This window comes from Falco peregrinus, chromosome 7 (assembly GCF_023634155.1).
Source record: "Falco peregrinus isolate bFalPer1 chromosome 7, bFalPer1.pri, whole genome shotgun sequence".
Classification (NCBI taxonomy): domain Eukaryota; kingdom Metazoa; phylum Chordata; class Aves; order Falconiformes; family Falconidae; genus Falco; species Falco peregrinus.
In genome coordinates, this window is record NC_073727.1 from 24271537 (window position 1) to 24512098 (window position 240562).

Consider the following 240562-nt stretch of genomic DNA (forward strand, 5'->3'; position numbering starts at 1 on the left):
TCTTTGCACCAAATTCTCAACCATTTTGTCTTCACAGACTGAAAAAGAAAAACATCCAAAGCAGTCCCATGTGCACCCATTACCATCACCAGAAACGAGAATATTTTTTGTCGTTATATACTTCAGTGCATACTAAGTTGGAAAATCTCTGATCTAAATGTTTTTTCCCTTCTTTTCACATCTGACTTTAGCTATCCACCAATGGCTTAGTGTTGGTACAGAGGCAGCATTATTGCACATATAGTCTCTTCAAAAAGATGTGACTATGTGTTTGAAGTCAGCCAGACTGGCCTTGTTCCTGATCACACCTACTTCTTACTGTGCCAAACTCTTGATTCAGATTCCCCTTCCAATAGGGAAATCTCCTTTAACATGTTCAAGATTTCTGTAGATCTGAAGTAATTTGGACCACAGGTGTGCAGCAGTGTAATTTTTAAACATTTGATTGGAAGATTCTCCCAAAGCTCAGCTATGCGAAATGCTCAATATAGCATTCCAGTTGTCTTGCACCTTCATGAATTTCTTGCCCTTAAAACAGTATATATATATATATATGATTATTCAATGTCTTCATAATTATTCTTATTAGGTACAAATAACAGGGATGAAAGCTATATTTTCAGTCACGAGGCACATTTGTTTATGTAAAATTATACACACAATTATTCATGTATCCTCAAATTTTAAAATGCCAAAGCTATGTGTACATCTGAAAAACAATTTAAACTAGTCCCAAGAGCATTAAAAAGTGCATCTGGATTATGTGGATTTTTATGGTTACAAATTCTTTCATTCAAAAAGTCTAAAAATGTCTATATACAAATTTGTATATGGAAAGAAGATTAACTGGCAATGTACAGACTACAGCTGATATGCCTAAAAGTTTTTTTAAGATACCATAAAGGTTATTTTTATATTGTATGTACTCACTTTTATTTGGTTTACAGCATATTGTGAGCTTAAAAATGAAATATTTATGTAGGGTTTTTTCCCCTTTATACAGTAGAAGGTCAAATATTCTGGTCTGTTAGGAAAGTCCTCTCCTGATTGTCCCTGCTGGAAATGAATGAAGCCTCAGCTTTAACAGAAACTAGAAAAGCCAAACACATAATGTTGGGTGAATCTCTGTAACAGCAATGTGCTCCTTCAAAGCTCTGCCTACCCTTTATTTGCCAAACAAAGGCCATTCTTTGCACCTTAAGCCAGGGTGGAGTAATTAGGGGGAGGGAATGGCAATTATGGTCTAAGAGGATGGGGAAAATACAGAGGACAAGCAAGGTGCACCTTGTAATGATGATTGTTTATAGTCTGAAGCAGGACATGAAATGAGGAATGCCGAGGCACTTTTCTGTGATTTGAGTATTAGGGCTGAGAGGTATTTTTCTTCCTTTTTAAAGTTCAGAGTGCTGGGAAGAACAAAACGGGTAAAAAGCTTCTTTAGCAGCCCTCAGCACCAGTGCTATCAGGGAAACTGAGAGACTATGGATCAAACAAAGCCTGCCTTCCCCAACCTTGCTGAGTTGTGACTGCAAAAGAAGAAATCAAACCTGTTCCCTCTACCCACTAAGTCCTGCCCTGTTTCTGAGGTTGCAAGGGTCCGTTGGCACGATGCAGCCTGCCCCGTGCCCACCAGCGCCTGTGCCAAGGAACAGCAGGTGTGGTGTCCATGTTGCTACAGCAGCTGCCAGCGGTGCGACTCTGACACCTGGCTTTCTGAAACTGGCCGGGAAACTCATCTGAGGTCTCGCAGTGAAGCTAAAGGGAGTCGCACTGGGATGAAAGCATAGGGGGAATCCCAGCTTGCTTCTGATTCCCACCACCCGGTGATTCGCAGTGCAGTGTCCATGAGGTATCATCACCTGAACGGGTGGCGAGCTCCTGGCCTGAAGGAGAGCCCTCACCCGTGAGGGCAGGGTGCAGCGCAGGAGCCAGCCCGGCATGGCAGCCCAGGCCCAACCACCTGCCCTCCTGGCAGGGTGCTCTCTTCAGAGGCTGGAAGGGACAAAACAACAACAAAACTACTTTCATAAAGGTGCCGGTGACTCAGGCTGCGGTGAGCATCTGGGGCTGTTGATGAGCGGGTGCGGGCACTCCTAATGACACCCCGCTCCCGCAGGGGGTGGAGCTGCCCTTGCTGGGGCCTTGCAGATCTCCCTCCAAGGCTACAGTGTCTGTCATGAGGGTCTCGGCCACAAGGCAGGGTGGTGGGGAGGGCAGCAGGGCCAGGGCAGAGGGCTCCCTCTCCCCGCCCCAACAAACCACCTCCTTGACACAGGAGGCACCATGACGCCCTCGGCTGTGAGCGCAGAGCTGGGGAGGAAAGTTCAGGGCAGAGCTCAGGAAGAGGCAGATCAGGTGTCATCCAACAGCACTCACTCTTTCACTGGGTTGTGTAATGCAGTCTTTTAATCACCAGAGAGAATCTGGATGCAAATGTGCCCCTTATGCAATGGGGTGAGTAAGATTCTGTGCTGCCTGCAGCCTCTTTTCCAGGCAGTGCGGTTGCCTTCTCTGCATGATGAACTTGAATGTCAAATATCAATAACAAAACAAAGTATCTCCACCCTATCATCAAGGTGTGTCGTGGCTGATTCCTGTTTAACGTCAAGGTTTCTACTGCTCAGGAATTCTTCCTGCAATCCTGGACTCCGGCCGTATCAGTTCTGTGAGTGATTAAGGAATGACAAAAATCCTGAAGAACTTCCTGGCATCTGAGCTCATCTTGATCCTCTTCCATGGTTTGCTGGGATGGGAGGAAAAAAACGGGAGCTCCAAAGATAGAATGGCTGGAGTAATTCTTGCAAAACCAGCATAACCCAACCGTCAAAGCACTTCCTTTAAGTAAAAATTCACACCCACCAAGCTTACAGTACATAAATAAAACTGTTTCTCAAAACAAAAACAGTGTCTCATACAATAGGATTTGTATAGATCATAAATGACACTCCCATTGTCCTAGCCACAAGCTCTTTTGTGCATTCAAGTATTTAGTCTGATGAAAGAGCATCAGAAACGCTTTTTAGAATGTAGATCAATTGAAGAATCATGAAGCAGCTGAAAAACCATTCATTAATAATAGTTCATTTTACTAGGGACTTTTTACTCTGTTGAAGTTACAACCAGTATATGGTTAATTTTTTGATTCCTTCATTTCTTGATAGTTCAGTAGTATCAGAGCACTATTCCTATTTTTAAATGACTCTCCTTAGCAGAGCCTGAACAGTGCTAACTGGTGGGTATGCTGTCTTGCTTACAATAAGTGCCATATCTAGCTCCAGATCCCTGTAGTGATCTAAGTCAGGGATCCTCAAACTACGGCCCGCGGGCCAGATATGGCCCCCCAGGGTCCTCAATCTGGTCCCCAGTATTTACAGACACCACCCTGTCCCTCGCCCCCGCCAGGGGTTGGGGGGGGAACCAAGCAGCCGCAGATGACTGCCTGCCACTGCATCCGCGCGCCGGCCCCCTGGTTAAAAAGTTTGAGAACCCCTGAACTAAGTAGTCATAGGCCTGATGTACAATGAAAGACCAAGGGGTGTTTGTCACATTTCAGAAGAGAAAGCAGAGGTGAGGTCTTAGAGCTGTGTTCAACTACCTTACAGAAACATAGAGGGGAGGCCACATTTCTTTCTGGAGGTGCACAGGAAAAGGACAAGAGGTGACAGACACAAACCCAATGAGGAAAATTTGATTAGATATCTGATTAGGTGTGAGGAAAAAAAATTCACAATGCAGAAGCTAGAGACTGGGACAGGTTGCCCAGAGAGGTTTTTTCTCCTTCAACATACTCAGCAGGACATGACCCTCAACAACCAGACCTAACTTCAGAGTTGGCCCTGCCCTGAATGGGGGCTGGAGCAGATCAGATGCCCTCTAGAGATGACTTCCATCTTGCATTATTCAGTAAATCTATGATACTATGGGAAGGGGTGGTAGCTGTGAATGGCAACGATCTGTTACCTTATCATTATATATTCAAATACTAAATAAAAAGGAGAAAGATAATGACAGTGAAAAGATGGGATTTTATAAGAGATAGAGTAATGTGTGAAAGAGAAGGGAGAAGGAGAGGAAATAAACTAAATGAGGGGGGAAAGTCCACATGAAGGGGCACAGAAGTAAATAAAATAAATAGGAGCAGATTCTCATTCATATGAGAACAACTTCAAAGCATGATGGCCATACAAAGAAGAGGCAGATGATAGGTACATCCACTTCAAAGCACATTACTGCATATTACTCTGAAAAGAGGGAAAATATGTCTTAATTGAAATGTGAATTCAGTCTACTGTTTCTAAAGGACTGGTGGCTCAAGGATGAAGGTCCCTCTCAAAAATGTATCCTCACTTTCATTTGACGAATAGATTTACATGTAAAAAGTAGCCTTTTAATAAGATTCCACTAATGGAAATACTAATTAGTGCACCAGTAATAATAAATCCTGAACACTTCAGAAGTTTAATCATAGGTTGTATAGTGGTTTATCTTACCACCAGTTCAAAATTCAGCCTCGAGAGATAATTAAAAAAATACAGTAAGTGGTCTCTTTTTCTCTTTCTGCAAATTATCCACATACAGATCATATTCTCATTCCAACATCTGAGGGTTGCTGAGCTCCTTCTGAACAGCCTACAGGCAAGCGTTTCTCTAAGCAATCAGACTCAAGGACTTTCATGTCAGATTTCTGTGCTTGGTTACCTGGCCATTGTCAACTTTCCTTCCTGATGGTGAGGTGAACAACTTAACTGCAGGAAGTTTCACACAGAAATGCCATAAACCAAAAGAAAAACAACCATTTGTAAAGGTACACCAATGACTGAATGAAATGGGAAGCCACTAATCATTTTCCCTCCCTTCTCCTATCCTTAATGGTAATTATGAGTAGAAGCTGCATCATCTGATGCTTGCACGATGCCCTGTTTGACTTGGGTTAGACTGTATCCGTATTACAAAAAATGCCACAAAAAATGCCACAGAACTGGAAATAATTGGAATAAACCTCTTATAATATATGCAGATCCTGCATGGAACACAATGTCTCAGAGCAAGGTCTTTGATTTTTCTCAGTTATATAACCCCCAGGGAAGGAGGATGTTATTATTTGCAGAGCACATTCTCCCTACTTTCTGTAATGAAAAAAAAAAAAAAAAGAAAAAAACCCAACGCTCAAGAACTTCACTAAGAGAGCACCTAGGAAGCAAACAGTTCTTTGATGGCTCCTTTTGTGTTATCTCGTTCACTTCCCAGATCAGAAAAGAGAGCTGAGTAAATCTGAATCCAGCTGTTGCATTGTTCCTAGAAGATTAATCAGTTACAGTCACACAAGTCAAAGAAAACTCATGCCTGATGGAGAGGTGGGGGGTTCTTGCTATTTCACATGCAGAAAGATTAGAGACACCACAAAGTGAAATGGAAAGTCATGGTGGTGGACAAAAGATTTTTTCTTGGAAAAATTCAGATGCTTTTCATTATGAAATACTTTACCTCTAGACCACAGTTCAATGGCCAGGAGAGAAATGGTGCTAATTACTGAAAGAGAGAAAAGTGCAGAGGGTTTTGGATGCATTCACAGTTCATCAGACAGGGCCTGAAATGGAAGTGACTGTTTTGTAATTCTTTGCTCTCTCATAAGGAGGGAGGACATTAATACCTTGTGACTCTGGTTAACCAGCATAAAAGTACTACAGTAGATTAAATGTATTTGCAAAAGTGAAACCAGCAGCTAATCATCTTGTTCATACACGTTGATTTTTCCCCCTGACTAATTTCTCTTGTAGTGGGAGTAATTAACTTTATTAGTAACACTGACTACTCTGGTACCTTCGGGCAAGCACTGGTGGAGCTGCTTATTAGCAATCACATAGTTTCACTTACACTGTTATCCTGAGCATTTCCTACAGGGTGAAGTGCCTGTTGAATGTAAAGGGGTAAGATTAACTTCCTACTTAAAAATAAATGATGATATGTAATGTTGGAAACAGGGGAAGGGAAGAGGCAGAAATTCTAAATTTTTTGCTTGCTCAAATTTATTATCACTTTCAATACACATTTTTCCTTTGTAAGGGGAGGACGACCAGAGCTGGGGTCCACATCCCCCAGTTGCGTCGCCTCAGGTGGGCTCTCCATGACATGTGTGCTCAGCCCAGCCTCTACCCAGGAGATTACCCATGTGAACGGGAAATCTCCCACATGGCTTTGCCAACAGACCTCAGTCAAGGTTTCCATCCAGAAGTGCAGAGGTGTAGCATGTTACTCAAGCAGCAGGCAGACCTGTAACACTTCCAGCACGGACGAACTGGCACTTTGCTGGAGAATAGGAGCCCGCCTGCTGCAGTTTTCCAGAAACACCTTTGCAGGTGCCAGCTTTCCTGCTTGGAAGAGACCACACAGTGAGGTGAGGAACACTGTACCTGTTCTGCCTTGCTGTTCCCAGGAATAGTTTCTCCAAAAATGACAGGCAACCTGGCAGGAAGCTTCAATGCTTGGAGGTTGTGAAACAGCTCTAGACCTGAAAAGAAGGTCACGTACCCACTCATTATCTGGGCATTGCAGTGTGGAGCGTGCAAAGAGGCACTGGCAGCCAGTTTGAGGGTTGTTTTCAGAGGTGGGGCAACTGGTAGCACACTGTACTCAAATGAATCTGAATGGTCAGAAGGCAAGGTCACAGGAAGAAAAACATCCAAAGAGAGGGAGAAGAAAGGCTCCTCCTGCTCTGTCACATCATTCATTGTTGCTTTTTCTACTATGACCTCAACTGTCCATCCCCGTAATGCATATTTTACACTTACAATGACTTACTGGGGTTAGGACATAGTGCTTTTTCCCCATACCAGACCTAGTCCCTTAAGGTTCCCCTTGTGTCTGAGAAGAAATTCAACAAAACACTTCTGTTTAACCTGTTTGAATCTATTTTATCCATTCTGTCCCCAGTACACAGATATTTCAGGAGACATTGCTTAGAACAGTTTCACTCTCAGACTTGTATCAGTGCTAGAAATCACAAATGGCAATTTACTAAATAGAGTGATGCACTACTGAAATTGGAAACTACTGAAGTCTGTATTATCTAGGCCAGGTGTGTTGGGAGAAGGGAGATAATATTTTTATTATTGTTATTTATTTAAGGAAAGGGAAGAAATGCTGGGGAAGGCAAGTTGCTGCACTTGCTGGCCCAGCTCCTGGTCCCTGCTGTGCTTGAATTTTGCAGCACACATCTGCTCCCAGACCCTGGTACAGCAGCAGAGGGGAGGCATGTGGACTGAGCATGGCTGAACTGTTGCAGCAGCGCCAGGCTGGCAGATTGACCTGGACATTTTGAACAGTTGGCAACAGCTGAAGCAGAGCTGGGATGTTGTTCCTGGGCTCTGGCTGGCCCCAGGGCCACAGCAGTTCCATAGAATGCATCCTTGCAGTGTGCTCTTTGCCAAGCACGAGTGAAACAAACCTAACACCATTATGCAGGTCAAGAAAAGGAGAAAGGAAGAGGTGGAATTGTTGTGTGGGTGGAGTTTATATCACATAAATAATTGGGAAATTATGGATTTACATTACTGAATTATTTTTCTCACTGACCTGTTCTTTTAAAGGAGAGACTCATATAGATGCAGTCAAACAACACCACTTATCAGATAAAAATCATTTGCATGCTGAACAACTGGCTCTGGCTCTTTCTGTAGCATATTTCACTCACTGACACACTGAATGCCCAAGACACTTAAAAAAATATCCCTGGCTCCATCAAGTTAAGAAAACAGGACTGCATTTTTAAAACTTTTTATTGAAGTTTCCTAAGCAGATCCCATTCTAATCTGTTCTTCTGTGCCATGTCCATAGAACTCAGCATACACAGAGAAAGATATTAAACAGCTACTTGTACTAATCATTGTCAAGTGTATCCAGACAGATTCTACTGCCTTTGCATGTAAGAGACGATACAGAGAAACCAAAGAACAGAGCCATGTCACTGGAGCCACCTGGGTCCCGTGTACAGTACCCCACTGCCATCAAAAAACAATATAATATCTGTGAGGGTATTATGGTCTTTTTTAAATTGAGGTGCAGTTTTGCACCTACACCTCCAGTTGAAAACTTGTTTCAACACCTCACTCCCCTCATGGACTTCATCTAGAATCTATCTGTTCTGAGTTTGTATCCAATTGTTTGAGATTTTCCTCTGCATTTTAATCTTAAAAGCTCCTCCTCCCCTGTATTTGCTGCCAGCTATAACAACGGAGAGCAATCACATCCTCTATCAGTCTTCAGTCCAAAGGAGCTAAGGTCTGGCTCAGATACAGGTGTGAATGCAACCCATCATTCAGTGGTTAATAAAGATCCTGTCCACCTACATTCACTTACTGCATTCAGAGTAGATAGGGTGAATAGATATTTTCACCCTATAAAATTTTAATTATGAAACTAAAAGTACAAGTTATATAATCAGCTTTCAACATCATCTGGCATTCCAGTTCTGCTTATATTAATGTTCAGCTTCCAGTCATTAAAGGACAGATTTGCTCTTTAGTAAACAGAGCAAACAGCTTTGCAAATTAAAATGATACCTGACCTGCCCTCGAGTATCTTTAAAGTGGGCCAGATGTAATGGAATGTTCTCACCACTGCCTCACTAAAACACGTTTGGTCTTAGCATTTAGGACTAACCTTTCTTGCAGTGATTAAATACATACTCCAGTCAGAGAAAGAACATTTATTTGGGATGTGGAAACTAATCTCAGGCCCAACCAAAGTTTATAGTGTAGCCATTCCACTCAGGAGACAGTTGTGGGTAGCTACGTCTCACTCCAATCAGGGAGGAAATCCCACTGGCATTAGCAGTAACATTTCAATACAGAGAACAAACATAAAAGCCGCTCTGGCAGGTGTTGCTCCTTGACTCTGGCAGTTGCCCCTTCTGTCATGCAATAGAGATCTGGCAAGAAGACTCCATAGTTTGGAACCACCAGCCAATGCAGCTGTCAAGCCAGGCTTTGCTATTTGTGCTGCTGATAGCTCCTTTCCCTCCACCCTGCACCCTGCAAAGCCTTCCCAGACCGTGCTCTTCTGGGATTTGTCTTCCTGTGAGGGTGGCAGTTGTCAGTTCAAGCCAAAAATCCCTTTTTATCATGTGTTCAGATACCAAAACACTGAAGGGCAAGTGTTTTACTCCCAGAAATGAGGGAAATAAACAGCTTCAGAGCTTATCGTCATTTTCCTAAAATAGTTGTAAGTTAAGCCAACAGGTTTAAGTAACAAAAATTTTAGGAATGGGCAACTTTCAACTTTTGACCTAAGACATTATGCCAACTTATTGCCTCTCATCCTGCCCTAGTTGACAGAAGGGCAGGATGAAAGTGTCTTGCCATAATGCAGCATTCAGTTGACTTCCCTGGCCCCACCCAGTGATGTTTTCCAGTTTCAGTCTGTAAGTCTCCCTGATTTCCTGGAGAAGATGCATAAAACATTCTCTCCCTCCCTCTTGCTGGGTATACACACACAAATTTTTAGTGTAAGTGGAAGGGAATTGGGAAAAGAATCAGGAACTTGTTGCATGTGATGTTGCAGACATGACCCCTTGGTATTTGGTAGTCTGCTCTAAAGCTAACAAAAAAACGAATTTTTGAAAGTATTTCAAAAATATGTTGCAGCTTTTAGTTGCCTAGCTCTCACAAATCCTACTATTTCTTTTTTAAACTGTTGACAAAACCAGGATTTGCATAAATCCTCCCTTAAATAAAGATTTCTGCTTTCCTATGAGGCTGGTTAGGATATGTGACATTTAAATGGCAGCATTTCTACATTTTGTGGACAAAAAACCCAAAAACTTAATTTCAACCAAAGCAGTATCAAGTTACTCTCATAAAGCATACCTTCCACTTCAGATAAGACACTTATATCATCAGATAATTACTAAATCAAGGTACATCAGGATCATTTCTTTGACATATATTACCAAAAATAAATATTCAGTCATTAATATCAAAGAACTCCCTCAGTGCACTGTATATCCTAATGCCTCTGGTATGTGAGCCTCAGACTTACCCCTCCTTAATTTAAACACTTCGTGGAAGTACCCAGTAGCCAAAGGGCTCTGCTTAAGTCTTGCCCAACTTTACACCTCCCCTGTATACTCCCTCTAGCAACTGTGAGTTGCCTCAATGGATAGGTGATGCCAGAGGGTCATTCAGCTCACCTGAGATCAGATATCCAAGAGTGTTCCCTTGCTATATTAACTACAGAGCAGGTTTTAAATCTTTTCCAGGCCTCCTCATGATCCCCAAAACATGATACACACTGTATTCATGCAGCACCTCTTAGGAGCTCTCCTCATGTCTCAGAGAGCAGGACTTTGTTGCATGTTATTAAACCATTGTAAAATTTCCCAGACAAGCTTAGAAAAAATATATTGAGTAGTCCTGCCATAGAGAGACCTAGATTGCATGCCCTCCGCTCTAGTACTTCAGGTCAGAGTCTAAACTTAGGGTTGGAAGTAAGTAGTTCTGGTGCATGTACGTGAAACAAATGCATTTCCATTAATGTGGAGCTCCTGCTCCACTTTCTTCTGACATGGCAGTAGTGGTAAATATTTGCAAGCACTAACTTCTCAGGAGAGCTTTACTCTATACAGGTAAATCTGAAAACTCCTTAGACATCAAGTAAAAAAGATCAGCTTAGGGGCACCTTCTTGTCAAAATGTAGTAGTAAGGCTTGTCTGCACAGAAAAAAACAGCCTGAAATAGTTATTCTGCAATAACTATTCCACACACAGCATTCCACCATTGCTATTTTATAATAGTACCCCTAGGGACACATGGCTGAGTTAAACCACAAAAAGGCACTCTTCAGGCAGAGTAAAACTGTCCCCCCCACAGCGAGTGTGGACTTGCTAACTCTGGCGAGCTCTTGGTTCACTCCCTAGTACACTTCCCATTTGCATGCACAGCTGACTGAGCTTTTATTGTCTTCTGAATTTTTAGTCTGAAAATTTGATATCTAACAGAACCCTAGAAATTAGAATAAGACTTTCAGTAACTGGCCATTTCAGTCATGTTCCTGCCAATTATTTGCTGCCATGCAGGAACTTAAATGTTTTGTCCAGTTGAATTTTCATGCTTGCAAAACAGGAAGTTCTGATCCTGCCCTTTGGAGTCTAATCTACAGCACAATAGAAATCATTATTAAGAAAGATGCCTGATAATCATCCATAATTCACCTCTGCTTGGTCCTGTCCTACTCCTTGCACTCCGTTTCCCTTAGGGAAAGGCCCCTTTGCTGTCTTTGCAGAATGCAGTTGACAATAAGGGCTTTGTGGCTACACCTTGGAAAAAAACCCAAACAAATGGTCATAGTGGTGCCAAGGAGTTCTATTGCCAACAAAAGCACATGAAGGATGGTCTGGATGTCTGAAAGAAGGACCACTGGAACGACCTGGAGAATGACAAACACTTACAACCCCTCAACTGGAGCCCTATATCAGATGTGTTCATTATTCTAAGACAAGTGAAGCCAGGTTACCCAAACTGCTCTGTAGCTAAATATATGACACATAAATAGCCTGTTGTTTTCTTGCCAGTACAATATACTACCTCCTCCCCCACCTTTCCTTACGTAACCTTGTTAAATAAAGACTGAAGAACCCTGAACAGCACAAGTAAAAACAGGCCATGGATTTAAAAAAGGGGTGTGTGAATTGCTTCTGACAAACAGGTCTTCCTTTGCTGGAAGGGGACTCAGGGATTTTCATTAAGGAAAAAACCACAGCACTTTTTGTCCTGATTGTTTCAGAACAACATTGCTGTAACAAGCACTTTCACCTGTAAGTGGAAAAATCCCAATATATAGAATAAATCTAAAAAGCTAGTAACAATAAAACAATATCTCCTGCAGTTTTTTTTCAATACAAGATTTATTCTATTTGGTTCTGAGAACATTGCATAACCCTTGTAATATTATAGCTTATTGCATTGCCTCATCATACTGCGTGAACTTGTGCTGTGACACGTCCACATTCAGATCTATCAGACACGCTGGCAACACCTATGACACAATAAACCTGAACTATGTTAATTCAAGCTTGATGGGACATGTGGCATTCCCATGTACTGGACTAGAACCCTTCTGCTGTACTCTTCCGCCAGGCAGTCTCAGACCACCCTGTGTTATACACTGTGGACCTAGGTACCAGTAGAAGGGATTAATCACATTGAGATAAGGCAAGGGCAAGTGGGCACTGGGCAGTGGTACCTATTCAGCCCACCCTTTTGGGAGCAGGTCATGGGAAGATGAAGTCAGGAAGGAGTCTCTATTGTTTGATATTCCAGTTGAAGGAAAAGTGAAAGGTCCAGGTTCCAGTTCCAAAATTATATTATTTTTAACTTTTGTAATTGCGCAGTGGAACCCAAACTACACAAAACACCAACTGTGTCCTCAAAAGCTCATTCATTTTCCCACTGCTATTAGTTGCCTGTTTCTAAAGGAGGCTTTTACATCTGCAGGACATTAGAATATCCTGCAGCATTTGTGAGCAACGCAATGAAGTGAAGAAAAGCTGAGAACAGTTACCTTGGGACTGAGAAATGATTTCATAGTCATAATCAGCTCTAAAGTGCCAGTCTGAATGAAGCTGCAAAATGCCCAGAAAGAGAGCCAAAAGAGGTCTGTATGCCTTTTCAGTCATCCTGGGTCTCCTGTTCTCACCAGCTCTGCCACTTTCTCAGCAACAACCCTTCTTGTTTTGCCATTTTTTTCTGCCCTTCACTCCAACTACAGTTGATAGGGTCTAATACATTTTAATAGGGTTCAAAGCACAGCCACATTAATTCCCTAATAGCTTTCAAATGTTTCTATCAATGCTTTTACGTCTTTAGTAATAAGAATGTGGAAGTATTTGTAGTCTGTAAAATAAAAGGGAAAATTGGCTTCAGACATAAGTTTTACTGCCAATAAAACTGTATATAACCATTTGCCTATTTTTTAACAAAGATGAATTAGTAGTAGAAACTCTAAAAATAGTCTGGAAAAAAAGCTTAGTTTTGTCCTCTTGCCACCTTTGTCTCCTGTTGCAGTAAGGTGAGGCTGAGAAACGTGAGATCTTATAGTCTTCCAAATCTCACTTTCCTGCTGTGCCTCCCTGACTGGGAAGAATCACATTCTTCCATTCTTTTCACCACTGCTTCTCAGCAAATCAGTTCCAAACCATCTAACACAATTAGAAGAGCAGGAGGGCAATGGCTTTGAATTTACTTTTCTTTCTAATTTTAGGAGGTAATAAGGTTATTTAGTACACAGATTCAGATTATTCATCATGACACTGCAACCTGATGAATTTTGTTTCTCTTCTGCTTTCAGAATATCTAAAACCAAACACTGATGGAAATGATTCAGAAGTGCTCATTCAATAGCTCTCTCATTGCACATGTTTTAAAATTGAGGATGAAAAAAAGCCTAGCCTGAATACTTCATAAGTATGAGTCAGGGTTGGTGTTACTGTGAATGGTCAAATAAATCATCTTTTGGGAATTGTTTCTGTTGTCTGATAGGACAAATAGTTCCAGCATGATCTTTGTTGTGTACAATTGTACAAATGTAGCAATCTGATTTTAAGATTATCCTCACAGGTAACTTTTGACAGACAGTCCCTGCAGTCAATTATCTCACTGTAGGTATCAGACTGACTAAAAAAAATCTTTTAGATACTGATACGTTTCTCTACAAAACTTACATGGGCATTTTTACTGGAGATTAAAAGGTTGTCTCAACTGAGAATAAGTTAGTAGAAACAAAAATACAAACCCCCACCTCTACAAATGAAGCGGGTTCTTGCACTGATTTAATATATCCTCATAAATGGGTGCTCTACATGCTTGTGTAAATCCCAACCCCAGAATGTAAGTGCTTCCCACTGATTCAATACAATAGAAGCTCAGTATTGATGAACTGAATCCAAACATTCACATAAATATATAGGAAATTATTTCATGATTCTTTTCATTGAGCTCTAATTTAGAAAAGTGGAGATTTCATGCTTCTTTTTAAAAATAAGATAGAAGTAGGGACAGGCCCAAATGCCTACTTTTGAATCTCAATCCAAATCTTATTTTTCCCAAGGTTGAAGTTTACTTTGGCTCCAATACATTGATTAAGATTCTTCAAGATGAGGGAAAAAAATTTTTTTCACAATGCACCAACTGAAACAGGAATGCAAAGCACTCTTTCCTCATTTGTCCAGTCATGGAAAATGTTAGCACTGGTCCTGATTACCTCTAGCCAAGAAACATGCAAGGATTTCAGCCTTTAGAAAAGCTCACGTGACTAGTGCCACTCTCTTTAGAGAAGTGGAGATCTCCTGGTTGCAGAAGAGGAGTACAAGGCTCCTCCAATAACAGGACATATCCACTAACTTGATCCTAATGAAATCTCATCAGCATGTGAGTTTCCTCATATGTTTGTCTCATTTGCCAGAACAGGAAATCCACAGAAATTACTTTTCACCAAGATTAACCCAAAATCAAAATGACAGCTCTAACCCATTTTATGTAAACATCAATATTAACATGAAGTAAAACCATTCATGGGATGCGTTCCACTCTGCTGCTTCTTCCCAAACTGAGCCTTTGCACTACAACACGGTTAGTAGAGGCCTGAAGACAAGCAAATTCTTCTTCCAAAGGTTGAAGCCAGGTACTCAGCATGATCCTGTAGTATACAAATTGAGGCATAATATCAGATAACTGAGAACCAGTTCTGTATGTTAAACCACTGGACAGTTTTGATACACTTAGACTAGTTGTTCTCTATGCCTTTCCTGTTGTTACTTTCTTTTTTGAAAAAAAATGAAAGCTACAGTGTCCTTAGTTCCTCATTTTTCTCAGAAAAATCCCTTTTTTTAAATTTTGAGCAAGAGAACTCACCATTTTTCCTCTAGAAGTACACCTGGAAATAGTCCTACACCTATGGGAGAGAGAGGGCTATATAGGCAACAAAAGTACTGAGGAAAGGCAGAAAGGAGGATTCACAACTAATGTTTCCACTTTGTTTCCTCTAAGCAAGGCAAGTAAACCTGTTAACCTCTTTCATTGCTAGAGGTGAAAAGCTCCCCTGACCCTAAAATATGTCATTTGGCAGTAGGTCTGCTTTGCTGTGTCCCCTTCGTTCTTATTACTGAAGAAGAAAGACATCCCAAATTAGAGCAGGCCATCCTGACTCCAGTCAAAGCAGGTTGAGAGTGCAAAGTGTTTTTTACCGGTTGCAGCAAAGAATAAATCTGCTCTGGAAAATGGGTGGTGGAAGATATAGCCTACCTTGCCGGACACATAGCAATTTTACAAAAAGGTCTTGCCCGAGAACTGAATTATCAGATCTTCTGTTCCTTCTTGTGAAGTCTCAGAGTTGCTTTTCTTTTCCCTGAGGAACGGCTGTGCATGTCAAATGTTAATTTTATCTTAAAGTTCCTTGTACAGGCATACAGACCTGAGAATCGTACTGTTCTCCAAAGTCTGATTTGTTTAAAACTAATTGTAAGACAATAGTATTTCTCTCTTGACATTTGTTTTCCTGTTAAAGATAATGTTGGAACCCGTGACATGACCACATCCAGCTGCACCAGACACATCAAAATCAGTGACAGGATGAAACCAAATTACTAGGCCTTTTTGTGGCTGGGGCACCATGTGATGCATCACAATGCAAGATGACAATTGAAACATTTTAAACTGTAGTTCAAACCACAGCAAAGAAAACCTCAGGACTCAAGATCAGAGAGAGAGAGAAAGAGAGAGGTGTTTGCAAACTGTACAAGAGGAAGGGATTTAGCTCTCTGCTTCTTCACAGGTTCACCATCTGATTTGCTGCCAATTGCCCAAAGGGCTTTGACATCTGAAGGATATTACACAAATATACAGCACTTGTGAATAGCAGAGGGCAAAGGGAAGCATTTAGATCATATGTGCAAGAGATCTAAGCATTCCTATCTCCCTCGCCACTGCCTCCATGGGCAGAAATAACCAAGCACTGAATGGGCCATGAGGCTGGCAGGACTGGGAGAAGATGAGGTTACTGTCACATATATGAGAAGGAGACAGTCTGGCTAAGACTTTATCACAACAGTCATCCAGAAAGCAACTAAAAGAGCAGACTTTTAGAGTAGGCTCGCTCTTCAAAATAGACGTATATAGAATATTAAAGATGGAAAAACTGTTCCGTGCTTTTGGGGTAGTAAATTCAATACAAATGTAGACAAAATAATCAAATAGCAAGCAGTTCACTAAGCTATGCTTTTCTGATTAACTGTCCAAAGTGACGAGGGGATCCCTTTCTCAGATTGTAATGTAATTCTAAAAAATATAAAGAAATAGCTTGCTTTTATTTCTAATGTGCAGGTCTAAAATGTCAATTCTTTAGCAGAAATTGACACAGTCAGAAAAGTGCTTTTTGCTTTCTGCATCTCTTTGATACCCAAGATTAGCCACGGTCAGTTTATATGTACAAAGTTTGGGGGGTTTTAGGCCTCAATGCTGCAACAGCATACTGCTCTGAAAGTCAAAGTCGTGTTATTCCCAGTTGGAGAGTTATTGCTACCAACAAAGACTCCATAGGCAGATTCTGTGCTGATGTGTGGTAAGTGCAAATTCTTCGTCCATGTTTTCAAAATGTGCCATTGCTTAGCTGAACATTACCCTTGACTTAATCTTCTTCTGTGAAGCACATCTTCTTCCATGTCAGTTCAGTGGTATCTCCTGGACATGTAACAGCATTACTAAATATCCCTCAGATTGCCCCTCTCACATCATGTGTATTCTCTCACAAATTTTTACATGCCTATGTGAAGAAAAGCATAACATTCCTATGTTTCTGTCAGGGCCTAGGAATGTGCTCTATCTTTGACCTCTGCAAAGCAGTCAACAGTTATTGTCCCATTTTGCCTTTGGTTACAGCTACCCAGATATTTTTCATTTAAGGCATAGCCAAAATTTCTTTTCAGCCAGTTTATTGTAACTGTAATAGGTTTGGGACCTGGATTTGAACGTTAGGCCTAGAATATGTGGAGCTATTCCAGTGCTGTAGAAGCCAGAAGATCTTTCATACCAATCATCTGTGGTTGGGTGGGCCAAATGAAGTTGATGGGGCTAAAAGATAAAATGTTTATTTTTGTGTCTAGCAGAGATCTCTCAAGAGTGAGGAAGGCCTGTCAGGTATACACGTGGAGAAATATTTTTTTCTGGTAGTAAGATTTCAGCCATCATTTTTAAATTTAATTTTTAATTTTGCAACCACCTGTTTTAAGTATTCAAATCTCTATGAACAATTACATAATCACACTGGAAAGAAACTTCCATCCAACAGGTTTGTTTCAGAGTCTTGCTTTGTTTCACCTCTGAGACAGCAATGAATGATTAGTCCCATATGTATGCAGCATACAAGAGTCTTGGAGCTCTGTGCATACAAGATTTGCTGTGTAAAGTCATTATTTTTCCCCTTTCGCTCATCCTTAGAATACATATCAGAAGCATTACCTCCTGCTGCAAGATGTTTGCAAGCAGTTTAAGTTGAACAGGAGAAAGTGAGCCTTCCTACTCATTATATGTAATTTTCTTTTGATTTGTTTTGATTCGTCTTAATGGTGATGGAACAGTATGTAGGTGTGGGTGTAGATGATGGGGTGGGTAAATTTTATGGAGAATGAGCTGAGTAAGCAAGTTTGAAACTACCTCTCAAAATGATTCTTCATACAAGCCTTGGGGAGGCAATCAGACACTTGCTTTAGAATCCCTTCACAAATCCCCACGCTCTGTTTCACAAAATTGTGAAAGCAAAGGATTGTGCAGCCAAAAATAAATGGCAATGTCAGCTCCTTAAGCATAGGAATTTGGCTTGTTACTATGAAGTCTGTTGTCAATAAAACCGTGTGTCTTCTAGCCCAGAAGACCACATATATCATGTGTGTCTGCTCACATCTAAGGCTGTTGACTCACCTCAATGAGGCAATCATCTCACAGCGTTAGCAGGGTTTCCCTAGTCTGGCCCAGAGCTCTTGAAGTTGAGGGAGCTGCACAGAAAGAAAGGGTCAAAATTGTAGAGCAAGTCTATGGATGGAACAGGGCTTTCATCCATCCCATCTATCCATGGTCTCATAAGAAACTCAGCTAAATGTCAACAGGCAGCTCTAAGTTTTCCACAATCCACAATGAGGGAACCTAGAAGACAAAAGGGGTTCAGAAAGAGGAGATACAGGTAAATGCCCCAGCAGAACAACTCTGCTGAAATCACATGGCCACAAAGCTGAAGGGACTGGAGAACTGAAAGGAGGGGAAGAGATCTCTTATAAATAAGCAGATGTCTTGAAATTCCTGAGTGTATCAACAGGTTGTCACAAGTCCTGCAAATCCCACCCACTCAGCAGAAGAAACCTATGAAAATTCTGCAGGGGGAACTCAAGAGCTGCTTTCAGTGGAAGGAAACAATCTGGCCTATAATTAAGTTTTCATCTCCTGTTATTTATCCAACATCATAGCATCTCATCCAGCATCTACCTTGCCGACGCTGTTTATTTAGTTAGTTCATTATATTTCTCTTTAATTTGTTGCAGTTGAGCTGAACACAATGGCTTAGAAAAACACCATTCCAAACACTTTCATCATCGCAACTTTCTAAATGTCCCAGCCCTGCTTGTTGCCAAGCAGAGAAAGAAGCATTACTGTTTCTGTCACACTTGACTGCAGTCCTTTGCCCCTAAAACTGCACCCACACTTGCTCTGGTACCTGCCATTCATTCATCCTCTGCCAGCTTTCAGAACTGATGAATGTGGAGGGCAAAGGAAGACCTCAGGAGATGCATAAATGCAGGATGTAAAAGAGAAAGAGATGAGTGACAGAAAGATAGCGACCGGCATTTGGCACACCCTGCTTTTCTAGATTGTAGTTTCACATTATTCTTTGTAAGCTGGATTTTTTTTCCTAACTGGGGCTGGGACCATCTTTTGTGTGATGTGGTAATAAAGCTTCAGTTACAACAGGTACGGGGCCATTAAGCAAGACTGCAAAGGGTCTCTGATCAGTTACAATCAACAAAACTTGAATGAGTCTTAATTTACTGTGGATGAAACTGTGCCAGGATCTGCATCATGTATGTGCACCAGCTAGACATGCACAGACCTGTGACATATACAGCAGTAAATACCATCCATAAGTAAGAAAGCCAGGGAGACCTGGTAGTTCAGGTCCTGTGTGCCCTGTAGATGATTGGAGACAGCCATCTTGGTATGAAAAACAACAAAATAATGAGGATCAGCAGGTCTGATTCTGATTTCAATTATATTTATGTAACCCAGGAGTGACTCCATCAAGATGTGGAGCAGTAATGGTGGAAACGGAGTGGCAGGCCAAGAATCTGTCTTAGGTAAATAGGCTTCATCCATAACACTGCCAGGGCATTGTAGATGGTTCAGTAATTGGAGGTGTGATGGCAGTGCAGTCATGTTCTAGCTAGCTTCAAGAGTATGGTAGGGAATCTGCAGCTGTGCAGGCTGTGGAAGGAGCTCCATATGTGTTTTGGAAGAAGGGAATGAGAGCCATGAAGCTCAAACCCGTATCTTCCTGGCTATTGTTAGTGTTAGATGAAAGCTGGTTTCAGTGCATCTCACATGCTGCAACTGCAGCTCTGACCACAGTGTAGGTACAGCGTTGGAAGCTGGCAGACGTAAGCTGTGCTTACTGTAAACCTTAGCTAAGAAATGCACTTCTTAAAGGAACACGCCAGGTAGTTCCCAAGAAGTTTGAGGTATTGCAGATGAGAAAGTCTTTCCACAGACACAGAAGGACTTTTTTTTCTTTTTCTTTTTTTTCCCCTTTTCTCTGGCAATCAGATGAACCAAGGGATGGTTTTGATTCAGAATCTGGAGCAGATACGGGGAGGATTGATTCATGATCCTTTTCTTTTTTTCTTTTTTAATGGGCTGACAGACTCTGCTCCAGGCTTGTGTTCCAAAGGCCTGATCCAAAACCCACTGAAGTCAATTCTTGTAGAGTGCAGTGTGCTGTGAATCTGGCTGCAAAGTAGTGCTCAACTACCACTCTGTAAAGAAACAGGCCACCAATTTTTTCTTAATTGCCACAACTATTAAACAACTCCTAAAAAAATCTGCCATGCCTTCTTCCTGCCAAAGCTTCCTGTCCCCTGTTCTGTACCTTACTTTTCAGCAGCTTGGCACTCCCCACTCATGGATCACCTGGCATCTGTCCTTACCCCGTGGCAGGAATACCTGCCTGGTCCCACAGTGTGCTTTTCAGTTTCCTTTGTTCCCTTCACACTGTTCCCAGTCAAGCTCACGTGGGCCTCTGAAATGAAAAGGTAACACTGTGTAACAGAAAAGAAAAATGTAAGCAACCAAGATGTGCCTGTAGCAGGAATATTTTCTCTCATCTTCTCCTGTTGCAAAAATCTTTGGCATTTGTATGTGCACACACACACACCCTGCCCATCCTTTACTGTCCTCTTTGCTATAATGACTGCATAAGATTGAAAACTCCTGAGGGCAGGGTCCTGGTGTACGGCTGGCTCTCAAAAGCATAGTCCACACCTGGGCTGTTGTTTTAATGATCAAGGTAAGGCTACCAGTCAACATACCACATTACCACACTGAACAGGCATCTGGTCCTTACACTGTAAAGTCAGAGCCTCAGAAAATCCTTTCAAAAATCCCACCTCAGCAGAGCAGTAGAGGTGTTTGCATACATTTAAACATGTAGCCCTAGGGCTGTGCAAATAATGAGCTTTATCAGCTGAGCTGCTGGGCTAAAAAATTGTGGGGTAGAAACACCTCAGTTTGGACAGAAAAGAAATTAAAAGAATCTAATTGGTCTCACTGAAATGAAAACCTGTAAAATGTCATTTCATTCAACAGAAATGTTGCATTTGACTGAAAATTAAATGTTTCATCTTGGGAAATTTTGAGACATCCAAAGGAACACAAGAGGCCAGATCACAGAATCCCAGAATGGTTGAGGCTGGAAGGGACCTCCCGAGATCATCTGGCCCACTCCACCTGCTCAATCAGGGCCACCTAGACCCAGTTGCCTAGGACTGTGTCTGGGTCATTTTTGAATATTTCCAAGGATGGAGACTCTACAGCCTCTCTGAGCAACTTATGCCAGTGCTGTCATCCTCACTGTGAAAAAGTATTTCCTTATGTTCAGATTCATGAGTACCTTAAGGGTGGGGTTGCTGGTATCCTTCCCACTTAAAATACCAGGATAAAAGCTGGAATGCAGGTTTTAATGCCCATGTCTCTCTCAGGGGTGAATAACCAAGCAGGTTATGAAGATATCCTAAGATGAGGATACTGCAGTCACTTTCATTACTTTGTGCAGACAATTTGGTCTTCACCGGAGCAACACCGAAGACTATGCTCTCCACTTCCCAGCAGGCTGGCCTCATTGTCATGACTCTGAAGCCATTTAACTCTCTTGCTACATGACTGTGTAAGTACTTTAATATAAACAGAGAAGCTCCTACAGGAGAGACACACCTCAATGTATTTATAACCTCATGGCTAACAGTGACTTGAGAGGTTGAATATGTTGGTGCAGGTCTAAAATCTCCACTGGTTCAAGGCAGAGGTCTGTATGTGAGGACTTTAACCCAGGACATGTTTTGTAGGTTTTTTGCAGCAGAGGCTGCCCAGTGTCCTCCTCTTGGAGCTATCCCATTTCTTATAAAACATCTAGATAGTCATGGAGGAAGAGTGTGAAGAATGACTCCTGACATGCTAGTTAAAACATTCTCCTGGAAGGTGTGACACACACGACACTCAACCCTACTCCAATTAATGTTTAATTGTTTACACAAAGAGGACAGTGTAAACAGGAATGAAAGACCTGGCCCCCAGCTCCCATCTCCTGGATTAGCTGAGAGGCAGCAGGCTAAGAGAGAGAGGGAGGGAGGGGGTGGAGGATCAGCTCCCCCGGCCCAGGCCACTGTCTCCCATAGGTTGCATTTCTTCTTGTGGACTTTTGGTGAAATAGAGTGCTCTCCATCAGCTCTGTGACCCCAGCCCTCTACTCCTGATGCTATTCATGGCAGTCAACCTCAACCCACAAATAGTTTCACACTGACAAAAAGTTGCCCAACACATTGAGTCTTCACCAGAAAAAATCCACCAGCTCCACAGGACCATTCACAGCCAGGACAGACGGCTGTGTACCCCTGTCCTTCTGAGTGTCCTTCAGATTGCTGAAGCAGGCCAGGTAGCCTTACATCTGTGCTCTTTTAAGGTACTGCTGTCAGCTTGCCAGGCATTTTAAAGTGTTTTGAGTGCAATGTCTAATTTACGTGCTAAGTGTTTGCACAATGCTGAGCACAATGGGGTCCTGACTCTGGCAAGGGTGCCCAGACACTGCTATCATTAACTGTAATTATGACTGATTACCTAAATCACGGTTCACGTCATGGGACAGACTCTTCCCCATGCACAGAGGCTGCGGGGGCTCTGCCTGAGCACAGGGCCCAGCCTGGGCCGCCAGCCCTGCCTCCGGCAGCCGGGCAGGGGCGGGCAGGAGGCTGGCAGGCAGTGGGCAAGGGTGCCCTTACCCGTGCCTCAGCCTCTGCCGGGGGCCCTTATGTGCCTAATGGCGGCTCTGCCAAAATATTCTTACGCTCTTCCCCTCAGGGCTGGTGGCTAGCCAACAGAGGCCAGGCCGTCTGGCCGGGCCATCCAGTTGTACTGTGGCAACCCAAAGGCTGCTGCCAATGTCTGCAGCACCCTTTTACCTGTGTGAGGAGACATCGGGACTTGGGGGCCACGTATACATCACGTCTTAGGACAGGCTTATTAAAACAGATGGAGAGCTATGAAATGCTGGTTGCTTCCATCTACTAGGCCTTAATTTTGGCACATGCAAATTAGTGAGCATTGCGTATTGGAGAAAGTATAGAGAAGAAAATGATAGCTGCTCATTTTCACATACTTAATTAGATTCTGATAATTACTACTTCATATGTTTTAACTCTGTAAGAGCAACACATAGCCTGTGCACACATGGCAGTGAATAATTCAGAGGCTGAGTCAGTCGATGTACATCAAACTGTTCTACATACATTTATCTGGCCTTCAAAATGCGCTGTTTTTCAAGGCACTCTGTGCACTTCATGGACATCTACTTGTCCAATGTGACACTCCTGCCAGTGCTGGCCTTGTCTTTTCCACTGCACTAACAAGAAACAAAATTAAACAGAAAACATTGTCTAAAGTGAAGTCCAGGGTCACTGACGTAGCTTTCAAAGCCAAAGCTGGTTTAGGGTTGTTTGATTCTCGAAGCATCACTCAAACCACTTCATGAAGTCAAACTTTATCTTCCAGCTGGAGAAACAGTGGCAGAGGACAAAGCCGGGAGCAGGACTTGGGCTCTGCAATTTTAGCATGGCAGACAAGCTTGTTCAGGAGAGAATCAGGTGCGCAGTAAAACCTCACCTGTGTGTGGTGAAGGTTCACCCCCAAGCCTCAACTGTATCATTGCTGTTGCTCTAACCTGTCAAGTGTACATACTCCAAAAGCCCACAATGATATTTTCTATGAAGCTGTATAAGACTGTTGATATTTCTGATTTTCTTATTGCACCTTTTGAAATTTATATAAAATGGTGTTTTGTAATACCTTGGGCAGCAAATTATGAAACCAAAGCTGCTAGTCTATGATTTCAGTTCTGGTAGCGGGATGATGTATTTTGCCCTTGGACAAGGCATGATTATCTATGGCTGCTGTGGCACTGGGATGTAGCCAGCACTTCTTCCAACTGAGACTGAAATGTTTTTAAAATAACCATAGCAGAAGTAGCACAATAACACTGGAGATTTTAAATTTTAGAGTTCAGCAAAAACATTTTGACTTCCCTCTATGTGATTTTTCCAGCTCATTTTTCAAATCTAAAATATTTTGCTGATATTGTGTATTTAGAATAACTTCTAAATTTCCAAATTTATGCCATGATACTATTTTACACTTGCCTCCCAGACATTCAGCTCATCACAAAACCAGGCCATTGGACTCTTTTTGCTTTGTATCCATCTAAGCCACTCTTAAGAGTCATACCAAGGTTTTTCACAAATGCTTGCAAGATTTCATCTCCTTACTGTGTACACAGATAGCACTGAACAGGCAATTTCCCTTTAAAGGGTTTTGGGTATTTTTTAATCAGAAAAATATTTATTTTTAATCTCTTTGCACAGAAGAATTGGCCTGCTGAACAAAGAAGTTTTTTTCGAAAGTTGAAAAAAGCTTTCCATTTTAACATTTGCATAATGAGGTATTTATTTTCCACTTAGAAATCGCTCTCAGTGTAGAATTTTACACTAAAGAATGAAGTTTAAAGTAAAAAATTTTGAAGCCATCTTTTCAACTTCACTTTAATGAAATGTCTATCTTGCTTGATGAAAAGTCTTGCCTTGATGCACATTTTCCTGATTATCCTCCTGAGCTTCCTTCCAAGAGGACATCTTTTTGTCATGGGTTAGGCAAGGAAAAAATGTAGAAATTTCAAAACCTCTTTGAGGACAGGAAGGCTATTTCTCATCTTCCTCCACTGCTAAATACTTTGTGATCCTTAGAGGGGGCAGTGATATACATAGGTGGCATTCCTGTGGTGGACTCAGAGAGCAGCTGGCTTTTGCTAGCTTTGCTGTGTGGAGGCAAACCTGAAACCTCCACTGGGCTAAGCCCCTCCATGCAATGGGTTCGGGTTAACCACAGGGAGCAGAGGCTCTGCAGAAGCAGGGAGACTGCGGCCCCTGGGTGGTACCCAGGAATGTGGCTCACAGTATATGAATGGCTCAAACATTTCTTCCAGTTCTACACTAATTGCTTTTTAGGTCAAAAAGGCAGATTTCTCCCGAATATAGCAAAATGTTGACAAACTAAATGTCAATTTTGTGATAGAATTTATTACTCTCCCATTCAATGGAGGGACCAGAATATGAAATGCAGAGCACTGAAAAACACCCTGAAGCTATATCTACTGTGATACAGAGGGAATTTTGGTTACATCCTTCTGAGTTTCGTGAAAGGAGGACACGCATCTTCCACCTTAAAAGAGGAGCAGCAGATCGGGTGTGTTGTCAGCCTCTTTGCCTTTGGCATTTAAGCTTAAGGACAGTTTTTGTTAGGTAACTTTTACTCTTACTCATAGCAGAAGGCATCATATCCCAATTTCTCTCTGAACAAGAAGAAAAGAATTGCCCCTCCTGAAGTACTAATGCTCTTAGTAAATTCATTGTGTAATACTTTCAATATGCTTATATCCTTTCTAATTGCAAAAAATAAAATAAATTAAAATCAAAATTTTAAAATTGCACCATACTGTCAAAAGCCATAAAATGACCTAACTTGATGGCATAGCTGTGCTCTCTGTTTTGATTTTCAAAGCCATGTTTTCTCAGCAAAGCCTCCAAACAGCAAAAACATCCAGCATTGCAGATGTTTACAATTATAGGCAACTGAATGAGAAAACAGGCTTCATTTATCAGTCAGGATTTTGGGTTTGTTTTTATTCAATGTCATACCTACTTGTGCACCCTTCCATGAAGCTGCACAACTGCAGCTTTTGAGTATTCTATTTCATGATCGTAATAAAGGGGAAAAAGGTCTTAATACGTTTTCACAGTCTTATTACCTACTTAACCTTCCAGCACCATTACTCACCTAATTGCAAGCTTTACCAAAAAACCCTCATACGATATATCCTGTTGTGAGTTCATAACAGAAAACCTCTTAACAATTAATGGGATTACTCCAAACCAAACATTGACCTTGACAATCCCAACAGATTCCTGTTGGAAGCTATCAAACTATAAAGCCTGTTGCTCTCTTCTAATAAAGAGATTCATCTTAAATTCCTTCTTCCTTCTACATGTCCAGTGTGAGGGCCCCATGCTCTTCAGAGGTGGCTGAGTAACTCTAGAGATGCTGCAAAGTCCTTTTCTCATAAGTCAAGCAGCTTCCCCTGATTTAAAAATAAATGGTGGTGAATTCAAAGTACATGGTGACCCAGACAGTTATCTAGGTTAAAACATTGTCTTCTCACTAAAGCATCAAAAAAAGCCACGTCCATTTTTATTACATGTAACTCCAATCCAGAATCCAGAGGTCTTTGCTGTATTGTACAAAACCAGGCACAGTGGTTTGTGCTTTTGCTAAAACACAAAGTAGCTTTTTTAGAAGTCCTTGATCTCACATCTTGAGATGCTTTTATGATTTTTATCTCTACCACTGTCATGGAACACTGCTGCAAACACAGAAAACTTTCAGTCTTGCTCCAATGAGGAGATAACTCCCAATCTCTGCACCAGTGAAGTGCCAGGCATAGGGTACAGCTAAGTCTCAGAGACAATTTTGTTTACCTGGGCTTGCTGCCAGCCAAAATTTCTCTTTTGAGGTGTTACGGTTAATTTTCTTACTTTTCCCTTCTTTTTTTTTTTTCCCTCCTGTACTGCAAGCTAACCCAGAAAGACTAAGTGTCTGTTGAGGGACAGATTGCGCCTGAAAGACCTCCTCTCTCCATAACCAGACAAGCTGAGTCTTATGGGAGGTGAGAACTCAGTAATTGCTGCCCATCCCACATCCCATCAGGGATCAAAGGTATTGCTGGACATAGAGCATCAGCCTCACTCCCATTCTAGGACGGCAGGACACATATGGGATGCATCCAGGCATGTGCCAATACCCCACACTCATACACTGTCCCAGGGCAGGTAACAGATAAACAGGACAAGGCAGCCCAGGCTCCCTCCTTGCAGGCTGACTGGGCAAAGCTTGGGCACGGGCTTATCCTCCTTCTCACTTTGGAATTTTGTCTGCGAGGATGAAGAAATTTCACGTTTTCTGCAGAGGTCCCAAAGCAGCCAAGCAACCCCTGCTGCCCTCTTGTTGCCTGGAAGGCTCAGACAAACATCCCCTGTTCGTTGACAGGTCAATGCACAAGGAACCTGACCCTCCTCATGGGCATCAAACCTCCAGCACATGCAGTCACAGCGGATCACCTGATGCACAGGAGACCTGACATACTTGCTAAGCATGTGTCAGCCATCTGTGTGGTGCATGTGCAGCTGATACAGTGCATCCCAGCTGTGTCAGTCTTGTATGTGTATGTTATTATAGTACTCAAACCCTTATTTCTCCAGGAGATTTTCCAGGAAGACCATCGAGTGTCCTACAATTAAAAACTCCCTCTCAGTACAAAATAGTCTAAACTTGAAGAAGGTCTAGAAGAAGTCAGAGCATGTTGGAACAACGACGTTTTGATGTGTTGTCTTCCCGCTGGAAATGTGCCACAAGAACATACATGCAGAGACTGACAGTCTTCCTTTATGAGAAACTGAAGTTGTTTCAGCATTTGAAACTAAGATTGCATATCAGCACAGCAGTAATGCTTCTTTTCCCTGTGTAGGAAGACTATTTGTCCTTTTGTAGACTAAAAATTAAAAGGCTCTGTTTCTACTGTCATAAATGACATGATAAACCAGGTGTAACTGAAAAGCAGACAATGGGTGTAGTATATCATGCTCAAACAAACCTACTTGAGAAACCAGCCACATAGGAAGGATCTCTAGCTCTAGGACCAAAGGATCTCACAAGGAATACCTGAGCTGTAGACCAGTGTTAGCTGGGAAAGTGCACAAGGAAAATATTGCTATATACCTGTCTCCTTCTCTCCTCTTTTTTTAAAACGTCCATCTAAAATAGCAGGTGAATTATGCCCTAAAAGTGCCCGTTTCTCTCTGTCTCTCTCACTAAGAATCTGTAGCTGAAATGTAATTCCCTACACTGTACATATCCCTATTCGGTCAAATCAGGGTAAGCTGACTCTGAATTTCCATGGAAAGTTTTGCTTTCCATACCAGCGCAACCAGTATTCATACCCTTGGACACATTCAAATTTTGGTGAGATGAACCTTCTCCCGTTCCTGTAGCCCAAGCACCTCTGTTGTTGGACCTTGGTGTTTTATGTAGGTAATGCAGAGCTGAGTGCTATGGGAGTAGAGGAGAGGAGAGGAATCAACCTGTGGTAAATTGTCTTCTTTTCTAATGCCCACAAAAGATGTGTAAAGACTTGGCTGATTTAATGAAGTGCATCTTACTATGGCCTGAAGGAGGAATGATGTGAAAATATTGCCCTTGTACTTTACTCCCTGGGTGAAACACCTGTTATGAAAAAAATACATTTGGAGAAGAGTAGCTTTAGCTAACTTCAGCTGTGTAAAAGCTAAGAACATAGTCCACACCAGGTATGTTGGCTCCCAGCATTTCTCGCAGGGACAATTCCAGAGGGCAATTACTCCCAACCTAAGAAGGTCTCAAATGTTTAAAGGTACAAAGTGTTCTTATGCTTCATCCTCTAGATTCTTGCTATATGTGGGGAGAAAAGCAATCTTTCAATGTCCTGCTTCCTCTAATGAGCTACAGAAATTACTAAATTATTTAGTTATCATCTCTGTGCCTGAACAAAATCATTCTCCTCCTCCTCTCCCCTTCTCTATAAATATTCAAGACTATTAAATGCAAATCTCTGGGTTATGATGAGCCAAATTAGCTTAAGAAGGCACATGGACCAATTTGTGTCTAACCTCTGTTGTCAGGTACTTAGCACTGTGACAGATGTGCCATTGGAGCACAGTTTTTAACCCCACAAACCAAAGCAAAGCAACGTTGGTAGCACTGTTACTTGCAGTGCTACCCTGAGACAGGGGAAAGACAGCATCAAATTCTGGTGGCATTTTTCCTGGAGAGCTGCCAAAGGGAGCTGGGTAAAAGGCATGGGATCAGTTTGAGGGTGCTTGGCCCTGGGTGAGTTTGGTATTATGCCTTGTTGTACAAACTCCACAGAGAACTGACACAAATCCTTCTCTGCCCTGTGCCTTAATAATCAATTCTGATGGAGAGTGAGGGTGCACTGTAACTTCTGAAAAGAGGCAATTTAAAGTCTAGGGTTTTAAAAACATTACATTGTATCCTGTCTCCTCTTTTTATGGTGTTCTTTCAAAAACAAAAACAATGAACGATGGGACTAGGATAGGCTTTCAGTGCACAACATGGACAAAAGAAGACTGCTTCAGGAACTCTAACTTTTCAATTTCCTATTTTCTCTAACATTAAATTAACATCAGTTTTCTTACATTTACTCAGTTAAAAAAAAAAAAAAAAAAAAAAGCTGCTTGCATGTATCTTCCAGGCAAAGGTCCAGCACTAGGACTGTGTTGGAAACAAGTACCGTTGTTAGACTGCATGGTCGGTCACAGCCAGGCTCTCAGGATGCTCATAAAAATCTGGGACTCACTTTCATTATGATCAAGTGTGTGGATGCATGCAAAGCACATTTACATCACAGGGCTCAGTGAATGCAGGCGCATAATAACGTTTGAAGAAGACAGCAAGAAACAGAGTCAGTTATGATTACTTAATGAACAGGCTGCTAGTCCTCTATTTGACATGTGATTCTTTCTGCCTTAGCAAAAGTGACTTTAAAGCTTTCTTTATGTCATGGGATTTGGGATTTGTGTGTGTGCAGGCCTCCAATAATTAAATAATAGACACATCAGTAATGGAATAAAGAGAAAGACAATCAGTTTTGATTAAAAGATCCTAGTCTCTTTTAATGTCATCAGTAGGAATGGCACAGGCCAACATATGTTAACATCCAGCAACTATTTTTTCTTTCCTTTTCTTCCCACCCCCCCCACCCCCAAGAAAAAGTGGTTCTACCATGCCAGATTACATCATTTTCACATACATTCCACATATGGCTCTTCCAAAAATTATAAACACAGATGCAGAACCATAGTTTGTTTGGCTCCTGCCCCTGAGAGTGACACCCATTCAACCACTAGCTGCAAAAGAGCTGTGCTGCAAAACTGAGGTAATGTGTGTGCCAAGAGGAATTGTTTCCACTGGGAAGCAGAACTGAAGTGATTCCAGGGTTTGTGTTTCTTCATGTACCTTGTCTGCTAAAGAGTGCAGAGGTCAGCATAGATGGTCTCTTTCTGGACACTGGCCCAAGTAGCCATTGGATTCAATGGGCCTTGTGGCCATCAAAGGCTTTTGTGTGTCTTGTTAAGAAACGTGGACAATTACAGCATTCCTGGAAATACATTAAAAGGACTCTTTTTTCCCCACTTCCTTATCCGATAGGTGTATGAGATATTCCAAATGCTTCAAAATCAAATGATGGCTACAGGCTTTTCACAGAATCCCAGAATGGTTGAGGTTGTAAGGGACCTCTGGAGGTCATCTGGTCCAACTCCTTGCTCAGGCAGGGTCACCTAAAGCAGGTTGCCCAGTACCATGTCCAGGTGGCTTTTGAATATCTCCAAGATATTCTCCAAGACTCCACGGCCCCTCTGGACAACCTGTGTCAGGACTCAGTTATCCTAACAGTCGCAAAGTGTTTCCTGATGTTCAGGCAGAGCCTCCCATGTTTCAGTTTGTGCCCACTGCCTCTGGTCCTGTCACTGGGCACCACTGAAAAGAGCCTGGCCCCATCTTCTTTATACCCTCCCTTCAGGTATTTGTACACACTGATAAGATCCCCTGAGCTTTTCTTCTCCAGGCTGAACAGTCCCAGCTCTCTCAGCCTTTTGTCATAGGAGAGGTGCTGCAGTCCCTGCTTTTGCAGAGAAGTGTCTTTAGCAGCATCAAAGGTGTGTTGTTTGAGCCTTTGCAATTTCTTGTCTATCTACGTGTAAAACTCCAGAAGCCCACTTTCTACTTCTACTAGCTACTCCTTGTGTTTAGTTCTCATGTAGCCTATTACAGAGCATGAGACATGAATACACCTTTCTCACAGAGGCTTTGTTTCTAATATGTTGCATCTTCTTATCAAATATGTCTGAAAGTGCTTCATTGCTTTGCTTACAGGGTTTTAAAAAATCCTGTAGTGATGAAGACAAACAAGTGACTGACTGCTGTAGTGAGTTGATTTATGGTTATTGCAACAGACTGCTGTGTTTTACCCAAAGGACATCTTTTGGGTGTTCTTTTTTTACTCCATTTTCTGAGTAAAATATTTTTGCAAGCTCACAGGAGCAAATAGGCAGATTTTAAAAATTATTTTAGGAACCTATCTAATGCCAAAGGCAGTTAAGTATCTAAGTGTACTTAAACATCTGGGCCAGAAGAACAGCAAAGCCAGATAAACCAGCTAGTAGGGCTATCACAGGGACTAGGTGGTGTCTCTGAGCAGTCTAGAATTAGCCTAGCCTAAACCAGATGGAAAGCAGGGCCTGTCCTTTTAATAAGTATTTGCCTAGTGACTCACATCATCAGGGCCCCCACCTCTAACTGGAGCTTTTCAGACTGAAGCTGCTGGGGTGCTATTACTAATAATAGTATCAGAAGCCGTACTGCAGAGGGGTAGATACATACCCAGCAGTCACTGCAGCATAATAGGGTGTAGCCAGCTCCAAAGGGGCTCTGGACAAGTTCCACCTCGATGATAGAGCTTGGGCTGCTCTCCATGGCTCTTTCAGATTGCATCTAAACACTCCTCCCTGGAACAAAGTCCTCAGGCACTTTTCTGCTTCAAAGGCCGCCTGGATAATAAGAATGAACAAATGCTTTGTCGTATATGTTGGAAGAAAGAAGACACATTTCTTGAGTATGAGGCTCCTTGTACATACAAGATCTTCCCTGAATCTTTCAGCTATGTCTAGTCTTCCCACAGTTATTGCTTGGCTATTCTTTGCAGCAGTTGCCCTGGTTATAGCAGATCTGTGGTTATATTGGTGTTAATACACTTTGGACCCACAGTGCAATTCCACCTGCAAAATAACTAGATCTGCCTATGCCAAGTCTTCCCAGCCTTGCTCCGCCAGTGCATCGAGCAGGATAAGGACTCAAAAGCAGCATTATAACTGCATGGTATCCCCTGTAGTCTGGGAACAGACACTGCTCTGACAGCCGCTGGGGACACTCTTTAGATGCACTTTCCTCTTTCCCCCTTAGCCTGACCAAGTGCAGTGACCACAGTAAGAGGCGTGATGGTAGCTGGTGAGTGAAACAAAGTAAAGCGAGTTTTCTTCATCAGCTTTCATGTGCTCTTGGTTTGGTCCCTATGGCAGGGAGAGAAACCAAGTTCACCCCATTGCTTCTGCACCCTCCTGAAGCCATTCAGGCAGCCCTGAGAGAAAAGGAACATGTCCCCCTTGTTTTCTCACTAATATTCATTGCTTTCATGTCAGACAGCAGCTTAAGAAAAATGTTTGCCAACACAATTGGCAGATTCTAAAAGGAAAGTGAGAAGTCTGCATCTGCATTTGGGACACTGCCACCACAAGCCAAAGCATTGCCCTTTCTGGTTGTAGCTGGGCTGCACTAGGCAACAAAACCAGGGAGTAAGGGAATAACTAAGCAAGGAGGCTTTATGGAGTAGAAGACAAACAGACAATGAAAGGGTGTGTTCCTGAAATCCTTCAAAGGGTGTTAACTCTTTCATAACAAGACTAATGACTCCCCCTTAAGCTGGTAGTTTCCTCTGTGCCTCCTTAAGGTTAATTCAGTGGGCCAGATTCATCCCAGGAGTCCTTTCATTGAAATCACTGGAGTGATACCACCAATAACCACAGCAAAACAATGAGCCAAACACTGTATATGAGAAAAATAGTTGTGCTCAAACTTTTCGTGAAACTTGATCATGGCCCTGCCAAACTCTCCTGCAACATTTCCTTGCTTGTGTGAATGGAAAGGTAGCATGTCAAAAGGATTTCAGAGAACTGCACTCCAGCCTAATGTCAGTTTGCAATATGGTCCAGCAAAATCAGCCTAGTCAAAGAGCTAGAAATCACTCGTATCTAAGAATGGTTCAGACACAGCTCATGAAAGGACTGCAACATGGGGCTCCACAGCTGGAACCATATGTGGTTGCATGCTGCTCCCTAAACATTCTCTTTCCAATGAATGAACTGCACAAGCTGCGCTACGCAACTGTGCATCTTCACCAGGACTGCGGGCACATCACTGCCTTTGCTCCAGCAGTGGTCTGATAACCAGGCAGATACACTCTTGTTCAGTCTCCATCACTCCTCAAGGCTGAGGAAGACACAGGTGCTGTGCCTCCCTCTTGCCAGGCTGATGTCCTACCCACTACGGAATGTGAAAGGTGAGTCTCAGAGCAGCAATCATTTTCTCCTTGAGGCTGTGTTTTGAAGATTGTGCCCAATCTGGCCATTTCGCGGGGGCCCAGCTGGACTGCAGGTGGACAGTATGCACCCCTAGCAGCCCTGACTCACACGCTGCTCTGCAGCGCAGGCACCTCCAATAACTCCTTGCCGCTACTGCTGCCTGTTAGGCAGCTCTTGGTGGCTTCCTGCTCAGCATGCCGGATCTTTGCATCACCCTGCCAAGGTGCCCAGGGGTGCTGCAGTGCATTGGGGTGTGGTCCTCTATCTACCTTTTTTGGCAGCAAAACAGGCTTGCAAGAGTCCTGCTCTCCCCACACTTTATTTCCACCCTCCCAGTTGCAGCTTGCCACCCCCTCAGTTGTGCCGACACAGCTGCTTACGAAGCCACCTCACTCAGTCAGGTTGCTGAAATGCCCTGCAGTGAACTGGGGCACAAGGAGGGAAAGCAGCTGGAGGAAATGGGCTCTGTGGAGCATGTGGGATCGGCTGCAGCCAGCCTTGCTGCTGAATAAAATGACTGTGGAGTTGCACCCCAGCAGTCTACACAGAAAAAAAAAAGAGCTTTAGCCACCTGCTCCTCTGTGTGTCTACTCTGCAGGTCAGAGGTCTGGAACAGAAGGGTTGCAGCACCCACCTTTCAGCGCCTTCTTCACCTTTTATCCTGAGCCTTACTTTTCTTTCCAGTTTCCAAATCTGATTTACTGCTCTTGAACCTAGGAGAAGATTAAGTAGGACAGTACAGCAGGAATGAGACATTGTCTAGCTTGGAGTTACAGCTCAGGCAAAGACAAAATTTAAACCCCTGAAGATACGCTATTGTCCATGAGTTTTAACAGAGCATTTACAGCCAGCTCCAAGACATCACCATCTGCCTTTCCTAAGAATGAGAGTCAAACAAGCAGACAGAAGACGAAAGAAGGCAGGAAGGAAGGAAGGAAGGAAGGAAGGAAGGAAGGAAGGAAGGAAGGGAGGGAGGGAGCGAGGGAGCAAGGGAGCGAGGGAGGGAGGGAGGAAGGGAGGGAAGGAGGTCTTGCGCTTTTGAGGCTGTCTTCTGAGTTCAGGGCTGATTTTCAAATAGGAATACATCTCTCCTCTTGTTCTCTCAGCAGGTCATCCAAGTGTTGCCAAGCACCAGATGTTTGAAGTGGCATATTATTTGGAGATTTAAATTTGTTTGATGCTGATCTGCTTCTGATAGGGCTTTTATTGGGTTTCTTTTTCTCTGTTTTTAAGACTTTTTTTCCCCTAAACAAAAGCTCAAGTTCACTTGAAAATCTGTCTTGTAAAAGTGCAAGTGAATATCTGTAAGAGGGAGGGAAACAGTGAGGTAAGTCATGGTCTGCCGTTGTGTCCTTGATTTCCAGAGATTCTTTCACTCTGAGGACTGAGAGTTGGTTCAAGTTTTTCTGTCTGTCTGCTGACTCATGTCCCCTTCTGTAAGGAAGAAGCAGTGAAAGAAAGACTGGACTCCGAGCATGGGCTTCTTTCTCATGGATTCCACAGCCTTGAGACCATCAAGTTTTCTGATTCCTTCACAGACTTCCTGATATGTTAGTGTTCCCTGGGTTGATTCTGCAGGGTGTTTGTGTTTCCCAGTCTCACTTACCTGCCAAGAGCTATATAAAAGCAGCACTATTTTTTCAACTGAAAAACCTAAAAGAATCTTGGCAATGATTTTTCATTAAATTGAAAGATATGCTAAAAGGGCTAGATAAAACATTTATGACGTATCATGGAACACCATGAAATGTTTGACACATGGTGGTGCAATGAGCAGGATATTATTTCGCCTACCTTTGAGCTACCTCTTAGTTTCTGCAGAGTCCGTCTATGCCCAGAGGTACTGTTGGTGCAGCTTGTTACAAAGGAAATATTCACTGACCACAACTTGGATAAACATATTCCACCCTCACCAACCTTCTTAGTCTAGAATAAGCCTTTATTCTTCAAGTCTGGAGGAAACAAATGGACTTTGACAAATATCCTCACTGGATTTATTATTTATTTGATAGTATCTCCCAGGTTTGGGATGGGGGATGTGGAAAGAAAATTAGTTTTATTACTGAAAAATTAATCTACACTGTAAGCAAAGTAATCATGCCAGATTAGATTTTTTTTTGCTTCAGAACTGAGTGACCATAGAGGGATCTGATCTAGAGACACCACAAAACAGCTTAATCCCCAGCAACTGTGCAGCCATCTTCTCTGTGGAGGCATTTCTTACCAGTCTTGTCTGGCTTAACAAATTAAATATGATTAGCAAATGCATTACATAACATATTGGTTACTGATCTTTAAGTGCCACATGAGCAAAGAAGATTTCAATGTTTTCAAATAAATGTATATAGAAATAGCTTGACATCTCCAAAAAAGTTTCAGTTTGTTACTGTGAACTCAAGTCTTCCCAGGTTTGGTCACTGCCAGCTAACGTGTTTTTCCCTGGCAAGCTCTAGTCTACAGTCAGCGTTGTTTGAAATCTTGTTAGCCACTATGTTACCAAAAAAACCTTTCTTTTAGTGCAGAGTACACTTTAGAGTAATAGGTCACATATTTCTGTCTTTGCTCTGTCATTTTTAACTAACCATTGCATTCAGAAGTGCTTACTAAAGAAGATGAGATAGCAATCTGTTATATGCAACTTTAGGAAGTATGCAGTAATGCGAGCCTTCATGAGACCAGACCTCGTGTGCTAAGAGGGTTTTGTTTGGTTTTGCACTGCACAGCTACAATGAGAAAAAACGACATGGGCGTTTAGTGATTTTACCATCAATAATTCTAGCCTTCTACATGCTGCTTCATAGTCATTTTAGACTGTGCAAAGTGACTGAAAAGTGGGTGTACCAATCGGACCGATAGTGTGTTACTCCCACTCTGCAGGGACAATAGTGACTATGCATGGTGGCAGGTAATGGAGAATCATGGTCTCTGTTTTTCCATGTAAAGGACTAGATTCTACCACTCCTACTCAGGCTGAAGTCCTAGTTTTACAATGTGGGAACTTCAGCAGAAACACTGGTGTAAGGGGTTCATGCTTGCCACCCCCGCCTTCAACCGTATCTTTCCAGGTATCAGCACACTGCCCCTAATTTAGTAAGCTCAGCTCGATTTAAGAATATCCCCCTGTTTCTGAAGGTTGGTTTTTTTCTTCAGTGGTTCATGGAGGAGGCAGTGTGCACTCTGGGGGAGAGAGCAGGCATGCCGAAGCAGGCAGGAGTGCTTTCCAACAGCACCGACGCTGGTGCCTGCAGAGCCTGCCACAGCAGCCAAAAGCATATCTTCCCTACCCGAACCATGGGCAGCTCAGAGTCCTTGGGGTCTCCCCATGCACAATCCTGCCTTCTCCCACCATGGCAATGAAATGGTGCTAAAGAATAGGCTCTGTTTCCCTTTTGCATTCCTATCTGACTGGTGGACCTTCTGGCGCTCTTGCTCCCTTTTCTTCTGGTAACCTAGCCAGTGTGTCAGGACTGTACCTTCTCAAAAGTCATGTCCTTTCTCAGTAATTGTCATAGGCCTAGGTAACACCAAGGCTCAATACAGGGGCAACTGCAGCACGAAGGGAAGAATTTAGTATGTTCCTCTAGTGAGGCCACTTGTTGATGCCAGCAGTAGATCTTGTGTACCAGATCTTCCCACGCAAGGAAACTTAGACACTGACGGAACAATGGCTTTTGAGCCTAAAGAGTTGTTAGGATGGGGCTTTTCTTTTTTGTAAATTATTCTTTTATTCTTCCTGAAAAGTCCAAAACAATGATCCAAATTTGCACTCAGACACAGTCAAAAGACCTTCCCATAATCCAGGACTTCCAGTATACAAAGTACTTCTCAGACATCCATTAATCCTCAAAACAGCCTGTGAGGTAGGAAATTGTAAGTGTTATTATCCCCACTTCACAGGTGGGGACTGTGAGGCAGGAAGATTATGTGATTTGCCATAGGCTACACAGCAAATCCATGCCAGACCTAGATTAAAATTCAGCAGCACCTGACATCTGGGCAAATACTCAAGCCCTGGTCTCTGCTGCCTCTAGAATACATGTTTACTTGTGCACATGCCTATCTTAAGCAGGTCGCCTGATGAGCATTCATAATCAACCACTGTACTTCCCTGTGTAGCGCAAGGGTGTACACACATACAAGAAAGTACAAATCTAAGCAAAGTACAGGCTAAAACATGTCAATTTGAAGAAATCTCCCCAGAAGTCTAAAGGAAGATCTGCACAGCGAACTTTTGAAAGTTGTATATTGCTAGTCAACTTCAAACAAAGCAGTAGTCTGGAGCATAGTGTTTTGTGTTATGCCAACAGACATAAAGGATATTATTTAAATCAGTGTTTTCCTGTCCATTTGCTTTCTGAAGAAAATGCATAGACTGGCCTATGTTCAAGAACAGACAAAACTTCTGATTTCCTTGTGCTGGGAAACGCAGATTGGATCCTTGAATTTAAAAGAAACACCATAAATTTTCATGTAAGAAACGGATCTTTCTGATAAGGTTATTTTGCTTTGAAAAGAGGTAGCTAAAATATACCATTCGTTGTTCTAGTAGCATGCAGGGTATTCCTGTCTCTTTTCATACTACTGAGTTCTCTTTGTCAGTTCATTATGCAAAACCCTGATCACAGAAGTTTAATGTTTTTTGGTTTCCACAGTGGAAAGCACTTCTTTGCCGTAGTTGTCCGCTCTTGCCAAAACATGTCGTTGTTCATTTTCCATCTCAAAGACTGTTATGAAAAGATTAATTTCTAACCTCGAGAGAAAGAAAACTTTTTTTTCCTGTTTTCTTCACAGTTTTTATGTAAGTTATTTCTAATGAACACTGAAAAAAGACAGAATAATAAAAAAAGTGGCAATGAATGGGAAGATTTTGGATCAGATTCGTTCTCTGGAACTGGCAAACCCTCCCTTTTTGTCTTCTTATACCCCGCATCAACAGTCTGTGAATTAAGTTTGCATAATAACACCCCATCAGACCCTTTCTCCTCTTTGATTTCTAACCTGAATCAATGCAGAACAGCTACTCATTTATCCATGTCTTCAGCAACACTATCCATTTTCCCTGGCTTCTCCAAGCTCTTCTTTCTGACTACAGCTTTGTCTTCTTCAGTCTTGCCCACTCACTTCTCAGTTATCTGCTTCCTTTCATTGCAGCCTTACAGATAACCAGAAGGTATTAGAAGCAGAGCGAGAGATGAAGAGTGAGGGGAAGGCCGAGAAAATAAAACGTACAAGGTTCTTTCTTGTTAAAAAAAAAAAAAACCAAAAGAATAAACACAAATTTCTGCATCTTGGAAGTTCAAAGGTATGTTGAAATATTCCTACACAACAACTTATTTTATTTACTTACATAATCTTGCACTGCTGAGTGTATTCTGTCCAAAATAAAAAAAAGATGCAGTATGATAGTCAAATCTTAATGTCATTCAGATATTTCCTGCAAAGCATGTTGCAACACTAATAGGAAAAACTTTTGGAACCCTGCACTGCTAAAGGAAGCATACCTAAAAGCCAGCAACAACTCATCTGTCCCCATTAAAGCAGATTATCTATGCTATTAACCAATATATCCTTCCCAGTTCACTCAGCACATATATCACTTGCTCTTTTCTAAATACACTGACTTTTTAATTTTGTTGCTCAGTTCCATACAGCAATACAACCATTCCAGTCACTTTAGTTTATTCTTATGTCTTCTTTTTTCTATACTCTGTTTGCTTTATTTCTTTTGCTTTTTTTCCCCTCATCTTTCCTTCAGCCGGTAAATATATTTTTCTTCTTGTTTTTATCAGTGTGCTTTATGTCCCATCCTTTTACATCTGGTGACAAATTGCTGCCACTGGAGATCCTTGTGAAGACACATCACTCTTCAGTCATAACTGTAATTAAATTATTCTTCTTCTGCAAGGTGGTTGCCTATCTCAACCTTGGGTTTGGTTTTAAATGAAATATTTAAAACTGCTTCTTGAGCTTATGTCACTGAGCTGTATAGTTCAAGTCTAGCTCAGATATGAATTCCTTGTAAACAGATACATCATTCTTTTTGAAACACAGGGAAGAGCAGGCGACAAGTAAAAATACAGTACAGGTTGCTCCACTTGAGCGTGGGGAGACGAGTTTCTCACCATATGCTTCTGGTAAGAAGTATGCCAGGTAAGAAGTAATTGGCTCCCCAAAGTCCAGTTCCCTCAAGAACTGTATCAGCCCTTGACACCTGGTATGGTAACACACAGTAAGAGTCATTTTAGAGATAAGTGATGCTTATAGTTAGTTAAGACTGTAAGGACCAGAAATTTACATGCAACACTGGTTCCTGCTGGGACTCTTCTGCCTGGTCTTAGTCATACAGATAGGGGTAAAATAACAATGATAATGTTAGAAATATTGCTTAAAGTTTATTTTCTTTGCTGTCTTCATTTAAAGATAAGAATGCCCATTATTTTTAAATCACTCATCTGCACTGGATAAATGTTACAGTTTGTGGGTGTGCCAATTAAATTTAATTATTACTTGACTGATCTGACTTAGCATTAAAATGTCTGGTAGAACTGGCTCTGATCTTGCAAAGGAGACTTTTTCTTCTGTGTTCCTGTGTGATTAGGAAGCTTGTTGTTTTGGGATCTGGATTTCCTGATCATCCATGTAAAAAGACAAGATGCTTGATGAACGCCAGAATCATTCCATATAAAATTAAATAAGTTTCTATCATATTATATTATTTAATAGAATATATTGTACATAATAATAAATATATCAATGTTATAATATTATGGTAATATAGTATATTACATTATAACATATAGTATTATACTATATAAAATTCAGCTGCATTGGGACTGATCTCCATTTCCTTGGACAGACGTAATTGGTACAACTCACCCCATTTGGCTTAGCATGAACTGTACAAATCCAAGCAGTGCCACTGGTCTCTTTTTGCGGCCAAAGGAAAGAAATAGGAACTTCTGAGCTGCCCCATCCTAAAAAGGTACTGGAGAGAGCTGTTGTGATACACATTCTGAGAACTTTTTCTTTCATGTCATTGGCTATAAAAGAAACTTACAGGGACTAGTTCAGGTTTAGACAGTAGAACCTTAGATGCTGAAATTAAATTAGATAAATCCCATTCATTTGCATCCAATGGCTGACCACGACTATTGAATTGGTGGTGGGTAGATTATCTGCATCAGAATATATCTCCCCCTTTCCAACTTTTTTGTGTGGTTTCAATTACAGCTTTCAAAAGTTCAGTTTTCAGTTCTTTCAAGAAAAAAGTAATTTTAATTTATTTTGGTTTAGTCTGACACCACATTTTTTTACTAGGCAATACAACAATAACAAGACAACAAAAATGTTTACTATTGACTGAAACTTTTCATTCAACCCAGAACGGGATGTTTTATTTTCAGCTTGGTGACTCTTAGCTGTTCCTTGATTTTTCTTATCCCTTTAAAAGTTAGCATTAAATGCAGACAAATTTTGAATGAACTATTGCCTCAAAACAAAAAATCAGAAAACTTATATTAGAAAATGTTGAAAAGAAATGATGCAAAACTCAAACAAAACTATCCATAAGATCATGCCAAATCCTGTTTCAGAACTTCTGACATTCTATATTATGGAAAAATAAATCCTCTAAGGAAAAATGTTGATCAGTTACTTCAAATCCATAGCCCTAAACAAAGCAGCTCTTTCATGTGCCACCAAGTGCATAAAAACAGGCATTCAAAAGCTACATATATACAGAAAGGAAAATTAATAAATTTAATAATCTAAGAGAGAAAAAAGCAAAGACCAAGAATAAAGATGGAAGTGGAAGGAAATTTGATCCCATTTCTGAAATAATCTAAGCATGTGATCTGCTGCACCATAGCCTGTTAAACATTTTGCTGAATTGCAGCTCTGAACTCGGCAACTAAGAGATGTGGAAATATATATTAGAGCTTGTATTTCTAGAGAGGCAAAAAAAAAAGAATAATGCACATGCCAAATTACATGCACGCTGTCCTGTCTTGAGATGAGCGTTGTCACTGGCAGATGTATGATGAAACAGAGAGGTGGGACTGGTCTTCGGTCTTCAGGGTGCTCTTGGTACTAGAGGCCATTGAGAAGAGCTGTTGTTGCACTGGAGAGCATTTAAAACACAAACACCCACTCACTCCTTTCTTATGTATGCTGCATTGTGCTGTTCCCACCTTTCCGTTCACAAATCCTGTTTTCCCTCGATTCCTCACCTCCACTGTTATTTCTTTCTTCTTTTTGTCTGTTGGGAGGCTGTGGGAGGGGGGCCCTCAAGTACATTTTCCTTTTCATTTCATTGCCAAATGAAAAGAAAGGACTCTGGGTTCCTTTCAAGTATTACTCATACCTTTCTAAAGGTGCTGAGATCCACAGTCATCTTCAGAATAAGCTCCATTAATTGCACAAAGTTCCTAGGGAAGATGCTGATTTTTGCCTCTTGTCAACATGTGTGAAAATAAACATATAAAGCAGATGAAAAAAAAATAAATCCAGGTCAGTAAGTAGAGTTATAATAGCACCTCTTTAAACTGTGTGGGTATTATTATGACATTTACTTCTTTTAAAAATTCATGCTGCTCTGTTTCATTACCATTGACTTCTCTGTTTTGTATATATAAGAAAGATAATATATTTCTTCTAATTGTTCATGCTTTCAGAGAGAGAAGAGAAAGGTATAAGCCTGGGGGAAGCTCTAAGTCCCAAACCTGAGAGGAAAACATAACTCTTGGATCGCTTATATTGTCAAACATTGCCCTATAGTTCTCACTTAAATAAGGGTACAAGAAAGTGTTTCTTGGAATGAAATCTGGAGTGGCTGAATTACTCCCACTGAGGCTCAGATGCATAGTATGCAGGATCAGACACTACGGAAGGATTCAGGTGTTCCCTTGTCTTTTACTCACTCGATGGATTTTACAACCATTTGTGTTCACGTTATACTGTGCATACATATGTCGTCATAGCCAGGGCATATTAAAGATATATATATAAAGAAATGCAATTCTGTGCCAAGAGATATTGTCACATGCTCTCCATATCATAACCAGCGCTGTGCATCTTTCTCTTGTGCTTGGCACGGCTTACTGACCATGAGATCATGGCAGATGGGAGTCTGGACATGATAATGCACTCGTTAGGAACTGAAGCTGCTGCTGGTAGTGTCATTAAAATTTTTTTGAAAGAATCCTCAAAGCCAACCTTGGAAACTCCCTCATCTCATCTTACTCAGATTACTAGCAGCATTATAAACATGGCATTCCTGAAAGAGTATGGAGTCTGTGCTAGAAGTGAACCCAGAGCAAAGCCATCTAATCGCAGTAACACGAAGCAAGAGAGTAACAATGAAATTTTGTCTGGAAACATGTTGGGTTTTGCAAAAATTCAGCGAAAGCAAGAAGAGAGTATGTCCCAATTATGCAGCTGCCTGCCAACTCCTGGAATGGCAGGAAGATGGTTGAAACCATGAACTGATACAGCCTTACTGAGGTAGTCCTGCGTGCCAGTTGTTGAAAGCTGATAGACAGCTTCAGTTAGGTCATCAGAGAAATTAGTTTTGGTGATACATTTTGAGGATAGACACTACAGTGTAAGAGGTATCTACATCTATCTTTTGTTTTCTGCCTCGGAAGAAAGAGTAACCCACTCAGAAAACAATTACTGAATTACTGTCAAAACACTGTAGGAGGGAATATTACATCAGCAGGGAGTATTAATGCAGCTGTTTACAATAGCTCGCATTCTGACTTCTCTTCCACTTATTGTCAGTACAAAGGGATGGTCAGGAACTGCGTGGAATGAGAACCAACCAAAGAGTATGCTAACAAAAGAAGGAAGTGGTGCAGATGCAGTCACTCACCCACTCTTCCTGTGCCAGTATCTCTTCACTACTATCACCCAGATGTAAGGACATGCAGCTTTCTTAGTCGAAGCCACTTTGCCCCAAGGCTAGACTGGAGTGTATAGAAACCCTCAGCAGACACTGAAGGATGGCAGCTCAGTATCGCCATTAAAAGATGTTTTATCATGTGCTCTGTCTGTATTTCATGGTGCTGCCCCCCTCCAGCCTTTTGCCTTTTGATTTCTCTTCTGAAAATTGTCTTCCTCTTTCCTTCCTAAGCTCACATATCTATTGATGGGCTCAGGGTTTGATTTCTCAGGGCACATGACTTCCCCACCTCCTATCAGGTGTTATCTAATTCATGTCAGCATTATTTCACTACCCAGGACGGCAAGGTAAAATTGGAGTGTGACTCTGTCCACCTAGTCCCCAGGCAGGCTTACATGGATACCAGGTACGGGGCATGACAGAGGGCTAGGAGGTGGAATAGGTGGGGTGACAATCTGGCCCAGAGCTTAGGGAACTAACAGACATGATGCCCCCATTACTACTTATAGAAAAGACAACTTCAAATAATATTCACTTAATCCTGTCCACTGTCAATGGAGTTGTATCTCTGAAAACACTGGAAAGATGTTATGCTTGCTTTTAACAAGAAATAAGTGTCATTTCTTGCCAAATGATGGAAGGGGAGTTGTTATCTAAAAGATGAGCAGCTGAAGAAGTTGGTGGAAGAAGCAGACCTATTAATAATGCTACACTAGAAATAGACATAGGACATAAAACACGTGGTATCAAACAGTTTTTTCAGCATCAAAGGTTCAAACCATTTCCTCAAAGGACCTTTTAATGTGTAATGATCAGGAATGCATCCTTCCGTGCTGGCCATGATGCATGATAAGGTATGGCTTCAAGGAAACTCTTCGTAATTTCATGGAAAGATAAAGTAAAAGGACCTTGCTTTCTTAAAATAACAGGAAAATATCCCTTATGATACACTGCCAGACCTACCCATCGAAGGAAAGAATGTCTTGGAATTTAGTCACATTGCTGAAGAACCTGTAAAAGCCAGATCTCAATGAGTTCATCCTGATACATCCTTAAAGCACAGTGTCTGAAACTACGAGGGCTGTATGCACATATATTTACATGCACCCACACAATTGTTTTTAAAATACTTCTTCTGTAAGATACAGCTGTAGTGCATGCCTAGAAACATGGTGACTTTGGTGGTGACTCAGGTAGCTTGTGTTGATAGTTAAGACAATTCTTTAAGGTACATTAGGAAAGTTTCCAAATCTGGTTTCTCACCCTCAGAGAGCTAAGACATAAAAAATTATTTTGTAAACAAAATCATTTCCAGTATAGCAATGATGTGGCTGCATTGCACAATTAAGAGACGTGTTTAGGAACAACAGACTTGAACACCAAAGAACTCTAGGCTAAAGCTATTTGCCTGCAATTTTTAATAGACCTTTCTCCTCTGAGAGACCAGTGACTGCAGATCAGACCAAGTGAGGCCACCGTCCGCTAGTCACTCTACTTTAGGTATCCCTTCATGATATTTGCTCCACAGAGGGCATGGTTCATTGCAGGTCATAGCCACAGGGTATGCATCTTTTGAACAGGGCTATAAAGGTTTGTGCTTTTAGCTGTGGAGATCTTTGGTTTGGTTTCAAGTGCAGTCTGAGATGTTATACCATCAGAGTAGCTAGGGGAAGGCAGCTGTAAGAACACAGGACTTCCAGCAACCACAAACACATCTGGAGACTCATGGATAGCAAAGTTTTGGAAGCAGAGCAAATAGGCAACCTTCACAGCAAAGTGAGTGTACACATTAGGCTCTGGAGACTCCCCCATTCCAAGTGGACCTGAGCAGGCACAGAGACCAAGAGCCCATGAGCCTTTCTATTCCCCTCCAAGAAAGTGGTATGCTAAGTGTTCAGTGTGTGCTGAAAGTGCTCTGTTCTGCAGCCCAAGCATGCCACCGAGTGCACTCCTTACACAGAGAAGTAAGGTACTGCCGCTTGTCAAAGTAGACTGAGCTTTAGAGGTTGAACATCTGCCACTTTTCCTGAAGGTTTCAGACCTTTTCCCTATTAGTAATGCCCCATGTAATGGTAGCTTGCCAAACAAATTACAGAAATTTCAGGCTTAAATACCACAAGAGCTACAAGTTCAAGAGTTTGATTCAGTTTCAGCTTTGCGTGCTACAACATGAAATTAATCTACTAATGCATCTTCAAGTGCTTTCCAAATAACTCTACTGTTTGTTGCACACTTCCCTGTGTTTACAGAAAAAAAAAAGCCATTATTCCTCTAGGTGCTCCTCTTTCTATAGCCCTAAGTTATTGTCTTATAGTGGGTTTTGAAACTGTGAGAAACAATTTGCATTGACTTCACAGCTATAATTTATAAGGAACATAATGAGTCATTGTCACAGGCTGTTTGCCTTTGTTCTCTTCTACTTCCTTCTTTCTAAAGGGAATTTTCTTAGAAAAAAAAAATACTCATTTTGATAGATAGCTTCAGGACTTAAAAAAATAATAGGAGCATTTCTGGAAAGTAGTGTGAGTCAAAGACAAAGTCTGACCAAAGAACAAACACATGAGACATCTTGTATTTAGTGCAAAAACTTAAAAGAAGATTTGCATAAAGGGTATTATCCATACTTTACAAACACAGCCACCCATACTCTTGCACACTTACACCTATTGCCTAACAACAGCTTGGCTGTTGCAGCAAGTGAAAGTAGCAGAAAACTCCTGCTCAGAGAGATGTTTCCACTTTGCAACACTTGGGGTTTGGTCACTCAATTGGATTTAAGGGCAGGGTTAATAAGCAATTTTATCTCCCTGAAATAAGACTCTCTTTCACTTGAAGATTTCTCATCTCATTTCCAAACATAAACACTACTGACTGCGGAGGAATAGTATGTTCTTTCTGGTTTTGAACCTCTTTGAAAAACAACAAGGTAAGATAAAACATGGACAACTATGGCTGTCATTTTGTATCATGGTTTGTAACCCAGTAATTATTTAGATTGCTTAAAGCCCATGAAGTGACATGTGAAAACACACCCATCACAAATATCTTTTGCTCCTTTCTAATTTCACACAGGGACAAGTGATTTTATTTCCCTCTTTCCCTCGGGCTTTCATAAATCCCTGCTTTTGCCCTCATTGCAGATGTGCAGCAACCGACAGAGCAGCCTCCCTGGCTCCCCAGCAGCTCTCACCTTTCACCAGTCTGACCAAAGTGGTAGAAGAACCTGATGTGCTTTCATGGTCTAGCAAGTGGGACTTCTCACAAGTAGCCTTGATAGACAAATGTTTCATAAACACCTTCTGAATAAGGGATACCCATTGGCTATAGCTGCCAATCACCTTCTACTGACAACTTCCATAGATATAGACTCAAAACTCTGTTTATGTTTCCCTATTGAATACAGTATTTCTGTTTTAAGTGTTTAAAGAAAACCTTGGGCTTCACTGCATGTAGACAGAGGTGAAGCTCTAAAGTGAGGCTGAGACAGCAGCACTGAGCTGGTCTTTCAACACATTTCAATATGGGTAGAAATAAATTCTTGCCACTCAGTTCAGAGAAGTATATAAGTGCTGTTAGACTTAAGCAGCCCCTTAGAATTACTACACCCATTTTAAAGATCTTCCCTGAATGGCGTCTTACAGACTAATTTGTGTCGTGCGTGACAGATGCTGCATTCTTCTCTCATTCTAATATGACTGGTCATACATAAATTTTATGTATATTTGTATAAATACACACACATATATACAACAATCATGGGTTTATGATTAGTTGATGCTGACTATCTGACTAAGATGACACTAGAGTGAATCACTACCGCACCAAATTTGCTCAAGGTCAGACTTGCTTTCTGGTTTCTTTTTCCTTCATAATATGGCTTTTGTTCAAGACGATCCATTTAAAATATTAAAAAAACCTCCAAGAAGTGTCTTTGAAAATGGTTGTGGTTTATTTGCATAAGAAAATCTTTTGGAGGAAAAGAATAGGCACATTATATTTATTTGGTGGCATCTTTTTATCCCTTTACTTTTTTTCCAGCCACATTTAGGTTTCAACTTTCTCATGTAAAACCAAGGAGTTCTTTTCTCTACTGCAGACATAACACGAATGACCTGTCAGACACTCACTATGTGACTCATGTGCCATAATGTGGAGAGATCTACAATACACAGTCTGGAAAAAGTGGCAGAAGAAGTCTTCGGTCAGGATTTCCTCATTTAAGTCAGGAGCAGCTCTGAAAAATCAGCAGTTATGTACATGCAAAACAGCATCAGGCCTTACGCTTGGCAGCTGTAAGGTTATGACAAACAAGCCATGGTGATTAAGTGGAGTGGCTTTTAAATTAAGGAAAAAAGAGCAAATGTAAATACTCTTCTCCAACCAGACAATCAGAGAAAGGTCCTGAGAAAAAAAGATGTCTGGTGTGGCTGGCTCTGAAGTAAAACCAGCACATCCCTATCACACTAGCGTGAGATCAGAATCAAGTCCAGAAAACCCAGATAAAGATGTCTTTCAAATGGCACTGCTAAGAAGTTTTCCAGATAGCTGATGCCATTTACGGTTACATTTCCAACGGTCTCCTTAAAAGCATACTCGTCATCAGTTGCATAGAGGCCCTGAATGCCCGAGGATTAAGCTAGCCCTGCACCCACAGCTGAAACCAATGAGGACATTTGGCAAGATACCAAAAGAGTTTCCTGCCTTCTCAAAACTCCCACCTCCTTCTCTTTTGGAAAGCTGGTTTTTTCCCAAGCAAGCTATGGCAGTCAGCTGCCAGGTTTTTTTCATATGCACAGATGACATACGTGGCAATGAACGGAGATGAAACATGAGTGAAGCTGGTCCAGGAGATGCAGCGGAGATGGAGGAGGTGCAATAAGCAACAACGGGCAGAGGCTGTCTTGCCGTGTGCACTGGAGCCAGGTTAGGCAGCCTGCAGGCTCTTTCCAGCTGTGCCACTGGCCCATTGCTCGATCCACAGCAAAACTCATCACCTCTCTGCCTTGCTGTCTCTCTTCTTATGCCCCCATCCCACCCAGTTGTATTGCAAGCCACTTGAGCCACACAGGGACTGTATCACATCCCTAAGATCTCTGTCCTGGTTTGTGCCTGCTGGTTTGTGGTCAGAGGGCAGGTGGCCCTGGCAGCAGGCAGAGGTGAGGAAAGGCAGCAAGCCTCTTTCCCTGGTGCACATCAGCCCAGGGTTGCCAGTCCACTGGTGCTCTGACCTGCGCCCAGGCTGTTATATGCCTGGAGAAGGCAAATGTCTGGAGCAGAGCCCTGCCTCTGCCTGCAGGGAGGGAAGGGATGATCAGCTGAGTACACTGCACATGGTCACTCCATCAGTCCTCTCCTCAGTGATTTCCAGATAGAAGAAAGAGTTGGACATGCAGCAGATATATGCTACAGGCTGGAAGTCCTGGGTACTGGCTCTTATCCATCACAAGGTACCATTGTAGCCTGGCATAACTCATCCCCACGTTGATGGTATTCTGACATATATCTCCAACAATTAACATGCCTCACTGTGGGATTTCACTCCGTAGGGAGGAGGAACATTGTTTTTTTCATTTTGGACCATGACATAATCTGGTGTTAGGTGTGAAATTACATCACCATGTAAAATGCAATGACCTAGCTCGTGATATTTCAGTACCACGGCTTCCAAGTACACAATGCCAGATTGTAACACAGGGGCGGTACTGTGATATTGAGGTATCTGTAATACAGTGTTGTACCCTGCACATCTGTGCCTCCACCATGAATCCATCTCCTTCTCCTCCTACAGAGGCTGGTGCTGTTGACAGGACTACATGCCCTAGCCAGGGCAGCTGGGCAGTGCTCTCCTTTCCCTGCTGACAGTGCCATTCCGTCCCCAGGGCAGTGATGGCACCAGGCAAATTGCCCAGTTTCAGGGGTATGCAGGATCCAGGAATAGGGCTGTGCTGAGCTAGTGGGTCCCATATACCCAGGGAGAGCGGGAACAAGTAAGGGTGCCAGGGCCACTGCATGTTATGGGTTTCTCTCTGTGATGAAAACCCTGTACACAAGTCCTGGACCAAGCAGAGATTTTCAAAAAGCTAAAGCATAGGAGGCTAGTGAGAAGAGAAAGAAAAAGATCAGTGCTTCCACCACCACCCACAAATTCCCTTCCTGTCCAAGGGTTCACGATATCACAGAAAATGGCAATATTGTGATTCCTTCTGGTATTACCAACAGGAGAGATTAAAATTGCACTGCCTGCCACTACACCCTGCATGAACCAAACACAACCAGGCAAGTGTAAGGGGCAGAACCCTTTGGCCTTTTGTATGGTAAGTACAGCTCATGAAGAATTTCTTTATGGAATATATTCTTCCGAATAGATTTATTTCCTGTAGAGGTTTTCTTGGAACCAGGACAGAAATTCTTTAAGGATCGGAGAGAAAAAGAAACTAGCAAACAGCCTGTAATCTGTGAATTTTGCCACAGTCTGGAAAGCACAACTCAACATGCCTAACATGTCCTGTGCAGGACAGGAAATTTGAAAATTGCAGTCTCCCTCATCTCCTGGAAATGTCATGACTTCCAGTCTTATGGCTATTCTATGCTTTTGGTTTCCTTCCCCTCTCAAGTTTCAAAATTTCAATGGTGTAATCCCAAGAACAAGAAATTCTAGGAAAATGTAAGAACAATGAATTTTTTCACCTAACAAACATATCTATCCTTATTAATATTCCTTAATTTTTAGAACAAGTACAGGTTTGTGTGGCTGCAAGCTTTACTCTTAGTTAACAATAAAAACAAATAAGCCTGATGCAACTGTAATAGTACCAGCACAAATATTCTGAGTTTACTTTGATATCAGTGCGGAAGTTTTCAAGCCAAAAAAGAGACAAGCAAATTGAGGAAAATGAACCCCTTTTTCTTCTCCGCCATCTCTCATCTTTTATTCTGGTTCCTGCTAATCATGTATTTTCTTATTTTTTTTAAGCAGGCCGGTCCCATGCAGGTACGCTACATTTCTGTGATCCTGCAGGGTTGCTGAGCACTCTTCCTTTGATCCAAGAGAGATCAGAAGCATTAACTTACCTTCAGGTCTTTGGGACTATCTCTGCATGGGAGCACATACTTCAGCTCCTTCTGGGATTAGGGCCAGCAGGTCAGCACTTTGCGAGGCACAGAGCATTTTCATACTCAGCGTTAATGGCCTGGATGACATTGTGTGCTCCAAAGCACAGAACAGTTGTAATCCATACTGTCCACTCAAAGTCACTGTACATTAATGTGAAGAAAAAGGCTGTGTTAAATCCTACCTGATAGGAGACACTTGCTTGTCTGAGTTTTCATTAGATGGATAACCCAGTGGAATACATTTTTATGTCTGAGGATTTGATTTGCAAATGTACATGGTCTTCAATGAGCTCTCTTAAAAACAGAACTCTTAACTGAAACTGTGCCTACAACAACAAGAAAAAAAAAGATAATCGTTGCTGACAGATTTCTTCAGACTGCCCTTGTTCCCAATTTTTTATTTAATTTGTTGAAGCTGCTGAAAATGTATTTCTGCTTAAGATTCCTAAGACAAATCAAAATATACAGGGGTAAGGCGAGTGCTTAGCTCGGACTTGTATTGATTTTTAATTACATATACCACATGTTGCAGTATGGTTGTAAAACCTTATGCAAATGAGTCATTTTGCACAGCTGAGTTGTCCTTGCTGAGCTAATTTTTACCAATTGCGTACAATACAATGCAGCAGACCAATGAAATGTCTAATGCTTATTCATATCTGCAGATCTTTGTAACTCTAAGCTTTGTTTTCTTCCAGACAACCTCAAAACTATAAAAGATGTCAAAGAATAATAACATTAGCAGAAAGAGAGAGCAGAGAAGTCAAAGGAGGAAGAAAAAAAAGTATATATCCAGGTAAGACCGAAAAAAGATGGAAAGGCAATGGCAGAGTTGACACAAATAGATTAGGCTGTGTTTCAGTAACCCTGCCAGTCATGGAGCATGTCATCCAAATCCTGAGCTCTGGTCTTACTCAGGAGACTGTTCCCTAGTAAAACTATAATAGCATTAGAGTTAGAAATCTCAAGTACTGTAAAAGTAACAGAATTCCAGAGTAGTAAAAAGGGAGGGAATTCCAGACAGTAGGACTAGTAGCCTAGGGGTAAAAAAGGGTTTAGGCAGGTTCTGGTCTTAACTATGTGAGCTTTTTACATACACATTTCCAAGACTTCACTTACTTCACGGTTAGCCTGGTGCAAATGAGATCAGGCTAATACGTGCCTCTGATTTCCCTTGTAAAATTGCCATAGACTACAATGTAAGGATAATCTCTTACCCCAAATCTTAATCTAATTTCCGTTCATGAGGGAATCATAAAAGTGTAAAAGTTACCAGGCCTTTTAACATTTTTAATATGGCAAAATAACAGCTTAGTAAACGCATTTTGTCCCTCTGGGAAAAGGAGTGAAAAGGGCTTTTGCCAAAGTTCGTTAGGACATGAGGTCAGCCAAGCTAATTAGAGTCCCAGAAAAAGTATTATGTGATTCTTAGTCATAACCAACCCTGTTTTAAACTCAAAATGCACAGTAAAAAGCGGCTTCAAAATGATTTAAGGCATTTAGAAAGTGAAATACTACATGATCTACTTCAATGACCATTTAACAGTTGCAGAAAAATAAATGTCGAACTCACTGCATGTTTGCAGATGCAGGTCCTACAGCAAGGAGCACTTTATGGTCCACAGGAAATACTCATCATAGCTGTACGATCAGGAGCTCTTCCACCAGCCTTCAGCAAAGCCATGCACCATCACAGCTTTCTGAAAGTCAGTAACAGCAGTTATCCCCTCCACGTGCCCAGGGAAATGTTACACTTCCAGAAGAGATTATGTAAAAATACTTTGTGACCAACCAATCCATAACCCCTTTGAAGAACTTGTTGAAAGCTTTGCTCCCTACCAGATTAGGTGCTAGGAGCTTGACAAGTGGCGGCACATGGTGTCTTGCTATTATTGTTTGGGGAATAGGTTTCCTTCCAACCACCTCAAAGAATCTGAAAATTTCTTCCATACTGGTTCACTAGCTGCCAATTAATTCAAACATAAAACTCTAGGCACTCATAAAGGTCGATGGATTGCAATTATAATGGAGGGCTATAGGCTCAATTAAATTGATTATTTAACATGAAGAATAAGAGACTGATTGAAACAAGAACTGGAGATGGCCAAAATCCTTCTTTTTGAAAAATGACACTGCAGTGAGTTACCTATTTCAGTGACTGTTGGCCCGGTCAATATTTAAAACTGAATGGTGTTAAGATATTTCAATAAGCAGCGTTAAGAGTAAGCACGTTTAATATACTATCACCAAGAATTAACTGGAAATTGGCCCCCGTTGTTCTAGATGCCATACAGAGAGAAAGTGGGACATAGCCACTGTACTGAACAGCTGGAATCTAGGCAGCTAAAATAGACACAGTGAGTGCAACAGAATCATGTAAAAATAATAATGGGTTTTGAAAAAGATGGGGAAACACAGACCATACTGCCCCCATTCCCAAGGGCGTCTTCTGCCTTGGTCCTGTGCCATGCTCAGTTTTGAGGAACCCTCAGGGCCAAACAGGATGATGGTCTTCATGGAAAGATTGCAAGGCATTTGTTTCTTGTCATATGAGACTTACAAAACATTGTGACAAACTATGGAGGTTGTTTGCAACAGCATAAATGCACTTGCTGAATTAGCTGAACAACAGCTTGGACTGTGACAGTGAAGTCAGATCTCCAGAGACAAAAGAGTGAAAAACTTTTTTCTCCGTTTATATCACAGAAGGAGTGAAGAAGTCCAGTGAACAACTGGTAAGTAAGCTGTCCTGAGAATGGACCTAGGATACAGGTCCGTTCCACCGGCTGAAGTCTCCGTGAGTTTCTCTCTCATCTCCTCATGCACAGGTGATGAGTCTGGAGGAAATCACGGTGCTGCTCCTCGTGCCTCCAGCACTGCAGGGTCTCCCCAGCACAGCCGCAGCTCTGCTGTGTTCCTGGGCAGAGAGGACGGGGCCATGACAAGGAGGCATTTTTATTCCCTTCCTTGAAGTACCTGCTGTCCTTGCTGCAGAGGCCCAGCATTTCAGTGGCTTTGATGTGGTCACACAGGCAGCTTGGGAAAACCATTTCTGACTATTTTGACTGACTACAAGAAAAAAAAGTAATAAAAATGTCTTCACTGTGTATAAAAGCAGCACCAACTTCAGGTCTGTTTCCCCTATCACCAACATCAGCAGCAGTTCTCAAGGACTCACCACTCCAGGATCTCCAGGATCAAGCACTTTGGAAGCTTCTGCTAATGATTTTACTAGCAAATCTGACCAGTAGCTCCCTTAGCACCCCAGCTCTCAATTATACAGCCAGGACTGGAACCACACAACAGTGAAAAATGTGTTAAACAAAACTGTTAGAAAGGATTTGCTTTTCAAGGGTATGAACCAAGCCCTTCAACAACAATCAGCCCATTTCACACCGACTCCACAATCCACAGTGCAATAAACCTGGGTATTGGCTGATTTGGGATACATAGCCCTCCTGTGAGGACTCATATCATACAGCGTGTGCACTCTCCATGCACCTCTTAGTTCCAGATCTTCTTGGTAGAGCCCAAGTGTGCCTATTCCCATGACTTGGGCTTTCCACGTGGGCAAGCCGCTGGAGGAGCCTCGTGCTCTCCTGGCCCCCTGGACCAGGCTCGAGGAGCACTAGATTTCAATGAGGGCTGCAGCTGCAGCTGCAAAGTACTGATCTGGATCCAAATTTCCCAAAGTAGTGCTCAGATGATTTAGTTCCTTGTTGAAAGGAGCCAGCACTGAATTTTAAAACTGAAATCAGAGCCAAACTTCCTCAAAGTCTGGGAATGTTCTGATCTAGTGGGTTTGGTTCGAGCCCGTCTCTAATATGAACCATATAGACACAGGGCCCAAATCTGCTTTCATTTCCATTCACTTGACATGAGAGCAGGTTGGAAAACTTCCTTGCAACAGAAGTTTGTTGAGAAAGGCCTACAGAGTCAACCAGTTATTCTGATATTCTGTAAACTTCAAGGAAAATTCCTCCATGACTATATTTTAAGAGATAAATAGTTCTCTTCCCAAAAAGGTATTTCCAATAGTTTTCATTTTTGTTGTTTCTAAACATATCTATGCTGTTACTTTTTCACAATGTGTCATTTTTTCATGACCTAGCAGCAGCACTTTGACATACTGTGCAATTCTACATATTATAATTGAGGATATATCATCACAGCATGGTCATAAGTGATATATTCCATTCCTTTTATTTTATCTGTGGCAGTACTGCTTAACATGAACTGATACAGCTCATGCTTTCTTCCAGCTCAGTGTACAGCTTGTGGGAAAAATTGGCACTTAATGTACTGCTATACGGTGAAATTTTATTTTATTCTAAAAATCATTCACAGATAAAATGCTATTCAAAACCAAATGTAAAATCAAAATATGACATAAGAAAACTCTGTCTTTAAAAGTGTCTTAGAAGGAGCTCTTCCTGGATTCTTTTCACTTGACTTGATTTGATTTGGAAGAAAAATGAACAGTGACCAGTGAGACAGAAGAGCTAAATCTGACCAGTTCAGCTTTACCTGTATCTGCACAGACTGTAGAAGATTAGGTCCCAATTTATCTTGCAGATGAGAACCACATCTATGGAAGTAAAACAGCTTTTGCACAGAAAACTGCAAAAGCACAAACAAAAATAAAATTCCTCTCTAAAATGCTCCTAAATGATGGACCAAATGTAGTTCTGATGCAGAGCAGTGATCCTGAAGGTGGGCAAGCTGATGGAGGCACATCCATCCTGGCATGGACCTAGCCCGGAGGGCAAGCAGCGTGGCATAGCAGAGAGAGGAAGCCATGCTCCAGGATGGTGGCTAGCCCTAAGAGCAGCCTCGGCAACTAGAAGCCTGCTTTACTCTTGGCAAAGCCAATTACATTCCCCAGTTTCATTGCTTAGCCTGCAAGGTCAGAGCAGCCTCTGGCCCAACACAACATGCAGACCACTCTCCAGCACCGAGCTGATGTGCCTGGTGCCCCATGCAGCCCTCTGCCAGCTTTTGGTACCGGGACTTGCAGGAAAGATGGTGCTCAGGTGGGCTACAAGGCCGCTAATCATGCTGTCATGTCTCCCAGGATAAAGTCATTAACTTTGAAGAAATGCACTATACGCAAATTCAATACCTCCTTTGTTTTTAATGACCATGCGGTAATAGGACACAATACATGGAAAATCGCAATCTCAAATAACCCCACAAATGTATGAGCCTGGGATCTGCTGTCTTGGCAACTAACTCAGTGGATAATGCAGGCCACAAATTTTTCCAAAAGATAAACATTTCTGGCACATTAGCACACATGGACATCACAAACCAAAACTGGGGGAACTGGCATGTGCAGTAGTAATTTTAAATGTTGCTGTTCAGGGTCATTGGTATCAAATAGCCTTTGTTTGTGTGCTCTAGGGTTTTGTTTGCTTTGTTTTGTTCATTTTGTAGGTCATCCTGGGCATGAACATCCTGATTTGGGGTCTTAGATAATGCTTTCATCTGCTTTCTTTTGGACTTGACATATTTTCTTTGCTTAAAGACTTGCTATTACCGACAAATAGCAGGCTTACTTGCAGGAAATCCCATTTCAGTCACCAACTATTCATTTATTGTGGTTAATGCTTTAACTTGTATTTGTGTTAGATTAAAACCATTACTGTGATTATCTTAAATACCCATCAGATATAAGATTCCTCACTGTGAGGAGCCATGCATCTTTGAACCGGACAATCCAGGAACAGTAATTTTCAGCTAAACCAAGGAAAAGATAAGATGTGTGCCTATGTTCATAATAAAGACATGTGGCATTAAAAATTTGTGCTTAATTTACATTAAAATTATGATGTAAGAAATAAGCCTTTTCACTTGGTTTGTCCAAGTTTGTCAGGTGCTCCCAAACCTCTGCATTTTGCTCCAGATTCCCTAAGTAGAGCAACATGCCCCTGTATTTTACAACACCCACTGAGCAAGTATCATGACCATGCTCTTCACACAACAGACAATTACTTCGTGCAGTAGATCAAGGACTTCTGGAGTGCATCAGACTTTTAGCACATGCAGAGACCCTCTGGGCAGAGCATGGATATGATTTCCTCAAAATCTGCATTGACAAAGTTTCTGGTCTGAAAAACAGGAGGGTATGTCCTGGAAAACCCAGATGTGTGATAGTTTTAACTGAGTCTAGTCACAGGAGGGATTGTGAAGGGGTAGATTAGGCCACAGATGACCATAATTCTTAGAAAATGCCCTCACCAAAATAACAATCAGCCATGGCCTATATGCAAAATTCAATTTTCTTTTCATGGGGAATGGAAAAACCACACTTCTGGCATAAAAATTATTCTTCCCTGACAAGTTTCAAATCCTAGTCCCATGGGAGTATGGAAACACTAGCCCTTCCTAAAAGCAAAGGAACAAAAGCACACTACAATAAAATTTTTCACTAATGTATTTTTCCTTAATGTCATCCTTAAAAACAGCTGGATACATGTTACTAGCTTCTGCAAAAGCATCTAAGTGAGACATACACCTAGGAAGCTCTCAGCCAGAAATGTAAGAAAATTAATTCAGAATTGCAAACATCTGGCACAATCAAAACTGCTCAAAAAAAAGCCCTTATATAGGGCAGTACTAGACAAACTTAGCAATGCTGATGCTCTGTCCATAGCAAAATGGGTTTAATTCAATTTAAGAGTCTTCACAAATGATTGTATCTTTTTAATTAAATTAATTTAAAAGCCTATTTTATTTTTAACTGGTGAAAATTTCATGCATAAACCCAAGAATAAACAAACAAATAGAAAGATGCTAAGGAAACAGGACAATAATATGCCTTTATGTGCAAGACAACTTGATTCATTAGAGTAGCGTGGCAGAAGCAAACTTTTAAAAAGGACTTAAATGTGGTCGCTCTAATCCAGACCCAAATCTAGCCTGGTTACTTCACTGTAATTGAGATCAGATTCTGATGCCACCAGCAAAAGTTGCAAATACTCTTCCGAATACCATTAGTTCACCCTCACATTTGCTGGCAGAGCTTTAGCAACACATTTTGGCACCTGGGAAGCCTTCTTCCCTGGATTGCTTCTGGCTGCTTCTGCTGGCAGGGGTGCACCGCTGGCTGGCTGATGTCGAAGGCAAAAGCAAAGGCTGTCTTGCTGGGGCTCTGGCTAGGGGTGCACTGGACAGCGTCCAGGAAGCGAACAAAGCGATCAGAAGGCAAAGGTGTCTGCAGTACGCCGGATAAAAGGAAAAGTGACCTGTCTGGGAACAAATCCAAAGTTTGAAGGAGGGGAGGTGTGACTGTGCCTTCCTAATTCTGTCCAGGTCTCAGAGAGAGAGAGAGAAAAAAAAATAGCACTGGGGGAGTCATTTTCTCATGCCATCTCCAGCCAAAAGTGAGCTGTTACCAGAAGTCTTCTGAGCCACACTGAGTCAGGAACAGAAAAAATAAAGGGCTCTGGGACTTAGGGCAATACGTAGATGGCTTGAGGCACCCACTTCCAAAGCTGTCATCCACAAAAACTCCACCCAGCAGCCACACAGCCCTGGAAGTGCCAGCATCCACAGGGCTCCAGTGGGGTGCGGACACAGGCCTCTCAAACCCCACACCAAGCTATGTGGTGTGGGCAAGCTCAGGCACAGGCACAGGGATGAACCCCTGGCTACAGGCTGTTAAACCTCCCAGAGACCAGGAAATATGAACCGGGAGGGTTTTGTCCACAAGCATCTGTGCTCTGAACAAAGCTACATCTCTGCGGGCTGCTTCTCTCCTTTGCCAGAACAAGTCACATTTACCCCACAGGGGTTTTTCTCACATTTTATAGGCAAAACAGAATGCCTGGTGTGGGCCCAGGCTGGAAAAGGGATGGCGCAGCCCCACCTCTGGTCTGGAGTATTCCAGAGTGAGGGTCTTGTGCAGATGTTGGCAGGTTGCTCACATCAGAGAGATAGCAAGTATGGAACAACGGGGCTTGTGTTAGTTCACTTGAGTCCTTAAAGCAGCAAGTGAGCAGTCAATGGGACCTGTGCAAAAGCAGGCATTGCACTGTAAAATTATGTACTTTCTCTGGGCCACATCCATGCTTGGGCTGCTCCCAGGGTAAGGGTGGTGAGACAGCAATAGGTAGGAGAAGGCTTTGTTGTTTACACATTTAAACAAGTTAAGGCCATACTTTTCCTAATATTCACACTGATCACAATTTTCTCTTTATAAGTGTATTTATATATGTATGATGCATTTTAATTGATGAACATACGTATACATATACTGCGTATTTATTTAGATTGTGAAGAGACTATTTCATCCTGCATTAGTAGCACTTCAAAACCTCAACCAGTGCTATTGTGAGGCTGGAAGCCTGCCTGTTTATGCAGATAATTGTAAAATATAATTCTTCCTTTATCTTACACCCTCACTATTCATATAATACTGTAAAATCCGATCAAGGCACATCACCAGAGGCTCAGCAGTGTGTGTGTGCAAGCAGGTGTCCCATCCATCTCTGGTATTGATACGAACATCAGCCCATGCAAGAGACTCAAACAACAGTAAATAGGTTTCACACAGCTTTAGCAACACTTTGAGTTGTTTTGTTTTGTTTTAAAAAAGGGAATTGAAAGCAGTACTAAATAAAATGAGAGGGGTCACAAGTCTGTGGCCAAAATGGAACAATAACCATAGTAAACTGTTGGGCAATAAGAAACAAGAAGAGTTTTTCTTGATTGCTTTTGTTTGTTTGTTTGTTTGTTTTCTACCCTCCTTGAATGTTTTCCACTTCATGTCAACCACTGGATTGTGGAAATTGATTCCTTCTGGATCTTTCCCAGTTATGTGTGCTGGGACACTGGCAGTCTGCAAGACAGAGAGAATAGTTGCCTCTGATTCAGATTTCTTGTTTCTTCTGTGGGAATGATCCTCTTTCAACAGGTTGAATTTCTCCTGTAAGACTGGGAGCTACTAAAGGGTTAGGAGCTCCAGCATCCACGCGGTGGTGTCAAGTGGCTTCTGACCCATTTCAGAGCAGTCTATACATTGCAGCTGTTTATGAACTGCCCGTCACAGCAGAAGGGGCGATGGTGTGCAGCTACTTCACTTTTCCTCCAAAATGTTTGTGCCTGGTTTGCAGACTGGCTGAGATGCCAAGTACCAGTCCTTTTTGCTGTCCTGTCAGCCATCAAACACCAGACCTACCTGATGACCATCTCTACTGAGGAACAACGCAACCAACTGCCAAGCGCAGCAGCACCTTGGAATAGTGCGTTGAAGTGTCAAAACCAGGGTTAGGATCTCCAGTTATTTCAAACAGGCTTTTGATCTCTCACCCCTGTAAGATCTCATAGACTGTTACTCAGATGACTTCCCTTCAGCAAAGGCAGCTAATAAAGGCTTTGGACTACCATTAGGTCAACTAGCAGTTCCACCTGCAAACTGAGTCTGGGGAGATCAGGGAGCCAGTGGAAGTCGCAAAACAAAACCTTGTCCCACATGTCATGGGAAGGGACTTCCTCTGATCACCTGCAATGGGTGCAAAGATCTTCAAGCTGTCATAAAGCCATATACTCGTCAAGAAGAAACCGCTGCTGGTTAGATGAGGCTGGTGATCATTCCTGACTAATGGAAGAAAGCTCAGTGCTTGCATGACCTTTAGGAGGGCTACTCAAATGACTGTGAACTGTTTAAATAAAAGCAGAGTTTGGCTCTAAATAATCAGTAGCTTAAGAATATCAATAGTGTCTCAGTGGGTTAGGGGAAAAATGCATTACAGGTGGCTTTCTAATTGACCAGAGAAAATCTTGGAAATTTAATCAACACTTTTAGTCTACACATCAACAATTCGTTTCACAGATGTTTTGTTAAGAGGCCCACAGGCCTTATGTTGAGGAAAAACTCCATTCAACATTCTCTATTTTTACTCACATTGTTGAGTGAAGAGAAAATAGATGCTTCAGTTGACAGTCGAGGTCCCATTTTGCTACACATCGTCTACATGCGAAGCAGCAACCAGTCCATCCCAGTACATTTACAAAGTGAGCACATAGTGCAAGAGCAGGTGCCTAAAAGAAACAGGAGGTACTCAAACTAACAGGGAAATGATTAAGATTAATATGGTAAACATCAGCCACCCAAAGCCATTCTCAGACATTTTATAGATTAACTATCTTCTCAGAGGCATAAAGCTCAGCAAGTCTGAAGTTATCTGTGGAGGTACGAGACACACAATGTCTACTCCTTGATGCCTTTGATGAGTATGGCTCTTTCTGAAAAAAATCCGTTATTTATTTTTTGGTGAAGCATTTCATTAAACATTATGAAAGGAAAGATATTTTCTGCAAAGTGAAAACAAAAAGCAGTATTTCTGAATACGAAGCATCCATGGGAGATGTTTTTGTTTGTTCCTCCAGCACAAGCCAAATCTTTATCTGCTCATTTTTATTAGCATTATTGATGCATCAGGGAAAAAAGTAAGCAACCAGAGAGTGTTCTTTAAACAGATAATAAAATCCATCATTCTCAAAATCGAAAACAGATTGCTTCATGCTGAAAAAAAATGGTCTCATCATAGGCATTGTTTTACAAGGGAAAAAAGACTATACTCATTTGTAAAATGAGGAACTTTCACAAACAGTGAAAACCAAAAGTGCTGACACAAGAAAGGAAGAATGTTACCACATTGCGATGCGAAGAAAAGAGACCAAAAAATCCAAACCTATACACTTTCAGTCCTATGCATATACGCCCTCGCTACATTCACTCACTCACTCATTCTCTTTCTGATGTGGTTCAAACATTTTAAGACGAAAAACTAGGAATCTCTTCCAGTTGAGTGGGCTTAGACCAGGTTCACGTGGGCAATGGGTACGTATGCCCAGAAGTGTTTCGGTCACCTTCTCCTTCCTGTATTTAAATCTGATTCTTTCTTCCATTAAGGAAAGAGAAATCCATTTTGTATCTGCAAACTCTGCATAAAGGTAGAATAGACAAAAGCATTCTTGTTAGTGATTAACTTTCTTCTGTCCCCTTCCTTGTTGTTTCACTTATTTGAAAGATTTTTGGGTTTGGTTCTCTGGAGCAAGGATTGTCTTACCCAAACACTATACAGCAACTAGCAAAATGGTTCCCTTGCTTGGATGGGAATTATTAGCATTACTGCAATATCTATACATAATAATAAAAGAAGATTTCCTCTTTAAAAAATGCCCTAGCCTTTCCCCACTGAGAGGAACTGACAAAAAAAGACTTTTAAAATTACTCTATTATGTTTGACACCGGGTTTAGTCAAGAAAAATAGGAAACTATGAGTATAAAAATCCTCAAAAATAAACCAACATGGATAGCACAATGGGGGAATTTTGCACAAGCTGTAGTATTCCCATAACTGTTTAAGAACTAGGTGGGGAAAAAAGGCATCAGATTTGTCTACTTTGACTTCTGCTTAGGAAAGTAATAACTTTCCACCTAGGAAAATAACTCTCTTCTTCCTGACCGCTGTCCTGTCTGTTGAAGAACATCTTTTAAACACCCTGTTTCTTCAATACGTCTTTGTTGCAAACCAAGACTGTGATCTAATGCTTAGTCAAGAAGGGATCTTCCTGGCACAGGGCCTTCTGGTGGGTATCACACAAAGGCTTGGATGAGCAAAGTCTCACATGTTTGTTTCAGACTGTGATGACCACCTTAAATTGACACCAGAAGAGACGCTTCCTTCTCCAGACAACAAACTGTTGAAATGCTAAGACCAAACTTTTTAATGAAACCAGAAGGCTCAAAGACTATACTGCCAGCAAGATGTGTTTCATCAACCACGTAATATAGTCCAAGAAGACAGAAATCTCAGCAGTGAGTCAGGAAGGATGGTTATTTCAGATTTTAATAGTAGTAGTGAACTCTATACAAATCTGTAGGGAAAAGAAAAGGAAAAACTGAGGAAAGAACCTCTCTGTAGAAGGTAAATAAAGAAAGATAATCCTTTTTACAGGGCTTTCCAGTCAATGATAATAATAAAATGTTTTCAAAATAGCAATAATAATAATAAACAGATGAAGGGTTAGATATCTCATCAAACAAATAGGATGAAGAACTGGCGCAGTTTCTTAAATAGTAGTACTGTAGTTTGTGTTTAATAAAGAAAAAGCAGCAGAAGTGGGGAAGTAGAAGAGTACTCACAAGTCTTCACCTGGTAGGCCACAATTGTTGCAGTGGGTTCTATAGGTGTTAGGACAAGAAAAGAGCTGAAGGAAGATACGCAGCAGTGGCTTGAATTTTGGTGCTTTGGGAAGCATTTTGGGAGAAGGCATTGGGGGTGTTTAAAAGAATCGTGCATGAAAAAGATTCAGAACTGTCTTTGAACTGAAGGGAGATCCACAAAACAGCTGTAAACCTCAGTCATATAGACATAGTGACATTAAGTTGTGAAGAGTCCTCAAAGTAAAGACATAAAATATTTATTTAGCAAAGAGCTGAACTGGGGCAGGCTTTGTATAAAAAAGATTTTTTCTAGTATCTTTTCTTCTTTATATTTTCTTTCTTATTGTTTGATTCCTGCTTTCCCCAGTGACTGTTTATCTGCCTTTCTGTTACTCTATTTTATTTTAGATAATGACTTAAAATTAGAACTGCTGAATACACTTGCTAATTGGGGAGCATCAAGGGGATCGGTATTCAGATCATTTTACGTCCAAATAAAGCTCCAGTGGAAACTGCAGGTATTAGCCAGAAATGTGAAAAAATCAGTGCAGCTACTCAGGCATTAGGATATAAAAGATACCTGCTTATGCAAGTTGAAAAAGTATTCACTATGTGCATTGGTGTGTTTGTTGATTCATTATTATCTGAAAGATATTTAGTTAATTGTACTGCTGAAATATTCTGTATTGAATTTGACAATGAGGATAACAATATTCAGTGTTTTCTTTCTTCTCATTAAATTCAGACTTGCTTTTCTGTCTGAGACTTAAAAATGTTGGAAACAGCAGAATGGAAAGGTCTATGGGAGGTCTGGCTCGACCTTAACAGAGTCGTGAATCTGTCTGCTCATTTTCTATGACTCTGTCAGCTAATGTCTTCTACCAGCTATGCAACAACAGTGGAAATGTGGAGTTGAATTTTCAGTTGCACATGGGATATGATGCACTTTGAAAGGACTATTACACTCCAAGTGTGGCCAAGATGTCCTTATGTATCCTTTGTGAATAGGTGATGATTGTCAGGACCTTCCTTTGATGCATAATAATGACTCCTTTTAAAACTTTTGCAAGTATAAGTTCAGATGTAATTCTTAATGACTCTAGGAAACAGGCTTTTCATTGTAATCTTAAAGAAATATGCTGGGCTTTGTAGAAGGAGAGAAGATTGAATCAACAGCAACTTTCAAGTGAAGTGTGAATGCAGAGAGAGACTAAATAATGATAGAGGTCACAACGTGAGAAGGCTGGAGAGGTCTGTGAGCAATTATGACAGAGATTTTCCTTTTGCAAGGTGTTAGCAGACAGTCCCAGTTTTTCTTTCCCTTATCCAACACATCTAATACAAGGCTGCTGAACAGAAGTTGAATTTGCTATGTGAATGCGCAATTGCCTTGATCTGTAGACATCATGTTAGTGTATAGCAATGGCTAGTGAAGTATTGCATCCCACTGGAAAATGCTTCTAATGGGTCTGGTTTAAGAGCTGTTGCGAGACTCAGCTCAAACACAGGTCTCCCACATGCAAGAAATAGGCTTACCTTTCGTGTATGTTTCATTTCATGTGTTTAGGCTTAGTGATTACAACATCCTGAAACTAAAATAGTAGGCTAATTAGGAGCTGGAATGAACTTCCCGAGTCACTGGGTTCATCATCTCCTGGCTTTACTGGCAACGTTACATAATGCCCCCATAAAGCAATGGAGCTTCAGCTGAAAGTTACTCAGTTCTTGCTGTTCCTCCCACACAAATGTTGCTCCACACCCTCCCTGCTCTGATGGTCAAGAATTTTCTTCACTTTTCCTGCACAATATCAGATCCACTTTGTACCCATTTGTTCCTGTGCCAGCACTGGATTATGGTATATATAGCTCTTTTCCCTCTCCACTTTTCAATTCTTTGATTTATTTGTAGTAAGCAATTCTATCCCTTTTTGGCCTTCATTTTTTTAGGCTAAGAGAGCTAGACTTTTCTAGCTTGCCCCTCCTGGATGACAATCTTCTTTTCCCTTAATGGTCTCTGCACCTTCTTTGTACCTTTTTCCCTCTGAATTCCAGCCTTCCCGATTATGCCTGACCTGAACAGTACATAGTAATCCAGATAAGTTTTGTACTTAATGACTGTACTAATGACTGTAGATTGTACTAAAATGACAATGCTTCCCTCTCCCTCCTAGATGTCTTCTTTAAGACTGTGTCATGCTGGTAGCTGACAGTAACCCTGTGATCCATTACTATGACTACATATTCTTCCTCCTAAAACATTTCCAAATGATGAGTTCTGGTATATAGAGAAAATTTTGGCATTAATCCCTAACAGTGTGATGACTTTGTACTTAATATTATTAAATTTCTACTCCTATTATGCCAGCCCTCGAGGTCATCCCAATTACTCTAGTATTGTATCATCTCAGTTCTCTGTGGTACTAAAAATACCCCAACAAGTCACTGGAGAGAGCCTGACATGAGATCAAGCCTCAGCACCAAGTCCTTCAGAAACTGCCCTTGTCTACATCCATCTAAGCATACCATTTTCTTGTCAGCACCAGGTGCGGTTGCCTTCCCCTTTCACCAGCCAGCCTACCGCTCTTGTACGTATCCCCATCTCTCCAGTCTGAACCGTGCTGCCAGATTCATGGGTTTGATGAGTCCAGGGAGATTATAGCTGTTGCAGTTCTTTTGACCATAAAGCCAATATTATATCACAGACAAATGTGTGTGGGATAATATACCAATGCAAAACTTTTATTCTGTCCCACTTTCAGTGTCCTTGATTGTTTCTAGTGCTCAACTGTTTGTCCTTCAGATCAAGACATATGGAAAGACTGCCTGTAAAAAACTTTCTGTGGCTACACCTGTTTTGCAAAACTAATCAGAGCGTAGGCAAAAATTACACTGATACATAAATTTGGATAGCTTTAATACATTGCAAAAAATGAAGGCTTCCCGAAAACTCTCTATTTTTTTAATTCACAACAGACTTTACGTTTACAGGAAACCACTTCTAAAATGCACCAGATTGCAGTATTTTTCGTGTCAGCTAGTTAAAGTGTTCCCAACAGCTTTTCTTTTGCCTACCCTCCAAGCTCACTTCTCTCAGTTCAGCCTGGAATTCCATTATAATTGAGCTGATCCAATTTTTGCTCAAACCACTTTCACCGCTGGCAGTCACCAGCCTCATATGAAATAACTTTGCAAGGCTGACAAAAACTGGAATTTGATCTCCTATGCAGGTCCATGCTTTGCAAACATATTCTGGTAAAAGTAGGAAGAGATTGCATCATTAAAGCCTGCAGTCAATTCAAAAGACTTTTCTCATCGCACTTTGTGACTTTGCAAAGAAGCGTTCGGAACTTTCACACACAGAACAGACCGAAGTTGCCCATTTCCTTCATCATCATAGGGTGGAATTAAAACCTTTTGGCCAAGCTGCCTAATAGGCAGCTGCTTGCAATTAGATGGAGCATTACATCCATTTCTTAACTAACTTCACAACTGGATAACTACAGTATGAGCAATATACCATGAAAATTTGCCAGCATGTTTAACTTATCTGCATTTCTGGTGGTTTCTGTACCTTGCCCTCATTTTTCCAGTTCGCTCGCATACTGTCTGACGCTAACAGTTCCCACCCTGTCGCAATATGGCTGCTTATAAAGCTTTAAGCAAGACTTTTGTCAGTCTTTACGTAGATGTGCAGCTCTGTGGCAGGACATAGGTTGCAAAACTAATGCATTTGATCTTTCTAAAAATAGCCTTAGTGTCTGAGCAGAAAGCCAGTGATATCATGTTTTTTATATACTGCACTTTCATTTCCCCTGCTAAACTGACGTTAAGTCCCAGTCATCTTGCTCACACAAATAGCCTTGCTGACGTGGTTTTGCACAGAAAATCAAGAAAATTAATTTTCACTGTTTCTTCCAAAAGTAGAAACAAAGTGAACAGTACTTATGAAGAAAATGGCATTTGCTACCCCTTAAAAAAAGATGTCGCAAATTAAGAGACAGAATGTCTTTTCTCAAAGCCTATGTAAGAGAAAACACATCTAAATTCAAAAGTGATAAATTCTGCAAATGTAAAGATACTAAAAAAGTAAATTAATAGAATTCGTGCTCCCTATTAGTTACTCTGCTCTACTGGAAAGCATTAATATCCACAGGACCATAATATTAATGCAACTGGCCTTAAGGTAAGTTCAAAGACCAATAGGATGTATGGGAATCTATAGTGCTCAACCTGTGCAAATCCATTTGATGAATTTCCTCGTTCCCTGCCTAAGAAAATAAACAGTTTGGGCCTTGACAATTTTACTTTCTGGAGAAGAGTGAAGTGGGAAAAATGTAGCAGACAGACCAAGGACAGGGTGACAGGTGGCAAAGATCTCCTTCCTTCTGTGGACTCAAGGGAGAGGCACTGGAGGGTGTCATTTAAGGACAAAGGAGACCAGTTTGATATGACGGCTGAGGAAAGGCAAAGGCAGAAGGACAACACAAGAATGGTATAAACTGGGGTAGAACAAGCAGATGAAAGGAAGAGCAGGTTACTCTGAGATGCCAGGCAACAAATCCTGGGGCGTTAATGTGCACTGTGGGTGCCCCCCATGGATTCTTGCTGCCTCCACTGTTGTTGGGAGAATTGCTGGGCAACCACCCTACTGAGGTGAAGACCATGAGTGCCTTGTCTCACTCCACCCGAATGAAGGACAAGCCTACCAGGATTTATTGTCTAACAACAGGCAGCTTCTCCCGCAGTGATACAGGCTGGTATAATCTCGGGAGAAAGAGACAGGACACAGTGGACTCTGTACGCCCGTTCCAATGCTAGGGGGGGGAAAAATCTGAAGTTTTCAATGGGGGTTAATAAAGGAAGCATATCTAATATGGTGCAGGGACAGAAAAACATGCACTTAAAAACAAGCTGATATTCTTTATATTAACAATATTTAGTCTTTTATTAGCATTTCTCAAACCTACTCCAAATCAGAAATTTAAGCCTATCTTGACAGTTCACCTTCTGGCCAAACTCACAAGCCACTAAGCACAGCTGATATGTCCAGAATGAAAAATGTGTTTCAGGGACTATGTGTGAAAAAGGGGAAGGGGGAGAGAACCAAAGCTGTGAGCATTTATTGGTCTCTCGTTCTTAATTTTTTAGTTCACAGAACTACCTTGACAAAGATGGGCTTCCTAAAACCCACAGGTTTAAACTATATCTATAACCAAGGATCTCAAATACGGGTCCAAAATTTCATAAACTGGATAGTTTGCAGATTTCAAAGAATTTACTCTCTGGTATCCAAACTGCAATCTAAGTCACTGATAAGCTTGCACTGAAAACAAGGGGAACAGGAATTAGTTTTTCTAAGAGAAGTAGGACAAAAGCTATCTTAAAAGAACTAACTTCAAAGAAAGGAGGTCAAATAACCTGCTGTCACGTAACACATCATTACGTTGGCATTCTCCTTGGCTCTTGAATTTAAACTTTGCAGAGAGGATAAGGATACTAGAAACTAAGACCTTGGAGTTTCCACTTCCTGTTAGTAACCATGCTTTACTGGAAGAAATTAATAACTATAAATGTGTCATGGGGTGCAATATTACTGAAAATTTTAGCTGGAAAGAACCATCGCATGCTTTCTCCCTCTCCCATCCCTACACACATATCCTGTGACACAGGGTTTTCTTTCTTTTCCCATGTTCAATAGCATGTCCAATCTAACTTTCAGAGCCTGTTTGTTTACTAAGAAAAACCCAGTCTTCAGACAGTCAGTGCAGAGAAATTTTTGAAAATCATACTGTATCAAAAAGCTTTCAAAAGAGCATTCAGAATCACTAGCCAACATAGAAAACAGAAAGATTCCTTCAGGTGGCTCACCATGCCCTGAAAGTCTTGGTTGCCTTGACTTACCCAAGCAAAATTAGTATCACAGCTGATCTCAGAGGTGATTTTATGTGGCCAAAATGGAATAATATCACTTTGAAAATACTTCTGTGCAACAAAAGATCCATATTTCTAGCACTTTATTCTCACTGACAGCTTGTATCTCCCAGGGGTGGCCATGCTGCACCTCCCAAGTCCGGCTTTTCAGCAGCATCAAGCTTTCCTGTAACGTAGCATAAGATGCGTAAGGTTAGAGACACAAGAGAGACTTAGGCATGGCAGATGCCCATGTTTGCGACCATCTAATTGCCCAAAACATGTACGTTGTCTGTAATGTGCTCCCTTGAGCACCTGAAGACATGGTGGCTCAGAGAAGTCCTTTGCAGCCCATACATGCAAAGCGTCAGAACCAACGCCCAGGCATACTCCCATCACCTGCACAAAACGCTGGACGAAGGAAGGAAGCTATTTGTTATGCCCATTCCCACCACCACCTTTTTTAAAATCACTGGCTCACAGTTAGAGCACAGATGTAGAGGGGGTTGGAGGGTGGGTGGACACCCAATGCTGCAATCCCTCTTCTTCCTAAGGACACTTAGAGCTGTTCAAAGTAAATGCCTAAACAGTGTTTGCAGTCATTCTCACATCATAGTCTGACGCAAATGCGTTCAAATTAAGGTGAAATAGGTGCCACAAGAGAAATAAAAATACTTCCAATGCAAAGTTTTAGCCCTTTTTTATTGGTAACCTAAGTAATTTTTTCACCTGACCTGCAGTGCATTATGAATCCCACCTGTGCACAATGCAAGGCAGACCATGCATGCAGTGCCTTATTGCAGTCTCATCCAGGGAGTCTCTTGTTTCACACACACGCCCTCCTTAAATATATGTTTTGATAGTAAACTTAATGGATTATGAGGGCTGCTCAGTTTTGATGCAGAAACCATTACTCTAAAACACACAAGCAATAACCTATTAGCAAGCACCCACAGTTAAAATGCCAGCCGACTGTCTACATTTCAGAAAGGTTTTTGTCTGTAGTGTGAAAAAGAAAATGTGCAAATCAGCTACAAAAGAAGGAAAGCCGAGGTCAGGGCAGTTCCCTGGAGCTCTCCCTGTTTACAAACATGGAGCGAGCTTGCAGAAAACTGGAATGAAGTTAATCTAAATGTTAGTGTAACTGAGATTGGAAACTGGCTCTGTATGCACCTCTGTAGAGATATCACACTTCTAGATTAAATGTGAGAAAAAATGTCCTTTTATAATCATCACCTCATTGTTAGGCAGCAGATCTTACCACAAAACGTTTGATGTTTGTCACTGACAAGAAGGTTCTATCCTTCTCACATGATGTGACACAGTTTCTGGCCCCAGACTCAGAATATATCAGCCGATGTCAACACTTTCTCCTTCCACTTTCTAAATATTGCTGATCAGGCCAAGTTTCATTTCACTGAAAAGGCCACTTTCTTTCCTGGCTGGGTGGAAGAGAGAAATTCAGAAGGGTTCAGACACGATAGCTGCATCTCTGTCAGTTTAGACTGCAGCCTCTCCATATTTCAGCTGACAAGTTCCCTAGATGGCAAGCATGCAAGGCAGCAAAATGTGAATTTGCTGGTGGGGTATGGGTGCTTGGACCATTCTTAACCACTCTGCCTCCTCTTCTCCAACTCCCCGTCGCTCAAGACCCTTCTGCCAAAAGAGGTACTCGTGGAAAGAGCTGCAAGAGTGAAAGCAGAAATCTTTACAAGCGTTTTGCTGAACTAAACCACTGAATTTCAGGATGCCATGCCCACCCTTTTTATGTCAGCTTTGCAAAAGAGTTCAGTTAAAGTTTATGAGAAACATAGTTAGGGTAAACATTTTTTTGAGTTGCAGCTGAAACAGAGCTCTGCCACTATGACTGATGATGTTAGGTGCTAATGATACAACAGGGTGTCTGACAGCTGCTGGCTTTTGTCTTCTCTGATCCTATCTAATGTATATGGTGTCCACCCTGGAGTATTCAGGCCATGTTTGTTGGTTTTGTTCAGTGTCTTTCTACATACATGTTCACACGCATATTTTGTCCTTTATCCCTTTTTTATCAACTAGTCTAAACCAAAAGATCTCCAGGAAAAAAACCAGCAAGTACTTTCCATGTGTATGAAGTTACATGTCATTGGCAGTTTTTGCACTTGAAATTCACTTTATTCATGTTCTCAGAGTGCCTCCTTCACATGCACTCCTCCATATGTCTTCGTTACCTTGTGCTTTGTGTTCCTCGTCAGGAGTTACTGGCACTATGAAAATAGAATATTATTTTTTTCACTTAGGATGTAAAAAATACTGTGCTCCTTCTGATGGAAAGTCTTTTTGAAAATACAGAAAGCTAGGCTGAGAGATTCCAAAAGTGGTGGCCCTGATAACGCAATGTCTACACTGAAAACTTAACATGGGTTTGTTTGCAGACATGGTAGCCCAAGAATATTTCTGTCCAAATCTGAGTATTTATCGGATAGAAAGCACAAGATAAAAAGACATTGAAACACAGCAAAGGATTTGAAATGGCAAGATGTTTTAACGGGAAGTCCCTTTGGTGGGTAGAGGACATCCAGTTCTGATTTCTTATTCAATTAGGCTCTTTATTTTGGGACAAACAGAAAATGTGATTTCACTCAGGGAATGTCAAGTTGGTCCCTTTGAGAGCTGTACGGATGTTCTGCTCTTGGCAAAAACAAACAAAAGGGTGGAGAAATGGGATAGTGCAATATAGGAAAAAAACAGGGGTGCTTGTTTCCAGAAGCAAAGGAGTTGGTCAGTCAGGTCACCTACTCTGGGGTGGCAGGTGAGCCACGGTTGCTTTTGCTTTAGACCTTGGGCTCACCTGGGACGTTATCTGTGTCTAACCAAGTCCTTTTCCTTCTGCGTAATTCAGTAGGTCTCTAAAATATGGCAAAGCAGGGAATGCAAGACAAAGGACTCTGCAGGGAAAGAGCAAGCAGAGAAGGAGGAAGAAGGTGCAAGGTGGCAGCCATGGGGTACGGGCACAGCAAGGGCCACAAGAAAGTGGCAGGTGGAGTGCAGTCACAGACACTGAAGCTCAGTTCCATCCCATGGCATGGGTGAAGGGGCCTCCTGGCCGGGCTAGTCTGGATCACCCAGTGACTGAGGCTTGCTAATAAAGGGAAAAGCCTCCACAGCATAGGAGGCCTTCTGCTGGGGAATTCCCTAAATGTCTGCTCTGCCCAAAGCTTCCCTTTTCTCAAGATGCCAAAAAAAGCAGAGGGGGGGGGGGGGGAAGGGAAACACAGGCTTTCATTATTTCAGTCACCATTTAGGACTGAAACACAATATACAAATTTTGTTCTAATATCCAGTTCCCACACCTTTTTTGTTTGCCAGATAGGAACTTCAGGCTTTGATGCTACGAATAGACTTTCTCGTCTGTACTAATTTTTCAGTTCATCTCTTTTTCATCCTCTTCGGTACTACTCATTGCTACAGGTAGTATAACACAAAACTGTACGCTTTTCTCCTCCTCTGAGTTCACAGTTTGTCCAGACGTGGAAGGACTTCGGGCTGGTGAGCCTGCACGGCTCCGTTACCTCACTGCCCACTCAGCAGCCCGCAGCTGGCAAAACACATAGCACTGGTCCTGAAGACATCCTTTTTCTCTGTGCAGGCATGCTAAAGAAGCAGACAAATCTGCATGGAAAAGGCAAAAAAAAGGAAGTTCAGCTGGGTAAGCTTTATTTCTGGTACCACAGCACTGCTACAACTACTTTACGTAGATGGAGTCTTCTGTGGTTCAATAAAGAGAAGAGACAATCTCTTCTTTGATTAATGTAGCCACAGATATTACCTGAATCTGTGCTGCAATTGTCCCCTGCATGATAATGTCACTGCCTAACTCCCCTTCTTCACAGCAGCACAGGTCAGCTCCACACGCACCCCAAGTGCACTAGAAGACCTGCGTGCTTTCCTTTTGCTTGGTGTCGAAACCAGAACCCTTACTCTGTGCATGTTCCCTGTACTGAAATGAGGACCATTGTTCTGAAGTATGTCCAGGATATTACAGACTAAAGCAATATGAACATTCACTCTAGTAAACAGATCTCTATTTAATTAAATTGCATGAGTACTATAAACTCAGAAAAAGAGAAGTATCTGAAATATAGGTTGATTTAATCCTCTGGAGACAATAGTCTAACAATACATGTGTCCAATTTTATTATTCCTGTGTCCAGAAATTACAGTATAAACCGATCGGTTGAGGGGAAAGTAAATCCTTGTTGGCAAACGGACAGCATTCGTTCACCAGTGAAACAAGTTGTACATTTTATTTGCCAAAAATGAATGATGAGCCAAAAAAGGCCTTTGTGAAGTGATTCAGCTTTTGAAAAGAGAAGTATTAAAAACCATATTTTTTTGTGAAAAACGTTTACCCCAAAATTTGAAACAGGTGAGATGTGCAGAAGTGATGCCATTATTCATAACGTATTTTAGTGGAATTTCAGGGTTATTTGTGTGATAGGGTTTGAGGCACATTGATTATGTTGCTGTCTCCTGGTTTTAGGTCAGCAGCTGATCCTCCCTTCATACCCAGGACAGGTCTCCTCCGTTTTTGCCGAAAGGCTCCAGGGGAAATCCTGGCCACCGGGCTCTGCAGGGACAGCCCGGCTTCCCTGGAGGGGAGTTTCCCATGCCCAAGTCCGGGAAGGCAAATGCTAAGAAAACCTGAGCCGAAGCGAGCAACAGGGCTGGGATTTGTTATGAGATTTTCTGGACTTCATTAGCAAAGCCAAGGCCCGGGAAGTGCAGGGACAGGACCCTGTACAGAAAACGCAGTCCGAAGCAAGGGGAGTAAAATACTAGCCCAGAGGTGCTCCCAGCAATGGGCACATAACACTGCACAGCTGGGCAGCAATTTGACTCATTTTTTCTATTATTATTTGATTGTCAAGGGGTGACTAGAAAAGGCCTTATATATATATATATATATATATATATATATATATATATATATATATATATATATATATATATATATAATTTTTTACTTCCACAATTTTCAGGCAAATTTGAAGAAGCCTCTTTAGGTCATGCTTTACTACTGAGAATATCTTTTTCTCATATTACAGCTTTTGACAGTTACTTTATATCCCTATAGGTCCCAAGTGTGTCTGCTGGCCTTCAGGGGAATGGCAATACTAACTTATAAGAGGAACAAGAAGGGAGCAAGAAGAAACCTGAACAATATTTTTCTTCTTGCATGGATAATTTACTTGCTAAAAAAAAAAAAAAATTAAAAGATTCACATTGATCAAAACAAACAGGTTTTTTACAGATAAGAAATTTAAATTAATTATTTCAGTGTCTCCTTAAGGCAAAATATACTTATGTTCTCATTTTGAAAAATCTGAAGTGAAAGGGAATTTTTATTTCAAACTACATCAAAGTTGGTCTGACATAAAACTGGAGATGTCAAAGAAAATTTTACCTGGAAAAAAATGAAAGTATGTCTGTAGTCGTACAGAAACTCAAATTTCTTTTGAATTATGAGCTTTTAATGAACCATATAAATGTGTATGAATATAAGAGCACCATTTTCTTTTATATAGAATAATTAAGGTTGCATGGAAATAGAACAGTAGGTTTGCCTATTTCTTTTGGTGCAAATCATAATTACATAAAACGTTTACTAATAATTTCAAATATGTGGTGGGAATAGGTCTTCTCATTTTCCAAACTCAACAGTATGCAAAAAACCAAGCAAAAAATATCATCTATACTTCCCCAATCTTTCCCCAGGTATTAAAATAACTGCTACATCACAACCTCCAAGTAAAAAACATATTTATTTATGGTCATTTTCCATTGCCATTTCCTATGATGCAGACCTGTGCAAAAGTTTGGGTTACCCTACAACAGAATATTTTCCTTTTGAAAAATGAGAACTAGCAGGCCTTGGCTAAACAAAACCCTCTTCCTAGAATATTATCTAAGGACGTGGGAGAAAGGGCTGTTTTTAAAGTCACCTCTTTGTAAAACTTAAAATTTAGATAGAACAGAAAATAGAACCCAATTTTAATTAGGGTCTAATGGCCCCTCACTGGCTGTAGAAGAACTGTTTCAATTACACTGTGACCAGTGTCTTTGTATGTCAATAGCTGGAGCCTCTAATAATGCCAATAAACTATTTCTTTTGTTTCCTTTGTTGAACTGTTTGGTTTGAAGCTATAAATTGGGGACAACAGCATCAAGTGTCATCCTGTGCTTATGAAACCATTATGGGGTGCAGAACTGTTCTGGGGTTTTAAATGTCCATTTCTCACAGGACCTCTCACCGAGCTGGAGTGCATCTCCTCACTTGCCTGTTGTTCACGCTGTTCACACTCCAAGAAAGGGCAGAATTAAAAGATTACCAACCTCGGATCCAACTGTGATATACTCCTTTTCTCCTGTCAGTCTGACCAAAAAATACAGCGCTTGCCTTTTAAACTGACCTGATACTGCAGCTTGTTCTTAAATAATCAGCTAATTAAAATGTGACATATCACAAACACCGCAACTTTAAATAACTTCAGTCGCCTAAAAAAAGAACTGATAGCTTTTCCTAAGGGGAAAAGCACTAGTAGCTTACTAAGAAAGCTTAGCCTCCAAGGCCAGTCTAGCTAACTATGGCCTTAGGGCTTAATCCTTGCAAAGTCCATCTGGAGAATGTCCTAATTCCACTGCCTGCTCTTCACGATCATCCTTCTGCTTTTTTTTTCCCCACCCTTGCATCCGTTTAGTGTCCTCATTTGCTTTCTAATGACTTTCTAAAGTGAACTCCGCTCTGGTTTCTTTCCCAGATGACCTTTAGCTGGCTTTCCTTTCCTTGCTTCCCTACATCATGGCAAGGTGAGTCGTGATGCTCATATCTATATGAGCATCATACCAATACCACATGCTCCAGATACAGAGCAGGTAGCCAGCAACAAAGCTGAGCCATGATAAAACACACCTGTAACTTCCCAAAAGACTAGATGGAGCTGTGTAGGCATCTGAGCCACTTCTCCTGCACTTGGAAACAAGCAAAGGTGCTGAAAGATTTTAGCCCTGGTAGCCAGGGCCAATGCTTTATGTCAGATATTCCAGTGTAATTTCTTGTGGAGCCTGCTGCTTTTCTCAGCCTCCAATAATTCATTTTAGCAGTGTCAGAGATGAAGCAGTGACTCCTTTCTGGACAAGGTTGTGTGTCAAAGCGAGAGGATTTCAAGGATTTCTGCCAACCTGATTCTCAAATACTGCAAGTACTATGAAACCCTTGTTCTTCTTGGGGTTGTTATTCATCAGCTATCAGAGCTGTCATGTAATTACTGCAAAGATACTTTCATTTGGAGAGAAATGTAGCAATCATAGCCTGTTTTCTGGTATCGGGGGGGGTGGGGGTGTTCACCTTTAGAGTATGAACCCAGTTTCTTAACTGCAGTCTTTAATTCAGAGGTGTTCTCCCTTTTACATACCCCTAACTTTCTTGCCTGAGAAAGACAAGCACGGAGAAGGGGCAGAGTGCACCCCTGCATAGCAAATGTAAAGCCTGCTCGTCTCAGGCTGCTTGTCTCGTACCTCCCAGGGACCCCTGGAGAAGAAATCTGAGGATCTCTAGCGATATGTGGGCCAACAGCCGACAAGCAGGAACCCAGAAGTCCTCACAGAAGGAAGTGAAAATACTGCAGTGTTGTAATCACTGTAACCTTACACGTACGAGAACATAAGGCAAATGAGACAGTTCATCCTTGCTGCAATTTCTTGTTACTTACACGCCAGTTTTCAAGCACAGACTCTTTAAGCAATTAAGTCTTGCAGTTAAAAGAGCTTGTGGGAGCCTTGTAGTGGCAGTAATTCTTTCATGTCCTGACACACTGACCTGAAACGCTCAATTCCCTTTACAGCATCAGGCATCTTAGTAACAGGGAAATCTTTGATAGCGAGGGTTTGACAACCTGACAATACGGTTAAATTTCCGAAGTGAAAAACTCCTGGGGTAAAAATAAGGTGGGTTAAACAGATACACCTAGGCTAATAACTAGGTACCTGTTTACACTTATTAGTCACCTCATTAAAAGTATTACTCTAAATAACATGCCAGTTATATTTGTTAAACCCATTTCACAGGAAGCTTAACTAAAAAGGAAAGAGGTTAAGGGCCAGATTTTAACCTCTGCATAAGTAGGTGGCTAATCACGGCTTCAGACACGCCTGGTGGAGGGGGAGGCCCTGAATCAGGGCAGCACGAAGAGGTAGGTGCATGCATAATCACTTCCACAGTGCCTGAGCTTAAGGCATGTTGTGGGATTGGGGTCTGAGCAAGAGGAGCAAACACTAGCAGAGCTGGGAATACCTTTTACTGCTCCAGGGATAATGCTTTTCTCTTTACGGGGAGGCTTTTAAATTATCTCTCAGTATAGCATATTAACAACCTTGGTTTTTTCGGAGTGCTGGTCTGCATATGTGGTGTGCCTGCAGATGCTGTGTGAGTTGTTCCAGCTCCCCTCAGCCCTGCCAGGTCTCTTCAGTCCTGACTTGCACACTGTCCTGCTCCACTTCTATCAACAGCAGAGGTTACCAGCTGTGGGATGCACTCTTATATTCTAGGAACTATGATGTTATTACCAAATTTATTTTTCCTGTAACTTGAGAGAGGAATAAAAAGCAGATTCTCAGCTAGCACAGATCATCACGGCTCATTTGTGATGGGGGAGGTTCATCATACTACCCAGAACAATGTTGATCGTTATCAAACAGGGATTTGACTCTCAAAACCCAGGCACTGGGGAGACTCCACCAGCCCTCCACCAGCCCTGACCTCCAGAAGGGCTAGATGGGTGGATAATTCCAAATAAAATGCCTTGGGTGCTACATGGGTTGGATCCCTCTTCCATTTTCAACACCGCTTTTATTTTTTTTGATTCTTGAACCAGATTCAAAAAGGCCTTTAACAGGCAGCAGGGGAAGGGGATGGGACTGAAGTCACTGTTTCTGCCATTTCCCCAGCTGCAAGCTGAGCTGTCAGCCAGTAGCCCCACGTGGGCCAGAGTCCACAGCACTCTCGTTCCTCTCTTCTTTGTCCTCTGGTGGGCTGCCTGCTCCTCCCCCATCCAGGTTTTTTTTGCACTTGTAAGGTAAAATTTCTTCCAGGCTGTAAACTGCATTGGTTCAGAGACTCTGACAAATGGCACAAAGTAAGCAAAAGGAGCCTACAGCTGGGGATGGGAAGTCACAGGCATGGGGAGGGTACAAGCGGGACCTTCCTCGACAGTGGTGCTGAGCTGTTGTATCAGCTCCCATGTATCCTGTAGACACAGCCCACACCCACCACCCTAAAAGCCCCTGTTCAGCTGTTGTCAAAACCCCAGAAGGCCTTTCCTGGTCAAAAGCTTTTGAGGTGTTTAGCTCCAGGGCTGTGTGCATTGCCAGGGTTGTCCTGACAATGAAAGCTGAGCAGCCTGGTGCCTACCCCACTGCCAAAGTGACCCAAGGTGACTGCCTGAGTAAGAAGGAATGTAGCAGGGTGGGGAAAGAAGAGCTCTGGGTGCTTGACCTTGCCCTCAGGACTACTTCATGATCACTGGTGGAGAAGGATATAAGGAAGACACTGGAGTGAGGGCTCTTACAGCTACCCATAGCACTGAAGTGGGGCATCTCATCCCTCCTGCAGACTTTCAAAAGAAAAGATCCATCCTTGGTCAGCTGCATGGGCAATCAATGGTTTACACCTTGCACAGTGACAGGCCCAGAGCAGGGGAAGCCAGACATCTCCAAGTCAGATTCTGGAGGACCAGAAACCATGATGCACGACGTGTCCCCTTGGGTAATTCCTGGCAGCTATGCTCAGGGTATTAACAAGAGGTGGGTCACTCTACTGCACATTGTGGAACCTACTCTGAGATGCTGTATAGGGTCTGGCTGAGCCCCATAGCAGCCCTCATGGCGCTGGGCTTGTGTTGGTAGCTAGAAAGGTGCTGATAACACACCAGTGTTATGGCTACTGCTGAGCAGTGCTCACACAGTATCAGGGGCTGTTTCTCCAATATTTCCCCCATACCAATAGGCTGGGGGGTGGGCAAGATCTCGGGAGGCGATATAGCCAGGACAGCTGACCCAAAGTGACCAGTTCCATACCATATAACATCTGCTCAGATATAAAAGCTAAGAGAAAGGAGAAGGCAAGGGGGACATTTGTTATTTACAACATTTGTCTTCCAGAGCAATCGCTAAACGAACTGAAGCCCTGCTTCCCGGGAAATGGCTGAACATTGCCTGCTGATGGGAAGTAGGGAATAACATTTTTTGTCTTCCTTCACTTCCACACACATGACCTTTGTTATTGTTTTGTTAACTGCCTCTTTCTTCACCCACAAAGGGGTTTTTTTTTCCATCTTATTTTCTCTTCCCCTGCTCTGCTGAGGAGGGGAGTGATAGTGCAGCTTGGTGGGCACCTAGTATCCAGCCAAGGTCAACCCACCACAGATGCCAAATCCTCCTCAAGGACTCAACAAGCATCCCAAAGCCCTCACACAGGGTTTAGGGCTCTGTGCAGGCAGTCAGACATCAGCAGGTGTTGTGCCATTTAACCTGTAGGCAACCATGCTCTTTATTGGATTGGGCCTGCCAGATCAGATCTTGAAAGTTATTTGTGTTTGTGCTTCGCTCAGCAGTGTGTGTAAGAGAGCAGAAATGCAAGCTATGTAGATATCCATCCTCTGTCAGTGCCTAAGAACAGCTGAAATAATTAGCAGATGGTGATGAAAGTGACCCACAAGAGAATCACATAACTCCATCCTAAACAAGCCTAGATAAAATTATTGTTGCAGAGGTAAAGGGATAATAGCAACAGGCTTCATTAAAGGAAAAGGAGACTTTTAATCTCCTGTACAGGGACAAGTTTCTCTTGCTGGAGATAATACCTGTAGGAATAAAAGAATCCTAATGTTCCCATGTTCCCTTATGAAATACTTTGAAATGTGTTACTGGAAACTTACTTTAAATACATATCAAGGCTACTCATAAGGGGTAGAAATCATTCTGATTTACCAGAACAAAGAAAAGAGGTTTGTGTAGTTGTTTCTACAGGATTTAGCTTATTTACCTCACAGCTGGATTATAGACATACTGAAAAATGACCAGAGGCTTGATTTAAGTTGAAACATATATTATTCAATAAAGAGTCCAAGTCAGTAATTTAAGATCTAAATTGTTTCAGCAGGTTTTTAAGAGGGAGAAAGGTATTTAAAGAACCATAAATTCACAGGTATACTGCATTATATCCAATCACCCATTTAAACTTCTGAAATACCTTAAGTATACGTGAGATGAGATGACAACTTCCTAATTTTCTAATTGGAGTCTCGTCATGATACATTGCCTGTTTGGAGCTCTGTGGCTGCCAGGAGACAGGCAGAGCCTGGGCAGCGCTGCAGGAAGAGGATGCAATGGCAAGCCCCCCCCCCGGCACCCCACTGCACAGTACATGTCTGGAGGACATCAGCTGAGTGGGTCCAAAGATTGTCTCTCTTCAGGAAACACAGCAAAATCTCTCTTTTTAGAAAAGTCTTCTCACCAGAAAAGTAACTTGGAACAGATATGCTTCCATGTCCCGTTAGTCTGCCTTTACTCTACAAAATAGGAGAGAAAAGTAAGGAAAATTACTAGTGAAGTCATGGGAAGATGAAAGCCACTTTGAGTTTGAGTTTGAAGAGGAAGAATTCAGTGGAGACTGCATTGTTGCTGCTGATTTTATGTAGAGCGTACTCAGATACTAACAAGATTATATAACCCAGATAGGTGCCTAGATAATCAGGCAGACTGACTGAGCTTATTTGTTTGCTTGTTTTTTTCTTTTTGTTGATTTGAAGCCAAAGATCCAAGCAAAGATCTCTGCAAAGGCGCAGCAGTCTGTAAACGGTATTTTCTCACATAAAGTTGTCTGAGAGGCTGAGGAAGAAAGATGAAGAGAACTTAGAACAGCACTTTTAGTGCTTTTTTAATAAAGATGTATTTGGAGTACATTCTCCATTCAATGTACATGCAGATCAGCCTTAATAATAACATATATTATATTTATAAATTTCAAAGAGGAAAATACTTCAGAGAAAGGTTAAGGTAAGTCTGAGGAGCCTTAAACAAACATTTTTATACGGTTTTGTTTTCTTCCAAAAGTTTCTTGGAGAAGACACTGAATTTTGTCATTTAAATCACATTTATAGAAGTTGACATATTTAATTTCAAATGTAGTTCTGCTTCTTAATCCAAGGGTACATACATCCCCATGTCACAAAAACATCTGATTATTTATTAAATCTCAACTGTGCAGATCAGGCAAAGTTTCAGACTATTGTTTAAATTTCCCTGTAAGAATTAGGTCACTTCTAATCTTCACATTTTAATAACTTCCTCTTCAACTGAAATTTAAATTGCTGAGAAGCTTTGTGGGGGAGAGGAAAACTCCCATAATCATCTCATTTGAATAATTTGAGAAAAACAACATGAGTATCACTCGGTACAGGTGAGCAGGATGCAGGTGAGCAGCCACAGTCAAGTGAGGGGTCTCATGCCATCCCACCATGCGAAATCTGGCTTGCCTTGGATTTAGGGTTAGGATGAGTAGGATCTTTGATACTGGGTAATTCATACCAGCCCTGTGCTAGGCATGGGAATGGATGGTGCCCCGCACTGAGGTATCTCCACTTGACAGAGAGAAATGGGTGGAGAGCTGGCTACCTCTGTGGCTCTGGGTACAAGTATGCTGAATGTACAAGAGATGGGGGACAGGAAGAATCCCCAAAAGAGAGACAGTAGGTGCATTCTGCTAATTCCTGGGACCTATAACGCAAGCTGTGAAGTATTCAGTCACGTTTCCATAGGGAAAATGCTACATGAAAACATACTGGCAACAGATATGCTAGCAAATTATGTATGGTTCAGTGCAGGGATTTTCCTGTTGCAGTATGTCAGGCTTCCCAGACAGCCCAGTGTGGTGGGTGGTGAGAGCAATGACATCCCTTCTTCAATGGGGGCTATGGTTCAATTCCTCCCAAACTGGTTCTCTGGCATCTTTCTGAAGCAGCAACCCAGCTGGAGAAGCTAAGCCCATCTAACTCTGATCTCACTGTGAGGAACCACGTAAGAGTGCTTGAGGAAGTGGAGAGGCAGACACAGCAGAGGACAGAAGGAGCAGTGGAGAAAGGAGGAAGGTGGACCCATCCCCAGCTTTCAGCCACGCAGTGGCTTGCCATTAGATCAGCAGCTCATGGTCTATGACATCAGTAAGGAGCTTCAGGAAAACACTAAAGAGAGCAATTCTACCTGTATATAACTATCCATCTTTACAGTAGCCTTTCCTTCTGGCAGTGCAGACCTTCCACTGCCTCACTTGCATTGACTGACATGCTGAAGGCTGCAGAGTCCTCTTGCACCACATGAAGTCGCAACAGAAAACAGCAGCTGCAATAATTTGTATCTTGTCCCACTCCTGGATGGAAAGAAGCCCCACTAAACCTGATCATTAATCATTAAACCTTGTCAGGCAGGCAGAAGTATGCAGCTGAACCAGCATTTCTTTTCATAAAGGACCTAACCTTATTTTCAAAAATAAGTAAATTTCACAAAGTACTATGTCAACGTTATGTTAAAGAGTTCTCTAATACCATGAACACCAGCTTCAGGCTCAAAAGTGATATGTATGCTTTCTTACTGCAGAGTGTGTTTATTTTTTTCCAGGAAGCTGGTGCTGAAAATAAGTTTCTTCCACAAGACATAGTAAGTGCCTCAGAGTCAAAATGGTATGGTTCAGAAATGGTAGCTAGTATCTAACCCACTCAAAGTTTTGCTAAATACTCTCTGAATGTCATTCTTCCCATGCTTCCTTTCTCTGCTGAAGTATTTCTTCCCATCAAACACTGAAATAAATATACATACTTCGGCTGGCAAAATCTCTTGAACCACTGTTTTGTATTTGTGAAAGGAGTTGCTATGATGGGTGAAATGAAAAGTCAGGACTTCCAGGTGTCCCAAAGGGCATTCCTAGGACATCATCTAGAAAATCATGACAAACTGGCCACAACCTGGCACCAGCACTGTTGTAGCCTCTGAAGAATTCTCTGTGAGTCCATCTTTCGTTCGTGACGGCCATTGTATCCCTGGATCAGCTCCACCTGTTTTTGTCTTCTCTTAGACCCTTTACAGTTTGGAAACAGAGAATTTTGGACATTTGGAAACAGAATGGCCTAATCTGCTCTCCTGGGATGTGTAGTGGTGCTGTGAAAGGCACTAAAAACATAAATGCACACCTAATCTCTGCCTCAGAGTGATGCAAAACTACTTTGAAGACAGGACTGCAGAAGATTAGCGCTGTGAGCATTGTACCTGAGCAATCTAAGCTGCTGGCAGCCTCAGCTCTTTCAAAGCACTCCCATCTACCACTGGCTTGCCCTACATAATGTGACTCCATCACAGTTCCTAGAAACTGGTAGATAATCCTTTCTGAATCATAAACCTCCCATATATTCTCTATCGCTATATTTCTTTTTTCTTTCTGTCTCTTTCCAGCTTCGTTTCTATGTTAAAAAGCTCACAATTCATAGAAAAAGGTTTCAAATTGCTCAGCAAATAAGATTAATAGAAGTGTGGTTCAACGAAACAGGTCCAAAAGTCCATCACCCCCACTATCCTGTCTTTGCAAGTGACAAACAGGACAAGAAGGGCCTAGACATGCTGACTGCAATAGCTCATAGCCCTGAAGCTCCTTCCCTGCCTCCTTTTCCTTTGCCTGGGCCAGGAGAAGCAGAGTAGGAGCTAGAGCAAGCTGACATCACCTCACAAACTGCCACCACCACTTGCCAAGAGCAAAGACCTGACATGGCCAGTGCTGCACCCCATAACCATGTAGAGCTTCTGCTGGGTGCAGGCTGGTCCTCAAATCATCTGGAGAGCTGGCCCACTCACTGCTCCTCCTCTGCTCTGCACCTCCTACACAGAGGGAGTTGGGGAGTAGAAGGGAAAAGGGCAGAGTGCCCCCTCCAGCCCTGCCCTGGCTGCTCCACCACCCCCATGCCATCATTCACCTCCCTTCTCTCTGCAGCCTAATCCTCACAGGCCTTCTGCCACGCTGCCCCTAAAATCCCCAGGTATCAACAGGCTGACCTGGCTCAGATCTCACAGCTATCTGGAGTGAGTGCTCTGGGAGCAGGGTGCCCTCCTTTCTGTGCAACAGGGCTATGACAGCCCCTGGTCAAAGAAGGACCACAGAAACCTGGGGAACCTGAACCTAGAGCTGCTTTCCAGCACAGATGACAAATTAACACCATCTTGCTCCAAACAGAGTCTGTGCTGAGGAACATTATCTATCTAGAAAAGACCAAGACAGAGTGATCTCTCTTGTCCAGATCCCAGTGACCCATCTACAGCACAGGTGGTTAAGCTTGGAACAGGATGCTATGTGCCTTCTCCCACCACTTCCAGTGGTTCCAACACAGCTAACAGCTTTTCACCATCAACTTGAGATGCCCTATCATACAACCCTCCAAACTGCCAGGATTTCCTCACAGCCTGGGGAGATCTTTGGAGTCACCAGATCTCCATGATCAGCAATGCCAGGTGGATCCCATGCTGTTTGCCCAGCTCACAGAAGGCCCCTCCTTCTCTGTCCCTATCCCATCTGGTCAGCATGCTCAAATCCCACAGTCTTCCAAGACACTCTTAAATCCTGCAGTTCCCATTTATCTTGACTAAGTTTACAACCCTTGCCAGGTGCACCCTCGCGTGCTGCTCTACCAGACAACATGATATCCAGAAAGACTGTCTTAGAACCACATCTTGACAACATCTTTATGAGTTCTTGCCTTCCCACTCCACTGCCTCATCAACCCATCCCACCTAGACACAAAGTGCTAGGAGCTCTCCTCACCAGGAGAAGGCAAGGAGCACTAGTGGGCTAGCATGTGCTCCGAGCTAATTCTGTGTCCCTGGGAAATTTGGCAGGTGGGGACTGTAGGTCCTGTTCCCAATGCCTGGCCCTGCCACATCTCCTTGCAGGGTCCCCCTGGTCAGCATCTAGCAGATACTTAGGTGCCTCAAGGGAGCATTTGGTGCAGTTGGGTGCCCTGTCAAGTCTCCCCTTCTGGTTCCCTACTTTTAAGCCATTGACTCTCCTTCAAATCTCTTTATCATTTTTGCCACTTGTGATCTCTTAGAGTTTTTTCCTCCCCAGTGTCTTCTCTTCATCTCTCCTCCCCCCGTGGTCTTTGTTTTTTTGTTGGGCTGGGGAGGCAGCCCAGCTCTGTTAGGGTTGGGCTGCCTCCCCTACCTGAAGGGGAAAAAAACATGGGGACAGTGGCCAAAAGCAGATAACTTTGGAGGTGTACAAAACAATGAAAAATACAGCAATGTTTTCCTGGTACAGTTTCCCAACCACCACACTCTCCTAGCCTCCAGCAACTTACAGGTCAGGGATACAAGCAAACACTTTCTTCAGAACTGTTCATCAGAACTCTCTTTCTTTAGTAATCCACAGTGGAGCACGTTCTATTATCTCCCACAAATAAATGTATATTAAAGGTTATGTCTGGCTATGGCAAACATTACTGGGTGAACAAGGCATGCTGCACCATGCCCATAAATAAAGAGACCCATGATGTCCTTGGAGAGAGAACAGAACTTTTATAAAGCCATGGAGGTTCTTGTAACAAGCTTCATTATAAATGCAGACCGTCTGCCCATAAACTAAAAGTCAGTTCCTGCCAATTTCCTTGTACACCTCTAGTTCCTGGTACCTTATGAACCAGGGCTGGGTTTCCTTTCAGTAATGAAATGGAAAATGAAAGAGCATGAAGGGGCAGCAATGGCATGCTGTAACAGAGAGATACATATGAAGAATAAAATTCTTACCTTCTTGAAGTTAGCAGGATGTTACCACTGACTTCATGGGGCCAGAGTTTCACTCTGATCTGTAGAAGCTGGCAGGCAATCTTATCAGTCTTTGGAAAGTGTTGCTATGCTTGTTATTTGTAGCATTTTAAGCAATTTCAATGACATTAAGCCCTAGGAGGTGAAGCCCCAGGAAACAGAAGGGTGCAGGCAGCCTGAGTGATAATATCATGAGCCCTGCTAACTCTCTGCTCAAGTCAATACCCTCAACTGCTCCATGCAGAGCTACAGTGAAAGGAAGAACACAAAGCTACCACTGGGACCTTGAAAGTTTTTGAGGGAAAACAAACCAAGATCAGCCACAAACAGAAAGTTCTGATGGGGCCATTTCTTTTTTTTTTTTTTTCCCCCATATTGGGAAGTTCTGAAAATTCATCACTGTGTTTCTACTCACTCACTGGATATGGCAACTTATCTTATTTACATTTTTACTATTTCCATAATATCTACTCTAATCTCAGCTTGTTAAAAAATTGTGGGCACACTATATGCAGGTGCCTAACTCCACCATAAATATTTACAGCAGCGTTGCCACTTAAGGGTTTTCACATGTGGCCATTTTAGGTGGTAATTTATGTGTGTTTTAACTCTTCTGATGCATTAGAGCATGCAGGTGAAATTTCTCTTTAAAAGTGCAAACAGTGACATCAAGTATTGCCTAATAGCTAGAACATGCTTCACATAATACTCATGCTGTTTTGGGGTCTAATCCTCCAAATATTCTATGCCCTTCTTTAGATTTCTATAGCCTAACACATGGGCTGCTTTCTTTTTACAGTCTTTTTTTAAAAAAAAAAAAGTCCTCCCACCTTTCCCACTTCATTCATTGGCAAAAGACCTGACTGACTCAAATGGCAAAAGAAGTAAGAGGAAGCCTGCAAGGAAAACTTATAAAATTGCTCTAATCTTTTTTAAAACTAGTTTCTAAAAACACATGCAGCATTTATTGTTGTGTGAATAGAGCTTTGTGAAGGGGTCCTTTTATTATCTAAATTCAAGTAAGAATTTAACAAAAACACTTCTGAAGTTTAAAGAAGCGAAGCTGGTGATGACAGAGATTAATGTTCAGTTTCAGGGAATCCACTTATTAATTTTGTCAGGCTGAAAACAACGGTTAACAGTTTCCAAAATAGCTGAACAATGTCAGCAAACATTTGCTTTGGCTGAACTGAGACCCTCCCTTGCCCTAAGATCAGCTCCAGGACATTTTCAGAAAGCCTTTCTTTATCTCTTGACAGTGTGAAAAAAACTTTACCTGCAAATTGACTTGCGTGTAGAAGGAAGCTATCATTCATGCTAATGGAGCCCATCAGCTTGCTTTCACTGTACCATGATACCCTGGAGCAAAAAATGTGAAGCCTGTTAAGCCCTGGGCGTAGCAATAGGATTTAACAACTCTAAAATGCCTACCTTCCTCTGTACACGAATTGTCCACCGCTATCCCACACATTTCTCCCCGTTACTGTGACAGCTGGTCAATGTAAACTAGCTCTTAAAAGATTTTATGTTGATTTTTATGCTCTAGGAGATGTTTGCTTAAAATAAAACCTTCAAATTCAAAAAAGCAAAGGCACAAAGAGACCTTGGAAAACTGCAGTAGAAAAGAGAGCAGAAAATTGTACAGAAATTTGTTTACAAAGCTCCCAGTAATTTGGTAATGTGAAGCATCTTCCCTCCTTGCTGCGCTCCTCAAATAAAACGTTAGTGGGCACATTTTGAAAGCATTAGAGATCACAGCTCCTACAAAAACTTCGCTTTTATAAAATGTGAAGGCATGAGAAAGGTTAATCCCAGACCACAAAGCCAGAGAACAAAAGCATGAACAAGCTGGTCCCAACTGTGCTTGATAGAAAGGCTTTGACTGGGACACTCAGGTGGGTTAAGATGCACCAGATGTGTCTAAGTGGCGGGCAGCAACTTTGTTAGAGATAATTTACCAGTTAATAGTATCATAATGCTAACATGCGAAGAAGTGTTCGGTGGGGGGAAGAGATGGCTCTAAGCCATAATCTGCAAATGGGGAACATCAGACTGCTCCCAGCCTGACCTCCTGAGATCTGGAGCCAAGCCAGCCCTGGGATCTGACACACCCCATCGCAGGCAAAAGAAAGGTCCAGACAAAGGGCTCATTGACAGGCCCTGCATCTTGGGTCTCTCCTCTTGCCCATAAAAGCTGATCATAACCCTCCAGAGCTGGTCCATTGGCCCCTGTCCTTCACTGGACCCTGTTCAAAACTGTGAAAGCACTACCCTCCTCAGAATCCAATCAACACTACGTACTGCCAGGCAAAAGTTAAAAAAAAATAAGTCATTGACTATGAGAAAGGAAAAAACCCCTTGAGGATATGACTGAAGTCAAAAGAGAAGCAGCAAGATTAAACAGAGCACGAGCAGGGTGGAACAGCAGTCCTCGTGGATGGCACCGAGCAGATACCCTTCACTTCAGGTGAGACAACAACTTATACATCCCTCCACTGTGGATAGCTGGCAAAAAGAGATGGGTCAGGAGAGGGACAGATGGTGAAATACAAGAGAACAAGGAAGCAAACCATCATGAGAGAAGTGTTTTATGAAAGCCTGCAGTGAAGTGTAATGCTCAGAGTCTTCAGAGCCCATGAAACCAGCCTGGACTGCTGCCTGTGTAACGAAGGCATCCTTGGGGTCAGCCCAACTGCCAGTGCCCAGCCGGGACACATAAGGCTGGAAAAGCCACAGAAGGGGCTGGGAGTTGCTCTTCCCTGCCTGAGATGAGGTGAGTTTGTTTTCAGAGGATAAAAAGGACTGAGGTAAAGAAGGACTCTTTCTCTGGAGGTATCTTAAAAAGTCCCAAAGATACAGTAAGTTAAAAGAAAATGCTTGCAGACAGGTAAAAGAGAACGAATCAATATTTTCAGTAAACAAAAAAGGTATCTTTCACAGGCAACTGGTGAGACCTTTCCTTCTTGCAGTGAAGCAGCAGCACATCTCTAAACACAAAGCGCTGAAACAATTGCAACTGGATGGTGGTGAAAAAAATAATGTGGTTGAACCACTAAGGAGGCACAAATAGGAGAAGTAAATCTCCCTTTACATTGTGGTGAGTTGATGGAAAAAGGGAAGCATCTTTTTTAGAGATGGGACAAAGTTGGATTGCTTTCACGCCAACAGAAAAAGATCGGTCATGTGTAAATCTTCATACAAAAGAAAAAATGCCTAACACAATCCCGGGCATGTTTGGTTCAGATGCACCACTGCAACAGAAGATTTAGATGACTTCCCAGGACAGCACAGGTGGGTACCGAGGAAGAACAACCAAGGCACCACAGCATCATCCGCTAGTGCCTGACCTGTGACAGGGCATTTTAATAGAACCATGATCAGGTTTGGGTTTCTTCTACTGGCACGCACACTCCAGGAGCATCTGTCTTAAATGACAGTTAAACAGAATTCCATTAAGGTGAAAACAGAAATAATAAGACTTCCAAGATGCCTTGATACTGGAAGATGTAGAAGTTGGGACAGATATTTCTGGAGACTTTCTTCACCTTGGGATTTTGTAACAGTCAACTTTTCACACTACTAGATTTTTATTTTTTTAAATGCAATACTGGACCATTAATTATCACTTCAATACCTCAGTTAGTTCTTATATCTGTTTAACGCTGGGAGGAGAGTCATAATTCAGGAGACTCTGCTCTGCTAGGAGCATCTGCATTTGTTATTCATTGCCCTTCTCTGAATACTTGGGATAGCTCTGCTCACATGCAATACTACTTACTCAGAAAGTCCTATTTCTCAGCTACCAGTGCAGATCTGAGATGGCCTCCAACTCTCTTGCTATATGCAACATCCTGTTTTCTGGATGTGGAGGCACTGTTTGTTGTCCACAAGGTGCATTCATTCAATCTGTTTTCAGGACCCTAGCCCAGGCCCTTCCCAGCCAGTCTTGCTGTGCTACTTTGTGCAGTGATTTGCCTGGGATTCAGTCTGGTCTCACAAAGCCTTTTTCACTAAGTCCTCCCCCTGGCTATAATCAGCACTTCCATTCTCCATCAGGCAGCCTTGGACTCTTGGTCCGCTGCCCACCTCTCAGTGGGTATGGCACCAAAGGACCCTGAGGATAGACAGGAGTTTCAAAAGCAGATTCATAGGGCTCGATGAAGACTACAGAAGTCTGACCAGAAAGGATAATAAGCCTTCCAAAAAATTATTTCTTTGCATCCTGTCATACCATAAAAGTACATTACAGACCATAGATTGTCTGGACTTACAAATGAATTCCCAATGTTTAATCTATCTGAATTTCTTTCTTGTGGTTTTTTACTTCAGTGTAATCCTTCACTAAACATTTTTCAGCCATTAGCTCAGGACTATACATTTTTCATTATTAAACTGCCTCATGTTTTCATTATATCTGCATGTCAGATTTTACTTAGTGATATATCAGTGGGATCACCTCTCTTATTACTGCACTTGAATTCCTCTTCTGAGAGAAATACAGTTATTGCAGATGAAAAGAGGCTCCTCAAAGCTAGATGGCCATGAAGTATATTGTCACAACAGCTACTCAGATTATTCTTGCCTGACCCATGACAATTTGTATGAACTGAAGTAATATCAAAGTAATATCACCTATGAGAAGGGAACCAAACCAAAAATTATTTTCTGGGGCAAGGTGCTATGTGTAGCTGGAGGAAACACCTGCCCCATGCAAGAGTTGCCTAAATAGACAAGACAGACAAAAGGTGTGAGAAAAGAAGTGTTGTTGCCCCATGTTACAAACTGGGACCTGAGTCACAGGGTGAGTAAGTGATCCGGCGAAGGTCACACAGGAAATCTGTGACACAATTGGTTATTAAACCCAGATTTCCTGATTTGCCACTGAATCCCATAATTACAAGACCATCCTTCCTGTCCCTTCCAACTCTATCCATAAAGTACCTCAGCAGTTCGGCAATGCTTTATAGGAAGAAAAAGCCTTCTGTGCATCCTGCAGCGTGATCTTGGATGACTCGCATCACTGGGTCCAAATCCATGGCCCTAGAGCCTGGCTGAGAAATTGTATTTCCTCGTTCCCATCAGGCTACCTGCCTACCCTCATGCAGATGTCCTCCAACCCAGCTCGTGCCTTGGCACCCAGCCTGCTCCGCTTCCTCACACCACCATCCCTGCTCCTTGCCCACAGTTCCTCTCACAGCCCTCCGTGCAGGCATCTGAACCAATCCTGCCCCTGCCTTCTGGTTTGTTGCGGTTTCCTCACTTTGTTGGTCGTGGTCTGGCTAGTGAGGCTGTAGATAGGAGGCCCTGGAGTTCTTCAGGGCGGATCCTGCAGTGCATTCAGTGATTCTACTTGAAACAAATCAAATGAGGTCACAGTGCACACAGGTTAGCTAAATCTTATCCCTCATACTTCAATAAAAAGGAAAAAAAAGAGTAAAGATGGCTGTGTCAGGAGGAAGACCACCAAGAAGATTTCTACCAGCAGGGGGAGGAGACTTGCAGCTTCAGGAATACCGAATTTCTTAGAGATTTAGGGAGCTTCCGGAAATCCGAAGACAAAGAGACAAAAAAGATTGGGCTGGGACTTCTATGAATAAGAGACAGAAAAGAGATGTGAGGATATGAAGTGGACACAACTCAGCCTACCTAAGAAAGGAAACAACTGAAAGCAAACATCTGAAATATCAGGTTTAACAGGAAGATAATTATACAATGTCACAGATTTCCATAATGTGCTGAAGAAGACTCAGATCTAGATGAAAAAATAATTTGGGTCTGTTCTTAATGGTCTTCTGAAAGGTCTAAAAACTGGTTTTGGAAGTGTTAAAGAAGTAGGTAGTGGAAATAAAGAGAAGATACCGACAGGCAAGCCTCCCTATGGAAGAAGCAGCAAACTCATTTTCAAGTTTAAAAAAACAGAGCCATATGGCTGGATGGTAATGCAGGGCTGAACCCTATTTAATATCAGCATTAACACTATAGAAGCTGTTGCTATAGTAGTGACATCTGGAAGAAACCTTCAAATAGATTATTCTCTAACCTGGATGAAGGATTCTGCCAGTCTGTCTGTCAAAGAAAGCCTTCAGAGCAAATCAATAACAAAGATCTCATTACCTGAATGCAATGTAATTCAGTGGCTAATCAGTTTGACAACATTAAATATATAAGGAGAGAAGAAAAGAAGGGTAGAAACCAGAAGACATAATTAACAGCCAGGAAGGCAGAAATTACTCCAGGAACATGAAAAGAAACATCAGACTTTTGTACGTCACTATCCACAGAACTTGATCACAAAAATCACACCTCCACTCTATAAACTGTTCCCAGTCCAGCTGATACCGTTCATAGGCTCCACTTAAAAAGCAGCAACATTACCAATGGATACTATTATTAGTAAAGAGGAGAGCTGCATGCACAAAATGCTGTTAATTGCCAGAGCAGTGATAGATACAACGTCCCATCTTTGTTTAATGTTGGTCTGAATCCCTGTTTTTCTTTGGCCAAGTGGGAAGGTTCGTCTTGACTAATTGAGTCTGCTGAGCACAGACATTTGGCAGCCTCTGGAAATTCAATTCCTCCTTGTAGCTGGCCTCTCTGGCTGAAACAGTATGTGAAATTGTTGCTAGAAAAAGGAGTTTGTTGGTCTGTTTGTTGTTTGTACTTACACAAAAGCATTTTGGACCTGATTTATTTCTCCTCACTCAGCTGAAGTTGACAGGAGCAATTCTCAGCACCGCTTGCACCTTATGTAGTCACTGAAATCATAAAAGACTGTAAGAAAATTAACAGTGCCAATTCCATTCACTTGCACAATGTACAAAACAACTGCATGTCAAACACTCTGATGTGAAATGGTGATCATGACCATATGTTTTTGGAAGTTAACAGACTGTATGTGGGGATACAGCATTTTACTCTAGAGTTATCATTGAAAAAATCTTGGAAATAGTAATTGACATTTTTCATATTTGTTTTCAAAAAATGCTGCATTTTACATCCTTTAATGTAATATATCTATTTGTTTCCTGCAGGGAACAAAATTATTTATTCATTGAATAGACTTTGACATTCATCAGAGGTCTTATCCAGGCCCCTTCAAAGTCAGTGTGGATGAATACCTGGTCCAACCCTGTATGTCTTCACCATTCAGTGAGGCAGATCTGTCAGAGAGCAAAGGCATGGCACAATTCCTGACCTGCAGCCTATGGGCTTCCCAGGGGAGCAAGGCAATCCTGCTTCTCATGAACAGGCATGGGCCCACACTTAATAGGCTACATTATTTACCCTATGAAGCAACAGAAGTTTCATCGTACAGTCCAGTGGGAGCAGATTCTTGCAGAGTTCCCTAACGTCATCTAATGTGCCACCTGCAGACGTCTCAGAAAATTAGTGGTTTTATAGTTCACACTGTCCTGATTGTTCAAAGACATATGTGAGTGGGAGCTAGATACACTATCCATATGAGTAACATTTAATACCAATATCACCTAGAAGTTAACACAAAATGTGCTATTTTCAAGTGATTCTGGACTTTCTTGTTCATGAAGCAGTCAGAATGTACAAAGGTCAGGCACTGTTCAAAAGGTGAAAACAGAGACAATCTTTAGGCCAAAAAGCCCAAGCTCTTTGCAAATTATTATTTTTTATTTAAATATACAAGGTTGGTTAAAGTTATTTAATACCAGAAATCATGAAGTCTAAGCAGGAGTAGCTGTAAAGAGAGGAAAAAGTAGATGGAGCACTAGAAAAAAAATAGAGATTTTGCTCCAGTTCTGAGAAAGTGGTTAAGAAGTCCCTGGATGGCTGTTCATGTAGTTCTTACTCTGGCAAAACTGCCACTGACTTTAATTGCAGTTCGCTCAGTTGGATCAGCCTGCTAATCAACTAAGCACTTTTCATTTCATGACAATAAGAAGGTGTGCTGAAAATGCCATCATATCTCTAACCATCTTCAAAGCCTAGAATGTCTTCACACCATTTCATGGGTTTCCCCTTTCCAGTACTAAAAAAGGATGCTATAAAAGTCATGATTTAAATGATATATTGCATTTTTATGGACTTGGAAGCTAATTTTGCTTAGAAGCATTTTTATGGACTTTGGAAGCCGAGAGTGGGGGGAAGCAGAGTTCCTAAGATCAAAAACTTTCCTTCTGTAGAAAAAGGTTTCAGGGGAAGCAGTTTCTGCCTCCTTTGGACAGGTCTCAATTGCTTCTCAGGTTCCGATATTGAAAGGTTTTTGCTGAAAAATACATGTAAAGAGGGAATTCATTTTATCTGCCTTGCAAACAAAAGGGATTATTTTCAGTTTCTCTTATGAGAGGGAGAAGGGTGGGGGTGTGTCTTTTCAGGGAAAAGCTGTGAGATATTTTCCTTAATTAGTTTAATTACAAAATGTACTAAGACTATTAGATAAACATTAGGCTGTTTTCGGGTTCAAAACAGGCAGATGTTAGCAGGATTAAATCGAAATACTTTATATGCCTTTGAAGATTTTTTTCACTCAGAGTCCTCAGCTATTTTTTTTTTTTTTGGTCTTTTTAGGCTCTGTAGCAGCTCATATTATTTTTTTTTTTCTTTTGATTAAAATTATGTCCATCTAACTCACGCAAGTCAGCTTTCATTAGCAAAGCAAGTGGGATTTGGTCCATGGTATCACATTTCTGGAATCTGATGATTTCTTTTGTATTCATCCATTCTCCCTGCTCTGATCAGATTCTAATTACAGCCAAATTACAGCTATTGTCTCAAAGGCTGAGTAACATATTTGTGGTGGTGGTAGGGGGGGGGGAGAACCAGAAGATGGCTGATTTAAAAATAGGAATTATACAAAGTAATAAGAGTTGTTTGTAATATTTTTTTAATGCAAGATGGCAATGGTGGGGAGGGGAAGGCACCTCTACATCCAAGTAGGAAAGAGTGTACAGTTTGCTGAATTGAAGCTGTCTTTCTACAGCTCCCTTCACTATTAAGACTCTAACAGCTGCTATGAGGCACGGAAGAACTAGGTAACTCCAAAGTAAGAATCACAAAACATACTGCTTTAGGACCTAACAAAGAGTTTATGGAATATATCAACAGGTAAAGTATCACTGGAGAAATAAACATAGAACATATAGAGAAATATTCATAGTCATGAGTAAATCTGCTATAAACTTCTATTTATGTCACAGTTATATACATACTGAGGGAAGAAAAAACACTATACTAATCAAATGGGTAAAGAACTGAACACCATGCTTGAGTACGCTCATAAGCAATAACAACGCTTCTCTCAAACCATTGAAATGATTTCCAAACTGAATACAGGCCAATGGCATTTCAGGCACAAATGTCCTTAAGTGTAATTATTTTATCACCTGAGAGTGACAACCTGACATAACTGCTTTTAAAGGTATGAATGTCATCAACTATAAATTAAAACAGAACTCAAAATAAAAAGGGCAATGAACTATTTTGGTCAGAAAGGCAGTTTCCAGTGCTAACGTATTTACAAAGCATTTTTACTTTGTCACTTTTAAAATCTATTGCTAAAGAGCACCTCTAAGATTGGTTATTACCAGCCTGCAAATTACTCCAAGATACACGCAAAGCCAAATGAAAGACTTCTCAAACATTCTTGCATATCAATAGAAGTTGTTTTACAAGAACAAGGCTAAATGCAGTATATTTTACTGCATCACCCTGCTGGTCACTCAAAAGGAGCTTTGGGTACTCAGCAGCCTTTTGCCTCCAGAACTGGTCTAGAAGTGTGCGTTCACTGTTTTCTCTAAGTCTATCCTCACCAGCATCCACCAAGTAGAAATTAACAAAACCCACCAGGTAGGCTGATGCTGAACAGATAAGTTCACCAAAAAAATCCATGAAACACAAGAAAATAGTATATGGATAATGCCGCAAAAACAGTGATATATCACTACACATTCAGTAAAAAAATGTGAATATTGTGAATTGTAAAGAGTACACATCTTGAATGTCTGCTCGCATGTGCACAGACAGCCCAGTGCCCTACCTTTCACATGCAGTAATCTCTTTAAAAACCTCTGATGAAAAAATACAGGCTAAAATCCATGAAATGTTTTTCCTGTACACAAGCTGAGATGTGCAGGTCTTCCTCAGAAAGAACTGTATAAATATCGTCACGTGTTAGTATAATGCAATGACCATCAGATTTCAGTAAATGACTAAATCTATTAAATGATTAAGTCCTTGAGCACACCAATTCATGTCAAGTGTAAACATACGGTGAAACACTTTTAAATCAATTACCTGATGATAAAGGAATAATCTTCTTACTGAAAGCAATTAATGTATGTCAGGGCTATGCATTTAAGAGGTTTCCAGGATCAGAACCATCCATTTGATAGTACCTAAACTCACACTTTCAGAAGCTAAATATCACTAGCAGATGTTGAGTAGTACTGAAGCACAGAGAAAACTAAATAGTGTTTAATTTTTTTTTCTTCCGGCACATTTCATACCGCAGGATCTCACAACATTATACTTTACACAACACTGAAATGCCACCACTGATTTCCCTCCTGCCGTTTTTTTCACTACCAGTAAAGGTGACATGGGGAGGGGAGCAGAAGTGGCGTGCTGCTCCACTTGCCCTGCTAAGAGTGGTATTGTGGAGCTCTTAGTAGCAGGGGTGACATGAATAGCATGTGAAAAAGAGATGTGATAGGGCTGGTTGATGCATTTTGCAGCAGTGTCTGAGCTACTCAAGGTGATTACGGTTGTGGAGCCAGACACAGCATCCCTGTGCCGGACCGGGCACATAACCTGCTTGTTCTGAGACCCCTGGACCACAAAAACTGAGACTTTTGAGTGGCCCCAACATACACCAAGCCAGCTGACAAAGAAGAAATACAGTCAGTAGTTTAACCAAGAGCATTTACAGAAATTGTGTATAGGACCTGCCACATTTTCTTTTGACTGTCTTGCCAGCCAGGCCCATCTCCTGTTGTCAGCAGAAACTGTGGCCCTTGGTCTTGCTCTTGGCAATGTCAACCTAAGGATAAATGAAGGACTGCAACTGCCTCCCTTTTCACACTCTTTTTCAGGCTCCTTTACTCCTTCCAGCCTTTTAGTTCCCACTTCTACAAATTACTATTTTTTTAAATTATTTTTTCAGTATTGTGGCATGGAGATGTGGGTAGAGGTGTGTCACCACCATGGTGACAGAGCTAGGAGTCACCCTGTACATATAACCACTAAGAGGTCACGTCCTGAGCAGAAGAATGATAGCGAATGCCAAGCATGAGCTCAGGGGGCCTAGCTGAAAAGCAGTCTTCAGCATGCATTATGTTGGGTACTTCAAACATGCTGGGAAGATCTCGTAGCATTGCACTGTGGCTATGCTGAATGACATGCAGCGTTAAGTGACGCTCATGCGCAGCGTGACTATGCCCACGTAATGCACAGAGAAACTGCATTACACATGGCTTGTGCAAGAAGTCTAGTCTCAATGAATATGCAATGTACATTCATTCTGCAGCAGGGCCTTAAGGCAGCCCAGTTAAGTGGCAGCGACAACTGTGGGTGTTGGTAGAGTACACTGATACCCATTCCACTGAGAAATAGTAGCATGTTTCTGGGGCAGTCACAGCAGTTCATCCAGCACAAGTTCTGTGTTCTGCAGCATTGCAGGCTTTGTGTGGGTTAGGCTCACCCAAGGTTGCAATAGGATGGCGACCTCTCCTTTCTCAGTCCCCCCTCTAGCTTTCATCCTAATTCTGTGAGAGAGAAGTTTGCTCTTCCCAGCACATGGGGAAGGGAGAAATTCCAGCCCGCTGCCAGCCATGGCTCAGAAACTTAAGCTGTCAGATGCAGACAAACAGATAGGTAAGTAGTTGCAGATGGAGTGCAGATAGAGATGGAGACGTGTCATGAGTCTTGGGACTTTCTTTTCCTTTGGTCGACTGGCCTTTGGCACCAGACTTTTCCTAAAGTTTCACTAGGTGCATCCTTACTTCATTTGGTTAGTCCATCTACCACGTAGGGTCCCGGCAATTTCCTCCTCCCTGCCCTTTCCTTCATGCTGTCCTCACACACCTGTATTGGAGGGGTGGGGTTTAGCTAGGGCTTCACTGTATCACTGAGTGATATCACTCATTGAGTGGTCTCAGTGTGCCTATGTCTGTATGGCAGACAAAATCAGAGGGGGGAAAAACAGTCACAGTCAGAAACAGTTCCAGGATCACTATGTCCAGTAAAATCTTTGGACCTGTGTGGTTTTGCTCTGATTGTATTCTGAGAGCCACTTCCCGAAGTGACGTACAGGACCCTTAGATGTAGAGAGGTCCTTGGCCTACAGAGTCCCAGCCTTGGCTGACTGCATGACAAATGATGACAAAATTAATTTCCCTCCAACCCGCATCCCAGGTTTCACTGACAGGTTAAGAAGAATCCCCACCCATACAGGATGACACAGAACCAAACCCTCAGGGACATCGTATGCAGTATAGATGTATCACACTGAAGTATTTGACTTGTAGCAACTTTTCGCTCTCACTGCCCTTATATCCCCAAACTGACTGCTGGAACTTCAGCTATGGTTTACCTCCAATGTACAGTCTATATACTATACATAACCATCAGCAAAAAACTTTGAGCTTTCTCCCATGTCTGCTGAACTTCATTACAAATTCCCCTTAACCTTTAATGTGTAGATTCAAGTTCTTTCTCTAATGACTGAAGATCACTTTTAAAACCAGACCACTTCTATGTATTAAAACCTGAGAAAGAAGTTTAAAAGACCCTCTTCTACTGTTTCCAAACCCAAACAATTGACCAAATTGCTTAATTTCAAAGTCTTTCAGAGTGGAAAAAAATGTCCTCAGTCTCTGCACACCAAACTAAGCCACAAATATGTTTTTACCGTGACCATTTACAGCTGGGAAATGTGTGGTTTGTAATGGAATGATCATACAGCTTTAGCTTGGGATGTCACAGGCCTTCTGGTAAGGTAAGAGAGAACGGAGCTAGTTCTGATCTTTCTAGGTTACGTTAGGCAGAACTGTTGTAGTAAAGCAGCTCCCTGGCCCTTCACACAGTTTTACCAGTTCTGGGTTTTGTGGAATTCTTTTTTTAATAAATATATGGTCTAAGGCCCAGCTTGAAACAAAAATGTTCGTTGCTTGCTGAGTTGTATGAACTTTGGAAATATGGCAATAAAATGGACACATATGTTCTATCATTATTATTATTATTATGCTTAAGGGCTACAAAAATAAATCATTCTCCAAGCTCACACGGACAAAATGAGTACTGCCTTCTGTGAGAGTCTGTACTTACATGTATCTGTTTACTTAGATGCATCTGTTCTTGATATCTCGTGGAAAAATCAAATATTGTATCTTATGAAAAACCATTGCTGAAGCATTGTTCAGAAAATCAATCGTAAACCAGAAGTCCATTAAAAAAAGTGAATACCTGGGTCTCTCTGCTTGGAACTCTCTTTTATTGTTATTAATAGATCATTTATCTTCAATATGGTTGGAGATAAAAATTCCTTTTTAAAGTGATGAAATGATGAGATTTGCAAGTGCTGAAACCCCCTGATCTCCCCCTCTCTCTCATCACCTGATACCGGCTTAAGGTTTCACAGTTTGTAAAAATCAATGGGAAGTTCTGCCTTTGCCAGTGGCTCAGGCCAATTTAATAAGTACCCGAACAGAGAGGCAGCCTGTCGAAGGGGCAGTCACCTTTTGCCTGGCAGGAGGAGCTGCGAGGGCCGGGACACTGGAGCGCATTGTGTCCCCGTGCAAAGGCCTTCATCAGCAGCGATGAGATTTCTTGGGATATCTTCTCCAAGACCTGCTTCCCACTCCCCCACCCCCCCAGCCTGCCCGTAACCCAGAGGGGAACCTGTGAGGGGATGGCCAGCTTCTGCCGCAGGACGTGGTTACTGGGATGGGGGGACTTCACATTTCCCGTAAAGGGCTTTCTCCTCTCTCACTGGGACAAGCACTTCAGAGGGAAACTCCAAGCAGCTGCTGGGCAATTTCCTTCCAACTCTGTCCCAACATCGCTGTTTACAGTTTTAGGAAGGCAGCTCCGACTGCCCCTTCTCCTCCTCTCCCTCCCACTTGTTCCAAGTTTGTCGATACCCGATCCACAACCATATTTTCTCCTTCCCTGGAGGAGTTTTGCGCTCCACTGACCTCAAGTTCAGCCCCAGCAAGGCTGGCAGGAGGGCTCAGCTGGTTCTCGTTCCCCCACTTGCTGCAGTCCCTTGTGCTGGACAAGCAAAACCAGTGTAATTCAAGCGGAGGGAACCCTTCCCTCGCCTGCTTCTCACAGCCCCGGGCTCTGCTGCTGGGGAAAAAAGTTCATCCGCCCCGGTCCCAGCCCACGGAGGTGAACCCCCTACGCTCCGTCCATGGAGGCCACCGGTGCTGGGGGCAAACGAGCACGTCCAGACCCTCCCCCCGGCTCTGGCTGCCCTTAGCTCTCTCCTCCCCGGTCTGCACCGCTCCTCGCCTCCTGACACCGCGCACCTGCGGCCCTGCCCGCCTTCCCCAGGTGGGTCCCGGCCCCGCGGCACGGCTGTGGGTGCACGGGGGTGCAGCGCCGGGGGTCGGCAGTGGGATGGGTGAAGGGGTCGAGGGAGTGGACGGACGGACGGACGGACGGACGGCTGTGCGTTTAACTTCCCTTGCAGCTTGATCTCCAGGTGGTTCCCCTCCCACCCTGTACCACCGCTCTTCACCACCGGACCTCTCTTGCCTCCCCGCCTCCCCTCCCCACTTCTCCCTTTTCGGCAGTGACAAAGCCTTTTTCTTTAACCCGTTCGGGCTGTTCGCTGCGATCCGCCGAAGATGGATTGACAAGAGGTTGGGAGGTCGGGGGCTTTCGCTCTGTCACCGGCTGCGCGGCCCCCGCCTTGCGCGCCGCCCCACGCCCAGGCGCGGGCAGCCGCGGGGGTGCGCGGAGCTGCGCGGAGCTGCCGCCGGCCACTCGTGGCGGGGACGGGCGCGGGAGCCTCGGGTGGAAAGAAAGGGTGCGCGGGCGGGCGCGGCGCAGACCCCCGCGAAACCCGGAGCAGGGGAGGGGAGGGATCCCCCCGCGGATCCACCAGCCCGGCTCTCCCGCCGGCTTACGCGGCGCCCCGCGGAGGCGGCGCGCCGGCGGGGGGCGGGCAGGGCAGGGCAGGGCAGGGCTGGCTGCCCGCGCCGCGGCTCCGCGCTGGCTCCGCGGCCCGGCGGGGAGACCCGCGCTGATTCCCGCCGCTCGGAGCCATTCCGACGCTGGGCCAGCAACACGCGGAAACCGCGGCCCCTCCGGTGGCTCCTTCTGCGCCACTGGCCACCCAAACATTCGTGCAATGCCGGCATTCGTTGCTGTCTAATTAGCGGCGCCCGAATCCGTCTGCTTCGTCTTGTTCTTCAAGACGTGGCTGCTACGCGAGCGCACATCAAAAAAGGAAAAAAACCACACCTATATTTTAATTAAATTACCTCGCCCTGCTCGCGGGGGGCGGGGGGGAGGGAACCCCCAAACCACATTCTGGGAGATTATCTCTACTTTCTGCCCGCTCTGCCCAGGGTTATTCATTCCGGTTGCCGTGCTGTTATTTATTGGCGTGTATTTATGTTTCCTAGTAGTTAAATAGTAAAGCTGTTTACGCAAACTGCAGCAAGGGAACCGAGGCAAAAAGATTTTTGGAAGGATGTGAAAATCAGTGTGGTTTGATAGTGCCAGGACTACGGCGGAGCTCGCATTTAAATCGCACTCTTCGTCCTAGCGCTTTGGTTGCGCGTAAAAAGAAAAGAAAAAGAACAAAGAAAAGAAAGAAAAAATAAAAGTCCCATACGCTGGGAATAATGTGCTTTTCGCGGTGCTGCCGAGGGGCTGGTGGTGGAAACCCGCCCGAGTTTGCTCCGCGCCAGCCCGGGGAAAGCTCCCGCGGCCGGAGCGCCCCGCGCCCGCCAGCCGCGCAGGGGCCGCCGCGGCGGGGACACCGAGCCCCGGCGCGCGCGGCTCCAGCCCCGCCGGCGGCTCCCGCCGAGGCCGCCCAGGTGCGCGGGGCGGCGCGGAGCTGCAGGTGAGCCGGGCCGGTGCCCCCCGCGGGCTGAGGCCGCTGCTTAACGGAGAGCGGTGCAAAGGCAGAGAGACCATTAACGCCGCGCTAACTGAGCCTCTCCTCCGCGCCCATCCCGCCCCCGCCGCTGCGGCGCGGCAGCATCTGGGCACACCTCGCAGGTGGGGCGCGGGGCCTCGGGGAGCCCCCCGGGGTCCCCCGCGGGGCTGGCGGCGCGGCTGCCGGTGACGTTTTGCCAGCGCCCAGCCCGACCGGGGTCTGTTTTCCTCTCCCCTTGCACCAAATCTGGTGGAATGACCGTGCGGCCGCCCGGCACAGCCTGACGCTTTGGCTGCCCGGGGCTGCGCACCGCCAGCGCGGAACTTGTCGGTGGTTCCTGCGCTGGAAGGTCGGTCAGTCACCACCGGCAAGTCCTGATGCTCAGGAAACGCACCCGGGCGGGTGTCGGGAAGGAGAGTGGGCATCTTTTGGATTTTTCCCTTGTTCTTCCCGGAGGTTTATGTGAAATAAAAAAGTCCCGTTACAGTGCGGTTTAAAGTGCACGATTTTATGATAAAACACGAAGTCCCTCGACAAAGGGTTTAGGTTCAGTCCGAGGAAATACCTTGTCCCTCCGCGCCGCGGTGCCGGGGGCGGGAGGCGGCCGGGCCGGGCCGAGCCGAGCCGAGCCGAGTCGAGTCGAGCAGAGCCGCGGCGCGGGGAGCCGCTCGCAGGGGCTACTTCAAACGTGCCCCCTCGTACAGGGTTTATAAAAACCGATCCCCATCTGCAAGCAGCTCCTCAGATGCCAAATGACCTGTTATTATCGGCTGCCTGAGTTTACCACTTGCCTCTGGGGTAAAACAACGGTAACCTTCCAACAATAAACTTACCCTGGGGGTGGAAATGAGATTCCGGGAGGCTGCTGATGTCTTCCTTGGATTGTCCTAAATGTGACATTTTGCATAGTCTTTAGTGGCTCTCTGGTCATTAAAACACCACGGAATTATTGGGGGGAGAGGGGTGTCAAAGACAAGGGGGCCTGTGCTTGCAGGGGGAGAGATGCACATGCTGGATTTTAGGAGTGGGGAACAGCGATCTTCCTTCAAGCACTTACTTTCCTCCTAAATCATGCTTTTCAAATCCAATTCACCTAATTCAGTGAGGACCTGAGCCTCTTCCTCACTGGTACAAAAAAGATCGGGTTGTTGGGGCTCTGGTCTGGTTGGCAAGCTATTGATTTCCCAGCTATCGGGCAGACAGACTGAATGCAATTCAGCAGATGCAAACAGGCAGAGCCTGGCTGAGAGATTGTTTTCCTCCAGAAAGTAACCTTGCAAGGTGCTGAGGTTATTGACTTTGGAGTGGAGAAGGAGGTGTCTGATAATCTGCTCACGCCCTATCTCCCTTAGATTTATAGATCAGGGCCTCCCTGTCACTCCTGAAAATATAATCATGCTGGCAATAAACCCTGAGGGAAGAATGAGACGGCAAGTGTTTTTTCTCAGAGCTAACGCAGTGACCTTTGAGTTACATACTTAAACGAGCCATGATGTTATAGCCAGCCCAGCGCTAGTCTGATTGCCCCGTCTTGGTTAAGCTGCCCGAGAAGGTGCCATAGCTGTCCCCGCACAAGCAGGGCTGGCAGCACCCCCCATACCCACAGCGCAGGGACACCCAGAGCACAGCACCTTGCTCTGGGTCTGAAACTGCTGCCACAAGGTGCGGGGATGGTTCTGAGATACATCGCTTGGGAGCCAGGGAGAGATCTGTCTCACTTCGTTTCACCAGATGGGAAAGCTACACCAGAGGGACTGAGCTTTTTTTCTGCTGCCCCCCCCCTCCTTTTTCTTTTTTTCTTTTTCTTTTTTTTTTTTTTTTGACAGAAACATTTCCTGTCTTCTTTGCAAAAATGTATTTTATGACCATCTTGCTGTGCAGATTTCCCCCTTTCTGGACATTGCACAGAGTAATGCAACACCTTCAATCTGTAGAGCAGATACCTCTTGATTTCTTTATCTCAGAACATGCCTTTGTCTCTCCTTCGACCTGTTCTTGCTCTTCAGTGAAAACTCACCTTTTTACAAGCTGTCAAACGTAACACTAACAGCTGAGCATTCCTTAGGAAAAAAAAACATATTTACTTAAAAATCACTTAGTATTTATAGCTCCTTGATTTTTTATTAGCCTTTTAACAATGTCTCTCACTTTAACACTAATCCAGAGGGAAGGGGCTCTCTCCTGTGCTTGTGGCAGATATATCAAAACAGAGAAGGGGAAAAGAGTTGTTTAATCTCTTCTAGTATTTCTGATATTTAAGGCCATTTTGGAACAAGTAAAAGACCCCACTTTAGTGTGCCCCCTGCTAAAAAAAAATATTGTTTCCAAATTTCATGGTCTAGCTGGTTATAAGCAGGATTCAAACAAACAGCCCAAAAGGCTGCAAATGCAATGCTTCCACAATCCCATTCCACAGAGGAGGCATCATTTCCCAAGGGACCTCATTTAACAAGGAAGAACTTTTAATCAGGAGATGAAAGTTTGGCCCTTTGAGACAAAGATGGCCCAGGATTCACAGCTCCCCTTCACTTTCCTTCCTAAACTCAATTGAGTAACCCCAGCCTGCCCACAGTCTGGCAGATGGAAGGGGAGGATAAGTGCAACTAAGTGGTATCCATCTTAAATGGCGCAAGTGGTTACTTTGGCCAAATGCTTGACAGACTGAGAGGAATTTCAGAGAGGCCCAAGGCAGCCACGAAAATGGGTAACAGCTTGGCAAATGTTAAACGGCAAACACAAGATTTGAAAAACACATTCACTGATTTGCCTCTTAATATACTGTAGTGACTCAGGATGGAAATCTGGACATCACTGTGGATAACAGTGAAAACCTCTGGTCAAAGGGCAGCAACAGTAAAGGAAGCTAATTAAATATTGGATAGCAAAGGAAAGGGGAGGCAGGCGTGGGAGAAAGATTTACATAAGCTTCGTCATCATGTAAATCAGCGGGAAGCCCCTGCCAGGAATAGGATCTCAAAAGAAAAGCACAGAAATAAAATGGCCCAGGGAAAAGCACCACGAATTGTCAGCAGTATAGACAACACTGGTATTTGAAAAGATCATGGCTGCTTTGGGGAATATGGGATAATGAGAGGGTAAGATGAATAACACAGATGTGTAAAATATAATGGGTGTAATATAAGGTAGATTTGGAACTTCTTGGCCACCCTCATGACTTGTATGAGTAATACATAAACAAGACAAGAGGAAATGGAAAAGAGATCTTAGGAATTTTCTGTACAAGGCAGTTACCTTGTGGAATGCACTGTCATCAGATGCCATTAAAAGCAAGGTCTTGATGGAATTCAAAGAAAAATATACATATGGATATTGTATTGATATGTATGGAGTTGTATTCCTAATCAAGGTAATAGTTTTGTACTATCATATTTAGAAGAAATGCAAGTCTTCATCTCGAAGTCCAAGTAATAGAACGTGTAGACAGAAACATGATTACACTAGCAATACTTTTTTTCGGTGGTTTTTGCAGCTTCCTCTGAAGTAGCCACCAACAGACATAATTTGAGGTTAAATACTGGATAAACCTTGGACTGAGCTAGTATGACCGTTCCTATGTTTCTACATCTCCTGGAGAGGCTTTCTTTCCTGGACAGTTTTTAGCCCTCCTTACTAGTGCCAAGTCTGGAACTGAATTCACAGAATAGAAGTACCAAATATGACACTAAAATATTAAGTAGAACAATTCAAATAATGTTCTATCCTTTTCTGCATGTTTATTACAGCACCAATGTGAATTAGGATGTCTCATTGACTGTCAGAAAAATATTATAAGTCTCCAGATTTTTGAACAGGAGACTTGGGAGTTTTTGGAAATGTTACATACTGCCAAAATAATAATGTGTGATGTATAAACTGTTTCCTTCTTGACCTATTCAAAATAAGAATCATGACCATTTGTCTGTTTCTTCACACGTGGTAGAGTCAGTTTGACTGTCCTTTCCAATTCAAGTAATCACTACAGGAAATCTTTATATTAGTGTTCTAATTTGAGGGCTTAACTTTGTTTTTAGTGGAACTAGAAAAGAGTACAAACATGCAACGTAAACTTTCTTTAAAACTACAAAGAGAAAAGTTCCACTTTTATTTTTGTTCCTTAACTTTTAATAAGAATAACTTTAATTTAACACATCTGGGCAGCTTGCAGACTATCAGATAGTGCCTGCATATCTGGTGTTCTAAGTACCCTGGACAAATAATAATAAAAAATATCTCTAATTAAATAAACACAAGAACAACCACTGACACTTATCAACTGCCCTTACAGACCTGCAACACTGTTTCTTTGCCCTTCCAAACATGCATCTATTCCAGGCAAGGCAAAAAGAGTTGCGGGCTTGCACCCTGACAGAAAATAGTAATATCAGGCTGTTTGAAGCTCAGCAATAAATTAAGCAGCAAATTTCCAGGACTCTAATACAGTAATTTCTCCCTCAGTACAGACTACCTCTGGTAACTGAAATTTCAGAGGTAAGGAAATTTCTCAACTAGACTCTTTGCCACTTCACATTTTCCATGTGGATTGCTGAAGCATGTTACAAACTTGAAAGCAACATTTACAGTTGCTGGGACATGGTGGACTGCTTTACAGAGAAATATCAGTTACCTTGTACAGAAAAAGTAAGACACAACATCCTGCCCAAGATTCTGGGAAGTCTGTTTAGTTCAGGAGTAGAAAGCTTAGTAGAATTCCCATAGCCAGACCACTTTTCCACATCGTGTTTAATCCGGCTGCCCCACCTCACACAGCACCACGCTTTTGTCACATTTTGTCTGTATCAGTTGTCTTTACAGACGAAGGACAAAAAAGGGTGTAGACTGCCCCAAAGCACTTTTCCATCAGCTCTTTTTTTCAGAACAGGATGCCATTTAGACTCATGCATACCATTATCATAAATAACCTCAGAACTACTTAAATCACAAAGAGAGTTTGCAAGCATTTGGAAACAAAAATATGCACCAGGTATACATTTTAATTTATCCTTCCGTCTTGTTTTTTGCTGATAAACGTTGGTAAATGAGAATATTGTGAAAACCACATAAAGGGACAGCTTTGAGTTCACTCATGCCTCTCTTCACTGCTCAGCACCCTGGTGCGTGTTTTCTGTGTACCTTAACATGCAAACACAGGCTTGGCTGTCTCAGATTATTCTGCTGTTGATCATAAAACATTATTCTGCTAGGCAGCGCTCCCCCCTGCAACTCTGAGGATGGAAAGCCTTTTTGTCAGTTGATTTAAAAATGTATTTCACTTGTTTGAGACCACTTTTTCTGATGTTGCAAAAGCTGATAAAGTCCCCAAATTTACTTAAAACATCACAGACACTTGATGGACGCTTAACTTGATATTCCTTTAATTCTAGCCTTTTGTAAGTAAAACTGATGCTCTTTTAATTGCAAATATTTAAATCAAAATGCTCTGTGATGGAAGTGTGATAAACTGAAAAAAAAGAGTCAAGTTCCTTCCTCTCACTTTCTGTATTTTTCCATCTTTTCCTTTTCTTTTCTGAGCGTCCAAAGGTAATAGAGATTGATAAAAATGTAGGAGCGGGTGGGTGGATGGGTGTCAGGCAGGAGGAGGAGAAGGAAGATAACATTATTCCAGACCCTTGCTCTGTTTTGTTAGGACAGATTTAATCTTCGGGCAGCATCAGGAGATAGGCCTGAATGACTGCCTGATCATCTCTTCACTCTCTCTTTTATCTGGATTACCCCTCCACTCTTTTCAGGGATGATATCTCACTATTCTTATTTGGTAAATTAGGCTATTGTTTCCCTGTATTTCACTTATTGTAAAATGTTTTCTTTCTTAACTTCTGGCCATTGTTCCAGGGCAGTGAGCATGCTGTCACTGGAAAGGGGATTCGAGAGAACTATATAATTGGGGACAGATTCTGTCCTATTTTGCCTGTTAGCAGTAGCTTGCTGTCTAGTGCTCTTGATTTCATGGGGGGTTCTAGCAGAAAAAAACATGGATAGAAGGGGTGAAATCAGGCCTTGTAATTGAAGGGAAAATTAAGGAAAGATAATGAATATTATAGAATACGGAATAGTCTCAAATGGCAATTTAATTTTCAAGTTAGCAAATACTCAGAATGACAGGCCATGCACTGGGTGGTTATTGAGAAAGCATTTGTTCACAGTCTGATTTATCAATGCTTCTTGTTGCCTCATGATAAACACTAAAAGAAGAAAGAAACATAAACACAAATATCACAGTAATTTTTGTTCTGTTTAACAGTGAATCTCAAGGCTAATGGTTTTAGTTCAGAAGCAGAAATTTCAGGACAGAATACTAAAATGTGTGGTGCCAGGACTTCATTTATTGTCACTGCAATGTATATTCTGTGCAGTAACATTTTATCTAACTGTGCTTTGAAAATAACCCACCCCCCCAACCAAATTCAACATAATTATATATTTCTTGTTCATGCTGAGTAAAACATGTCAGACATTTTGGGAAATCAGGCTGAGGTGCAGAGGAACCAAGCATACTAGGACTTCACAGGACACGCAGCCTGATGGTTAGCACCGGCATCAGCCAGGCTTTGACGAAAGCCAAGCAATTGCTTTGCTTGTGACAAGGGCTTAGGCAAAGGTGGTTACAGGCCAGCTCATGGAAGATGATGAACATGTGTTGTGCCATGTTTGATGACTGTTGAGAGAAGGCCAGAGTGAAAGAACTTATATAAAAGCATTAGCAAGGACATAATGCCAGTTGACTCACTCGGCACAATGTCATGTCTGCACAGGGCATGTGAAGCTGTAATTAGTGAAGTGCTGCTGTGTCTTCCAGAAACTGCTGGGAGCCACCAGCTCCGTTACATGGTTAATGACCACCTGCCCATAAGCACCATGCAGGCGATGGGCATTTCACAGGAGGCATGTGGAGAGCTTCTCTGGAGAAGGCTACTGCTCTTTTCTGGCTCTTTCTCGTCCCATTTGAATGGTACCAGCATTTAGATCAGAAGTGATCATGGCAAAACTTATTCTTCTTACAGAAAGGTCAGGTCCATGAGAGTGGGGTGCCCACAGTAAAAGAGGGAAGCAAGAGCAAAGTTGTAACTCCTTTTTCCTATTTAATTGCTCTTTCAAAACGAAGCAGGGAGGCAACAGCATTTGACATACTTGTATTGAGTGTGCCTCCCGCACCCACCCTGGAAGCTCAAAAAACCATGATGCTGGGCCAGATCCATCCCTGGCTAAACGTGCGGTGCTGGTCTCGCGGGTGGCGGGGTACTGAGCAGCTGGTGCCCGTAGGTGTGGGTACAGTGCGTTTTGGTGGGAAGTGCGGAGAGGACCGGTGGGGGCACCGCCACATCCCCGTGCCAGACACTGGAAATTGCCTGAGGTGACCCACACTGTGCAAGCCTCTCCAGTGGCATTTTCACCAGCCCCTTTAGATAAATTGACTGAAGGGATCAAGGAGGTTAGGGGGGACAGGACATACATGTGATCAGTCCCCACTAGGCTGGGGAAAGTGTTCCTGCCTACGGCTCTGAAATGCCCCACTCCTACCAGTCAGCCCCCTGCACCCCTCTGCTGCAGCACTACATGGCCCTCCCCAGCCCGGAGCTCCCACGGACCCGGTTATCTTTTCATTATTCTCACTTTTTTCCTACTTCAGATGCGAGAGGAGGGCTGGCAGCGCTGGGTGCGCAGCGCCGTTACCGCCGCCGCGGGCCCAGGGGCGGCCCCGCACCCCACCGGGCCTGAGGGGAGGCCGCTGCCCCGGCGCCGACCCGCGCCCTGACAGGGGGTCGGGGGTGCAGCTCAGCCCCGCAGCCCCCCCTGGAGCGAGGGGAGCAGCGGGGAGCCCCCTCGCTGCGAGGGCTTCCGTTGGGCTCCCGTTAGGCGCCGCGGCCCCCCGGGAGCCCCTTGGCGGGGCCAAAGTGAAAGTGAAGCGCCTCCCGAAACTCTTTGGGGGTGGCGGCAGGAGCCATGTGACAGCCGGGAAGCAGCGCGGCCGCACGGGGTTGCGGAGGGCGATTACCGGGAGGCGGGGGGGTGCGGGGGTGTACGATTCTAACGGCTGCGGTGCGCCCCCCCGCCCGCCCCGGCAGCAGCGCCGAGCGGCCCCGCGCCGCTCCCTGCCCCCCCCTTCCCGCGGTCCCGCACCGCCGGCGCCTTCCTCCGCGGCCGCACTCAGCCCGTCCCTGGGGGCGGCGGCGCGGGAGGCCGGGCAGGGCGGGCGGCACCCCCTTCCCTCCCCTCTCCTCCGCCGCGTCCCCCTCAGGCAGGGCAGGGCAGGAGCGCGGCCCGCAGCGCTGCCCCCGAGAGGAGGGACTCCCCTCCCCGGCATGGTCACGGCGGCTTATTAGGGTGGTCGTCTCCCTCCTTTTTTCCTCTTAATTATTATTTTCCATTTTCCTCCTCCTCGCCGCGGCTGTCACTGCTCCCACCGTTACTCTTACCACGCTTCTTCCCGGGGCTCGCGGCGCGGCCCTGCCCCGCCGCCCCTTTGTGCCCGGCGCGATGAGGCGAGGGGCCGGCGGGCGCGGCCGGCCCGCGGCGCCCGGGGGCAGCGGCAGGTAAGCAGGGCGGCGGCGGGGGGCGGGCACGCAGGGCAGCCGCTCTTTACCGCCAGTGCGGGCGGGCGAGCGAGGTGCCGGTGCGGCGGGGAGGGCGCGGAGCGGCGTGGCTGTGCGCAGTGACATCCGATGCCAGGCCGGGTTGGGCCAGGCCGGGCCCCCCCGCCCCGCCGCCCGCCCGCCCGCCCGCCCCCGGAGCAGCCCGCTCGCCCCCGGAGCAGCCCGCTCCTCACCCGCGCCGCCGCGGCCGGGCGGGCTTGTACCTTCCTTTGTTGTACTTAGGCTGTGTATAAAAACTTGTTGTCACCGCCACCCAAAAGGACACCCTCTCCCATCCCCCCATCCCTGCTTGAGACCTCTGGGGTCTCTGCCCCTTCGCGGGTTGCCCTTTGCTTTAACTCTCCCCGTCCCTTCCCGGTATTAAACCTGTCTCCGGCTGCGTATCTTCCCTCTCTCCAGCCTGCCCACCCCGAGGGCCCCCCTCCAACTTCTGTCCCCGTTTTGATTATTTTTTCTTACCCCCCCCACGCCCCGGTTTCTAAGGGACACCCTCCAACCTGTCTGTAGGTATGTTTGTGTAACCAGACACTGAGAGTAGCTGTCTGCCGAGGAATTAACTCGGTAACCCCCAAAGCTTAGTTTGCATTCAATAGAGGTGTTTGTTTTTCAGGTTTAAACCTCCAGACGGGTTGAAGAAGTCGCCCGAAACGAACCACTTGGCAGATTTTGTTTCCTCCCTTGAAATCCCTGTGGACGTGGAGCAGGTGGGGGATCGGGACGGGAGAGATTTTGGGGGAGTGGGAGGGGGTGGTGGGATGGAGAATGACCAGGAGCTGAGTGGTGTGGGAAGAAAGAGAAAAGGGCTTTCAAGTTGGGAGAGTGGAGCCGCGTTTCCCCCCTTCCTCTCCTCTGAGGGCAGGGAGGATAGCTCAAGGCTCTCACTCTCGTTCGTTAAAAATAAATACTACAGAAGTTGGCAGATTTTGTAGTTCTAGAGAAGTGGATTCTCTCCAGGATTAACGTAAAAAATGTTGATGTTTGAGGAACTGCTCTTGCTCAACCCGTAAATAAAGTGGAGATGTTGACAGTTTGTCTAGCCTCTAGTAAACGAGAAAAAAAAAACCATTTCATTTCTTGAAGGGCATCAATAATTGTGAGGGGGGGAGGGAGAGGAAGGAGTTTAACTATTAACCTTTATCTGAGATCGTAAATGAGTTGAAACTCGTGTTTCTGAAGCTTCTTTTATGCATTTGCTTTTCTGTTTCCCCCCTTCCGCTTTCCTTCCCTGGAGATGGTGAAAGGTAAATGAAAACGATGATGCTCACATTAATTGGACAAGCAGGCGATTTTATGGCTCACCAGTAAAAAATAAATGCCACAGGAAAGTTGCTTGTTTGTAGTGCAAGCAGTGGGAAAGTGGTCTGGAGGGTGTGTGTGTGGGGACGGCAAATCAGCGGGGCTGGCTGTGGGTTGTGCTCTTACTTTAGGGGGTTTTGGTTTTGTGTTTCCAGATCATTCACTTGAAGACGCCGGAGGACGATTTGTGGAAGGTAAGAGAGCCTTTTCCCCAACAATATCCTCTGGGGCCACATACTGTGCGTACCTCAGTATTTGCCTACCACTCAGGCCCACACTGCCAGCACACTCGTGCTGCGAAGTGATAAATAGGAGAATGCTGAGCTGTTGCTGGCCACGGTGTGGATATTGGGAAGCACAGCATTTTTTAGCAAACAGATGAGCTGCTTTTATGCGCTAAGATGCTTGTGAAGCTGATTAATTCCTCCTGTCCAAAAATGGGGTACCTTTTCTTAATCGGGACATAGCGTAGGCAAACAGGAGATGAAGAATACAATGAAAAAGTTTCTGTCCTGTTTTCTGCATGTAGAAATAATATGCCTAACTTAACATGTAGGTTGTTTCCAACAAAGATGTTAGTAATTTTGGTATGAATTGGGGGGGAAAAAATATCCTTGTATTTCTTAATTGCAGCTTTCACAAATGTGTTGTTATGTTACTTTGTGACATTTGTCTGAAGTGAAATAAAATGGCTCTTACTACTACTGAAAATAAACCTTGTCCAGCCATCAGAGCTTTCCTCTTTCCTACAGGATTAATGAAGTGAATGCTGGAGATCTTGGGGAGGAGGCAAGGGTGGGAGAGATACAGGATCATAAAATTTGGCAGAGCAAGTGTTTGGGGGGTAGGTGTGTGTCTTTGTTAGTTTGTCAGTATTGCAATTACAAGCAAAGTACGCTGTTCAGTAAATGCAAATTCAAGTAATATAAAATGAATATTGTAGAAATGCTTTCCCATTTTTTTTTTCCTTAGGAAGAAAAGAGTCTTTCACTTGATTGTTATTATTTTGTCATTCTCTTGTCTAGGAATCAAATACAAAGACCGAGTAATACTGCTTATTCTCATGAGTTACTGTAGAAATCTGTACAGCATACTCGGTTCTGAGGTAGTTCCTCTTCCCTTCCCTTTAAATAAGTCCCTGCCAGCAACAAGTGTGTTGATATACTGATCTGAAGGACTTGGGCACGATGCCAACTCAAGCAATTTAAATGACATGGTTAATAGTGTTTCTACTGTCCTTATCACGCAGTGAACTTCCAAGTGATAATCGTGGATGACAAATTAACTCAAGTTGTAGCTCTCCTGTTCAGATGAACTTCATTTTACTCTGATGGAGAAATATTAAGTGCTAATTCCAGATGAACTGTAAGAATTTGCAAAATATACCTCTCTCCTCTAAACATGTGATTTCTTTCTGGCAAATAACAGCCAATTAGATTATCTGAAAGAATTTCTAATGCTGAAGTGTTCCCATGGGTTCTACTGCTAGCAGTGTCGTTTTCTTAAGTTTTTCTGTAGTAATAAATTTACGTGGAACACTGCATCCTTCAAATGAATCCTTATCAAACACTTCAAAAGAGAAAGTAAATTTACATAAAGTAGGTAGACAGTATAATATGTCTAACAAATTAAACCACTCTGTAATTCCTGTAAAGCATTTTGGATTGAAGTGAAAATGATTGTTCCATCAACTTCAATTTAAAATAGGTAACCTTTAAAAAGCATTTAATATAATTTCAGTAGTATGCACACTGGCAAACGGTAAGCTATTTCACAGTGGAAGTTTTAAAGTTTTTTGAGTACCCCTGGCACTCATCCTGACTTTTTGCTGTGTAGAATTAAAAATTATAGCATAATATGAAACTACAGAAGAAGAGGCAGAGTAGTACAATTGATAGTTTAACTGCAGATTGCATGTATGATTGCTTAGATTATTATTTCTATTTTTTGCAAGATTTGATCCTAAAAATATCTTTGCTAGATCTCATCTTCCTGATTTCCAACACTGCTAAGTCTTGCCAAAAGCCATAGAAACACTCATGTTCTCAGCAGCTGTTAAGAACTTGCTAAAGCACTTAATATGTTTCGTGTCTTGTGGCTGTGATTAAAATACAGTGCTGTGTGCTAAACTAGTAAGTTTGGAAATGCTATTCTTAATGGCCAAGATTGTATTTTTGAAAATTCATACTTGACTGCAGATTGTCGAATTTCACAGGTTTGATTCCTTGTGGCTCTGTTTGCAAAATTCATTCCTTTGAGAACAGTGAAAACTTACTAGATTCTACCTGTCTTAAAAGTAAGAATAATAATAAAAATAATCAATTACTTTCCTAAAAGCCTTGTACAATTGAAGAAGTCTGGCAGATTGGTTTTCCTTTTTTTTTTCTTTTTAAATTTGTGTCACCAATCATATTATAGCCACAAAAAAAAAAAGTTATTTAAGTGTTAGCTTTGGTAAAATTGAAGGACCCAACCTGAGATAGTACTGTAGTACTGGAATCTTACCATGAAACTCCTATTGCCCAGAGTATGAGTCAAAGAAAGGAATGTGCCTTTATGTATATATTTGCTATATATTAGTTATGTTACTTTTAGTCATTCCTTGACCATATGGATCTGCTCTATTCAATAAAACTAATTATTTGTTTGTTCCAAGTAACATTTGGAAAGACACTGGATATGAAAGCACAGTATCTCTAGAAATGCTTTTAGATTGTTGATCACTCCTCCTTTTCGATGCTCTGAAATTATGATGGTGGCTTTCTAATACTCAGGATGTGAAGTTAAAAGTGATCTTTGTTGTTAAGCCTTGTAATTTATGAGGTTTTTTTCTCTGCAGCCCTCCTCAAACCTGATAGCTCTTTCAGTTTCACAGTTGGCCTCATGTTCCACTTTTCTTTTTGCTTTGAAGGCTGGGTGGAAGGCTTGTCAGGGTTTGCAGTTGTACTGCTCTGTGCAGGTCTGGGTGGCTGTGCTTGAAACCATATGGGTGTTACTCTTCAAGAATTGTTGCCACTGTTCCCAATTTCTCTTTCTTACTAAAACCAATGCCAGGGATCTCTTCAGTAGCAACGTATTACTTTAGAAATCCCACACGAAGCATCATATACTTGTATAATGACATTTTGAAACATAAAGCCTTGAAGACTTGGTGGTTTGGGTTTTTTGTGAAAACTGGGCATGTTAAATGCACAGGAAAAAGCTTTCAGGTTCAGAAAGATCAAATGTAGTGCATTTGAACCATTTGTCTCTAAAATATCTTAATCTTTTATCCTCCCTTATTTGCTCTGTTCATCTCTTAAGACCTGAAATTGCTAGTACGTGTAATAAGCATAATCTTAGTACTGTGAGGAATGCCACTGAAGTAATTGGAATAATCTTTGGTAAAGCAGTGCCCTGTGTTTGCAGAACAGACTAGCCCTGGTCTTTTAAGCCCCACAGGGCAGGGAATTGTCTTCGAAGTATTTTCTGTAAAGTGCCTGGCATGTCTGTGTGTGCCAAAAAATGATAAATAATAACAAACAGTAGTTGACAATTTATGTAGACTTTCTTTATTATTATTATTTTGGAATTTGCCTATAGGGTACTTTCTAGCAAAAAGAAAAATGCCAGAGTGGCTTCCAGCTGGGGCAAGATGTGCTGTGATGGCCAGAGAAGCTTTTAATCGAAATAGAACACACATATAATCTATAGTATCTTCTGTGAGGCCGTCGGGCCAAAACATTAACTTTTTGGCTTTAACAGTTTTCCTTTAATCTTCTTGCCACTTAACTTTTACTATGATCTGTCCACATTCCAGAAGTGTGGAATGAAGATGGGATAACTTTTCCTTACTTTCTTCCTCCTTTAAGCCTTTGGTGGCTTTTCTTTTGTGTGATGATATATGCTTCATTGGTTATATATGCTCTAGTCTTCCCTTCAAGCCTGTGAAGGTAGATGTCCTCAGAATCACGCCTGAAAAGGGGGGATGTTATATTCAGAAACACTCCAGTCTTCTGTAGCTTGCCATATGCAGGTGTATTGTGAATGGCTTCCTGATCATACTGTATCTGTGATTAAAGGTTCCTAAATAACGTTAGGAACCCTCTTATTGGCAATGTGTCACGTACAGAAGTCTTGAAACATTGCTCCCCACATCTATTTCCCAGGATAATTTTATTGTGTCTGCCAAGCGTCTTAATGTTTTAGTTACTAAACAGCATCATCCATATGAAGTAATTGAAAATGTTGAGAGTGTACAACTTGTGTGGTGGGAAGACTCAAATGATATTTGGGCAGTAAAGAGGAGAAATAAATTATTTATTTTCCAAGCCTCTAATAAACTTTTTTGAAGGCAGTGTTACTAAACTAGTTCTTGACCTGAGAAAACTGTGAGTAGAGACACTAATTTTCAAAAGTTCAAGCTAAATATTCTTCTTTCCTATTAAAGTATAATGCCATTTTTAGAATTTCAGCATAAATATTTTTAACTAAACCTGCTTTGTTAAGTAATGTAGAAAAGTAATCAAGTTTATTAGATGACTGTCCAAAATTTATGGTTTTGAAGAAAGACGGGATACTTATGTGTTTGTGTGTGTATGTTCAGATTTGGACACAGTGGAGAAATCATAAATCCTAACGGTCATACAGAGCAGCTATGAGAATGTGATTAACTGCCTAATCATACATTTTTGCTCAAATGTTTCTCACCCTATGTCCAGTTTTTCCTGATCTGTATAAACTAATAATATCTTCAGTGGAAAAAAAGTAATTAGATGAAAATATTGTGCCCAGATGCTGCACCGCAGGTCACACAGAAATGTCTGTAGAGCCTGAGAAAGAGTAGATTCTGCAAGTGGAAATGAGCATACTCCATTTCCTTTGAACTGACTGGAAAGTTACTTTCCTCTTTCCAGCTTGCCAGTTCTTCCAGAGCTGTAAAGGACTGTAGTAACTGAACCTTTCACCAACATTTTATTAAAGCAGGAAATATATGCAATTACAACAATTCAAGTGACTCAAGAAAGATTCGTAGAAACCAGTAATACATGCAATAATTTCAGTTCTTACAGATGCTCAGATATTGTTTTCCTTTTCATTTGTAGTTAGGAAGAACTTTGGGTGGAAGTGGGGCTGCAGAAGGGCAAGAGTTCATGCCAAAATACTGAAGTTCATTTCAGAGCCTGCCTTGATTTTTTTTTCTATCCGTGATACAGTCTTGGTGGAAAGTAAAAATATTCTGACAAAACTCAAAACTTGACTGTAAGGCTGTAGGAGCTAGCAATTTTCAAAAATGTGTGTCTCTTCAATATACTTCCAGCTTGTGTAAGATGACACATTTTCAGTCTTTTTTTGTATCTATTTTATTGTCAGAAACACATTGCAGGTCTTCAGTTACTCTTAGTTGGATGTCAGCCCAGTTATGACAGTTTATAGTGGCTGAGGTTCTGTATAATAGTGACTTGAGAGCTGGGTTTTCGTAATGTAACATTCAATTAAGTCACATTTCATAGATAGCATGTTATGGTAAGGAAGATTAAACTTTTAGATTTTTATCCAAGAATTTCCTAAAAATACACATTTTTAAGATACTTTTATAGGAGAGGGAAGTCCTGTTATTTCGCTGTCTTTAATGGTTTTCTTAAACTTCTGTATGGTATTTACAAACTCCAGTTAATGATGAAGAATCAAATGCTATAAACTTGCACTGTAGATTGCTATGTCTAATGATGTTTTTAGGGTTGCAAATACTGGCATGTAATTTATAGCTAAAGTAAAATAATTTCTCTGGTCAGTTCATTAAGATTATAACAGCAGCTTATGAATTGGAAATTATTTTAAATATTTTCAAGTAATTTTTTTTTCTTACCTTTTTAATGAAATTGTAGAAGTGTACAAAAGACAAGAGGTGGATTTTGGGAAGTGATTTAGAGAAAGTAAAAAAAGAAAATAATTTTTTAAGAGAAGATCAGTAAAGCTAGAAATCATTGCTTTTGTGTGAACTTTGTTCCTAAAGAGAAAAACAGCCCCAAAATATTTTTTCTTTTAAAGTTTTATGAATATTTTAAAACAGTGGAAGAAAGTCTGTAGGGAGAATTTTTTTTAAGGCTAGATCTCGGAGGATTTTATATACCAACCTAAATGATTCTATGATTCTATATTAGCTACAGATCACTCCTGGCTAGTTACAAAAACTCTGCAGGATGCCTACTCATATAAGGTTTTTGTTTTGAAATTAAACTGGTTTTTGCTTCTGCATTATAAACAATTTGAGTAATATATTGGACATACTATGTTGAATAGCAGAACACCCAAAAAGTTTGGTGGATCAGGAGTTTTATCCTTGCACCTTTTGCTCTGTACTTGTGTTTGCACAAGTTAAGTGTTGTCATATGAATCTGATTGCAGCGGGAGGGGGACACATGGGATGATGCAGACAAAGTTGTTTGCGTGGGAGTGCTGCAAGATCAGAGCCTTGTGCTTTTAGGTTGTCCCTCATGATTTCAAAATGAAAGCACGTTAACCTATAAGCTTAAAAATAGTTACTCTTAATTTAAATATGCATTGGCAGAATCCTAAAGACTTCTAAGTGCTCTTCTGCTGTGACTTCATATGCTGAGTTGTCTGTTATAGAACTTACTAATGAAATAAAAAAAAAAATCAAACCAAAAAATACATCTGATCAAAGCAGTTGTTAGAAATGACACTATTTGATAAGATCATCTACTGAAAATAAAGGGGGAAATGAGATCTGACAGAGGTAAAACCAGGTAAATAGCTTTCAGCTTTGCTTTTGTTATTCAAGAAGAGAAAGAAACAATAGGTGCTGTTTAGAGTCTGGAGCTGCCCTTGTAACCTCTGCTGCTCTTAAAATGCCTGAAGGTTATTGCATGGTTCTTGGAGGCTTTTATGCTTGCAGTGCAACTTTTAATTTTCTAACAAAAGGAGATGCAGTACCAGCCTGCTGATAAACACCGTGCAGAACACTTGGAGAGAAAAATGGAAAAATTCCTCATGCTTTTTTCCTTTCCAGTTACTGAAGTATACTGGCATATTTTTAACAGAAGAGCACTGCCTCCTATTTTAAGCTGCCAAAGCTGGAGGCTGGTTTTTAAAAAGTAGGAACATTCTTTCTAAGAGGATGGGATGTGCTTTTTGCATTCAGTAGCCCCAGCCCAAACAAATGACTTGTTGCATGCTGTTTTGGGGAGTGATCTGAACATTCATAGGGGCTGTATCTATTTCAACAAGATTCCTAATTCTTGTTGCACTGGCAAAATCAAGTCCAGTTAGCCTTAAATCCAGCCTTCTCAGCATCAGAAGTCCAGCTGCCTGGCCCAGAAGTGTTCCTGCTGGATGTGAGAAGCACCCTTTCTCCCTTTCTCTGCAAATTGTAAAGCAGTGCACAGTGCAGGCAAAACTCAGCCAGCACTTTGGCCCTGTCCTTACATGTGCTGCATGAATTTGTTGGTGTGATCATTGCTGGTGTTTAGAATACCATGCTAGCTGTGATGCTTTGTACTTGGATACTGGTGTGATCAGAGGAAAGAAGGGGTCAACTTCTGAAGGTACTGTTTTCCAGCACAGCTGAAAGTCATGGAATGTAACAGTTTTAGGAATGTACACCTGTGAGTATATAATAAGAGAGTATCTGTTTGTGTATTTTCACTGCTGACATTCAGATCAAAGGTCCTAGGTGGTGATGTAGAGAGAAAAAGGGAAAGGGGGCCACATGTCTTACCAACTCTGACCTGTCGTCTTGCTCATTGTTTGCAAGTTTTCACTAGAAAAATCAGTCATGAGGCTGCTTAGATGAAGTGACTTACTTTCAGAGGTTCACTTGGCGCATATGGATATTCAGTTCAAAAAGCTGCAGATTCAAGTCTTAGTGATTAAAAGAAGAAAGACTTATCAGCAAGTGCCGCCACTTAAATATCAAAACTGATGCTTTGGACAGCGCTGGGATATCATCACAAACACTTTAAAAAAAACATTGTGTTCGGAGGCAATGAGTATTACTCCTGGATGACTGATGCCAGAAAGGCTGACAAGTAAGCTGAGAAACATCTTAAAGCCTTTTAAGCATCTTCGACCCTTCACAACTACATGCCAGCTAAAACAAAAAGCTGAGGAGGAGTCTGTTGCTGTCTTACAGCTAAAGGAAATGTATCCCAAATGGAGGAGGATCCCCCAGGCCCTGGAAGTTGTTTAATTAATCATCACTTTCAGCCTGCTCATTAAATGGCTATTCTTTTCTCACATGGGCAAATGAAAAAGATGATTACACCTGGGAGAAACAATGACACCTGTTACAGCTTCCTTTACTGTTAAGCACAGTTTAAACAAAACCCCCAAAAACAAATTAAAAAATTAAGATTTAATTTTAGATACACAGAATTAGTAGAACTACGCTTGCTTTCTTTTTATGTAGGTTACATGGAATTTGTGCAGGTACATGTGTGTCATAATAATGTATGCTATTATACCTGGCAGTAATGCTCATATTCTTTAAGTTAATTTGCTTAAATTGGAAATACTAGCTTTTTTTTATTTATTAAGGTAGAAAGACTTTGTCAAATTCTTGCTTGCTTCCTTGACACATCTGAATCAATTTATGTATAACAAAAGTGTTTTACATGAAAGTGAAAAGTATCCTCACCAGGGTCTTCAGTGTTTTCTGCTCCTGTTGCATTAACATTTTGGTCATGATAGATGTCTTGGCAGCTTATGATGTAATTTATCATGTTGCTTCAGTGCTGGGGCTTTGTCAGCAACAGGGAATTTCAGGAAGAATTTTCCATTGGCTCAATAAAGCCAGCAGCAGCACTGTGAGAAATCTACATGGAAATCTGAGTGTAGACATGGCCTAAGGGAAACTACTTGTGTCTGATTTTGGGGCACATTTTGTAAGAAGTAGTAAGCCAGGGGTGTTGAGTAACTGTGGTCATCAAAGCTTAGCTTGCTGTCCATGCTCAACGTGCATAAGACCGCTTGCAATCTTTTCTCAAGAGGTTGTGGAAAGTTATTAGCACTTTGATAATACACATTTTTCTTTTTTTCTTTTGGGCTCTGCAGCTCCAGTTTGCTCTGGGTAAATTCCTGGGGCACATTGCTTACTGTACTCAGGCCTGGGAAGTCAGTATCTTACTAGGCGATAAAAACTGTTGTTCAGGCAGTTTGATTTAAGATATTGTTTCAGAGACAGTGAGTCACATTGAGTCCTCATTTTGCTTTATCCGGATTTATTCCAGAGAAAATGACAAGCTGGGTATAATTTGCAAATGTTTGCTTTAGTTGCGCAGTTTTCACAGTGTGTTCTCCCAGTCGAAGGCAGTAAGACCTGTGACACCATTTCACACAACCCTTGGCCACATGGTTTTGTTTTATTTTTGCTTTCTGTTGGCAAGCACTAAAGGGGGTGTTAATTCGTGGCCTGCTAATTTTGCTTAGAAGGTCTATTCAGCCATGAGCACAAAAAGGGTTACCAGCCTTGCTGTTGCCTATGGCAGCCGTGGTGCAACACCAGCATGTGCTGCTACAGTCACGATGCTGGACTATTGTAATTCCGTCACAGTAAAACCTTCAGCCCAGCTTCTCCTTTGCTTGCCCACTGCTTCTTCAGAAAGCAGCAGCATGGTTGCTTGTCAGCTGGTCATACTATATGCTAGCTGTGTCAGCCTTCTATTTTTTGGCTTGGCGTGCTATGAAATAGTGACCTGACTTTAAGATGGTGATGCTATGCATATTTCAAAGCTACGTGGTAGGACCTAGTTGCCTTAAAGATTGCTTCCTGGAGCTTTGGTCTGAAGGATGTTTGCCTTCAGATGCTAACCTGGTTTTCCCACCATTACATTGGCTACGAGCAGGAGTGGTGAAATTTTGACTTACTAGACCCTGCCCCAGCCCTTCAGGTTTAGCTTTAGTTCATTCTTCGGTCTTTTGGCCAAAGTAGCATTGTTCCAAGAGATGCAGGTCCACAGCAGCTTAAGCTCTCTTCTTCCCGTTCCTGCCTTCTCCCTTGCTCTAGAGCTGGCTCCTAGCTGATCCTGTACAAGCCACCTTACAGTCCTCAACCTGCAGACTAAGTCACAGAAAATGGAATAGTTTTCTGCAGGGTTATCTCTCAGAGCTGGCTTGTGACAGAAGTGGACGTGTTCCACCATGAGCAGCAAAGATGTGGTGGGAACAGCCAGCCTGGACAGGGGGGAATGGTAGCACGGCCCTGGCACCAACTTTCCTAGCTCTTTCCTAGCTCTGCAGTTACTACACATTTCTAAGCAGGAAAGCCTTTTCATTGCTTTATCACATGAGCAAGACAAAAGCTAGGGACATTTTATGCATCACTTTTAAAGGGTCTGGGGTGGCGTTCTTTTAAATGTTATCAAAATCCTTGTGGTTGCCAGTGACTGAGAACTGATCTGTATTGTTAAATCATTTTGCTTTATGTTTGGAGGTAATATATCAGCATAAAAATTTACAAACTAAGAAACTATACCCCTTTAACTTAAACCCAAGGGACAAGGGTACAATCTATTCAGCCCTATGCCTCTCTAATGCTTGCTTTCTGTAAAAGACTTGGCAATACCATGGCAGGCATTTTTGGCTGAGGCAAGGAGTCGATTTGCAGTATTTACATAAATATATTTTCTGGAGCAAATGCCATTCACTGTACTTCATACCTAAGGTGATCAGCCAGTGGGAGAAAAAGAGTTCATTGCTCTTTATCGTGCTAAAGAACATAAAACACTTTCTGCTTACATTTTTGCCTTTTAACTATCAGAATTTATCTTCCCTGGGGTTTTTTGTTGGTTGTTTTTTTTTTCCCTTTTTTTCCTAAAACAAGGCTAAAGAACTGAAGTAGGAGCTGTCTGAGTCTGGAATTGGGAATGACAGATCTTTTATTAAATTTATTTTCTTATTTTGGTCATCAGCTAGTGTTGAAAAAAAATAAAAATCCCCAAAACCTGAGTGTATGACATGCATAGATTTAAAAAAAAAAACAACTGAAACAAACAAAAAAACCCCAACCAACAAAAGTCTGATTAAAATGCCTTGCCCTGCCAATTGCTTAGCTTTTGGTCTCTTTATATATTTGATGTTAAAAGCCAGCAAAAATAGCTAGTGGGGTTAGAGTTCAAGGAAAGGAGAAAAAAAAAACCAATTGACAGGCAGATTTTGATACAAAAATAAAAGCAGCAACAAACATAATGCCTTCTGTCTTCAGAATAATGTTACAAAGGGTTTGTTTAAGTTTTATCCGCAGAAGGGCTTTGTTGTGTTCCAGTGATTCATAGGATAAAGTGATTTTTATGTCTTTTTACTTATATTTAAGTGGGATTTCTCTCAGATAAACAAAGTAACACACACTCAAAGACTCTTTCTGCCTCATTTAAACACCCCACCTTATCAAAACTCCATTTCCATGAGTGATGGATCTTGACTCTGGATGGGAGAATGAAGTATTCAGTTACCTTATTTTCATGTGCTAATGAAGCAGAATGTGGCTTTAGGGGGTTTCTTTTCAGCAAGGTAGCCTGTTTGGTTATGCACATGCCGCCTTCTTATGTTTCCTTCCACGTCTCTGTCTACACTCAAGCGGTGGTCTTAATGGGCAACAGTGGCTAATCTGTCTGCGTGACAACAAGCCTTGGCCTTCTTCAGCTCAGCAGGAGCACCCCTGGCCTGTAATTAGCAGAGCCATCAAACCAACTGTTTGGCTCGAAATGATTTCTTTTGGCACGTCTTGGAACAACCTTATATGCTGAAAATCTGAAGGTTGTTTTCTTGTTTCTGAATTTTCTTTGCTTCATGGAGTGCTGATGTGAGCAATGTGAGCTCTGAAATCCTCAGCCTAAGCGGCAGTAGGTTTGTACTCCAGCTGTCCTCAAAATGGGAAATGTCCAGTTTAAATGTTTGCCATTATTTGTTCAACTGAGCTTAAAAGTGCAGGTGCATTTTTGACTGAGAGTCAAACGGTTAAGGCAAGTATTTTTTATAGCATTGTCATCCTGCTGCCGATGCAGGGAGAGGTATGTATACAGCTTGGGCGCTCTTCAGTACTGGGACCCCCTCCTCTGGCAGCCTCAGCTTTACTTCCATGAGAGGTACTGGTTTAATGGGTGAGATCATTCATACTCTTGAAGCTAAGCTTTTACTTAGTGCTTGGCTGAAACAGGAGGTAACATTCAGTGCTTTACATGATAGCTCCTTAGCTGCAGTTGCATGTCCTTTTAGCACTGTATAATGAAAATGTGTGTATTGTGGGGGTTTTCCTAGCAGCTGTATGCTAGGAATTAGGTGTGTCAGCTTCACCACAATGGATGATGGAGGGAAATAACCATCCAGGAGTTAGTCGCTGCCAGTTATGAAGTTGAGGAATTGGAAAAAGGCAACACATTTTCGGTTTTTTCTTCCCCAAAGAATTAAATTAAAAAGCTTTACAAAGTACATTGAAACATATCCAAGTTTAGGTGTTGGGTTTTTTTGAGGTTTTTTTTTTTTGAGTTGTCTGAAAAAAGTGAAGAGAGGCTTAAATGGCTATGGTAAGTATAAGAATAGTCACCTTCAGTTCTCCTGTAAAGCATTAACATGGAGAGCAATAGACTTAATATGTTACACTTTTTCCCTCCAAGATTCATGAATGTTCTTAAGAATTATTCAGCAGCATAATGAATCTCTGCTCCCACTAACTGATGGTAACTAGTAAGTAAAATGAGGAAGTGTAACAAACACCAAGTATAGCACGGGTTTTGTAAGGTGCACCAATGCTACTGGGTGTTTTGGATTCTCCTGAAGGAAAAACAGGGGGACAGAAATGTATGAAAACAAAAACTGAAACCTTTGGATATTCTTTTGATGTAGTCTTTCACAAAGGTACTAAAGTAAGTGTAAAGTCCTGTCATGAATTAAAACAGGTGAAAAAAATAGGAGGCGAGTGATAAGAGTTCACAGCTTTCAACCTGGAGGAGATTCCTGTTTAAGTGGAGCTTTAAAATATTGGTATGGGGAGCGGTGTGTGTGCAGGCAGAGAGGGATCAAGAAGCAGCGGTGATCAGCAAGGTTACCCATCTGGTGGTTTGAAGTTATATATGTTAAGGCTTGTACCCCCAGAAGATAACGTGAGAAGTATGCAAGAAAATTAGGTAACTTAATAACAGATATTGTGGCTGAAGTACATCACAAACCAGATTTGATCAGTGCAGTGATGTTACTGGTTCCCCTTCATGGAAATAAGGCTGATACTGTGTTCTGCTGCAGCTGTTGAATACGGCTTTCCTACAAATGCCCCAGCCTGTGCTGGCTCCCAGGAAATTGACCTCCTGTGAAGGAAATTCCCAGCATGCTTCCCACCCCTCCAGCCTTCCAGCCCTTGGAGGGGAATTTTCATGCCTCTCCCTTATCTCTTGGCTATCCTATCTCCAAAGTGAGCTGAGGGAAAATAAGTTGTAGCTGGAGATCTGCAGAGCACCAGCTGCCTTTGGCAACCAGAGAAGCATACTGTGATCTGAATGAAGTCACAGCAGCTCTTTTATCCCTTAAATTTGGGGAAACAGTCCTGTGCTTTTTAGCTAGAGTTGGGTAAAAGAGGTTTTCGTGACTAATAACTTTGTTTGCTAATATGTGCTGTTCTGAAAAGCAAAGCAATTAACTTGCTTGGTTATGAGTTCATGAGTTCAATTTGTTGTTCTCATTAAGAGCTGGAGAGTTTTCAGTTGAAACTTTTAAAAGTTTTTAATTTCTTTAATCATTCTCAAAGCGCAGTATCTCAGAGCGTCACTTTCAAAATAAAACATGTACTTTTTAGAATACACAGACTTTCTTTGGGAACCCTTGGTGAGACATATTTTGTTTCACAGTGCTTAACGTTATTCATTTGTCCCAAACCAAAAATTTTTCACTGTGCAGAAAAAACCCAAGCCCTATTGCCGCCTTAACTGGTTTTGAGACAATTCTCCTCCTCCTCCCCTCCACCCCCTTTTCTATGTCCCTTTCTTGGATCTGCATAGTAGTGCATCTGGTATCTCGGTGTGGCTTTGAAAAAAATAAAGGGAAGCAATGTAGCAGAATTGTCTCCTGACTTGAAAAAGTAAACTTTTTTATAGTGCTGCACTCAGCGCTAGTCAGCTTGGCAAGAGCAGATACTTAATGTGCATTCGGAGCTGATAGTAAATGAAAATTAATAATAAACTGCATATCTATTTTACAAAAGTGTATTTATTCTCAGAATAAAAAGAAGTTTGTTACTTAGGCTTTTAGCTTATTTCCTAGATGTTTCTCAGTTGAGAACATCTCACTAAAGTTGTTAACTCCCGTTTCACTTTCTGGTTCTCATACACCAGTACCTCGCTGCACCATTTACATTGAAAACGGTTGCAGAGGTCTTTGTTTCCACCAGCATGTTTATTGAACTTTTTAGAAGTTAGTAAACTGTTGTGTTTTGGAAAACTCCTCAAAAAACCTAAATTTTTCAGCACCTTCCATTTTAGAATTATGATGATAATGATAGGAAAGAAAAAAAATGGTGGTAGAGGTAGTATCTTTTACATTTTCTATCGAGGAGAAATGTTGAGTTCACTTTATAGTGAGATGTGTCTTGGGGACTGTGATACAGCTTTGTATGTTTAAATGCATAATACCTAGGCATGAATGCTGTGTGAGAAGCAGTCGTCTTACTGAATCTCATCTTACTGTAGAGGGAACTGTGAAAGTTTTATGATCATACAGTGTAACTTTTGTATATAATAGGTATAACCACTGAATTCAGAGTACTGAATTGCAGTATTCAGTGCCTAACAGTTTATAAGATATTTGGGTGTGTTATTACTTCATAGATGCACAGACTAGCAGTCCTCCTTCTGCCTGGTTATAGTTAAAGAAATCTCTACTGAGAAATATAAAGCAAACAGTCTCAATAACCAAGCAAAACCAGTAAGAATTGAGAGAAGAGTACAAAAATAGCAAAAATCATCTCAAGAAGGGAAGTCTGCCTCCCCAGTGAACTGATTAAAAACTGAAGATTAGCATTTAGATCATGCCGCTTCTGGCATATCAATAATCTTATGCAGATGTATAGTGCCACTGAATTGTCTTGCAGCAGCATAGGCAGACATGTATCTTGGGGAAACTGAAAGCATTTACAGTTAAAAACCTATACCACTGAGTTAAATTCAGCCTGCAAACCTTCTTGCATAAGTAATCATAAAGCCACACTTAAGGCTGTTGTGTGTTGGATTTCACTTCAGCTTCTGAGTAATCTTAAGGACCTGAGCAAGTAAAGCCATCGCAGTAGCCTGTTCTTGAGGTGACCAGAATATGGTAAATTTCAGAAATCCACATCTGAAATAAGAGGTTGCAAGCTCTTTACCAAGTGCAGACAAAGAAAAAAGGCTCTTTGATGTGGCTGTAGTGTAGTATCAGCTTTGTCTCTAACAAGACCTCTGTGCTTCAAACTTGATTTGTGTATAAAAGGCTGTACTGTTGGATGGAAGGGCTGATACAGGCTTATCCTGTCATCTCCACCCCCACTCGCCTTCTGCACCTCTCAGGTCATCTCTGTTTTGGCTGGCTTGAGTCTCAGCCAGCTAGTCATCATCCCAGCCCAATCACCTAAAAACCCCGGATAATCCCATTGGAGTGCATAAACCAGAGCAACCGTAACAGCAATAAACAATTGCATAGCAGCTGCTTATTGCAGATGTACACCCACTGGAGATGCCTTGGGAGGCAGGGGGACCTCAAACGCTGCTGCCCAGAGAGCAGGCACGTCGTGTAGCAAACAGTGCCTTTGGTGTCTCCCCCTGGTTCCCAGCATGCAGCAATTTTTCTGCCAACAGCAATTTGTACTTCAGCTGAATGTATACCTCTTCTTAATATTAGCATTGCCTTTTACCTCACTGCTACTCCTGCCGCTTTCTGTGCCTGTACATAGTAAGTACTTCAGGGTACATAATAAGTACTGAAGGGTCCCTCTTTCATGCTTTCCCCTAGCACAATCCTCCTTTGCCCAGGAATTCATTAGTGTAAAGGAGCTAGTTTTGGTATACCTCATCTGACAGCGTAAGATGGGACAGTGGCCTTCTTTCAGCCATAATTATTTACAAATTAGATTGCTATAAGTGGAGATGTGAATATGGTAAACTTTCCAATACGGTATTGTAGACTGTGGATGTGGTAGGAAAATGTTAAAGGATGAAATAACTAGGAACCTCCAGTGAGGCAACTTCACTGCCCTTCTGCTATGCTTTTTTCACGCTACCACTGCCTTTTAAGTAGCTTTATGTTTTGGAAAAAAAGAGGTTAGGTATTCTGCTAGGTAAGAAATGTCTTGTCAGTCACATTAATGTAATTAAGCTGTTACATGGATCATTGGTCCTTGTACTTCAGCCATGAAATGGCGTTGGCCAGTTTGAGAAGAATCCTTAGCTCCTGCATAGGTAGTGCCTGCTTTAGGGCAGCCGGTCAGGGAAGCTCATGAGGGGGTCTTCACTTCCTTCAGAATTCAGGCTGTCCATATACATGGCAGAAGATGGGATTTAGCAGTTAGTTAAGGACATTCTCAACTTGATTATTGAAAACTAAAGGGGTCCCACATAGTATCACAGCAGAATAGCCACTGTTGTGGTGCGTACATCGGCATGCTTTCTTGTTGCAGCGACTTGGGGTGCTGTGGCATAGAAGGATGGCCCGGGGAGCCCTGCCTTGCCCAAGCCCCACTGCATCCAGAGCCAGAACACAGCACAGCATGGCATCGGGCTTGCACTGGAAAAACACTTTCACTGGCTCCAAAGTCTGGGTGTCCGGTTAGGGTGTCATCGTGTTTCAACTGCCGAATGACTAATGCCCGGCCCAGGCAAACTGGTGGTAGTAGCCGTTTCTGCTGTCCTGCTTCTTACCTCTCCATCCCAGAAAGTACTGATGTTTCCAGCTCTGCCGATACAGCGCTGGTTGCGCTGGCGTATAAAAATGATTAGTGACCAGCTATGCAGTGTAATTGCTAGCATGGCTGTGGTTGAAAAAAATACTTATGTTTGGACTTCAGGCAGGAGCTTGAGCACTGAGCTGCCTGTTATGCTTTTGCTGTGGGGAGTGCAAGAATGAGAAGTGATGGGTGAGGTATGCCTACAGCCCCTTCCTCCCACCCCATGGACTCACGGGGCAGAGCTAACGTGCCAGGTAGGGCACTCTGCTCCCAGCCTGGAATGTGGTCTCCTTTTATTGATTTTCTCTTATTTTTCAAAACATACTGCAGAGTATTTACCAGGCCATAAAAAATACACTGTGAGGAGTTATCATGTATAATTGCAGCTGCCAGGATGAGAAAAGTCCTATTTGTGAAGATGGTGATAGTATTTAGAGGGGACTGAGTTACTTTGGGTTTTGATGTTGTGGTGTTTACATGCTACCGTACAACACTCAGCACAGCATGCTTGAGCTCCTAGTGTAAACGAGTCACAGCTCCGCTCTCCCAAAAATGTCTTCAAACAGGGGCCTGTAAGTCAGAATAGCAAACTTGATACCTGTGGTGCCCAGACCCCCATCACTGTGTGGCTGTGAGTGGAGTAACACAGGTCTCTCCCCTGTCATTTGCTCAGCGAATGAAGAGAGAAGACACAAGTGGAAAAGGTGACCAGCATGATTCCCACGTTGGCATGTGGGCAGCAGGTGTGCTCGCAGTGGCTGCCTGCCCACAGATGGGGCTGTGAGTTGTTACAGCTACTGAAACTGGACAGGTTGAGGGAATTCAGAAGGCAATCTGTTGATTTGTGTCCCCCAGATGACTCCTGTCCCTGATGATGGCTGCATTAAGGAAAACAGGGCTGCTTATCAGGCCTCAGTTGTCACTCATCAGCCAAGCAGTTGTTTTTTCCCAAATACTGCTCAGAGAGCGACACATAATATATGGTGGAGGCTGTATTGTTTTCATTTTTTTCTTTTTAAACAAGGCAATTATTAATTGTAAAGGAGGTATTAGTCAAAGGAGATTCATACCTCCTGGCAAGCTAATCCACCCTATAATCTTTTACTTTTGGTTATATGGTTTAACATGTTTGTATGGCAGAGTGTTAGCTGTTATCACATGTTTGTGTCGCAAATCAGTTTGGTCAGGTCTAGATCTGCTGCAGAGGCACCTCAGATCACAGCTCACATGAGGGACTGATCCTCCAAGTATCATCCTGGGAATTTCTCCTCCATGCATCAGAAATCTAACTTTTTTGTTATCTGGGTAAGGAACAAAAGAGGAGCTGATAGAACTCACTCATTGCTGTTAGCCATGAAGCAGCCATGACCTTGTTTGTTTCGAGCTAGTTTTTGGATGAAGAAGGCATTGACATTTCTTTCCCCTCCTTTTAGATTGATGGGTGGAAGCAGTCCTTGGGATTTGGCTATTTTCAAAACAAAATATTTGACCTGAAAGGTAATATTTATAGCAGGCAGCTAATAGAAAACACGCTTGCCCTCTCTCTGTGTCTCTTGTGTATGTGTGTGTGTGCACTCTGGGTTCCCTCCTGAGCCTGACCTCTGCTGCGCACACTGTAGCTTCATTGAATTCACCTTCTATTCCCTTCTCCTGATAAATGAATCACTGGAAGCAGCAAGGCTCGGTATGCGGGGAAGCAGGGTGCAGGAAGTTCATGGAAGTCCCGTGCCATTCTGACCCTCTGCAAATGTCCCCTCCTGCTGGAGTGATGGATGGCACGGGGCTTCTGCGTCAGTCACTTGTGAACTCCGAAGGTCACCCCAGACAGCGTATTCTCTCTTTGGAAAGACACCCTGGAGGGATGTTGATTTAGTGACATCTAGCAAGGACTGACCCTGTCAGTCAGTGCAGTAATGTTGGAGTGGGGAATGGTGTTAGTGTTGGGTCACTGGATGTAAAGCAGGAGAAAATGATAGCTGGACTCCATAAAAGCCCTCGTCTGGGTCACTGATTGGATCTGGCAGGTGGGAAAGGGCTATTTTGGATGAGGTATCTGGCTGAAAGAGCAACTGCAGTCCCAGCTTTCTTGCAGCAGCAAGTGCTTTGCATTTGAGCAAGGACTGGGTAAGGCCTTCTTATTTGCTTGCAAACAGGTGCTCTCCCATTTTTTTCCTCAAGGAAAAAATATCAGTGGGATGGTAGGGTCTCTTAAGGAGCTTAAAAATGCCTGTGTGATTAGAAATGGTGGCTGTAGTTTTTTAGACTCCAGTTTTCTGTGAAGTTTGGATTTGAACACATCTAATTTTTCTCATGTTTGAACCCCTGTGTGCATGTTAATAAATCCATTATTGTTCAGTGAGGATTTGCTGTGATGGGGGACTGGCTTGGTGGGATTCAAGGTAGGCACAGAATAGGCAGTGAGGTGCCTATGTCATTAAGATGAATGCAGAGGTGGTGGAAGCAAACAAGGTGCAAAAGCAGCATCTGGAGTGAGATGTGAAGAACCTGAGCTGGAACAAATACAATTCTGGTCTCCCTTCTCAGCCCCTACTCAGATGCAGAGCTGGTGGGCTTACCATTGAGGCATTCGCAATACTGTAGTCTGGCCATAGCCGTAGACTTACCATATTATTTGAAAACACATCCTGTTTTTTTCCAGACAGAATTGCTGGTACACCAAACAGCAGTGGCTTCACAACAGTCCTGGAGACCCGACATGAAAACCTAGTATTCCGCAAACATCACAAAGTTCCTGTTCTTGGTTTAGACGTTACAGGTTTTAACAGAGTTCATACTCGAATCAAGTTAGAATTTGTGTGAATTTAAGCAGAGTATTTAATAAAACTCTACTTAGACTGGGCCGTGGTGAGGCAGGATTGCAGAGATACAGACTGTGATCAACACTCAGCAGGAGGCTGTTTAGATTAAATACCAACTGTCTTGGAATGGTGGGAAAAGTTTCAGACAGAAGTTTTATTTACTGGTTTTTTGGACAAAGTTGTGGGCTTGCAGTATTATTTCAGGAATTCTGCTGGACAGATAGTTTTCCTCCTTGAAGAAATGTTCTTTGTGCATTGCAGTGTTCTTGAATTCAATGACTCCCTTACATATCCTCTGATGTATACGGCTGAGATCCAATTTGCTCCCCTCCTTTATCTCCTTACTGTGAGACTGTAATCATCCATTTGCTTTCTTTCAGTCTGCATTCTTTTTGCCAAGAGAAAGACAAGGGAGAACTTTCGTTTGGGGCAAGAAAAAAAAGCTTCGCAATTTTGTAATTTTTCTTGATTTTTTTTTTCCCCTTTTCCCTCTTTCCTTTTCCATTTTTCATGTTGACCTTCCTTCTCACCTTTCCTTTTCCTGTGTCCTATCTAAAGGGGAGGGCTTACCCTCCCTTCTCATCTACTCTCTTATTTTTGAAAATAAGAATGATGACTGATTGTTTTATCCCCCCTTGTTGTTTATCTACTTACTTGTCCACACCTGTTTCTTTCACTCTAGTTTCCTTCAAGTTTTAGCACGTATTTTCTCTTGTTCTGCCTTTTGCTTTTTGTTTCTCCCCTGTGATTATGCTGGATCCCCTGGTCTCCCCTCTCCTTGTTTCCTAGCTGCCAGCCCTGGGCTTGCTTCCTCCTGCCCAGCCCCAACAGAAGACTTGGCAGCTTGGCTGAGCAGCACCCACTGCCACTGTGGTGCCTTTCCATTTCTCCCAGCACCGCAGCATCAGTTTGAGCGCTAATGTGATTTGCATAATTTTATTTTGGGGTCAACCCTTTCAATTGCTAATGCATGTAGGAAGCACCATAATGACTATGTTATGGTGCCAGGCTTGAACTGCATAAAACAGGGTCCACTGACTTACTTTCAGAATGAGTGCGCAGTATATAAAAATCACAGAGAGGAAAAATGATACTCATGCAGTCAATGTCCCTGTAAACAGAATGAGTGATTCCATAAACAAATGTGGCAAGCACCTCCCTAAAATTAAGAAAAACGCATGTTTCCTGTAAGACTGCTTCATGTTTATATGGGGTCTACTCGTCTATTTCTGGCTCCATAAAGTGAGCAATACAAAATACTGGAAATTATAGTTAGACTCTTTCTCACTTAGGCAAGTAAGTGAGATTTCCTGTTTCTCCTTGTCATCTGGCTACCATGATGGAGATATTTTTTGCAGTTGCTAATTCTGTCTAAAAGTTTCTCTTTTTTAGGCATTCTTAATTGCTGCAAAGTTTTCCTGAAATCAGTTTTACTAATTGGTGTCTTTCTTTTGCCTCAGTTACTTTTCTTTGTCTGACTTGGGTCTTGGAGGTTCCAGGTGAGACTGTGCCTACCAAAACAGTCAGTGGAACTACACAGTCCTTGTCACACAGCACTGTGAAATAAATCACCACACAATGGGCCTTGGCTGTAATGGGCTAAAAGCAGCTGCCCTCCAAAAGCCACAGACACAGGCGTGCACTGTAGGTCAGCAGGGAGCTGGTTGGAAGGTGGAAGTCTTGCAGGCACAAACTAATCAAAGAGTCAAATGCTGGAACAAAATGAACTGGCCCCATGGCCTGTGCAGATGGATGGGAGGGAAGTACAAAGACTGAAGTATTTCATCTGCAGAGGTGCAGTTTAAAAGGCTGATGTGTGAAGTGTGGTACTGCTCAGCATAAGCTGAGGAAGCCCGGATGATCTCAGTCGTCAAGTGAACCTTACACTTCTTTGTGCGAGCCATGCAGGACAGGCTTTGCAGCTGGCATCCACTGACCATGTCAGAAAAAGAAAGTGACGTAGACTTTGTAGAATACAGGTACTTTTTATTAATAATTCCAACAAAATACAAAAATTATAAAATTTGTTAAAATAAAACTGAAAATACTGAAAGCCTTTGGTCAGAATTGACTCAAGCTCAAACTGAAACTATCTTGATTTTTCCAGTATTGCAGTGAAACCAAATACATATTAAATCACTGTAACAGTTAACATCCTCATGTCTTTTAAGTAGTCTAATGAAGTTTTTGTTTCCAATAAAATAATTTCACCAAAGCAACATTTATCATCTGAACTGCGCTAAGTAGGTTAATCAAACTGTAATATATTAAATGAACCACAAACACCACATCAGTTGTGCAAAGCTCTCTGGTTACACTTTCAGGTCTTGCATCCTAGTTACTCCTCTTCCATCCTGCCCAGCATAGAAATGCTGTAACACTTTAAAAACTCATAGCTCTTAACCAAAACCCATACGTGAACAATTTCAAGATGCACAGCACACTTTTAAATACTGTCTCCTGCAGACCCTTGCAGTGCTTAAGCACAGACTGTTTCTTGCAGGACCTATCTCATAAGAGCTTTAGGGGAGGGTCCCATAGGGACAGTTTCATCTTCTTGTCCTGACAACGAAGAAACTGGAAACACCCTTGCTATTTAGTTTAAAAAGATGTCAGCAGACATTGGAAAATTAAGATGGTTAAAAGAGAAGAAACATGAGTGAAAAAAGCTTCACAGGTTCTCAGCTCGTGCAGCGTTCTCGTTCATGAGTGGCAGAAGTGCGAAGTAGATGGCACTGAGCTTCTCATGAGTTGTTTTCAGCAGGGTAGAGACAGACTGATCCTTGGATGGTGTCCATTGACTTACACAGCTTCCTCTTTCCAAGGTGCTTCCTTGCAGAAGGTGTGACCAAAATGGCAGGCCATCTGAGATTATGCTAAATTACGGTGCTTTAGGAATGATGCTTGGTGTTGGACAAGCAGTAGCCACCACAGGGATGTGTACCATGGCAGCTCTGGTTTGTAAGCAGCTGGATCCATGTTTGCAGGAGGTCTCAAATAATGCATTTCTGTTTGCAAATGTTTAAACAAAATTTTAAAGTAGTTTGGGGTTTTGTGCCAGGGTCTATGAGCACCCCTCCATGTGCCCCATCAAAATTCCTCATGAGGAAGGCCACTTCAGAAGGTATGCTCTTCTGTTGTTGTAACAGCTCTACTTTCCAGAGAATTAAGCATAAAACTATAATTAATACGGTTATGAAAACAGACAAGCAGCCTCTCTAAATACAAGCATACAGCTCAGTAGCTAAAATGATTGCATATCAGCAATAAAAAAATAAATTCCTGTACAATAAACATCATTTTCTCTTTTGCTAATCTAAAGAGAAACATTCTTGTTCTTCATGTAAACAAGGCAACTGTAGTTACTTTCCTATTTTGGATTTCATCAGTGCGTTGTCACAGTTTATTTTCCAAAATCTAATAAAATGGATGGGAAAAATTCTTTGAAACTCATTAAAATGAACCTTAATATGTATAATTTAAAATGTGGTTTCTCTGCTTCTACAAGCTGTTTGCATGCTATGCTATACTGCTGGTTTTGGATCTCTTAGATGAGGGAAGAGTGATGAATAATAAAGCTGCAGCTTTCCCCAGTGTAGGGGTGACTGCTTGAACAGAGATTTCTACCAACACAAAGAGAATTTGTGAGAAGGCGTAAGGCTGCTATTTGTTGTGGTAGCTTCTGAGCCTAAACAATAACTCTGCAAATTGAACATAGGGGTCTCAAATTGCTGCCTCATACCAATTCCCAGGATATTTCAAATCTCAGCTGAAAACAAAACCCCAAACTTTTCTTTTCCATGGGTTTCTGCAAATAATGTATTCAGGTTGGGTCTGTGTCCTCTCTTAAAAATTTGGTCCTAGGTTCTGGCTCTGAACCAATGGCAAAATTGCAATCAGGAAAAATACAGTTTTAACTTGGGTCTGTATTGAGACCATTAATTTTATTTTCAGTCATGCAATTTCAAGACAAGATCATGAATTAATGCAAATTTTTAAACTGTATTTCGACAGTTTCACAGCACACACAAAAATCACACAAAGGTGATTTATAGCTTATCACTTGCAGCATCATCAGGAAGGTTTTATGTGGGCCTGAATTTGTTCCATGTGCTCACAGTAGCTCTGAATGGCGCAACCTCCTGTAATGTTTTAAGTGTCACAGAAGTATGAAAATATACATTTCTCTGTCACTGTTAATGTGATACTGAGCTGTGACAGATTTATGAAAGAAGCTATGTCTAAGAGGCACTATTTCTATATGAGGTACTGCAGGAAATATGTGAGAAATGGTGCAGAGTTAACACACTTTGACAAAAACTATGGGTTCAATGTCTTGCACGTATAGAGTATTATTTTCTTCTCCTCTCCCAGATTAGTATATTGTGTTTAGATGACAGAGGTAGTACAAATAATGCTCTAGCTCTGCAAACATTCAGTGGGATTGCCCATGGCAGAAAAGCTACATTCATTTGTCAGATAGGCAATTTAGAGAGATAGTAGGATTCATAACAGAGCATTTTGCTTGCTTGCTTGCTTATAAACGGTTTATTTTTGGCTGATCTTAGGTTGGCTGTGTGCAGACGGCATCAAGCCATGTTCTGAGGCAAACCTGCTTTGTTACGTTTTGGAAAAAATGGTTTGGATTATGGTTTTCCCTCAAATTATTAACAGGCACAAATGGTGTTTGATTTAACTTGCTTTTTATTTACGTAATGATCAATAATAGCGTAATGTCTGAATTAACTTGGAAATCATACAACTGTTTCTGTTTGACCTGGTTTCTACATTTGGATGAGTTTCCTTTTTCTGCATATAAATATCCATAAAAACATGTTGACAATTTCTGGTCTCACCTAGTTATTCACTTTTTTGTGGCTACTGCTATCTTTATGAGTTTGATTCTCACACACTTATGTACCCATGTTCCACTTGATGGCCTGTTAACACATATTATACAAATAAACCCCCCTCAGTTTCATCTCATTCTAGTGTAATATTCTTCTCAGAGAATCACAGAATTAAGAGATAGGAAGGTCAACTTGTACGTGCTTTTTAGTTGTGTAAGACTGTTCCCCAATTCCAGACTCTTATCTGTTCTTTTTGATTATTTTTATTACTTATCAGTTGTCTGTTACTTAATAGATGGCTAGATACCATGTTATTTAGGTAGAAAGCTTTCTTTGCCCCTGAAGCTTGAGCAGTTAGTCATTTATTATTATCCGCAGAACATTGTTTTTCCTATGGAAAGACTGGTAGCTATGCTGTTTATAAGCTGGCTACTAAGAAGGCGTAAAACCCCATACAGTTCTGACTGTTCCTCTATACATGGAAAGTACAAAATAATTTAAGAACTGTGTTTCTCCTTTTTACTCAGGCAATGTTCCGAGTAAGATTTCAGCAGAATTGCTTTTGTGATGCAGCAAAAAAAAACCTGGCCGAGGACTCCAGTTTGTCCTCACTCTCTTTCTTTCTCATTTTTATGTCTTGCAAGCAGATATCGCCGTTACCCAAATTAACCTTTTCTGAGTTTTGCTTTCCTGCACCCCCTGTATTTGGATCAGGCTTCTTTCTGGGTGGGGCGAAAAGTGAACTCCTCTAACATACAGTACAAATTAGGTCTTTTTAAAAACAAAAACTTTTCTTAAGAATAGCTGTATTTTCTTTCTGACAAAAGAAGGGAAAACACAAGTGCGCACAGTAAATCAAGAAGTCAAATGTGTGTAATCTGATGCCAAGTGTAAACATGTATGGACTTTACAAGGCTTGCCGACACTAGATACTCTGATTTTCTTTCATTTGAAAAAGTGCTTTTGAGTTTTCACAGTAGTGCTTGCAAGAGGCAGTCAAAATCGCAAAGTGAATAAAAGCAGGTCTATACAACAGCTCATGTTGAATCAAGGCTTTTCTAATTTTTTATGGACACAGTATTTTCCACTTAGAGTAGCTAATATAAATTTGGTAGATCTAGCTCCATATGCAGCAGGGCTTTTTGGCAGAAAGTTTCTTAAGTGAATACTATAAAAAGCTGCTAAAGAGTGAAAATATAGTCCCTCATATAGTAACAAAACTGTTTGATTCCAGGGGAGGTTAAGCACCTAACTACCTCAGGATATTGGCCCTAAAGACCACCTGAATACCTTTCCAGCACCGAAGGCCTGAATACCTACCTTTCTGTGTTGGCTGAAGGAAAAACATTGCAGAAGTTAGCGATTTAATAAATAAAAATGTTGTCTTGTCTTCACTACTATTCTATCAGGCTGCTGCTGTAACAAATCATGGTATTACTCCATTTGTGCAGAAGTACTGCTGTAAAACTAAATTTTCAGGCTGCTTAACATTTGTACTGAACGGTTCAAGCTGTGTTAATTATCTATCTGTGAGTGCTCTGGTACTGAATGTTGGTTGGGTAGATCCCAGAGGTCTGCCAAGGAATTTTTCACATAATTTTAATGTTAACAGTATTTTTGTAGCTGGGTATTTATTTTAAACATAAGACCAGAGTTTCTAAGCACTAAAAAAAATCACATTTGCAGTTGGTGAGTGGGACTTCTGTTCTTCAGCCTTACCTCTAATTACAACCCATGACTGTTAGAAGGGGTGTTTCATTTTTGCTTGTTCATGCTTTAGAGCAGTTACCAGATTGCTTTGATACTGTTGTGAGGAGGCAAATGTATGAATTTAGCCCTCTACATATCTTCTGGAGATGGTGAGGCATGTGGTAGTCTTTATTTCTGGCAAAGAGGGAGATACTGATCAACATGCAGTTACAGGAGCTTTTCTGTGCTGAGAGACAGCGTGCCTCACAGTGGACAGTCTGAGACTCTGATGTCCTGGCATGCAAGGAAAATGAAAGATCAGGGAGATGTTACATCATCTTTCTTCCTCCCCTCCCTCCTCTTCCTCACTTGGCGGTGGCTGAGGGCTGGTTCAGCCTACCATGTGAGCTACAGCAGCCATAAGACTGGTCCAGCCTAAGCCACTTGGCACTTCTGAAAAAAATTGGGCACCAGAATCCAGCTTGAGGAATGGATGACTTGCAGCTCTGGAGAAGCATGGTGCTCGAGGAGCTGTATTGGTAGTTCAGGATTGCCATAATAAACCCATGAACCTAATGCTGGGCTTTCCCCACATAGGCCTATAGGCAGAAAGGACAGCAGGATGCTGGGTTCACCCAGTGTCGGTGACATCCTATGGCTGGCAAACTCCCACCTGCCCCAGCCTGGACACATGGAGCAAATGTAGCACTATCCAAGTCCCCAGCCCCAGAGCTGTCTAGGGAGCGACTCATTCCCTCCTCATAACCACCTTGGGCACAACCGCTTCAGTAGGTTGTGATTGCTCCTCAGGAAAACTGACAGGAAGGGATGGGATGGCTTGCTACCGCCTGCCCTGCTTGTGCCACCAGACCTGAGGGACACCTTCTAAAGAAGGATCTAGAAAAGCCTAGATGGACTCATACAGTGCTTCTCTTTCCCTCCCCTCCTCCCTGAAGCTTTTTCCATGTAAAAAACCCAGAGAACTGGCTCCTAGAAGTCATTTGGATTAATATAAACTCTTGATAGTGTCACGTAGCCCTTGGAATAATTCCCAATAAACCCCGGCTTATTTGGAAAAATTGCTTCTTAAAAGAAATGCACAAACATTGGTCTTGATCCAAAGCCATGAAATCAACAGGGAGACTTTCATTACAGAGGGCTTTGGATCTGGCCCATTGGTGGCTATGACCAGAATGATGGTCTGTTACAATAAATCATTTTTAGATTCCTAGTTTACAGATGCCTGCAAAGTTTTGGTGAGAGGAGAAAGAAAAGAACAACCTTCAGCTGCCTTCCAGTGAAATCTCCTTCTCTTTTCCAAACTCTTTGAAACTGTAATTTATGGACTGTCTTATTATTCTACTTTGAATGCAGTACCTTTTCTTCTCTCTTTTTACAAAGATTAGAGATATATCTATAACGATTTAGAATGCAGAGTGAATTAGCTGTGCCAAGGGCTTCTGATGTTTTTAATTTTCTTTTTTTGTTTTCCTTAACTGCTCAGTTTTTTGGATTATCTGAATCCATAGGTCATAGTTTAAATACCCATGACACAAAAGAAGAGACAGAGAGAACAGCAGGGACTGAAAGAAAAATTTGAAGTTTGCTGTAGTTAATGTGTTATGTATTGAGTTCTTCATTGTGCTTCTGCAGAACAGAAGCTTGAAATTGCTTATTTGTTAGTATAATTTGCTTTGCATCCAGTTTTTTATCATTTGAGTTTGGGTATTATTTTTTTTTTGAGAACAGTGGACACAGTGCACTTGCTTTGTCAGAAAACTACAGGCTTCACTAGAGGAGAGTTGCTAAATACAATAATACAATGAAGAACAAAGTATTGGTTTAGAGGTTGGAGAATGGAGTTTGTATGAGTTAAGAGTATCAAGGTAGAATGTTTTACCTGCAGGAAAGCCAAGAAAAATATTTAAATTGGTGCAGAAAATATGGGGTCTTTAGATTATCACTTGTAATATAATCAAACCCCATCTTCCAAGAACTGTGAGTCAGGCTTTGAAGTCATGAAGTTGTTTTAAAAATCACAGATTATGAAAGTAATACTTTGAATATTTGAAGGCTTTAATTAGCCTTCTGGGTTTGGTGCTATTAGATTTCAGTTTCAGGTTTTTCTTTGTCACCAAGAAGACTAGACACTTCATTTCTTTCTCTCATGAAGGCTGAGATCCCCACAAAATCATGATTTTTTTAATACAAAGCTTTACAGAAAGCCTGTCTGGTAAGACTCAAAGTAGAATTCTTAAATGCTCACAGCACTGGTCTTGCATAAAATACAAGCTGATAGTGGATAAGCAGAGTCTCCAAACTAACTCTAATAAACACATTCTGTTCCTCACTTCATCTGATAGATATCACTGTAACATCCTTAAAAGTTGTGCTCATAAATTCTTAAAGGAGCACCTGTTACCCTTAACTGTGCAGAACAGTCTCTGCTGTGCCTGCAGTGGGAGAGGTTCTCCATCTCCCAGGCCACGCTGGCGGCTCCAGGTGTGTCTTCTGCTATCCTTTGTACTGAGGAAGGAGAAAGCAGGGGGCAAGAGGGTGCAAAGTGGGCTCTGTCTGTCTCTCTAATTAGCAGCTCTAATTAGTTGTCTTTTTCCAGAAGCCATGGAAATGGTGGAGGGGTGACACTAGTAGTAGGTTTTCCCATTGACAAGTCTGGAAATTAGGTAGAGACTGACATTTTTCAGGTCATCCACAACAGGCAATAGCACATCTGAGGAATTGATGCATGGGCAGAGAAGCAGCACAGGATGCTTTAGAGGGTTTAATTTACTACCCTGCTAGGATTAGAAGTATGGCTGTATGGTGTTTTAAGTGTTCCAGAGAGATGAATTAAACTCTATTCTTCTGTTAGGCTCACAGTGAAGACAGTAATGTTCTGGAAACAGGACCAGATTCACAAATAAGTGCTATATCTTGGACCAAACTTTTGGACTCATGTGATGGCAGGATCTCATGAGTGAGCTTTGATTGTTTTTTCTGGAGGAGGTAAGAACGCTGAAGAGAAAAGATGGTCCATATTTTTGCCCTTAATTTTGAAAAGGGGTGACCGTTTCAAGTAGAAAATGAGTTCTAGCTGGGGTTGGGACACCTGGGTTAGGATGAAGATGTCTTACTGAGTCCCAAGTGAGGAAGTCTAGGCAGTCGCAGGGAAGAGACACAAGGTGATCTGAATGGCTAGGCCATGCCCTCCCTTGTCCATCAGTTCTTCTGGCTGGAGCAGGACAGTACTGTGCAAAGGGAACATACTAATTCCTGATTTTGCTTGTCTCACTACATCTTACCAGCTCCTTTTTCTGAATGCATGAGACTGAGCAAACAAGGAGAAGCTGTGGCACAGAGATGGGGACTGATGTGTGGAAGGTAAAAGGCCTCTTAGTCCCCCCTTCGACCAAGAAAATCCATACTTGGCCCCACTTGTGCAAGTTACTGCCTCTGGTTTGAAGAAATGGTTAAACCAGTGTACATTGGTTTGGGTTATTTTTCTGTTTTTGTTTTTGTTTTTTTGGTTGGTTGGTTTTCGGGTTTTTTTGTTTTGTTTGGGGTGGGTGGTACACTTTTGAGGTCTTTATAATGCTGAATGCCCAGAGTCTACATGCTATCGTTTATGTAAGTTGATGTGATTTCTTTAATATTCTGCATTCCTGCAAATACAGGATTATTTGCTTTCCAGCTTTTGAATGGTACAGTAGGATGTGTATATATATATAGATGTGTGTGTGTGTGTAGATGTGTTCACTTATGGTAAACGTGGAAATGGAGGAGACTTGAGAAGGATAAATGAAGAGTCAAAGTGAATCTCAGAGGAGATAAGTGGTGAAAATGGGTAAACAGAAAACTCCACTTCTGTGGGAAAACATGGAGGAACAAAACCACAAACAGGAGAGGAAACAGCCAAATCTAAACAATGAATTGCAGCAGCAAGCTGCAGCAAATGTGATTTTAAAGAGCAGAGTGATCACAACAGACATGCGTCACTGCAGAAGATCAAGTATGTCAGCACTGCTTTCCTGCTTCCCCATCCCCAGTACCTCCATGGAAAGCTCAGCCTCTCCTGTCCACCTTATTTGTTCAGTAGTGGACTTCATACGACTGATTCAGTTCTCATTAAACTGATTTACTGGGCTTGCTGGCTCTGCTCAGCTTCAGTTTATTCCTACTTTGTTTAAAATTCGGGAAGTGCTGGGGGAGGGGACAGGACACTAATGGCCATTCTCATGCAAGTGGAGTGGTAGCTGATTTATTGCAAAGGTTATAAAGGAAAAGTATTAAGTGTGTTCCATTCTGTTTGGCAAAGCCATCCTGCACAATGTCCAACAAAACCCAGAGACCGCTGGTTTGTACCAAAAAAAAAAAAAAAAAAAAAAAAAGGGAGGAAGGGTATGCGTGTGTGTGGAGGGGGGACGCTCCACCAAAGATGTGCTCTTCTTCTTTTGAGCATTAATTAAGACTGTAAATCACAGGCAACATGAAACAACTGTATTCGATGGAACGTGGACAGTTCTGGACTTCTGCTGTGCTTGTGCGATCAGTTTGAATACCTACACTGAAACACTAATGGGAGAGCAAACTTCAAAGAGAAATTTTGGCATGAAGAAGTGGTCTGCAGGACCATTACATGGATAAAGTTGTAAAATAGACTCCTCTGTGCAAACAGGGGATGGAGGTGGAATGAAAGTTTGAAAGGTTTATAGGAAATCAGGCTGCTTTTCCTTTTCATGCCCAAAGTCAGTCCCACATTAATTTGGTCTTGTCTTGAAATAGGCTCGTGTATTCGTGTTTTGAATGAAAGGGGGGAGAGGAGGGTGGCAGCAAAAAAAAAAAAAAGGGTACTTGAATAATGAAAAGCTCACTTAATTGTCTTTAAAATTAATTTTCCTTCCCTAATAAATAGTTGAGGAAGGTCTTTTGTCATATCATAAGTAATGGTTGTTACACATTCCCAGGTTTATAGAATTTAAAGCCTAAATTTGTTATGATCAAGTAGTTTTATCTTCAGCAGAACATGAGTTATAGATAGCCAGTAATTCCAGCACAGATACCATGTCCTAAATGAATGTGCTAAAGCTCGTTTTTAGGAAGCCATCTAATCTTGATTTAAAGGCATTAAGTAATGCAGAACACCCACCACCACCACCTACCACCCCCACGTCAGGTTGTTCACTTTGTTATTATTTTTTTAAATAAAACTTAATCTTTAATATTCTGCTTTATTTCTCCATGACTTCATCTAGTTTCAGTTTCTTGCTATCGTGTCTCTACTGGGCTGCAGTGGAGCTGTTGTAGTGTAGTTGAGAAGATGATTTTCACCCATTGTAAAATATGGTCCATTTGTTCCTCATTTTACTTTGGTGTAAAGCTACTGGATGCAAGTAACATCTTGATGAAAACCGGTCTGTCCTTAATAGTTAATTCACAAGCAACATATTTCCCAGCACAACATATTTACGTAATTATAAGTAGACTTCTGTCCAACTACTTGTCCGGGATTCCTCAAAGCATTTTTGGTTTGCCAAGTGTGGTTTGAGATGTTATTCATAACATGGGGGATTCCAGAATGACTGATGAGGTTAATTTTCCTTCTTGTAGAATATGATATTGTAATAGAGATGCTCTCTTTAGATATGCAAGACGTAAAAAAAAAATATTTTTAAAATTTAAAGAATAACTTTGAAAATGAAATCTGGAGTTAACTGCCCAGAGAGGCTGTGGATGCCCCTTCCCAGGAACTGTTCAAGGCCAGGCTGGATGGGACTTTGAGCAACCTGGTCTAGTGGAAGGTGTCCCTGCCCATGGCAGGGGGGTTGGAACTAGATGATCTTTAAGGTCCCTTCCAACCCAAACCATTCCATGATTCTGTATTTAGTATATAGGAGTCAGGAGCCCTGTTTACAGCAGTAGTCCCCATGCTTGCCATAAAGCTGCTGCTTTTCACTGACCTTACTAATTTTATGCCATCAAAGGATAACCACCTGATGTCATGATACTACTCTGAAGACTCTTCATTAATATAGATACATTATTTCTGTATTTAAATATAGTATAAGTGTTTATGCAATAAGCAGGGAAAAGGAATTTGTTGTATTACAGGAATGCACATGCAAGAGGGTTTATGGAATGAGAACTCGAGTGCCTTAAACCAAAGGTAGGGTTCAGAGTAATTGGACTTGTTGTAACTTGCAGAAAGGGCCAGTTTATCTGTATGCTTATTATGTTGTCAAGGAAAGTACTTGATATACAGCACGTGTCCACTGCTTTGCCACTGTGTTAGTACTTCAAGACAGTACCTCTCCTTTCCTTAATGACAGAAAAAAACATTAACTGACCTTCTGTTACATTTAAGACAGCATCTTTTTTCTTGATTGGGAGCCAGGATTGTGCTGGCTTAGTATGTTGTGCCATTCAGAGGTACTCAGGTGGTCTTGAATGAAAATAAATGTGTGCTGTTTGCTAAAAATCAAACCATAGCACTGTCATATATTTGAAAAGGCTTACACTTGCATGTAAGGCTTATGCTTGTATGTCCAAATAGTTTAAAGGGTGCAGTCTTGAACTGTATCTATGCTGGAAGAAACGTTGTCAAGAAGGCAGAGGTAACGGTTGACACCACTTAGTAGCATTCAGCTACTAAGGATATCATGTGCAGTCACCATGCAAAAGCATACTTTCATTATACAGTTGTCTTTCTGGCAGTGCTGTGACTAGTTTAGATTGGCTGTGGCTAAATATGTGGTCACAAACTTCTGGCCTGAAATGATAGGCAGACACAAGGGATCTGTCCCAGGCTCTTTAAAACAAGCATGCTATCACCTTGGTTCCTTAGTTGCCCTGGTGTGTATATTCCTGTCAGTTCTTGGATCAGCCAGGAACAGTACCTATCCATAGCCCAGGGATTTATGTCAGTTCACAGGTAGTTTATATGTATGGGAAGCAGGCAAACGTTTCTGAATGGGAGGTGATAAAAGGAAGCAAGAACCAAGGAAGGTGCTGGGTTTTCCATTTCTTGTTGACTTCAGATCAAGATTCATTGTGTTCCACGGAAATGCACTCCCTGCAGATGAAATGCATGGAATTAGTAGCCAAGTGAAAAACACTGGCTAGTGCTATGTAAATGAATGGGCTTTCTGCCCATGCCGGTTGAATCTGTGATAGCAGAACAGCTGAGCAAACGACCTTCAACGGCATTTGATACCAATGTGGTTGCTGTTCCACAGTGATCTTGTATCTGTCTATACTCACAGGCAAGGATGCTTTAAGTGTCATGTGGTAGCAAGCATATTGACTTGGAAGAGAGAACATCCAAACTGAATTTCATGGTCTCCCTTTGTCTCCAGTGTGATTCTGGGCAGCGAGCTGGGGTGGCATATTTTTCACCCAGCTTCATATACCTGAATTTGAGTCAGTTCTCTCAGAGTTCCCTTTTCCGTCCATAGGGAAAACCAGCCAACATTTGCAACACATTTATCAATCTCTTTCAGACATCTGCAACCAAGAAGTTTACCTTTAGTCAGATGAAACTGACACTTAGCACCAGTCTTTAAAATGTTTTGAGATGTCCGATAATGCAGATGAATACATACTGGACATATTATCAAAAGTTGGTGGAGATCACTCTAGGCTGTTCTGCCTCCCCCAGGAGACTAAATACCCTTAAATCAGTTTCTGGGCCTCTGGATTAATGATGCTAGCTTACTGGGCATAGGAGCCCTGGGTGCTGGAAATCTATACTGCTAACTGGTAGGGATGGTTACTAGCAGTTTTGGTCTGACTCAGCCAACACTCTTTTGGACAATTTCTGGGCACAGTTCAGGTGTTAAAAACAGACCAGGGGTCATTGCTGGCAGGTGACTTGGATGTAGCCCTGTTGCAGGGGCTAAAAGATGCTCGTAGGTTGGACATAGGCCCTTCTGGGTGAGTAGTTTGCAGTGCTGTAGAATGGTTACAGCCGTGGCTGTAGCCTGTGTGTCCCTGTTTCTTGTTTATTAAATTGTGGCCATAGCGTTCCCTGCCTTGTAGTTGTTTATGAGTGTAAGTTAAAGCTCGTGGAAGAGTGCCCAGCCAGGGTAGTTTACAGCTGGAGCAGTTCCTTGATCCATTTTGCACACAACTGTAAAAATGCTTGTGTCTTTATCAGTGAGGACAACTGGGGTGGGGGAAGGTAAATGTGTCTGCAGGTAGAAAGGGGGTAGCAGCAACTGCCTTAAACCAGCATTGCTGCCAGAAACTTCTTTAAAAGACCCCCTGCCAACTTCACCTGCCAATCCATGGTCGTTTGCATAGTTCAGTATATTGGCTTTAGGGAGCCCCAGAACAAAGGGTTTCCTTAAAAACCTCAGACTTTACTCAGATAAAACTCCCACTCATGCCCCAGGAAGTTTTGCATGATGAAGAGTGATGGGATGGTGTCTCAGCTTTGCAGTGTGTACTGCTTATAGCCACTTTCTAGTTTTGTGGATGAGTAAGACTGTTCCTGTTTAGAGGGAAACTTGGAGTATATTTGCTCCCGCTCAGTTTGCTGGAAAGTTTTTTTTACCATCTTCTTTGTGGATGGCTTTTGAGGAACCTACAGGTGAAGAGGAAGGGCACCCGCCAGAAGGAGGTGCCTTGGGTGAGTGCTGAGAAGGAGGGGGCTTTGAAGATCTTAGCAGGCAAGCAGTGCCATTTAAGTTTCTTAAGTTGCCCGTACTCCCACCCACATGAGACCCAAGATTTTGGAAGTGAGAAGTTACTCAGCCCTGGCAGGACTGCTGCTCACCCCAAGCTCAGCCCGTCAGTCTGTTCAGTGTTTGGGGATTCTGAGATGCCTTTTTTGCCCTCCTTTGCTGGTGTGGCAGGTATGCTGCATCATGTCTTTCGCTTCTCTGATTCTGCAATTACTCATTGTTATTTTGTGTGAGCAAAGCAGGCTGATCTTACAATACCTTCCTTGTCAGCATGTCTTGCAGTTTCTGTTTCCTTGGATGAAGCAGTAAAGCAGTGACTTCAGGGCCAGAGAATTGGGCCTGATTTCGTCAGCTGGAAGGTGACTAGTTAAAATCTAACTAGCAGTCTCACACCCAGTGCCTGACAGGAACAGTCTTTGAAGACTATTAAGAAAACAAAAATTCCCTGCTCTGTCGTATAATGGAAATGAGTATACTTCAACGGCCATCCCCTCTAATCTGTTAGCCAGTCCTTAGCAGCTTACCAAGCCTGTATTTAACCTATTTCCCTAATGGCAATTAAGAAATGTTTTCATTTCCCAGGGAGAGGATTGCCAATGAAATCCCCCTCTCCCCCAATCCCCATCCTGTGGCTCCGCTCTCTCCCTCCTCTTCCCCACACCCCAGCTCCTTCTTCCTTAGCCCAAGGCATCCAAAGCATTCCCCCTGTGTTTGGGTAGCATGCAGTGAGGAAGAAATGATTAAGCAGCTGAATGTTTGAAATCCAGCTAAATGCACCGATTATTATCTGCTTAGGGCTTTCTTATCTCGAACTGTGTGGTGCTTAATGGCAGGCCCATTGTTTTCAGCTCAAAGGTATTAATGAAGGAATCAGGGCAGCAGGCTGATGTCATAGGTGGCTGAAAGGTGACTTGCTGCACTGATTTCCCTTACTCCACCCCTTCACAACTCCCTTCCAACTAGTTCAGGAGAAGGGTTAGTATTTTTAGAGTGGAGGGGAAGGACAAAAACAACCCCACCAACAGGCAGGTTGCATTTGTGTGTCTGATAAAGGGATTGCAGAGGCTCCTAAATATCCTGCTTAAAAGATATACTCTCTTAGCTTCTGCTCTACTTTCTCACTTCATAAAGACTCTGAACTGCTGGCACGGGTCTCAGTGTGAAAGCGGTCGGCTGGCCCTTGCTCACACCTGCCCTAGGCACTGGCCAGCAGACTGCACCTTACCTTCTGACCTGTATCCGAGGTTTCCACTTGGTGCTTTCAATGCGAAGAAAGAGCTGTAAGTAGCTGCTACCAAGGGTTACTTCTTGAGGCGGATGCAGCCCCCAAGACGATGTACAACTTGAGAAAGTGTTTATGTAGTCAAGTATCAGTTGTACTTTTTGGCACTCTTCCGAGTTAAATTGCTTTTTTCTTTTTTTTTTTTAGTGTACATTAGATGCAGAGTGATGTATGTTTGTGTGAAGAGAGGCTTGTCTCTCTGGGGTGGGGTATTGTGAGTGTATTCAGTTTTCTGTTACATGGTACAAATAGGGGAAGAGGTGAAGATTCAGAGATTAGTTTTCACTGTCATTGCTTGTATTTTAATAATATATTATTAACTCTGTAATTCTCTTTGTAACAGATGTAATCTGACATTCCCTGCTTTTTTTGTCATGGACTTTAAAAACATGCTGCTTTCTGTGACTTAAGAATGAATATTATTGCTGTACACTGTAGACTTAGCATCACACTGCCTAAGTATGGTAAATGCAAATAAAATTTCATCAAGTTTTTTTTTTTTTTTTTTAACGGACCCAGCTATGAATTTGAAGAAAAATGTGTTACCAGAAACTGACTTGTGGAGCTTTTGTGATTTATGAAACAATAAAAGAAAAATAGGTTTTAGACAGTGGTGTCATAAGGTAGTAGGCAGAGGTCTTGTGTCCATACATACCCAAGCAGCTCTCAGACAAGAATAGAAAATAATGCTTTTTTTTTTCTTCATTTGAATGAAACAGACTTTTCATGTAGCATGTAATTTAATCAGAGGCTCTACAGTTAAAATTAATGTCTTTGCTGGCATGTGGTTAGTAGGTTAGGATTTCTGTCTTACCTAAATGAATGAGTGAAGAGTTTACTTTTTTTTTCTTATTTTTTTTATTGCTTTGGGGTTTTTTTCTCCTTCTCAGTTTAGTTTTAGTCTGGTGAACACGTGGTAGCTTTCACTGTTCACTGGAGTATTTCATGCCTCTTGAAGGAGGTGTCTAAATAGTCCACAAGCAAAGGCTAGACCTCAGAAGAGAAAGCGGAGGCAGGAAAAAGTGGCACTGAATATCCACACATGCATCAAAGCCAGCTGCTATCTTGATGACAAAGATTTGCTTAACAGCGTATCATCAAACATGGAAATGTTCCCTTCCATTTTTTTTTTTTCCGAGGAAAAAACCCAAACCTGTATACTACTAGATTTCTTTTGATACCAGGTAGCGTTCTGAAGGAAAGACCGGAGAACTTTTAAAAAATACTAGCTGAGGTGCTCCAAAAAGATTTGAGTGAACTGACCGGCACTTCCAGTCCTGTCCTCTCCCATCCCCCCTCCCCATTTCTGTAGGCTCAGCAGTAAAAACCTATTGAAATGTGAGATTACCGAACTGAAGCAATCAGTCTGAAACGATTAAGGAAAATTACTATTCTTTTCTTCAGATGACCAAAAGTCATTTTGTTCAGAGTTCCTTATCTTCGAGCTGCTGTTTCACAACTGTTTCTAAATTTGTATTTCCTATTAAAATCTAGGAGTGCTTTTCCTAGTATGTAAGTTTTTATGTAAAACCATCACCAGTAGTTATAGCAGTGGGGTCTGTCTTTCCCCTAAAATTATTAAATTAAAGGAAAGAGTGTTTGTTTATTTCTTCAGTAATTTAGCAGATTATGTGTCAAGCCCAGGGTGAAATTTTGTTTGCTGAACTTATCTTAAACCTCAGGAGGGGAGGAAGGTTCTGTTTAAAGGTCAAAGTATTTCAGGATTTGAATTCAGTGTACTTTTTACCTTTAAAGTTTTCCCTTACCCCACCCAGACCTCGGACCTTAGAAGCTTTTCAGATGTCTTACACATGTTCATCTTGTATTGAAAAATTTGAAATGGTTCTAAATTAAATCCTAGGATAGTTAAATATCCACGTGTATATCATCCACTGTGCATAGGCATCGCTCTGGGAAGAAATTCGGTGTTTGAGGTTAGGGGAGAATGCTGGAGCTGACAAAATTCAGATGCTAATGATAATTAATTTATGTACTGGCAAAGATAGGTGCACTGCCAGGTGCTTTACAGGCAGATAAGATCTGGTTTCAGCTTCAGTGAGTTTACAATCTGAGGCCCTGGTGTTGCAGATAGTTATGCATGTGAGTTGTGCCACCAAGTGAATGACAACTCATGCATGTGAAGTTACTCACCTGTAGTGAGCATTTCTGTGTACAGTTTCAAATACATAAGCTTTTCAATTGATTCCGTGGTGAGTCAATAATTATTTGGTGTGATAATTGAAGTTACTTAATAAGCTGTGCAAATCAGAATTTGAAAGAAAATACAGGAGTCGCCTTTCCTGAAGGGAATGGAAAACTGAGTTTTTTCTGGGAAGTTTTTTAGAACACAAACAGCCCATGTTAGATCTGGCACTTTCATGTCACTCTGGCTTAAATTATGTCTATTTGCTTACAAATCACACAGGAGAAAAAATCACCGGATAATTGGAAGGGAAAAGTGTTATTCCCCTTCCTCATTTGTCGTGATGCTGATCTTGGGGCCACATTAGGAGTGTTTCCAGTGAAATTACTTTCAAGTCTGGGAAAATTTAATCAGCAGAGGCCTTGGTAGCTGTAAATTTGTGGCAGCAGTCCCTAATTCATCTTGTAATTCTATGACAGGCTCTGAATTGCCCGTATTTGGCCAGGGATCACCTCAGTGGACAGTTAATGAAAGAGTAGAGGGAACTTGAAGGTCAGTCGCACTGAATTCTTTCTTCTTCCTGGATGTGTCTTTTTTATTGCAACCTATCTTTCTTTGTATAATTTATTAAAAAAAGTCCTTTTTTTTTGTTTCCTGCAAAGGCAAATCTATCCCTCTTTGTTCATCTGCCTTCTTTTCTTGAAGCATTTATAACACAGCCAAAAAAGTCTCAAAATAGATGTTTCCATTGAAATTACTAAACAGAATTACACTTTAGCCAATTTCTGTTTCTTGTCCGAGTGTGGCTGTGAGGATAAAACTGCAACAGATGCTGCAACCAGGTATGTTTTTGAGAGTGGAATGCGTACATTGACCTGTAAATCTGATCTCAGTACAATGAGAAGACTTTAGTTACTAGCTCAAGCTCAGAATAAATTAATTTGAACTTCAGAAAAGCACAAGACTGAGGAAAATAGCACAAGAAAATGCATTTGGGTCTGCTGGATTGAAACTAACCAGAAGATAAGCTGAAATAGCTTTTGTTTATTGAAAAACTATAGTAGATGGGTACTGACTTAGCCAGAAACAGAATTTTCTTGTGATGAGTGTAGTGTAACAGATATGTTGAAAATAAAATGGAAAAAATCAAAACAATGAGAAAGGCACAGAATAAAATTTATAATGGCCTTTCCATTTTCTTCTTTCCTCTTTCTTATTTAATAAAGTGAATGCCTGTTAACACTATTTTCTCTTTTTCAGGATCTTTTCTTTCTTTGGAGGACACCAGCCTTAACTTTTGTTTTTCTCAGTCACTTTCTGCCTTGGAGTACCTTGTGTCTTAATCTTCTCTCTCTAGCTTATTGCTTCACCCAGTTTGCCTCGGTTTTTTATCTTTTTCCTATTGTGGTTTTTTTTGTCATTCATTTTGACTTCCATTCTGAAATGCAGTATCTTCCTACCTCAGAGTTCCCTTCCCCTGTTTAACCTGTGTCACAAAAAAAAATTTTAGGACTCACCATCATTTGACACTTCAAGATGAAGTGTTTTGAATGACCACTTTGGCTTCAGAGGAAGAGAAAGTGTTGGTAGATGAAGTAGTGGTTTTTCAGCACCTGATCTCTTAGCATCCTTTCAGTCACAAAAAAAATCACTCCTGCTTTCTCTCAGGTTGAAATAAAAATCCTTTGCAATGCTTGGACAGCTTAATATACTATTAAATTGAACATACAAAGTGGGGAGAAACAGGAGATAGGAGAAGTGGGTAGAGAAGTACACTTTCGGCCTGGTATACAAGGAAAAAATTAAAAAAAAATATTCAGAGGTGAGTTTGTTTTTCAAAGTACATTTAGTTTAAACTATCTGTAAGTATTACCTGCATTTTTATGGTTATCATCTAGTCAAGGATGCCCTTACTGTAAATACAGTACAATGAGCTTTTCTATTTGTAAACTTGGGATTTCATGTCACTTTTTAATAGGCTTCAGAAGCACACGTCCATTTGACTAGCTGTGATACAGCAGTGGTCATTACTAGCTGCAGGACGTGCTACTTAGCATGCACTAGCTGTGGCTGCCTCAGGTGATGGGACATCTTTTGTGAACAGTGTGACTGTCTTTTACCAGCACCAGGGGATTTCAAGCTTCAGCACTTTTGCAGATTGCAAGTGTGGTGTGGGAAGCAAGATGATGCCTCCTGACTTGGTCATGCTCTTGCATCCGTGCAGACAGGAGGGGGTTTTGCCCATACTGCACTCTTTCAAAGTGATGCCAGCACAATCTCAGTCAAGTCCTATTGAACAAAAATTGTCTTTGTTCTTGCACAAGCCAATGTGGGGAACAAGGTGGCCTCTCACAGTGTTAGCAACACAGCATTTCTACACGTGCTGAGTTTCCCATGTTTGTGCAAGCAGCCACTCTGAGAAGGTTGATTGGAAGTGATAAGGATTGTTTTGCATCTTGATTTTGTGTATTTCTGTTTAAATCCAAGTAAGAGGTCATATTTGAAATGCTAGAGTTGGCAGTAACTGCAGCATAATAAAATTGCTTGAAGGAGAACATGAATATCTTCTGGGTTTTTGTAGGCTATTGTTAATTTAAAATAATGGGGTGTCAAGCTTCAAAAACCATCATATGCTGTGTGTTTATGAAGCCCTTTTATTAATGGTGTAAAAAAATCCAATACCAACCCGAGAAACTTACCATTGTGAAAGGAGAAAAATATTAGTGCCTTTCCTGACAGGGTTTCTTTTCACGAGAGATTCCTCTGTGGAACACTAATCAAGTCTATTCAGAAAGGCCTTAATTAATTTAATTAAAATCTGTCAGATCAAACTGATTAGCCTGACATCCAGCCTGGTGGGAGGAAGGAGACTGGTACATGCGTTGTAACTGTGTTGAGGTGGGCTTGCTGTCTGCAATCAGAGACGTATGGCTGCTGCAGTGATCAAAGCCGTCTTTCATTGTTGTTGGAATAAATGTTACAGCTCCCCCAGGCAAGTGATCCAGTTTCTTTTTGTTGGAAAATATTTTATACCTCCATAGCCCTGGCAGCTCACGAGGGGATGGCAGGTACCTGGCTCTCGTGTGATTGAAGGGGAGCACCAGGTGACCTTTCCTACCCTTCTGACGATGGGAATACAGATAAACATTTTTCATCCCTTCGCCGTCCTCTGTCTTAGCCGTTGGCCATGACCACTGCCACACAGACAGGAGAGAGACAAAGGCCATGTTGACAGGGGTGGCTGTGCGCATTGATGGTGAGTGTGAGTATTACTGCAGCAGAGCCTTCCACGGAATGGTGTGTCCGGGTGGGGCATGTTCCTTTCGAGGACTGAACTGAGGTGGGAGCTGAGAAACTGCACCCTCTGCTATCTGGCAGCACTCATCCAAAATATGAGGAACTACCTCAACCACAGAGGCTTCTTAATCCTACAGCTGCTAATAATGATGTGTGGTTTCTATGGCAAACATCAGGGCAGCCAATGCAATCTGTGTCTCTAGCCCTTTCCACTTCCCCTACCCCACACATGTACTTACAGAGTATCTCTCAGCTTCAAAGCTTTTTTTATAAACACTTTTATCCATTGTTATAGTGGGATGGATCCATCAAAAGGGTAATAGCTAGTAAATACTCAGGTTTTTAGGCCCCAATCCTGCAGGCGCTTAGGCATATGTTTTAGCTTTATGCTCTGTAGTTCAAGCTTCAGTGGAACCATTCACACTGCACGAAGTTAAGCATCTGTGTAACTTAGGAATTGCAAAGATTAAATAGCATTCCCGTTTGCTAGAAATCAAAAGGTAGATGAAAACAATGACCCCAGCTACAGAGGAACTGCAGTTCCTGAAGGAAGAGCAGCAGCAGCTGACATGAAAGACTTGCTAAGAGGAGACCTGCTAGTGACATGTGTTTGGTCTCCATTTGTGAGAAGGGCCCTTCTCCTGGCAAAATGCTAAGGACCAGTTTCTCTGAGTGTGGAAATCATCTGGAGCATCCTGTTCCAGTTGCATGGGCACATACATAGTGAAAGCATCTTTCTACAGTTTCACACTATGTATTCAGTTTTAGTACTTGGGCTTGACCAACTTGTGAAATGGTAAGAAATGCATTATTGGAAGAAACAGAACTTCAGTTTCATCTGCAGGTATTTTCCCTGACTTGTAGCTTACCAATATTTGCTGGCCATGTTAGTTGAATTGATACTGATATCCTTGAAACAGGCAAGGTAGCTTTAGTTTGAACAGTGAGCCTGCAGTAAAAAGGGTATGTTTGGTCCGTTTAGTTTCTTACCAGTGGAAAAGCATGCTTTATGGAATAATTCAGGGTCGTAAGGGCAGGGCAGACAAATACATAAGAAAATGAGTCAGTAGCCAGTATATTTGGATTTTTTGAAAAAATGTCATACTTTGCCATCTCTGCTATCTAAGCCTGAGCTTAGATGTGTAGACACATTTTCCCCTACCTGCCAAGAGCTTCATTGATCCTGATCTTTTATTATCTCCATGCTGGCCCAAGGATCCACTCATGATGAGACCTTTTTGCAAGGGAATGTATTTCACAGTGTCTGCATCGTTTCAGTTGATGATGACTAAACTCTAGCGGTTTCTTCCTAGGGGAGTACAAGAGTATCTTATTTTTCTTCTTGCTTTTACCATGGGGTCCCTTCCCTTGTATCTTCCCAATGGCTCCATTATTTGTGTCTTAAGATAATACAAAACTGAATTCTATTCACCTGTACTCAATAAATTGGATTCTGCTCTAAATTTTTTTTTATACTTAATCATCAGGTACCTAGCTTGAAAAACTTCCAAGATTCCAGTATTGTAACTGAGAGTGAGTGGTTGGTTCAACACATTGCTATAATGCATGTTTGTAGATGTAAATGGGCAACAAGAAGTAATTTTTAATGAGATATTTCTTAGTAGGATTTTATAAAATTTGTCTTTTCCCATAAAACAGCTGTACTAACTGTACGTACTGCTTGAATCAAAGTGAGTTTTATTTTTATTTTTTCTTAATCTTTTTTCTTTCAGCTAGCTTAATATTTGTGAGGAAATAACACTAAACATTATTGATCTATTTTTTTCTTTTCTTCCTGGCTCCTAGGTCACAGTTTAGGCCCTAGTTCAGCAAAGTACTTAAGAAGAGGCTTATCTTTAAGCACATGTTCAAGTCTCAGCGGAGTAAATGAGAATTAAGCAAATACTTAAGTACTTTACTGAATAGGGATAGAATTAAGCACGTAGTTGAATGTTTTGCTGATTCAGGGCCTTAAAATTAAAAATTAATCTTATTTGCTACAAAGATTGAAAAGCTAGGCACTAGATTTGGATCTTGAATTAATATAAACCAGGAACAGGGTAGCACCAACTGTCACAGGAACAAGGGGGTATAGGTGTAAAAAGGGGTAAAGTTGGGGTTGTTAGAATTGTGGGTAGGACAGGAGATGTGTGTTCCGTTCCTGCAACTGTTTTACACTAAATTAATGCAGATTGACAATCCCTCGTGTTTCAGGCCTGGTGCTGGTGAGCCCTGGCATGTGTAAAAAGCCCTGTAATGGTAATAGCTGCTGTGCTAAGTCTATAGTTGCAGAAGGGGCTTAATCTTTCTAAGCCTCAATACATACTCTATTTGTCCTGTGAAGTGAAGGTAATGCCACTTACCTTGTTTCACTTTATGTCTCCCTTCTCTATCTGATTGCAAACTCTTTGAGGTGGTGAAGTTTCTTTCTACATGCTTGTGTGATGCCTGGCATGGTGCTCTTGCTCATGGCTTCTAGATGGTTTTGTAATAAAAGTCCATAATAATAAAACTTACGCTTTGAGCTTGACAAAATAATTTGTGTGATGTGACAGAGTATCATTGCAGCTAAGGTTTTTGTCAAGTTTTAGGTTAATACGGTTAATAATAATGGCAGCACTAAGTAGTTTACTGACCAGTGTAAGTAACTTGTGAGACTCTCGAAAAAAAGATTTGAAAAACCATGGTAACTTTACACTGTTTTTTAGAAGACAGCTGCTGTTTTCAGCCTCTAAATTTGAGCAGCTTTTGGATGAATGAAGAGGAATGTTTGCATGAACGGGTTTTAAGGACATTTGTTAGATCTGTGAACACCTAATGTAAGTTTTTAGTGCCCATGAATTCCCTTGGAGAATTTTTTGTATTGGTAATAAATGTTTGAGTTGTGTAAGTGAAGTGATTTACAGCCATTGTTTCTACAAACATGGAGCTTGTTCCAAGGCAAGCTCAGTGTGCATCATGATGCTCTGTGTTGGGGCAGTCGATGTTACCCTTTAGCCGTGCTCAGAGAAGACTGACTAACCCGAGTGCTTGTCTTAAACTAAATTTCGTTTAAAGGATACCTTAACAAGTATGCATAGTGAGTGTAACGTGATCTGTAGGGGTGCTAGCTAATAGTTAACCTAATGGTTAAACCGGCTCTGTTGAACCTGTGCTCCTTGAACAAAGCTATCAGTGTGGGATGAGTTGTCTTATTTCTGCAGACAGGCTAGTGCAGGTTGGAGACTTAATGCTTTCTTCTTAGGAGTAGAAGACAGCGGGAGGGCTTTCACTGCCTGCTCAAACAGGGAAGGGAAGGATGGCATCACGTTACCAGAGCTGCTATTTTCAAATAAAGATGGGAGGGATGAGGGTAGTGGGGTCTCCGAGTATGTCCTGAAGTTTGTAGGGTGGCTGACCTCAACTCAGCTGTTACTTTGATTTTTTAACTGACTGTTGTCTGAACAGGTGCTTGGTGCAGTATAAAGCTTCTCAGGATAGTTGGCGTAACTTTGCTTTCATGCTTTGAGAAAGGGGAGAGAAATAGGCAAGATCATGCTTTACGCAGGAGGTTACTATGTGGAGATACTCTGTGCAGTGCATGCAGGGGCAAGATAGTGCTGAAACTTTGAGCTTTCTGTACAAGGCAAAAACCTAATAGATCAGGTGAGTCAAAACTGTGCATCTTGCTTATATGCTGGGGGATTTGAAAATTTTGTGGAATTTGCTTGTCATAAGGCATATGGGATGACAGTCTTGTTTTCTGAACTTTTACCAAGGCAAAAATGTGCATTTTATATATGGGAGAGACCTCTCACCCAAGCACAGTTCTTGCAGTGATAGCATTGCATGGTCAGCTTGATTAATCATCTTGGCTTACAAATGGGTTGAGTTAGCATCTTTATTCTGAACAGTTCTTGAACTGTTAGAAAAACACTGGTTCTGGATGACTTGTAATTGTCTCTCTTTTTTTATTATTATTTTTTTTTTTATGGCAAACACAAGTCCCCTCTATGCATATGAAATAAGAAATAGAGGCTTTTGTTGAGCATAAGCAAATTATTCATTCCTATGGGTAGAAACCCAGAACTCAGCATGAAAGGCTTCAAAAGCACATCTAGAGCAAAACCAATGTATTTTGTTTTGTTATGGCAGATGAAGTTGGTATTTCAGTTTTTTGACCGTGGGCAGTGGGTGATATATTAAGTATTTAAGAAATTGTCTCTTCATGATTATTTTTTCAGACTAACTTTTCCTCCTTTGATGAATTAAGTGACCTACCTGTACAAACAAATGAGATTGTTAGCTCTGAATAAAGTAATGGATTTATAACTTTATAGCATCCACTACTCGCAATAGAAGCCTCTGTTTAGGACAGAAGTTTAGAATTTGATGCTTTTAAGGTATTTTTATTGACCAGGTAAAAATTATTTGTTAAAACGTTGGGTATTCAACCCCCTCTTCATTTAGGTTATCCTTGCACTGGTGTAAGTACATTTAATTCAGTTAAGTTCCCTGTGACTTAGACCATTAAACATGTGGCAAGAAACAAAATTATGAGATAATTAAAAGATAACTAATTTTTATTTTTGTGTGGTTTATTAACAGTATACTTAATTTGACTGTGGTTGTACAAAAGGTCTGTCAATTAAGTTAATAGTAAATGTCAGTTTCTAGTTAATATGTCAGAAAAGCCTCTAGAGTACATAATGATTATTTTAGGACTCATTCACAAAATAAAATACATAGCTGTAAATCTTTTCTTATTTAGTCTTTTAAAATTACTATCAAAGAACAAAACCTTAATTTGTAGCCTGAAGTTATTTTGTTGAAGTAATTTTTCTTGACAGACTCATTCATACATGAGTATGGTTTGATATAACTGATTTGATTTATAATGGAGAATGAAATAAAAGTGAAGATATTTTAAACCGATAAATGAGATATTGACAGGCCTGTTTTGTCAATTCTGCAGTAACTTTTTTCTTAGGCAGAAAAATCACAGACTCTTTCTGTGAATTATTCTACTAACTGCAGAAAGTTTAACATTATAAATCAAAATTTTTGAAGTTAATCTGAAATCAGGAATCTGGAATGACAGGCTGGTTTTGGACTCCGTGTTTGTTAAGACAAAAATGCATTAGCTATTTTGCTAGGAAGTGCCTCTTTAAGCATAGCAGAGTTATAAATATTTATCTCCTTAATACCGTTTTGGATTAAAGTAAGAAAGTCTCAAATGACTCTATGAATGCAAGTTTCAGATTTTTTTTTGTTTTGTTTCACTAACATCCATTTTATGGAGGCTTTATGAGTTCCAGTACAGCTTCCAAATATTGACAGTGCCGGGGCTGGATGGAAAGTTCAGACAAATCTTGAACCTTCTCCTGTTGGTTCTACAGACTGTCTGGAGTCCAAAGGTTACGAACTGCTTGTAAACTATCTCCAGAATAAAAGCCTGTGTGCCAGGACATCAGTGCTGGTATTGTGTTCTCTATTCTTTTACTAATTTGCAGTTTCTCTCCACCCTGCCCCCGTGGATTCTCAATGGCCTGAATTGCTTCAGTCTATTTAATTCAGTGAGGCTATGCTAATCGGTGTCAACTGTAAGCATGTCCTGAAACCCTGAGACTTTTCAGAGATGTTAATTTGCTTAGTACTACCAAAAAAAAAAAAAAAAAAAAGTTCTAAATTGTCCTCTCCTGAGGCACAAACATTAAACCCCTGGATTCAGCAAGCTATTTAAGTGAGTACGTTGCTTTTAATGGTACTGATTTAACAGAACTTGCTTTTAACCGTAAGCACCACATACAAACATGAGGTAACTGATGTAATTTGTTAGCAGTGAAGGGTCCTAAATGGTCCCTTTGCAGCATTTTTTCTCTGCTGGTGTCTGGCAACATAAAGATTAAAATTTGCATTCTAAATACTTTGTACAAGATTGACCCAGTGACTACTGATGTCAACGGAAGTCTTACTGTGTTTCTGAAGTTAGTTTGCTTTGCTTCACTCTGCAAGACATGCAGACTAAATCAAGTAAGATCATTTATGTCCTCAAACGTGAGACAATAACATATTGCTCAGCCTATTTCCCAGAGTGAATGTGGACCCACTGGAGAATCTTCAAGCTTGAGTTAGGTGCTGATGCTCTCCAGGTAGCTCACTGGGAGAAGATAGTGCTCAGGAGAGGACTCCCAGGAGCCAGCAAGCTCAGCCAGAAGAAACATCCTGAGTTCGGGTTCAACAGTACAATCTGTGAGTTTTTGCAGAGTGGAGAGTGGGACATAGTCCAGCCTCATCCTCCCCCAATAAACTGAATTGCCTATCTGTGCTGGATAACCTTTGAGGATCCAGGCTTCTCAGGCAAAGTGGTAGACTTCCTCAATGTTACAAAAAAATGTGTTTCTAAATGAACATTTCTGCCTAAAGCCCTTTTCCAAAGAAATACTTTTGCTAGGACAGGGAGCGATCACTTACAGCTTTCCACAGGCAAACACTGTATGTATTTTACTTCCAACTGTGACAAATTTACCTCTATTTTAGTTCATTAAAAAAATTTCAGTAGGGAAATGCAATTCCTCCTCATTGTGTAAACATAACAAATAATACTCATCTCCTTTGATTGGTTGTTTTTCAGACATGAAATTCCTCTAAACGGATCTAATTAATATAAAAATTTTAAAACCAACATAGTATTTCCCGTGCATCAGTGTGTGGGTTTTAGTTAGTACAGAGTATGTAGAATCGATGGTTCATCCAAGTGATCAAAGGTCCAGTGAAGGCAACTTATGTCTTTAACTCTGAATTGCTCCTCAGTGGTCAACTTGTTGCTTTATTCACCTGAAGTAGCTTTCTTTTTCATAGAATAGCTTTTACCAAAAACTTCTTTTGTGCCAAAATTTTTTAACAAGGCTTTGAATGTTCTTAACTCTTAGTGAGATAAACTGAAGTTTAGTGTGTTAAATATTTTGAAGAAATAGGCCTGCTGACTTTTAATTTGCAGGTCTGTCTTGTACAGCATGCAGGTACTCGGCATCTCTTGTACTGCATAACCCATATTGCATGCACAGCTTGCGATATGGGCAATACATTTTGTTACTATTTATATAATAACACATATATAACATATATAATATAAAAATAATAAAAATAAATAATAAAAATAATAAAAGTAATATTTTGGCAGGCAATTTGTGGGGCATCTTACCGAAATACGGAAAACTGATGCAGAAAGAATGGTGATTAAGGCATATTTGGCCTGTAGTCTTAATTCTATTTTAAAAATAGGCAGCAATGAATTATTAATCTTCAGAGCTGTTAAAACATTGCAGGTTGTGGGATGCGAAGGCAAGCCCTGCCGAGGCAAGCCCTGCAAAGGCGAGCTGCACGGGACACCAGCACCCCTCGCTCTCCAGTGGCCAAGCATTCCATGCCCACCCCCCACCCCCCCACCCCCGCACCCCCGCACTCACCAAGATCTGTTTGTCCAGTGATGCAAGGGTTTGCCAATTAAACAGTTCACAGCAGTGTTTGGGGCAGAACCTGTGGACATTTAACCAATTGAACAATTTATTGCTGTAATTGAAGGGGTTAGCTGGTGTTTATTAACTAGCCTTCCTGTCACATTCGAATGGCTGGACTAACCCTTGGTCCCTGACTTGTTTTCAAGCATCCCACTGGTGGTGTTGGCGCTGCAGTTGTCACTCTTCAGGCTGCTGCTTCAAGGCCAGCACTTTACTTATCCCCTTTTGCAAATTCAGCAACATTACTGGGCTTTTTTTTCACTTGCAGAAGCTAGTGTTTTATTACAGGTGAAGTACTGTCCCTTTAGAGCAAAAAGGAAACAAAAAATAAATCGGGATAATTAGGAAATTTCAGCAAACCACTTCTAGCTTGAAAATGGGTGTTAGGCTTTGTAACCTCAATGCAGCATTAGTTTATTTTCCTTTTATGTTCATGGTCACCTCTACTGTCTCCATTGCCATTAAAGCAAGTTCAGGACTAGGATAAAGGCGTCACTGCCGTGGCATGCAGCAGGGCTTCCAGTCAAACTGCTGAGGCACACACAGTGTGGAACACAAATCTCTGTTCAGGGGAACAATGAGTCCTGATGGTGATAACAGGCTGCTTCTCCCCCTTACCCGTGGAAGCTTGTATAACTAGAACTAATCGGCTGTTCTTAAAGTGCAGTTAGCAGGGATGTTAAATCAAGGCCTGACAGGTGTGAAATGTGTTCCTTTGAGTCCATTCGAAAGACACCCTGTCTGACCAACCATAGGAGGAGCCTGAAGCAACTGTGTCTATAAACTTGTAAGGTTTTAGTTTGTTGGAACTTAACAGCCTGCTTTTATTAATCGCATTTAAGTCAGACAACATTAACTCAGCAGAAATGGATGGGAGGAACTTCACATAATACAAACATAATACTTGGTATCACTTCCATCATCGGGAAAGGAAATGCTTGCTTCCGCCTTCATTTGGGTATGGGAAGAAAAGAGAAGACTACTTAAAACCCCCATATTTTAATTAGTTAGGTCTGAATAATCTTGCATTAAGGAATATTCAGTGTTTCCCCCCCCCCCCCCCCCCTTAACTTCTAGTGCAGTTTGATAATCTCCATTTGTAATGTTTGCTACTTCACTCATTTAGTTGTTCTTCATCCCACTAGGCACAGCACATAGCAGTGACTTTAAAAGGTGTTGCCACTGAGAGTGGCATTCTCAGCTGTTCAGGTATTATGTAGCAATCTATGATGGAGCTTCAGGACTTGTTTAAGGAACTCGGGCTGGATACATCATTACCAGTTCAGCTTCTTTACATGTGGTATAAAGGGGCTCAGCCCAGCGGAGCTGCACCAATTTATACAGGTCCGAAGATCCTGAATTCAGCCAGCAGACTCTGTGGGATGCTGAAGGGGTTCCAGCGGAATCTGCGGATGGCTGCTTGTGCTAGTGGGCTTCAGGCTTGGAACTAGACGAGGAAGTTTGTATTTCTCATTTTAATTAAAAGGGGTGTTCACAATATAAGACTAAAAGACAAAGCCTACCCCAAAGACATGCATCTGTTTTACATAAAATAAATGCATTATAAAAGTGAGAAATTGCTTGAAGATGGTCTTGATACTGAAAATTATGTGTGTTCATGGGCACGCATATGCATGTATACTGCTCAGTCAGCTAGAATTTTCTCCAAAAGAGAAAAAATCTCTATTGTTTTATGATGCATAGTCTGGTCTGAAAAACGTATGTGTAATGCTTTGCTAGTTCATCCTTCTAGGAGTACCTGAATGTCTAGAACATTGTAATAATATTTCTCAGAAATATCTTAGAAGATTTGCTAGAAAAGGTAAGTCTAGAAGAGGTCTCCCTGGTTAGTCAGCCCAGTCTCCTGATGGGAAAGGCAACTTCATAAAAAAATTATTAATGAACAAGGCCTGTCATACCAAGGCTAGGGTTTTTTGCCCCACCGCTGTGATGGAAAAGCCCCTCTCAGACTAAAGAACTTCTGACCTTAACTTGCTCAGGCCAGTTTTGTTCTTCTGTGAAAATCTTCAGCTGAAAAAGCTCAAGAAATAGCTCCTTGCTGTTTACCCCATGACATATAGAGCACAACCATGTCCTTTCCCAACCTTGGCAAAGCCAGAAAGCAAGAAAGATCATGCTTGCGTTGTATAATCAAACAAGGTTCAGCAGCCCTTAAGGGTATGAGCAGTGATTGAGATAGCCTTAGAAACAGTGTAAGTATGTCTCTGGAGTTAAATTTGTGTGCCTTTCTGAGCTGTAATGCATCTGCATTGCTTTCTTGATGCAGCAATGTCCCTCACAACACTGCAGTTTTCCACAGATAGCAGGCTTGGTGCTGGCTTTGTGGGCTTTACAGCATGATGTAGACATGCTCTTTTGCATCTTTTCTAGGAAAGGCTCTGCATTTTCTAACCTATTGCCATCTAAATTGGTCTTGATTCAGCATGGATGACCAGCCTAAGAAATGACACCTTCCATCCAGAGCAGTAGCAAGGTTTGTTATTTCTTTGGAACCCATTGCCATTCCATCAAGACATCTGAATTTTCCAGGTGATTTATAGGTTTAGTATTCAGTTCTTGATTTGTGAGGGCAAGGCAGGCTTTTTCTTGATTGCCCCAGATAGTGCAAAAGATACAAGAGGAAGGAGGGTCTTGTGATTGAGACGAAGGGCTGTGATTCAGGACATGTGGGTTTAGCTCCTGTCCCTGTTGTCTGCTTTCAGTGAAACCTTGGGGAAGTCATTCGATCTCTTCCTCTTACGCAAAATCTCTGACTCTTTCTGTCTTTTCTATTGAGCTGAGAAATTCTTGTCATCGGCTGTGCGTTTGTATGCCTTCCTCACCGTTGTTGTCCACTAATGCAATCTGGACAGTCTGCTTTCTCATGTTTGGGGAAGAGGGGTTCAGGTATGAGGTTTTGCGGTCTATTCTTAGAATGGAGAACATGATCCCACACCCAAATCTGCTACCAGGACTCCTGCTCGCTTTTCCATCTCTCCCTCAATTCTCTCCCCCCAACTTGCTCCTTTTCTCCCCCATCCCTCCTGAACCACCCAGAAGTGGAGAGGAAGGATAGGGCTAACTTTATACCTCCCCACTCTGAAGCCAAAATGTATTATTATCAGTCTCCTCTTAACTAAATGTGGGAACAAGATTACTCAAATTGATGTCAACTGAGTACCAGTTGTGCACTTTTGCATGTTGCTGACAGAAATTATTGGAATTACACAGAGCTAAGTGATTTGTTATAGCTGGAACTTGGTGAGCCTTTGCTGTTGACACCATTGTTCATGGTGGAAGGGATAAGTCCTGCTGCTTCACCTCTTCACCCTTTTTATAGACAAAAAGGGTGAACAGTGAAGATGTTTGTTTGTACTAGCTTAACCTCAAATGTTTTGGACAGTTACTTTCTTCATACCTCAGTTATATTTTCATTCCTGTTCAGAGTTTTCATTAGCAAGTTATTTTGCGGCTACCCAGAGTGATGTTTAATAATTGCATTGGGATGTTTCTCTCAGAAGTCTAAACTGTAATAATGTGGTAAAACCTGCTTTTGCTCAAGAGGTACCTGAGCAGAAAAAATCAGCGATTAAAATAATGGCAAGTAATCACTGATGTGGTATTTATTGATAGAAAGCTGCAGCTCTTTGCTGTGTGGCTGGTAAGAACTGAGAATGAATAATAGCTACCAGTGTCCCAAGTTTGAAAAGTCAGAGGAAATGGCAGCAAGAAAAAGCAAATGAAGATGGATGAAACCCCAGGAGGGTGAAAGGAGACGTCCTCCATGCTGGATGTGGCTGGACGGCTGACTCCTGGGTCACCTCAGCTGTTGCTTTTTGGAGTGGTGTTTTGAAAGGGCACTGTTTGGGAGAAGTGCTTCCTGGCTGCCACCACTGTGCACCACTTGCAGATGCTGCTTGTGGGTCAGTGGGAGGTCACCGCCAGTTAACTCAACACCTCCAGCGAGGAGAAAGCTCTTGGGGATAAACTGCCTTACTATCACTGTCGAGCCCTCACTGAGAGAAATCGCAGATGCTTAACTTGTCCCTTTGCTTTGTCTTGAAGTATGTTTTCTGGGCATCGTTAGTGCTGCCAACTAATACCTCTCCCTCACTCAGTACAGCGGGTTCAGCATCGGTTTCTCCAGCCTGGTGGTTGGGTTTTCTCCTGGCAGGTTCCTCTCCACATGCTGTGGCCAGGGCCAGGCTACCCTCCAGTGCCTCACTGGCTCCTCAGAGAAGCTGCCAGGGTCCAGACAAGACCGCGGGGTCTCCAGAGGCAGCATCATCTCGTGCATATATGGGTGCCCCCAGGGCTAAAACAAGGCCAGATCCCCATTGCCATGGTGCTTACAGCTCTGTGGCTCAGCACCAAAAAGGGAAGAGGCAACTCTTGTACCTCTGCCCGTATTCAGTGACTGTGTTGTCACTAGTGACATCAAAGGTGACAACAAGAGGGGATAGAGTGAATGTGAAGGATGGTGTTTGCTTATAAAATACAAAGTCTGAGTATGTTCAGCAAACTGCATCGAGTCCTGTAGCTCTGCAGAAGTGGAGCGGTTACATTCAAATCATGGCATTTTGAAAAAGATTAATAATGCAAATAAATGGCACAGGTAGTGCAGGAGCCCATTTCTTATATATACGTAGAGGTACATGAGAAACTGATGCATTTTACATTGCTCCCACATTTTTGCTTCTGAAAGCAGGTAGAGAGCCCTGCTCACAGATGAGTCTGGGTGCAGGCGCTCCCCGGTTACTTCCCTGGGTGTGAGAATTGGTGGGGCTTTCTCAAGTATAAGCACAGATTCTGGGCAAAAGTCTAGAAAAGGTAAAATGCTGAGGCAAGGGGATTGAACTCTGCAAAACCTCTGCAGGTTGCAGACTGCTCTGTTCTTGTCCATAAAAGAATTTAGTAGGCATATATTTTATGTGTGTGGGTGCATCAGTAGATGCATAAAAACACATATGTCTGTTTTCAATAAAAGTACTCCATGATCTAAACATCTTCCAGATAACATCTTAAAAATCTTAAGCTTCACATTTTCTCAAACAGGCTTGTTCAGGGAAACGAAAGAGGGTGCTTGACAAGATTATGGTGTTGCTTCTATACATTTCCTTTATTCTTGTGGCTAAAAGGAAATTACAATGTGTTGTTAAGTCAAAGCGTGGTCTGTGGAGCTGAACCAAAAAACCTTTAAATGGACTAAAATTCCCATTCTGATAAAAGGGAAAACTACACAGCAGAGAGACAGGATATCTTTAATTTAAATAGTGGGTTTAGGTATATTAATTTGAGTTCAAAGCATCTTTCAAAGGGTATGATGCCCACATTTTTAATTTTACCTAATACTGAGCATCTGGTGTGGACTGGTTTGTGGTACTGAGAGCAAAAGGAAATACATTACTCATAGATGAAAGGAGTGAGGGGGAATCACTGTCCTGACTAAAAATAGCCTTTTTTCCACCAGTTAATATCAGCTGGAGGTTTGATTAAATAGTAATTGTCTAGAAAAAGACAATAATTGAGTGTGACTGTTTCCTTTCAGGGGCCAGGCCCAGGTGGTGAAAGTTAAGTATTGTCCTTCAGATAAGGTCCTGAAAGCAGTTTTCCTGGATGTCCACCAAGCCCTTCTGCAAAATGTCCTTTCTGGGTGCTGAGCTGCAGACAGACAAAATCCAGGCCTTTTCGCAGGGCAGCAGCAGCTTTCGGGGATGTAGCGCCGAAGGATTTTATGGCTGCATTGCAGATATGAGCTGGCTCACCTCTTTGACTGGAACTCTAACCCAGAGGCGCAGAGATCACAAGAGACAAATGTCTTGAATTAAGAAATGGGGTTGACATCTATAAAAGTCAGAGCACATCTAGTAGGCAACATGTGTAATAAGACTATAACATTATATCTAATAGGGAGATCGGAAAGCTGTCTAAAAAAATGCAGCTTCCGTTCAGATCTGTGTGTTCAAAACCAAAATACCCTAGATTAATGCTTTTTGGGGTTTTTTCCTCCCTTAATTTATTGATCTGAATCCCTATAGTCTTTTCCTAAAAATCAGTCTGTCTTTTTCAGTATGAGGTCAGTGATGGTACCAGTAACAACTTTGTCTAGCTTTAATAGAGTCCATAGTGAAGAAATGTGTATTTCTGTGAGGTTAACAATATTTTTCTCTAGATTTCTGTAAGGTTACTCTCTCTGAATGACTCTTCTGTGTTTTGTAACATTAGCACTTACCACTTGTCTGAGGCTTTGAATATTAAGAATATCTAAGCGTTATTTAATTAACCTTTGCAAGTGTTCAATGAGCTAGAGGGCCATTTCCAGGCAGGAAATGCTTTTTCTGCCTTGTGAAAGTTTTCAAATTGCTACTTATTCTGAGTGGAACGGCCTCAAAACTTTGGGGAGGTTTTCATGAAGCAAAAGTGGAGGAGGAGAGAGCGTGAGAGACATACTGGTTTGCTGCAAAATAGCCAAAAGTTACAAAGTGCTCCCTGGGGAAGGGGAAAGCTATCGTTTCATCCCTTTGTCCCACTTGATGAAGATCTGGGACTTGAGCCTTACGCCCCCACATGCTGAATTAGGACCATAATGGCTGGGGCAGAGTCAGGCCAGCTCTGCTGGGTGGCCTGGGGACAAGTGCTTGGAGAGGCAGTCACCATAGCCTGCTAGCAAGAGCAGCTCCCAAAAGCTTTGCTTGCTGTAGCTTGGACTGTCTTTTCTTTTCTGTTCCAGGTAAGCGGTCTTACTGCATGGTGAGGACTGCAAGGTGAGGTTGAGCTCTCATCCAGCCAGAAATACCACTCACTTGAAAAATAGCACACACATTCTACCAGAAAGCCTAGGCTTTGGCCATTCAACATTTTCCAGGGGAAGCTGACCCCTTGGATAGGTAAGGGTAGTTGCTTCAAAGCCACAGCAGAAATTGATACCATATTCAGTTTGATAATTCAGATGTCTTGATTCTGTGGTTTAAACCACTAGACCACACTCTTTCTGAAATAGGTAGGAATATTTGCATTTTTATATAAGGAAACTGAGGCACGGAGAGGGTACAAGTTATGCCAGAAGCCATGTAAGAAGCCAGTGGCAGAGCTAAGAACAGAACCAACATTTCCTGATACCAGCACCTGTGATTCAGCTACACTGAGGGCTGGACAGGAAGGAACAAAATGATCAAAATTTATTTTTTTCTGAAAGTGAAGACTCTTCTTGCTTCAGTTAGTGTTTTCCATTATATCCAGAGCAATGATAACGTCAGATTGATTGCTGCATCCCTATGATCTAATTTTTCTGTAGCAGTTGGGTTTAGCAATGAATATTGCTTTGGCATCTACCTCGGGAAGCTGCTGGCCTTCTGCTAACCGCAGATCTGTAGGCTACAGTGAGAGACTGCCCGTTGAGAATGTAATCCTGGTCTGCAGGGGGCACAGAGATTTCTTCACCTCTGGGAGGCAGCCTGTGGTTTAAAGTAACTAGGGCCTGAAACTCCTCATTTAGGTACAGCATAGCATGCTGAAAGTTAACATAAACTTTAAAGGGGGGGAGAGTGGTCTTTAGCTGATGAGAAGGGTGACAAGTTTGCTTGTAGTCACTAAATATGTAGAAGATACACAGAAAAATTTAAAGGGCATGTTAACTATCAGTTCAGGAAAGCAGGTATTTTCATGTCTTCCTTCACTGCAAATATAATGGGAACCCAATATAATTCTGCCCACATTTATAAATGTGTTTTAACAGAAAAAATGGGGTCAGTAAGTCCTCTGAAAAGAGGCTAAAATGAAGGAAGATTGAGAGTTCATTGCTTCCCTGTTTTGAGCCTGCGACTTCCAAAATCAAAGGCCTAGTAATCCTAATGGATTGACTTCCAAAATTCCTTGGATTTGTATTGCTGGACTTGTCTCTCTCCAGGGCTTAGCTGGATCCCTGCAGATAGATTTTCAGGTTTATATGCTGTAATTCCACTTAGTCCAGCTGTAAACTTGTGATGGCTGAATTAATATATTATAGGAGGGGGGGAAAAAAAAAAGAGAAAAAAAAAAGAGTATACCTACAAACCCCCTAGCTTGTATATCAAATCCCGAGGGGGAAAAACCGGGCATTTCAATTAGTTGGTTGTGTGGCCTGATTGAAGAACAGCCCTGTGGCTAACAAAGCTTTGTCTGTAGTATCAGCTTGCTCCTCATCCACCAGGACAAATAGAGTGGTTGGTCATTAACGGGCTAGCCATCGGGTAGGGGTTTTGTTCTTAAATGGGGGCTTTGTCTTATCCCTGCTGTTTAAGCCCTCTCCAAGCACTCCTCACCTGTCATATCTGTCATACATTTAATTCATCACGCTCTCTGGCCAAAAGCTACACTGGTAGTATCAAAAAAAGAGGAGGGGGCTTCTTATAACTTTAGCGATCAAAGGAGATTACCAAGCAAATAAGATTTTAATGAAGATGGCAGGTTTGGAAAGGAGAATTTACTGCCCTGTGAATCGCTAACACATTAAGATTTGTTTTATCTGTATAGTATTTGAGAGTGGAATCCCAAACTATTACAAAAAGAAGGATGGGTATGTGTGTTGGTTTGTGGTTTTAATTAAAAATGTAGAGGGAGGAGATGTAGGGGGGATAAAAGAGCTCTTTTATTTCACTCATAAAGGTCATATTTTTAATCTGTAAATATGATAAGCGTAGCAGATTGTTTAAACACAAGTTTATTGCAGTGCTGACAAACACATCAAGCAATTTGCCACTGAACTGGTATTGTCAAGCCAAGGCTTTCTGTTATTTGACCTGAGTGTCAAAATATCAGTCACAATACTGAAATATGCTTGGCCTCACTGTAAACACTCAAGAGGCAAAGCAGGCAGGCAGTTCCCGGTTGCGGGCACGGACACCCACACACTCCTGTGATCATACATGATGGAGGCCAGAGATAACAGGGATGCACTTTTTGGGTTGGCAGGCCTTTTCCAGGATGGCAGCCCTGCACCAGAGCAGCAGGGAGCACTGAACGCATTCACTTACAGGTTTGCATGCAAAAGCACATGCTGCCCCATGGTGCTTTGTCATGGAATGCGAGCCTGCAGCATCCGCACTTTAACTGACAATTATTTTCTATTAAACCTGCAGTCTTTCTGCAGAGGAATTATCCCATTTGGGGCTGTCAGTCCAGAAGACTTACTCCATTTTCTGGTAAAGTGGAAACACCCAGTGGGGAATCATCTGTTACAGTTCCTACTGCTACTAGCATGCAGTAGCAAGTGTTGCACAGCCATTCATTCAGGGATTCGATTAGGAGCAAAGATGGAAACATAAAAGTTATGGAGCAGATCATCTTGAGTGCCATCAGGCGGCACATACAGGACAACCAGTTGATGAGGCTCAGTCAGCACAGGTTTATGAAGGGCGGGTCCTGCTTGACTGACCTGATCTCCTTCTATGACAAGGTGAGCTGCTCGGTGGATGAGGGAAAGGCTGTGGATGTTGTCTACCTAGACTTTAGTAAAGCCTTTGATACTATTTCCCACAGCATTCTCCTGGAGAAACTGGCTGCCCATGACTTGGATGGGTACATTCTCCACTGGGTAAAAAGCTAAACAAGTGAAAAACTGGCTGGATGGCCAAGGCCAAAGAGTGGTGGTGAATGGAGTTACATTCAGCTGGCAGCCGGTTACAAGTGGTGTTCCCCAGGGCTCAGGATCAGGGCCAGTCCTGTTTAATATCTTTATCGACAATCTGGACAAGGGGACCAAGTACACCCTCAGTAGGTTTGCAGACAGCACCGAGTTGAGCGGGATGTTGATCTGCTGAGGGCAGGAAGGCTCTGCAGAGGGAGCTGGGCAGGCTGGACCGATGGGCCCAGGCCAGTTGCATGAGGTTCAACCAGGCTCAGTGCCGGGTCCTGCCCTTGGGTCACACCAGCCCCACGCAGCGCTACAGGCTGGGGGAAGGGTGGCTGGAAAGGGCCTGGGGGAAAGGGCCTGGGGGTGCTGGTCAGCAGCCAGCTGAACGTGAGCCAGCAGTGTGCCCAGGTGGCCAAGGAGGCCACCAGCATCCTGGCTTGTATCTGAGACAGCGTGGCCAGCAGGACTGGGGCAGTGACCGTCCCCTGTACTGGGCACTGGTGAGGCCGGACCTCGAATCCTGTGTTCAGTTTTGGGCCCCTCGCTGCAAGAGGGACGTGGAGGTGCTGGAGCGTGTCCAGAGACGGGCAACGGGGCTGGGGAAGGGTCTAGAGAGAAAGTCTTATGAGGAGCAGCTGAGGGAACTGGGGTTGTTTAGCCTGGAGAAAAGGAGGCTCAGGGGAGACCTTATTGATCTCTACAACTGCCTGAAAGGAGGCTGTAGTGAGCTGGGTGTTGGTCTCTTCTCCCAAGTGATAAGTGATAGGAGAAGAGGAAATGGCCTCAAGTTATGCCAGGGGAGGTTTATATTGGATATTGGGAAAAAAATAATCACTGAAAGGGTGGTCAGGCATTGGAACAGGCTGCCCAGGAAAGTGGTGGAGTCAGCATCCCTGGAAGTGTTTAAAAAATGTATAGATGTGGCGCTTAGGGACATAGTTTAGTGGTAGATTTGGCAGTGCTGGGTTAACAGTTGGACTGGATGATCTTAAAGGTCTTTTCCAGCCTAAACGATTCTATAATTCTATAAAGCAGTGCTTCAGCCACTGGCTGGCATCCATGCATGTATAGAGCCAAACCTGCCCTGTTAGCAGCAGAACTAGGCAGCTTTTTTTTTTTGCAGTTTTTCCTGGTGATGAAAAGAAAGTGTCTGTGACTCCTGAAGCCTTTGATAAAAGAAGGGGTAGTTGTATTATTAGCACGGATGTTAACATCTTTACTTAAAAGATGGGGGGGAAGTGGCTGCCTGACTTTCTTTAAATTGAATTAAAAACATGGGGTCCAGGAAGGAGCGCACAAAACCATGTCTGAGCTTGTCAGCCTTTGTGGGTTTGGGTGGAAAACTCCAGTTCTCACTTTCCGCTGAGTAATACTGAGAGGTCATTATTTGTGTGGTTTTCAACCTGGTTATGAATTATGAATGATTTATTTAAGAAGTGATAAACTGTGGGCCTGCCCTTCAGCTATGAGGAGGTCCCTACAGCTGAGATGTTTTACATTCAGTGAGGAGATGGTCCTCAGCACCTTTCTGACATTGGAGTTAATACCCTGTATTTTCAGTTGAGGGCTGGTATCCATCACTTCAGTTTCTTTTCTGTAGCCCACGGAATCTCCTGATACGCAGTGAACTAGTTTTACTGAAAGATGAAGAATCACATGCTCTCATCTGGTGACATGAATTCAGCTGAACCAAACTCAGACCCAGATTTATTTGCAAGTGAAGATGGGATAAAGATAAAGCCAGCACCAGTTTAGAAACTCCGCTTGAACTGTGCTTTTGAGTAAGCATGTCAACAAATAGCTTCTAAACTGATTTGCTTGAATCAATAACTCTAAAACCCATGTGTGAATGGGGCCTGTATTTATCTGATACTGTGAGGAGAAGTACAGCAGAGGCAGCTGCAGCAGGGCTCTCCTGGCGCTCACAGCAGTTCAGTGGATGGGTGTTAGTGGCGCTGGGGGGTTATTCTGCAAAACTCTGCCCTTATAAACAGGGTTGCCATGTGTGCCAGACACAAACATTTGCATTTACTGTTGGTTTAAGGACCTCCATGCTTTTATTCAGCTGGAAACTTGGTGGTTTTTTTCTTTTTTATTCCCCTCTGTCAGTTAAGGAGGGCAGAGGCTAACTTACAGTGTTGTCTCTTCTGTCACAAATGAGAAACTCTGGGAGGGTGCGTGGGGTACCTGAGGTATTTATGGACCAGCCATCTCGACTAACGTGTTCTGGGTATAGACCTTCACAGGTATTTGCAGGACCGAAGTGCTTATGTAAAGAAGTGGTTTTTAAAATAAAGTAAGTCCACATGACAGCATAGAAAAGCCAAATGACAGAGCAATTAATGGGTTATTGTTACAAAATTAACCTTTCTAATGAGCTCCTAAAATACTCTGTGGTTGGGAGTTTCACTTAAGGAATTTACTTCTAAGTCACTTTCTCCAAGTTTAAATCTGTCTACAGAAAACTTCAAAAACTTTTTTTTTTTCCTTAAGGAAAAGATGGAAGGAAAAATAGCATCCTTTTTTCTGTGTTAAAGCAAATGCTTTTGAAACATACCACCCTATACCTGACTGGAATGAAAAAAATATATTAACTACAGAAACAGGGCATCAGTTTTCTTTGACAGAACAAAACCCACTGTGCCAACACCTAGAAACGCAACACATCAACTGCTCTTATAGTGCATAGTTTATTCTCTGCATCAAAGCTCTGGTGGGGGGGAGAAAAAACAGAGAGTGAGAGAGCGAAAGAGTCAAGCTCTTCAGAGCCTCTAATGACGCGTGCCAAACACGTGGAAGGTAAATCCCCTAATTCAGTCTATTCTTTCAGCATTCCCTGGCAGGAGGCCAAGCTAAATATTTCTGCCGGATAAAAAATGCACCCTCGTATGCGGCACTTTCTTAACAGGATGGCTCTCCGGCTTTAGCGGAGAGGGCTTCTCTGGGGGAAAGCCAACATGTGTGTTCTCTTATCTATTTATTTATTTTATTAAAAAGGGGCTTTATGGGCTGTGATTGGATTAACTTAGTGAACCCTGGAGGAAGAAGAAAAACAAATTGGGAAGCTGGTTTAGCACCCCCACCTTTTTGTCATCTTCTTTTGGGATTTCCTGGCTGGCTGCCACCTTGAGCCTGTTGAATGTTCTTTAGATCAATCAATTAAAAAGGCTTTAATATTTGGGTGATTGGAACGCAACATATGGGCTGCTGGTGCGGATGTCATGTGGTGTGTGGAGTTAATTGAAATGATTAATAGAGGTGTTAGTTTCTTCAAGACTAATTGAAGAAAGAATATAATTGGAAGCATGGACTAACCATTATTGTTGACTTTTTAAAACATTTTGTGTCCATTAAACACTTTTACGTGTTTATAAGCATGCAGATGGATTTTGTTTAGATTTCTTTGACGTGGTGATTTGCAAAATCATGTCTACTGTACAAAAGTCAAATCTGGTTTTATGTAAATTAATCTGAAAAAAATATTCCCATGTGTCTTTTCTGTTTCAGTAACCTGTACATACATGTAATTTCTGGTACCTGTTTGTCTTTGATCCTTGCTAGACTTAAAGCAATTTACCCAGCCTTACTGTTATCTGTGGGGTTATAGCATCCATCCTCAGAAACTGATCATGAGCCTCCAAAGGTCTGTTCGGGCACTCTTCTGTCTGCACAGTGAGTTGTGATAATTTGCACTCTTCTGGTGCCCTAGCAATGTGCCGTGTATTTCAGGGAAATACCATCTCGATCGTAGTGCCCCACACCTTGTCAGCTTGACCATATTTCAAAGGGATCCAGTTGTCCATACACAGGACTGGCAAAAGCCTAGCTTTGACAGTCAGGAAGAAATGACATGAGAGAAATTCCGAGGATTTAACTGAGAGCAGATCTTTTGGCCTCTCCACCTTCTTTGAGAATAATACATCCTTTTTTTCAGTAGTAGTAGTAGTAGTAGTAGTCTCTGAATTTTTACCAAAATTGTTAAGCTATTGCGAAACACAAAATGAAAGCCATGAACCGGCCACAGAGGACATCTGGCAGCAAGGAGAGGGTACAACGGGATGTGCCTCTCAAAGTCTTCCTGCTGCACAGGGTAGCTCTCAGGTTAGAAGTGGGGAAACTGAGAAAACATGACAATCTCTCATCTGTAGTCAGCAAGCATGAGCTGGCCGCCTGAGTGCCACACAAGGAAGAGCAGTCGCATCCTGCTTACTGCTGGGCTGTGGTTATGAGTGCCATAGCAAACTTCAGCTGGGGATTTCTTAAGACTGAAGATCATGGCTTAAATTACTTGTGAATCTGCTAGAGAGCAGTTACCTTTGGGAGAAGAAAATCAGGCAAGATGGTAATGGAGTGTTGATCCAAAAGGTAAGTCAGTTTGGATTTAGGACAGATAATGTGCATTTTGAAGCACAGTATTTTCACACCAGCCTTGGTTTTGCTGGCTTTTGGTAATAGAGGAAAAGTTTATGTATAATTTTAATGTTCTGGAAGAGAACTGTCTGGAAAGGACATACAGATTTTCTCTGTTGTTTCCTTTGCACATGTGGTGCAGCTTATGTGCATCTTTTTCAGTAGTCAAGAAGTTTATTCTGCAGCCCAGAATAAACAGAACAGGGAAGTGATAGATAAATGCAGAGGGGGTTTGTTGTTGCCTTAGAAGAGTACAGGATGGTTTTAATATCTTAGAGTCTTCCCACACAGATTTCCAGTGATGCTTTGAAGGCAACTGTGTGTCTGCAAAGACTTTGAGCCTCCCCGGAAGATGTGGCCTGTCTTGTGTACAGATCTGAGCAAAGCATTTGTAGAAAGGAAGTGGCTGTACTGGGGGCTGAGAGGAAGGGAAGACATTAGGTCTGATTGCAAGCTTCCCTTACTCCCTGTTGCCTGATTTGTGTGCATGTAGCGCTAATAATTTTAGATGAGGAATATGCAGGGACAGACTGGTGCAAATTAATCTTCCAATTTTTTTTTTTGTTATTTGGTGAAGAGATTAGTCACTTAAAGATCTGATTTTATTACAGCAAACTACTGCAATTAGATAGTCACTTGTTTATTTTTTTAATTTTAACAGCGATGAAAAAGAGTAGCATCAGCATTTTTGTTGTCTCCATTGCCCTTCAGGATTTAGTATATGAAAAGGAGTACTTTACATAAACCTGTTGGAACAGGAGCATCCTCACTGTCTCTATCAAACCTTGCCATATTGTATAATTAATACAATTCTAGTGCATTGGCTTGGGCCACTGAAAGAGGAATAGCAGGCCAAGGAAACAGGGTTTAAATCTATGCACATGCTTTGTATGTGATTTGTGTGTGATGGTGATGTTCTCATACAAAGGAAAATGTTCAGTAACATCCCCCTAAAATTAATCTCAGGAAACTGATCTCTAGTATAAGCAAGGCTGGTAGCATCACCTGTTGCTAAGAAAGACCATTTGTATTAGGAGATCCTATTTCTAGGTGCTCATAAATCTACCAAGTTCTAAACATCTGGCTCAATTGTCACTTAAATTTTACTTTCCTCAGGCTGCATTTTCCCCCAAAATCTATTCTGCCGTTTCCAAGAACTTGGCTATGTCAAAAATTGTGTTGCTAACATTGTGTGATGACTTTTCTTTTGAAAAGCAATCTCCACCGTGACAGCCCCCATTTTTTAGAGCAGAAGTTTGAATGACAGGTTCAGTGGCTCTGGGAAGGACAGTGTATGTGGCAGGAGAGGGGAATGGCTGTTGCTGTCAGGGATGCTCAAATACCATCCCTCTGCCAGGATCTCTTCCCAGTTCCTGGATCTGCACATGTGCTTTACCTACATCAGGTCTCTGTCAGAGCAAGACCTGGACACACACCAGTCCTGTCACCACCTCCATCCCTGACTCCTACGCCCAGGAGAATTGCTTTTGAGCTAGAAGCCAACCTAGATGACTGGCAGAGCAGCCCGCCCAGGAGCTGTAGGAGGGCATCACATCTTGCTTCAGTGAGTGAATGCTGTTGGGTCTAGGACTGAGTGCCTGAACTGAGAGCAGAAGGGTGCATGTTTGGCGCATACCTACTGCAAACCATCCTAAGGACAGAGAGTCGTCAGAAGGAGCTGTTTATAAAAGCCTATGGACAAAAGCTGAACCTTGAGGGGATTATGAAGGAGGAGAGACTGTGCCTGGAGATCAACAATGTCAGGGAGGAGGGAAACTGAGAGTAAGGTTGGTACAAGACCAAGGGATTTATCTTTATGGGTTATTGTAGACAAAGACGAGCAAGCTCGGTGTTAAAAGCGGGTGGGATGTAAGCCAGCTCTGATCCAAAAGCTGCCTGACTGCATTAGCACGGTGCTAAGCCCAAGCTAATATATCCGGCTTCTCACCAGGGCTTATTAGCTTGGGCTCAGTGCCATACTAACGTAGTCACAGAACTTCCAGTTGGCTTGTCACCATGTCTGTTTAACGTGTGAACTGAGCTCACTGCTACGTGCCTGCGGAGGAGCACCAGGAGATGCCTGGAGAGACTTGACTACACCACGCTGCTGTGGGGGCCAGGCCTGCCAGGCAGCAGGAAGGGGCACATGGGGATGGAGAGTGTACCGTGTGCTTAGATCAGGGTGGGAAAGGAGTGCAGTGCAGGTGAGGAACCAGGAGGGACTGAAACTGGCTCGATGAGAAGACTTGGCACATAGGGCCTGGGTGTGGGAGTGGAAAATGGGAATGACTGGAAAGGGAAACTACAGGAGGGGTCAGGAGGAACAAGGCAAGGACTTGCTGGGCAAGGAAACCAATCAGTAGGCTGAGATGAGGTCTGAAAGATGGGCTGAGACCGGAAGCAAGGAGAGTAGGAACAAACCACACCAAACCTGGCATGAAACCAAGATGCCTGAAAATAGTCATTCTTCTGCTTCCAGCAGGTCACCTGGGGAAACCCACCAGCAGAAGTGTCCTATCCCTTCCAGTGCTTGTGCTGAGCTTGCCAAAAACAACTGTATGGTTGGTCTGAGCCAGGTCTGCTTAGCTTCCCCCTAGAGGTCTGCCTGTAGCAGATCAAAATATTCCAGCTCTGCTGATCCATCTGTATGGGTGTCAGTGTGATGCCAGGTTGTGGGATCTCTGCTTTTTCTCTTTGCAGTTTCAAAAACCAGCACAAAAGCTGTGGAAAAACCTTACTGAAATTGCAGACCCAAGTTTTCCAGTTTAGGTGGTTTGCCTAACCCCAATTTGATCCTCATGTGTTATGATACAGTCTTTAATTACTACTTTAATTACTGGGGGAGGGGGTTTCTGCTGGTTACTTGCCTCATTCAGGCATCAGACAAGTTTGCTACGGGACGTGAATTGGGGTGTGTAATAAAACGTTATCTTTAAGACGCCTCTTCCCCCCACCTCATTGACTGCCATGTAAGGCAGTAAAATAGCCATGGTAGGAAATAGTGTTGCTCTTCTTGGGGCAGGTGAGCTCTGCTCTGAGGAACCAGGTATTATATCTGCCCATGATTCTGAGTAAAATTCATTCCAGTTCACCTCAGCAAAGCCTTTTGCAGATGGTCATTAATTTTGGTATCTTCCTGGGTGTCTGATGTGAAGACCTGCAAAATGCAGAGCCGTCACAGATTCCAGGAAGAGAAATGCTTTGAACATAGAAAGTGATATGCCATGCTGACTAAATCAGCTTCTCTGCATCCCAAAATTAATGTATGCTTTTGATGTTAATGTCATTGTGTCTCCTACCCTTTCTGCAGAGTGAGAATAGCAATAATACCTTCATCAGCATATGGAGGAGGTACTGTGAAAATCAGATTAGTCATTATTTGATATTTGTGAGGTATTCTAGTGTTGTTGTTGTCATAAGCAAAGTGGAAAAATAGAAGACGGAATTGGTTGGCCTTCCATTTGAATGGTCTGTGGTAAAAGTAGAGGCACTGGGCCTTTCAAGGACAAAGAAGAGAGAAAAAAAGCTGGAAAAATTACTTTTTCAGTCAGCACTCTTCTTTCTAAACACCGAATGAGGAAGCAGTCTGGTGGAAAAAAAGATGTACAGTGTATGCCAGGAGTGCAGAACTGAGTTTCTGTATGCAATTCTGCGTTTGGCATTTCCCACCATTTGACAGAGTGCCTGATTTTGCACCGTAATGGGCTCCATTTACTGTCATTTTGGACCATTTGTCTCATTGCAAAGCGTAGCTTTTTGTGTGAGAACGTTGTCATGCAAAGCTGATGGTTCACTGTAGGTTTTTACAGAACTTTGACTCAGCTTCAGGGAAGGAGGAATGAAGAAGCAGAAGAGTGAACTTCTGGAAGCTGAAACCCTCCTTTCCCTGTGTTTGAGCAATCTGCACTCTTATGAAACTTTTTGAAATCTCATTTGCTGATGTCTTTCTGACCCCCAGAATTATTCTTGTGCAAATGTTGACACCCAGCATAGATGAAATCGTTGGCTTAGGAAAACATATCTAGCTTGTCAGAAGCTGCAGGATTCCAACAATACACTAGCAATACCAGTCTTTTTTTCTTTCTTTCTTTCTTTTTTTTTTTAAATTGTTTGTGTTTAGTTGGCAGATGGTGTTGTGAATCAGGTTATATGTATCTGAGGGAGCAGAATATTTTTCCAGTTCATATGAACCCGAATCCATGTCATATACCAAACTGGGTTTATTTTCTGGTCTGTTTTCTGCTCGTGAATTTTCCTGTGTGTTTATAGTTTTGATATGTTTACTGATTTTATGTTGACAGTGTTAATTACACGTTCCCAGAGTATATAAGCAGCACAAGAACTAGATATGTTTCCCAATTGAATTCAGGCTATGTGTAAATTTTCTGTGTGGGTTGCACCCCATAGCTCATGAAATCAAAGGACATCAAAGTTTCCCCACTGACCACCTGAAATCAGTTAGTCCTCAGCTGTTTTCTTTTTTGTGTGTTTTTTTTTTGTTGTTGTTGTGTTGTTTTTTTTTTTTTAAATGATTCTGACCCTAATTTCTTTGATTTAATTGCTGAAGGAAAGTGATGGGTGGACAAACCATCAGAAAAAATTTTGAGGCTTTGGTCTCCTATGTCATGCCATTAGGCGACAGGCAGGGCAAAAGAAACAATTACAATCCATTTATTTGTGGATGTCTGTAAAACTAGAAGATGCATTTTTGATTTTGCATCTTGAATTTTTAGTCTCAAAGTAATTAAAAAGAAGTTTATATCGAATTTGCTGTGTATAGGAGGAGGGAGCTGCCCTCTAATAAACTAGCAAAAAAAGAAAGTAGTCTCCTTGGTCCAAAATCAAGTTTTGAGTTCTGCTGTTCAGTCCTGAGTTTGGGGTTTTGTGTTTTAAATTAAAAGGGTGGCTGAGTGTTCATTATCCCTATGATAAAGGCAGTAAAAATAGGTGCAAAATGGCTCTTTTGCAATGTTGTAATTTACCTTTATTTTAAACTGGCTTACACATCTTAATACATTATGACAATCAGAATTATCAGGCCACCAGGCGGAGAGGAGTTTTTGTTAATTGCTCTTGTTAAGCCTAATTACAGAATGGGGTGGAGTGGATGTGAGGGGAGGGAGGAATCTGCTAGCAAGAGGAAATTCTAAAATCCTCGGAGCGGTTCCAGGCAGTGCGTGTTGGGGAGTGAGAGCGCTGGTGTGGTGTGCATGTACGCATGTGTGTGTGTAAGGGTGTGAGAGTGAATGACAGACTTCCCATATGGACTAAAATCCTGAGATGCATGAGCTGGAGGTGGGGAACCTGTGCTGTGCGGACACATGAAGGTACAGCTGAACAAAGAACTGTGCGGTATTTTGCTTTATGAATGAACTCCTTTTTCTTCTTTTGGGGGGGGGGGGGGGAGGTGGGGCACGACGTAGATTAATTACTTTGCTGTTAATTTTTGAGTTTCATGTTATCAGATTGAGTGTTAGAATGGTTTGCTGCTGTGATGTGCCATCCTTTCATGTTATGGGTTGCCAGCATAAGGTGCATGTATGTATGTCGCTGTGGGTTGGTATTCTAAATCCCTTTGAGCTGTTTTCCTTCTTGGTGATAGTGGCAGAGATGTGCTGCCCACAAAATGTGTTACTTGTTTAGACTTTCCAATGGAAAGCATACATCCAAAGAGCCCTTCAGCCTTGCATTATTGCAGTTTGTTTGTGTGCCCCATATTACGCTGCTGGCAACTTACTGTGCCTGACCTGCATTGTCAGCCCACTCCATTGCCTTGGGAGCCTCTGGGACAGAAGTTTCTGATAAGGCAGTTTTGAGCAAGCCAGATGCAAAGTAAATGATTCTGTAACAAATCTGTGCTCTTCTCTGGGGTATGTTACCTGACTTGTTTGCTGCCAAGGTGGTTTTATTGTTTTGGCTACTGGGCGGAGGGAGGAGACTAGAACAGCAGAGGACTCACGCTTTTGTTTTGCTTAATTATAATGTATGCTTTTAATAAAACCTTTTAGTGCCATGAATTAAATGGTATTGCAGTCCTGCACAGGAAGAAAAATGCTACTGCTGTTGTAGCTGACAGCTGAGTGGTTAGATGGCCAGTGTGGGTCTGAGACTCAGAAGCCTTTTCTTTGCTGGCTGGGTAAATGTGTTTACTTTTTCCTTAGTATTTATGCTAGTTAATGTGTCGCACTAGATAAATCTACTTCCTGAGTCCATCTTTCAGCTTGCTCTCTTCCCTCCCAGTTGACAAATGGTTTGAGTTTGACACCGTTTTATCAGTTGAACCCCTGCTGGGTGCTGCATGCCTGCTTGTTTCTGCTTTATCGTGAAAAGTGAATTATCTGCAATATTTTGTTACCATCTAATTAGGAGTTGGCAGGCTTTCCTATATGAACTGATTTAGATTTCAGCAAGGGGAGGCTGTTGTCTTTCTCTGCAAAGCCCCGTTGTTGCTCTCCAGGAAAACAAAAGATCCCGGAGCTTTCTGCACCACAATCTGCTGCTGTCCCACTTTCAAGGAGGTGTTTTGTTTGTTGCGGCAGCTTCCTATCTTAAAATGATAAATTGAGCGGACATGTGCACTGTTTGAAAACCTCTGTCTCCAGGGCTTTTGTGTTCACTTACGATAAAATACATTATTTTGTGGTAGGCTCTGGTGTGATTTAAACTTGATTTAAAGATTACAAAGCAAAAGGGAAAGCATCAACATCTTCAGCAGTGGTAGTTTGATGAGGAATAGCTGTCAGGAGAAGAACTGTACCGGCTTACCTTAAGTGGGTTGCAAATGCATTAGGGATTCATTAATATTAATAGTAGAATAGACATTTCCTGCATTCGTTTGACATCTTCCATGCTTTTTTTTTTTAAAGCAGCTTGGAGTGCAGTTTTAACACTTACACAAGTTAATACAAGGATGATAAGCTAAAGTTAAACAGAAGGAGACCCCTAAGTGTGTGGGGTTGGTCTAGGATTTCTGGAATTTGGTGCTGTGCTTTTGAGAAAGATTGTGGTAAACTCTTGTGTCAAGCTTTCAGGGCAATTTGCAAAACGGGTCTGCTAGCTACAATTGTAACCAGAAGAAATTGTTCTATGAGAGTGGTGGGATGGTCGCTATCAAAATGGCATGTAAGGGTTAGTAGCTGTGTAGATTTCTAAGGTGGACACGGTAGTGGCTTGTTCGCAAGTTCAGGGGAGAAAAAAGAAAATCCAAACCATTCTTCAGTCTCCAAATGCTTTGTGAGGTTGGCTGAACAGTTCAGTTTGAAAAATAAATAGATCCAAGGGTAGGTTTTTTTACTTGTTTTCTGTCTTTTAAGTCCTGTGATGCACTTTTTCATGCTTCTGTTCTGTCACCAGCAGGCTTTCAAACTTTCTTAAAAAAAAAACAACCACCAAACCTCTGAGATGTAAAATAAAACCACGAATATTATCAGCACCAGGAGGGAACATGTAATTGCAATGATCGTTTTCAGCATCCTGCACAGCACATCACATCACAATTTCACCTACTGAGCCCTTTAACTAGGAGAACTCGTGGTAGTAAAGTGAGGCAGGGGCTTGTAAACACAGCTAATAGTCCCAGTCCATAAAATGTCAAAAGAAAAAAAATATGCCCCCACAAAGCGCCTAGTTTGGCAAGACTAGTGATGCAGCAGCTACAAGCACAGAAGCGCGCAGGGGTTTGGCAGCTCTTGCAGATAGGGCAATTTGAATTGTCACTGTGTGTCTGCTCTACTTGTTGAGCCTAATGAAAAGTACAGTTTAATCACTGGTGTGCCAAATTGACCATGATTAGCTGTTATTGCAGATTAGTGCATTGTCTGGGGCTCCAGAATTATTGATCCGGGTGCTGTGCTCTGGTGTTTTCTGTGCCCTCTATCGTAACCTCTTCTTAATGCTTAGGAGAGGGAATCAGGAAAGGAGAGTAGGAGGGAAGAAGTCCAGATGGGAAGAAAACAGGTCCTGAAAAGACCACATAGGAACTAGGTCAGGTACTGTGGAGATTAAAGAAGCATGCTTCATCCCTGGACGCAGGAGGCAGGGACAAGTAGCATACAATTACGAGGAATTAGAACGGCAACAAGTAGTGCAGATTTATCAGCTTTAATTGTCTATTGTCAGGACAGAGCCCTTCTTGTAGATCAGGCGCTGCCAATGCTTTAATACCTCTAATGGACTCTCTATTGTGGGATTATCTCTCCTAAGGACAATGTCTTTCTTAAAACTAGTTGTTTTGGGAGAGGGAGGAAAAAAAAAAAGAAGAAAAAAAAGTAGCTGCAGCCCTCGGGTTTTTTCTCTCTGGTTTGTCACATTCTGCAGGAAGTAGTTGAGAGCCCAGTGTTGCTCTTCTGTCAGCAGCACTATTCCTTCAGGGGAACTGATAGATACCTATTGAACATTAACCCCCTTTGCTCCACCTTCCCCAATGAGCTCCTCCAGAAACAATAGCTGGTTGATAAAGAGCAGATAAGCGAGGACACCCGGCTTAAGAATCTCTCTGCTATCTTTATTTTAAAAGCTTTCCTGGGTTTTGCAAAGTAAACATTACAACATTTAAAGAAGGATAAGGTGTCAACTATTTAATGAGAAGTTGTGTTTAATAGCAGAGGAATTCTTCCCTCCCCCAGCCAACACACAGGTATGAAAAGACTGTTATTTCACCACCCTGGGGTAGGAAAGGTGGAGAAATGACAACTGTACTCTTAGAAGCTTAAAAAGTGGTCCTTCAGCCCACCCCTACCAGATTCCCTAATCAGCTCTAAACATGCAGTCACTGTTTTGAATCCTTTGGTCCTAGATGCGTGGTAGTCACATTCCTGGATCTGTGATAATCTGTGGGTAAATATTTTTGTTTCCACCATATGCGCTTTGTCATGGTGTGTAGCTGTTGTTTTTGTTAATCTGTTTTGAAACTCACTCTGTGGCCAGTTCTTTGTCTGAGAAAAGTGGTGTGGTTCCACCCATGGATCTCACCCTCCTTCTGCTGTGTTCGTCAGCTCCATGACGCTGGGCAGCCTGGAGAGTATCTGAAATGAAAACTGAATTGTGCAGGAACAGAGTCCAAAGTTTTGCTGTGGTTCATATCTCTATGACTTTCCAGGCAGGTTGAGGAGAAAATACCCTGATAAATGTCATGACTACAGAGTTGGGAAGAGATGTGAAAGTTGAATTAATGCAATTAATTCTGAGATGGTTTCGTTATTTCAGGTTGTTGTGAGCTCTCTGTGGGGCTGATGTCTTTTAAATACTCACAGGAGTGAGCCTTCTATAATATGTATACTGTTCCATCCCTCCTCAATAATAATCTGGAAATCAGCCTATTTTAAAAGAAAATTTCCCAAAGCACACCCTTTTTTTCAGTCTCTGTCACTAGTAAGATTGGCAAGTGGTTGGAATGAGTTGGCCTGTTTTCATTCATTTTTCCTCAGACTCAGTTGCTATGGTCAGAATAATCAAAAGTCTCTCTTTGAGATGTAGAAGGTTGATTTTTGTGCTCAGGTTTTCTTGTCCAGTGTAAACTTGGGTTGTAGAAACATGCAAAGACAATACAAGTATTATTGTATGGACTCCTGGCTATCATCCCTACCTTTCCCAAGACGACCATTGCTCAGAAGTGGGATGGGAAGGCTGAACTGTGGTCTTTGCTGTGAGCCATTTCACTTCTCATAAGGGGCAAGGAGGTGGCTCCTTACGTTTAGTCCAGACCCTAAAGTCTACTACCTTTACCCACAATGAAAAGAGGTGCAATGACAAAACAGCTGCTGCTGCTGCTGTCTCAGTAGCTTCACTCCAGCTTGCTTCCTAGGAAACAAGAGCGAGTGGCTTCAAACTGTTTTGTCTTTGCTGCTCAGCTGTGTTCACAGTGAAGAGAAGCCCAGCTTCTCACAGTGAAGTGACTTCTTGCCCTCCTTATAGCAGGCCCAGACGGCCTTGACTCCTTCTTCTCAAACTCGAGCCTCAACAAGAGGAAATGGCTGAAGCTTAGTTCTCACTTCTGTGTGCTGCAACAGTGTTTTTTCCATTGGAGGAGGGTTGTTTTGGCTTATTCATACATCATCTGAACATTATTTTAATAAGGCCTGGCTGGAAACAAAAAGGCATATGGTATTTTAGTTTGATTCCTTTTTTCTCTTCTTAAGGAAAATTTCTTGAGAGAATAAAACAGCAGAAATCAAAAGAGATGTTAAAGCTTGCACTAGGCAGTAGCTGAGAGTGCAGCCAGAAGATCTGCTTTTGGTATTGCACAGCTGCGACAAAAATAAATGTAAAGGGCATTTGGAAGTGCTACGAGGCAATGACCAGGGTGCTCTGTAATTAAAGGCAGTCCATGAAAGCTGCATGTGTTAATCCAGAAGCCTCCTGGCTACAACATACAGCACCCTAAATGCCCTTGCAAAAACCTTCATGTAGATTCAAGTGTAATTTTAATTTCTCTCCTTATAGGCAATACCATGCTGTAGCTGTCTAGGGCATACAAAGCCTCTGAGATCGTATCTGAAGCCTATAGGCTGTGTTTTGCAAAGTCAGGCCAGTCTGTGAGAAGGCGGCTGTAACTTTTCCTGTTGCACAGTCACTAGAGCGTGCTGGGTCTCTCTCTTACCCTTGAGTCTGACAGCAACCACGTTTTCAGAAACGTGGCCCCAAAACAGGAGTGTGTCTCAGCAGAACTTGAAAGCAAGTTCTTTGAGTTTGATTTCACAGTTGGCTTTTAAAAGATGTGCAGTTGTGCAACTACATCATGTACCTTCTCCAAGTAATGACCACAACTGGTCCCCAAATGTTTACCAGCACAAGGATGCCTACATGCAGGAAGTGGGAAATGGGGGTGGGTCTGGTAGTTACTCTTGATGTGGTCAATCTGCTGCTGACCTTGTTTGGGTAAGGGGAAGGGGAGGATGTGAAAATGAGACTCTGCTTTAATCTCTTGTGTGCATTTTATCTCCCCTCCAACTTTCTAAAGAAGTTTCGTCTATTAGAGCAGCTCCCTTCCCTCCTTCTTCCCCCTACAATTACAGCAGGCGCAGGGAGAAGAGCAGCAGCAGAGGCAGCAGAGGCTGAGGCTGGGTTGCGCAGGCTTGTTGTTGAGCTGAAGTGGTGATAGCATCAAAGGAAATGGATGGGGATTTCTGAGATCAGAGCTGTTAGGGCCATTCATGATTTGTTGCCAGGCTGAAAGCTGCTGCAGAGAGAGCTGCCTGAGAAATGCTGATTAATACAGTAATTGAGGTTTTCTATGAGCAAGAAGGAAAAAATGAAAATATGACTAAAAATGTTCTTTTTGAAATGAACATTTTGAGATTGCACATTCCAGACAATAGCAGCTACTGGTATGAAAGATTTCTATAAAAGAGCAGAAAACTTCTGGTTGAACAGGGTGTCTTTTTATGTTTCTCTATTAAGGAGGAAGGTCAGAAGGTCAGTCTATGTATTTCTTTAATGGCAGAGTTTCCTTTGTGATTCTTACTTTAGTACACATCCTTAACAATTTGTTTCTGTCTCTTCTTTCTTGATAAACTTAGTTTTATTCCAGATCAGGCAGGCACTATTAGGCTAGACCTGCACACCAGTGAAATCCCTTCTGCACTACAGTAGTTCCGGGCTCAGCTTCACTGAGACACCTGGAGCTAATTTCAGGATAGCCTCAGAGTGTGCCACAGAGTTATTTGAAGTCCATAAGCTTCGTAGGCTGTACTTGCCTCCCCAGGCTTCGGGGAGAGAGCCACACTGACCTGGGATGCTGGCATCCTCCTGTCATCCTGACGAATATTTCACTTCATCTGATCTGATCTAATCTCTGCTTCCTTTTCTTCTCCAACGCAAAAGCACTCTCAGTTCTCTGAAAGGCAGATTTGCTTTTCTCCTGCTTTCCTTTACATTAAGATCAGCCCCCTGAAGGAAACACATCAGCCCTTTTTTCTTGGCCCCCCCCCCTTTTTGTTTTTCTTTCAAGCTAACAGGGAAGTGAAAAGCTCCGAAACAGCTGCCTCTCAGAGTGAGACTATTTTTCAGTAAAATAATCACCTTCAGTATGACTACATTGTTTTTCTGTTCTATACGGTGTGACTCAGCATCAGTTAATTAACCCAATCAAGTAGGCCGGATTTCTCTCCTTTAATGAATGGTTCTTCCTACTTCAGAGCCTTCCTAGACCTCATTTTGGTTATGTCTCGGTTCTACTGGGTATATCTAATTACATTTATATCCTTCAGCCCAGTGTTCAGGCCACCTCTCTTGTGGAATTACGCTGTGGTGGAAGTTAAGCCAGGACACTCACTTGCAAGCAGTTGCCCTACTTAGGTCTGCTGCCATGAGCCCTCATGTGTTAGCGCATACAGAAGGTCTTTACAGAGATATACTATTCTCAGCATTGCAGACTGAAAATGGCAAGTAATCCTTTCCAAATGTCTTTTTATCAGAGGGAGGAAGAGCAGGTTGAGGGAAGGGGATGTGTGTACACCCATCAGAGAGACAGCCAAGCACTTGATTGCATAAAACGTGCTTCCCGCCACCCCCTCCCTTTTATCTTCTGAAGAATGACGTAACACCCAGATCACCCCGAAATATAAGTGTGTGTGTGTTTAGAAGAATGTGAAACTAGCTTCCATGTAAAGTGCCAGGAAAGCTATGAGAAATATGCTTGCAGACGTGTGAGGAGAAGGAAAAGTGGTAGAGTTGCCTTGTAGAGAAGCAGCTAGCATTCGCACTGGGCTGTAGACAGCTATAAATGGAATTGTGCATCACCGTTCTCTGAGCTCGAGGACGCCTCACTGAAGAGACAGGACCACTGAAGGAAGTAAGGCATCTGGTTGTTTTGTAATGAGAAGCAGGAATGCTCTTAATAATAAACAAACAGGACATTGTATGCCATCATCACAGGATGTCCTTCCTTCAGCCAGCGTGCTGACTTGGATCGGAGGAAAAGAAAATTGGGTGCAGTGTCTGCTAATTGCTATACCAATCCTCCTTCCATCACCGTCGTGCTCCTGGATGGTCGCTTAGGTACTGCCCTGCGCAAGATTACTGTTCTTACCACGCTGTGAAAGAGGCATCGACTTTGGAAATGCTGCCTGCCCTTGCCCTGCTCCTGTCAGCTTCCCTGCTGTTACTTGGGGAGAGGGGAAAGATTTTATTTAAAGGAAGAAACAAATGTTTTTCCTAATTCCTTTTACAAGTGTTGCTAAGAGGGACACTCAGGAAGGGGATAAAATCCAAACTCTGAAACTCCAAAATTGGTCGTGTCATAAAGCACTGTAATCGTTAAGGTTTGGGAGCAAGCACTTTTTAAATTGGGTTTTAATCGGTGTTCTGGAACCTGGGAGTCAGTTTTATTGTTTTGGGTTTGTTTGTGGTTTTTTGAACGAAAGCGGGCACGCGTTGGCCTCTGGAGCTTCAAATAGGAAGAAAAATAAGATTTCCCGTAGAAATCGTCTCACACGGGCTTCTCTGCAAGGGCTGGGGCGCCCGCCCGCCGCGGGCCGCAGGGCAGCGGCGCGGCTCTCCCGGCTGGCACACAGGCCCTCCCCGGCCACCACATCTCGGTCGAAACGGGGGCAGAAAAGTTATTAATAATAATATTTAAAAGGGAAATAAAACGGCGGCCGGGCGGGTGGGTGGGGGCGCGGGCGCAGGTAGAGCCCCACCTCCCGCGCCGCGGCGAGAGCAGCCGGGGAGAGGGAGGGGCCGGCCCGGTGCGTGAGCGCGAGCCGAGCGCGGGCTGCGCGCGAGCCGCGGGCGGGCCGAGCGCGCGCTGTGGCAGGCGGCCCCCCAGCGTTTCCCAGAGGCAAGAGCAGGGCGCGCGGCAGCACCTGTCTGACAGCGGGGGAGGAGCGGGAGGGAGCGGCGGCTGGAGGTGTGAGTCAGTCTCCCGGGGACCCGGCCGCTGGAAGGAAGGAGAAATGTTTACTCGGTAGAGATGAGCCAGGTTTGCCGCCGACGGTGGGCTTCGGTGTGGAGACGCGCGCGGACTCTGCCCCGGTAAGGAGCGCCATGGCGACCCTCCGTGCCCCGCACCTCCCCGGCCGCCGCCCCGCACCTCCCCGGCCGCGCCGGCCCCGGCCCCGGCGGACTGAGCAGAACTTCCCTCGTCGCCCTTCCCGGGCCGGGAGCGCTCCTCCGACCGGCGCTAAGCCTCCCGCGCCGCCGCGCACTGAACACCCGCCCCCCGAGTTTCGCTGTTCGTCTCCTCTCCCCCTTTAACGCCAAGTCAGTCGCTGTGGCACCGCTCGCCTCGGCGGCGCTGGGGTCGGGGCGCGGGGGCCGGTCCCGGGGCCGGGGGGAGCTTGCCTGCCGCGACCCCCGCCCCAGCCTCGCCGGGCGGCTGCGGGCGGCCCGGCCGTGCCTCCCCGGCGCGGCGCCGGGGTCTGCCGGTAACCCGGAGTCCGGCAGCCCTTAACCTCTTCCTCGGAAGACCGGGTGCTTTCTGTCTCCGCGTTTCGTTTTTCCCGGAGGAAGGGTGTGAATTTCACAGTGGCTGTGTATCCGAAAAGGAAAAATGAAGGGATTTTATGCCGGGCTTGAACGTCATTCCCGGCTACCAGCGCAGGCACAGATTGTGGTCCCTAATGAACCTTACGGAAAGAGCTCGACCTAGTACCTGTTTGGGGATAGGTTTGGTAACAGTGCTTCTGTCCCGAATAGACAGAGGGGCTGAGGGACTTGGTGGAATTGTCCTGTGAGGCTCCTATCAGTGCTTTGAGGTATTAATTCTCAGAGGTACCATCAAAATCAAAAGGGAGAGAAAAACTTTCTCTTATTATTGATTTTATTTATTTCCCTTGCTCCTTTTCTTTTTTGGCCCCCAAGAACATGTTGCAGTGCTTTTTGCAGGGCTGCTGCTGCTGCAGTGATGCTGGCAGGATGTCGGCTTTCTCAGCCTTCCATGCCAAAGGATAAGGGGACGTCAGGAGGAGGCGGGGGGGCCAGGTTGTTTTGAAAGTTGTTTGTGTGTTGAAAGCTGGTGGGAAAGTTCAGGCTTCCCCATTTGGAAGAGGCAAGGCTGGGTTCCGCTCTTCCAACATGCGCTTTCCATTTTTAGCTTCATTCAGACGCAGACAGCAGCTCCTTTCCTCTTCCTCTCCTTGTTTGTGACACTTTTCTGAGGCAGCTTTTCCACAGGCGACTAAGTGGTCTTGTGGCCATGACCCCACGTTTTCTTCAGCACGGAATACTTTTTTTCTCTCTGATGCATTAAGGAAAGGGTCTGAAAAAGGTAAAGTGGTTGTCAGCCTAAGGATTTTTTCCTCTTTGTTTTTGTTCCCTCCTCATTATTACTGAGGCTGGCATTTTAAGGCGCTGCTTCAGTCAGAGCAGCTTCGTTTATGCTGCTTTTTGGCTATTACTCAACTATACCAACTATCCTGCATACGCTTTTAAAGTGTCACAGACTACTGTATTAGTCATGCTGTATCAACGGAAACCACAACACTGAAGGACAATGAGGATTAAAGGCTGTTTTCTTTTTTTCCAGGCTGCTACACAGTGTAGCTCGGACGCTGTGAGTTTCAAGAATCTGGTGAAAGGGAGAGAGTGGACAATGAAAATGGACATGGAGGATGCTGACATGACTCTGTGGACGGAAGCTGATTTTGAAGAGAAATGCACGTACATTGTAAATGATCACCCGTTGGATCCCAGTGCCGATGGAGGCACCCTAACTCAGGCAGAGGCTTCCTTGCCAAGGAACTTGACTTTCAAATACGCATCTAACTGCAAAGAGGTAAGCGGCAATGCTCTGGGGAAGGTTGGAGTCGGACAAGCCAAATCACAGCGCTTCGGAAAGTGTGTGCTCACACTGGCTTCCATTCTTTAACACATACACACACCCACCCCACCACCACCAACTGCTGCCTGCTGGCTTTTAAGATGGGACCCTAATAACTCTTTTAAGAAACTGTGAGCTGGTTATCTGTTGTGTAATATTTTCACTGGAAGTTGCAGCAAGCCTATCCCTGAAACTGGTTCTGTACCAATTCACAAACAGTTAAATTTTCACAATTTGAACAGCATCTGAATAAGCATATTTAAACTGTGGGGTAGTTCTCTGTGCCAATTTCTAGACTGCTGTTTGCCAGGACCATTCATTGCCTCTGGCTCAGAGATTAAAGTGCCTCGGTTGTCCAATAAATAGCTTTAAAAAAAGTAGAGGGAAAAAACCCCACCAAATTCCTGGAAATGTGTTTAATTATTTCTTTTTGTTTTCCCTTTGGTTATGAAATTGCTTTATTCTTTTCATGAGCTTGCTGTATTCCCGACTTCCTAAATTCTTAAAAACTCCAGCATGTTGGTTAAGGAAGTGATGGTGGAACTGTAGCAAGCTTGACAGAGGGGTGGCCGTAGCTTAAATTAACTTTAGTTTATCTGGGACAGTATCTTCACTGGTAGCTAGCCGTGCAAGTCTGTCCTATCCTTGTCCCTGGAGTGGGTACATTCTTTGTTGTTGTTTCAGAAGGGCTGGAAAGAAACGAGCCCGGATGAGCAATTTGGTTTTGTGTTTACTCCTTCATATAGAGTAGCTATTATAGCTAGGTGTGATGTTCAGCAGGGTAATAACCCAAGGGACAACCCTTCATTTCTCCTTGTGCTGAGACTTGTGGTACAGCAGCTATTACCTGTGCTTCTACTTTGGCTAAACACACTGACCACAGAGCTGAAAAGAAGAGGTACGCTCATCTGTGCCTATCAAATATTTCCTTTCAAAGTAGGTACTTGTTTAATCCTGTGTGCAGAAATAGGGCGAGACCCCCAGCTGGAGGGTACTGGCACCGTGGAATTCAGCTTGGCAGTGCCTAATACAGTGCCTAGTAGGTTTGGTAAGAGTTTAAAGCTAAATTTGTCTTTAAATCACTCTTGTCTTCCCATCTGCCCTGCCCTGCAGAGCTTTGGCAGAGAAAGGACGCGCTCCAGAAAATAAGTGCGAAACCTTGTTTTGTGTTAATGCGTCGTTAGACAGATCTTACTTGGGGGGGGGGAGAGATAAAGCCGTGACTCCACTGTGTGATACGGCACGATTTCTTGGTTGAAGAATGAGCTTGCAGCGCGACAGCTCAGGCAGATCCTCGGCAGACGGCTGGTGACTGATTGGCTGCTCAGGCTGCTTGCTCTCTCTGCCCCTATTGAGTCCTGCTGCCATGGCAGGAGATGTCCAAGGAGCTTTCAAAATTCCCAGCACTGTGTTTGGAAACACCGAGGTGTAATTTCCTTATGCTATAGCTCAGGTTAGTGAATCAGGGTAGGAGGATTGCTGCCATCTCTGTGTAAGAGGTGGGGGGAGAGAGAGAAGTTGTTAAAAGATTCCCGGTTCTTCCTTGTAAAATGTGACCCATGCAGCTACCTGCTAGTGGGAGTCTGAATATAGGACATCCTCCTTTTGTTCTCCAGAGTTCCCCCCGGTCTTTTATTTGTGCTGAATAGCACCTACTGTAAGGAGCAATAGGAACTTTTGAACCCTGACTATTTCAAAGGTAGTTCTGAAAGAAAAGGCCGGTCTGATCCTTTTTTTTTTTACCCCACTTTCCGTGAAAGCTATAGTCCTGTAAATGTACGGACAGGGCACTTGTTTGCTACTTGTCTGCAGGGTGAAATAGATGTAAATGGTGTGATCCGTTTGCGTTCCAACAACTGCTGATGTGAAACATTATTTTTTTCGGTCTGTCTTCCGAGTCTGATTTTGTTCAGTGGGGTCAGGACAGGGTGTATGTTGCTTTTGCACATCAGCATTTGTGGGGTCAGCAAGGGAACCTGATTCTGGTTTTGACCTCATGGAAAACTGCTGGAGTCCTGACAATTTGGTAGGATGGGATTTTTTCACTTGCGAAAGGATGAGGTAAGACTTCAGGAGATGCATCGTGCGTGTTTGCCAGGGGGTTTCACATGTGAGCTGTCTTCATTGTTAACTTTGGGGAGAGCTGTGGCTTCATCTGGTTGAGAGTTTTAAATGCTGAGTCAGTTTATTGACAAAAACATACATAATACATCGCTTGTGAAATGCTAATACTGTCATGATTAGATCATGAAATCCTGGTGCTGTCATGATTAGTATTGTATCTCCACTTGGAGTAGGAAAAGTACTGGCGTGCCTGCTTAGGAGGGAGGAAGTACAACCGCTGTTGTTTGGGGAGGGTTGCTTTTTGTGTTTCTTTTCCTTGCATGCTTTGTGAAGTGAGTAGCTCCTCTTTAAAGGTTTATTGAATTTGCAAGGGAGTCCATGACACGTCATACTCTTGTTTATTCTTGGATCTTGGTTGGGGATTTTTCTGAAGGACACTTTTTTCATTATGAGTTCACAGTATGTGTCAGCATTTTAAAAAATGAATTACTACTGCTCGTAACATTTTAGGCTGCTGGATTTACATGAAGTCATGTATTTATTTTTATGCGTGAATTATTTATTCTTTCCTCCAGTTTTAGTGATTGACAGAAAATGATGAAATGCAGTGCCAAAATCACACTCTAGAAGGCCATATGCGAATCCTCTTTTTCATGCAGATATTTAAAACCATCTTCTTCTTTTCAGTAATTTTCCCCTTTGTTTTCAGTCCTTAAAGCCTGAACAGCCCTTCTTGATATGAAGTGCCAGTTATTTTGCTGTCTTGAATACTCCTAGTGCCTCATCCTGGTCCACGAGCTTGACAGAGAGAAATGTATCTCAGCAAACCCGTTACTTGTTGCATTTCCCTGACAAGGCTGTTTCTTAGACCCTGAATCAGTGATTTTAACGAAAGCAGTGATTTTGAGCTGTTTCAAAGTGTGCCTTGCTGATCTGCGACACTTGCTCTCCCCTGTTGCTTTGATTTCGTTGGTTTTGTATGTGATCACCAAGGAAGCAATCTGAAATTTCATGGTGTATCTTCTAGATTCTTTCATGGCACTTTATTTCATGGCACATCTTCTAGAAAACTGGTCACTGAACGAAGGCATAAAATTTATGCAGTTTTATGTAACTGTAGAACTAGTAGTTTAAAAAAAAAAAAAATAATCGGTGTCATTCCAGGACACGTGATGGCCTTCCCTATTTGCATTTGGAGAATACTGTTATTTCACTGAAGCCAATAAGAGTTCGTTAGGTGCTGTGTTTCGGTTTGTTTTTTTTAAAGCAGTTTAGGGGGTCCCAGCTGCAAAATACCTTGCCCTTGCAGAATTAGCAGGGGTGGTTGTTTACTCCCAGTGCCCTCTCCCCAACCAAAGATGTAGGAGCCTTGGTCTTTCCAGGCGCCTTCTAATACCAGATTTGGAACGGGAGCCCATCCGTCTCCTGTCCGGGGGGAGCGGGCGGGGCGGGCTGTGCTCCGCCACCGGGCCCGCTGGCCGGGCTCGGCGGGCTCCGGGCGTGCCCCTGCCCCTGCCCGCCGCCGGCCCCCGGCGCCGCATTAGGACCCTGGTCAGTTCCAGGGCCGCCGCCGCCCCGGCTGCTCCCGGCCCCGGCCCCGGGCAGCCCGAGCCGGGCCAGCCCGCAGGCGGCGGGGCTCTTCCCGCCAGCCCGGCCGGGCGCCGCCGCTGCAGCGCCTCCAGGTTGCAGCTGGCCCCGCTCGCCAGCCGGCTCCTCTGGGCGCACCCCGCTGCGCTCGGGCCGGGAGGAGGGCGGGCGAGCCTCGGCAGGAGCCGCAGCAGCCCGCAGCGCCGGGTGCCGGCCCTGCGGCGGGAGGCTGACGCTAGGCTTCATCTTCGTGCTAGAAATGGCTGGTTTACTGGAAGGAAAAAAGTGGTAGCGGCCCGCTTGCAAGAGCGTTGAAAGCTGGAGCTTCGAAGGGAGAGGGGTTAAGTGTCTGTAGAGAGGAAATTGTTCACAAAATAGCGTGTTGCTCCTTTACGGCATCGTTCAGACCCAGGAGGCTACACAAGGGCAGTAGGGAGGGTTTTACTTGCGGGGAGCTAGCTCACGTCGTGCTTCCCTGCGGTTCCCTGCCACGAGGCTTTTTCGGAAGGTCTCATCGCTGAGGCGCAGCAGTCTGCTGAAGGACACCTGGTGGACACAAGTCTGAAATGCCTCTCTGCGGCAGCTTCCCGGCAGCCCGAAGACGGCTTCTCCTCCGTTCTGGACGTGGAATTCCTTTGCCGTTTTGCCTGCAAGCCCTCGGCAGCTCTGTACTTCGTGGCCACTTGTTAAACGACACCCTTTAAGCTGCAGCAGGGCAGGAGCCCCTTTTGGGGGCGGCTGCCAGCAGTCTGGAGCCACCTGGCACTGCTGGTACCCCTCTCCTGGAGGGTAACTGAGCTTGTAGGGGCACAACGGAGGCCAAGAATTGCTGACCCGAAAGCTACCCTTAGTTAAAAGTCATCTGGACAGCTTTGGTCTGGTTTAGCAAAACTTCACTGTTGGCATACGTGGATGTGCAGAGCATTCTCTGCCAAAATAACCTTCTGGTGGGTATAGGGTGAGAAATCGTCTTCGTGTCCAGCTGTGCTGGAGGAAAAGCAAGCACTGCATGTAAGGTGAATATCAAAAAGTATCTGCTATGTCAGAGACAGTAGTTCAGTGAGTGTTTCAAGTTGACTAGTTCAAGGATGATTTCTAGAGATTCTGAGAATTTCATTAAAGTTGTTTTAATTAAGGCCAGGCTATTCTAAAACTATGAAAAAACTCGAGCTACCATGCAGTAGAACTGATAGGGTGTGCTGTAGCTTGGTTGTGAACTTTTCTTGAGAGGGCAGATGGATGTAAATGAAGATATATGGGGAAGATGAGAAGAACATCTGCCTTTTTCAGCTATGAGAAATGTACAAGCAAGACAAAAATAAAACTGAGCCACCGAGCTTGTTTCAGCTTGTGGTAGGTGTAGGAAAATTTCTGGAAGTCCCTTTTCTCTCTCTTCAGTCCAGATGCACAGATCAATGGAGCATTTAACTACCTTTACTGTTGACGTTTAATTTTTTTGTAATATGCTGAAACACATGTTGAAATGCAGACAAGCGCAAACACTCACCATGTACACCCAGCAATCTGTTTCCGGCTGGATTACTGCCTTGATTCCATGGCTATTATTTGTCTCCTTTATTTTGACATTTAACGTGAAATTACGCTAGGCGTTAGTTGTTTACTTGGATTTTCAGTCTTGACCAGTACACAGGCAAGCATTTCTCTGTCTGTCTTTCTCCCTCTGTCACACCAAGGGTGATACAACAGAAGAAAATGCAGCATGAGAAAATCACAAGACTCAGCTAGTTTGTGAAGTGCTGCCCATAGTCCACGGGTTTTACTGTCCTTTGCTATGAAGGACTGTTAGGAACAAAAAGACATGCTCACTGAAGTGAGCTATCTGTAGGGTCTGATGAGGGCTAATCTGCTTTGGTAAGAACACTGATTCCTTGTGGGGTACAGACAGCAGTAATCTCAGTTGTCAACCACTTCTGCTGTTACTGTCTTGTTCTGAAATCCTGGCAAGCAAAAAGACAAATGGCAAGATATTTGAAGGGGATAAGATTGATGCATTTTGCCATGAAAGTTTGGTTATAACACCAAATTAATGGGCTTTTTACCTTCCTTTTTTCCACTATCTAAGCAGTAGGATCAGTCTTGCAAAGGCTTGGGGTTTTTGCTTTACAAAATTGTTGGTTTTCTAACATTGTTTGGATACATTAAATTTAAGAAGATTGGTGAGGAACAGAGAGAGACAAAACCAATAACTCAGCGGTGTTTTGCAAAGGGTTACTCCAAGGCACGTTCTTCTGAATAGTGATGAATTGCTTCCTGATTTGTGGTCAGTGACTTTTTTTTTGGTATAATTACTGTCAAGAAGGAAGCTGAACAACTAGAGTACATTTCTTAGACCTAGCATAGTGGAGCATTTTCATCAAAACCCTTACGTCTTTTTGACCAAACCCACTTGGCGTATGTTACTGGAACTGCTGCCTCCTTTTTATAAAAGAGGGTGATCTGTGAGTACATGTCCCAAAGCCTTTTCATACTCTGTTTTGTATGCCACTGTATGCTGGTGAGAGGATTGTAGGTCATCTTTTTTTGTTGTTCTCCTTTTAGCTATCAGGACGGGTACAGAGTTAAGGGTGTGTGTGTGGGGGGGTGTGTGTGGCGCGGTGGGGGAAGTTTCGTTTTGATCTGGAAGAGCAGTCATTCCAGTCCCTAACTTATTAGAAAAAGCAAGCTCTGTAGCAGTAAAGTGATTGATAGCTGTTGAATATTTTTGTTTGCTGGAACTAGACTTTTGGAGGTTGCCTTTGATAAGAGAAATAACTTCTGAAGATATTTGACAGTCTCTATACATTTTGTTTACTGTTTCTTCTTGTAAATGTATTTCCACAAAACACACTTTTCAGGTGGTGTTCATCTTTGGCTTCTGTATGTCTCAGTAAGATGCTGGTATCTAATAAATCTGGTGATACCATATCCAACTTCGTTAATTTATTTCTGTTTTGCTGACTTGTCACTAAAAATTTCTTTCATCGGTTGCTTTACCTCATTAACCTTGTTAAGTCTGGGGGACAGGGGAGAGGAAGGAAGACTCTTCAATTTCCATTGGCAATGGACTGATCCTGTGCTGCTCTTCTTGTAGGTCACTGGAGTTATAAGCAAAGAGTACATTCCGAAAGGAACACGCTTTGGACCCCTGGTAGGAGAGATCTATACCAGTGATACAGTTCCCAAGAATGCGAACAGAAAATACTTTTGGCGGGTAAGCAGAAAAAAACAGCACCATGTTGTTGCAGTAAGCAGATCACTAGATGAGTACAGCTGAGAAGCTGGGTCACTTCCTGCTTCAGACCTGTGTGAATGCAGGGGGTAACTTCTGTATGCGGCCAGGCACGAACAGGGCCAGTGGGGTGAACTAAGCCGAGTAAGAGCCTGGCTGTCTTGGATATAGGGACTGCGTGGGTGTAGAGAGCAGAGATGCACAGCCTCTCCTGGCTCTGTCTTCCAAACAGATTCGTGCTTGATTGTGTAAAGAAATAGTTCTGCTGCTTGCTGTAGGGGCAGGTTATTTTGCATTTCTTTACAGCAGAAAGTCATTCTTGTTTATGCAAATATCATGTACCCTTGATTTTTCCAGCTATGAAGAAACTGTGAAAGTACTGCATAATCTTTTAATCTGGAATTACGATACGTTTTGTGACTCCCCCCCCCCCATTTTGAATAGAACTACTGTAACATGGTGGTGGTGGTCTTCAGCATATATCATTCAAGTCATAAGCTTTTCTAGTCCACTTCAGAAAGTGTTAAAAAAGCAGCCTACAGATCTTAGTGAAGGGGCAAATCCATTAATGGCAGACAAACGCTAGAGGTGATGCCTAATTTGTACTCTGTAGTATAAGCTGGAAGGGAACACCAGGCAATTCGTTTTGGCTTGGGAAGTCTGTGCTGGGGAATGTGCTTCCAGTTTATCAGTTGACATAATCCTCGGTTTCCTTTACAGACTCATTATTAATTGTTAAAGAACATTCCTTCAGCCCCATCTCCTTCCATGGATTTGTTTTGCTGCCTTCTAGCCATTTAGGTTGTGTCTAAGTTGGTGGATTTGGGAGTATATCCAAGCCTCTGTGCCCAGGTGCCTGTCTGCCTTAGTAATATCCCAGCCTCATATGCAGGTGAAACCCAGGGCAAGCAGCAGCGTTCCCCACACCCCTTTCTTCCTACCTAATTGCATCATTTTGGTTTTCTCAGATCTTAATACAGCATTGCACAGGCAGTTATATGCATGAGTGCTTTTATGAAGCAGGCAACTGTTTTCACATTCATAAGGCTACAAAATGTTTCTTTTAGCTGAATTTTTCAGAAGCTTGCACCCAGCGTAGGAAGAGACCAGTATGCCAGCCCTAGCTCTGCTAGTTGTTAATAAGGCAGCAAGCATCGGGAAGAGGGACTGCTAACCATCTTGCAGGTCTTCATTCATATGTTGCAGCGAGAGAGATTACATCATTCTTATGATGTGACTTTAAGCCTTAATGCAGAGGGATCCTCAGAAATAATATCCTAGGAGCCATCTAAGCATCATTAAATTCTCTGTTACAGTTTCTTGATTCATTCAAGCCAGGCTGCTGCAGCAAAAATGAATTCCTTCCTAGGGGTCTGACACAGGCTTGCATATGCAAAGGAAATTGTGGGAGATAACTTCCCACATGTTATTAAAGGCATCCTGGGCTTGCTGGCAGGAGTGGGAACATCTGCTACACGCGTGGGGGGATGCTGCCTGCGCCTTGCCTGTGTGAGGGGAGTGGGGCCACCCGGGGCCAACGTCATTTCTGGGAACTGCGCCATGACTCAGCACATCTGGTCTCGCCTTCCCCAGAATAGGTGGGAGCCTGGTGGGGTGCCTTTGCCCTGCAGCCGGAGCACAGTGACCGGCAGCATCCGTGGCCATGCTGTGGGAGCGGTGGAGGGCCAGTTTGGGAAGCGGCGGCAGGCGTCAAGTGCCGGAGCCCCGCGTTCCTGGAAGTTTGCTAGCTGGGGTGAGCAGAGAAACCCAAAGGCTCCTCTTGATGCAGCACAACTTGCCCAGCTCCCTTCCATTTTCTCATAACAAACACACCGCAAAATCTCTCACAAGCTGCTTTGATGAGGCCACATGTATTTCCCCCTTCTCAGTTTACAGGAAGTTACTCTTAAAGAAAGTGATTCTGGTGTTTATGGCCCGCGTTAAAGGGCCAGGCTGCCTCGCCCCTCTCCGCTGGTGGCTCTCTCCAGAAGAGAGGTCCCGGCTGGCCGGTGGGCGCTCGCAGGGTGTGCTGCCTGGCCAGGTAGTTGCAGAAGACAGTGGTGTGAACACGAAGGCAGGAACAGGCCATGGAGTGTTTTCCCCCTGGAGTGAGCTCTGTCTCCCCTTCAGAAGGGCATTTCCTGCTCACCGAGGTGCGTCGCTGGTGCAGGCTGCTCCCACTTCAAGGTCTGGCTATTGCCCGGCCATCTGTTTTGCAAAACCCAGGAACCCCATTTCATCCAGAATGGAGCTGGTTCCTCCTGAGAGTAAGGGATGTGTCTTTAACAAACACGTCTCTGGCATTTTTTTTAATGTGTTTTGGTTTTTTTTTTTAATAACTTTCTTATTCTTATGGCTTTTAAGAAACAGTAGCTTCTGTCAGTGATTGGGACTTCTTTCTCCCCAAGTCGCTGAGCGGTTTTTACATTCATGTTTTCTTTCCCCTCGTGGACAAGCCAGAACATGTCCCTCGATAAGAAAAGTGACTTTTTTTTGGCTAGCCCCTCTCCAGGTCTTTCAGTTATGGCAGGTGAAGTTCATCTTTGCCTCGCCCAGCCTTTCCACAAAAGGGTTACAGTCCAACTGTGAGCAAGTGTTGCTTAGGACTCTGGGGGGGGTGGAGGATGTTTGTATAGTTTAAACCTTTGGGTGGAGGTGGTAGGAAACTGCAAGTACAGAGGCCATAGAAAAAGGCAAGAAAGACTCTGACGTAGCACAGCCAGTCAGTCTTATACACAGGTGACTCAAAGCATTAATGCAAGCATGCACTCAGACCTGCAGTCATCAGCATCACCCACTTGTTGATCATAGCACCGGGAAAAGGACTCTAAGGTACACTGTTCACACAGGGAGAGTACTCTGCATTTCATATTTTGGGTCTGATTTGTCCATACTAGCAGTGACACAGGATAAGCAGAAATGGAAAAAGTGATGGTGAACTTTGAATAAGCATCTATTTCCTTACCGCAGAGGATAGCATAGCTGGAAAGGGGGCAGCCCAGCTTGAATTATTATTACAGTATTATCTGTTCATGTAAAAAAAAAACCCCACAAACAAAACCCTGTAATTTTTCCCCTCTGGACTCTGTGTGCATGTGTTACGTATTGTGCGTATATATATTCATAAGCCCTTACTCTCTATTCCAGATCTATTCGAGTGGTGAGCTTCACCACTTCATTGACGGATTTAATGAGGACAAGAGCAACTGGATGCGTTATGTAAACCCTGGCTACTCTGTTCAGGAACAGAACTTGGCTGCTTGTCAGAATGGAATGAACATCTACTTCTACACCATCAAGGCCATCCCTGCCAACCAAGAGCTGCTTGTGTGGTATTGCCGAGACTTTGCAGAGAGGCTGCACTATCCCTCTTCCAGAGAGCTGACGATGATGAACCTTAGTAAGTGGATTACAGTGTAAACAAGGAATGCTAGTAATGTCTCTTCTGCCTATGTGATCTAATAATAAGTTGTATAATTACACAGCTGCATCACCTGTTGTGTCACAGTAGGTAGCTCAGAGTGGAAAAGGGGAATTAAAAACCCCAACAGAAAGAGTTCCCTTTGCCCATTCGAATGTAAACACAGTATAAAAACTGTGAATGGTTACTGTTTTATTCTGGACAGACAACCTGAATACATCCTCTGCCTTCAAAACTGTAGATGTTTGTTCACTCTCAAACTTTCCACGTCTAGATTTCATAGTGCATTGAGCAAAATTCTGCTTTGATAGCATATACTAAAGGCTGGCTGGTCATGCTCCCAAAGGGCTGCCCTCACTGTACAAGGAAGTGGCTATGTGCCATGACTCTGTCTAGGTGTCTTGACAAAATATATGTTTACTGCATAATGCTCTTTGAGCCTTGCATCTACGCTTATGGGAGCAAACCTCCTGTCGTCTTCTCATCTTGCTACTTGTTTTTTAAGCTCAGTCAGTGTATTTCGTCCCTGTTTCTTGGCTGTGTATTGCAGCTTTCATTTTCTGTTCAAAAATAATAGCATTGGTAGCAGGGGGAAGAGGTATTTCCAGGAGTTTATCTCTGTGTTCCTCTGCGGTTTCTGACCATATCCAGCCTCAGCGCTTTACTCATAGCTTAATCACTGCCTAGCGCATCACCCAGAGCCACTTGAAGAGAGGGAGAGATTCTTGCTGACTTCTCATTTGACTCTTAGGCTTACTCCCCCCCCGCTAGCTGCTCTGAGATAGAGCAGAGCATTCTTTTGGCCTGCTAGCCCCTACACTGACATTTGAAGGAAGAACTGCAAGCAGGTTTTCTTATAAAAAGGACTATTTGCTGTTATTTGGCAACAAATAATGGCTTATAAAGTATCAGTGTTACTTTGGGGATCATTAGACCTAAAATGTAACCCCGCATCATGAAAATGATGTCACACATTCAAATTAATCAAAAGTACCTCTGTCCTCCATGGATGTCGTCCTTCTACCAGTTTTTGGTCTTTCCCTACAAATTACAGGAAACAATTTGCTTTGTCTTAATGGCAGAGGGAAGAGAGGGAGGGGATGTCCTATGCTGCTATATTCCATATTCAAAATATATCTCACTGATTCTGTTATCTTTGCACATGTCATATCACCACTTGCTGTGCAGTTTTATTTCCTGATATGAGGAACTGTTGCCTCTTCAGTAGGACCTACATGTGGTACGAGACAACAGCATTAAGGGTTTCTGTGCACGAGGAGTTTGCAAACATCCAGCCAGACATATTTGGCCACTAGCTAGGAGGATACACAAATGCAGCCTTGGTTTCCTGCGTCTGCTGGCATCTTAGGTTGCCTTGCAGAAGGAGCAAGGAATGTATTTCGAAAGTGTCAGTGAATTGGCTGGTTAATCTTTATCAGGTCAAAGCTAGGGGTGTCTGGACATGTGCAGAATAATCCATTTTAATAAAAGTAGGCTCAATATATGGATTTAAAGAGATGGGATCTTTAGCAACAATTGTGTAGTTCAGTCTTAACATTCAAAAGAACAATCTTCCCAGATGCTGAAATCAAAATATCCCTTGTTCTTTTTAAAGATAATTCTGCTTAAACTGTTCAGAAATTTTGTTAGCCCCCTACACCTAAAGAAAATAGCCGTTCAAAAAAATGAGAAAAAGTTCTCACTTTTTTTATTTTGCCCCCTCATCTTTGTGACAAACACATTCAGGCTTAAAGCCTGCAGTTGGGCCAGAAACCCTACAGATACCATAAGGACTGAGGTTTTCTAACGTTTGGGTACCCTTTCTTGAAAAGTATGGAAAAAAAAATCCAGACGTCTCCCAAAGATGCTTATTTGCTGAAGGCCCTGTAGCAACAGTGCAAGCAGGGATGGTTTTTCCAGCGTTAGTACTGGAACCAAATGAATTTAAAGCATATGTGAGTACTGTTCAGTTTTCTTTTTCCCCTTCCTCTCAGGCCACTTCTTCTGGTTAAATCTGAAACTAGTGAGCATCCTGCTGCCCCTCTAACCTTTCCCTCCATTGCAAGCCTGGCCAAGGTGCCCTTGTATTGTGTTCATCTATGAATAAAATGCAGAAAGCTTGGCCCCAAATCGCTATCATCTTGTACCTGCTGCAGACATGGGGCTTTGCCCCATCTTAATACGGTCTTGTTTGGGGGCACCCTGCACTGGTCACCTCCTCCGGCTGCTAGAAGGTCAGGAAAAGCTCTCTCCAGCCAAACGGATTGCTAATAATTCACTGTTTAAAGTGGCACAGCTTCCCTCAGAGGAGCAGCTGAGCATTGCTGCCTCTCCCAGCTCCTAGCTGCTGGCTTTGGCACCCTCTGAGGAAGAGGGAGGGAAAGCTGGGGACCAGGTGCCGCTGCAGGCTGAAGTCAGGGCTCCACCCTGCTGGGACACACGCTAGTGTGAGCGTGGGGCAGCAGCACTGCCAGCTCCTGGCCCTGCTGTGTTGCACCCAGCTGTCTCCCTGCACCATGTCTCTGTGCCCACAGGAGGCTTTGGAAGAGCCGTGCCTTGGCTGGTTGCCCAGCCTGGCACAGGCCACCTGGGACACACACCTGTGGAAAGCTTCCAGCCTTGCCAATTTAAAATACAGGCAGTTGCTTTAGGTGCCTCAGGGGTTTGGGGATCACGGTCTTGGGAGTTTAGCACCTCAGTTCCTCTTTAAGCACCTGAGCGGGATGGGCCTCTGGGGAAAAATGTATCAGAGAATTTCTCTGGCTTTATTTCCTGTAATTAGTGGCCTCAAAAATGAAAGAACTACCACTTTAGAGCATAAATATATATTACACATCCACATATAACATCTACTTGCCTCTGTAACAGCAAACTTTCAAATTAAAGGTAACTTCTTCAGCATTAGTTCATTTGTGCTGTAGAAGGAAAGCATCCAGATTCAAGACAGCAATTAGGCATGTACTTAGTTATGGGTTTAACCCTGTCCTCTGTGCTTTCTTGAATTGGGGCCTTTGACCTGGTCCTTCAGACGCTGAAGCACACACTTACCTTCACAGCCATGATTAGCCCTGAGTGGAGCTACGTAACTTTGAGTGGATGTTGGAGTGCCTGCAAAGAGTTGCACAATAGTGGTGGAGGCAAGACTGCATTATCCCGGTGGCAGAAACTCAGTCTCATTTCAAATGATCCCCTTCTTCCCGCCTGTTTTGAAGCCACTGATGTTGTTTATTATCAAGATTTGAGATATGTCATCTTCAGATGGTAGTGTTGTGCATCAAATGGTTTTAAGTGTGATGGCACAAGATTTATGTATTCTGCTGGCCAAAAAGTCAAATTCCAGTAATGTGTTAAATATGCTTGGCCCCATTCAACTGGACTCTCGGTTTGTCTTGTCTGTGATATTTTATTTTTGGACTAGCGAACAGACAGAGGAAATTTGCATTGGGGGTCCCACATAGTTTAACATATTATTCCTACCTCATTGTAGGGGGGATTATTTGGGGATGGAGGGTGAAGAGGGTAACAATAAAAAAAAAATAATAAAAAACCCCAAACCAAACAACTGCGTTGACTCAGGACATGACTATTTGATAATAATGTTCATGTATTGCAATCATATGATGCAACTTCCTGCTGCTCATGTCGTGTTTGTCTCCTCAGTCAAGTACAGGCAGGTAACATCTGTTGGTCAAGCTTCAGGAAAAAAGTTTGAGTTGGGGGAAGACAATTTGCATGTTTATAAAACATTTGGCAATCTTTTTGTTTCATTAACAGGCTTAACGAGGTATTATTTAAAATCTTTCAGATTCTGTGAAGATTTAACTTTTTAATGCTTGTTTCTTACATGTGGTTTATTCTTTTCTTCTTCCTGCTGGCCCTGACATGCTAGCCGTTAGCTAAGCCCTGCTGCTTGCTTTCCCTTTTGTTTATGGGCAGTTTCACTTTCTGGTTTTGAAGCTTTTTTCTGTTTGGGTTGGGAGGAAACATCTGCACTTGCTTAAAAAAAATGCCTCCTGGAATCTTCAAAAGAGCTCAGGAAAATGATTTTGAAATTATATGAAAGGTTGTCTTCACAAAATCAGAATTGGAGGGCTAAAGTTGACTTAAAGTTGAGGATTATTTGAAGACTTCCTTAAAAACCTTCTCTGAGCAAAATGTTTTCCAAGGCATGTCACCCTGCCTTGGACACGTTTAGAAAACAGATGATCAAATTATATACTTCTAATGTATAGGTCTCCGTTCTCATTTTGAATGGAAACACTCTTTGTTTTGCCTGCTTCACAACTTCGAGGTTCTCTTTCTACTAGCAAAAGAGGTGCTTAATTTAGATCGAAAATGTGAATCGGCATAATTAAGCTCTACCACTCGAAGTGTTCAGTACCATCTCACTCCTGAAATTACTATTGAAATTACTGGCCGCCTACAACCGTTTTTCAAGTTTTTAGAAAAAACAGGTCATTGTTCTTATGAAGTCTTTCTCAGGCTACAGCTCGGAGCACAAGAAACGAGAGCAAAGCTTACAGCTATGCAGCAGTCTGTAGCTGGAACACCCACATTGGAGTGACTTCAGGCAGCCCCTCCGCTCAAGTTTCATTAATACTTAAAAGTCAGGAGTTTTGTCCCTTTTCCTCTTGCACGCACTCACTGATCTCAGATCTGAGCAAATAATCTGTCGACCTCAGTTAGAAGTGGATCAGGCTCCTAAAGAGGCACGTCTGGGTTTTTTTCTTTCTTTTTTCCCCCTCTCCCCCCAGATCAGTAACTTAGAAATGCAGCTGCACTGTTCTTGTTTTGTCATGAACTTCTTTTCTGTGTGTCTCTCTGACCACAGAAACTAGACAGATCTTGGAAGAATATGTGCCTATATTTACTGTATATGTATGTATGTGGGGGTGGGAAGGAAAAATGCATTTCAAGAGCAAGAGGGAGACATTGTCATCAGTGAGAACTTAATTCTAAAATCAGAAGTAAAACCAAAAAAATCATGTATAAGAAATACATCTTTTTATGGCTCCTTTAAGAGCAACAAGAAAAGTTGTAAAACTCTCAGTCAGTTTCAGCCCTGGTTTAAATCCACTTTCAGTATAAAAGGTAAGAACCTCTCCTTGGCCCCCAGCACTGCCTTCTCTTGTTTTACACAGTGCTGACACACTTGATCATGTTTTGATCTCTCTGGTGTTGTGAAGCATCCCTTATGCTCAGGTAAAATAGGTGAAAAAGCCAAGAGGGGGTTTATGGACCAAAGATAGCTGGTGAACTAAAGAGAACTGTCACAGTTAGACCTGAAAAATGATCTTTAAATATTGCAGCTTCTGTCTACACATGGAAATTAGTTGGAGGGAAGGCTTTACTGGGAAAACTTTGAAGGGAAGGAAAGAGCAATTATCTTTAGCCTGTCAGGTGGGGGCATGGGCCTGTTGCACAGAAAGTTACGTTCTTGGTGTGAGCTTCCTTTTTGTCACTTGCGGGCTTTCTCCGGCACATAAGGCACATATGTCCCCACCCTGATGTTTAACCTTGTGACAGTAGGAGCCGTTCCTCTAACTGAAGTGGCCCCAGTTTCTCTGTCACTTTCCAGCAGCGCCAGCACTTCTCCTTCCTCTTCCCCTCCCCCTGGATTTTCTTTCTTTAAAAGAGAAAAGTGTCAATTTGAAGTTCCTGCTCGACAGATAAGGTGGTATTTATTTATTTTTTCGGCTGCAAGGCTTCACAAGTCCTGCTTCCCACCCGCTGCCCAGCTTTCAATACTTCCAAGTCTCGATACTTCCCGATGATAGTGTCACCAGGAATGCTTGCTCTGAGAAGCTGGCATGGTGACAGGCAGCTGATAAGAAGATGTAGATAGTACTATCCACAGTGCCATTATGGAGCTTCCTGAACCTAGCAGGATCTCTTGTGTTATATGCAAAAATTTGGGTGGATAGTTAGAAAATGTTTACCAGTCTACAAGTACAGACAGAACGACCAAACAAAATAGATTATTTTTGACGCCAGGCAATATGACACACTATTAATTTATTATTGAAACAGTTCTGCATTAAACTTTAACATCAAGAGAAGTAATCGGGAAGCTACTTGCACACTTACGTGTGTACATGCTTGCTGTACAACACACCCTATATTTTATCATAAATATTTTAATTGAACTTAAATGTGTTCAATTGCATTTCATTGCAACTTGAAAATCCACAAAATGCCCACATATCTCCAACTAAAATTGCTTGCTACTAGTCTAATGCCGTTTGAAGAAGGATGCTACTGTAAAGCGGGTTGCTGTGAGTAGGAGCATGCTTTGAAAGCAGCTGCTTTCTTGGATACGTTTAATAGATGGCTGTTTCTTTGCCTTATAGGGTAATGTTGCCAAATGATAGATTCTGTCAGGGCAGTGAATAGTGAAGCAAAGAATCCGCGATGAAAGCAGCGTGGCCATTGCCTGTCTGCATTTTCCTCACTGGTCCTGGTTCAGCTGGTCCTCCAAAAACCAGAAATAACTGCTTCTCACCTCAGTTAGTGAAGTAGGAGCAGTCAGTCACAAAAGTAGAAACCTGGCTGAAGGGCTGTGATACTTTTGAGTCACGCAGCTATTGGCATCAACTTGTACCTCCTGACGGAAAACCTTGCACATAACTAACCATGAATATGAAACCTTCTTGTAGATTTTCCCTTATAATAAAGTATCTTACAAGTCATCGTTTCAAGATTATGTAACTATTAACTTTGGGAGAGCAGATAAAAGCAGACTTCTTTTTCTGTTGAAGACATCTTTCAGTGTACTGTTTATATTCTGTTGTGTCCAGATAATGAGTCTTTGAATACAAATAAACAGTGTATGTGCTGAACTGAGCCGAACGCATGCTAGCTTCTGTTTTCTTCTAAATACATATTTCTTTTCCTCCCTCTTTTTTTTTTAAGTGCATTTCAACTTAAGCTGGAGCCAACCAGTCTTGCTTTCTTTTGCTTCACTTCAGCATTTTTTTTATAAAGTACAGCTGTAAGCAGAGGAGTTTTGCATAGACTGAATGCCACAGAAATCTGCAGTAAATAGTCTGCTTTGTTGTAGATGTTCCTAAGCAGTATATTTAATGAGTAATGATCTGTTTACTGATGGAGAGTACCTTCTCTTTGAAGAAAGCTTTCATCCTAGCCAGCCATGGTTTTTTTGGTACTGTAAGTAATTGAACTGGCTGGTGAAGTGACTGCTGCGGTTTGGCAAAAGCCTATTTGTCATGCCTTGTTATTTATTGAGGAACATTTCTGGGAGCTTGCGTTCTGCAAAGTCCTTCTGTTAAACCTGTATTGTGAGCAAATGCTTGTTACTGCGTTTATTAGAAATACTGCTTAAACAGACGTCGAAAACAGACAGCAAAGCTAGTCAAATGTAAAGGGAAAGAAAGGTGAAATCAGTTTGCAAAGTGGAGCCTAGCATTTTAGGAATGAATCATCATTCAGATCTGTATGTACTGGCTGGTATTCCTTAAAATAGCAATGTTTTTTATTAACACTTAATACCAGCAGGCATTTCTTCGCACAGAAATTAGGCTTTTGGTGAGTTAAATGATTGCTCATCTCTGAGAGTGGCCCTTCCTTCCCACTAAACTTGTGGGAGTTTGATTGTGTTTTGAAAAGAGGTAATGACGGTGGCATATCTGAATAATCATTAACTTGTCTTTGTATTTCAGCACAAACCCATGTTAATCCAAAGCAGCACAGTGCTGATAAAGATGAGCTCTATCAGAAGGGCATCCCAAAGAAGGAGCACAGTGTGAAAGAAATCCTGAAAATGGAATCTAATCCTCCAAAAGGAAAAGACTTCTTCCAGACCAACATTTCACCAGTTACTCCAGAAAAAGACTTGGATGATTTGCATAAGAACTACAGCCCAGAGAGGTGTTTCTTCCCGCGAGTTGTCTACCCGATCCGACCTCACATTCCAGAAGACTATCTGAAAGCTTCCTTAGGATACGGAATGGACAGACCTAGCTACATTACTCATTCACCCATCCAGACGTCTACTACACCAAGTCCTTCTGGGAGGAGCAGCCCGGACCAAAGCTTAAAAAGTTCAAGCCCTCACAGCAGTCCAGGGGTCACGGTTTCACCTCTGGCACCTACTTCCCAAGAGCACAGAGAGCCGTACTCTTACTTGAATGGATCGTACGGCTCAGAAGGACTGGGGTCTTATCCTGGATACGCACCCCCTGGCCACCTCCCGCCTGCCTTTCTACCGTCCTATAACCCCCACTACCCCAAATTCCTATTACCTCCGTTCAATATGAGCTGTAATAACCTAAGCGCTTTGAACAATATCAATGGCATCAACAATTTCAATCTTTTCCCAAGGATGTATCCTCTTTATGGCAACCTTCTCAGTGGAGGTAGCCTTTCCCACCACATGCTGAACCCCACCACGCTCCCCAGTTCATTGCCCAGCGAAGGAGGCCGTCGACTGCTGCAGCCTGATCACCCGAGAGACTTCCTCATACCAGCACCTAACAGTGCCTTCTCTATCACGGGTGCTGCCGCCAGCATGAAGGACAAGCCATGCAGCCCTACCAGCGGGTCGCCCACAGCTGGAACAGCAGCCAGTTCAGAACACATAATGCAACCTAAACCTACCTCAGTGGTGCTGGCTGCCACCGGCGGCGAAGAAGCCATGAATCTCATTAAAAGTAAGAGGAATGTGACCGGTTACAAAACCCTCCCCTACCCACTGAAGAAGCAGAATGGGAAGATCAAGTACGAATGCAACGTTTGCTCCAAGACCTTTGGCCAGCTCTCCAATCTGAAGGTAAGCAGAGGAGACCGAGACGTGAGGCTTCTCGGGAGGGTCTGGTTTCTCCCTGTAGGGTTATCTAGGAAAAGCAGGGACGGGCCTCCCTTGCTTGTTAGGCTGCTTACCAGTTGGGGCTTAATAGGGGCATCTCCCAGCCGGAAAGCACGGTTGTAAAGACAGTGTTTTCATGCTGACGCCACCTAAGTAACTAGATGACATTGTGTTTTGGTGATGGGAATCTCCCGCTAACTTTAGGAAACCTCTGAAAGTACTTCTGTTGCAGTACTGGAAACTGGAAATTGTTAATTGCTTTGTTTCTCCCTAGGTACACCTCCGAGTACACAGTGGAGAGAGACCGTTTAAATGCCAGACTTGCAATAAAGGCTTTACGCAGCTGGCGCACCTCCAGAAGCACTATCTGGTACACACGGGAGAAAAACCCCACGAGTGTCAGGTATGCCACATGCCACAGAGGCAGCCTCCCTTGGAGGCCAAAGGGGTGGCAGCGCTCGTGCGGGCGCATGGCGTGCACGGCGTGCAGGGAGGGCTGCGTGGCGAGCCCTCAGCTGCTCAGGGCCGCAGTCAGTGCTGCAGCTGTTTCCAGCCCTGGTGCGGCAGCATCTGTAAGAGCAGAGTCGCCTTTAGCCTGCTAGGGCAACGTCTGCCCGATGCAGTTTTGCTGTCGGCCATACTCGAAATGCTATTTGGCAATATTTACATAAAAAAGGTGGGGATTTTTTCCCTTTGTGAGAAAGTGTGAAGATATAAAAAGCTGCTGCTTCATTCTGCTGTCTCCTCCTAGGTGTCTGTGATTTAAACCATAAAATCCCCTCCCACTCATTCCCTGTTTCTCTGCTCTCTGCCACCCCCCCGCATTAGGTTTGTCACAAGCGGTTCAGCAGCACCAGCAATCTCAAAACCCACCTGCGGCTCCACTCTGGAGAGAAGCCTTACCAGTGCAAGCTCTGCCCAGCCAAATTCACCCAGTTTGTGCACCTGAAGCTGCACAAGCGTCTCCACACCCGGGAACGTCCCCATAAATGCATCCACTGCCACAAGAGCTACATTCACCTCTGCAGCCTCCAGGTCCACCTGAAGGGCAACTGCCCCGTTGCCCCTGCCTCGGGCCTCTCCATGGAGGACCTGAATCGAATCAACGAGGAGATCGAGAAGTTCGACATCAGTGACAATGCCGACAAGTTGGAAGAAGTGGAGGACAATATCGACTTAACATCGATCGTGGAGAAGGATATACTGACCATGCTCAGGAGGGAAATGGAAGGAGCTAATCTGAAAGTATCTCTACAGAGGAACCTGGGAAATGGACTGCTCTCCTCAGGATGCAACCTTTACGAGTCGTCAGATATGTCAATTATGAAGTTGCCTCATGGTCACCCACTACCTCTGTTACCTGTAAAGGTCAAGCAAGAAACAGTTGAACCAATGGACCCTTAAGACTTTTTGGCAAAGTGATTTTTTTTTTTTATTTATGACTTGGCAAGTCAGGGTGCCTGTAGCAGTTGCTTGTACATAGTTTCAATGCTGCAAAGCAATCTTGGCTTACAGTAGTTTCCCTACGCTCTCCAGCTGAAAGAAGGAACTCCAAAGTTACTGTTTTCTCAGGGCATAAAAAGGGGCAAAGGACTCTATGTTGCCTCGCCAGTTACTAAAAGACAATCATCTATCCATAATTATTTTTTCAATGATAGTACTTCATAATTTATTATGCAATTAATCATTCTAAAAGCAATAATTAGGAAAATGTTTACAATGACTGGAAAATTCATTGTAATTTTTACTTTAAATGTTTTTATTTTTTGTTCTATGGCCATTCTTTGTAGATATGTTTTTCTGCACATCTGTTTTAAGAACCTAAGATCGGGGCTTCAGTAAATATGTTTTATGTACCAACGTCTTTTAAACAAATGTGGTTTTTCGTATTGCCAAAGTTGGACGTTTGACATACAGAATCCTAGATCTGTTGGTTTGAAAAAAATGCTGTGTACTTTTATGTACAAATCACCCCACTGGGAATTGAAAAGGGAAAAAAAAAACCCCGCAGAGTAGCAGCAAGCAGGGAAGAAACTGCTGTCCCTGCCTGCCGGAGGATAGGAGAGAGATTCTTCTATCTGCAGCTCTGTCCAGAGCAGATGTGGCACAGCAAACACCTACCTGCCATGGACAATACCACAGGTTGTTAGAAAACAGCTCTAGCCCCACACGTTGTCATGTGATGTTATGACCAAAGGAATGCATCAGCTTAAAGTGGCTTTTCCAAAATAGAATCTCACTTACGTTCTTTGTTTCTGAAAGCAGTTTAAAAGCAAACACACAAATATTCTTAATATTCTGCCTAAAAGGAAGTTTTTGGCAGGCTTCTTTCTTCTCTCTCTCTCTTTTTTTTTTTTTTTTTTTTTTGGCCAGAGCCTTCCAGGGATAAAAAAAAAGATGGTAGGGATAAAAAAAAGATGGTCAGATTCCCTGAGAAAGAAGGGGTTCAGTTTTATTTGTATTTTTCACTCCCACTTTGCCTGGGTAAAAGTGGGTAATAGAGTCCTTTCCTGGCACATATTTTTTTTTCTTCCTTCCTGTACAACTCTCAGTATTTGTGTTTGTACATTTTGTGGTTAATTTAATTAAAGAAGAAAAGGGCATTGCAAAGTTGTTGAACAACAATTACCTCAGTGCTTGTGTCCAGTGGTGCAGACAATGCTGTTTTATCTAAACGCTTTGCTACTTAGAGAAGAAACCAAAATGTGCACAGGGAAAGATAGAATGCACGTCCTTTTATCTTTTTGTTTTGCTAAGCCCAAAGATGATATGGTGACATTTGAGGTGTAGCAAAGAATACATGTATATTTATAGATATATTTATACCACTATACTATATATGTATATGTATATATATTTATACCACTTAAGTTGTGAGCCAAACCATGTAATAAAACCTATTTTTCATCTAAGTGTGAAAATCAAATGTTATCCAGTTTTGCATACTACCAATGACCTCAAAACCAGAAGGTTGTACGAAGGCATTTATCACTCGCAAGTATGCTTGCGTGGCTGTCCAGGGGAAGCCTGAACTTGCAAACAACCTGATGTGAATAACGTCACGTCACGTCACCCACGCGTGGCGTCTCAGCAGATTTGGTGGGAACGACCCTGTTTGCAGAATGGGGGGGTCATCACTCCCCTGCTCTCTGGGCAGCGTGTACTGGGGGGGAAGGAGCCGGGTGGTCAGTGAAAACACAGCCAGAAAACACAACTGAAGAAACTTGAGAGGCAGCCAGGTACCACCCACACACGGTGTGTTCGCAAAACGCAGTGAAGGGGGCAGGGGTAGTTGGGATGAGCCCCTGGTCTTGTTTTACCCTGCTGTTAACGAGCTGCACAGTCAATTCACGTAGCATCTCCCCTCCATGTACATCTTCTGTCTGGTTATACTTACAAATTTTAAGATGACCCACTTCAGCAATCCAGGATTTGGAGATTCTTTTTCTCAGCAAATTTCATTTTCATGCCTTCTGTTAAAAAACAAACAATCCTGAAATAATAAGTCTCTCAACACAGCTTTTGAAGGACTACAGTTCATTACATTTCCACTCCTGCAAATTGTGAGGCTGACATCTTTTAAATGTAGCAATAGTTCATAAATATAGTACTTACTTGTAGGATAAACCAAAGTATCACTACTCTGTCACTGGACACACACTTTTCCTATTATTTGCCTGTAGTGCTTTCTTGTATTTGATACAAATTTTACAAGAATTTATATGCATCAGCTTTAAGAATTGTTACTTCTCTTTACTGTTTCTCCCTTCCCTTAGACGTTTTACATGTGAATGTAGCAACAATCAATCAACAGTGTTTTGGGGTTTTTTTTTGTCTCTCTCAAGAAAGACTCTGACCAAAGTTACCAGGCTTTTTACTTTGCTAGAACAACAAACTATCGTATGTTTACGTATTGGTTTACATCATTATTTATGTGCAAATTGTCAAATGTAAATTAAATATAAGTGTTCATTGCTTTACTGATGCTTCCCTTGTCTTCAATCTCTCTGCACTGACCGCATGCGCAGCCTCGTTGCGGGGCGTCTTCCCCTCCCAGCCGCAAACACGCGCAATGCCGAGGGCGATGATGTCTCCAACAATGCCGACTTCTGCCTTTGTGGGCTCTGATTTTCTGTGATTGAAAGTTGCAAACAGCAATGCCAGAGCCGAATACCCTGGCGCTGTTAATTACGGCGCTCTCGTCAGTTTTAGCCAATACCTCTTTTTTTTTTTTTTAAAAAAAGGATTTTTGTTCAAAAAGAATTTTCAGTGTTTTGATGGAAATCCTTGAATGCAGTCTGCCTCACAGATATATGATCAGGGTTCTCATTTACATTTTTCCAAATGATTGTCATTTCTGGCCTGAAACCCTAACCACTGGGACCACAATGACACACTCAAAAGTGTCAGCGTGAGACCACTTTGTCCTGTATCAGCGTGGTGGGAACTGCATTCAAAACAAATGTGGATCTGTTTTCACTGCTCACAAAGGAGATGCAAATGCAAACTAAATCCAGGAGAAGGTCAAGTGTCCGTTCCCCCCGCCTCGGCCCCCCAGCCAAAAAGTTAACAACAGGCCAGGATGCCCCAGAAAGCTAATACAACATTTGCTACTTCCATCATTTACTGTGAGATCTAAACCAGAGAGGCCATGTGCTGCCCTGCCCTACCTGAACGCTACAGAAATAATGTTCCTGCTCATATTGAGACACTCAGCACCATATGATGTTTTAAAAGTATTTCACTGTCCTCTTAAAAAATTCATTTAAACATCTGTCTCAAGAATTTGAAATACTGCCAACAGCGAACTGTGGAGTTAAGAAAACCAGAGCACTGTTGTCATAAACGTGCCAAATGCAGCATGTTATACTCCTATATTTGACAGAGCTATTGCTGTAATAATTTTTTAAAAAACACATAGGATAACCGTTACCGCTGTAAATCATACTTCATTACTTGGCAAAGCGTTATGTTGCACTGGAGAGTTATGTCCTGGGGACACTTGCAAGCTTTAGAAGATGTTTAATAAAACGCATTACATAAAAAGACAATGCACGTTATAGATCACAGCCTTGTGAGGCTGAGCCCGGCAGCTGCTGCGTTGGTTTCTGGCAGCCCCCAAGCCAGTCAGAAGCCACTGAAGGCGCATTTTGCAACCAGAAATACAGTGGGTTTCAGCCACGGCAGCACCACCACCACCAGGCCAGCTAACCGCAACAGCGTCAGCGAGGTGCGGGGTGGGGGAAGCTCCTTGTTTTGGGTGCTGCCATGAAACGCAGCAAGACCGTGTGCCCCCAGCACAGAGCCGCGGGCTGTCTGTGGGCAGGCCACCTGGATGTGTGAAAATGCTGGGGGACCAAGCGTGGTGTGCCCAGGAAGGCAACGTGCACTTTCCGCCCACAGCTTTGCCAGCTGAGCTGCTTTGCCATGGGATGGGGCAAATGACAGGTGAAAGACTCACACACGCACATTTAAGGAGGATCCTGCCCTTCTGGCTGATTTATAAAGTCTGGTGTCTCTCAGCTGGGTGCTGGGGGAGACACCGCTAATTCCCAGCATGGGCAATTATGACCTTGAGGTCAAAAAACGAAATATGTGACTCATCAAGGGGGTATGAGCCCTTCGGGTTCAAATCAGCAGCTGCCGGTGCACGGCTGCGTCCCAACATGCGTCCTGCGCTCCGTGTGGGATGGAGCCCAAAACCTTTGCTGTCGTTCAGAGGCATTATGTTACAGTGAGGGAAATAGTTGTGGCTGTAATTAAAGGCAGCCAGGAAACACTTGGCTAATTACTGCGTGAGCCAGGACTGAGTGGATGCGGTGTGGCCTAGGAATGTGCCCGTCATGGGGCAGGTATCTGCAAAATACGAGCTGTCACGGTGGCCTAAGAAAAACTCACCGACAGCACCAAGGGTTGCTGCCCTGGCACGGAGATGGAGGTCGCCCTCCTGTGCACCAGGTCAGGGAGAAGGCAACTGCCCGGGCTGGGATGTGGGGGGCACTGACGGAAATTTTGGCAACTTCAGCACTAACCAGTGCTGCCTGAAGAGCCGGAAAACGTGACTTTTTGTCCAAGATGCAACACTTCCCAAAAACATGGCTATTTAATTTTTCATCAGATGCTGAAAAAGGACTATCCTGCAACCAGCGCGGCTGCTGCCATTCCCATTCTCATGAGCAGTACGTGGAAGTGCTGGCAAACAGCACATTCACACACCCATCAAGGTCGCATTTGCACTAACTGCAGTCAACAGCAGAAGGCTTGAGAGTTCCCAACATGCTGCGTGACATGCTTTTGCTCATTTTTAAAACAGGTTGGGGAAAATTTCCCAGCAATTCACAGTGGTGGCTGAAGGGGAGAGGAGCCGCTAATCCTCGCCAAGCCCCTGCAGCCTTGGTGCCTACTGTGGCTGCAAAGCTGTATTCTTGTCTTGTGCTAGAGGGGTCAGATGTCAATTGCTTAGAGATGCACACAAGCAGAACTTGCCTTCTGCTTCAAAACCAAGCCTCCTCACCTCCACCGTGACAGCTTGCAGCTTGGCACAAGTTGAACGGCACTCTGCGCAGGAAAACGTGGCACGGGGAAGATTTGATAATGCTTTCCACCTCCAGCCAACACGGGCTCAGCTGCTTCGGGCCTTTCAGCTCTGCAAACTTCAGGCTGTGCAAACTCACCTAGGAAAGGCAACTGAGATGTAACCCAGGCTGCTGACATGCTGTCTCAACCCGTGCTGATGTTGTCTTACCACTAGCTATAAAATTCTCCCCGGCATGCTCTCCTAGGGCAGGGCGATGCAGTCCTGTGCACCAGCCAAAACCCAGTGCCTGAACATCTGTCTCCTGGCACTTCAGAGGCACCTGCCAGCCATCACATCTGGGCCCAAACCGCTTTCCGGAGCTGGGGGTTAAACAGCCTGGCTGCCACAAGAGGTAAGCCAGGGCCCCAAGCAGATACCCAGTAGTGGGGCAAGGAGCTGCAGTCACTGGGCAGGTGGCACACTTCCCTAGGACAAGACCCTCCCTGGCAGGGACCCCCTGCAGCCGGCAGGGGAGAAACTGGTGCAGCGCATGCACGAAGTTCTGCTCCTTTTTGATGCCAGGGCTTGGGGCAGAAACCTGCGAGCAGAAACCCAGAGCACAGGGATGGGTGGCACTGGTGTGTGTATTGGGCACAGATCTCTAAAAAGAGATGCCCAGCCCTCCAGGAAAGGGAGATGGGCACTCAGAGCTCACCCTGCCCCATGAACCAGTGGCCAGGCACCTTGGTGGCACACAGGTGCAGTGGCCCTTCCCTCCTCCTTCCCCAGCTGCACAAGCAGGAGATGGTTGGGATGCCAAACCACTTAGGTAGGTGTGACCAAATAGCCCTACTGAAAGGAGCCAAACCAGTATGACTTCCTTATTGTGCAATGATTAATAAAGGCTTTCGGCTCTTTTTTTTCCATTAATTGTGAATAGGCAAGTCCTTGATCATTTCCTTATCCAAGGACCGAGCGAGATTCCTTACAGCATTCCTGCCCCAAAGAGAAGTGATCCCTGCAATATTGAAACCATGCACAGCAAAATCAAAGGCTGAAAACCTCTTTTCCGGCTCGCCCCTGTTGAGGGCAGGCATCACCACATGATACCATGCTTAGGGTTCGGGAGACCCCAACATGCCTGCCTTTGCCGGTTGAGTTTTACACCGTAAATCCTAATGCAAATGAGCAACGCGGAGAGTAGCTTTTGGGCAGGAAGAAGAGTGCGGCAAGCAGCAGTCTGTATGGGATGGTTTAGATATTATAGTCTCGGTTCCCAGCTTCCCCACAGCTCTCCTATGGCAAAACTTTCTGTGTGAGAACTGTCCCTCTGTGAACCACAGGGGACATTTGCTTTCCCTTGTCCTTAAGTTTACCTTGTGTATTCAAATGACCTTGTTTTTCTAAAGGACAGGTCCTGGTCCTGTGCATCTTCACAGGCAAGGTCTGCTCTTCTTGTCAGCCTTGAAGCCCTGTGCAGAGATATTTCAGTAAGCAGGGAAGGTTTGGTTTCTTCTGGTTGCGCTGGGGCCGAGTTGCCAGGTGGGGACCCAGTTAACCAGGCTGGGTGGCAGCCCTGAGAGGCCTCACTTTACTTGCAACTGGTCATGAAAGAAACAAAAGTTAAAAATATTGTAGAAACTGCAACCAGGTGTGAAAGGGAGCAAGAATACATGAAAAGTGAAGATTAGCCTTTTTAATAAGCTGTCACAAGTTAGTTGGGTGTTTAGGAGGGGACACAGGCTGGCGCCTATAGTCATTCAGAGAAGATTTTGTGTGTGTGTGTGCGCGCGCGTGTGCGTGTTTTTAATGAGACCAGAGGCTGCAGAACAGGGCTCCTTTTCTAACCTATATTGCAGCAATTTGTGCATGTCTGTAGCTGTGGGTGTTATGTGCTCTCTACTCCGAGTGGTAAGTTTCAGTTTGATTCTGCTCTCGAGAGCTGTGGGGACAGTTTGCACTCGCCTTATCAACGCAGAATCCAAACAGCCTCACAGTGCGCCCAGCCCCCTGACACTGCAAACTGAGAAAATATGCTTTAAGCACAGGAAAGCGAGTGAGGTGACGACCGGATGGCTTTTTATCACCAGAGCATCCCAATCTCCCAAAATACTCATACCCCAATCAGCGGAGCAATAAGCTGCTTTGAGAGCCACATCAGCGGCACCACCCTGAGAGGCCTCAGCTGGGACCCTGGGGAGCGGAGCCAGGACCCCGGAGCTGGGGCTCCTTTCCTACATCTCCATTGCCCCAGACCCCTGCACCGCCTCCTCTAGCTCTTTGCACCAGTGCCCCAGCACTGGGGGCCTGGCCTGGACGCTGCAAACCGGACAGTCGCAGGAGGTGCTTGCCTGCCCCCATTCCTCCCTGGGCTGGCCCTGAGCAAGCCTGGCCACTAGCCACTGACTGAAATTGTGCCCATGGCAGCAAGGAAATGGCAGGGCAGGTACTTCCATGGCCCTCGCGAAGCAGATCTAGTTTGGCTGCAAAGACTCGTGATCTCAACAGTAATCCCTGTGCCCAGCCATGCATCTGATTTCCAAACGAGTGTTGCTATCTTTACACCTGTTTGCTAAAAACATCTGTCTTTTGGACTACACACCAATGTCTGTGCTGCCTGTCCTGCTGTCCCCAGATGGGCTGTGTCCCCTGATCCCTGTGCCTCCCCTGCCTGGGGGTCCTGTGTGGCCACCGGCCCCACAGCAGAAGCCCTGGTGTTCCATCACCCTGAAAAAAGCCTGCTCCCTGCAGAGATACCTCACAGCAGCCTCAGCAGTCGCTGTTGAAATCTGAAGAAAAGTGCCCCCTGAATTTGGAGCCATTTGGGAGGAATTCAGCACACTTTCCTTGGGACACAAGTTCTACTCACCCTCCTCGGGTGCTGTGGGCTGCTGTTCACTGGGAGCCTTGTTCGTAAAATACCTGAATGTTTCTCAGATGAAATTACGACCTACATAGCAGCTAAGAGCAACATTCAGATTTCCTCCCTCCCTCGGATCTGCTTGAGGTTTTTAATCCCCCCACGCCACCCCACCCCCAGATACAACATTGAGGAATGACTGCGGTGTTTGCTGCACAGTCACCTGTCTTGCTTGAGCTCAAAAAAAAGCCCAGAAGACAAGGTGGAACAGTGGCTGCAGGTACTACAAGTGGTCCAGGCTCCTCCAGGGAAGAGGCAACATGGCATGGGCCCTTCTGCTCTCTAGCGCAGGATTATCCTTATTCTCTAGCGAGCACCCAACAGAGAAGCAGGCTGACGACCAAAGGGTGCAGACCATACTGGAGGCACAGTGCTCTCCAGTTTTGGTCAAAAGCACAGTTACTTGTCCAAATTAAGGAGTCCAGAAAACAAGGGCCCTCCCTGACCTTCAAACCCATTCTCCTGAAGCAGAACACACCCCTGCAAAACACTCTAAGAGCCTTGTTAGACAAGACCACCCTAAATCTCAGTCCTTTGCTGCTGGCCTCCTGCCTGCTAACTCCTCCTGTGCCCATTAGCCACAAGAGAACACAACTCCATGTGAGTCTGACGTCAAAAACACATTCAGGGGTGGATGGACCTAGCCACAGAGTTCAGCTACAAGTTCTCATTCCCCCCCCAGATTTGGGGTATTTAAGTCTGGGAATACCTGTTGATGCCATTCCTAATGCATTTCTTTTTTTATTACTATTTTAAAATAATTAATTTTCTATGTAATTGTTTAGACCAATCTAAACACTACAGCAGTGATGTGCATCTACACAGGGGAATATACCCAAGTTTAAGCTTACCTAACAATGGAGATTTAAAGACAGACTTCGTTTTATCTAGAAATTTCAGTACTTCAAGGCCAGAGATAAGTTTTGCAGCAAGGACAGGAACCCAGGAGTCAAGATGACTTGGTCCTGGTTTTGGTATCTCCACTGACTGGTAGCGAGGTCTGGAACAATCCAGTTGACCGTCCCATACAACACCCGATTCATTTGTAGAATAGGTACAAGACTTGTGCAAGTTGTGGTGTAAGACTAATATTTGTACCTTCTTTTGAGATCCTCAGATATGTAACAGCACGTATTTTTGTTGTTCATAGACAGAACAAGTTGCTTATGATCTGCAATATTTAGAAGTCCTCCCTTAGAAGGGCTACGACTACCCTAAACGCAACAACAAAAACTCTCTCTGCCCCAAGGAGCTTACAAACGAAGCACTATTAAAAACCAAAAAAACCCCACAGCGTCTAGGTGCAGAGCTTAAATTTCCATTTTCTCTTAGCATTTTCCCACGAGGGGATAGCATGTGAGAGCACACAACAGAGAGTCAGATCACACCCGGTTCGGTTGCTCTGGCATGCCATTTGGCAATACAAGAATGACATAAATTAAAGTGAAACCTCTTCACCTCAGCGTAAGTGAAAATGTGAAAAGCAGGGGGGGTGAGGAGGAAGGGGGGATATTGATCCGTATCTACTCAACAGTCAGACCAGTGGTGTGGTGGCAACAAAAGATGTGCCATTGCTTTTTCAGTAACTAATAATCTATAGAGAACCATTTCCTTTTCTACTGTTAAGATAACACATTCACCACCTCAGCTGCATGCAAATAATTTGTGCCTCTGCTTAACTAATTGACCTCTCTGGTACAGACAGAAGGGCAGAAACCTCCCACCAGCATCGACTGATGTGCAACACTGAAAAAGGAGCCAGCTCACCCAGAACTTTCTGAAATGTTTAAATTGCTAGAGGACAACTGCACCAAACGCTCTGCAAGAGAAACATGGCTTCATGAGATTAAATGGATTATTTTTGCTGGTCTTCGGTCCTGCCTCGGATCCACATGTGGGTTGCAGGCTGGAACTGACATTATTCGAAGAAAAGCATTTGATATCTCTGCACATAGACCACAGCTGGTCAACAACTCATCCCAGATTTAAACACAATATATTAGCTCTCATCTGTTGCCAGAAATATTACACACTATTAAAAGCCCGGGCCCCCAGAAGTGTGCTGAAACTGAGTGGGCCTTCACTTCACATTGCTTGAAAACAAACAGGTATCAGGCTGGACATGTGTCTGTATCTGATGGAAACCTTGTTCTAATCAAAAAGCTCATGCTACTTTCACTCACTCGCATACGCACACCTCTCTCCCTGCATTAACACAGTGCAAGCAAGGTTGCAATGTCAAGCACCAAGAAGTTATGAAATGCCAGAATTAATTAAGCTTGTCCACACACAAGCTTCAAGAGCAGCCCTTGCTCACAGGTTCACACACTGGTTTTCCTGCGGGACTTCTATTTCACTCAGCCCGCAAGACGGGAGATGCTCACCCTGTGTGGGAACAGGCAGGGATGCCTTCCTTCTCCTCCCACCTCTCCCACCTCCATTTCTGGCCACATGACTCTGGCCTTTGTGCTCCTGCCCTGCTCTCCAGTTGGGGCCGGTTGCATCTCATTGCTTTTGGTGGGTTCATCAGGAGGATGACTGAAGGCTTCACCTGTATCACTCAACATCCACGCAGAAGAGGAAGGTGGTATCCCTATGCAGGCAGAAAATGAAACAAAATACAGGAGTTGCAAGTCAAATATTCTCTTTGGGCGCACAGACTTTTCAGGGCAGTTTATCCCAAGTGAAGCGTCACTTGACTGTAGCATAGCTCATCCTAATTTCAGGGGTCACTGGGAATCCTCAGCGCCTTCAAATCAAGCACCTAAAACCACAGAGTACCGTACTTCACAGCCTGTGAAAACTTGGATTAAGTGACATGCTCCGTGCTATGAACAACTCCTTGGAAACGTGCTTCCCCCAGGTAGTACCCAGCTCCCTGGCCAAGACGGACCCTCCACCTACCCCACTCCTTTCAACAAAGACCACCACCAAGGTGTAGGGTTTACAGATTAGAGCCTCCTTCGGTTTCCAAAGCCAAGGGCCATAGGGTAAGGTAACACGCATCCCGTAAAGACCATGTCATTACACACATCCATAGGGGCCTGACTCAGCCTCAGTTCTGGCTTTTCTCAAACCCTGAGTGCCTGAGCTGTTCTCACAGGCTGCCTGGACAAGCTCCTGGGTTTTGAAAAGCACACAGGCCAGAGAGATGTGTCCCTTTCTGTGGCTGGCCTGCAGTATGTCAGTACGGCGCAGCAGGATTGGTGTTTTCCATGAAACAAGCTACCAGCTCTGCTGGCTGTGGCACTGCTGCCAGGAACAGCCCGTCACCCTTTATGTAGACTAGCACGGGTGTGTGGTGAGCCCCATGCCCTTTCTCGCCGTCCCTTTTACCTTTCTCATTCTTCTCTTCCCTGTGCTCAGTCCCATCCTCTTGCCTTCTTGGTGAGCACCCCCAGGGCTCTCAGCTCCCTGCTAGCTAGCCACAGGGGAAGGTGGCCACCGGCTTCTCCAGTCTCTCCAGAGGGAGACTTCCTGGTGGATGGAAGTAGTGAAACACCACCTTTTCCTTGGAAAACCCAGTGCCTCCTAAGCAAAGGGACCTGCGCAACAAAGGGCAAGGGTGAGATGAAACACTAAGAGAAGGAACAGAGAAAAAAAAGGGAAGAACATCTTTTCATAGTCCGTAGATGCAAAGTGAAACTATTTTGATAGATTCAGCTTTCCCATGTTGAAAGGCCCAGAGTTTCTCATTTCTGACTTTACTCTGAGGCATGAAATTTCACCCATGACTTAAACTATAACATTGACAATGCTTTGCGGCTCATCTGCTGCCACCCTGCCAAAGCTTACCTTGTGTTTTGCTGGGATGATACTGCCAAATTACTTCCTTTTTTAGTGTTTTCCTTATTTTGACACATCTTTCTTTGCTAATACTTCTCCCTGGAGCTGAAAATCTATTGATGTGGAACTGGTCCTCTTGTTAGTACACTGGCATCTCCATTACTGGATACAGGCAGCCAGAGAAGAAAACTGGGCCCACGCTAGCAAAGTGTCCCCTTTACTGGCAAGTGATCACTTGGATGCTGAGAAATTTGCTAAGCCGCTAATTTGCCCTCACCCTCCTCACAGGGACCACCTAGCTCAGCAGAGGGCAGATCCAGTTTGGCAGCCTGATTTTGGACGGTCTTCATAATACAACTCACATAGTGGATGTATAAATCATTGGTTTACACAGAAGCATTTTAAATGAAGAGAACTGTTTAAGCCTGATCTTATGAAAGCTCAGCCATGTGTTTGGCTTACTGAAGTTAGCTCAAAGACGTGATAGTTCTATATACTGCCTTTGAAAAGATGCAGTGGTTTTGCTCTATTCTGTTTTAGTAAAAGAATAATCTAGCCACAGAGATGAAGGAATCGGTAAATGTTTCAGTCTGGACCAGCCATCTTACAAAAGAAATGGTCTATGTCAATCAAGTTGCAGATGGCTTCAAAGAAGTGGATGACACTTAGTAGTTTTGTACCATACAGGAAACAATCATGGATTAAAAATCTATTATTCTGGGATTACTGTGTGAATTTTCCTTATAGCATTATGAAACGTTTCTGTTTCCCTGTTGATAGATCATCTTCTACAATGTCATCTAAATACAGAGTACCTCATCCACTCACTGTCACCATTGTTGCACCCTTTGATTAAGGGGAGATAAGAAGACAGATCAAAATAGAGGTAGCAGGTGATTGTACCACCTGTGAAATATTAATGTCTAATATGTTGTTTGCTAGAGTTGATGCTCAGGTACTTAAGATAAGTTTCCTGCTTTCTTCTCCTTCAAAACGATTTCTTCTTTATGATTGCTATGTTATCTTGGTCAGTTTTGGTACTGACACGTGTAGGAGCCTGTATATACACTGCTGGGCTTCAGGGATAACTAATGCACCTCTCTAGAATGATTTTAAAAAGCCAGGAATGGGGAAGAACAAAAACAAAAGACAAACTCAATGCTTTGGAGACCTTTTGTCCTGGTACACACAGGAATTTTTTTGTGTTTGTCTCCTCGCCTGCTCTAAAGACAGAGGTGGCATTAATAATGCAGAGCACATACCTTTTCAAGCTCTCTTGCAGCTTTTAAAACATAGAGAGCAAATGGCAAATTTACCTTTCATCTCCTTTTGAAACTCAAGTTAGGCCTTATTGGTAACAAGTGAAATTAAACTGGTTGTTGCTGTTTAACTTCTCTGTGCTATTTCCTCACATGAATTAGTCATGACCAACTCTACTTGGCAGTTGTCCTCTCAAAAAACAGAACAGAGAAGGGTTAAGCACTCCCATACAATTTACCTAATAAATTTGTCATACCCCTTATATAGAGTTGTCCCTCCAGTTCTGCCTGTTCCCTAACATATCTGGCAGTTTGAACAATGTTGGCAATATTTGAGCAATTAGGCATTCCAAGTGGAAAGGTTAATATACCTTACCCTCAAATGCAGGGTGTGTTTTGTCTTGTGCCTTCAACCATCCTTGATGAGCATCGATTGCACAACAGTCATGAAGCAGGAAGGTCTTCTTTCAATTTCAGTATGGCCTAGATTGTTTTGGTTTAGCAAAAGGCCAGTAGCCCAATAGCTATGATGAGACAAACACGCATTGACTTGGGTGCTATTGAGGCAGATCACAAAGAGGGGACTTCATTGCTGTTAACACTTTCCGGGTGTTAAATGCTTTGGTCACACTAGCACTGGTGCAAAACCAGGTAAAAGATAACCCATAAAAGAAACCCCTCTGATGGAGCCTGCATTAGGACTGGTCAAGGAGATATGACATTTGTGGTTTATTTCCCCCTCTTTTGGTTGAGCAGCATTGGCATCTCAGTTTCTTTTTTGGCCAGTTCTCGGAGACAGCACTTTGTGGTCCAAGTCTGGCAGATAGCTCTGGGGAGGAGCGGGCAGGGCTGCAGAAGTCCTGCAGCCTTGTGCTGGGCAGGACCTGCAAGACCACAGTCCACCAGGACAGAGACAAAACCACTTCCCAAGCCAGCCAGCCCAGGAGACAACATCCTCAGCCCAAACCATTGCTGAGGTTGAACAGCCAGTGCAAATTGCAAATGACAGTACCACAGAGGAGCACCCCAGGTCGCCAGGAGGCCAGCAGCTGCCAGACCGGCTTCCACAGCCCTCCTCCACCAACAGCAGGGCACACCCAGTGGCCAGCCTGCCCGCCCTGCCCAGCAGGGATGCTTGGCTGCATAGTCAGGACCTGGCTTAAGTAAGAAAAAAAACAGGTCTAAGCAGCAGAGAAGGAAAGTTTGCAGGTCACAGCCACCACCAGTGCCGATCCACCCTGAGCCTGCTCAGGAGGTCCGGAGTGCTGGTGGGCAAAGGAGGTCAGGTCCAAGATGCCTGGTACATGCCCCCCCTCCTGTGAGACCTGAACGGGTCTGAATGACCCAACCTGTGCTTGGGTGCTCCTGCAGGGCTCCACATGCGCACGAGGGTCTCTCATGTGGAATCCCTGTACCAGTAAAAACTGCTGAGAATTGGGTATCAGCTCAGCCTCTCCACTTGTGGCTGGTGGTATTTTCCTGGCTGGGCTGATGTTGATGTTTGTAATGAAGCTTTGGCAGAGAAAGAGAGACATGTTGTAACCATTAGCAGACTTTGCATTTAGAATTTATCTCGGGAAAGGACAAAGGATAATTCAGCTCGATGGGGTTTTTGTGCAAGATTGGGTCTACACTTTCTATTGTAATATCAGTCCTGGTCTTCACCATTCTCTTCCTCTGACCCAGAAAAAGTTGTTCGTGAAAATAGTGTTAGTTAGAAAATAGTGGAACTGGTAAGTCATTACAAGCACATGTGTGTCTCATTATACATCAGTTTGGTTTCACTATATATTTTACACTATGTAACATAAATTTCACTATGCACCACAAGTATTTCAATATGTGATAGTCAGAAAGTGGCAGTTTACACTAAAAGTTTCAGTATGTGGTAGGATATTTCAAATACTATAAATTCTCCTTTTAAATGAAATGCACTGTGTAGATTAGTAAGAAATGCAGTGTTTTAGTTCACCCTATGTGGTTTTCTTTCAGAACAGTATTTAGTACTGTGCTGTTCAATTGCCATGTTTATTTTAATCATACATATTAATGGATGATTAAGTGAAAATTCATTAAACATACCACATAGGATCCAGGCAAACCTGAGTTCTGTTTCTTAAATCTTTTATCTCAACTCAGCTTATACCATATTAACAAACACATTATATTTACAAAGACTATATTAATGAACAACATAAGCTTCCTGTGTGAGGCCTGTTACTGGCCTGTTGACTTTTTAAAAACAAATTCTCCTTGAGCAAGTAAAGTCTGAGGGACCTGAAATCCCCTGTAAGGGTGAATCACTAAAGCAATGAGCAGGCATATCAAGGGTCTGCACTGACCCCCGTTTATTGCAGATGATCACCATTTCAGTTGCAGCCAGCAGCAGAGGAATCTGCACTGCCAGCACAGTGCTGCTAATCATGGCTTTAAATCTCTTGATCAGTTGGTCATACAAGTATCATGTTAATCAGGCCTTTTGCTAGCAAACTCTGTTGCAGTTGCTAAAAAGGGGTATTCACTGTGATACTACTACACCAAAAAGCTCTGTCATATATTAAAATTACCAGGTCATAGTATTTTCACATGTGATGTCCTTCAGTGCCAGAGGGTATAGATTACCTTGGAAATATACTTGCCATGAACCAAGACCATATCAAAAACAATCAACATAGCGTAGTAAAGCCAAGGCACAGCAAAGCAATTTCCCCATATCCATCAGAAATGCAGAAAGAAGAAAAAACATTAGGCTAAATTTGGTTAAGAGTTCTCCCTCATTCTCATCTCCTCTAAACACAAGCTACACCAAGAACAGCTCCATGCAAAGTTCTATGTTATTCAGAAAAGAGCCTCAGCAGAGACAACGGGGCAATGCTGAACTCCAGCCCAAGAGAGAAACATCAGCCAGTTATCTCTGCTCTGGCTTCTGCCCCTCAAGATATAATCACACAGGTAATTTCCCAGCAATTTTTAACGGATAATTTCAAAGTACTAATGACCTGTACTGAAGTTCAGTGTATAGAAGAACTGGAGGCCTCATCTACCCTGTCTCGCACTCCTAAGACAAGGGTGACCCTGCACTGGCGTGACTCTGGACAAGCCACTTAGAGAGTTACAAAGGTCCTGGATTAATTAGAAACTGGGTCTTTTAACATAACTCCTTGCTCCATCACAGGCCTAGCAGCCCTCATTGGCTCCCTGCCAAATAGTTCAAGCACCTATTAACCAAGGAAAAGATAAAGAAGCTTGGGTTCTAACATGCTGGATTTCAGCCCAGTGGTTTCAAATCTCCTAACCTGCAAGAGCAGCTTATCTGTGTTTGGAGGTCAAAGACCTTAACAGAGCCCTGTTAATAGGTGCATGCTGGCACAAACTCAAACATTTGGCTCTTCAGTTTACAGCAATTCCTTGGTTTCTTACAAGTGGGGCAAAAAGGGCCACCAAAGTGGCCAGTGACACTCTTGGGGATGGCCTGAGTCTTCTTATGCTAATTTATTTGGCAAAATGAGTGCTTCCTTAGCTCACAGGAGCTGGAACCAAATGCATCCAGTACAAGGCTTGGCTATCCTACTCTTCCAAAATATAAACCCAAGACCCACGGTACTCCTTGTTTGTAGCCTCCACTGACCATAAAAAACAGATTGTGCCCCAGACACATCACAAAGCAAGCTTACGAGCTGTGTCAGGTATTTCCCAGGGACTGCGTTGGAGGAAACGGGAATGTTTGTGTCAGACGTGAGGCATGGGGACAGCCTGGAGAGCAGCGATTACTGCTTTCATCCCAGACGGGGGCTGGGTGCAATGGGTGCTGCATTCCTGTGCCTAGCCTAAACCCTTGAACCATGAGTTTCCTCATGTGCCTCCTCCAAGGAAGCTTGAAAGCAGCCCTGCTGTCTGCCAGAGCATCCCTGCATCAGACCAGATAAAACATGGGCTCATCTCTGCATTCAATAGGATATTCGGGATGAAATAAAGCTAGTGTTTTTAAGTGCATGTCTGCTTTCCAGCAGGACCAAACCTGAGCTGTTCCAGTTTAAGAAATGGAGAAGCAGCAAAGTTCAAACTTTCCCCTGTTCACTTACTCCTGTGTTAGATCTGGGCTGAGATACATATAAAACAATATATTTATGTCCTAGATTCCACTGCCGATACTGACAACAAAAGCTATATTACAATGATTTTCCTGTAGTCAGGTTGCTAGTCCAACAAGTTTTGGTAGGAGGGAAATACATTACGCACATCCTCCAAGTCCCCTCCTCAGGACTGTCAGGCTATAATTTTAGCTTACTCTTATTACTGATCATGTATAATAGTTGTTGAGACATCCTTCAGCCAACAGGAAAGTTACATTATCTAAGCTGTTGCATTACTTTCACTAACTCATCTTGTCCAAAGTTTTTAGTATTTCTTGACTGAAAAGGCAGAATAGCAACAAAAGTTCACAAAACTCACACCAACTCATTTATCAAATCCAAGCCTTTTCATTTGACCAGTTAAGTTTCACCTGTAAGCTAAACCACATGATTTCAGGAAAAGAAGTTGCAGCGCAGTTTGGAGTATTTGCTATTGTGATTTCAGAAACAGCTGGCATTGGCTTGAAGACCGCAGTTTCATGTGTACTAGTAACATTTAACAAAGGACTTTTCCATCTTTGCTGACTGAAGTAGGACTATTTGCAGCATACAATTAATCTGTTAGTTTCTGTTGTTTTGAATGTGACCTACCTTTTTCCCTCTTCATTCAACTATGGCTGAAGCTAACATCTCTTTGTCAAAATCCTTCCGTTTTGAATCAATGTATCTCCATCTACGCAAATCTGAGAGGGAAAATGCTCACAATAGTTCATATTCCTGATTGCTGAAATATTCCTGTGGCATCTCTCTGCCATGTTCATATTTTCAGACACCTCTCTGTTTGAAGTCAACTTCCACAGGTTTTCACACAGAAAATTTTCATCAGCCTCAGTCCTTCCAGCTTTAGCAGTAAAACATCATCATCAGCATGCAATAGGCAAGAATCTTGCAAAGTGACACCTTAAAGGAAAAAAATTGATAAAAAGGTTGTCTTGGCATGGTGTGAAAATTTTCCACATCTCACAGCTTCTGCTGATTTTCTTCAAAACAGCCTTCCCTTCTTTTCTAAAAAGAACAAGTATTGATTCTTCTTTTAGCTCTGATTCATAGCAACTGAAGATTTCACCAACATAGCACAGCAGTAGTATTCTGCTGATCTTCGGGAAGGAAAAAGACCAATTAGACCAAACTTGCTCATTCATTGCTGCAAGTCCCTGCCTCTAACCAATGTTCTCTTCGGGACAGGGACATCAGCTTTGCTGGTAAGATTGATTGAGGGTTTTAATGGGAAAAAGGCCTCTCCTCAATGTTCATACTGTGGCTTTTATGCTGTGAGACATAAAACAACTGCAAAATTCAGCATCTGTTGAGTTCCACCTGTGTGGACAGGGAAGCATTTCCCTGCTCTTTAATTAGGGTTTGCAATATTGTTTACAAGGACACCAAAATCTCCAGCTTTCACAGGCAAAATGCTCCACAAATACAGGTGAAAGCCACGAAGGAGACTCAGTGCTCACTTTTGTATCTTAAGCTTAAGATGGCCAAATGAAAAGAAACAGCCTGCCGATTTAAAGGAATGCTGTGGGAAGTCCTCTGCAGTAGCACAATACATTCTACCTTCTGGACAACCGCAGAAAATTAACAGATCCCTTGTTTAATGCTGGATTTCTCTACCTAGATGCCTGCTGGTTCTTATTTCCTGTAAGCATAGGTTAACACAGATTTCATTCTACCAAGTAGCAGAAAACAGTGGTCAAAAAGAGGGCAGCACAATCAGCAGTTGTCTTCTGAAGTTGGCATATATAACCATTGCCTCATGTTTTATTTTTTAATTTTTAAATTTTCACATGCCATTATTTTCACACAGCTGGCAGATCCAAAGAGTTGGAGAGGAACAGACCAAATCCAAATAATTCCTTACATGCACAAGCATCAGCAGGTGCTGCAATCCCAGAATGTCTCTAGGAAACTCCAGAGCTGGGGAAGTTTTCTGCTACATGGGGGTTGTGCCTGGGATTAGGCACTGAGGCACAGCCTTTGGAAAGGACACTGCTCAAAAGGCACAAACCAGTGCTGATGTAAAGGAACCTCACTGGTTCAGACAAGCCCCAGGTCATCATGGCCCATGCAAAAACCAATCATTACAAGCAAAAGTACTCTGAATTCATTCTCAACAAGTGCCATTGCAGATCAGATTCACATCTGCCCTGGAAAAGTTGACATTTGGAATTTGCATTTCTCTCTCAACTGCTTCTGTGGAAATAATGAAAAACACCAAAATGAAACCCAGGAATCAACCCAGATCCTCACTGCAATCCAACTAGGCATATCCTAAACTCTGGGTGGCAGGAGAGGGAAGCCATGATGCCTTTTTCTTGTTCAGATAGCAATACCCAGAGCATACTGAAAGCAATTATTTCCATCTGCCACACACAACCCAGAAACCTGAAAATTATTCTGCTAGTAGAAATCTAATACACCAGGGAGCAACCAGAAGCAACCTACTGCTTTCTTTTGTGAATGGCCACAATGTTCTGGAGATGTCAGAAGTGCAGTTCACTGTTCTGCTATGCCTGGTAGGGCAGGTATTTGGTACTGGCCTCCAGACTGAGCAGCCAATCAAGCAGCAGGTGGTAGAGAACAGAAGTACATAAAATGCTGAGCCACCGCAGAAATGACTTCTGTTTGCCTTTCAGTCTGCATTTGACTAGTCAATTTTTCCCCTTCTTTGGAGGAAAAGTAATGATCCAATTAACTTCCTGCAGGAAGATAACTACTTTGAGATTACGAAGTTCTTTCTGCAAACAGCCACCATTCGTAATAAAAACTAATTTCAGGGTAAATGTGTAGGACTTCAACAGGTACAAACATCCGTTTAAGTAGTGCAGTTGCCATAATTCAGCCCATAAAATTCCCAGATATTTAGCTGGTCACTAATATTGAGATTACTGACCACTATCAACACAAGCAGAGATGTCACTCCATCAGTGCACCAGCACTGCTCCTCATTCCTGTGTATCTGACTTTTAAGCTGCTGCACCCACATGTCTGCACCCTGCACCCCCATCCCCCTTTCCAACAGGCGCACAGTACTGGGTGGGGAGGAGAAGGGAAAGGGAAACAAGCTGTAGGCGTCATTTCTGTAGCCATTTAAGCCCTATTTGGTAAAACAAGGACAACGTCAATATTTTATGATCAACTTGCGTAAAACACCCCAGGAAAAGAAAGTGTTATCATCTGAAGGCACAACTTAACCTTTGAACAGTGTAACAATCTTCCTCTTAACCATAAATTTAGGACTACATACACTGTCTCTGTCTTCCATAGGTTGGTGAATAGCTGTGAATGTTGGACCTTGGTCAAAAGTATGAGGACAACTGAGCAGATTCTCAATCACTGAAAAGTAAGCACGCTAAAGAGGGAAGCAGATGACCTTCCTACAAACAGCACAGATGAAGTCTGGTACCTGACTCTTTATATCCAGGCATAGGCTCTGGATGCACCCAAACTGTCAGTCACCGAAGCTAAACGGTGTGACCAGCCAATCCTTAGCAGTCAAGACTCAGTCCCATGCACACAAGACAAGCTCAGATTGAGTTACCTGGCAAAGAGCGAGCTGCTGGTTTAGCAGGACTAGCAGAATTTTAAATAAAAGATGAGATCACACTTTTTTTTTTTTAAGAGAAGAATCTCAGTGGCAAACACATAAAAGCAAAGCTCTCACGTTTGCTAGAAAAAAAGATTTTAACTGATGAAAAATCTGCAGTTACTAAACATGTCACAGTATTCCCCATGAATTTCTCAATAACTGAGAAGTGGACTGGCTAGAAGCAGACAGGCTAGGCAGCCACTCTCCCATTGTTAAAATAATTGGGATGTCTCAAGATTCTCAATTAAGATAGCAAACTAACTAGTGTGGTCTGATCTTGCTGACATATTTTGGATATTCTGTTTCTGACAGTCCAAGGAATTCTATTATTTTGTTTGACAAAAGAGGCAAAACCAGTAGGTCTGCATGATGAATCCCCACGTAATCACCCTCCAAGCCAGATCAAAGAGGAGCTCTCTCAGACTGCAATATTCATCTCCCCCAGCTTCTTATTTATTGGAGCTGGATTTACCAGACACAATATTTTCCAGAACGGAAAGCAAGGTCCAGAATGCCACCTCCCCCTAACCATATATACTAACTTCAGCCCTATCAAAACAGTCAAGAAAATCTGAGGGTGCTGCACTGCATTGGTTCAAATTAAACACGCCAAGCAAAAGATTTTAAAAGTTTTATTTATGAGATGTGAAAAAGTTGCCTTCTACTCTCCAAACCATAGTGCTAAATACCAAAGACACTGTGAAAGGGGTGCCTCTATTATTCAAAAAATATTTGTGTGCTTTTGGTAGATTAATTGCATTTAACATTCTGGTTAAACACACAAACAAGCACAGCTTTTTGTTGTTGCTTCAAATGAAGCCAGAGAGAGAACAAAAGGCATTCAACTGAACCAATTTAGGTTTATAAACATATTAATTTTAAGAGCGCTATGTGTACACTTAAAATGAATTTAAAGCAGTCAACCTTTGCAGTGCGATGCCCAGTTTCACTGTATCCAAATAATCCATAAATCCAGATGCAAGTTGTCACAGACACTTCTTTGGAGAGCTTGCAAAGTTAAAAGTCAATGTTTCCTATTAATTAATAATTGTTTTCAGCTGTTTTGGCAAGTGATTAAAACAAAGTGTCTGCCTTTAATGTCACAATATAAGTTTTCTTCTTTAGAGGCCTAAGTGCCAAGCGGGAATTACCTCATTTGCAGGAAAGTGTCATATGTGATTGCTTGGAACATTTGTAAGCAAATAAGATGAACAGATATTGTACCTGCCAGTGCAATGATTTCCATACCACGTCCATTAAAATTACCCACCAAGCAGTTTCAGAAGAACATCCGCTGACATAATTAAAACAATACTTCTCATGTTAATGGAGTACCATGCCATGAAAGTCATCCCATAAAGAAACCATAGAGGCTGTGCATCATTAATTAAACTGTGCCATCTCGTGAATTCAGTATCACATACCCTCTGAACTCTGCACTGCAAAGCACAATAGATGTTTCTGACACCCTTGCTCAACGGATCAGCAGAACCGCAGTTCTGACCAATGCCTGCTGCACAGCAGGATTAAACTCAGCTTTGAGAAGGACCTTCTGCCGTAAGTAGCCCTCCAAACATCATCTTTTATTCCCCAAATTCTACCAATTCGTTCCCCCAGTAAAACTGAAGTAACTTCTCTTGGAAGCTGCATTTCTACATGTCTGCAGAGGAAGGGTAGCAGATTTTGCAGCACAAGCTGAGAAACTCTGCTTGCAAAGTGGAAGGTACTGACATTAACATAAGCAGAAGTAAGATCTCTATTTACCTTCCCTGTCTGAGCACTGGACAACTCACTGAGATAACTTTCACTTCTGTTGCATCGAGAGGCTTGCGGAGTAATGAGAAGTGCAGCATCTGACGTCCTCTTTTTGGTACATTATGGGAGTTGCTGCCGGCTCCTCTTAGCTCTTGGCTTCTGCCTCTAGTTTTAAAAAATTGTAAGGTGTTCTTTGTTTGTTGAAGTAGAATTTTTTTAGACTAAATAGCATGCTTTATCTCTCCAAGGCAATGAGTCCAGATAAAGCTGCAGACTATGCTGAGCAAGCAACAACACGACTGTCCTCGGGGAGTATATTCATGACAGAATTCAGAAGAACCAGACTCAGGTTTAGGTCAGCCCTTATTCTGGGGAAGATCTTTCCACCAGTACAACACCCTTACTACATGGTATGAATGGCAGAGGGATACTTCAGCGCTTCAGGCAGATAGTGACCCACCAAAACACTCAGCAGAAAGACAGCACAGGCAGGAGCATTCTCTTGTTCCCTGTGATCCTATTTGCCATTGCAAAATAAACTCAAATAATTCTCAATAAATTTCCAGCCACACCATTCACACTTAATCATATCTCCATTGCACAGTGAAATGAAATAAAAAACCCAGCCGCTAATTTGTTTCAAGTAATTTACACCAGTGCCAGTCAATAAAATGATCCCTTTTCTAAGGTTGCTTCAAATCCCTGAAAACTCTGTTAGATATAGATAACAAAATAATTCAAAAGAAATCCTGCAGGTAAAAATGAGCACTCAGACTCATTACTGTCAGGTCAAGATGCATATGTGGTTACAGAGCATCCGGCAAATTTACAGTAATTATTCATCGCCACATTCTCCTCCCCAGCCAATGCCAGAGAAAGCACCCTGCTGTTCTCAGAGACACAAGCAACCTGTTTACTCTGGGGCAACAGAAGGTAAAAGTTCCCTATCTTGGGGCAGCTCTGAAAAGCTCACACCCTTGTTTATGAATGTGGCAACTGCAGCACATGCCCATATGCTAAAATGTTAAGGATCTTCTCCTACATTGATGGTATCCACATTCATTTCAGTGTAGCACTTCACAACACATTAGGATCAAAGCAGAACACCTAAATATGTTACAGAACATTCCAAGTATATATTACATTAAAGATGAAGACTGCATTTTTATCCTATCCAGTCAATAACTTGCAGCAAAGATGCTGCATACTCAATGCCTTTGATTATTTCAGCACCTTCCAATGATAAAGACTAAACTCCCTTTAAAAAATAAAAACATTTTTTTCCTTAAACTCTCAAGTCTTCTGATACCATCAAATGGCATTTTGGAATAGGAGCTGCATGTGGTTTTGAAGCACTGTTAATTGCCTGCAGTGACACAAGCAATGACTGACTTGGGTGTGGGCAGGGGGAGGGGAGTTGTGCAATAGGCTTCTTCCATACGCCATCACACGATCTCAATTAGATTTGCTTTTTGAAGGTATATAGAAAGCTGATTACACAGAAACAGCAAAATAAATGTGAACAAAGGTAAGTATCAGCCTTTGTGGATACTTCCAATTACTTGAATGCCAACTTTAAAAGAGAATTTAATTTACACCTTGTGTTATCTTGCTGGAAGCTTGCATGGTTACCCCAGACCAAGTCTCTTTTAGAGGTATGGCTCAATCTGGAAATACCAAAATTTCAGAGCCCCCTGAAACGATAGCTGCAGAATTAATTGTTATGTCCAGTAGCTATAGTTCATCCGCTTCATTGTTCAAACCATGCAACAAAAAAAACAGAAGGGATGCGTTATGGAAAATGGCAGCACCCAGTCTGGGGAAGAAGGGAGGGAAAAGTGTAAGTAGGTAGGCTTCAGAGAACTGAAAGATTTTCCCCCATGTCCCCGAAAGACACTGAACCCAACATGATTTATGGAGGTCAGAGGGGATATAAGTCCTCCTGCACCTCCCCAAGGAAGCCAATTGCAGCAGAACCCTTGAATGCATTCAAGTTTCAGTAAGAGATAAAGACCAAATAGTTCTTCTTATCTGCATATTAATTACAAACACAGAATATATTTCAAGGAAATTGTAAGCTGACCCATTAGGATTGCACCCTCTTACCACTGAAATAACTGAATGTACAACCAGAAGTAGGGCATCATGAATTTTGCTAAAATCTGACATGATTTCTTAGTGAAGGACATTTGAGCAATAAAATAAGCTTTTTTCTTTCCTTTTTTTTTTTTTTTAATTGCCATTATGGCTATTGTTCTAGTGAATTCCTCAACAGCTGTCAAGTATAAATTCACATACAATAAACCAAAACTGGACAGTTTGCGTAAGGGAGCAGATCCCCCAAACTGCAGAGAAACTGCCTGGGTGGTTCAGCAAAACCACACCTCAGCAGCAAGGCAGAAGTCCTTTACGTGTCTTCCTATCGAAAGGTGTCAAGATGTAAAGTTCAGAAATGCCGATGATTAAAAATGACACGTCCTCTTTGTACTGCCTATACAGCCTGATTATGAATATTGACATATTTTTCTACAGCTAAACCCAATATAATGGAATCTTATTCTGACTGGAAAATGAAACTGAAAAGGCTTGTGACCAAAACTGGGTTTGGTATTTATCACACACATTGAAAATGTGTTCTGCTGTTCTGTATGAAACATTCATAACAGTATAAAGTAAAACCTTCAGAACCATGAAACAGTAATTTTCATGACACAAAGGTTCTCGAGCAACTCCATCGTTCACTCCCTGAATAAAAAAGCAATGCTGATGATGCAGTTTTCCATGACACAATATATTAAAACAGCAACATGAAGTGCCCGTGCAAACCGTGCTGCCATTTTGTGCGGGACCTCTTGACGCCTCAGCTGGAGGCCCAGGCCTAGGACTGGCTGCAAAGGAAGCAGCTCTGAAACAATTTTTATAAATAAAGGCCTTCTTAAGCAACATGCTAAAACAACAAAGTGAAATACACCCTCTGAAGTGTACTGTTCGCTCTGAGAAGGCAGCTATGGCAGACGGTGACAACAAAGGTGCCAGACATTTCGCTTTGCAGATGGAAGCCAACACACCACCACATTCATGGAAAGGACGCAAAGGAAAGCACACGGTGGGAGCTGTAACATGATGAGTGAACAAGAAACCTGGGTGAGATCAAGAATCCTGCTCTGTCATTTCACTCCCCATGAAGTATTTTTCTCTTGAGCCCCACCTTCACTGTTTTTTCATTACTCTCATTTCCCCATACCCTCCTCTGCACCTTTCTCTCACTTGTTTTCCTACAGGGCTACCCAGTTTGTGGTAACAGCCAGCAGAAACAAACTCATGCCTCAGATGTTGAGGGAGAAGCTGAGCAAGAAGGGTCACAGAGTGCTCCAGAAATCAGGGTTTCAGTCACAGTCACTGCACATTACTGATAGCAAGCCTGCAAGGGAGGGACAGGCACTGGAGAGCAACGGGCAGGTTCAACCTCATCTCCAGTCAGCTGAGGTCAAGGATTAGTTAAAAAAAAAAGTGAAGCTGCAAATTAAAGAAGAGTTTGCTAGTAAGGGACAGAACTCGTATGGTAAAATTGCTGCCGTGGAAACAGTGAACAAGCCGTATAACTTCCTGGGTCATGCTGGCACCTCAGGCCTCGAGGCTCACCACCGTGGCCTGACCTCTGCCTCCCTCTGCCCTGTACAGACTGGGACAGACTTTAAAATGAAAAAGGCAAGCTTATTTCGCTGATTTTGAACTGTGGAAAAAAATCCAATGAGGGCGTGTGTACATATGACTGATGGAAATCAAACCTCTGAAGTGCAGATTATTTTAATTATAGCTAGAAGAACATCTAAGGTGCAAGTTTCAGACAGTTTCCATTCTGATCTTTAATTCCGTAGCAATGAAAATGTGAGTGCCTCTGTCTAGCTGAAATAATTACAGACTTTCTTTTTTATGGCAGCTGGGACACTACTGACCCTATGCAACAAAATCTCAATATACACAAGGAGAAATTATATACATATCTACAAAATTAGACATCACCAGCTTTCACATGTGCACTCTCTCCACATACAGGGAGAGGTTTAGAGAACAATGCTATTGATTTTTTCTTTCCCCCACCACAGCCCAGGTTTCTTGGAAAGAGGACCTAAATTCTAGCAACTTTTAAGATGTGCATGTGAACTTACTAAATGCATCTGACAAAGTCTAGCAAGTGATCCTCCAAATTACGGCAGATGCAAACTATATCACATACCTGCTTTACCCTTTCCACCGCATAATACTCACAATTACTGTGAGTGCTAAGATGAGAATATAATGTGTATTAATAACTAGATCACACATTTGCCACCACAATGTATTCATTTTATCTGTTGACCTATATTAGTGAAATGATGCAAAGATTAAAGCCTTAAACATCTTTAGTGGAAAGTGCTATTTTAAAATCTGATGAATTTTGGCAGTTTCAAGTGCAGTAAAGTCAAGCTCCTCCAACCTCCAACCCTAACCTGGTGTTTGAGTGCCTGCCTTTCTACCCTGTTTTTTATCCACATAAATACTATTAAAACCACGTGGAAACCCATACCTTTAAACTTCATATAACTGCGAGTTACTTTATACACCTGAAGTACACAAAACTCCTCTTTGTGTACCTGTTTGCATAGCTGCATTTGAAAGAAGTTTTGTATTCTTCTGTGTTCTTTAATCTATTGTTTAGAGAAACTGGTGTTTCATTTCACAGTTAAAGAATTTAATTACTTTAATCGTAGAGACATGAAAGGCAAAGGAAGGAAAGAAAACATCTCACATTTTAAACTCTTCTTCCACAAGCTATTTTGATAGTGTCACTTGAAAGTACAGAACTCTGAAATCTACTTCTGAGCATTTGAAACTTCACGTTATTTTTACCTCTCTCTCAAAAGACAGTACTCAGGTTTAGTGTGACATTTTGAAATGTCACCATCCCTGTCTCAAAACCAGAAGTTTTAATGCATAATAGACACCTACCTGTTTTAATTCAGAAGTCCATTCTATACGTGATGTGATATTCTAAGAAAGTCTGTGCATACCCTTTCTCATCCTTAGGAAAGAAAAAAAAAAATCACTTCAGGAATCTCTTTCCCAACCAAATAAATGGGGATTGCTAAAAATCAATGGCTGAAGTCACCTTCTGAAAGCCTTATTATTCTGATACAACCACAAATTTTGAATAAAAAATGTATTTTGGGGGGAAATATTTTCCCCTGAAATACAATTCTGCCATGTCAAGAAAATATTATTTTCTCAGTAAAGACAGAGTAATTTTGGTTTTCCTGGAAGGCTGAAGCTTGAAAAAGTGGTAGTAATTGCCAAAGATCCACTCAATCTCCACATTTCATCCTTTTGCAGCACCAGAATAATGGCACCCAATGGGAGCCCTCACGATCACTAACACTGTTCTCTTTCTGGCATAATTTGATAACCATCAGTATTAGTATTTGACTTTTGAAAAGTAGGTGATCAGTTTTAACATATACATATGGCAGCATATGAATAAATACATTCTATAAGCTACTACTGCTAACCCTGCAAGCAAACTTACATCTAGATTCTTCAGTTTAAAATCATCACATGTAAAAATGCTTGATTTGGAAAGTACCTGTGAAAGGGACTAATCTGTCCTTTTTTTGTCCAGTCCCTTGATTTATTGATAAATTATCACTGGCAAGCTGTGAAATTTGCTTAAAACATTCTCCAAAGTGAATAATCATTTTTTAGTCCCAGAAGTCTTCTAAGAGTGTGCTAATACTTTTGTACAGCCAAGATACAGATTCCTAAATATCAAAACCAAACAAACACCAGCTACTGTCAGTGCCATAAACCAGGATTTGTCACTCAGACATCATTTGCCATGAGGAAATAAAAAAGCGCCATAATTATTATGCAGGATATAAATAATACAGGACATAATGACCAAGAGTCTTCATCAGCTGATATGTACCTGGCTGTCAAAGCAAAACATGCAAGGACACAGAACCAAAAGGACTTTCCCAGTCACCGAGTCCAATGACTGCTATTGTAGGCAACCAGCTCTTAGCCTTTTCATAACTTAACCTTTATAGTAGTTTACTCCCAAAACTCATGGTGGAGAAGTAACTGGGTTTGGAATAGCTCAGTGGTTTTCCTTCCCATAAATTTATTAATAGCTAGTTCATACTGCGTGTTCCTGTGCCTGATCTGTCCTCAAGATTAGTATTTCTTCACATTCCTACAAGATTTCCCAATCATATTGATACACAAATTCAGCAGTATCTGCATTTCTGCCACTAAGGCAGCACAGTATCTACACTAGCTTCATCTTTCCTTTCCACAACTAGATATTCAAACTCCCTCCCCTCGGCCCCCACAAACATTCCATGTGAAAACATCTGCCTGGGCAGGCAAACAAGTCCCCCCTCCCCATTTTCTGTATATAATAGGAAACCTGGATTAGAGGTGCTTTAGCAGTGTAACTTACCGTTGTATGAGCTTCCCATACATATGCATGTATTTCCCAGCAGAAATCCTTCTGTGCCCACTCTGTATATTCAGTTCAAACATCTCCTGTCCTACATCCTTCAGGGTTACTAGTCCTTGTTGCATTTAGGGTGCTCCTCCCCCTCCTGACCAGGTATTAATGGAAAATAAATTAAAACTAATATAAATTTCTAGCACTTAATGAAAAGGCATTGCCTTATGTGCTAACAGCAGGCTGAGTGACAGCCAGTGGTATCAAAGGAATAATTGGAAAATTCACTCTTCCTTCACTGAACAGCCAAATACGGAGGTAGCCATTACCAAACATCATGAAATACAACAAGCTCTATATTCTGCTCTTTTTTAAACTATAATTTAACGTGTTCACCAGATACACTTAAATTCTAAATGTAAGAGTGCTTGTATATATTTGACACTCTTCCGTATTATTTGAAATCAGTTTAGTGAGCACTATGTTAGATTCTAACCAGCTTAGACCAAATCTGTTTTTTCCTGAAGTTACAGTATTTCACAGTGAAGAAAACTGTTTAAGCCACAACACACCTTCTGTTCCTATTGTTATTCACAAAGTAAAAGAAACTACAAAAATGTGATTTAGATCAGGTAAAGACACAACTTCATTTTTGTGATGATGTGCTTTTGTTTAGATACATCACCCAACCAGCTCTTTAAGAAGTTCCTACTTATTAAGTATTAATTGTTTTCGTCACTTCATGACAAAGATGCTTATTTAGCTGCAAATAAAGACAGACTCAAACTTTGGTTTATTTTTTAATAAAGTTTAAATAGTTAAAATAAGAGGAAGGAGTATGTTTTAAAGCCAAGCTATTCCTTTGTTCCATGCTAGGCCTTAAAAGTTGGATTTACTAGCAAATACGGGCCATGAGAAGACAGCTGTATATTTAAAATGCTGGTGT

The 240562-nt window shown here is 42.8% G+C and overlaps 1 protein-coding gene and 1 long non-coding RNA gene across 8 annotated transcripts; one reads left to right on the top strand and one right to left on the bottom strand.

Moving 5' to 3' along the window:
* Positions 1 to 107784: 107784 nt before the first annotated feature.
* On the top strand, positions 107785 to 213168 carry PRDM1 (PR/SET domain 1). Of its 6 annotated transcripts, none has more exons than XM_055811307.1 (9): positions 107785 to 109773; positions 110444 to 110537; positions 111285 to 111323; positions 189770 to 190018; positions 196806 to 196925; positions 200091 to 200343; positions 208044 to 209152; positions 209463 to 209591; positions 210017 to 213168. In XM_055811307.1, exons 1-9 carry the CDS (start codon positions 109718 to 109720, stop codon positions 210590 to 210592), a joined length of 2625 nt encoding a protein of 874 aa, XP_055667282.1. In that variant the 5' UTR covers positions 107785 to 109717; the 3' UTR covers positions 210593 to 213168. The 6 variants fall into 6 exon arrangements, with proteins under 6 accessions (XP_055667282.1, XP_055667284.1, XP_055667286.1 ...); XM_055811309.1 differs by lacking the exon at positions 107785 to 109773 and adding an exon at positions 109999 to 110340; XM_055811311.1 differs by lacking the exons at positions 107785 to 109773; positions 110444 to 110537; positions 111285 to 111323 and adding an exon at positions 147114 to 147345.
* LOC129784958 (uncharacterized) lies at positions 212541 to 229063 on the bottom strand. Of its 2 annotated transcripts, none has more exons than XR_008748279.1 (3): positions 228395 to 229063; positions 215703 to 215862; positions 212541 to 212661 (listed from the first exon to the last, which is right to left on the bottom strand). It is a non-coding gene; the product is annotated as an uncharacterized LOC129784958 (long non-coding RNA). The 2 variants fall into 2 exon arrangements; XR_008748280.1 differs by lacking the exon at positions 228395 to 229063 and adding an exon at positions 221010 to 222636.
* Positions 229064 to 240562: the final 11499 nt, after the last annotated feature.

Bases quoted from the DNA above. Each gene is read 5' to 3' on its own strand.
- PRDM1 (XM_055811307.1), top strand. From the start codon at position 109,718: ATGAGGCGAGGGGCCGGCGGGCGCGGCCGGCCCGCGGCGCCCGGGGGC. The intron at 190,019-196,805 runs GTAAGCGGCAAT...CTCTTCTTGTAG, and splicing joins ACGCATCTAACTGCAAAGAG to GTCACTGGAGTTATAAGCAA. The intron at 209,592-210,016 runs GTATGCCACATG...CCCCCGCATTAG, and splicing joins AAAAACCCCACGAGTGTCAG to GTTTGTCACAAGCGGTTCAG.